The sequence below is a fragment of the Felis catus genome, chromosome F2 (assembly GCF_018350175.1).
Source record: "Felis catus isolate Fca126 chromosome F2, F.catus_Fca126_mat1.0, whole genome shotgun sequence".
NCBI lineage: Eukaryota > Metazoa > Chordata > Mammalia > Carnivora > Felidae > Felis > Felis catus.
The window spans coordinates 11,581,179-11,824,971 of NC_058385.1; the positions used below are offsets into that span (position 1 = coordinate 11,581,179).

The window sequence follows — 243,793 nt, forward strand, 5'->3', positions numbered from 1 at the left end:
ACGCGTACTGCCCTTCCCTCGGGTGACGCCCACTCCCTAGAACACTTTGGCACAGCCATGCTAAATTTGCCTACTCTGTACTTGAGGTAAAAATGTGGCTGCATTTTTTTTAATGTGTATTTATTTATTTTGGCGGGGGGAAGGGCAGACACAGAGGGAGAGAGAGTCCCAAGCAGGCTCCGTGCTCAATCCCATGAACCGTGAGATCATGACCTGAGGCGAAACTAAGAGTTGGCCCCTTAACTGACTGAGCCACCCAGGAGCCCCAAAATATGGCTATATTTTAATGGGGCTAACGAAGAATTCTAAGGTGCATTAAGCAAAGAAGAGCAAAATTCATACACTATTAACGCCCACGTAGCGTCTGCCCACAAAGCATTATTTGGAAAGTAGACGTATTTGACATAACAAGATTTATGAGAGACCAACACAGACATCTTCACTTCTTTGCATTGCAAATTTTATGTGCTACCTTATCATTAGATCAAAAAAATATGATCAGGTTTATATGACATTGATTTGTTCTTAATAAAGCCAGGCTGTTTATGTCTCAATTCACTTGATTGTAGAATTCTGAATAGACTATAAAAACAAATTTCTAGAGTTAATGAGCTAAAAAATTGCCATTAATTGAAGTACAAGCATTTATTTCAATTAAAGAATGTCACAATATTTAGTTTACATCTCATAGCTACCGCCGTAAATCTAATCAATGGTGTAATTTATACTGAAGAGCAATTTGAATAATTTAATACACTGTACTTAATGTTGGTCATTAGATGTAATTGCAAATTTATACTATTATAAATGCAATATGTGCTGTACTGTTCTTTACTTTGTTTATTTCCTGTCATATTACTTATTATTAGTATTAATAAACAAAACATAAGAAACCATCCCTTTTTACCAATAGCCTCAGAGAAAGTTTAACCAGTGTAATCCCATGGGCAAAATCCATCTTTCACAAATAAACTAAAAAAAAAAGAAAAACAACAGACTTTATAAATATTAAACATACAATTACTTAGGAATATTCAATAATCTTAAATACCTATATCCTAATTTCTCTTTTTCTGCCAATTAGCTCTTGCTCAAGTGATACTCGATTTCTAAAGAAGGAAAGGAAAAAAGCAGACATATGGTTGCAAGTCTAGGACTCACCTCCTACTTCAAACACTCCCTTCCCCGGGAGATTAAGGGTGAATCATAATGGGAGCATGCACCCTTGATATGACGCTCTGAGAGGACACTTCACCTCCATGATCTTCCTCCCCAAATCACAACCCGGCCAAACTGTGACAAAACATCTGACAAGCTCAAATTGAAGGACAATCTACAAAATACCTGACTAGCGCTCCTCAAAACTGTCAAGGTCATTAAAAAAAAACGGGAAGTCTGACAAGAGTCACAAATCAGAGCAGGCTAAGGAGACTTGACTACTAAATGTGACCTGGCCTGCTGAATGGAAGCTGAGACAGAAAAGAGGTTTGAGGGGGAAATTAATAAAATGTGAGTTGAGCATGGGCTTTGGTTAATAATGACATATCAATACTGGTTCATTAGTTGTGACAAATGTACCGTAGCGATGTGAAAAGTTAACGAGAGGGGGAACAGAATCAAGGAGGTGGGCAAGGAAAGGTTCTATACTACTTTGGCAACTTCTCTGTAAATTGGACACTATTCTAAAATCAAAGGACTATTTACAGTGAAAAAAACAGTAATATTAAAGGACTGTCTGAGGGAAAATATTTGTAACATAATACTAAACAAATAATTAGCACCCAGAATATAGCCTCCACACATTGGTCAGAAAAAAAGACAAAGAGAAAAGTGAGGAAAACACCGGAAGAGGAAATTCTCTGAAAACATGTACAATGTCTAATAAACATAAGAAGATGTCAAGTGAAACACAAATTAAAATGGCCATTTTGGGGCGCCTGGGTGGCTCAGTTGGTTAAACGTCTGACTCTTGATTTCAGCTCAGATCATGATCTCATGGTTCGTGGGATCGATCCCCAAATGGGGCTCTTTGCTGAGTATGGAGCCTGCTTCAGACTCTCCCTCTCCTTTTCTCTGCCTATCCCGCCCACTCACACATGCTCTCTCTCAAAATAAATAAAGAAACATAAAAAATAAAAATCAAATGACCATTTTTTTTATCCATTTTGTTGGCAATTGTAAATTAACTACACCAGGTCAACATTAGAGAAAGTGTGTTGCCATCCACTGCTGGGTAGATCTGTGTATTATTACCATTTTTTTGGGAAGCATTTTGAAAAATATATATTTAAATTATAAATGCCCCTATCCTTAAACCCAGATATTCCAAATGTCATTGGTTATCCTAGACTTGCAATGGCCAGAAAGCAAGTACAGGGCCATCCACTGGGGCAGTGTTTGTAGTGGTAAAAAATTGAAAACGAAGCACATATTCATAAATAGAGCAGTTGTTACGTAAATTAAACAACACGATAGGATATGCACTCTACCCGTATGATACGTGATCCATCGTAACGTAAAAGATGGGGCAGGCCTACGTGAGCTAACGTGGACGGATGCCCAAGATTTTGCCGAGAGGACAAAAAAAGCAAGCTCCAGGACAGTAAGTTTCTCGTGACACTTGAAAAATTAAAGAGAGAAAAAAATGCTAACAAAATCAGATGTTTTATCTGGAAACCCCAAAATATGTAAGTACGTGGAAAGGCATCTGGAAGATTCATGCTATGTTCACAATGGTGGTAAAACTTGAGAGTGAGGAGGTACAAGGTGTGTTGAAGACACTTGCCCGAGAGAACTCGAGTCGGTGTGGTGCTGAGACAGGTTTGGCATCTGCTCCCTCCATAGCAGGGTCTGCTGATTTCTAAGGAGTAAATACATGCCTCCCAAAATTCTTAAAATGTTAACAATTCTTTCTTTCAAACCAGTGCAAGCCTATTGTGGCACATCACTGGCTTCTTTTTATTTTAACTTCTGTAGTTAGAAGTTATTTCTCAATTTAAAGGAGTATTCTATGTGAGTTATTCGGGAACATTCCAGAGGCAGAATTTTCCTGAATTACATTAAAACTTCTAAGTGCCGCAAAGTGTTCCTGGTGTCACTTGAAGTATCTGTGTCCACAAACCATGGTTCTGGGATGTTTGGATGCTAGATACTGTCTTCTCTCACAGTAGCATAAGTGAACGTAAAACAATTTTAAACACATGATTTATCTGCTTTTCATCATTAAGCTTCATGATCCAGCAGAATGAACGATGAGATAATTAAGGATGTTGTTTTAGTTTCCTACTCCTGCTGTAACAAATCACCACATACTTAGTGGCTTCAAATAACATACATTTACCTTACAGTTCTGCAATTCCCAAGTCTGAAACGGGCTTCAGCGGGCTAAAATCAAGATGTCAGCAGGGCCGCATTCCTTTCGGAAGTAATCCACCACCTTGCCACCTTTAGTTTCTAGAAGCCGCCTGCATTCCTTAGCTGGTGGCCCCTGTCCTCCATCTTCAAAGCCAGCAATAGCAGGTTGAGCCTTCTTATGTTGCATTCCTCTGACCTCCTCTCCAGTCTCCCCTTTTCACATGTTAAGGAGTCTGAGACTGTACTAGGAGATTGCACTGGGCCCACCTGGAGAATCCAGGATAATCCCTCCATCTCAAGGTCAGCTTGATTAGTAAGCGTAATTTCATCTGACCTTAATTCCATTCGCCATGTGACCTAACACATTCACAAGTTCTTTGGGGGACTGTTCATCTGCCTACCACAGAGTCAGGAAGAGAACTGTTGGAAGAGAATGCTACCAATGACCAGTAGGACCTGCCTGCCTCCCATCCCAGCAAACATGGCGGTCCACAGATCTGCCGCCTCCTTTTCATTCTCGGATGAAGGGTTACAAAGATGATCCCGTGGGATTGCTGATCATTTGAGTAAAGTGCGTCTCAGTTTCTCCAGGAATGATGACGTTGGTCCCAACTGTGTGATACAAGGTTTAGACCAGATATGGACAGCAATGGTGACCCCAACTACCAAGAACTTTCTTTCTGATGAAAGCAGTAATACCAATAAAACAATACTATCAGAACCATCTCTGGTGCCACTGGGTACTGGCATTTTTTGGTTACTTCACCTCATAATACTTAAGAGTCAAAGAGAAGCAATGGTTTCACTCTGGCTCCCACAGATGCTGGGTTGAATTAGCTGGGACTTGGGTTCCCACCTTCTGCATCTGTCCTATGGGGATTTAGACTACAATTGCTCGGTGCAGTTCTTAAACCAGCGACACATTGGAGCCTCTGCCTGTTAATTATTCTTTCACGCAATAGAGAGAAGGAATGTTTTGTCCAGATTTTAAGTACCAAAGGCATTATGATGCTATTAACAATGGACTCTACAAAGGCAAAAATTAAACAATGAAAGCTTTGGCCGCACGAAATGGGAAATCAATGTTGTATTTATGGAAGCACCAAGGGGAACAGGATATAATTGAAGGTCTCAAGACACATTCAGTGCCAATATGATGAATACACACTGACTTAGACGGTAGATAGGATACAGGGAGGTCAGTCTTGTAAGAATCAAAAAACACTAATACTATCCCTTCCACAGAGGGAAAAATTGGGTTCCTTAAATTTTTTAATGTTTATTTGTTTATTTATGTTTATTTATTTTTGACAGAGAAAGAGACAGAACATGAGTAGGGGAGGGGCAGAGAGAGGGGGAGACACAGAATCGGAAGCAGGCTCCAGGCTCTGAGCTGTCAGCACAGAGCCCGACGGAGGGCTCGAACCCACAAACTGCGAGATCATGACCTAAGCTGAAGTCGGACACTCAGCCGACTGAGCCACCCAGGCACCCCATGTTTATTTATTTTTGAGGGGGGGGGCAGAGAGAGGAGGACAGAATCTGAAGCATGCAACAGGCTCTGAGCTGTCAGTACAGAGCCCTACACAGGCCCAAACACATGGACTGTGAGATCATGACCCGAGCTAAAGTTGGATGCTCAACTGAATGAGCCATGCAGGTGCCCCTGAATTTGGTTCTTTAAAAGACTATTTTATATTTTCAGCTAATTGATACATATACCATAATATAATCCAGGCTCCACACCTAGCACGGGTCCCAACAACAGATTTGATCTCATGAGATCTATGAGATCATGACCTGTGCTAAAGTCGAGTAGGACGCTTAACCAATTGAGCCACACAACTGCCCCATAATCCAGGCCTTTCAATGATTTTTTCATCTGTTTGTTTATTGTTTTTGTTTTACCTGATTTAGTGCTGTAATAGTTTGGTTAAAGTACTCAAAGTGTGTCCAGTTTAGTTGTTAGGTAGTAAGGATCAGATCATGCACCAAGGAGTTGGGTCTGACATGGTGTTGAGGCTCAAATGCCTGACTTGGCATCTGGTCTCTTAACCCTGGGCTACAGGTGTGGCTCCATCTCAAACATTCAGTGAACCTTACATAGTTAAAGAACCTAAGAGGACCTATAAAATATAATCCTAGGCTAATGTCATTTAGATATCTACCTTGTTCTTTCATTACCCCTCCCTTTTATACCCTTCTGAGCTTTTCCGGGGATCCTTGTTTTGGGAAAAATTAAAATATTAAAATTACCTTAAGTCCAAATTTCACAAAAGACAAAAAAGTATTTAAATTTTTGAGAAAGCTAGTGAGAAGATGATATGACTATCTCTACTTTAAAAAAAAAAGTTAAAGGCTAAAAAACATTGAAGTGAGAAATCACTAGTCTATTCTTCAAATAAGAAAATACAATCAAATAAAAGCTACATTAATTTCTCCCCCAAGAAGAACAAAATACGGGGCAGGGGGGGGTGGGGCGGGGGTGGGGTGGGTTGTGTATGAAAGAAGGAAAAATGTATTTCTGCATCTGCCATCTCATTTTTTTCTTTTCTTTAAACAGAGTTTCTAAGAAGAGAGGATAATGTAATGAAGAAAAGAAGAATGGGACAGAAAGGAAGATAATAGATTCAAAATAACTTTAATTCCCTCATGTATACATATTCTTATGTCTAAGCCTGAGTATGATTTTTGTCCCCTATGAAAAAAGAGAAATATATCTGGTGATCCAGTTATAAATAGGCCAATATTTGCCCTTGTATTTAAAAAGAAATAAATTTAACGTAAACTGATATGCATATTACTTATTTGAGTAACATTATATGTCTAATCCTAGAAGCATTTGGAAAAATAGTATAATTCAAAGCTTCATTTTTCCCAAAGGAACAATGCTATAATAGCTGTAAGATATTTATGGTTAGATGTAATAAAGCTGAAGAAAGTTAAATAAGATGACAGTCTGGCAAGAAATGAGGGCAAGGGAAGAGGAATTCTTATGACTTGCTTCAATTTGGTTTTATCTTCTTGTTGGAATGAATATTGAATTCAAAAAAGCACAATGATTAGCAGCTCTTCAAAAAGGGTAAGATCCATGCTTAATGATTAATGTACTTAAGTTATTTCAAAGTAACTTTTAATATTTCTTGTATCTACAGCAGTCTGTAATATCAGTAGCAAGTAGCTACTGGATAGAGCCTTTCGGGGACCATATCACCATGATCAAACCTCTCAGATTCTGTAAGGCACATCACTACAATCAGGACAAATTACAGTGTAATATTTGTGTGGCTGTTCTTGTGAAAAAGCACCGTTACTAGTCTGTTCCTTTTACTCCCAACTATCTTCCACAGTAGTAGAAATAAACAGAGATCACATACAGAACTTTCTTTAAAAAAAAAAAAAAAGATTTTTTTTCACTCAAGCAATATAAATATATTTATTAATCATTCACGACTCTAAAAGTCATGTGATTCACAGTACTATATCTAGAATAATCTTATTTAATGTTTGAAATATACAAGAAGGAGGAGCGCCTGGGTGGCTCAGTCAGTTAAGCTTCTGACTTCAGCTCAGGTTATGATCTCATAGTTCATGAATCTGAGCCCCGCATCGGGCTCTGTGCTGACAGCTCAGAGCCTGGAGCCTGCTTCAGATTCTGTGTCTCTCTCTCTCTGCTCTGTCCCCACTCATACTCTGTCTCTCTGTCTCTCTCTCAAAAATAAATAAATGTTCAAAAAATTTTTTTAAAAAGAAATATACAAGAAGGGTTTAAAAAACTAGAAACTAGATCATTAATCAAATAAGTCTTAATCAAATATGCAAAACAAACAAACAAACAAAAAACCAAAAAAAAAAAAAAAACAGGAATATAAATGCCTGGTCCAAAGTTAGCTATTAGATCAAGTTAGCTTCCCCAAATTAATGGATTTAATAATATGAAGAGATAAAGGCAGATGTATACATATATTTCTCAACAACACAATGGGATCTGAATCTGCAGTACACTAATTAATTCAGATACCACAGAATTTTATAATTTATAAAGACCTTAAAAATATTCAAGAGAAGATTTTATCATCTGAGGCCTCAAGTTATTCCCATAATTATTGTGTCCAACAGACTCAAAGATAACCAAGCCTAGAAAAAAACAAGACCCCATGAACAAGAGTCAGCAAAAAGAAAACTGAGCAAGGTCCACAAGAATTCTAGATAGTGGAATTATCAGACTACAGACTGTGAAATTACTAATATTATTATAAAGCCAAGGTTAAAGTTATCAGCACCAAAATGAAAACTATTAAACAGTGCAATAGATGATTTGGAGAAAAACCAAGTAGAAAAACTGAAAAACTAACAACTCGACGGAGGGGTCTCTCAGAATACATCCAACTGAAGTAAGAGTGAGTGAACCAGAAGACAGAAGAACTTAACTGAACGAAAAATGAAGAAACAAAAAGAAAATATTTTTAAGTGTAGGATACACAAAAGCATACAGCATATATAGTAAGAAGAAGGTCTATTATGTGCTTAGTTGGAGACTCAGGAGAGAACAGTAAAAATGAAGCAGAAGCAATATTCAAAAAAAAATGGCTAACCATTTTCCGGAACCGATGACAGATATCATCTCACATATTTATGAAGCCTAATGAATACTAAGCAAAAAAATATGAAAGAAATACACATGTATACTTATAGTGAAACTGAAAAAAAAACAAAACAAATATACAATTTTAAAAGAATCTAGTTGAATAAAGGATAAATTTATTTAAATGACACGTACAAAAAAACAAATAAACAAAGAAGGACTCTCAGTTTTGTTGGTCTGAAAAAGTCTTTATTTTGCCTTTATTTTTGAAGACTATTTTGCTGGGTATAGAATTCTGGCAACGGTTCTCAAGGGCAAAATGCTTCCCTCAGGAATAAATACAACAGTGATGTCACTGAAACTTCTACCTGGCCATCTGGGGCTACTTATACCACTGAGCCAATAGATAAAACAGACAGATGTTGGTCTACTCGTTGAAGTGATTGGTCCCAATTACCAAAGGAAAACTGAATTGCTGCCATACGGTGGAGGCAAGGAAAATTATGTCAATAACCTAGGGGATCCTCAAGGATGCCTCTTGGTACTTCTATGCCCAATAGTAAAAGTTATTTAAAAACTACAACAACAAGCAGAATGGTTGAGGAGTGGAGCCATTCAGGAAAGAATGTTTGGGTCACTCCACCAGATAAAGAACCCAGGGCTGGGGCGCCTGGGTGGCGCAGTCGGTTAAGCGTCCGACTTCAGCCAGGTCACGATCTCGCGGTCCGTGAGTTCGAGCCCCGCGTCAGGCTCTGGGCTGATGGCTCAGAGCCTGGAGCCTGTTTCTGATTCTGTGTCTCCCTCTCTCTCTGCCTCTCCCCCATTCATGCTCTGTCTCTCTCTGTCCCAAAAATAAATAAACGTTGAAAAAAAAAATTAAGAACCCAGGGCAGCTGAGATACTGGTTGAGAGCAAGGGAGATACAGGATAGTAGTTGAAGAAGGAAGACACAGCTAACAACCACCACCTTGGGACCAATTACACACGTGATGACTAAAGGAGCTTTACATATTTTCTCTTCATTATGTGCATATATTTGTATTCTCTGGCCACCTACTTCTTTCTTACTATTCTTATTTTCTATACAAATTATTAGAAATTGCATTTACATTTCAGTTTTTAAGTAATAGAACAGTCTGCTAGCTAAATTTGAGGAGGAATTAATACAGCAATGGATACAATGATTATTGGGACTGGGAGGTTTTTCCTTTTGGGGAAAGGATAGAAACTTTTACTTGTCAGATGGATGGATGTATCTTATTAGGTGCAAAGATAGAGTTGTTTTGATGATGTACGGAGGCTCAAATGTGTGTAGAAGAGCACATATGGAAGCTCAGTAGTCAGTAGGTAGACTGTGCCAGTTATCAATTTATTGTCTCTCAGCTCCAATTTTATATTTCACTGTCTACTCTGTGAAAAATGGATCTGGACCCTTTATCTAGCTTTTCCTCTGCCAATGGTTGTAAGTTTTGTCAATAAAGCATGCTGGGAAAGACACTGCAGAAGGAAGGCTTTCCATCAGGTTGTGCTGTGCTCGTTTGGCAGGACCGTGCAGTGCACGCAGCCAGCAGCAGACCGTTGCCAGCAACTTCCCCTGGCACCCTACTCAGGTGGTTTTGTAGCAGAGTGCCTTCAGTGAAACACCTCCCCATGAACAGCTTTCCCCAGTGCCCTAGAGTATGGAATTTTAGCAAGTTCCAGAGGGCACATTTCCAGCAAGTTCCACAGCATGGCACCACGGTGATTTCTCTGCCGTCAGTGAACCACAGCTGTGCCTCTGCAATGAGGTCTGGATCTCAGCCCTTGGAGAGTATCTTCCCTAAGTGCTCTACCTCAGCTTTAGGTGTAGCGACTGCTGCTTATACTGTTGCTCCTATATTCCTTAGTATCTTAATTTACTACTAGTGAATCACTCATTATGCCAATCCCCTATTACAATTAATAATTCTTTGTATTAAACCTTCCCTTTCAAATTCCTTTGGTTCCAAATTACCATGTGGTTTCCCTCTTCTAACGGGACACTGATTGACACATCTTTGTTTTCTCTATTTTTTGTTTTCCTGAGGTTGGCTGATTGTCCTGGACCCTAAAAAATTATTCTGTATCACTCTCTCTTTTTACTCTTACTCTGAGACTCTAACCAAATGTATGTTAGACTGCATGGTATTGTATCACATGAGGTCACAGAGAATTCGTTCATTTTCTTCAGTCCTGTTCTCTCTCTCACTTTACTCTGGATCCTTTCTGTTGTTTTGTCTTCAAGTTCGTTGATCTTCTGCAGTGTCTAATCTAATGTTAGCCTCATTCAGTCTGTTTTTCTCTGTGGATATTGTATTTTTCACCTCTCGATTTCATTTCGTTCTTTATCATATCTACCATTTCTTTATTCATCTTTTTCAGGTTTTCTCTTACATCCTCGAGCATATTTAAGATTTAGAAATGCTGTCTTAAGATCCTTATCCCCTAATTCCTTTAACTCTGTTGGTTTTTTTTTTTTTATACTGATGGATCTTTTTCCTGGGTATCAGGCATATTTTTCTTACATATTTGCAAGAAGAGTGATCTTTTTAAATCATTTCCTGGTCAGGGGAACCTGGGTGGCTCAGTAGTTTGAGTGTCTGACTTCAGCCCAGGTCATGATCTTGTAGTTCATGAGTTCAAGCTCCAGGTCAGGCTCTGTGTTGACAACTCAGAGCCTGGAGCCTGCTTCATTTTCTGTGTCTCCCTCTCTCTGTGTGCCTTCCATGTTCGTTCTCTCTCTCTCTCTCTCTCTCTCTCTCTCTCTCTCTCTCACACACACACACACACACACACACACACACTCAAAAATAAACATTTAAATCAATCAATCAATCATTTCTTGGCCATTGTGAATTTTGTCATTGGTGTTGGATTTTGTCGTTTTCCTTTAGTATTTGGCTTTGTTATGGAATTTTACTTGCAAATCATTTTGACCCTTTCAAGACTTGCTTAAGCTTTGCTAGGGTGGGCTCAGAGCCCCTACTTTAGAGCTAACTTGCCTGGAAATAATGTTACAGCCTGTCTGAGGATTCTGCCCCAAACCCCATGTCATACCAGATTTCTTCACTCAGGCTGGTAAGAATGCAAATTCCTCCCAAACCATGTGAGCTCTGGGAATCATTTTGCCCACTGGACTATGGCAGCTCTTCTGGCTCATGACAATTCATTCCTGCCCCCTGTATGTGGGGACTCAAAGAGAACCCTCTGCTGATCTCCAGAGCTCTCTGTCTGTGTAGCCCTCTCTCTGGTACTTTGACTACTTGCTGCCTCTTTAAAATACAGTCTCTGTCTCCTCCAGTCAGCAAACCATTGGGCCCACTTGTGTTCTCTGTCCTGTGCTTATGGCCTGGAAACTGACCCACAGCAGGGACCTGGGGTGATTTTAGGGCTCACTCCATTGTTTTCCTTCTCTTGGGGTCACAGTCCAGTCTAGGTTTCATGGAAGGAGAGCAATTTACAAAGCATTTGACTCTTCATGGGCCAAAGTTTTGCATTAGCTATTATTTTATGCTTTCTTGGGAATTAATAGTGCAAATGCAACCCACACTTAAATCTATTTAAACAGCCTACACCAACAGATATTTATTTCCAGGATTATAATGATAATCACAAATCATATTTTCATTCTAGCAAAGCATCTCTAAAAGAGATATTGGAAGTACTCTGTTATTTGTGTAAATGTATTGTGCGCCATTAACACATCTGAACTTTTAAAAATTATCCTGTAAAGCTTTCTTTCACTCACCCAACCACAATTTTTCTAAATCATACTAATTTTTATGTCTAAAACTTCAATGAATACATTTGCTACTTATTGGAGTTCTAAAGGGACAAAAGCCAGAAGAAAGGAAACTGACGTTTGACAATGGTGAAATCTGAGAATTTCCTGTGTGTGTAAGACTTGCTCACTTTATTGATAAGGACAGAGGGGTACTTGCCCAGGGCCACACGACTGATGAGAGGCCATTATGATTGCGAATGCAAGTTCAAACACTTTCCAAACCATTACATTGTCCATGCCAAGTGCTCCTGTTCATTGCAATGACATTTAGCACTTACAACATGTGTAGAAAAGTGAAGTATTATCTTTTGAGACAGATGCTACAACCCGCACAGTCATGCAATGGCAAGAGCACCTGAACTCAGAGAAGTTCACGTGCATTCAAATGCCACCTTGCCTCTGGTAAGATCTGTGTGGCCTCCATTCAGGCCTCAGTTTCCTCCTCATGAGCCATGCATAAACAGAGAAATGAAATATAAAAGCTCATCTGTAAAAATACAATTCTTTGTCTATTTATGACTAAGAGTTTTAAACCAATTAAGTTCTAGAACATGAACTATTAGCATCTAAGACTTTCTCCCTCCTCCTCACCCTGTCACTTGACCCCTTTGCTCCCTCAAATATTTCTTTAATTACCTGGCTACCGTCATAAAATATTCACTGATGAGGTCTCATATATGGAGGAATGAATATGCATTGTACGGAGTAGGCTTCCTGCTGCCCTCATCTACGGACTAACAAGGAATCTTATCTGTGATGATCTGGCTGGTCAAGGGTTAAAGACTGGTAATTTCTGTTTCAAAAATGACAATACATTCCTTGTCACTTCCTGAATCTGAGTCATTCATATCAGCCTGATAGCTGACATTTTAAAGAATAGATCTTTCTATGTGATTTTTTCCCATCAGATTTATTTTTGCTATTTCTAAGAAAAGTGTCACAGGAAAGCAATATGTATGTACATCTCTGAGCAACCACACCGGTAAAGCATTAATGGGATGGGATGTTGGCGTATGAGTAAATCTATGAGGAGGGGCAGGAGACAGGTGGAAGGACACAGATAATCGAAGGGGAAGATGGAGAATGAAATTTTGAAAACACAGCAAAACAAGGCAATGCTATCGATGCTGAAAAAGTAAGAATTTTGGCATCAGTATAACTCTACCACAAGGGAAATTCTAAGGTTTTAACACTGTGCCACAATCTCTCCCATAGTACAAAATTTACAAATGGTGTATGTTAGAAAATGTCTCATACAGATACAAAGATGGATGTTGCTGACATCTTGAGAGAGACGCAATCTAAATGGCCACCAAGTCGGGAACAAATGTACGTACATACAGAGTACGGACATAAAATACAACACTGTAGAACATGCAGAGACAGCAAAAACATAATCGCAGGTAAAAAAAAAAAAAGGCAAGATAAAAGGATACTAACATAATAAATACACTAATAAAAACATACCAAAGTAATATTATGTTATGCATTTAGATGAACTAGAAAGCTACATACTAATTGTAGTGATTGCCTTGGAAAAATGGGTCACGTGATGGGATGGGTAATGGTGGTCAAAGGAGATGTTAGCTTCATGATATGTTTCACATCTTTAACCAACAGGAAAAGCAGAGATGACAGATTTTTTTTTATACTTAACACTTGGTGATAAGAAAATCGTTTTTTGGTTTTTTTGTTTGTTTTTTTTAGAGAGAGATTGAAAGAGAGAGAGAACGCATGTGCCAGCAGGCGAGGGCAGAGGGAGAGAGGGAGAATCCCAAGCAGGCTCCACACTCAGTGTGGAGCTCCAAGCACGGTTTGATCTCACAACCCTCAGATCACGACCTGAGCCAAAAGCAAGAGTTGGTGGGTTGCTCAACCAACTGAGCCACTCAGGTGCCCCCCAAAATCAGTATACTGAATTTTCTCATTGTTTTTAACTTTTCTGTAAATTTTAAATTGACAAATTTGTTGTTCAAAATAAAAGTAAAATAATAAGAGACTCAAAGTCTGAGAATTTACCAGCGATTTCCAGTGGTTTGTGTGGAGTGGTGGAATCATGAGTGGATCAGAGCTGAGTAAACACGACTTTATACAGTCCCCTTCTTAAGCTGTAGCAGGAAGGATTTCAGTATACCCTGAAATCTCTGAAGGTGAATATATGCACACATTTATTATTTATTATATTTCTATTTACTATATATATTATATATTACATTTTAAATATATATTGTGTATATAACATATATAACAAAACTGGTATGCTGAGATGTGCACTGTGAACCCCCACAGTGCTGAGGGGGATAAAAAGCCACTTAAAAACAAACATTTCAGGGGCACCTGGGTGGCTCAGTGGGTTGAGCTTCTGACTTCGGCTCAAGTCATGATCTCACAGTTCGTGAGTTCGAGCCCCAAGCTGGGCTCTGTGCTGACAGCTTAGAGCCTGAAGCCTGCTTCAGATTCTATGTCTCCCTCTCTCTCTGTCCCTCCCCTGCTCGTGCTCTGTCTCTCTTGCTCTCAGAAATAAATAAAAAATATATATATAATAAAATATATATAAATATATATAAAATATACATAAAATAATATATAAATATATATAATATATAAATAAATATGTATATATTAAATTAAATAATATATATTAAATAAAATAAAAAATTAAATAGAATATATTAAATAAAATAAAATGAAATAAAAAATTAAATTAAAAATATATACTAAATAAAGTAAAAATATAATACTAATATATTATTTAATATATGTTATATATATTAAATTAAATATATATATATGTATATATATATATATATACACACACACACATTATATATATATATATTAAAAACAAACAGGGCTGCCTGAGCGGCTAAGTCAGTTGAGCATCTGACTCCTGATTTCAGCTCAGGTCATGATCTTATGATCATGAGATCAAGCCCCGAGTTGAGCCCCATTTCGGGCTCTTGTACTGAGTGTGGAGCCTGCTTAAGATTCTCTCTCTCCTCTCTTTCTGCCCCTCCCCTGCTCACGCACACGTACACTCTCTCTCACTCTCTCAAAATAAATGAACGTTAAAAAATTTTTCAGTACCATGAGATGGATAATTTATATAATTTATGATTTATATAATTTATGTAATTGTATAATTTATATACTTCCGCAGGGCTCTTTGAAAGAAGCTCCAAGGGAAGAGGCAATGGCCACCATTTGTCTGCAGGGGGGCTATTTTTATAGTGTGAGCCAGTAGTGGTCTAGGACAAATTAGAGAACCTCAGTTGGAGAGAAAAAAGGTAAAAGGAGGCAAGGAGGACAAGCTACAGGACTGGAAGCAAGCCGAAACAAGCAGAACAAGATAAACAGGGAGAAAAATCTTTTAAAATATTCCTAGCTTTTTAGAGATCTCCTTTTGAAGTTTCAAAACTCTGATCAGTCATCCATGATATTATTTATGCACTTAAAATCCACTGACTGGAAAAAAAATTGCAGAAACCGTTTTGAATTAGGCAGTATTTCTAAAGAAGATTGATTTAATTACTAATTCAAGATGACCTTTTAGACACTTGAATATTGATAGGCAATATCTGAACTATCTCCGATTCTACAGACCCCTTCCAACAATTTTGTAGACCCTGACTTCTTTCCATCGGATCGTGGCAACATCAATCTCGCCATAACCTCTGGCTCTAGGTGCAAGATGATTAGAATAAATAGAAAAACAACTCGACAGAAATTTGTAGCATGAGTTCAGTGGAGTCTTCAGTAGACTTCGAAATGGATTAAGAATTTGCCACATGCTAAGTGACAGATCCAGGTCTCAGATGAATCTGATTGATTTCAAAGCTTGTGCTCTTCTACCCAACACATAACACTACATTTTGAACATTGCATTTCGTGCCCAACACTAGACTGAGTAAAGCACGTTGATGCCAACCTCGACACAAGCCCTAAAGGGAAGATTTAAGCTTTAGATAAATCAGTTGATGTAATATACTAGTAGAGGGTTACTTTTCATTATTCCAACTAAGATCCTTCCTGGTAGTGTGAGGCTTGGCAAACAGACCTGATACAGTAACGAGGCAATCTGGCAGTGTGGGCGGGATTTAGCACTGCTAAATGGGCCACATTCGTGGTCTTCCCGCCTCTGTATCTGTGGATGCTTCATTCATGGATCCTGAGACCCTCTGTAAAATTATCTTCCCATTTTTCCAATTTTAGCGCAAAGAGAATCAGGCCAGACCTGGATCAAATGTACAAATATTTAACCGAAGAAAGGAATCAGATAGCCTGGTGGTAACCTCCTGGTTGGCGTTCCTGACCAGGAACATAAGCAATGAAAGTGAAATCTGTAGTCATCTTTCCAGGACCCAAATGCTGACTCCCATTTGGAGTATGTTTCTGGGTTCAGTCCTGCATCTATACTGAAATGCATCTATTGAAATTCACACATCCCTGCTGCTCTATCACCAGCATCAGCAAGTAGAACAGTGCACGAGGCACTCAAATATGTGTTAAATAAATGGACGCTGGTGGCTCTGGGATTTTTATTCCTTTACTGTTAGTATAAATTATAAAAATAATACACTTGGAATAATGGTGATACCTCAGAGCAGAAGGCCAAGATTCAACTTGGGAACCGATCATCTTGGGGCACCTGAGTGGTTCAGTAGGTTAAGCGTCCGACTTTGGTTCAGTTCATGATCTCGCAGTTTGGGAGTTTGAGCCCCGCCTCCGGCTCAGTACTGACAGCTCAGAGCCTGGAGCCTGCTTCGCCTCCCGCATTTTATTCACTCTCTACATTTTATTTCGTTATTTTTTTAGCCTCCTGTGTTTTAGCAAAATGCAGAACTACCCCCAAATTCTCAAAGTGAATAGGGTTCACCACGTGGATGGACATAGAAAACTGAACCATAAAAACGGTAATTCTTAGAAGAACAATGCTACATAATCCCGCCCTATTGTCGAATGCTTTCTGTTAACTCTTGGTTGTAAGGATTTGCTAATTGATCTGATACTTTGAAAAGGCCTCGTTTTCTGTGCACTTAGCCAGCCAACATCACAGGTGGTTCAGCTCAATAGGAACGACAGAACGTGGTCCCTTAAGAGATGAGGAACAGACCCATCGCGTTGCCACTATTTCCATCTGTCTTTCATCTATTGTGTCTCGTCTCCTTTCCTTTGCTGATGCTACTGATAAAACGCGTGGTTTGAATTAGCGAGAAAATGAGTGGCTGGTGTCTGTAAAATGTTCTTAAAACTCCCTTGTATCTTGCAAAAATCAACACGGTTTTCCTTTGCACTTCAAGGTGGAAAAGAGGCAAATCTATAACGTTATCGAGCACAGGTGGAGACAGCAGCGCTTCTGTGCTGACACCGTGTTTGTCTAGTGTCAACAAATGGAGAGCTTTATTTTAAACGTTGCCAGATTCTGCCTCAGCTCCATTATGCCATTCCGCCCCACGACAAAAAGGGACAGAGACTCTTTCTTTATCATCTAGGATTCCTGGGGAAAGATTGCGGCATCTCTTCCGGCTTTGAGGTAAAATGTGTGACTTCTCATTAACATGAGCAGGAGTGCTTTGGCACTGAAAGAACGGACTCCGTGTTTTTAAATGCTTGAGTGGTGATTCGCGCGAAGCTGGGAAAAAGCCTTTTTGTCTTACGCGGCTCTGCCCACTGTCGCAGCACCGGGATTACGAGTCACAGCAGGCTGTCCTTTTAAGACAGTGCATCCATCCAGTCATTTCAGAATGCTCGGGCAGAGAAAGATGTCATGGCAAAGCCACGCGGCGTGCCAGGCACGGCCCCTCACCGCCACATTTAAGGGACGAGGCTTTCGGGCAACCCTCTTGTCAGACCGCTCTTGTCAGAGTGAAAACCCTCTTTTCACTCCGCCAGGTGAAAAACTGCTTCGTGCTCCAGCTCTTCTCTGGTCGGTTTAAAGTAAAAGAAAAATAATAGTATTGCTCCTGAATTTGCAAAGGCTGAAGAACATCCTCTGAAACAGGTGCACCCAACAAGCTAATCCGGGTCAGTTGTCTCATCCCGTATTTACCACCTAAACAGAATGCCACTGCTTTTTTCTATGTTCACTTCTAAATAAGAAGAAAGTATAATTTTGCCACCTTTTAAGTGAAATAATTATGGAATAGGAAGAGATATTAATGGTTTTTTAAAGATCCAATAAATCATATAAACCAGTCTTTCCAAGTAATGTTTGCAAGTTGCTGAAGATATGAAGAGAAGAAGAAATGAGTGAAATTAATTCTGAAGACAAATCCCCATCAAAATGAGAAATAGTGCACTAGCCTACATTAAATGAAAAATCACTCGTGTGGCATCAGGCAGCATAGAATGAATCAGTTTTTAAAGGAATACAGATCCGCAAAGGAGCGCTGCTTTAAAACAAGCAAAAAAGACACCTTCCTGGACACCGACCAGGTAAGGGATGGCCCCACGGGAGCACCACGGTGGGTTTGCCTGCCCTCTGGGCTGGCTCTCAGGCTCCCTCTCCATTACCCCTCAGCCTGGGGACCGTTCTGTTCAAGGAACTCTCCGCGGGGCCAGCAGGGGAACACCCAGCTCCCACCTCCTCTACTTTGCCTTGTAGATGCCCACCTCCAAAGTCCTTTTAGGTTTGTCTCCTGGGTCTGGAGAAAATGGAGACCTACATACAGGGTTACAGGACGCTGAGGGGGAGCTGAGGGGGCCAGGCTTCTGCATCCTCTTAGAAAACGCTTTTAGAAAACAGAAACAAGGTCAGAAGCGGATAGAACCACCACATGTCCATTAGTTTTAATCAAGAAGACACGCCCATCCTGAGTCCCTGACCCTGAACAACTGTGTCGTCAGCAAATAGAAAAGAAAAAGGGCGATGTGATAAGGCTTTAGGATAACGTGTTTTCCAGATTGCAAATACTTTTACTATGAAATCATGGATTCAGCAAGGATTGCTGAGAAAGGATGGGCCACAGGGGGTGGAATATATACATGTCGGTGCACACTGGCCACACACACACACACACACACACACACACACACACACGTTATAACGTAGATTTCCAAAACAGGAAGTCAATTTGCGATTTAGTTGTTACCGATGTTTGTTTGTGCACCACAGTGAGTTCAGGATGTTTTACCTCGTTGGGAAATCTGTCAGGCATCAAAGGCATATGGGGGGAACTTACGGAGCTGTGGGAACTTATCAAAGGGATGGAAAAGAGTCCTTCCTTTTTTTGAGGTGCTTAAATGCTACCTGAGAAGGGCAGACGTGGGCACAATACGAGTTTTTGAGAGCCATGTACAAGCAAGGCATTTAAAGCCTGTGAGGGAGTTATTTTACATTTCTTGCAGCCTGAGGAGTAAGGTAACGTTTCTGCAAATGACTCACACCACAAAGTAGGCCGAGGGGCAGCACGTCACTTACGTCTAGACACCTCTGTTTGTCTGACGGGGGGCTCGTGAGGAGAGGGGCCTGGGCAGCCTCAGACCCCGGCTCTCAAGCCAGGAGGGGCACAGGCACCTGTCCCACCTCAGCCGCTTCTCCATCCTGCTTCTTGGCCCTGACCTGTCTGCCTGCCCACACCTCCGGGCCACAGGCCTGCCAGCCCCCGCTGTCCCCCATTCCTGACCACCGTGAACGACGCGGAGCGCTAATCTCTGGAAAACACCAAGCCCACGTTCAAAACTCCTCTGGGCCTTGTTGCTGCCTCTGTTTGGGGAAGTGGCTGTGGATCTTTTATCCTCCGGTCTCTCCAGCGTCTAATATCGTGCGCGCTACCTATGTGCTCATAATTAACCTGCATAATGAATTCATTACCTCCCGTAGATAAAGGTCAAATTTCACAATTTAGCTCTCAAAGTACTCAGTGTGACTCCCTCACCTGCCTTTTATCGGAACATCTCTTCGCTTTATATTTAGGTTCAGCTAACATGGCCCATCACCCACTCTGTGCCAGGCCACCTTGTCCCGCACCCCCACACCTCTTCTCTCACTGGTCTCCATCCCTGGACGCCTTCTCCTCACCTGCCTCTCTAACCTCCTTCTGCAACTTTCAGGTCCCAGGCCCCCTTCCCAACGCAATGGTGCCTGCTCACCTCAGAATGTTCTTTTTTTTTTTTTGAGCAGATCCTTTGCACCATCCATACGGCTCCAGAAGACGCTCTGAATCATATGTAGGTGTGTTTCGGGCAAGAGTTGAACTTCCCTTAGCACAGCACACTAATGGACACAGGATAAGAACTCAGCAGATATTCACTGAATAAGTAAACGATACGTTCGTCCTCCCTGCCAAGGGGGAAACGTCGGATGTTACCAGTCGTGTTTCATTTACGACAGAAGAGGAGAAACCAACAGAAGGAGGAAGGAGCCTAATGACTGCCCTTGACTTTGCCACGTTTCCATGCCACGCACAGCCATCTTCCATACAGCCTTCCCACTGTGCAACTGCCCTCGCATTTGTAGATAGGGATGCCTGCTCACCAAAACGTAAAATCCGCAGCAGGCCATGCATTACACTAAAGACAGCTAGAGACCATTTGACAAGCATTAGGCAAAATCATCACGATGGACTTAGCTGACCCCAACTACGTGTAAACCTTATCTTATTCCATTTTCGGCTTCAAAGTGAGTCTAGCCATCATCGCAAGAGGCATCTCGGTGAGCAGTGGCACTTACCCCAAACATTTAGGCACCCCTGTCAGTGGGACTGCACTCTGGAAATCTCTACATCTCTAAAAAATAATAATAATAAGCAATGCATCAACTAAATGCATCCACAAAAATAATTTCCTTTAGGAATAGTTTCACAGTATTACATAGGGTATTTGCTAAATATTTCTGATGGGCGGAAGCCGAGAAGCATATAATAATATATTGTTACATAAATTTCACTGGTCCGGACTAGAGAGTGGCATGAAAAATAAATGGAATGTGTGCACTAAGAAAACTTATCGATGCTGACACCATAAAACTGGGGGCTTGTGATATAAATTTATAAAGGAACACGAGAAGATAGTGTTTCCATAGGGTGGGGTTAATTAGAAATATGGAAGAATGGAATTAAAAAGGCTACTGTTAACCCACACTTAGATTCTGGCTCACCTCCCACAAACCAACATCCTGTCCAAGAAGGGACTTGTCCATTGTGTACGTGAAGGAGACTTTTAGTCCCAGGGTGACCCTCAAGTCTCCTTGTCGCTTAATTCTGTACTCAGTGTGCTACTGCAAAGAGTGCTGTCCACTTCCTACCCCTGCAAGTCAATAATTCGGGGATTGCTGATTTGTTTAGAACCTTGCCTAAAACCCAGTTAAAGCAAAGCTATTAAAATTTGAATATACTAGAACTAGGTCAAATTCAGTCGTTTACGGTTCACATGAACCACATGGCCATCTATTTGATCTGCTTCAGATTCTCTTGCTAGAGTGTTTTCAGGCAGAAATTCAGGAAAGTTCTGTTAGTGTTGTATATTTGCTTGGTGGCTGAAGGGTAACTGAAAATCTACCTCTGTGCCAAGTTACTCATTTTTCTGCACACACCAAGATGAAGCAAATGGTCCACGCACTCCAATGGTTTGCCTTGGGCGTGCTCTATCATTATGAAGAAGTCTGACTTATCAATGTAGGTGGGCAATTGAGGAAGTTGCTTTCATTCGCCCATATGGCCCGAAGAGAGAGGCCTCACTGATGTGGGCCATGAAACAGACCACAGACGAAACAAATGCTCTCTCTCCACTGGAAGCAAAAGAAATGAGTGTTGATATTCAGTGAATACAGGAAGTTCTCCAGATAACAACTGCACTTACCTTCCACCGAGTTTTCAACTCTTTCTCATCTAAGTGACCCTTGGAAATTAAATATTCTATTTCCATTTGAGAAAAGAAAGGCTAGAAATTCTTAACCTAATCATTATCTCACATTCACAGACCTGGGAATTCACTGATTAAAAAATGCTGCCCCATGCTACCCAGATTTCACGTTACTGCAGAGGAAGTCTGGAGTGTTGTGAGGGAATGTGGGAGATGATTCCAGTAAGACTCTAACCAAGAAAGTGACTTTTTCCAACCAGACTGATGCTAAGTATAACATCTATCGTGACATAGTGGAGAATGATACCACCAGAGAGAAAGAAGCAGCCATCCAGGACACCAAGCACCTGCATACAGGACAGGAGGGGCAGAGACCAGGGGCCTTGTGTGGCCATTTTCTTTAACAAGTCCACATGGCAGCCATCAACGTAATGGTGGAAAGAGAGCTTTCAAAAGAATCTGCTGAAAAAACACTCCAGACTTAAAGGCTGCACTTTGAACAAGGACACAAGCAAAACTCTTAAGAATTTTTGGCACTGAGGAAAAACTTATAATGAGAAAAAAAGGGAGTTGGCTTGGAAGAGAACAATCTGCAACAGAAGGAAAGGATCCAGAGAGGTCCACATTTGTGCCCTTTGCCACATGAGGAGGGACTGTAGACTTGTAACTCAATCCCCTGTGTCTTCTTCCTAGTTTGTTGTGTGTCAACAAGGAGTAAGACTTCCTTCACCAGCTTGGGCATCAAAACTGATCACATAACTTCTTTTTTTAATGTGGCATGTGTAGCTCCACATATCCTCATGCCTAGAAAGTCTAAGCACCCCCTTGGGAAAGGCTGTCCAAAGCACAAGCCAGGGAAAGGGGCAGATGGAGAGAGAGGGAGAATCCCAAGCAGGATCCACACTCAGCACAGAGCCCAACACAAGGGATCATGACCTGAGTGGAGCTTCAGGGTCAGACGCTCAACCGACTGAGCCACCCACCCAAGCGCCCCATGGTTTCCCTACTTTTCAAACTCATTTGAGACTTTGGTTTCTTTTCTCCCAGAAGGCCCTAGCTCTTTATGGAAATAGTTTCAACTCTACCCCCAGAGCTCTCCTTACCAAGCAGAGATCTTTCTCACACTCCTCTGTGCACTGCTCCAAATGGCGAGTGCCTAGTTGCCTACATTTGCATCTCTAAGGGTCCCCCCGCCACTCTGAAACACAAGAAGTTATACCCTTGGGAGACTGTCTACTATACAAGAGGCAGGCATAGTCAACTTTTTAAATCATTTGTCTACATCAACAAACAATAACGTACAAAATTACACTTGGTAAACATATTTACTCCTCACTTCAGAGCATGGCTTCACTCACCCTTCACAAATTATTTCTCATCATCTCCCCTCAGGTATTTTGATATTCAAACATCTATTTGAGATGGATCCTTCCTAAGGAATACAGCTACTTTTAGTGTCTCATATGTGGGAAGAAGAGAAATCTCAGGAGATTTTTGCCTTGGGGAGTGATACTCCTCTCTCAGTATGGGAGTTACTAATTCAGGCATGTGCTACACAGGCAAGTTCATCACTCCCGAAGGCCCTGGGAGAGCCAGTGGGCACAAAAAGGATGCGCAACCTTTTGCAAGAAGGCAAAAGAGGAGAGAGAAGGGGACTGTGCTGGGCAGGCCTGCTCCAACAGGCCAGGGCTCTTGGCCACTAGTGGTACGAGGTGCCCCCTTCATCCACGGGCATGTGAATCTGCCAACCATCACTAGGAAAGCACAGAACTCTGAGGATGGTCCATTCCAACCTCACGACAGAGTTGATGCGTGCCTTAACAAGGGGTGGAAATGAAACCACCAGACAATCCTTCAGTCTTTATATTGTACTCAATGTCACGAAAGTTTTTGTTTGCTCTTTTGTCATATGGCTGTTACTCAGTGTTCCGATTGAGGAATGAAAAACCAGAACTGGATGTCATCACTATCAATCATCTTGGCTAGGTAGCCTTGGTATGCTTAGAGGCGGAACACAGAGGTGTGTGCATTGCAAAGTCTCCAGAAAGAGTGCAGAATGGGTTGGCAAGCTGAGGTCGCCAGGCAGCCTACCTACGTAATGCCTGTCACTCCACAAAAGCAGGGACTGCTCTGACCCAATCATCACTCTATCACTATCACTTAGCACAATGCCTGGAACTTGTAAAACTGCACCATAAACAGTTGTTGAACAAGCGAACACATCTTTTATATACTATTAACACAACTAAATTGCAAAAGCGCTTCTCTATGGTCTTAGGCATTCCTATAAGTGATGGAATAGTAATAGCAAACACTTATTCAGATATTCCCACGAGTGCTAAAATATTAAAAATGAACTTCAGATTTAAATCTTGAGACCCAAAGATGAAGAACTGATACCCAATGAGATTAAGTACATTGCCCAAGGTCACATATCATTGGCAGGACTCAGATTCAGAATTCAAATCAAGGCCCCTGGCTTTGGTCTATGCCTTGAACCTCGTTAAGACCTTCCCATCTGACCGCATGACATGATGGGAGCACGTAACTTGGAGTTAGCCACAAACTTTGCCCAGAGAATGGTGTGATGAATACTACTTTGAATCATCCAAGGTATTGACCTGCCATTACTTTACTGTGCATCTGGCTTCACTGATCTTCTTTGTTCCTTTTGTGAAGTCCTCATGGGTTCTTTCACTTATATTCCTATCCCAGGTACATTCTTTTATTGTATATCACTTTCTATTTGAAGGTCCTGCTTTTCCTCCATTTGGCTGTGTTGGGTCTTTCTTTGCACCTGTCAGCTGGTAGAGATGTGCCATAGCTTCCTATTCCTGAGTTTTCCACCTCCCGGGGTGATGGTGGGAATTAATGCTGGTGAGGCAGGTCTGTTTTGTTAAGGGTGTTGTGCAACACATTGGAAATATTCTAAAGGAATCTGAAAGTACAAATAATTCTTCATCAAACGCATAGGTTTGACCATATGTACTTGACACATTTTTTTCCTTCTGGTCAAAAAAAAGGAAGTTTCCCTTGGCGAAATCAGAGGACAGACTTAAGAAATCCCAGAAATCAAGAATATCATCCTATCTGGACAATTTTTAAAAGGTGATGTGGAAACAAAGAAAGTTTCTTCTGGCTTAAACATGGTCTGCCTCCTTTGAGCGAATTTCCTATATTATAGTGAGTACAACGATAAAAAATGTATTTAGTACAAATTCATGAGAATGTGAAAATACACACCAACTGGCAGCAATCCAGAAGAAAGCAAAGGCCTCCCGGGATACCACTGAAAATATGTATCATCTTGCCAACGATGTGTGAGTTAGCAGCAATGTATCCTACAGTCTCAGGAAGATATTGAGAGCAGAGATGCAAGGCTGGAACCCAAGGGTCCGAACTGCAGTGGGAAGTAACGGGTAATCAAAGTCTGTCCAATGTTTTCCAACATGTGGTTCCGTGAAAGGACTAGCAGTAATAATGGCCCTAACCTGTGTGCGATGCACCATTCCTTAGAGCTAAGTGCTCACCTGCTAATCGTCTTGCACGACAGAGTACCACTTAGGATGTTTTCTCACACTTCTATGAACAGAAAATCCCCTCCTTGGGGCTCAAAAGTATTAATTTCTCTTCTTGGGAAGACCAGTCTACCCACAAGAACGATATTTACATCTCCTTTGTGTGGACTTAGGAAATATAAACCTGTGGACTTCTAGGCTTCTCTTCTCTGGTCTCTGTTTTTCCCAGGCTGCTTCACATTTCTGGTTATGGGTGAAGGCTGAACTGGGCCACCTTGACTGTTGACCCTAAGAGCAGAGGCAGTTCCTTTCTGCAAAGCCACCATGAGAGACTTCACGGGACTTGCATGTGAACTTTTTTACATGCCTCAAATGTGTTTACTGAATATTTGGAACTACTTCATATGAAAATAATTTCTGAGTAGGAGTAGAAAAAAGGGTAAAGAAATCACATACACTACAGGAGATTTTTTGTATTAAGATCATTTCATTCAAATGAGATTTGTTCCAAAAAGTATTCATACGGAAATTTATTTAATGTGACTGAAATTTCAAGGAATCAATTTTCATCTCAGTCTTGTGCTACAAGAATACTGCAGATCTCCTTTATGCCATAAAGAAGCATCTTTATGTTACAAAAGATAAAGTGTTTTTCATGCAACGTATGGACTTTAATCTGCATTTTTTAAAAATCCCTTTGGGCCAGATTCTAATACAATTTCACAGGAAAATTCCTATTGAGGCTGACTAAATTCCAATATAATTTGAAAGCAATTAGAGTTTATCAAAGGAACTAGGCAGCAGAGTTATTCCAGAACTGGATCGAGCCCAAAGGCGGTAAAACAAGCATATTAGGTCTTTGGAGCGGCTCTAAGACATTTCTTAAGTTCTGCGGACTCTCGAAAGCTGTACTGTTTCCGTGGAGGCAGGGAAGATAAAAGCCTTAGGAGGCAGTTTGTACAGATTCACTGGAGTTTCAGAAACTGAAAAGTTTCTTCAAACTCAACAATGTCACTTCCCAGTGGGCATTCCTGTAGCATGAAACTTCTAGGACGCTTTCATGAAACAGAAGCGAAGCCTGAGACAACACAGATGTTCCAATTTAAAATATCTTCTTTCTGTTTTGTCTTTATCTTTCTTGAAAACGTCTGAAGGGTCGTATTTCACCACCTCACTCGCTCAGTGAGTCCCCCTTAAGAGTTTCACACAGAAGTGGGGCAGGAAACGACTCGAAACAAAGGAAGGGAACTTAGCAAAGAAGGAAAGAATGTTTCCGGGTGCATATCCTTACTGCTTGCATTACATCATCGCCGTACAATGCCTGCCTCATCTTTTTCACAACGTTCTGTTCTATGACCCAAGATAATATTCTGTACTAAATTGATAGAGGTTGTTTCTTCTCATAGGGATTTTTGCTATGTTCTAAAAGAAGTGCTATGTTCTAAAAGAAGTGAATAGAGCCTAAGGAAAATGAGGCTTTGGGGGAGCCCATTTATGCACATGCCACCTCGGGATTAAGTTTGTAGAACTAAGACTTGAAAATCATCAGCACGGGCTGGTTAACTGACTTTAGTTACAGGAATAAGATCTCAGAGTAATTAATGCGACAAGTTAATGATACTGTTATGTCAAGTTCATTTTCATTTTGAGAAACTTTACCAAAAGCCACGAGTCTACCCTCAATCACAATTATGATATTTGACACAAAAACTTGAAATATATGCTCAGTCAAGTGAAAATTCCAAAAAGGAACTGATAGCCAGGCATTTTGATGAATACACTGTCTTAAATGAGGGAAAATTACATCCAGAATGGCAACGTAAGAAGCTCCACAGACCTGTTCCCCGGCAAAACAACCAAAAGTGATAGAATTGAAAAAAAAAAAAAGAAGAAGAAGAGAAAAAGGAGCAGGAGCAGGAGGAGGAGAAGGAGAAGGAGAAGAGGGAGGGGGAGGGGGAGGAGAAGAAACTTAACAGTCTAGAAATTTTTCTAAGGACATACAGCAAAAGCAGCAGCATTTATTCAAGAAAATCTCCTAAATCTAAGTAAAAGCAGAAAGAGTATTTGGAAGTTGAGCCATGAACCCACTCCCTTGTTTCTCTTACTCCAGCTTAGCATGATTAAATCTCCATTCTCGGGGTGCCTGGGTGCCTCACTCCATTGAGCGTCTGACTTCGCCTCAGGTCATGATCTCCTGGTTCGTGAGTTCCAGCCCCGCATCGGGCTTGCTGCTGTCAGCGTAGAGCCCACTTCAGATCCTCTGTTGCTCCCTCCCCGCCCCTAACCCCACTCACACTCTGTGCCTCTCAAAAATAAACAAACATTAAAAAAATAATAATAATTCTCCACTTTTGGGTGGGGATGGCCAGGAAGATGGGGCTCCCCTTCCCACAATTCCCAATCAAGGGATGATAAAAAGATTGCAGAGGCTAAGCCCCTGAGGGCTTACAGCCAAGAGTTCACAGGCCCCCTTCTTCCATCAGCCCCCGCTCACAGAGCAGAGGTTCTATACGAGGTGTAGCAAGCTCACTCACAAGCACCAAGTGCCCCAGCTCACTCGTACAGTGGTAGAGTTGCATCCTGGGAGAGGCAAGCCACAAAGATCAGAAGCTACTGCCCCTACCGAGAGCCCTGTTTCAAAGCAGGAGTGACACTCCATAAGAAATAATCTACTGACCCCATCCACAGCTCAAGAGCTACGACTTAAAAGATTTTGCCTAGGGCAAGGGACAGTTGATGAGAGCAAAAAGCACCAAAGCTTTCTCTAAAAAAAAAACTAACTTCATTAGTAACAAAGTGTGGGGAAGTTCAAGCCTAAGGGAACTCTGGAAACTAATGGAGATTTTGTGGCAAGTAATTAAGAGGAGACTGATAGCGGTATGAGGGTAGCAAGTTAAGTCACTAGCTAGTTTACCAGCTAGAACCATGGAAAGAGACAGCTAAGAACCCTCCTATGATCAGAACAAATCTCACAGCTGGCCTCCAAACAACTCCTGCAAAGGGGTCTAAATTTAATTGAACCAGATATGGAGCAATTTATGCCCCAGGACATTGTCAAAAACAAGGAAGCAATCACCTAGGAGTGGACCTAACAGCTGGGTGTGTTTGCCAGGCAAACTGCTTAGCAGAGAGATCAGGAAAGAGACAGCCAAAGAGAGCCCTGTTACCATCACCGTAGTCCCATGATGACTGTGCACACGCCCAGAGTTACAGTTTTCTGAGGAACCACATCCCGGGGGTCCACAGTGCATGAAGTAATAGATGTGATAAAAATAGTCCTGCCAAATCACTAAATAAATAAAGCAAGCAACAACAAAAACGAATAAGAGATGGAGGGGGTGGAAAGGGGAGAAAATGAGTACAGGCTCAGAGAAATATGGGACACTATCAAGTGCACTAACATATGCATAATGGGCGTACCAGAAGGAGAGAAGAGAGAGAAACAGAAAAAAAATACTTAAAAGAAACAATGACCAAAAACAACCCAAACTGATGAAACATTAATCTACACATCTACAAAGCACAACCAACTCTAAGGAGGATAAACACAAAAGATCTATATCTAGACACATCATAGTAAGAATAATGGGTGGGAAAGGGCAGGTAAACAGGAGGGGCAGGGGAAAAAAAGACAATAATTTGATAGCAGCAACATAAGAATGACTTGTCAGAAGGAAACTCCATTAAGCTTAATAGCTGACATCTCATGAGAAACAATGGAAACAATGGAGGCCAAAGAGCCTGTCAATCAAGAATCTTACATACATCAAACTATCTTTCAAAAATAAAGGTAAAATAAAGACATTCCCACATAAACAAAAGAATTTGTTGCTAGTAGACTTGCCTTACCTGAAATTCTTCAGCCTGAAACCAAGTGACCCTAGACAGTAATTTGAATTCACACCAGAAACCAAACAGCACTGATAAAAGTAATTATGTAATTGTAAAAGGCAGTATATGTGTATATTTATTCCTTCTCTTATTTAAAAAGCAATTGTATAAAACAGTATTATATAATTATACTATTAGGCTTAGAATGTATAGAAATGTAACACATTTGACAATAACAATATAAAGGAGGTAGGTGATAACACAATACGAAAATGGACTAAGAAAATGATACAGATGGTAATGTGAATCCACAGGGCCAAATTCAAAGAACCAAAGAACCAGCAACGGTAAATAAGAAGGCTAATAAAAGAAATTGCAAAAATAAGAAAATCTACTTGTCCTTTGTTTGCTTAGCTTCTAATAGACAATTATATAAAATAATGAGTATAACAATATATTGTTGGGTTTGTCATTATATATATATATATGTGTGTGTGTGTGTGTATACACAGAATAGCACAATAATATTATTAACAATAATAGCAAAAAAAGAAGAAGAGAGAATAGAGAAATATAAAGGTTGTGTTTCTGGTCTCACTGTAATCAAGTTAATATAAATCTGAAGTACATTCTACTGAATTAACATGAATATGGTAAGCTCTAGGGCAGCCATTAAGAAAATAAAGTGCAAAGAAAGTGAAAGGAAAAAATAAAAGCAATTGAAATAGTACAGTGGAAAACATTCACCTAATGCAAAAGAAAGCAATAAAGGAGGGATAGAGAACAACAACCAAAAAGACATGAGACATGTAGAAAACAAAAAGTAAAATGGCAGGCATAAATCCAACTATATCAACAATAACACTAAATGTGAATGGGTTAAACAACGCAATCAAAAGTCAGAGACATTGTCAGGCTGGATGAAAAAATAAGATCCAACTTTAAGCTGTCTACAGGAGACACACTTTAGATTCAAACCTACAAATAGACTGAGAGGGAATGGAAAATACAGATCATGAAAACAGCAACTATAAGAAAGCTGAAATAGCTATACTAATATCTTAAAAGGTACTTTTTTAAAGCAAAAGTGTTCCTAGAGATAAAGAAGGGCATTTTATTATAATAAAAGGAGGGGCACCTGGGTGGCTCAGTCAGTTGAGCATCCAACTCTTGATTTTGGCTCAGGTCATGATCTCACGATTCATGAGATCAAGCCCCACATCTGTGCTGCCAGGACAGAGCCTGCTTGGGATTCTCTCACTCTCTCTCTCTCTCTCTCTCTCTCTCTCTCTCTCTCTCTGCCCCCCCCCACTCATGCTCTATCTCTCTCTAAAATAAACTTTAAAAGTAATAATGATAATAATAAAAGGATAACTCCTCAAGAAAGACATGAAGATTGTAAGCATATATATGCACCTAATAATAGAGCCCAAAATACCTAAAGAAAAAGCTGACAGAAATGAAAAGAGAAATAGATAAGTCAATAATAAAACAGCCATCAATATCCTATTTTCAATAATAGAAATAGAAAGATCAACAAAATAGAATACTTAACACTATAAGCCAACTAGACCTAACAGACATCTATAGAACACAACAACAAGAGCAGAATACACATTCTTCTCAAGTGCACATAGAACACGCCAGGATAAACCATGTGCTAGGCTATAAAACAAGCCTCAACAGTTTTAAAAGGACTGAAAACATGCAGAGTAAGTTCTCTGACCACAATAGAGGGAAATTAAAAATCAGTGACAGAAGTCTGGAAATTCATCAATATGTGGGAATTAACCAACACACACCTAAATCATCATTAAGTCAAAGAAGAAATCACAAGGCAAATTAGAACATACTTAGAAATAGAAGAAAGCAAAAATACAGCAAAAAAAAAAAACCAACTTGTAAGATTCAGCAAAAAGCAATGCTTAGAAAAATTTTATAAATGTAAATGGCTTTATTTTAAAAATAACCTCTCAAACCAATAACTAATCTTCCACCATAAGATACTAGAAAAATCACAAACCAAACCCAAAGCAGGCAGAAGGAAGGAAATAATATGGAGAACTTCACAAAATATGTTATAGAAACATAGAGAAAACCAACAAAATCAAATGTTCTCTGAGAAGAGCAACAATATTGGCAAGCCTCTAGCTTGAATGAGCAACAAATACAGACTCAAATTATCTTAATTGACAAACCTTCTGAGAATAATATTACTTTACACACCATCAGGTACATTAATTACCATGAATCAGAGGCGCTTTTGAATGTGTGAGATAGGTGAAAAAAGCACCTGTTTGTTGCCTTTTTTTCCTGTTAGATAAACAAACCCACCCTAAATTACATTTCAAGATCCATGAAATGTGTCATTTATCCTGTTAACCACTCCTCCACACACACACTTTTGCCTTGGGAAGTTCCTTCCTCAATTTCAGGGTCCACTATGTATCTTTTACTTTTCTTTCCCAGGACACCATCAAACAGGATCGACTGCAGGTCAGTTGTTTGCACTTTGGTTGATGTACAAATGGCCCTTTGAAATTCAGTCCTACGTAAGCATCCCTATCACCAGCATTCATATTCTGAGTCTGAGGTACCTAAATGTGGAAAGAAGGGGTTTTCCAGATCAAAGATGAGAAAGCCCCCACACAACCACATCAATGGACCCCACAAGCTGAATCAAGTAGTTCATTTCAGTCTTTTGACTCAAAAAATGTATGGTAAGTAAATTTGGTTGCTTCCATTAAAAAAAAAAATTGGAGGGGAAATATAATCAACTAGATATGACCCTAAAGGACACGTGAACTATTTTTTTGTTATGTCTATTTTGTTTTTTTCAGGGAGAGATGGTTGTGGAGATTGCAAGGAGCACTGGACGTTAAGTCCAAGAACACACCCTGGATGTTCACTCACCAACTGTGTCGGGAGCAAAGAGGCTGGGCGCCTGCACCCAGTTTTGTTCCAGGGCCTGAACACAGGCTCTACCCAAAGAACACCAAGGTGCCTTCTGAATCCACAAGAAAATGAAATCTTCAGATGTCGTCTCTGGATGTCAAGTACAATGAGGCTATACTTACAACCAATGTTCGGTGTGTGTGGCATGTTTGCGTCTAGGAGATATTAAGTCTTTAAATACGGGACAGTTTTGTAACCATTTCTTCATTATTTTTGCATACAAGAAACAACAGAAAGGAAGACTCCCAGGGCTTGTCTCCACTTCTCAGAGGCTCTGCCTGCCGCTGCCCTGCTGCGGTTCTGGTCTAAGGACAGACCCTGACCCTTTGCAAGCCCAAGGCTTTTCCTCACTCTGCTGCCATGCCAGTCCTTCCTCTCCCTGCCCACGGGTCCACCACAGTCCTTCTTTGCTGCCATTTTCAGGGATACTCCGCGTGATTTTTATTTGTATTTAATGTTTTCAGTACTACAGCCTCTATCCAACACACCTAAAATCTCACGACACACACTTATTGCACCTGTAGGATTTCCAACTTTTGGCATCACAAAATCCCTCCAAATTGGGATTATGAAGTCTTCGGTTTTACAACAGTAATTATAACAACAGATAACATTTATTAAGTACTTGCTTTGTGCCAGGCACTCTACTGCTTTACAAAATTATCTCATTCTGTCACATCTAACTGCATCTAAGCATATGCTTACATTTACCAGTAGCGCTTCAAATTAATTAAAATAAAGATATTATTGATCATCTTGGAAAGCAATGGCTCAATATACTAAAGTCCATAGAATAAAATACCTTAAGGTCTTACGAAACGTACAACACTAAATTACTATAGGATACTATTAAATTTACACTTCTATCGTGGAAAATAAAGCTATTCCTGGTATGTTGTACCCACTTACGTTTTACCCTATTTTTATGCCTTTCTCAAACTCCTAGAAACGAGAGCTTCTAATATGTCAAATAAATACAATTAGATTCATACATTCAATTCGATCCTTTGAGAAATATATAAAGCAATTTTGTTCTTGCATTAACTCCCAAATTGTTTTGCATAATAACCAGCCTGACATTAATTGTGCTATGAGGGCTGAAAACAACATGAGATAGGACTTTTACTAATCCTTCACATTCCATTTTCAAGCCGTGTGCTGTTCCTGATCAAAACTCTTATTTATTATCAAGAATTGCATTATTCTCCGAATGACGGAATTTTCTCTCGGAGACAGGAAATGAAGGATTGCTAACACCGGGAATGTATTTTTCCTGTCTCGGTATTAATACATGATATATATTCATATTAATAACAACTCTGAAAACTAGTTTCATTTCTTCTACACATAAGCAATCAACAGTATGTGCAAAAATATGAATACTAGCAGCAGTGACGTGGGGATACAACACTGGGTTTCTTCGGAATGTACAGCCATTTCTAATATTTCATTAGAGCACGTGTATAGGCAACTGTCACAGATGTCCATCAAAGCTGGATTAGATGAAGACAAACAATGCAGGCTTTGAGGATAAACTGAAGGTGCGGCTCAAAAGTTTCCGTTTCTCATCCAAGGGCACTATAGGATCATTGTCTTCCTCCCTGAGGCAAAAAGAACGAATCAATTATGTTACTGACATCCCTCCACGGCAGACTAAGACGTCTGTTTCACAGTCCAACAAGAGACAGTGCACGCTAAGATTTCACAAGAAAACGTGGAAATTTCAATGATCTCTTCCTGCTCAAGTCTGTCGTGTCTGCGGTTTTCCCATAAAGTCTACCATCCTTTTATTTCTGTGAAAGGACCGATGAATGCAAAATTGCACAGAAATAAAGTTGTTGTTTTTGTTTTTTTTTAAATTTTTTTTCAACTTTTTTTTTAATTTATTTTGGGGACAGAGAGAGACAGAGCATGAACTGGGGAGGGGCAGAGAGAGAGGGAGACACAGAATCGGAAACAGGCTCCAGGCTCCGAGCCATCAGCCCAGAGCCTGACGCGGGGCTTGAACTCACGGACCGCGAGATCGTGACCTGGCTGAAGTCGGACGTTTAACCGACTGTGCCACCCAGGCGCCCCAAAGTTGTTGTTTTTTTAATGTTTGTTACTGAGAGACAGAGAGAGGCAGAGCATGAGCAGCAGAGGGGCAGAGAGAGAGGGAGACACAGAATCAGAGGCAGGTTCCAGGCTCTGAGCTGCGCACAGAGCCCGACGCGGGGCTCGAACTCACAAACCGCGAAATCAAGACCTGAGCCGAAGTCGGTCACTTAACCGACTGAGACACTCAGGCGCCCCAGAGATAAATCTTTTGAATCGAAATAAATGCTTGACCTGCTAAACAACAAATTTACGTATCATGCTTAATAAGAAAATTAAGCTTTAAGGCATTGTCATTAATTTCTTATATAACAATCACAGACGGTAACTGCTTGAGCATGAAGACTACTTCTTCCCAGTCTCCAAGTAACTTTGTGACTCAATTCTATTAAATGGATAAATAATAAACATAAAATAATACATGAAACAACAGTCCTTTTTGGGATAATGAATTTCCCATTTAGGAAAACATTCAGCTAAGATTTTCTTTTCAGTGACGTCTACGCACATTCCCAGTGATGGGAGTGGCCAACTGTCATACAGTTCCTGTGGGTTAACAGGTCCAGCATTTTGGACAATAAATGCCTATTAAAATTCAGAGGCATATACTTTTTTTTAAGTTTATTTATTATTTTTTAAAATATAATTTATTGTCAAGTGGGCTAACATACAGTATACACAGTGTGCTCACGGGTAGATTCCCATGACTCATTGCTTCCATACAACACCCAGTGCTCATCCCAGCAAGTGCCCTCCCTCAATGCCCATCACCCATTTTCCCCTCTCCCCTGCCCTGCCCCCATCCACCTTCAGTTTGTTCTCCATATTTAAGAGTCTTTTATGGTTTGCCTCCCTCCGTTTGTAACTACTTTTTTCCTCTTGCCTTCCCCCATGGTCTTCTGTTAAGTTTCTCAAGTTCCACACATGAGTGAAAACATGGTATCTGTCTTTCTCTGCCTGACTTATTTCACTTAGCATAATACTCTCCAGCTCCATCCACGTTGCTACAAATGGCCAGATTTCATTCTTCCTCATTGCCAAGGAGGATTCCATTGTACACATAAACCACATCTTCTTCATCCATTCATCAGTTGATGGACATTTAGGCTCTTTCCACGATTTGGCTATTGTTGAAAGCGCTGCTATAAACATTGGGGTACATGTGCCCCTATGAATCAGCATACGTTTATTTCTTTTTGAGAGAGAGAGCAGGGGGCGGGGCAGAGAGAGAAGGAGACAGAGAATCCTAGGAAGGCTCCATGCTATCAGTGCAGAGCCAGACCTGGGGCTCAAATTCATGAACCATGAGATCATGACCTGAGCCGAAACCGAGAGTCAGATGCTTAACCAACTGAGCCACCCACGTGCCCCCAGATGTGTATACTTTTTGAGCTGCAATTATATTCCTAGGAGCTTATTGTACAGATACAACCACTCAATCAAAGATTTTATGTGTAAGGATATTCACTGCAGCGAAATAATGGAAACAAGTGACTTCCTTCCTTAATAAAGAATGACACAATAGAGCACTTTAAACATGTCCACATATGAGATGTGTGCATGGATGTGTTGTACATACATACATACATGTGTCTGTCCATGTCTGCATATAGACATATAAATACTATTTCTGGAACAATTTATTAGGAAATATTTGTAATGCTGGGGTATATTTTTCCAAACTACATTTCAAAGAAGATAGTCTAATCAAATCTTTAAGATCCCAGATAGAACTTCAAAGGTAAAATAGGACTTTGTGTATATATGTGATAATTATAACTCAGTAAATTGTAAGTCAAAGTAACACACGAAACTGATGACTGCAATTCTGAAGCCACAGCATTTCGGAGCGAAAAGGAGCCTAAAGGTCATGATGTATACATTTTCTGCCAAAGTAAAATAACCTAGAGTCCCCCATTTCCTAAAATGTGTTCCACATAACTAAAAATCACTTGGAAAAATGAATCCATGTTCCAAAAAACTGTAGAAACTCTGGTTAAATACAGTAATACATGGTTCTTCTATACAAAACCACCTCAAAGTCTCTAACACACTGATGTGCACTGTAAATCTCCAAAAGGAGGTAATTGTGTCCAGGAGTCTCTAAATTTGTAGACAATCAGCTTGTGACTTAAACACCTTAGTGGGTATCTTAATGGCTGCATAGAACACGTTTGGAAAAGGCTAGTCCACAAGACAAACATATCCCAAGCTTATGAAAATAATGAAATTTCATTTTAAGAATATATGAAACAATTCTTAAAATTAAACTACCATGGTCCAAAACATCAATTAAAAAAGATAGTTAAAGTAAATATGCAGTCTCCCCAATCATACAAATTTACATCTTAACCCAAAGCATTTGAACACTTGAACATATATCCAAAGGGCAACGGAAGCACATGCTCATTGGTGTCTTATGCATTTTGAAGCTCTAAGGGTCTGACATAAATGGTTCTCAATAGATGCCAAGTGAATTCTAGTCTACCAGAGTGTGGACCCTCCTGGTGAATTTAGGCACTCGCTCTGCTAAAATCTCCCTCAAGGAGCAACTAAAGATACCCCATGTTTACAGAGCTTTCTCTCCTCTACAAGGCACATTGAGAATGATCTTTGTATTAGCTCCCCTCCGCCCCTGCCCCCCCAACCTCCAAAGATAGATGCTTGATCTTGTTCACTGCAGATACCAGGTTATCTGGGAAAATATTTCAATTGATCACAATCTGGGGTATGGATTTGGAATCAGGGAGACTGATTCAGATCCCAGCTCTGCCATCAACTTGTTGTGAGATTTCAGGCAACCCACTTGCCCTTTCTGGGCTTCAGATAACAATAGCTACCTTCATAGCATTGTGTGAGAATCCAGCAGGACAACAGATAAAATGTGACAACAGGGAGTCCTGGGTACATAACTGAGCTACCAGTGAGGATTTCAGTTGATTTAACAGACATCTCTCTCACTAACTGAAAATTGAACCACACTATGGCCTACTATTTTCCATCGCATGTGTTCAGTTTACTTTTCAGAATTTCAGAGAAGTTTTCATGGGATGAAATTATACTTGATCTCATCGGCGCTGTGTTCCCAAGGTCCAGAGCAGTATCTGGCCCACAGCAAATTCTCCAAGAAAATGCAAGTGTGTGTGTGTACACATACACAAAAAGTTAACAAAATGACAGTGGCAACTTTAATTTTTGAAAATTTGTATCAAAATGACACACTCACATAAAGAGTTAAATAGTTCTAAAAGGTTTCTTATGAAAACTATCAGTCCTGTCTCTTATGCCACCCACTTCCTCAACTCTTTCAGCCGATTATTATACTAACACCACACGGCTATAGTGTGATGGCATTACTCCTTTTCGATTGTTAGTATTGTCTGTTTGACTCTCCCCACCAAGAAAGAAAATGCGACCCTCCTTCCTCCTGTGAGACATCCAACCCCCACGCCCCCCCCCCACCACATCACCCACGTGCATACACACCTTTCCCTCACTCCGTGCTTCTAATACGGTTATACATTTTGGCTGGATCAGTTTCTATTCTATTATTTCTATTACTGTGAGAATGTAAATCTTATTCAGAGCTGAATTATGTGCATTAGCGTATCAATTTTTTTCCTGCACAATTTTTTTTCCTGTGGAGTGAATAATTACATTGGTTTTTTCCCACCTTAGTTTTCTATGTACTCAATCCAAAACTACCTCCCAATTGTCTGACTCCCCAGAAGTTAAAAGACATATCCTGCAGTCTATCCATTTCATCTTTCTGGGAAAAGCTCTAGAATGTTCTCATCTGCTCACATCTGGACTCTTAACCTCTACCCTTACACCCTCACTTCACAATCATTCTGGGCATCTCCTTTGTCATAATCTGTTTTCTTGGCTTAGTCCATTTTGGTGAAGCACATCTTCTAGTAGCTTCCTAGGAAATAATTTTCAATAACTGTGATATTTAAAAATGACTACTTGTAGTTTGGGGAAAAAATTCTAGCTGTAATTTTCTCTCAGAATTCATGCTTGACTTTTAGCTTCCTGTGTTGCTATTTAGAAGTCTGACATTCAAGAGGCTCCTGGGTGGCTCAGTCAGTTAAGTATCTGACTCTTGGTTTCAGCTCAGGTCATGATCTCGCAGTTCATAGGTTCAAGCCCCACATCAGGCTCTGCGCTGACAGCAATGAACCCGCTTGGGATTCTCTCTCCCTGTCTCTCTCTTTCTCTCTCTCTCTTCCCCTTCCCTGGTTTAGCTCTCTAAATAAATAAATTTTAAAAATTAAAAAAAAAGAAATCTGATGTTCAAATTCCAGGTTCTTTGATTTTGAATTTTTTTCTCTCCCTCTCTCTCTCAAAATAAATAAATAAACTTAAAATAAGTTAAAAAAAAGAAGTCTGATGTTCAAATTCCAGGTTCTTGGATTTCGAATTTTTTTCTTCCTGTAATTCCTCCCTCAGTGTCCAGAAATGATAGTGCCTTGCTAGTGGGTGTATTTTGATCAAGCGTGCTGGAAATTCAATGGGTCCTTTCAAACTGCAAATTTATACCCAGGAGTCCTGAGAAAATGCTTAAATGGTTTTGTTACTGCTTCCTCTCCTCCATTTTCTCTGTTCTCTAACTTTGCCGATTATTTGAATACTGGACCTCCTAGACTGGTTCTCCAATTTTCTTATTTTTAGATCTCCTTTTTTTTTTTTTTTTGCTCTACTTTCTAAGAAATTTCAGTTCTGCCTTCTGACTCTACTATAAAAGTTTTCATTTCTGCTATTATGTGTTCAATTTCCAAAAGCTTTGTAGAATATTCCTTTTCTTCCTAGCATCCAATTCCAGTTCATGGTGGCAATGTCCTCCCTTACCTCTCTGAAAACGTGAATGATCACTTTTTTGAACTTTTTCTTTTCCTAAGTATTTATTTCTTATACCTTACCTTCTTCGGTTTCTTCTGGGCCCTTCTGTATTACAGACTTTCTTCAAATATCCTTAGCAGCCCTATCTAAGAATGGGAACAACCACTGTAAGAAAACCTGGGTGAAGGCTCCGTGCGCACAGCAGGCACTTACTTCTCCGTCCTGCCTTCACCACAGAGTGAACCGGCTGGGCCATTTAATTGAAAAAGTCCCTGGGGTTGCTCAGACTCTCCAGAAAGACCCTGCCAGCCAGCCCCCTGCCTAGAGAGTAGAGGCCTTTCTGCCAGTGTTCTGGAGGCCAAGAGGGGGAGGAGGGAAGATAAACAGGATGGTGTGATTTAATAATCCTATTTTTCAGTGAGGTGTCCTGACACCCAGTGCACCCATGTCCCCTAACAGACTCTCTCGTCAGCTGCTAACCACTGCAGATGACTTTAGCTCCCTCTCACTCCACCTTCTAGAGATGATCTGTTGCCTCCAATTCCTGAGACTTTGAGAGATTCCGTCACGTAAACAGGTTTGTTCCTCACATCTGCTAAATCTGTTACCTCACAACCATCTGCTTCCAGCTTCTAAAATATTTTTGCTGCTGTCTCTTTTGTTTTCTCTATCCTTGCAGGTTTGGGCACTTCAAATAAAATCTTTCCTGTTATGCTAACGCAATTTGTGGTGGAACCAAAATTAATTGCCTGTGTTCCATGGATTATCATTATTTGACACAAAAGTTCTTTTTTTTTTTTTTTTAATTTTTTTTTTCAACATTTATTTATTTTTGGGACAGAGAGAGACAGAGCGTGAACAGGGGAGGGGCAGAGAGAGAGGGAGACACAGAATCGGAAACAGGCTCCAGGCTCCGAGCCATCAGCCCAGAGCCCGACGCGGGGCTCAAACTCACGGACCGCGAGATCGTGACCTGGCTGAAGTCGGACGCTTAACCGACTGCGCCACCCAGGCGCCCACAAAAGTTCTTTTTCACACATTTGTGTATTTTCTAAAGTTTCTACCGTAACTATACTACTTGCTAATCAGAATAGAAATTTACTCAGTAAAACCATCTACAGAAATGGTACTGTCAATATATAAAGGTGGTCAGCTGGGCTTGCCCCCCTTTGGGCCCTCCTCCAAATACCCACTTATGGATATATAAATAATGAGAAAGCTTAACTCTAAAAAAACAATGTTCTATTATACGATGATCACTATTCATAGTGAGACCCTCAAGTATGGCCACAGCCTAACAAGTCTTCTAAATCATCTGCTATTTCAGTATAATTGTAACAGATGCTATCTTTCCTGTGACTATTTCTGAACTTCAAATGACCTATGAAGAGACCCTAGGGAATGAGTGCATATCGAATCACTCCTGGGAGAATTTCCTGAAAAGACCTCAAAAGTAAACCAGCATGCAAAATTAAAAAATAATAACAAATAATAAAATAATAAAAGGCACGCGTGCACACGTGTCCTGCTTTTGAGGCCACTGCAGGCCCCAGGGCTGACCTGAGTTCTAGTGAGTCTGGCTCAGCTCATTGGTAACCCATTAATGTTTCCCTCTATAAGAGAATTCGGTGTAAAATCTCCAAAATAAGAGTCTTTCAAGAAATAGGGATATGATAGACATGAGTATTCTCTCTTTCCGAGTGGTCGTTTTGTCCTGTTCACTAGAAACACACTTTCTCAGGGCATTTTTCACATACTGCTTTAATCTGGAGTTAGCCGTGCTCCTGATTTACTCCCAACACTAGGCTGTAAGCCCTCTTGGACAAAGTCTATGTCTGATTATGTTTACATTTTCACACAGCCCCTAGAATACCACCACACACAAAACAGAAGGCTAACATTAAATGTTCTCCCATTACAAGCAAGGGCACATGACCAGCTTCCCCCCCCCCCCCACCCAACATACCCACTGACCACAGCATCAGGTCAAGGAAGGAAAATAAAGAAAGGAGGAAGAGAAAGGAAGAGGTCAGGCATGCCCAGTGCATTCGAAGATTCAAAGAAAAAACAGTGAGGAAAATGCCACTGTATGTGGAAAAAGAAATCAAAACATATCAGAAGTCAGAAAGGGGTACCAGATTATTTCATATTATTCTGAAAGTACTACACGGTGCCATAAGTATTGAAATTAGAAAGGAGAAGATTATTAAATTGTCATTATTTACACATGTGATCATGGTCTATTTAGAAAATTCAAAATAATCAGCTAAAATGTTACTGGAAACTATGCAAAAGGTTAGTTAAGAAAGCCAAGGACAATTATTCGTTCAATGAAGAAATATTAACCAATAGAAAAATATAATGGAAAATGACACTGATCAAAATCGATAATGACAGCAATAACAATAACAACAGTAATAGCTCACATGTGTGGAATGTTAATCCTCTGCAAAGCACCATGCTGTGCATTTTACTTTATTTCACTTCACCCTCACATCTCTATGAGGTATTACTCTTAGTACCTTTACTTCATAGAGGAGGAAACCGAGGCTGAAAGAATTTCAATAATCCGCCCAAGCTGTAGAACCAACTGGAGGTGCTATGCTCCTCATCGAGCCACACCCAAGGCTGACTTCAGAGCCCAAACGCACATCCTGTAGTAAATCTATGAAGAACGTAAAAACTTTAAGAAGCACCAACCCATGCATTATTCCTTGATCCAGATTTGATACTGGAAAGATACCAATTCTCCTTAATGTACTCTATACATTCAATGCAACCCAAATGTAATACTCTAGCAAGATTCTTTTTTCCTTTTCTCAAACTCTCTTTTTCCTACTTTCTTTTCTTTTACTCTCTATTTCAATCCTCCCGATAAGATGATCCTATAGTTTATCTGGAAAAATTAAGCACGCGAAAATCTCCAGGAGAATTCTGCAGAAGGGACTAGTGAGGGATCTTGTCCTACCAAACACTGAAACAGACACAAGCATGTGGGAGACGCTCAGGATAGGCAGACTGGTGCAACAGGTGAGGGCCTTCAGGAATAGAACCAAGTAGCCACGGACTGAAAATGGTGTATCATAGTGTTGCCCTGTTCAGTCAGATGGGCAAGGATGAAAAACCTGAAAACAGTTAATGTTGGTCAAGGTGAGGAGAACTGTAGTTACTGGTTAATGGAAGCATAAATGGAAGAGTAATTTGTATATACGTGCACTTAATTCCAACTCTCTGACCCTGTCATCTCATCACTAAGAATGTTTTAAGGAAATAGATGCACAAGTCAACCATTTTGATTACAGCAAATTACTACAAGTAACCTAAATGTATAATAATAGAGGATGTATAATAACATACAATGCATAATAATAATGTCCTCAAAATCCGGGGACATACTTACAGGTAACTTATTTAGAAGTAATCATGTAAGGGGTGCCTGGGTGGCTCAGTTGGTGAAGCGTCCGACTTAGGCTCAGGTCATGATCTCGAGGTGAGTTCAAGCCCCACATCAGGCTCTGTGCGGACAGACTGGAGCCTGAAGCCTGCTTCAGATTCTGTGTCTCCCTCTCTGCCCCTCCCCCCACTCGTGCTCTGTCTCTCTCCCTCTCAAAAATAAATTAAAAAAAGTTTTAAAAAATTTAAAAATAATCATTTAGGGGGCACCTGGGTAGTTAAGTCATTGAAGCGTCTGACTCTTGGTTTTGGCTCAGGTCATGATCTCACAGTTTTTGAGTTCGAGCCACGCATCGGGCTCCACCCTGACAGTGTGGAGCCTGCTTAGGATTCTCTCTTTCCCTTTCTCTCTAGCCTTCCCTGCTCGCTCACTCTCTCTGTCAAGATAAATAAATTTAAAAATATTAAAATAAAAAAATCATTTTAAAGTATGGAATGTATCTAAAGTATGGAATGTATCTATTTAAGGACATAAAAAGATATATATTATCAAAAAGATAGAAAAATAGCCTGGGGCACCTGGCTGGCTCAAGTGGTACAGCATGAGACTCTTGATCTCAGGGTTGTGAGTTCAAGCCCCACACTGTATGTAAAGCTCCATTGTATGTAAAAACAAAACAAAACAAAAAAAAAACAAGAGTAAAAAAAAAAAAAAGAAAGAAACACAGATCCTATGGGGTGTCTGGTTGGCTCAGTCAGTAGAGCATGTGACTCTGGATCACAGGGTTGTAAGTTCCCACCCGATGTTGGGTGCAGACATGACTTAAAAATAAGAAAAAATGTAGAAAATCTTTAAAGAAATAAGAAAAATAAAAATAGCCTGACTATAATCCCATAAAGAACATTATATATCTACATATCCCACTGAAGATAAATGCATAGTGAGAGATCAAATGGACACAAATAAAAATAAAGCTAAGTATTCACTGGATACTTACATCATGGACCAAAAACACGTTAAGCACTTTGTATTCAATCTCCTTGTACCTTCACCATTACACTTAAGAACATCTTTTAAGTGACGAAGAAAATAACTTAGAGAAATTAGCAACTTTTTTCCAGATCACACAAATGATTAGTGGTGAAGTCAAAATGGAACCCAAGACATCCCCACTGTGCTATGGGGCCTCCGCGTTCAGCCCAGTGCTGGTGATGGCTGTCACTGACAGGAGGGTTTGGGACATCATCGCTTCTTCATTTCCCTCTATGGTGTTTCAATTTTCTGTCATGAACATGTATCATACTTAGAGACATGGGAACAAAGAACAAACAAACAAAAAAAAGAAATCAAAGGTGACTCCATAGGCAGATGGAGATGAACACATTTCAAGGAATTAAGGAGGAAAAAGATGAGGGAGAGATGGAAAGTATACTGAGTGATTTAAAAAAATGGCAGAAACACCTATAAAATAGTCAATCAATGATGCAAGCACACGTTGGTGAGACGGGGAAACTGAAGGGACCCCATGGAAAACTGCTTTTTTTGCTCTTTTTCCTGTTTTTATTCTTGCTGGGGCCTACACCCTTGCGTTCCACATGCCTCACAGAACAGGTAAATATATGTCCTCGTTGCAGAGAAGTCAATAATCTCTTTGGATTCTTCCAGCACGGTGGGTAACATCTAAGGAGTGACCAGGCAGGGTCGTCATGAATGTTTTCCAAGACCACTGAGTCACCGAGACCCCTGGCCCCAGGGCATACCTGACTTACGGAGGACACCTAAATACTTGTCTTTGTTCCCAGATGCCTGCCAAGCCACCTGCTCTGGACCACCATCCTCAATAAAAAGCCCAGTCCCAAGCAAGGATGAGGCTCACTCTCCCTCTCTTTTGCTTTTCGAGTCTCCCAGACACTCTATCTGCACTCTACGTCCTCAGTAAACTCGGCTCTCACTTCCTCTTGGCCTGAGTTTGATTTCCGCTCTGCACGAAGCCAAGGGCTATGTTGGCTGGTCCTGCAGGATCCACTCTAGGTCCGAGACCCCAGTGAGCCTGCATCATTAGCACATCCCTTAGGGAGGGTGTTTTAGCAATATGCTACCAGAAACGAAAACACGTGTGTCCCTTCCTCCCAGAAATCTCAGCCCCAGGAAATTATCCGAAAGACGTAAGGAGGCAAATATATACAAGGACTTCATAACTTTCTGCCCTTTGCTATTTGAAATGTGGCGCAGTGACAAGAGCTCGGAGTTTGCAGTTAAGCCTACCTGGGTCTGAACTCTTGTTCTGCACTTTACTGGCTGTGACCCTGAGCGAGTTAGTCAACCCCTCTTAGCCTCAGTTTATCTCTAAAATGACAATCAGAACACATGCCTCCCAGGATTGCTGTGGGAATTAAATGAGATACAATAGAGCACCATGTCTGAACTGTTAACAAAGCACTCCTTCTTCTTCTTCTCAGCATTCACTAATATGTAGAGCTTAGAATGAATACATAAACTTTAATAAGAACTCTAAAATAAATCATACAGCTTGGTAATTTCTACATTATTCTGCATCAGAGAATCATGAAACATTAAACTTAGCTTTTAAGACTGTTCAGTAGTAAACCTATGTTATGATACTTTGACACTTTCTCAATCTCAATTAGCAGTAAACCAATTAACAAAACTTTCCTACACTACAGTGAGTCACATTTTTCTTCCTTCTTCCCTAATCCCTGGTGTGTTGTAAGGGTGATTGAGTATCTAATTACTTCTTAATTGAATGCACATATTATACATTTTTCACTAGTTCAAGCTTAATGCCTTCAGTCCAGAAATCAGAGTCAATGAAATTAAGTTGAATTGGGATTTGGGCAACTATTATAATGAGAGAAGGTTTGTATTACGTCTAATTATAAGTAAATGTGGATTTTAGCATTATTTCCTATGGAAATATTTCAGGTACAGGAATGTGCCATAAATGACTAATTTAGATGATTAATAACATTGTTATTCTTATTTACAATCTTTTATTCCTCATTACAGTGATTTTATTGCTGGGACCCACTAAATATAATCATTCGTTAAAGAAAAGATACCATTAGAGAATCATTAGTTGTTCCAAAATCAGAACGAACATTCACATCTGTGAAAAACTAGATGAGTTTCTCTGCAGCATAAAAGCTACAGGAATTCTCACATGCTGCCAACAGAAGAAAAACATAAATCTTGGAATCTAATCAGTTACATTAATAAAAAACATTCATTTATGGTAAACCGTAAAAATATTACTATCAAAATGGCATTCCAAATTCAGTTAATACTTTACAGAGAGACTATTTCATGAGGTTTTTTTTTTTCATTTTTGCGTTACAGAAGAGTAAAACAAAGTCTGAAATGGATATTCTCCAAAAACAAAGGTTGGTTTGCTTGTTTCTAGATACAGGGAGCAACCATCTGAAATAACTGAGTTAAAGACCTCTCCAGGTAGACGACTAGATTAAGTAACTTTTTAAGGTCCAATTCAACACCATGCTTCCAAGATGTCCTAAAAAGATTTACTGTAGACAAGCCCAAAAGACCTTTATGAGTTTCTAACCACTGAAAGTACAACGAGAATTCAAAAATTTTGAAGGGAACTAAAAAAGCACTGTAATGGAAAAGAGAAGCCATCCAAAACCAATGTGGTTTTCTTGCTTTAACAATAAATTTGAGAATGTGTTAGCTACCTAGTGGCAAATTTCTTGATTGGAGAAACCCCCACATTATCTAACAAACATATATGTATTTCTTCCCAAGATATTGGGTATTGTCTAGATCATTTTAGCTTTGTATATTATCAAAACAAGTTTTATTTGGAATGTTTACTTAATTAAAACTGAAGTATCTCCCCAAATAAGACAAACCTATATTCATATACACACACCCCTAAGGTCTATGCGGTTAAAAAACACAACTTTTTATGGCACATTTTTATTAAAAATATTTTAAAATATATTGTCTCTCACCCTTTTGAGCATCACGTCAATATCTATCTTTCTCTTACGTGGTTTCTTCTCTAACTTATCCTTTTCCCCTTTTTGGGAGATGGCTTCTGTCCCTAATATAGAGGTCTGGGGTAGGTTTCTCCACGCTATCATGCCATAATTCTTTCCTCATCCTCCTGCCATTTCATTTTCATGCTGAGATTTCAGATTCCCTAGGTTTTGCTATATGTAAGCAATTTGCTATATATAATCATCAGGACCGTGACTATTACATAACGAAATGAAACTATTAAAAAGAGGACTTCAGTCATTCGGTCCTGTTTCCATATCCCCTTGATAACTGTCAACACCTAGCAATGTAGCGCTAGATCTAATTCAGATAAGTTTCCCAAGGCACATTTTCAAAAGACTCTGCACCTTAATAATAGATGCCAATAATAGAACCTTTCATTATGGATGGCGAGAACAAACTACAATACCACCCAACGCCAATGGCAGATGACGCCAATTTGTCACAGCATTCCCTCCCACTAGGCTCACAAGTGGATTCAGTCTCCTTTTCAACCAATCACAGCTGACACAGAAGTTTGAGGGCTCCACATTATCCAGGTCTTTGATCTTTACAAATCTTCCTTTAATAATCCTACGCAGAAGAGAGCGGAATGCTCTTGTGATGGTCTAGGTAAGGGATGAGGCTAACTTCACGGGGTGTGAGGTTGGGAAAGGGGACACAGAGATAGATTGGGGAGCTATCAGAAGGCAAATCTGCAGAACTGGATGATAAATTGGAAATGTGAGATGAGGTGAGGAAGAGAGGTGTCAGGTATAACAGGTTTCTAAGAAAACTGGAAGAGAGCCAGGTCTCTGGAGAAAGATCATAAATTCACTCTTGTGTATAGTGAGGTTAAGATGTCTTTGACATATCCGAAAGAAAAGTCATACAGACAGCTGGGCATTCAATTCTGGATTCAATTCAACTCTAGAACTTAATAGAGAGACCTGGTCTTGGACTATAAATGCATGGGTCATCTGCATTGGGTGGCCACAGAAACTGTAGGTCTAGGTAAGAGCATGCGTCACAGGCTGGACTGTGAGGACTCCCAACAGTAAGCGGCCTCCCTGAAGGTCCATTCGAGGGCTGAGCTTTTATGCTTCCCTCGTTCTGGGATGATTGCTTTCCTAAGTCTCTGTAAACTTCATCGTGAAAAAGAAAAACTCAAGAGAATGGACAGCAGATAAATGAGGAGAAAATTGAAATGAGAGCCTCTTTAAAAATACAGTTTTCTTAAGAAGTCTCAAAGTGGGAAAATGGAGTCAAAAAATGGATTTGGGGAAATTACCAAAAACGAGCACCCATGATGTAAAAGGCATAATAGAACATGTTTAGATAAGGTAACCTGGTCTCAGTAATTTTTCACTGGAAAATATATTCTCTAGATTTAAAATCATGAACCCCACCATCCTTAAGGTATCAGAATATAAGAATGTTCAACATACAAGTTGGCCCACGATTGCCAAATATTCTCTTATCTTTCCCCCAAACCCAATCTTGTTTTAATTCATGGGGGGGGGGGGGGAACAAAAATTAAATCATTCCCCAATTGTTATCCACAATAAATAAATAAATAAATAAATAAACAAACAAACAAACAAACAAAACATTTCTAAAACATAAAAAGAAGAAAAGGATAAATACGGAAGCAGGGATTATTTTCCTTGTTGAGTAATCTTGAAGAAATGCTGATATAGCTTTGATGTTTTTCATTCTTGGGTTAATAACAATTTTTATATCACATAATCAAAACATAATAGATAGGTTGAGCACCCTTGATATTTTGGCCTTTTCCTGAAATTATTTTGAAATCCTTTAGGAAATCCATTCCATTTTCAAGAAATTCTATATGATATAGTAAATAGAAAACAGCTATATCCAGCGAGTTTTTCATTTCTCACCCTAATGCTGTGCATCAAGTTAAATTATTAGAGTGAGGAAAAGTCCAAGTTCTATTGACTGAAAATATGGCTTTGAGCTTTCCATTTGTCCTAGAAGGATAATAGCTTTTACCTACTTGGTCATTCAGAGTTGACACTCTCCCTTCCCCACATAGCCCCTCCTTTCCTATAGTGCCTTATCCTTTTCCAACCTGTAACTCCTCTTAGGTTATAAAAGAGAACTGATATGAAACTGATGCTTGTGATAGCATTATTAAAGCTAAAAAGACAACATTATTAGTTGAAAAAGTATATGTGGGGAAGAGCTCAACACAGTTCAGGACAGCTTCAAAGACCCAGAAAGAAAAATGAGGGCAAGTCTGACAAAGGGATCATTCAAAGTCATTTGGTTAATAACCCCTCTTTTTTCTTCTTTTTTGTTTTACTTTTTTCCCTAATTGGAAGCATACTTATATTTTTTTCCCCATTTCAAGGGTGGGGGGTAGGAAACAATGTAAAGAGCCTTGTGGCACCGGTTTTACAGAAAATAAATAATATAATTAAGTACAGCTGCTGTAAACGTGTGCAGCTTAACAATATTTGAGTCACTGGGAAATAAGCAAGTCTTTGAATAGCCAGAAAAGCTTTAAATAATGGGCTAATGCTTTGTGAAACAAACAGGCAAATAATCATCTCATCAGAACATAAGTACCAGTACTGAGATACCAAGAACAAAAGTAAACTGTCTTTTTCCTGTCTTTGCACAGCTTTTACGAACTGTATACTATTTTGTGCACATGTGTTGTATGGATATTTCATACCAATGTTATTGTGAATGACTATAAAGCATTGACGATTTTCTTCTCTCTCTTTTTTTGCAATGGCTTTTCAACTTTGTAGCTATCTAACTGCATAACCTATAAAGAAATACTTATTTTGTATTTTTACCTTGTATAGATTTTTATATACGTATCAAATGAACAAATGCCAAATAAAAGGAGAATGGAAAAAAAAAAAGTAAACTGGACCCAAACTTTGGTCTTGTTTTTTGTTTGTTATTACACAGATATGGTTATCATACAGAAAATTCAATGGGTAAAGGATCATTTCATGTCCACTGGCTCCCAGAAACCTGAACTAGCACTGCAAAACTAAAGAATTTCCAGCACCTGGATGAGTTATAACCTAGTTCTTTAAACAAGTATAAAACCATAGTTCATACTTCTTAAATGGTAATATAAAAAGTCACAGATTATTCATGGAATAATAAGTCTTGGTTATCAAAGCCCTCCAGATGTCTAGCCATGTCATACAAAAAAAAAAAAAAAGTCATTTTAAGTCCAAAAACTAAAGTTATTTTAGTAAGACATAGCTAAAATAAATCTGAATTATTTTAAACATTTTTTAGAGAACTACCAGAATTTTTTTTTCCTTTTCAGTTCCAAGAGCTTAAATGAAACATTCATGCATTAAATTCAAAGTCTGACTGTCAAATCATTCCACTTTAATAAAAATTTGAATTACCGCCCTTAGGGCATTATTAAATATCAAATAAAAAGCACACATCCATAAGTTTGATTTCCCAATATAATTTTATGTAGAACTATGACTAGATTTGTATTACACATTTCAAGATAAAAGGGTCAAAAATATACTCATAGAAGGATGAAGTCAGAACTGGAGTTGCCTTTGAAAGCACTCCTACACCGTTCTAAGGAATTTGCGGGAAAGTGACACCCTTTAAGTAATCTTGGCCACAAAGATGAGGACACAAATCCACCCTCCTTTTAAAATGCCTAGGTCATAATTGATTTAAAGCCTTGAAAATTTATTCTTTACCTTCCTACCATATAAGGAATACGAAGTATCTGAAATACACATAATCTCATCAACAACATTTTGGTCTGCGTGCCATGTGTGGGGGAGACAGAAAAGAGCGACGGTTATTTAGATCTTTACAGAAAGGCAACTCTGGCCTAGGACTAGATATGGATCAAAAATTCAAGGGAATAATCTGATTTCATAAAAAGTGTCATTTATAGTTACTGACATTCACAGAGTACACTAAAACCTAGACTGGAGAAATCCATAAATTCACGTTCACCCAACCCCACTGCACCTCCTGCCCACCCCTCCTACTGTGTTGCTCCCGTGAACCCACCCTCCCTCCCTTCTCTCTGCTCCAATCTCCCACCTTCCCTCCTGCTCTCACGCCTCCTGGCTGCAGCCCCATTCTTCCTTAAATAACAAAGGCAAGTCAGGGAAACTCAAAAGCTACAACCCACCACCTCCTTCTCCCTTCCTATAATAGCCCACAAAGTGTCCACTCTTGTAACAAAGCAGTATCGACATTTGCTTAGGATTTCATCCCTTTTCGTTTTCAGTAGTCTCTGCACCCAACGTGGCGCCTGCACTCAAGGCCCCCAGATCAAGAGTCGCATGCTCTTCCAACTGAGCCAGCCAGGCACCCCAGATTTCTTCCCCTTTCAACTCCTCAGAGACCTCACAGCTAGGATCAGCCTCTCTGAGACATGCCATTTTCATCGCCTCCCATCTCCTGGCTCATTACCCCAACATACAGACAGCTGCTAGTATTGTGTGTGCGTGTGTGTTTAAGAAGGAAGTGTCCCTCAATCCCTTCCCCTACTGCTGCGGGGGGGTTCCACTCTACTCCCAGCCTAGCTCAACAAGAGCTGCCATCACAAGACAACTCCCCCTCCTCCCTTCCCACTCAACTCGGGCCTGCCTGTGCAACACACATCCCTCCCTCAGCACGCCACCCCCCCCCCACCGCCAGTGTGGGGATGCTCTCTGATCTCTGCCGTGCAGTGGGTAATAAGGGCTCTGCCAGTCAGGCTGCCCAGGTCCAATTTCCAGCTCTGCCACTCAGGGACTGCATTATTTTGGCCAGTGATCTAATTTCTCTGTGCTTCAGGAACTTATTTATAAGGCCACCTGTTAAATTTTAGGAGCACTTATGGGGCGCCTGGGTGGCGCAGTCGGTTAAGCGTCCGACTTCAGCCAGGTCACGATCTCGCGGTCCGTGAGTTCGAGCCCCGCGTCGGGCTCTGGGCTGACGGCTCGGAGCCTGGAGCCTGTTTCCGATTCTGTGTCTCCCTCTCTCTCTGCCCCTCCCCCGTTCATGCTCTGTCTCTCTCTGTCCCAAAAATAAATAAACGTTGAAAAAAAAATTTTTTTTTTAATAAATTTTAGGAGCACTTAATGAGATGATCCCATGTAGCATCAGAACATTATACACATACACATATATATACATGTACATAATCTCCATGCCAGTGACGACCATACTCAGTTCAGACCTCCTTTCTGATCTCCACTCCCGAAACTCTAGTACCTGCATGAGGGGTCCACTACTGTGACTGACAGACCATCTCTCATTCAACGAGCTCCCACTCCACTGTCTTTCCGACCCAGAGTCTGCTCTGGCTTTCCCGCCATCATTCAATGGCACTTCATCCACACAAGTTTCTAAAGCCCCCAATTCCCAGAAGCTATCTTTGGCTATTTCCATCTCCTTCCACCATCATCCAATTTATCAACTAAGTATCACTTTCAATGTTTATTTAACACACTTTAACTTTTCCGCGTCTCCACTGCTCCTATTCTAGTAGCCAAGACTCTGTGTCTGTCACCTCGGCTACCCGGCAGACTTCTAAAATATCTCCCTCCCCCTCCCCCTCCCCCTCAGCCCACTATGACCCGATCTGTTCATTCCCCAGCTACTGTGATCCATTGAAAACACACATGAGGTCCAGCCACTCCCCTGAGTAAAAGTCTTCATGGGTTCTCAGCACATCAACAGCAAAATAAAGACGCCTTCATGTGGCAGCCAGAGGCTTCGGGGCCTCCGAGATAAGAGCTCTGCCCCTTTGAGTCCTACACGCCAGATGTACAGGGTCTCCCTTTGTACCTCAACGCATCAAATTCTCACCTCCTCCACACGGAGCAGCCCCTCAGGGCCCTTGCAAGAGATATTCCCTCTATCTGAAATCTCCTTCACTGCATTTTCTTCTTCTTCTCATTCATGGATTCATTATAAGCTGTAACTGTATGTTTCTGAAGTATTTGTTTTTCCTCTGTCAGGCTCCCCACACGAGATTCTAAGTTTCATGAGAACAGAGACGTGTTCTTCTGACCTTTGGATACCCGGAACCCTCACACAGTAGGTGCTCGATAATGATTTTTGAGCAAATGTATTTTAATTCTTTAGTTCCTCCATTGTAAGGCTTAGCTTAAAGCACTCTTGGGTTTTTCTCCCTTGTTTCCATATATGGATTACTCTAAGTCCCCACTCGTTCCTACGAAAGCAACGTTGCCTGGTTGGCCCTCACCATCTCCAAAATCAGAAGGGGAAGAACTGTACTGGCTAAGCAATGGAGAGTCAGTGAATGACTGGAATGTGGCTGGCTGATACACGCTACGCGTAGTTCTAAAGAATTTCCGGGGGCACCTGGGTGGCCCTGTTGATTAAACATCCTATTCTTGATTTTGGCCCAGGTCATGATCTCACAGTTCAGGTCATGAGTTCAAGCCCCGTATCAGGCTCTGTGCTAACAGCACGGGGCCTGCTTGAGATTCTCGCTCTCCCTCTTTCTCTGCCCCTACCCTACTCACGAGCACTCTCTCTCTCTCTCTCTCGCTCTCGCTCTCAAAATAAACATTTTTAGAAAAGAAAGAATTTCTAATTTGCCAATAGATATTCAAGACACAAAGTATTATATGTCATGATGGATTCAAGGTACAATGGAGATGCTTCAACTCTTAAAAACCTTGAATCTAACAGAGAAAAAATAAGAAATACACACATAGCTAACTGGAAGAAAGAATGTGAACTGAGAGGCACAATTTAAGGGAGAAGCAGAGAATTCGTGCTGAGAACAGTATTTGAGTTGGGCCTGCAGGGGTGGGAAAGAATGTATGAGCAAAGCACAGTCACATAAGAAAAAAGAAGTCTGGACAGAACACTAGGAATATGTGGTATATAGAGAGAGGCAAGAAAAACGGATGGGGAAACATGGGGACAAAATGATCACCTTTTAAAATTCCAACGTCCACTGTCTAGCTTGTGAGACCGTGAGCTTCTTGAGGCTAGAGATTTCTACTGACCTGAGACTCCCACACACTGTTCCACCCGCACAGTATGTGAGCTCACACTCTCCACGGTCCAATGAACAAAGTCCAAGCTCTGACCCGTTTGCCTACGTTAACTCCGACAGATGCTTTCCTCTTGTGGGAAGCAGTGGTTGGCCAGCTCAGGGAACTGACCTCTGTGTGCACTCTTAGGCAATGCACAAGGTAAAGAAATAATCCAGCATATATACAGCCATTTATGTATATTTGAGCTTTCCCGTGTCTGTGACGTTTTATCCTGTTAGCTCTATGGGGATAAGGTATACACATATTGAATTCGGTATGTTAAAATGCATAGATTATGTTTTAGACAATAAAGGAACGTACCCTATTCACGTAACTGACAAGCGTTTCTTGATCTATCAAATAAAAGCACTTGCACAGGTCAAGGGTTTTAATGCATGCCAGATCTGCCCTCGCCTACCCCGATAAATAAGATCGGATCTGCATTAGACAAGGGTCAACTCTGAGGCTCACACACTCCTCCAGTGGCCTCCTCTGTGTTCCTCAGTCATCAGGAGGTGACTGCTGCCGTTTCAAGGCTACAGCATAGCGAGCGCTTAAAAAGGACTTAACCTCTTTACCTGGAGTAAAGAGGGGCTGCCTCTCTGCCTCGAGGCTCCTTATCTCATGAAGGTCAATATTAAAGCAAAACGAGAATTAAAGGCTGCCCTGGTGGGAAAATAGAAGGATGGTAAATTCTTTCTCAACACTGCGTGAAATTTTTAAAGCCACCTGATTTGTAATTAACAGCGCTTGCGAACGTGTCATCCGTTTTATCAAAATGAAGTGCACTCACGCTGCTAAATTATCAGCATCACCATGAGAATTACTCTGGCATGGCAGCTTCACGTAACTGTGTGCCCTCTTTTCCTTAATCTGCACATACCCAGATGAAGGCAGTCTCGTTCCTGTTCTCGTCGGCTACTGAAATGCAGCTCTAATGACTCTGTCACTAAGTGGCTGAGTGGGTCTAAAATTGTCTCCCAAAATCCCGTCACAGCCTTCCACAAGTTCAGCCCCCTTGACGTGTGTCCTCAGCCTTCGAAATTCTTCGATCTGAAAATAAAAACAGAGCAACACAAGCTGATTATTTGCTAGACATTTCATAAATGACTTCAAATATGCATACATTGTAAGAATTTTAAAAAATAAAATTAAAGTTGATCTTCAGGAAGAGCAAAACCGTCTTAAGTCTTCCAGACCTGAGAAAGGCATCAGACACAAGTGGCACCCAAGCAACGAAGGCCGGAGAAGAGGAGACACCGAAGTCTCCAGACAAGCCCAACAGCCACAGAAACCTGCTGGACTCATTCATGCGAGAATGATACACATCTCCCCAAGAGCCTGCATGATAAGACAAGGCGAACAAATGAATGAGTGCTCTTAAATGCTTCCCAAGTACAGCTTTCATTAATGGACTCTGGTCCTGCTGTAGCCTGATTAGATAGATCCTGATTAGATGCTGGATTTATCAGATGGAGGTTTCCTTTATCACAAGACTCCCTCTGCCGCTCTTCCAGCCTTCTGGAGCGCACAAGGCCCAGTGAATACCTCCGACTGTCCAAAACCGTAAGCCCAACTTCCCCCCCTTAGCAATATCGATTTTCAAGTGAATCTCCCTTTCTCAGGTGGCTTCCCCAGATCCCATGGATTCTCGTTCCACAGGAAGGAAGAGATCCCCAGTGTCTCAAGGATCAGTGTATCCAACTTGCCAGGTCTCCATCTCCCAAGAACCCACTCGCTGCCGGGACCCGCCAAACACTAGTGAAGCAAGAAGCGAACGTGATGAACATTCACCAGGCTCATTCGCATTCGTCGATTTAGCTACAGGACTCATCACCTGATGTTCTTCTGCTTAAATGTCGCACAGTCACAGGGCACGTTCTTTGCCCCTTCCACAAAAGGAGAAACTGAACAATTAAGAAAGTTTCCACGTTAGCCAGGTCTCACACGTCCCAATCGGCCTGTTCTTCTCCTGGCTTCACTGCCACCTCTTCAGGATTCTCATCACTCAGGGGCGCCTGGGTGGCTCTGCTGGGTAAGCATCTGACTCCTGATTTCAGCTCAGTTCATGATCTCACAGTTTGTGAGTTTGAGCCCCGCAGCAGGCTCTGCACTGACAGTGTGGAAGCTGCTTAGGATTCTCTCTCCCTCTCTCTGCCTCTTCCCTACTCATTCTCATTGTCTCATTCTCTCTCTCTCTCTCTCTCTCTCAAAATAAATAGATAAAACTTTAAAAAAGTTTTTAAAAAGAAATTCTGATCAACTCAGTATAACCTGTATATATTCCCGGATGTGGAACAAATGTGCTTTAAAGAGCATCGATTCACCGAAAGTTCACCAGGAAAACGGGTTTGTCTACAAATGTTCTTCATACAGCAGAGCCACAGGATTCTGCCATTTGTGAGCTACAATGAAATGCAGGAGATCAACTGATTCAGGGGTTCTAATAAAAGTCTAGAACCCCCAAGAGATTTTGGAGGGCCCATGAAACCCTTGGATGACATGCAAATGTTTACATGTGCCTTTCCTAAGAAGAGGTTCCCAGACTCCAAGAGAGTTAAGTCTCACAGGATTCTAATATTCCCACCACTCCTATACTCATCGGGAAACGGAGCACAGGGAAGAGTAAGTAGCTTGTTAGATTCGAACCCAAGTTAGAAATCTAAGGTCTTATTTCCTCAGCATTCCAAACGATTTCCCTAAATGGGAGAAGGCTGACCCACCTGCTACTGTCCTGTCGTCTGCTTTTTTAGAACACCTGTGTGCTGTACTTGCACAGCAGTGCCCGTGAGATGAGCAAGTGGCTGTTTAGTCTACACAGTGGTTTTTCACTAGACTTCCTTGGGATCTCAGGCTGAGAATACGGGCGGCACCTATTGCTTACTTCATCTGGAAAACTTCTAGAAGCAAGGCTGCGTGCGAATCCCGTCATCATCCGTGGAGTGTGCTTTGACTTCGAGTTTGTCACGGAGCAGAAAGGAACCCAGTCGAGCTTCTTCAAGAAGGCGACTATGGAGGTGAAGGCAGTTGGGTTCTGCATCCAAAGCCCCGTTCACTCCCCGGCTCTGACCCCTAAGACCCCAACGACCCGATCAGGTCACCTCTTTAGGCTTCAGTTTCCACATGTGTATAAGCGTGATGATGGCAGTACTTGCGAGGACGGTCCAAGGAGTGAGATAATTCACGACAATCACTCAGCACACGTCTAGCACGCAGACGTGCTCGGCAGCTACTAGCACAACTTCTTGTGAAGTCAAACCTTTAGCATCCTGAGATAAATATTTAGCTACAACTTGATAGGTAAAAAGCAGACTGGAGGTAAGAAGCCAATTGACTGAGAAAACAGAAAGGGCTCCCTCCTTGCATTCACTTTGATGTGTCAACCCCACGTAAGGGCTGCGTCTAGAATCTTCATACCATGCACTGGGTCACTCAGGAGCGACAGAGACTAGAAACTGTACTGCGTACATATATTTTAGGAAATGCTTCTCTTGGATTGACCTAGAGGCTTATGTTAAAACTAGGTTAATTTTATATTTACATATTCGGAGCTGACAATAAATCTTTCAAGCCCCAGACCTCAGCCTGAAGCAAATTCAGTGAAAACAGCTTCTTCTCGAACAGATGAGCTGAATCCACAGCGAGCCAGCCTCAAATCACTGCATTCTTGGAGAGAACTATTTCACAAGAAACGTGTTTCTCTGATCACAGGCAACACTTTGAAGACTTCAAACGTCAACAGAGATGGAGGGAAAAACATGTCCTTCTGAAATGCCAATTTTTCTGAAGTAGCCCCCCCCCAAAACCTTTAGTCACTTCAAATGGTTTCAAGACCATACTGGGTTATCTCCCACTGAAAAGACAGACATTGAGAAATGAGAAGAATAATATTTTCAGGATAAAAGTCTGCAATGAAATTCAAATGTCAGGGCAGTACAGAGACTTTCACTGTCACACGTATCAGTAGGGATGATTTCGTTGATTTTTAATACTACTCTACTTAAACATGGTTGTTTTTAACCAATTTAAGAGAGACAGACAGACACACACACATACACACACACACACACACACACACACACAGAGAGAGAGAGAGAGAGAGAGAGAGAGAGAGAGAGAGAGAGAGAGACAATAGAGACCCAAGCTTCAGGGAGAAAGCTCATCTCCTAAAGGTAGCAGAGTTGAACAGTGACTGGTCTCTGAACCAGGAGTGCACTCTACTTAGTTTAAAGCATTTACTCCAACCTTCAGTGACTCATGAACCAAATTATTCACTCAAAGTTCAGCTTTAAAACTGCATTCTTTAGGAGTGCATTTAAAGTGCTAATTTACATGGCTTCAGGTTTGGCACTAATTGTTTTTAAAAGTTCCTAAGTTTCTATAAATATCCTCTACCAGACTTCTTTTGACTTACATCTCTGTTATCATGTTAAAAGAGAAAAATAACACATAAAAGTCAATGTTCTCATATTATTTTATCATCAGGTAATGGCAATAAGCGAATTAGAGTAATATAACTCCTTATGGCAGCCATGGAAAGCAAGTCAAAAGCAGGCTGTACTTAAATAGTCCATATACACTTCTATATCCTGGGATTATACGTTATATGTCATTTATAGGATTCTCCAGCTTTCGTGTACTCAGACTTGTTTTCGTTTATTTCATTTTCTTCAATCCACTATCTCACTTTTTTCTAAAACCATTGCTCCCTCTTTTTTACTAACTTCTCATCCATAAACCAACTCATCTGTCTTTGACTCCTTAATCTGATCTAATTTTCCTAAGAGCATAGAGAAGAGAATATCCTCTCCCCAATAACAATGATGTCAACATGCCCTTATTCCAATCCTCAGTCCTGGTCTCTGTCACTGTCTTCCCATCTTTGCTTGAAGACGGTTACTGATCAGCTACACATACACAAACATCATCAAAATTACAGGCCAGACATGTACAGACATTGCTCTGAAGAAGATATACCAATGGCTAACAGACACATGAAAAAATGCCCAACATCACTCATTATCAGGGAAATACAAATCAAAACCACAGTGAGATACCACCTGTCAGATGGCTAAAAATAACAACTCCGGAAACAACAGATGTTGGCGACAACGCAGAGAAAGGGGAACCCTACAGAAAACAGTATGGAGGTTCCTCAAAAAGTTAAAAAACAGACCTACCCAATGACCCAGCAACTGCACTACTAGGTATTTATCCAAAGGATACAAAAATGCTGATTCGAAGGGGCACACGCACCCCGATGTTTATAGTAGCACTAGCGACAATAGCCAAAGCATGGAAAGGGCCCAAATGTCCATCAACTAATAAATAGATGAATGGATAAAGATGTGGTGTGTATATACACACACACACACACACACACACACACACACACACACACACACAATGGAATATTACTCAGCCATCAAAAGGAATGAAATTTTGCCATCGGCAACAACATGTATGGAACTAGAGTGTATTATGCTAAGCAAAATAAGTAAGTCAGAGGAAGACGAATACCATATGATTTCACTCATATGTGGAATTTTAAGAAATAAAAGAGATGAACATAGAGAAAGGAAAGAAAAGAAAATAAGATAAAAACAGAGAGGGAGGCAAACCATAAGAGACTGTTATGTATAAAGAAGAAACTGAGGGCTGCTGGAGGGCGACAGATGGGCTAAATGGGTGATGGGCATTGAGGGCACTTGTTGGGATGAGCACTGGGTGTTATATGGAAGCAACGAATCACTAAATTCTACTCCTGAAACCAATACTACCCTATATGCTATATGGTAACTAACTTGAATTTAAATAAACTCTTGGAAGATAATTAATTAATTAATAAAATGCCAAGCTGATCATGTTATGCAAGGAGTTATAACTGTTTACCTGCTTGACTCTGTTCTAGGTAAGGAACCTCTGAAAGGAAGTACTGTGTTGTTCATTATTCTGTTCTCACTCTTTCTTTTGTAATGAATCTTCAAAAAATATGAGTTGGCTGGTGACTTAAAAAAAAAAAAGAATTATAGTCTAGAGTTCATGACCACCACTATACTATCTGAATTAATTTCATCTATTTAGATTTTTTTTTTATTGTGACTACCAGAAGTTTTAATCTTACATAGGCGGCTCATACGGTGTTTCCACTGGATACTGAATACTTACCTTCCAAACTCCGCATTCCGGTGTTAGAGCGCTGTTCTAAATTATACATGGAGGTAAATATAAGTAGACAAGAAATAGGGGTTCTCAAAGTGTGCTTCTTGGAAGAAGTTCCTACCCCAGTCATACTGAATCAGAAACTCTGTGGGGCCCAGCAATCTGTGTTCTTTTGCTTGTTTGTTTGTTTACTCATTTCGGAGGGGAGGGAGGGATTGAGAGAGGGGGGCAAAGGATTTGAGGTGGGCTCTGTGCTGACAGCAACAAGCCCAGTGTGGGGCTCGAACGCATGAATTGCAAGATCATGACCTGATCAACGCTCAACTGACTGAGCCACCCAGGAGCCCCCCAGCAATCTGTGTTCTAACAAGCCCACACAAGTTTGAGAATCATGGATACAGAAGAAAATTTACAACAAATATTCCAAATGATTTGGAAAAAAAATTTTTTTGAGAGAGAGAGAGAGAGAGAGAGAGAGAGAGAGAGAGAGAGGTAGAGAGCACACACATGCAAGCACATGAGCAGGGGAGGGGCAGAAGGAGGGAGAAAGAGGATCTTAAGTAGCCTCCGCGACTACATGGGGCTCTATCTCAGAACCGTGAAATCATAACCTGAGCCAAAGTCAAGAGTCAGATGTTTGACTGGCTGAGCCACTCCGGTGCCCCTGAAATGATTTTCAAACATGACCAGGCCATGGTCCCACAGCAACTTGGTTTTTAGGGTTAACAGCACCTCAAAACCCATGTGGAACACACGGAAAGAGGGGCCCTGCTCCTGCCGCTGAGTCCTGGATACAGTAACACCCCCTTGGCCACCCAGGACCAGGTGAGCTTCCAGGTCCCACTGGCTAAGCACACATCATGACCTGACCCGGGCTGCTGGGGCTAGGAAGAGTCCCGCTTTCCAACCTCTAAGAAACATGGAATGGGGAAGGATGAAGAGGAAGGAAAATGGAGGAGAAAAGAAAATTAAAAGTGGTTTTCCAAGTTCTAACAAGACAAATATCCACATAGTGAAGAACAACAAGCACATTTATATTCCTTTGCTTCACTGGGATCACGTAACGTTGAAAGAGATAAAAACAAAGACAGGCACATCTAACTTGAGAAAGCAGATAAATTAACAAATAGGAACAGATGAGTAAGAGGAAACAGAAGAGAGAAAAAAGGCAAAGGAGAGTAAAACTTTATCAGTCATCTGCGTGTGTGTGCGTGCACATACTTGTACACGTGCCATTATATCAAAATAACCACATTTTATCAACCCTGAGTGCTGTTCACATTTTAATGTCTCTGGAAATCAGGATGTGTCTGAAAATTCTGTTGACAGACTTGATGAAATCTGGTTATTTTTTATTCCATTCTTGGAATCGCATCTCCAAACATAATAATTCAGCTGGAAAAAAATTTTCCTGTAGCATCCTAATGCGTAGACCACTGTTTATTGAAAAGTAATTTAACAGTTATGGATCATAGCAAAATAAAAGAAAATTACACTCATTCAAATCCATCCAACAGCATGCTTTTTCCCCCTAGCATATGCTATGCTAACCAAGAATAATATGAACAAATGCAACTAAGCAGAGGCTCCCAGATCCATACTCTAGAATTCTGAGTACTTGAGAAGGGCGAAAATGCCCCAGGATAGGCTTAACTGTCAACTCTCCACCAGCAAACAGAAGATGACTCCTCCTTGAATCCAGCTGCTGTGCATTTCATTAACAGGTGTGATGATTCAGAGCTTCTTCTTTAACGTGGCTAGTGCAGACAGTATTGTCCTATGGCAGGTGCTTTATTTCACGATACCCATTATTTCCGTAATAATACCCAGCAGCGGGGCGCCTGGGTGGCGCAGTCGGTTGAGCGTCCGACTTCAGCCAGGTCACGATCTCGCGGTCCGTGAGTTCGAGCCCCGCGTCGGGCTCTGGGCTGATGGCTCAGAGCCTGGAGCCTGTTTCCGATTCTGTGTCTCCCTCTCTCTCTGCCCCTCCCCCGTTCATGCTCTGTCTCTCTCTGTCCCCAAAATAAATAAACGTTGAAAAAAAAAAATTTAAAAAAAAAAAAAATAAATAATACCCAGCAGCTTAATTTACATGTTAACCTTGGCATCTAAAAGTAAACATTTCTTCCTCAATACAGTGTTATATTTCTCAACATAGTCAGCTATGCAAAGACTCCATCTACTATTTGCTGTTCCCTTTGTTATTTTATATACAATCCCTCCCCTTTTGTCTGTTCCTCTTTAAGGGCAATAATGACACGAGAGGTCTCAATTTTTCTTGGTCTAAATTTTAGAACCACATCTCTCCCTCTAGTCCCTCTCATTTTTATTGCCCTCTCTAGACCTTTTCCATTTTTGCTCTGCTTTCTCTGAAATTCTAAGAGCAGCAACAGTGAAACATTCAAGTCAACCGACAGACTAATTTCTATCTTCCCCAAATTATGATTTTTTCCAAAATCACTCTAAAATGCATTCTAATATGTGCATGTGTGCATTTTAAATATAATTTTTGTCGAATTGGTTTCCATAGAACACCCAGTGCTCATCCCAACAGGTGCCCTCCACCCTGCCCATCACCCCCTTTCCCCTCGCCCCCTTCCCCCCGTCAACCCTCCGTCTGTTCTCAGTATCCAAGAGTCTCTTATAGTTTGCCTCCCTCCCTCTCTGTAACTTTGTTTTTCCCCTTCCCCTCCCCCACGGTCTCCTGTTAAGTTTCTCAAGGTCCACATATGAGTGGAAACATATGGTATCTGTCTTTCTCTGCCTGACTCATTTCACTTAGCATAATAGCCTCCAGTTTCATCCATGTTGCTGCAAATGGCCAGATTTCATTCTTTCTCATTGCCAAGTAGTATTCCGTTGTATATGTAAACCACATCTAAAATGCATTCTAATATGTGTATGTGTGCATTTTAACACTGCTGCCCTCTGAACAGATGCTAGCATGGAGCTTTGTGCAAACAGTACCTAAATCTTTTCTTAAAAAGCTACAGCTAACTGGGAAGTCATCTGTTTTCAAGAGGAGTTGGGATCATTCCTTCCAATACACATGCCTTTGGTTTTGGCTCCCAGAGAGGAAGATACGGCTTTTCCCAACAATCGAGGAACAGGTGGGTTAGGGTTAGAGTATGTCACTGACCCTACTCAGAGGGACAACAGAAAGCAAGGTCCCCTTTGAAGCCAGCCAGACACAAAGGCCCAGTGCTCTGTCTCTGAATCGTAGCATCGCACGCTAGTCAACAGGGGAGTAAAACACTATTGCTCAGATTTACAGAACATTGGTTGACATTCACAACGTAGTTCAACATTCACATCCCCGTGCGTTAACATGCTAGCAAGGGAATCCTTAATGGAGTTCTGAGAGGGATGGCGAATGTTCTCTCTTCTGGCTCACCAAGGTTAATCCTAACTTCCAATAAATAGAAATGTATTGTGGTGTTAAAGTTTTATTTTTCACTGTAAGGTTTGATCTATCGTTAGAAAAGTACCCTAAACAAAGCGATGCTGAACAAATAGGACCGCAGACTCAGATTCTTCCACGTCATATTCACGTCTGAGACCTCTCCTCGTGGCTAAACACAACTAATACTTTGCTGAGACCTTTCCTCGTGGCTAAATACAACTAATGCTTTTCAGCCGTTCATTTAATGTGTGTGCAGCATCAGATACTTCTCATCTCGCCACCACTTCCTCCTCAAAACTCACGCCCACGCCCCACAGAGGCTTCCAGACATTACGCCACATCAACCTCTTGACTGTCCCCCCTTCTTGAGTCGCTGCACGGGGACAACTCTTGCAACGCATGCCCTCATCAGCTGCCACTCCCAGCATCATTCCCTTTCTCTCCCTGAAGGATCTCCTCTTCTACACGTAGGGCTTCAACCATCACCTACGTAATACGCCCCTTTCTTGGATGTCCCAAAGGCATCTCGAACTCTCTGCATTTACAGCCACGAGCTCCTAATACTCTCCATAAAGCCAGCTCTTCCACTTTTGTTCCCTATCATGGTGGAGAGCAACATCACACTCACCGGTCACTCAAGCCAAAATCCAGGGAGTGGTATGTGGGTTCGAACTCCCTGAAAACCCTCCAGCGTCATCGGTCGCCAATTCTACTCCTTTATTATTTCTAAAGCCATTCCTCTCCTTTCATCTCACTGTCACGGTCCTACCTGAGGTTTCCATCTCCATCTTGTACCTACAGAGAGGTTTTTCAAATTCAAACCTGGCCTCGTCTCTTTCTTCCTCACAACATCCCGGAGACTCCTTGCCTTCAGGAAGCCTCCACGGCACAATATCAAGGCTCTCTGATGAAGGTCAGGCCCTTCATCTCCTCTCCAACTTCACCTCATGCCGCTGGCCCTTTATACTAACAGCGTGCATCTCCAAAGTCCTCCGTGCCTGTGCCGACACTTCTTCCCCGGTTGGCAATGCCCACTGACAATCGTGCCACACCCCATCACCTGGCCGGGGAAGGAGTACTAGATGGCTAAATCTTATCTGATGTCTGTCCTCTGTGCTACCACAAAACCGTATTCACGTCATACCAAGGCACCGTTCACACGAAATTACGGTTCTTTAAGTGTGAACATATTCGCCTTCCCCCTAGAGGGTGAACTCCTTGAGGTCAGAACCGTGTCTTACTGGTCCTCCACTTCAGTGCCTACTATGGTACCTGGAATATAGAAAATGCCAGATCACCCAATCGATCCATGAATGCATGAGTTAATGAATAAATTACCCATATTATTCTCAAAGGAGATCTTCCCCATGCTAACATCTGCCTTCGACAAGGGTAAAGGAAGACAGGACTATGGCAAAATACTATCAGTTAACTTCTTGCATTAATAGGGTCAGGGACATGTAAAAGCCAATGAACGCATCCCCAGCATCACAAAACATACTGTATATCAAGCCTCAATGCTTTGAAACTTGGTCATCCAAGATTTTATGCTACTGGCAGCAACAACAAGGAAATGTGTATCACTGTCCTAGAAGCAAGTTACAGGAAAAGTAAATGCAGAGGGATGTCTGATCTCTGATATACGTCATTCCCAGAACAATCATAATATCAGGACCGCTGAGGTTGCAGTCTCTCACAGTCTGACCTGGACGGGCTGGCCAACCACAAGCACAGCCTTCACATGCCCACCTCCTAATCCCAGACCTTCTTCCCTGCTTTGGAAATGTGATGTCGGAGAGAGGACCAGACTTGGGGTAACCAAACAGCAAAAGGAGAGTAGTAAGTCCCATGGGACGTGCCAGCTTAGAAGAGTTCTCTTCTAAAAGACAGGATGCCCTCAGGAAAAAGTCCCGAGAGAATGTTTCTACCATCTTCTCGACTCTTCTTCGCCCATACTCTTTTCTTGGGTATCTCATTTGTTTGTGCCCACTGGCTCCTTCTCTTATGCCAATGATCCCTCCCTCAGTCAGCCTCTGAAGATGTTGCTCTCTGTTTCCAACTGTCAAAAGAAACCAAACTCTTCCTACTTGAGGACACAAAACATAGGCCAAACAGGCAGAAACCTTCTCTGATACCAGTGAGATTTCCTGTCAAGGTCTCACATGGAAAAAAGAGGGTCTCAAAGGAACTGTAATGTCATAAAGGGCAAGACTTGAAAGGCGACAGTGCTTAGGCGCCCAGTACTGATAATCACACGAAATCGGGGTGGATCCCCACAACTACCTACTGGCATCTGGGCTCCTTTCTGTAAGGTAGAGTTAACTGCCACTCCGGTGGGCAGCACTCATCCTACGGAGATTCTCTGAGGCATCTGTCACTGTTAACTTCTCTCCTCTACACGCTGGCAATGTTCTCTCCCATCCTGGATCCCAGGACTTCATTCCCTCCTGACTGTCCTCAAGTCCTTCCTAGTGCCCTGCATGGTACCATCGCCTCCAGCTGCCCTGAGGTTCTCTAATCAGCTGGTGTCTCGTCTCCTCCTCAACTTGAGCACAACTCTGCATCAAATCCACTTCTTCCTCTTCCTGGACATGAAGCCTGAATGCACTTCCCAGCCTCCCCCGCAGTCAGATGTGGCCATGTGGTTGAGTTCCAGCCAAGAGAAGGCAAGCATGAGTGTTCACCGTTTCTAGGACTGGCCCTTAAAAAATCCTCCTGGAGATTCTTCACACTCTTCCCCTTTCTGTTGGCTACGTGTCCACACCTAGGGCAACTCTGCGAGTGAGGCAGTGTCTTTCAATCTGGTCCCTTAAACAACTGCACAGAGAGGAGCCTTCACCAGGAAGAAGAAACCCACTTGCTGGATTCTGAGTAAGAAATAAATTTCTTCTGTGACAAGTCATTGAAATGTTGACATTGACCGGTTACCGCAGCTACCATCTTGGTGTTAAAATCCAAACCCATAATCAGTAGTCCAAACTTCTATTCCTAACATTAGACTCCAATTTCTAATTCCTTTTCTCTCCTTTACTAGACTTGCTCCTAATATCTTTCAGGAATTATTCACTTACTTCTTTTTCTAAGAATTAATTTTAAAAGTTCCCAGTCAGGGATGGGTTTCTCTCCTACGCGTTTCCAGCACACCTCACTGCTCACAATGAACATAATTATCTGTGTGACTGTTTGCTTCTTCAACTCTACGGCAAACTTTTTGAGGGTAAAGACTACGTTTTAATCTCTATGTTCTTTGTGTGTCTGGTTGGCACTGGGCATAGTTCCTTGTGAGACCAGAGGGATGAATGAATCAACAAGGGATCTGTTATGTTAAAAATATGAAGGCCTAAAGGTTATGTGATCAAAGTCTGTAAAAGGATGGCGAAGCTAAATTGGTAACTCTTAAAATTAATCCTTGGAAAAAAGAAAAATAAGAAGCAACTATTAAAGGCTGAAAGGATTTTGAAGATTTAAGGACAAGCAAAAAAGAAGGGTTTACTGAGTAGTTAGTAAACTTAAAGTTCTTATAAAATGATAGGGGATATAATAAAAATCTATAAAACGTTATTAAAGGAAACTTGGTTTGTTTGGAGTATAGCTTAAGACTTCTGAGATTGATCATGAAGAAAAAAAACATAGCCTTTTAGAACACATCCCTTAGACCCCTGGAGGACAGGAGACATGTGAAGTACCTCTCTTGTAATAATATCAAAATCATTATTTAAACACGTTATAATGACGTTGCCTCATGTTCCACCAGCCAACAGCCCAGGACATGCAACTTGGGGCCTCCACCCCTGTGCATCAGCATTAGAGCACCTATGCAAAGCCTAAGGTGGGAAGTTAAGTGACCAAATGTGGGGCTAGAGAACAATCCGGATCTTTCCAGAGCATTCCTTTTACCTCCCCTTCACCCTTCTGCTTACAAAACTTTCTTGTGCAAGACAAGGAAGAAGTATTATAAAGCCCACGTGTCTCACAGAAATAACCAACGTTCTCATTTCCAAGACCTTTCTCCTTTCCACTCCTGGGGAATCCTACACAAAGAAATAACTAGACTAATCAAAAGTCTGACTATTTCCGTGACTTCTATTTACTCCATAAAAACTAACTTTTAAAATACAGTTCATAAATGATAGCTTGGTTTTGTTCATCCCTGACCTTTCAATTGCTTTCACTGGTTCAAGACATTTATTTAACTTTCATCTGCCAAGATGTGACAGATCTAAAGGAAGCTAAAACATAAAAGACATTTCTCTCTTACAGAAACAATATTTAACCTTTAACTCAGAACTTCTTCTGAAAGATTTAAAACGCTGTACTCACCTGTAGCTGGGATATAGTTAAAGGGTATCGGAATAATATCCAGGTGACACCTTCACTGCAAGGTGGGATGGTAAGAGAGCCTTCATAGACCCAATAATCTCGCAGCAAAGGATCTGTGCAGCCACATGGACATGTCACGAAAATTTAAGTTAATGACAATCTTGAAGATTCCAATAATCATTTTAAAATTACAAACTGTCTAAACAACAGTTTTCAGACTGAAGTCATTTTAAACTAGAGCCTCGCACATGTATTCTTAAACTAATCCTCATGAAGAAAATAACTAATGGGAAAATATGACAAACATTCTTTCTATTGTTTCTAGTGATTTCTATCATTGTATCACTATATAATCCAAATATGGCTATATAAACCTGATATATACATACACATGTGTACGTATATACCAAGTTTGGTCACTTCGGAAGAAGTGTATCTGTGGTGTTTTGTACCTTAGTGAAGGACTGACCTGACTTACTCATACGTAATTCAGTATTAATTCAATACTTACTCCACGTGAGGCACTGTTTGTTCTAAGCACTTTACATGAACTCATCTAACCCTTACAACAAACAAGATACAAAAATAAGTAAACATTAAAAAAAAAATTAAAAAAAAAAAAGGGGGCGCCTGGGTGGCTCAGTCGGTTAAGCGTCCGACTTCGGCTCAGGTCATGATCTCACGGTCCGTGAGTTCGAGCCCCACATCGGGCTCTGTGCTAACAGCTCAGAGCCTGGAGCCTGCTTCAGATTCTGTGCCTCCCTCTCTCTCTGACCCTCCCCTGTTCATGCTCTGTCTCTGTCTCAAAAATAAGTAAACATTAAAAAAAAGATTAAAAAAAAAAAAAAAAAACAAGATACATAGTGTCATTAGCCCCATTTTTCAGACGGAAAAACTGAATCACAGAGGGTTACATAATTTGCCCAAGGTCGCTCAGCTAATAACTGGCAGAGAGCCAGGATTCAAACCCAAGCAGTCTGACTTCAAAGTCTGTGTCTTCAACCATTCTGTTGTAGCTGCGTCTTATACTGCTCCCTCAACAGTAAAATACTAAAGTCCTATTATGACAGGACAAAAGAAATCATTCCTAAGAAATCTTTCAGCTCCGCATTAGAGGAATTCACAATCGAATATGATGGATAAGTGTTCAACACACGGCAAAAACCGCTTTGCCGTGAGGCAGTTGAATGTAGGAAGCCGAAGATAACCATGCGTCAGCCTATTTGGTTTTGTTTAAAACACTAAGAAATAGCATAAAATTTAGGCAGAGAAATGTAAAGACAAAACTTTTATACCAAACAACCTTTAACTACAAACTATGTTTTGAGCATCTTATACACGATTCTTACACGCTTAGGTATACTTAAACGATTAGAGTAACACCTAAACAATAGCACCACTGCAATTAGATACAAAGTTTATTTCACTCAGAGGTTAAAAAGAACCTCGCTGACCAATCCTAGAAGTGTATCAAGGTCATGTTATGCTCGTGCTTTTCACAGGGGTAGCCATTTTTACAGCTAAAAATCCCAAGGAAACTCTTCAGAGAATAATAGAACAAGTGACAAAATGTTTATTATTTCAAAAGGTTTACTCCCATGTTCAGAGCAACCTGAAACTGGTACCTACTATGGAGAATACACAAGTTGCAAAGAAACTGTATTAACTAACAATACATAGTTACATGTAGTATAAGGGAAACAGTGCGGTCTTATCCACACGGTTAAAATTCCTCTTATGTCATCAAGATGGGCACCTACCTGGTAATAAAGTGTTAGGATTAAAGCAGGGTATTGTTTTGGATTTCCCCTGAAAAAGAAAAAAAAAAAAATTTACCCCATGTTAAGATAAAACTTCGAAATCGTAGAATAAAAATCCATTAGCACTAAAAATCCAGGTGGAAGTCTTTTCTGAACGGCAGCCTCGACACCACAGATTTGTGGGTTCCTGATTCCGTCTCCTCACTGGAGACACAGCGGCTCGTTCCGACGAGATACTCCTGCTTTGAGCTTACGGTTCTTTCTCTGCTACAACGGTTCAATTTTCCCTTTAATCCGCGGAGTGAAATTTAACTCTGTCCAGCGTCTGTAGGCCCCACGCCAGGTGCTTTTCCGGCCCTACCACATCCACACCAGAGACGGGCTTTGGTGTAAAATGCCTGAACCCTGGTTCAGGGAATCCTTCTGAAATGACCTTCCTCCCGCTGCTCTGCCCTCAGCTCCCAGCCTTCCTGGCATTATAACCCGCCTCCGAAACTCTCAGTTTGCTCCATCTGCATGTGGTAACCCAGCTCTACGATGTTTTCTAGGTGCTCTCTTCCTCCAGGGAGGGAACACTAACACCTGAGTGAAAATATTCAATTCTTACCAACTTTTATCAAAGCTGTATTTAAATTTCAATAAAATATTTGTGGCATTATTCAACAGTTCACATTTACAATCGGTATTTTACAAAGCGCCTCTTAAAATGCTCAGGCCCTAGAGGCAAACAGACCTGTCACAGCAGTTGGATGTCTCTTATAAGATTACTTTATCAATACAGACATAACAGGGCAAGTTAATGCATAACCTCTTGCTCTCTTCCTTATTTCTAGGAACTATCTGACACACTAAAGAATCCAGCTTACTTGGGGCACCTGGGTGGGCTCCATCAGTCAAGCATCCAAGACTGAAAAACAAATACTCCAGTGAAGAAATGGGCAGAAAACATGAATAGACACTTCTCTAAAGAAGACATCCGGATGGCCAACAGGCACATGAAAAGATGCTCAACGTCGCTCCTCGTCAGGGAAATACAAATCAAAACCACACTCAGATATCACCTCACACCAGTCAGAGTGGCCAAAATGAACAAATCAGGAGACTATAGATGCTGGCGAGGATGTGGAGGAACGGGAACCCTCTTGCACTGTTGGTGGGAAGGCAAACTGGTGCAGCTGCTCTGGAAAACAGTGTGGAGGTTCCTCAAAAAATTAAAAATAGACCTACCCTATGACCCAGCAATAGCACTGCTAGGAATTTACCCAAGGGATACAGGAGTGCTGATGCATAGGGGCACTTGTACCCCAATGTTTATAGCAGCACTCTCAACAATAGCCAAATTATGGAAAGAGCCTAAATGTCCATCAACTGATGAATGGATAAAGAAATTGTGGTTTATATACACAATGGAATACTACGTGGCAACAAGGAAGAATGAAATCCTGCCTTTGGTAGCAACGTGGAAGGAACTGGAGGGTATGATGCTAACTGAAGTAAGTCAGGCAGAGAAAGACAGATACCATATGTTTTCACTCTTATATGGATCCTGAGAAACTTAACAGAAGACCAGGGGGGAGGGGAAAGGGGAAAAAAAAAGAGAGAGGGAAGGAGGCAAACCACGAGAGACTCTTAAATACTGAGAACAAACTGAGGGCTGATGGGGGGTGGGGGAGAGGGGAAAGTGGGTGATGGGCAATGAGGAGGGTACTTGTTGGGATGACCACTGGGTGTTGTATGGAAACCAATTTGACAGTAAATTATATTAAAAAAAAAATTAAGCATCCAAGTGTTCATTTCAGATCAGGCCATGATCTCACAGTTTGTGAGTTCAAGCCCCACATGGGTTCTGTGCTGACGGCGTGCGGGCTGCTTGGGATTCTCTCTCTGCCCCTCCCCTGCTTGTGCCAGCGTGTGTTCTCTCACTCTCAAAAATAAACACGAGAAAAGAGAGAGAATCCCGCGTACTTACTCTCCCCCACCCCCCCTGTATTCCAGAAAGATTGATGCCATCTGAGCAGAAACAATGAAAAAAAATTTCTCAATCCATTTCTAGTAGACACATGTCAGTCAAAATGTGTCCTTCCTCCTTTTTACCAGCTTTCTGACTACTCTGCGCTTTCCCTCTGGTAGCTGGATTCACTCTGAGCCTGCTCAGGAAATCTTCAGTAGAGGCTGCTGCCTCATTTGAGAGGTCCTGGGCTTGTGCTGGCCTACAGCTAATCAGACTTCATTCCCAGACTGATTTTTGGTTTGGCCTTGGATCGCTGAATCCTGTGTTGTATCTCCAGAAGCCACCCAGGATTATGCCGTTGCCCTCCAAGGCCACTCAGATTCAATCAATGCAATGTGAGTGTTAAAAAGTACAGTTTAAAACAGAACTTGTAGGGGCGCCTGGGTGGCGCGGTCGGTTAAGCGTCTGACTTCAGCCAGGTCACGATCTCGCGGTCCCTGAGTTCGAGCCCCGCGTCGGGCTCTGGGCTGATGGTTCAGAGCCTGGAGCCTGTTTCCGATTCTGTGTCTCCCTCTCTCTCTGCCCCTCCCCCGTTCATGCTCTGTCTCTCTCTGTCCCAAAAATAAATAAACGTTGAAAAAAAAATTAAAAAAAGAAATAATAAAATAAAACAGAACTTGTGTTTCCAGCAAAGCTGGGCTGAATCACCACAGAATCATATCCAACTAAATCACCTTCTCTGAGATAAAGGATCCTACAGCCTCTGCGTGCTGGTCTTTCTGAAGTGTTAAGTGCGTAATTGTTGTTTCATTTACACAACTTTCCTGCAACCAGTAAGTGGAAAAGGTGAACTCAGCAGGCCTGGGTTGCTCAAAAGGAGGTCTGTCTTCAGGACTGGCCTTGATCGGCTCGAAGGTTGTGGAATATTCTGGCTGATGAGAATGTTTCTGTATGCCTGAGACCTTGGGCCACGCTCTACCAGCCGGACCAGATAAGTTTACCCTGACAATGTGATTTTTGAAAACGCGTGGTTTTGCTCGGGCTGGGGTGGGAGTGATGGAGTCAGTGACACAGACACCGTGTGCTCATAAAATCCCTGTGTACAAAGGCTCAGCTAGTCTTCTCTGATGGGTGACACTTCACGCATGCCGTGACGCATCACTGCTGAAAGAATCAGGCTCATCCCAAAGCGATTCCACTGGGGTAGGAGAGCAGGAAGCTTGTGTTTGGTTTCTCCCGGACTCTGCCCCATGCACCTTTGCACTGCCCTCATTTTTCACCTGTGTCCTCCGTCTGTAATCAACCACAACCATGAGAATAACAGCTATTCCATGAGTCCTTTTAGCGAATCATCAATCTGAGAATGGTCTTGGGGACCTCTGCCATAACCAGTATTTTCATTTTCTTTGAAATAATAACTTACCTTATATTGAATATCCTGGAGGATTTCAGTCACAGCCTTCAGACCTACATGCTCTTTTCCTATCTGAAATACATAAAGCATAAACCACACCACAAAATTTTTTAAACACTCAGCTTTTACTCAAAATAACTAACAGAAAGTAAAGTTCAAGTCCACCTGAATTTCCTTCTCAGGGAGTAAGTAAATGACCTTTTTATTAATAACCAGGTCAACTTCTACTAAAGGCAATTAAAGTTGTGAGAGAAGCTAGTATAAGAAAGTATTAGCTATGTTCTCGGACATTTCCAACAATTCATTCTAAATTCATCTTGCTCTGTATGGATTATCGCCCACTCTGCTCTATGTAATTGACCCTTGAACAATGAGGGGGTAAGGGGCACTGACTCCTGTGTCCTTGAAAATGACGTATAATGTCTGACTCCCCAAAAACTTACCTACTAATAGCCTACTGTTGACCTGAAGCCTTACTGAAAGCAACAGTCAATTAACACGGATTCTGAACGTTATACGTGTTATATACTGTATTCTCACAATAAAGTAAGCTGGAGAAAATGTTATTAAGAAAATCATAAGAAGGAGAAAACATTTACAGTACTGTACCGTAAAAAATCCACGTATAATGGACCCATGCAGTTCAAAGTCATGTTTGTTCAAGGGCCAACTGTTTATCAAATGATTACAATTTCAAGGGGATTTCAAGGATATTTCTTATTAAAATTGCTCATCACATTCCAAACACTTTCATTTTTACCTTTGGCATTTTTAGATCATTGTCATAAAGATTTTACCAACGTTGAAAAATTGTATTAACTCAGAAAAGTAAGTATGTGATTTCATATTTAAAGTCACCAAAATCAGGACATCTCTTGATTACCACTGGACATAACTGTAAAATCACCTTTTTATTCTTAAATATATCAAAATATGCTGTTCATTGATTTTCATTTTAAAACATTACATATTTTTAGTGTATAATATGCTTCAAAGAACGGGAGCCTTCAAAGAAATCTGACATTAAGTATTCTTGACTTTAACATTAGAAATTGTAAGTGCCATCTGATTTCCACTTTTCGACCAGGTTTCAATGGTCCGTGATAACGGACGACAGCAACAGCAAGAGATAACTTAAAATCTTAGATAAACACTGTTATCGTTCGCTTTTTCTCTTCCACAGTAAGGTGTGGAGAATGACCTACAGGAGCTAGAAAAGCTGTCAACGTGTCGCCATTTCCGTGTCTCTCCACGGGCAGCAACTGCGAAGCATGCCAGGTGAAGGGGCGAGAGAGAGAAAAGAGACAAGAAACTCACGTAACCTAAGACATCCCAATCAGTTCCAAACAGCCAAGACTTCAACTATTTCCCAAGTGTTTGCAGTTCCTCAGACAGGCTTTAAAGACAGAAAACGGACCCTCTAAAGCTAAAGAATAATACCGAAGGCAAATGTAGTCGTGAGTGCAGAAGCCTGGATCTGTTAGCAGAAGGCTTTGCCCAGTCATCTGGGGAAACGGACCTCTCTCTTTGTTGTACTCGGTTAACCACGACGTAGCATCTGGAGGATTCCAGATGGGGTCCGTTTTCCTTTAACGCATCTGCTGTCAGACTGTAACTTGTTGAAAGAGTCCTCAGTGTCGTGGTTCAGGAGCAAGGTCACCTATGCTGGGTGTCTGGGTTCTGAGCCTGACTCACTTTTCAGCCTTAAGCAAGTTTACTTAACCTCTATGTCCTTCAGATTCCTCATCTGGGGGGGGGAGAGGGTGGCGCTGATAGGGTGGAAGATAAGACTACAAAAGGACATGGAACATGGCAATTCAATTAATACCACCCATTATCATCCTCACTCAGAATGTCACACAGCATCAAATAGTTGTGACATCTGGTAGCACTCAACTATCATTGGCTCCTTCGATCTACAAAGATTCTTTACTTTCTGCGAGAGTTTTAAATCTGCAACAAACCCCGGCGAATGCTCCCTCTCTTCCTTTCCTCCTTTGCCAGATTTCTGTACGAAGAGGTTATCACCACCACAAGCAAGCCCAGACGATACTCTGTACGCCCCGGTCCCCAAGATCCCACGGCAATCCAGGTGACAGCACGGCCTGGTGCCAAGGACGGGGAGGGAGGCCAGGTCACGTCTTACCTCTCACCCTCGCCATCTTTCGCTGTCATCCAAAACGCCAACCGTGGGCCCCGCACGGCCCTGTGCGCTTCCACCTTCTCACTCCGCCTCATCTCCACCGAGCCCTCTGCGACAGGGCGCGAGCGCATCTCTGACAAGCTCGGCCACCACCCCCCGGTCTACCGATCCCCCTCAGGTCTGCTCGAGGCGCAGCTCGAGTCCAGCAGGCGCTGTGCCGTCTCCCTCAGAGACAGGGCTGAAAGCTGTGGTCAGAGCCCTGCTGTCCCCCGCCCCGATGGATACTCTGACCCACGTGCACGGGGCCGTCGTCCTCTGAGTGCACCACCCGCTGTCAAGATCCACTTGGGGCAACGTTTTTACAAAATGACTCACTGGTCACTCCCTCGTACACATCACCTCCCGCTGTCACTACGGGGGAGCTTCACCGCCGGTCTGTGTCTTTACCCCCCCGCCGTCCGTGGTTTCTAGCAACATTCCGCCTCAGCACCCATCCCGAGAACACTCCCTGAATTTGTTTTCACTCTGAACACGTCAGCTCCGAAGACCATTCCCTCTCACCACAGTTTCCCAGCCATCTAGCTCTCTCGCTCTTTTTTCTCTCTCCACATTCACTCATCTAAGGAGCCAAGACTCTCAGGGGCCTCTTGGCTTTGTCTCTTTCCCTTCCGGCTACACTGAAGGAGACCCCTCTTCAACCGCCCCCAATTCTCTAATTTTCTGCATCCTCCTAAATCATCTGCACTGCAACAGATCAATGAAACAATTTGCTAGAATGTTCTACTCTTCTACCTGGATAGAGAACCATCCACGATATGTCATGCCGTACAATCTAGGATGTCCGCTCCCAAGTGGGTCTCCCAGAGCGACGGTCAAGGCTATTATCATCTCCTCCTGGGCTATTTCTAAACCCAACCCCACACCAACGCCTCCCTTGCTTTATAAATAATGTTGCTTTGTACGTCTCAGAGATTATGACCATCAGGCATGAGTTCCTCTAATTTCCAGCCATCCTCCACCTTCAAATTCATGCCATTTCTACCCAGTCTTTCTTCTGACCCCGTGTCATGAAGAAAGGGTGGCCCCTCCTTCTTTCCAAGGTTAGTCTACCCACAAAAGCTCGTCATCCTACAGCCTCCTGTCTCCCCCAGAACGTGTCTATATCAAGTATCCCTTTTCTTTCCAGTATTTTTAAACTCTGCATCTGCACCAGTGCTTTTTGCGCAAAATTAAAACGCAGGCAGACCGCAGAGCTCAAAATGAAACAAAGAGAACATCCCTGTGCAGCGGCACGAGTTATTACCCCATCTGCCTTTCTCTTCCTGAGCCAAGCCTCCTGAACGGGAAGCCCATGCTCACGGTCTCTGGCGGCCTCCTCGCTCATTTTCCACTCCTCTCGCCTAAGTGTGAGACCCCCAGAGGGACTTCAGTCCTTCTCCTTTCTGCCTCAGTGGGCACTCCTGCTCAGTGCTTCTTTCCTGCATGAAATTTGGCTCTCAAAGTGCCTGTACCTTTACTGTCTCCTAGATAATCTGATTTTTTCCTCACAGCAAACTTTGGAAAGTTAGAACAAGGGTGCATTCTCTTAGGCTTCCCCTTGCTTACAACAAGGAGCTTCTTCCTAGAATATCGAAGCCCGGTCCCCAGAGTCCTGGCTTTCCGCCTAGTGTTCTCTTACTGCGTGTCACATGTAATATGCTGAGAATCAGTAAGTGAAAATACTATCACGTCTAATTCCACTCACAAATATTTATTGGGTACCAACTGCAGAGATGAATCTAACGCGGTCACTTCCCTTCTCTGTGAGTGCTCAGTTATCTGTATTATTTTATTTTATTATTATTTTATTCTTAGTTTTTACTAATAAGACATTGCCTTCTACTTCTCTTGCCTCAACATCTCAAATTTGGATGCTTTATTAACTTTTTCAGGTTTCAAAAAATAGACTTCAATAGCTAGCACACTTAGGAACACTAAAGATTATCAAAATGTGTATTTATAATTAAAAACATTTTTACTGATATCCCGATGCCCCGATTTCCTTCCATTTACAAAATGCAGTCATAAAACAGAAGTACTATAGGGCCCTGCCTGTAAAAGACCCATGAAGTAAACAGTAAGAGGGTTCATTTAAAACTGTAAGAATTTGTTTTTCAATTCTAGGACATGTGTCATACTTTCAAGATATTGATTTTAAAATATTAACTGGCTAAAACCAGATGGCTGCTTTCAAACATCAATAGGAAAATATCCGAGAAAGAAATTTATAATGGAAAATTATTGTACATAATAATACTATTGAAATATATACCACCCAGGGGCACCTGGGTGGCTCGGCTGGTTAAAACATCCACCTCTGGATTTCGGCTTGGGTCATGATCTCATGGTCTGTGGGACTGAACCCCACGTGGGGCTCTGTGCTGACAGTGTGGAGCATGCTTGGGTTTCTCTCTCTTTCTCCCTCTCTCTCGCTCTCTGCCCCTCCTCCATTTTCTCTCTCAAAATAAATAAACTTAAAAAAAAAAATGAAGAAGAAAAGAAAAGAGATCTATACCACACACAAGAAAAGCAGGTTTGCAAAGGCCCAACTCTCTTTGAAGATTAAGTTACTAAAGATCACTTTGCTAATATTACTGCTCTGGTCTCACATTCTCCAAGAGGCAGCTTGGAACCACGTATACCTGCGATGATGGTTCCTGGTCTTGTCAGTGACACTAAGTCTCTGTGACTATAAACAATGCCTGACCTCTCTGGCCCTTGGTCTCTCTTCTGTAGGATGGGGAAGGGGAAAGCCGGATGTCTTTCACCTCTTAACCTTTTAGGACATCCAACGGGTGATAAGACAAAGTTAAAAAGATTCGCGGGAGGAACTAGATTAAAATTTTTACCTTTGAAAGTATGTGGTCTGTTTTTTTGTAGGTTTCACAAAATTTATGTCATAAATTGTGTTCATTTATTATTTTGCCCACCACAGAGCTCAAATCTAAACTTACTTATTTATTTCTTGACTATATCCACCAAGATCTTTTCTACCAACATCTTACTTTATCACCGTTTTCTATCAGACGCTTCAAATCTTCTTGGAGTGAAAATTATTCACAATAAAGAGCTAAAAGAATCTACTATGTGATTATATCATTGACTTTTCTTCAATTTTACAGAAAGCCAGGGTCTAAAAACATTTTCTAAAAACATTTTTTTTTTCATTAATAAAATGAACTCTGCCTTCGGGAGACACTTTCTCCGTCGTTGCGCCCAAGACGCTGAAGGCCAGTTTGAAGAACAGCTCTACTAACTAAATGAACCACGTTCTACCAGTGAATATGGGTGCTCTCCCATGAGCCAGAAAAATCAAGTTGTCCAACTTTAAATTATCTGTGTTTTCTGTACAGGAGTTTAATAAGTAACGGAATTGAGGAAGAACGAAAAACATTCTGCAAATGAATTAGAAATAAGCATCTCCGAACAATCCAACAGTCACAGCAGAAGACCGTTTACCTGAACGAACAAAGCAATGATGGCAATTCCATGTGGCTTCCCCACGGCCTCATCAATACTGCCAAACAGGGTGGCATTCCAGTGGATCAGGTGGAGCTGGGTAGACAACAGACAGGTCACCTCGTCATTAACGTATTTCTAGTGAGAACAAAGAGACATCCGTTTCTCCTAGATTATATCTATTACATCTCTATGGTATCATATGAAACAAAAGTATACCCAACAGACCCAAACAGACCACTGCTTTAATTCAGGCGCTCTGTAGGAATTCTTTCCTTCTTACCTCTTTTTTTTTTTTTTAATGTTTGTTCATTTTTTGAGAGACAGAGAGAGAGGAGCAGAAGAGAGAGAGGGAGACACAGAATCCAAAGCAGGCTCCAGGCTCTGAGCTGTCAGCACAGAGCCCGATGAGGGGCTCGAACTCACCAACCGCGAGATCGTGACCTGAGTTGAAGTCAGATGCTTAACTGACTGAGCCACTCAGGCACCTCCCCCCCTTCTTATTTCTGAACAGAAGCAATGCTCAGTGGATCATTGCCTCTTGAGTTACGTTTTGATCATAATCAGGACTGCATCTAAGGGGAGTGGCCGATTTCACACTGAGTTAGTTGCCTTTCCTTAAATGGCATCCCCCTCTAGTTCTCAACAGGACAAAACTTCGGGTTTGGGCACAAACACCAGAACTCATTCCAGGGATTAGTACCTGCAAAATCAAATACTGTGTCACCCACGATTTCCATCAAGAATAAGACAAAGCCAGCCTCAAGTTCTGGTAAATTATTTCAACTCTCTTAAGGATAAACAGAGATAGCACCCTATAATGCTGCGTCTTCTTAAAAGTCACGGTAACATAATGAATGTTGATGTAGAGCTCTAAAAGAAGGCCATTTCCTGCAGCGGAGATAAAATTTTATCTGTGAAGGAATGACAAACAGTGCTCTAGAGGACTCCCTCACTCCTAGCTTCATGAAGCTTTGTAGCTTTCAAGTTTATCTAGAATATGCACTTGCTCCTACAGCAGTGATAAAACACTTGCAAGAAGCCAGATTCCATTCCCTGGTTAAATTCAAATGCCCACTGAGGTTCTTAGTAAAGCAGCAGCTAGGTAAATCGTCCACCTGGAATGCTATCTTTCATCACTATAGCTTTTAATCAAGTTAGAATTACTTACCACTTTAAAACACTGTCCCATTTAAATATTAGTTCTAATCCAAAAATACGTAGCTAAAATTCATCACCATGTCATTTTAGCATCCGTATTAAAACGTGAGGGGAAAATTACCATGAGAATAGTCAGTGATTTGATTTTTCTACCTCTAAATTTGTCCAGCTAGAATTCGAGATGATAAAGCTGACCACTAGAGGGCGAAAATGAAATCCTCTGCCTGTAATAGAAACAGTAACCTAGAAAAAGACCACATTCAAGGCCAAGCTAGGACAGGCTCTGAAAAACCAACATGGACTGTGACCGCCCAATAAATGTAACTGTCAAGGCACTGCCTCTGAGAAAACAATGTTCTATAACATTTCAATTAATAATGAAAGACAGACCAATTTTAATCTTTCCTTTTCTGGATGTAACAATAGCCTGGGAGTCCCCGTGGTACAGATTAGTATACAGCATACAGATAAGAACTGACCGCCTTAATTAGATAAACAAAGAAGGCCCAAGGTTGAAATCTATTTTTATTCAACAAATTGCAAAGTTCCAATCAACATTTTTCTTACTTCTCATAGCAACATTACAAAGTATTTTTTTTTCTGAAACAAAAAGAGAAAAAAAAAAAAAAAAAAAAGCATGGTTTTGTGTTTTGCTTTGCCACTCCTTGTAATTCAGCAACATCATTACTCACACCCTGCGTTCAAAAACTGCTCCAGGGTATTTTGTGTTTAAGAAATCGAGGGTCCCCAGTCCCTAGGCATATGCTTCACACGGTGACTTGGTTTCCGAGAGGAACTTTACTGTGAAGACACGGGACAGACACTACCTGGGCCAGGTGAGCAAGGTCAGAATCGACAGTCATCAGTCATGTTGATAGCGTGCACTCTCGACAGGATGCGGTGAAAATGACATTTTACCCCTATGGTCTTCCTCCCAACAACCTGAAACCCCAGTCTAATCGTGAAGAAAACGTGAGACGAATCCCAGTAGAGGGACATTCTATAAAACGCCTGACCAGTATTCCTCAAGACCGTCAAGGTCAACAAAAGCCAAGGAAGCCTGAGAAAAGGTCGCAGACAAAAGGAGCCCAAGAAGACACGGGAATTACAAATAACACAGTATCACTGGTGAGCTCCTGAGACACAGAAAAGAAATAGCTTAAAACTAAGGAAACTGAATAAAATTAAAACTTAATGTATAGGGGTGTCTGGGTGGCTTAGTCAGTTGAGCATCTGACTCTTGATTACGGCTCAGGTCATGATCCCAGGGGCGTGGGCTCAAGCCCCGCGTCAGGCTCCGCACTCAGTGTGGATAATGGAAAAATCGCCAGGACTCTTGTTGTGACTAGCACAGAAGGTTCTCTCTCCCTCTCCCCCACTCGCTCACTCTATCTCTAAAATAAAATTAAAAAGTAAAAATAAAAATAAAAAAATCTTACGTATGTATACATTTTGGTCCACTAATCATAAGAAATGTAAAATACTAAGGTAATATGTTAATAACAGGGGACTGGGTATGGGTTATATGGGAACTTTCTCCACAGTCTCCCTATAAATCTAAAAGTGCTCTAAAAAGATGAAGTCTTTTTTTTTTTAAGGGAAATGCTGTCACCTCAGCCGACCCAAGCTAAAAAGGGATAATAACGAAAGCTCACTATGACTCTTGTGTGACTAGCACGTAACACAAAATGAAACGGCCAGAGAATCTCTACCACCTGTTGTTCATTCTGCCATCTGGGTCTTAAATAATCACCTGCGACTTGGCAGTTGAGAGGCAGAAGAGATTCATCCTTCACAATCAACAAGGGACCCAAGATTTGGAAAACAAAGCGCTGTTCTGGTACCAACTGGGCACCCTCTTCTCCTGGAGGCTCTTGCTCTCGCTGTAAGACACCATTAAAGAAAGACCCCTGTTCCCCACCATTTGAACACGGTTAATTCAAGGACCAGGCTGAGGTCCAACACGTTGTGGAAATCGGCCGTAACCTAGTAGTAGTAACTCAGATGCACGATCCACTAAGGTAACACTCCACGTTTCTGCCGCCTCTCCGCTTCAGCCCTCTCCGCGCTCCCTGAGCCCCTCCTCACTCCACCTGAAGGAGTTTGCTCGGGCCCCGTAACAAAGCACCAGAGACTGGGTGACGGGAACGACAGAAATTTATCTTCTCACAGTTCTGGAGGCTGACGGTCCAAGACCACTGTCAGCAGGTTTGGTTTCTTCTGAGGCCTCTTTCTTCGGCTTGTAGATGGCCACCTTCTCCCTGCGTCCTCACATCATCTTTCCCCTGTGTGTGTCTGTATCCAAATTCCTTCTTCTTATATAAGGACACCAGTCGTACTGGGTTAAGGGCCCACTCCAACAACCTCATCTTGGCCTAATTACTTCTATAAAGATTGTGTCTCCATATATGGTCACATCCTGAAGACCTCAACATATGAATGGGGGAGAGGGGAATAATTCAGCCCATAACACCATCTATCTCACCGTTTCCTCTCTCCCCACCTTAATGAAGTGTTTGCAGAGCTCAAAAGCTTGAATTATTCACACTGACTTCTGTCTCTCTCAGCCCCCTCCTGATTCCTACCATCTTACATTTTGCTTTATACTAGTCTTGCTTCTGTATCATAAAGCAAAGCCATAGAGACAGGAAATTGTCAGTGCACAGGAAGAACTAAAAGTACCTCTGAGAGTAGCTAGAGCGTACGTAAGCCTGTCCAAGACAGGAAAGACAAGGCTGGAAGGTATAGGGGTTCCGGTGGCACAGAACTTTCGAATTTATCCTAACTGTATCTTGGGGAACACTAAGAATGTATTAGCACAGTGAGGATTATTATTACTTACGCTGCTTAGAATGAAATGTTCCCATGCCGATGTCTGTCCTTCTAAGGTCTCCTGACAGAAGGAGGGTGGAAAAGAAGTGGAAGATGGACATAGGAGACTGGAAGATAAGCTAGGAGGGTACCACAAAAGCTCCTTAATTTCATGTGTCAATATGGCGTGGCTATGGTGCTCGTTTTTTTGGACAAATACCAGTCTAGCCGTTTTGCTGTAAAGGTCCTTTTTTTTTAAAACACCTATGTATTTATTTTGAGAGAGAGAGAATGCGTGGGGTACAGGCAGAGAGAAAAGAGAACGAGAGCGAGAGCGAGAGAGAGAGAGAATTCCAAGCAGGCTCCACGCTGTCCGCACAGAGCCCTACGCGTAGCTCCATCTCACGAACCATGAGATCATGACCTGAGCTGAAATCAAGAGTCAGACGCTTAATTGACGGAGCCACCCAGGCGCCCCATGAAAGTACTTTTTACAGATGATGTGGTGGGCCTCATCCTATTAGTCGAAAGCCTGACAAGCAAAGACTGAGGTCCCCTGAAGAAGAAGCAACAGTACTTCCAGATTATAACATAAAAATTCTACCTGAGTTTCCAATCTTTGGTCTGCCTGCAGATTCCAGACTGGCCATGTGATTATAATCAAATAAGTCAGTTACTTAAAACAAATCTCAGTGTCTCTCTCTGTGCCAGATACGTAGTCTCAGTATATATTTTGTTTCTCTCAAGAACCCTAACCAATACGGGCTGCACAAACGACCAAAGAAAAAGTGTGGAAACAAGTGGACGTTTAGATATGGACAATTCTAGCAGCAATATGAATAAAGAGAAAGGACTCTAACAATTAAAGTGAGAGCATTTGCAATTTACTCTCCTAAACCTAAGTGTAGTTCCTATAGGGAAGAGGAGTGGAAGGACAAAACAACCCACATACGAACAGAAAATACAGACTAGAACTTCTACCCATTTATTTTCATCCTTTTTAAAATTTCATTTCCCTGTGCTTCCCAACATAATTGTACGAACAGAAGAAGAGAGATCCAGGCAAAACCCATATTGGTGCACGTGTATAACTTACTACTAGACACGCACGATGTTAAGGATATGTGCTCCAAAATTTGCTTAGGGACAAATGAGTTTGAATGGAGAGGCAGATGATATTAAGAACATGGCTCAGAAAACGATGAAGCGGCCAATCGAGTCCAAGGGGGGGCTTAGCAGAGGTCCATGCAGACAGCCCTTAGCAGTCAAGGGAACTTGGAAGCTAACTTCAAAGCCTGACGGTAGAGCTGTGCTCTGGGGTGTGAATGGTGCGCAGGGCAGTGCAGACTGCAGAGGCAGGAACAATGGGCACTTCCTCTGCAACTTAGAGGCAACAGGCTCTCCTGAAAGATCTCTGAGCTAGCAATCCCGAATCTTAGACTCTTAGACTCAGAATCACAGCTCTTCAGCTCCGTGAACTTCACAAGTCACTAACTTGTCCGAGCCTCAGGATCTGCAACACAAGGAGAGCTGTGTCTTCCCAGCTCGGCTTCTTCACACCTCTCTCTGCCCGCTCACCATACTCTCCTGATTCTGAGATTTCTAGCACGTTTTGCACTCATCAGCATCAATTCTCTGCAGGCAGCAAAGGCATAGAGGCAGGATGAAGCATCTTGGGAATGGAGAGCAGCCGACCAAGTGATGGTGACGCCCAAGTATTTACGTGCCCCTGACCGTCTCTACGGAGTCTAAGGGTTAGGAGTGTTATCACTACATCTGCTGCCTACACTCTCACTCCGTCAGGGTCCCCGGGGCTCAAGGTGACAGCAAGCAGGACTCTGCCTTAGCAGCTGAAAAAGGGAGAAGTCTTCAATCAAATCAATGGGCAGTTCTCCACTCTCCCTTCACTCTCCCTCCAAGGACAAAAGGTGTTGTTCTCCTCCCACCTTGGCTGCGTCTGAGTAGAAGAAAGTGGTTTTCTCTAGCAAAGCCAACTCTTTCCTCACTTCCTACTGCTCTCCCCCATCCCCACGACCGCCCAACCCCGAGGCCTCAATGCATGTGGCCTCAGATGAGTTACAAGGTAGGTATCACAGAGAACTGGAAAAGCAAAGATCCATAATTTCTCTATCGGCATCATGACCATCATCCCTTCCTATTAAAAAAAAAAGAAAAGAAAAAAGCTGACCATCCGATAACAATTGTAAAGCATCCTTTCACAGTTTAAGAGAAAATCTTTGAGCTTCTGCTACACGGCTCACAAATTCAAATTTCCTGCAATTGATTGTGCTGCTGAGCCATTAGTACCCGTGAAACGTTAATCTTAATGTACTTAACTCACAGCAATAGATAAATTTGTCCCAAGTTATGAAACTGTGACAAGCCGCAGCCTTATAATCACTTATTTGTCACCGAGAAAAAGAAGTTTGAAGATTTCATGGCGGCCTAACAGAAAGCTATCTTCAAGATAAATGATGTTTATTATTAACATAAATAACACGACAGCACTAAAGTACAAAAGAATGAATCATGAGGAATGGAAAAAGCAGTAAATTACGGCTGAAGAGGCAATGATAACTCACAAACTTCTCTCCCCAGCCCTGTGCACTCGCTCACACAAGTTCTGTGAAAACTCTCCTCCGGTGTTTCGTGGAGAATTCCTTCCGAATGGCTTCACGTCAGCTCAAGCTGAGTTTCTCTAGAACGGACATCACTCCCTTACTCTTACTCTCCCACCGTGGAGCCCCAACCTCCAGGACCTGGGACCTTGGACCCTGCCCCCCCCCCATCTCCAACTCTGCCTTTCCCCAGCTCCTAATCATTTGCATTATAAAGCCCAACTGATTTCTCTTTAATGCAGCATTCACCACATTCCCTCTGTTCAAAAATGTCTAATTTGCTTTATTTCCTGCCCACATGGGATCAAATTTCTTTAACCCCATCCCTCTCCATCCTAACCATCTCCAAAACATTCAAATCACGTGTGACTCCTGACCGTTCACAACAGCCTTCCTGTTCTGTTTAATGTTCCACTCGCTTGGAACGGAGACTGTCGGGAGACTCATCCAAACTCTCCCTATCTTCCTGGGCCTTGACAGGCATTTAATAGACAGATACACTGATGATGCGGATAACAGAGATGAAAAGAGGTACAACCTGACCCAACAGACACGAAGGAGAAGGGATCACTGAGGTTTCTAACCTGTATCGCTGACCAAAAATAAGAGTTCGGTTGTAGAGAAGAGTTGAAAGTTACGTCTCAACAGTCCAGCTGGTCTCCCAGGGGTAAGACGTGCAGAACGAAGAACTAACTGCCTTAAGAAGAAGGGCTGACGGTGTAGACTACAGACATCCTCAGATATCTAGACAGACAGCCTTATGGAGTCAGGTCACCCATGGGTCCAGTCATAAAAGAGACTGACAGAAGGGCAAAGACTGAGCTTTTGGAGATGGTGAGATGAGGAAAAGGGGAATTTCAGACCCCAAATCTGGAGGAGGAAACTAAGAAAATTCCAAAGACCTATTAGGACAAATGAATCATTTTAGGAGAAGCGTTAAGGCTGTGCTACCAACAAAGCTACAAAGAAACAGAAGAAAATAAGGAAAGGAAAAGATGTGGGACCCACCTCCTTTTAGAGATTATTGAGAGGGCAGTGGCAATACAATGAAAGAAGCAGAGTATAAAGGCGTAAGCGTCGGGGCGCCTGGCGGGCTCAGTTGGAGGAGCATGTGACTCTTGATCTTGGGGTCATGAGTTCAAGCCTCATGAAGGGTGTAGAGATTACTTAAATAAATAAAACTTTAAGGAAGTAAAATAAAGGCCTTAGGATAAAAACAGCAGGGCAAGGCCACTCACCCAAGAAGGTGAGCGGCGAGTATCAGAAAACAAATCAAAAGGTGGCTGAAGTGACTGCTAAGTGCTCTTTCTTCAAGTAAGGAGAAACAGTATGCTTGAGTTCAAGGATAAGTCATCTTTCACTTTCAGTGTCCTTTTTATCTATTCTTTCAATGGGTACAAGTAAAACTGGGGAGAATCACAAGCTGCTATACATTTTGATAAATCAGAAGTATTCAGGGGCGCCTGGGTGGCTCAGTCGGTTAAGCGTCCGACTCCGGCTCAGGTCATGATCTCACGGTTCGTGGGTTCGAGCCCCGGGTCGTGCTCTGTGCTGAACGCTTGCTGGGAGCCTGGGGCCTGCTTCGGATTCTGTGTCTCCTTCTCTCTCTGCCCCTCCTCCACTCACGCTCTGTCTCACCCTGTCTCTCAAAGATAAATAAATGTAAGAAAAAAGAAAAAAAAGGGAAGCGTTCAATGCACCTATGAACTCAGATGCAACTGTACCTGAAAAGCATTCTTCTGCCAAACTATAGTCATTGAGAACTTTCCTCGGAGCTGGGCCACTACCTATTATAGATTCGTCAAGAAGAGACCCTGGTTTCTGGGTCCTGATTTGGGCGAACTGCTTTCCTTAGTCCCAAAGAAACGCAACGTGGGGATCCTTAGTCCCAGAGAAATGCAACGTGGGGAGAGGTACAGCTGGTCTCCCACCAGATCCTGAGTGTCAGAAGCCAAGAGTGCCACCGCACCTGTGCTCTGGCCCACTCCAAACACCCACTCTCAGAGTACTCCGGAAGAGCTATGGAATTAGAAAAAGGGAAAGAAAAGATAAGGTCTCAGCTACACCTCTGATAAGGAGAGGGCTGAAACAAAGAAGACATTAAGCATTCCAACTTAAAAAAGAACAGGAAACTGGAAATGTTTTGAGTAACAAGATGAGAGCAATAATTAACTGAAAAAGAGCAGAGAAAGCGCCCCCTCTCTCCGATCCACTCCTAATTACCTCTGCGGATAAACGGAGATTTAGTGTGTATTATTTCCAGGTGCTGCTGCACTTTAAGATGTCATTGTCAATCTATCATACAGCCATTATTCAGAGAAGGACATCCAAGGTGTGGACAAATATAATAGTGACAAAGGGATGTAAAGCATGAAACGGAAAATAAATTATTTGAAATTCTATCTGACTGTCACTTACTTGTTATGTTTGCCTGAAAATTACGTAGCCTCTCACATGAGGTAGAAGAAAAATAGGAGGATATGTTAAAACATTTCAGAGCAACTTCATCTACTGATTTATTAGTATCAAAAGCTATTTACAGGGCTCTTGGGGCTCAGAATTCTCAGTCCAAAAGGCACTAGAGTTCTGTGTAATCTACAAAAAGATTTTTCTCAAAGTAGAATGACCTCCTCTTGGAATGCTAATTTCTTTTGTTTACCTTGACATCGCTGCCCTCTTAGGAAGAGGGCATCTGAGTACTGTTAGGACTCTTCTCTCGAAAACTGGGAGATTCCTTCAGGAAGTTCATTAACAAACATTGGAAAAAAGGCTTGTTGGAGCAGTCTTCAGAATCAAAACAAACATCATTTTGATCTAATTCATATTTAATGTAAGATCAGAAGCAATTAAAACTGATTCTTTCGACACTGGTTTCCTTGTTTTCCGAGAAATATCCAATCTTGTTTTTTTTTTTTTTAATCACCCATCTTATTTTCTAAAGAAAAGAAAATCGGAATTGCGGGCTGTGGCTGCAGTTAAATCGCTCTAACTAAACGTCTCCCTATTTCATTTGTTATTCTATGAAATAAAGAAAGCAAAGAGATGTCAAAGGGTCTTGGGGTTATAGAGCGGAAGTCATTTACAGACTGCATCTGTCTGCTCCGTCCGGTCCGTCAGCAAATAACGTCCGTATTCTTTCCCCACTGCTCCCAAATAAAACCACATTTGACAAAACAGTTCTGAAATTTACTAAGCACCAATGATACCTGGGTTTTAGTGTTCACTGCCTTCAACACTGGAAATACAAAGGCCTCAAATCTTTTTATTGGGGAGTACAGGGTGTGAATAAATACAAACGCAAAACTTCTACTTCAACAGAAGGAAAAGATAAGTGAAAAGCATCAGGGTGCAGCATACATTCTAGAGGATGCTCTGGGTATTTGTATTTACTTAATGTGTACTGACGTCACGTTCTCCACCAGGCGCGGTCCATCACGAACATTCGCAAACATCTCCCTCGGTCCTCGCGATCACCTTTCTAACGACAGATGCTACTGCGACTGTCACCAACACCCATCTTAACAAGAAGGGAATGGAGGCAGAGAAGACAAAGTAGACAGCTCACAAGTGGCAGAGCGAGGACGTGGCTACGGCACCTGGACGGCAGCTCTGTGCTCCAAAGAGGCAAGGTGGAAGACGATGAGCGTAGCTTTCACAGCGTGAAACGTCACACGGTGCCTAGAGGAACGACACACAGCGCTCTCTCTAGAGACCAGAAAAACCAGGGAGAAGAGAATGAATAAAGATTGTGCAAACCAGGAAACGGCTAGTAATCCAGGCAGGCTGTGTGATACTAACAAGCTCCCAGGGCCGAGGTGTGAGTGCACAGCTCCCGGAGAAATTACCTGAGCTCTAAGACTCTCCACTGTCAAAGAGAGCTGATACTATCTAACGTTTCAGGCCGTTACAAGGGCAACAGATACTATCTGGAAAGCTCCTGGAAAATATCACCTAAGCGCCGGCTAGAGCCGGGGAGGGTGAGGAGAAGCAGAAGTGCCAACAGAACAGGATCGTATTAAAACTGTACTAAAAGTCTCTGAAAACAAACGTATGCTCCTCTCCCTTCAGTCTGGTTCTTTGCTCATTATGCTGCCCGACCTCACCTATTTTATTTTGCTAAAGGTCCAAGATCACTAATAAGGCTTTTCATTACAGAAAGCTGGATCCCTTCCATCAGAGTCACAAATTCAAGTGCCTCTAAGAATGAGGCTGATCGATGAGGGGAAGTAGGGGGTGAAAAGGGACGGGAGAGCTGAGGAACATACCCTCTCGCCTCTTCTCTTCCCACCGAGCAAATTCTCGTTGGGTCATCTTATATCCTCCCAGGTCTTCCCTTGCCATCTAGATGCCCATGATTCCAAAACCACCATCTTTCACTGAAATCTGTCTTGAGTCTAGATCCCTTTACTAAACTGCCCACTGAAATATTTTAAAATCGGCATTTCACAATTGAAGCCCGTCCACCAACTCCTCGGAGCTGTGTCCCCCGCTCTGTGCACCCTGCTCTGTCAATGGCCCCAAGCCAGAAACCTCTTTCATCCTCTTCTTCCTTTACAAAACAACCAAGAGCTATGTTCTGCCATCTTCTACCTCCTTAAAATCTCCCAGATCCGTCCACTTGACTCATTCCCACGAGCAGTTCCTGAGTTTAGATCTGCATCAGCTCTTGCCAGAATTACTGCCCAGGTCTCTCAACTTATCTCCATGTCTCCAAAGCAGGCATTTCAAATGCACCTCCCACCGTGCAGTCACCCGGTGCAAATCTGATCACGTCACTCTCCTCAGGAAGGCCCAACTAAGTCTTCTTACTGTCCCCGGGATACAATCCGAATTCCTCAATACGCAGCACAGCACAGCACAGCACAAGAACATGTCCTTCTATCAAAACACCTCTGTCAGTTTTCATCCTCCAACTTTATACACCTAATACATTGCCTATTAACCTAGTTTTCAGGAAATATATTTTAAAGCCAATTACGATATTCAAAATATTACAACTGCACGATAAAATGCATTTATCTGAAAATGTTAAAGTCCATTTTAATCCTCACTGTACCTGAAAAGCTACTTGTCTGTTAACACAGCATGCATACTCAGAGGCTTTTACTTTCTGAACTGCAATTATCTACAGCACAAATCAGAACCATTTTATTAGAAATATGAGAAGGCATATATCGTAGAGGGAAAAGAATGGTACTTGGTCTGAGTCTCAGCCATTACTGATGTACCTGGGGCAACGTATTTAACGCCCCATGACTTGATTATTCAACTGAAAAATACACATGACATCCAGCTCTAAGGGACATTTTAATGATTAAATAAGATATGGCATGTGTCTGGCACATGGATGGTCTTCATGAGCGTGAACACTGTGTCCACAATTCCCTGAGGATTGCAGTAAAAGGAGTCTTGCATTAACTCCGTGGATAGGAGATCATGCGAGGGATGCGAAACTTTCCAACAATAAAAACATCCCGCATCTTTGAAACACTGAGAGAAGAGTGAACTCTGACAGGCTCAAGAAATAAACGTACACTCAGAAATTCATGTAACAGATTTTCGCCCAAACATTCCCGCACAGGTGCAAGGACATCCCCGCCTCTACAACGAGACGAACACTGAAGACTGCCCTCATCCTCAAGACAAAAAGCTCTGCAAAGATCCACACCTATGCTCCTCCCGCAAATTATTTCCTTATTGATAGAAGTTTTGTAATTTACTGGAAAACCGTAACAAACTAATCCAGCTCACTTGTTGCTCAAGAGAGTTGCACAAAGAACCTTTCTTCAGCAAACTCGCAGTAAACTATAATACATCACTTCTAGTGCTAATTAAAGGGGACCACGTTTCCCTGAAGTCTGTCTCAGACTCTCAGGCTAACACAGGAGCAATGCTACTGGGAACCAAATGCATATCAAATTATTTTAAAAGGCATTCTAGAAAACTGGGTTTTAACCTACCCCTGACCTAGAACATGGAGTCCAGGTTTCCTTTCAATGCTATGACAAGGTGAAGTATCACTCCGCTTGACTGAGATGGAACTTGTACCAAAACAACTCGGGTAAAAAAAAGGTCAACTAGGAACAGGAAAGGCATGAATGGGTGTGAACGAGAAAAAGCACAACAACTCTGATAGGAAATTTAACCTACGTTTACGTGGCAGTGCGCTTGGATTTTGCACAGCTCCTAGGACTTAGGGGGAAAACATTTCTAAAACAAGAGGATTACCTTTTACACATAATCCAAATGAATAATCACCAGTGACCACCGTGCTTTCCGCAAATGTTCAGAGGGCAGATACGGAAACGCCAATTAGGAAATGAGAACGTCACCTATGCCTGAATTTGCCTACCAAGGGGACCGATCTCTCCAGAACTGACTAGGCTCTCTGCTTGACTAGACTCTGCTTTACCACACTTATCCCCCTGGTCTGCACAGCTATGGCTGTGGAAACAGTACTTTCACTGTGCTACTCGACGCTTTATCATCTTGGCCATCCACAACCATTCTCAAAAAAGAACCTATGTAAATTCAGATAGAAACACAATCATTGTTTTCCAAAAGTCTTTATTACAGGTAGCACATTTGTTTTAGACAAATGAGATATATCAGTGAGTGAAACTGTATTTTTGAGTGTATGTGAAGTCATAGAGACATGCCCCTCCAGAAAGCAAGGACCTTCCCTGCTCGACAGTAATGTAACTCAGAAGATAATTCTGCTAAAATCACTATGGACATGTACAGTTATTGTATTACCTTTGCTTTTACATAACACGGTATTTGATATTTTTTTTTAATTTTTTTTTCAACGTTTATTTATTTTTGGGACAGAGAGAAACAGAGCATGAACGGGGGAGGGGCAGAGAGAGAGGGAGACACAGAATCAGAAACAGGCTCCAGGCTCTGAGCCATCAGCCCAGAACCCGACGCGGGGCTCGAACCCACGGACCGCAAGATCGTGACCTGGCTGAAGTCGGACGCTTAACCGACTGCGCCACCCAGGCGCCCCAGTATTTGATATTTTTAATTAATGTGCTGTTAAGGCTTAAGCCGGAACCAAAGCTTAATGAAACACTGTTTCCATGGGAAAATGGTAACCACTTTCTGGAGAGCACTCCCCCCCCCCCCCGCACATTTTCAATGAGGCACCACAACGAAGACAAAAGCGACAACGGGCGACACTGTCCAATGGTCGATTTATTACAGCAGGCTTAGTGAAAATGTAATGTTGTAAAAATACAAATTAAAATGCAAAAAGCACGATCACTATTAAAAATACTTACGGAGGACTCCTGCTAAATTTTGAAAATAAGGCCAGAAGACAGATCTTGGGGAGCACAAAGCCACTCCTCTGGTAGTGTCTAACTGGTGGGACTGGATGTTCCCACTTTCTGCAGACACAGCTGCCTCCCCTCCCCCTTCCTCGATGCAGACAGAACCTCAGCTGCATTTCTACATATCAGACCAAGTGTTTACGACAAGCCTAGAGCCCTCCTCAGCCCTACAGAGTGAGCCTGACTAAGCCAAGAGTGACAGCTTTGTCTTCTCCCTTGAAATGACCATCCCAGGAACCCACGTGTACAGAAATTCTGGCAAATGACACCTGAGGGGAGCTCTGCTGGATGGTAGGGGTGAGGAAGACCTCTGGGAAAACATCCGATTGCTAAAAAGAGATTCCTAAGGCTGGTAACAGCATGGAGCAGGGCAAACCCTGTGGCCAATTAACTGGCAACAACTGCTAGAGCTGAACTACGCCTTTCCAACACAGGCTACCCTTCTAAGTGTATGCTCGCCAAACAGAATACTCACAGAAGCTCTAGTCTAACAGACCAGACCTGAATGTAATCCGAATGCCGGTCAACAGTGGAAAAAATACACCTTCGAAAACTCACGCAGTGATCTGCTACTACACAAGAAAGTAAACAAAGGAAACATACATGCTACAGTGTAGCAGACTCCAACGTAGAATTTTAAAAAAAGAAGACACAGGATAACAACTACTATGTGATTCGATTTATACAAAGCCCCTAAATGGGCAAAACTTACCTATGATGTTGGAAGTCAAGATCACGGTTAACTAACCTTGGAGGAACCGTGATGGGAGCTTCTGGGATACTGGTCGTGCTCTGTTTGTTAATCTGCATGCTGGTTTTTCATAGGTATGTTTACCTTCTGAAAATGCAGTGAACTGTCTATTTGTGGTTTGGGCACCTTTCTGTACGTACGTTACTTACCTATAAGATGTTTTATTGTAAAAAACAGAGAAGGCACCAAAAGCAGAACCAGTAAGAGAAAAATTTGATATATCAGATTTCATCCAAATCAAAAAGTTTTGGACATCAAGCAACACCATCAGCAAAACGAAAACACAATGCATATGGATAGCCAACAGACCCACGAAAAGACGCTCCATATATCATTAGGGAAATACAAACCAAAACCACAAGGAGAAACTCCTTCAAACCCACTAGAATGGCTCTCATCAAAAAGAAAGACAACAGCCAGTGTTGTCCAGGATGTGGAAAAATTGAAGCCCTCACACAGTGCTGACACAGGATGGGGAAAATGATGCAGTCCCTTTGGAAAACAAATTAGCAATTCCTAAAATGTTAAACACAGAGCTACCATATTGCCCAGTAATTCCACGCCTAGGAAATTAGGTGTGGACTGCCATATTACCCCGAATTCCACACCCAAGAGAAGTGAAAAACTTATGTCCACGCAAAAGCTTGTACACAAATGTTCATAGCTGCATTACTCACAACAGCCAAAAAGTGGAAACAAACTGAGTGTCCGTCAACTGACAGATAAACAAAAGGAGGTATATCCACACAATGGAACGCTTTCTGGCAATCAAAGTCATCAAATACTCATACAGGTTACAACATGGAAAAACGAACCTTGAAAACAGCATCGTTTGGTTACTATGAAATGTCTAGAATAGGAAAGTCTACAGGGCCAGAAAGCAGATTCCTAGTTGCCTAGGGATAGGGGTAGGGGATGAAGAGTAACTTTTTCTTTATGGGGTGATGAAACGGTTCTAAAACTAGACCATGGTAATGGCTGCACAACACTGTAAATATACTGAAGCCACTGACCTGTACGGTTTAAATGGGTGAATTTCATGGTATGTAAGTTTTGCGTCAATAAAACATTTTTTTAATGCAAGAAAACAGGGGCGCCTGGGTGGCTGAGTCGGGTAAGCTTCCGACTTTGGCTCAGGTCATGGTCTCACAGTTCGGTTCACGAGTTCAAGCCCCACACTGGGGCTCTGTGCTGACCACTCAGAGCCTGGGACCTGCTTTGGATTCTGTGCCTCCCTCTCTCTGCTCCTCCGCCACTTGTAATCTGTCTCTCAGTCTCTCAAAAATAAATACATGTTACCAAAAAATCAATGCAAGAAAATGGAGTCCTCTTACAACCTTTCATCATTAGTCTGTGAGGATGTGCCACTAAGATGTGATATGGCCATCCTGCAACCCTGAATGAACATTTCCAGGAAAGGGCCAAAGTCCTGAAATGACTTAGCAGGAAAACAAAGCAGCTGGCCCTTCAAAACACGGCTTAGCAGCCGAATTAACCAACCCAGGAGCTGCCCTTTAGAACTTTTCACAACGTGGAAGGAAAAATGTCCGACGCTTTCTGAGTTGCAAGGTGCTCCTCTAAAAGGGATATAGGAGGCTGAACAAAAGCACTCCCTTGGTTTCTGACATCAAATCTTTTAGATGTACACACAGCCAAATAACTTAATACATAAAAGAAAAATTTTATTTCAAGTCAAATTTGGGGTTCTGGTAGACAAAATGTAGCATTTCTTGAAAAGTAAAATTATGTCTAAGAACAGACAAAAGTATATTGAGCTTTGTGCTCTGATCTGGGGCTTTTCAGAAAATATCCTAAGACGCATTTTCTATATCATCATTTTTAATACCCTGAAATATAAAGACATGAGGCACGGAAACCGGTTATCAGCAAGCAGAAAATGTATCATCAGCTAAAGCAATTTTAGGAGTGTAAATCTAGTCCTAAATCTTATACTCACATTAATATTTCTTAATAATAAGCAGTGGATTTTTTTATTGGTTTATTGTTGAAGTAAGTAGCTTAGTAAGTTTCAAGGATGGATTAATTATTGGTGTGGATAAAGAGAACATATGCTACCACAATCGCTACAATCATAGTATGTAAACTGGTGGCCATTACCTAGGATTAAGAATATAATTTCCCCTTGGTAAAGTACTGCACGATTAAGCTTACTCAGGAACATTACATATTCCTATGATACCAATAAGCAGTAGTGACAGGATACCAAATGAAAGTTGTAACTGTTTTCTCATGACATTGCACGAAGAAAAGATACAGCGTGCTCTTTTATATGAACTCATTTAGCTGGAGTCAGATTCAAATAGATACATAAGTAAACAGTATCAGCTGCTCTAGTAAATGCTGAACGGTGGCCTCCCTTCTGAGTTACCGATCCGCATTTCTAGCCTCTTCCTGGGCATTTCCACTTGGATGAAAGGCAGCTGTCCAACTCAAAACATATCAAAGTATACACCAGGATTTTCCACCAAAACCGCCCCCCTTTCCGGCATTCCTCTAAGAGGCCCACCATTTTTCCAGTTATGGAGGCTCAAATCTTAGAGGAATCACAGACTGCTCCTCTCACCTGATCTCCAAACAAGCTAGCAAAACTCTTGGTTAGCTCTGAATGCTCTCTCCCCACATCATTTCTCACACTCCCTTCTTTTTTTGTCAAAGCCGACGACATCCTAGGTGACGTCATGACTTCCCCAAAGCATCACATGACTGATCGATGAAAATGATGACATTTCACTAGAAGTACCGTTTTGAGAAGGAAAGTGATTTCTGCATATTTTGTCACTGGTGTGTTGTCCCTAGTACCTCAGACTGCCTGCAACTCATATAGTAGGTGCTCAACAAATATTTGGTGAATGCATGAAAAAATGTGTAACTGTGAAATGCAGAACAGTGATCCCCACCGCCCTTAGTGAAATGCCACATATACATCACCTTTCTGACCAAAGAAAAGGATACCAATATCAACCTGACATTTAAGGGTTTCCATTCTTTGTTCCACCCTGCCATTCAAGATTTATCTCCAGCTATTTAATTTCTAGATCCCCTAAACTCCAGCTACAATACATTACTATAAAATAGCCATATGTATGGTTCACATATACAGAATTTATGTTTAAATAACCACATATATGTATTATTAAATTACCGTGAAATGCAATGGAGAAAACCAAGTAGGTTAAGGAAAGCTAAAGTCGGCCTCTCTGCTTATGTGACATCTGAATAGAGACCCAAAGGTGCTGAAGGAGCAAGTTAATGGCTACTGGTGGAAGAATATTCCAGACAGGGGAATTGCAAGGACAAAATCCCCCAAGTGGGAGAAGGTCCCAACTGTCCTCTTTACGTCCTCAGAACCTGGGTACGATGCCTAGAACTTTACCGTCTATTCTTTCACTCACTTATTTATATTTATTTAGAGCCCTCTCTATGCCAGGAACTGAGAGTCTATCAGAAATCAAACTTGCCAATGTGAAAATTCCTCCAATTCATCTTTGAGTTCAACTGTGTAACAATCTCAACCAATCTCAAATTCAGCATCACTTGGGTTGGCCTTGACATCTTTGCTTCAATTCCCTTTCCCTCCTGGCATCCCCATGCCATTTCACAATACACAGTGCTCCCCAGCCTCCCGCTCAAAGTCTCCATTCTTTTCTTTTTTTTAGTGTTTATTTTGAGAGAGAGAGAGAGAGAGAGAGAGAGAGAGAGAGAGAGAGAGAGAGAGAAAGAGAAGGCACACACCGGGGAGGGGCAGAGAGAGAGAGGAGAACAGGAATCCCAAGCAGGCTTCATGCTGTCAGCAAAGAGCCCGACACAAGCCTTGAACCCATAAACAGCGAGATCATGACCTGAGCTTAACCGACTGAGCCACCCAGGTGCCTGTCCATTCCTTTTTTGACCAGTGTGACATAAGGTACATGCTTACTATTATCCACCCCCAAATTATAGTATTTGGTCAGTCCAATTTTATGTCTACTATCTTCCCCAATGCCCCCGCTCCCCGCCCCCCCCCCCGAAAAAGGCTGGGAAAGAGAGGCAAAACAATCTGCCATTATCTCAAATCTTTGTCCCCACAGGATTCAATATTTATTCAGTAAGGGATGCAACCGAGATGTTTCTGATATTAGACTCAAATAACAAAGGATAATTCTTCCTATAAAGACGGTTCAAACTTGACTGGAACCTAGTTCTCCAGAGCCTTTTGGCTCAGCAGAGCAGTAACCCCTGTAACACAAGTCCTAATAACCTAAAACAAAATGCTGTGTTGTCTGCACAAATATGGTTTTCACGACAAATTCACAATAAAATCTCTAATAAAATTTAGATATATAGAAATATAAATATCTGTGTAATTTGATGCATCTTCACTTATGGTTTTCCTCGTCAATATCCTATTTCTGCCACATTCTTTAGTTTTTAAAATCCAGCGAGTTCTAAGGGCCATCAGGTGCACTGGCAGGGCACGGACATCCATGTTAAAAAATAACCTGGCCAGAGGAAAGGAGGAGAGACTCCAGGAACAGCCACTGCCAAGAGCAAGCCTAGCGATTCCAAGGAGCACAGATATCAAGAGAAACGTCTCTTCCAAAACAACACGCAAAAGGAGAGGCTCTCCTGGATGCTGCCTAGGAAACCCGGGCAGAAATACATGTGACCCTGTGAGGATCAATACAGCCAGACCATCAAGCTAAAAGGAGGGGATGAAAATTCCAAAGCTGAAAATTCTTTCCCTGCGAAAACAAGTCAACTCCAACTAACAGGAAACACAAACTAAACTCTGATAATCCTCAGTTTTAATTCACTTTTCTGTTGTGTGGAGAAACATCAGCCCTGCTTTCATTAAGACTCACATTGTGTGAGGCTTAGTAGGACTTCAAGTGCTTTTCTCTCTTCACCTTCTCTACAGCTGAGAGCATCTTTACAACCTTTCAAGGAACTGCTACCCCAACTCCTGTTGTTTTTTTTTTTTTTTACCTAATTTGCGAGTATTCTGGGATTAAAAACAATATGGATTGAAATGAGTCAAGTGACACTTGTATTAATTCAAATGTATCAGCCTCTCTCCACCATGGTACCTCGCTTTCTGACTCCCTGATTTTCCGATTCGTTGTCCCATGACTATCTCAGCCACAGAAGGTCCACTTCTCAGCATCACACTGGCCTTTTCTGATCGCTCGCCAAGCCCCAGTGCACCTGTCCTTTGCGACATTCCTGCATCCACCTCTCCTTTTTTCCTATCGTTTTTATCCTGCAAACTCCTACCCAATCGTCAGGGCCCAGCTCCAATAACCGTTCTTTTCCACAGCCCTCCCTGAGCCCAGCAGAAAGCCACTATTCCGCGGCGTCGGTTCCCTTTTAGATGTCATCATTTTTCATAGGCCTGTCACTCTGCTGGGAACATGAACCTCTTCTAGACCTGGATTATTTTTCATTTATTGTTAAAGGTCGGCACCACACCCAGCAGCAAACACACAGCAGCTGCTCCCTAAATGCGTTTCGAATCACTTTTCATTGAACCTTTCTGCTGTTATCTCTTCACGTGTTTTTACCTTAATCCAACCTCTTCCCACCAGACTACAGAATCACCGCACACAAGTATTGGCGTCTTACATGCTGCGTATCTCACAGGGTTTGGTACTTGACAGGTGTTTGTGAACCGAACGGGAGGTACCAGTCTGCCATCCTGCCTGCCTACGAGACTCAAAGCCCAGTAGTATCTTTCTTCTCACTTGCCCATGGGGAAAACAGTGCCTCAGAGAGAAAGCCTCAAAGGAGGCCACCCACTGGAGCTCAGCTGAGGAAACAGTAACAGACATTACTAATGGCACAGCCTTTATTCCACTAGACCCAAGTCCTTGACCGATACAGGCAAGCTCGAGGTTGGCCAGAACACAGCAAGATTGGGAGCAGAGTTAAAGCACGTCATGGCTGATAAGCTAATTAGAAACAATGCCCACTGATAAAAATCTGTGATTATTTGTTCTCCATGACAAGGTGGATAAGTGACATTTGTTCTTAAAAATTACTGCAGAATAGTTCCAGCACCGTGCAACCCAAATTCGGAATAGGATTAATGACTTAAGCCTTGGACTTAGGTCACAATTTGGGGGAAGTAAAACAGCTCTTTTTGTAAATACATTTATATCTTTGGTTTAAACAACTGGCCCAAGCTGAGATGCTACATTGGGCAGAAACCCCCCCACGTAGGTTAGAAAGAAAAAAAATAAATCCTGCACATGCATCAAAATCCTCGCTGACTCCATCTCCCAGCTCCTTCTAGAAAGGAGGAGACTGTGCGACTATCTTAGGTACAAAGGAGCAGCTAGCAAAAAGGGATTTGGTCCCAGATGATTAAAATGAACAAACCGCAAGAAAAGGAAACCGCACTCTCGCCTCTGATTCCCAAACGGAGTTGGTCTCTTGCTCCAGTGCCATCAAATGTTAAAGGATAAGTGGGAGAATTTTTAAGAGTCTGTCTTAGGGGCGCCTGGGTGGCTCAGTCAGTTTAAGCGGCCGACCTCGGCTCAGGTCATGATCTCATGGTTCATGGGTTCGAGCCCCGCATCGGGCTCTGTGCTGATGGCTCGGAGCCTGGAGCCTGTTTCCGATTCTGTGTCTCCCTCTCTCTGTCCCTCCCCCGTTCATGCTCTGTCTCTGTCTCAAAAATAAATAAACGTTAAAAAAAAAAATTAAAAAAAAAAAAAAAAGAGTCTGTCTTATCAACAGGAAATGCCTCTTCCCAGCTGCCCGTTCCTAGAAAGAGGGATTCTGCCTCAACCAGGCTGGCCTTCCTCTCCGCTCTTTCAACTAACCCCTTCCTCTTTTTTCTTTTCCTTTTTGAAATGAGAGCTACCCTTCGAGAGCAGGCCCATACACCCTGCCACCCGCCCCTTGCCTGTAACTAGGTGGGCAGAGCCTTTTCCTTCTACGCTACATCTCCAGTATAGTTCTATTCACAACAGAGGTAGTGTTTTGTTCTCCATTTGATGACTCTAATGCTGCCCTATTTCTTACTTGTTCAAACCCCAGGCTGGAGAAAGGGATCCCTTTATAGATCTCCTCAGAGAACTCATCAATTTAGAGAACTCATCAAGGAACGTTCACGAGAAATACATTAACTCTGAAGCCAAATAAATTGGTTCCACTGAATAAGCTCTATCAACCAGAGCTCTAAGTGACTCGTTAACTGGGTTTAGAGAACATGCTTGCCTCAGGGCCCCAAGTGAACACATTAATTGATGAAAAAAGGTCCATCTTTCATCTGTCGGGTCCTACAAGCATAAATGTCTTCCTTCTATACTTAATGTGTGTATTAACAGTTTAAAATCTGGATTTCTTTTTTTCTACTCAAGGCTTCTAAAAAACAAAAAACAAAAAACCCGAGACAACTATACTATCATAAATTACATTTACATACACTGCAGCTAATTATGCCCTTAAAATGCTTTTACAAAGTACTTTAAGTGAACACCAGATTGTGTTTAAACCACGATATGAGATACTCGGTGCGTGGTGCCTCCAATATTACACCATTAATTTTTACAGCCTCTCCCTAAGTTCCATAAGGGTTAAGTACAACTGTATTATCTTTATGTCCCAGCAAAGGAATTGAACTTGAATGGCTACAAAGAAGTCCTATACCAAATACCATGGTGAGCTGGAATCCGAGTGGGGCTTTCTCTGATGGAGAGTACCGATCACCAGAGCAGGCTTCCTTCTGGGAAACCACAGCACCAAAAGTTCCAATTTCCCACAGGGTCCATGGCCCAACATTCTAGGATTCCATAGTGAGTTCCTGTTGTGCATAACACGGAGAAGCTAAAAGGAGACATGTTTTCAAGCACAGCAAAGCTGTGGCCAGGGCGCAAGCACAATTATCTTACCAATACCACTGTGCCATTTTAAGCTGTCATTCTTAAATACCAAAAACAAACAAGCAAAAAACCCCACACCTTATGTAGTTTCTATACTAATTAAGATCTTCTGGAATTAAAAATCTTTCAATAGTCTCCCATTCGATTAGAAGTTTTAGCATGCCAATACTCACCTGACACAGGAAATATTTATTTGATTTTCACTACAAAATAGACTGGTGATATAAATTCTACTGCATGTGCATGCACCATAATCATAAAAACATGTCTCAGGGAACATATTGACTAGACTTGTAGAGGACAATATATTCAAGTAAAGGGTGGAACAGGGGTTTCAAAGAAAACAAAAGACTTTTTTCTCCATTCATATTCCACGTAATAACAACAAAAAAAGCCTTTTGTTTTCCCCTTAGGAACTTTTCACTAGATTTTTTAAAATAATTTTTTAAAGTTTATTTATTTATTTTGAGATAAAGAAAAAAAAGAGAGAGTGGGTGAGGAGCAGAGAGAGGGGTGGGGAGAGAATCCCAGGCAAGCTCTGCCGTCAGCAGAGACAGAGCCCTGTCTGGGGCTCAAACTCACAAACCATGAGGTTACAACCCGAGCCGCATTCAACAGTCCAACGCTTGACCAAATGAACCACCCAGGTGTCCCTTAACTAGATTTTTACCATCACAATCACAATTGCCCCCTGATGTCCTCCCATCTCTTCCTCATGGTAGGAATAATAATAATAATAATAATAATAATAATAATAATAATAATGGAATAATGACACCTTCCTAATATACTAAAAGGTTTACTCCTTGCCAACTTTGGAGCTACTTTTGAACCCTCTTCGTAGACAGGAACATCTGAAGAGGTTTACTACCTTGCCCAAGGTCACAGAGCTTGGATCTGAATCTTGCATTTTCTGATGTACCGGCCTAAACTCTCACCAACCCCAGCACACTGACCCCTCCCCACCCCATCCCACTGGTAATCTATAGGTAGGTAATGGGGCAGCAGCACTGGCCCGGGGGTTCCAGCAGCTTTTCAGAATCTAGACCTTTCCTAACTTGCCCCTCCCACCATCAAAACTTTCCTATCCTGTGTCTTGCTGATTCTAATTTTGTTAGGTTATCGCAGTTAAATTAACCCTGTAGCAGAGTTACACCTGACACAGTGCCTTTCACATACTAGTCAATAAATGTTTTGTTTGGTTGACAATCATTTCCCTTTCAAATAATATATTTGCTTTCTAGTAAGTATCTTCAAAACCTTCCTGTAATTAGCTTCTAATAGCCTGAGTTTGCATACTGCATAGACAGGGTAGAGGGGATAAGGCCCTTTAACACTGATTTGAAAGCTCATCAATTTAGGGGGAAAGGGGGGAGGAGATAAATTGCATACAAATGCATTTGCACTCCCCCCAGTGCAATAAACTCCACTGGCTGTCTTTGACACTCATCGTTGTATCCCTATCACTTAGCCCAGAGCCTGAGCAGTAGATTCCCAAGAAACACTTGATTGGATGCACGGATGCATGGATGCATGGATGCATGGATGCATGGATGCATGGATGGATGGAAAAACAACAGATGAATAAACTGATGAATAGATGGAAAGGAGTTAAAGGTGGCCGCTTGGTTATGGACTATATATTTAAATCAGAGTCTATTTCTTACCTGAAGATGCATTAAGAGATCTATTTTACTGTAGAATTTATATCTGTTAGAACCCAATTTAAAATATTTTCTTCTTGCAAGTCTATAAATTATTTATACCTATTACACCTGTAAATTAATTATACACCATATACATTTACAGAAACAATTTTCCATTTTGCACAAATTTGCCTTACTTGTAAAAATATACATATAAATGATTCTTCCAAATTTAGTTTGCCGAAAACATTTTATACATCTTCAAACAACAACAAAGAATAATCTACTAAAAGAAATAGTTGCAAATATAAAATGAAAGGTAGCTTCAAAGACGACTCAAAGGTCAAACTGGCCTCGTGCACTTCTATTTCTAAGTGGGAATGGAAGATTGCCACATCATGTGGTACAGCGAAAAGAACATTTCTGTTTGCTCAACACTGTAATTTATTTTCTATTCAGTAAACTGTGAAGTTTCTACTCTAAATACATTTTCATAAATGAGAAAATAAACACGCTAAATCAAAGCAGGAACTGTGATTTTTATGTAGTAAAAATGCAAGTGTTCACCAGAATTCAGGAAACATAAAATTTGTTTTTATTTATCTTTTTTTTTTTTTACCCAGATATGAGAGGGAGTTTCCGCAATTATGACCACAGAGAGGCCACAGCACGAGGTTCTAATTCCTTCATCTGTTTTTCCATGAGTCTCAATCTGCTAGCCCTGTGGAATATTCCAGGATGCCAAATTATAATCATAACAATCATATGTACAATTTGTTCCTTTTTTCTGATCAAAATGATACAATTTCCCAAAGAAGCTGAACATTCAAACTTTGAGTCATTTCCTTTAGTATCAGTCTTACCTCCTCTTTCCCTTTTTTCTTCTAAAGCAACCTCAATCCAAAGTATTAACTACCATTACAAATACAATCTCAAACTGGAGTTGATTTTTCTAGGAATAATGGGCTTTGGAAAGTGGGCGGCTGGGGTGGGGGGGGGAAGCACTCCTTGGAGAAGTCAGATAATACGTCTTGTGACCCCTGCCATTGCCTGAGCTCGTCCCCTTCTTCTCCAGACCTTGGTGAGCACCCCAGCAAAGCGGAGGGACTACCTCATCCATTACATCCACGCCGGTTCTCGGGGGGCAGCAAGGGTCCCAACCTTCACGACCCCACACTGCTATACCTTCACAAAGCCACTCTGAATTTTGTCTTCACAGTCAGTAAGGCCAGGGGACCATGCCACAGCTTCAGCACAGTCCTATGCAAGGCGACAACACTCCCATCTCTGAATGGGGGTGCATGCACGCATACAAGACCCTCTCGGGCATGTTGGGGGTGGGGGGAGGCAGGGAGACAAAGACTGTTGTGTTGTCTCTTGTCGATCTAACCCATTAGAGAAAAGACCAGCAGCAGAGGATGACTCTTTTTTAAGTGGAATATTTAATTAACTAAAATACCCCCTCTTCCACCCGGGCCATACATTATGGCTTCCACCAAGTTGCCCTGTGACCCTTAATCTTTAGGAGCTTCAGATTTCTCCTATGTTAAACAGGAGTTTGTGCTGGGTGATCTCTGAAGTTCCTTTTAAAAATAAATTATTTAACTATATATCTTATAGATCTAATCTCATCATATTTTTCTCACTGAAGTCAAGGGAAGTCTCTATTTCGGAAGCGAGTCACAAACACGAAGCTCTATTTGAGACATCCGTGGGAATAAAGTAACTTGAACAGATCCCCCCGCCTTTCGCTGTTGACCATGAAAACTCTTCCTGGTGCTCCCCAGAGCCCGGAAAATTGACAAAGGCCTTTCAGTCAGGCAAATATACGAGCATGCAAATAGCTTAGGAAAAGCAAAAGGCCTGATCATTTTTACTAAAAGAAAACTTAAATGGTAGACACTAGTATTTGCCTGAAAAGAAAAGTACAGGATACACAGAAGACCCGGGACTTAGAGAGTGGAGAGTGTAATATTCAGAACTGGTACGGTATCAGGAGACACACTGTTCAAAATGTTCTGTTGGCCTGGGGCGCCTGGATGGCTCAGTTGGTTAAGCATCCAACTTCAGCTCAGGTCATGATCTCACAGTTTGTGAGTTCGAGCCCCGTGGTGGCTTGTGTGCTGACAGCTCAGAGCCTGGAGCCCGCTTCGGATTCTGGGTCTCCCTCTCTCACTGCCCCTCCCCCACTCACGCTCGGTCTCTCTCAAAAATAAAAAATTAAAAAAACATTAAAAAAAATATTTAACAAATGTTCTGTTGGCCTATTTCACAACCAAGGCCTAGACTCTTCACAACTAAAGAGTCCTGCTCTGCACAAACTTTTTTTTTTTTAATATTTACCTAATGCACCCAACTTCCCATAAATAGCTGGTATGTGGCTCAATTACCGCTGAGTCCTTTCGGAGAATACAGAGCAATAGCTTCTCTTTAAATATACAAGATAAAAATAAGAATCTGTCCTACAACATGCTCTTCCTTGGTAATTCACTCTCAAATTACAAACTTTTAGGCCCAGAGGGCAAGAAAGACCCGCCCGCCATGCATGACCTCCTGCTGGTCTGTGGGCAGGACCAGTGCCCTTCCTGACAAGACTATCATTCATCTATAGTGAAATGAGAAAACAGAACTAAGGTTACGAGTTTTTTAAAAGCCAAGTCTGTTCAACTTACAGGTCCGTGTTCATTCTCAGACTGTATCCTTCCTACTCTCAGCTAGTAAAGATAGGTTCTCTCTATGAAATGATGAGGACATTATAGTTAATAATGTTCGTATTTAAAAAAAAAACAAAACTTGGCCACACTGTTTCCCCATCCTCTAATTTTTTTTTTTATTTCATTGTTCCTAAAATCTAAATGCCTGGGAAGCACTCTTCCATGGAAGTATTAAAGTAGCAACTCATGGGTGAAGATCAATCATAATTTACCAAGAGTTCTACGGACCACGTTAGGCTACTTGAAGTAGAAAAGCAGCTAAGAGTCTTCTTAGACAAGTGGCGGAAACAGAACATACAGCCTGAGAGTTGAATGTGACCCTAAATACCTAGCAGTTCCTCCAGTGGTTAGATCTGTAACAAAAATTAATGTGAATGGAATAAATTATCCTTATGGTATGGTGAGTGAACGCAATATACCGCTATGGCAAAATGACAACATTCTTACAGGATTCAAGTTGGACTTCAAGAGCCAGGGTATCTAATGATGTCTAAAGAGAATATGAAGGTTTTGCAGCCACCAGAAGGACAAAGACACAGGAATTCATTTGACCGGATCTCAGACTTCTCTGCAATCAACAACCTCCCCCTCCTGTTGCCACCTTGATTCAATACCACAATGCAAAACCTCCACACGTTAAGTAAGAGAATTCCAGCTGGTAGACATGACTCAGACATTTCTAAGAACGTAGTTTACATGTACAAACTCATTAGGTGTTCAGCTAACAGGAAGAAAAGTGCAGCACAATTTACTTTTCTCTTGCTAAGGCACTGTCCTCTAAACACAAACCTGGAGTATGAACAACAGAATTCAGGTTTACGAGACGAAAACAGCAAGAATGTCAGACGCTGTGGAAGCTCATCTGTGTCTCAAAACTAAGAAGTTCAAGAAGGAAAAGCAGAAATGGTGTGCCTTATCCACCCCACTTAGCAAAACAGCTGCAGTTTAAACTGTCTGAAGTCACAAACTGTGTTAATATTTGAAGGCATGTGGGTGCTGGCTACTAGTACCATCAAAAACCTTCAGAATTGTTTTTACTGTATATGTTCATAACTTTAAAAAGTTAGTGGGGAGACTGATGAATGACTGTTAGAAGCCATTCTTATGTTTCACGTAAGACACGTGGTCAATATTTGTTTGTAGTGTTTAGTAAGCCATTCATTTCAGGTTAAGTGAAATCAATAAAAGGAAAGTACGTATAGATAGATGATCTGGAGATTAAAGTTAGTCTTAAAGTATAAATAAAATATGGAAAGTATCTTTAAGAAACATTTTTTTCAACGTTTTTTTTTTTTGTTTTTTTTTGTTTTTTTTTATTTTTGGGACAGAGAGAGACAGAGCATGAACGGGGGAGGGGCAGAGAGAGAGGGAGACACAGCACAGGAAACAGGCTCCAGGCTCCGAGCCATCAGCCCAGAGCCCGACGCGGGGCTCGAACTCACAGACCGCGAGATCGTGACCTGGCTGAAGTCGGACGCTTAACCGACTGCGCCACCCAGGCGCCCCTAAGAAACATTTTTTTAATAACACGCCCAAAAGGGTACTGGATACCCTCCCTCTCCACTGTCCTATTTGCCATGCCCTTGTGCTCCAGGTGGCCTGTGAGGGCAGTTCAGGACCAGGGGACCAGGGGCAAGTCACCTACCTATCTCCACATCAGCCATCTCATTCCCTCTTGGACTATTCTACAGGGAGTGTCTCTCTTCTCTCTTTCAGCACACCGTGTGTGAGCCCCCTCCCCCGGAACACCCAGCTCAGTATTCACAACCACCATTAAAACACAGCAAAACAAAACACATAAACAGAAAACACGTGGCTTATAGATCTCTCCCTCTGCTCCTGCCCACTCACGCTCCTGCATTTATGCGCTCCATGGGATACAACACTACACAAACATCGGATGGTGACACAAGTATTTTCTCTAGGATTGGATCAGGGATAATCTGGGGTAACAAAGAGTATAAATATTATTCATCACCTATTTTGGAAAAATTACAGCAAGTAATTCCATTACCCTAAATATAAATATTTCTGCAGAAACAAAGCCTATCAGAATTTAATCTTCACTCAAAACAAACCATTACCTGTGCTTAATGGACCAGAGCAGTTAAAGTGGCACCAAGTAACAGAACCAGTCTGAACATGTGGTCTGGAAATGCTAATCCACCGCAGAGCAAAGAACACACACCACTGACTCCCTTAATCTAATCAAGCTTTCTCAAGGCTGTAAATTCCGTGTGTTGCAAGCAAAGCCACTAAGTTCTCACCTACAAGTTGCTGCCTACCCAATTACTCCCATCTGTCACTAAATTTTTTTGTATCACACTACGTCTTTGAAGATGGGTTGAGAGGAAGTGATGAAACGGTCTTTCAATCTCGAAGAAGAGGGCAGAGCTGAGGCACTGGCCGTCCACTGTTCAACCTGCCCCTCACTCTGCCCTCCACTACCCTGCAGGTTTAACTGTTTTGGACTGTTTTGTGCCCTCTCTCCTCTCTGATGCATCCTGGTGTGTACTTTTCCTTGTCACATCGGGTGAGGACAGCACAGTAGCCAGAGGTGACACAAAGACACAGCAGAACTGTTTTCAGGTGGTGGAAGTCAGACGATGTCTGTAGGCACTGAGAAACACAGCGCTTAGAATGGTAACGTCTGAAGACCCAACCTTCCCCATCAAGGGCTTAAAGGAGCTGCCCTCCATTACGGTCCTCCCGATCACAAACTCAGGTGCTGCTCAACATACTGTTTTCCCTCCATCCTTAAAACACTTAATATTTCACTTTTAAGACTTGAGTCTTTTTTAATGAAAGGGTTATCCTCAGATTCCGAGGGATTTTTTTTGAAGTTTACTTATTTATTTTGAGAGAGAGAGAAAGCGAGGAGGGGACGGGCAAAGAGAGAGGCAGGGAGAAAATCCCAGGCAGGCTCCGCACTGTCAGCGCAGAGCCCAACATGCGGCTCCAACTCAAGAAACGGGAGATCGTGACCTGAACCAAAATCAACAGTCGGACACTTAACCCAGGAGTCCCCGAAGAGACTTTTTAAAAATGATAATTAGGGGCGCCTGGGTGGCTCTGTCTCTGTTAAGCGTCCGACTTCGGCTCAGGTCACGATCTCACCGTCCGTGAGTTCGAGCCCCGTGTCGGGCTCTGTGCTTACTGCTCAGAACCTGGAGCCTGTTTCAGATTCTGTGTCTCCCTCTCTCTCTGACCCTCCCCCGTTCATGCTCTGTCTCTCCCTGTCTCAAAAATAAATAAAACGTTAAAAAATTTTTTTTTAAAAAAATGATAATTAAAGCAATATCAAGAAGGCCTTCCTCCACCTTCATTCTTTGAAATACAAATATCACTTCCATAAATTATACAGTAGTGATTTCTAGTCAGTAGGCTGGACCAGACACAGTGTCTAGCCATGTTCAATTCCATACTTAATTAAGGATGCGTGCAGTTGCGAGCAGGGAGAGAACTGTGGGTCCTTATAGAAAGAAATATAAACAAGGCCTGGACCAACAGGGACATCACCTGCATTTCACAGAGACATACCTAGCAGTGGATTAAATGATGGGTGTGAAGAAAGAATGAGAGGGAGACTTTTTCCTCAGGAGCTGTCTTAGCCACCTTGGGCCCAAGTCACCACGGGTGGCGTGACTTTCAACAAACACTTATTTCTCACAGTTCCGGAGATTGGGCAATCCAACGTCAAGAGGCCGAGAGATCTGACGTCTGGTGAGGACCCACTTCCTGGCTTATCGACAGCCGTCTTCTTGTTGTGTCCTCACGTGGCAAGGAGCAGAGAAAGCAAGATCTCTCTGGACTCCTATAAGGGCACTAATCCCGTTCATTAGGACTCTACCCTCCTGACCTCATCGAACCCTAATTACATCCCAAAGCCCCCACTTCCTAATACCATCATATTGGGGGTAGAGTTACAATATATGAATGGGGGCCGCGAATACTTCAGTCCATAACAGGAACCCATAGGATCAGTGAGAAAGACACCGTAGGCACTAAAGGTTATGACCCATGAGTGCCATGGCAGCAATCGGTCAAGTACACCTGGAACACAAAAGAGGGAGAACTCATTCTGCTTAGGGAAGGAACTCAGAAAAACTCCCATGGAAGAAATGATACATCCACTAGGTATTGAAGAAGCAGCAGGAACCGAGTAGGAAACAAGGAGGGAATTCTTCAGACAAAATGTCTAAAAATCTCTAAATGCCTAGGGTGAATAAAACCAATTCACCAATTTTAATCAGAGCTCAACTAGACTTTTGGCTAGTGCTGAGGTGCCCCCAAAAGTTACTGGATTTCAGTTTATCATGTATTTATGGCATCTACAAAACTGACCTAGTGAATCTGCAGAGGCAGCAGAATTTTTAGAACAGTACCAATGCTGAAAGGAAACTTATTAGTGTAGATTACCTTTACAGCCAGTTGCCCGTGTGCATCCTTCAAGCTCACCAAAGTTCTTGGGAAGCGTCATCTGCTGCCCTGAGCTTACGTTTCCGTAAATACTTTATCATTTTAATATAAATTGATAAAATCCAATTGATGTGCAACTACTTCTAAACTAAACCATTCTCAGTAAATCATTGAACACTTTACATGAACAGTAAGAGTTTTATAAGAGGGTTTGTTATTCTTACCTCCATGGGAAAAGCTTTGAAATTAACTGTGTGCTCAGAACCGCGCTGGTTTTCTCTCCCCCAATGAAATCTAACTTCATACAGTTCAAATTCATGCCCTTGAGGCAATGGACCTCCTGATAGAACTGAAAAAAGAAAATTAAGTTCTGTTTAATTACATCTCAAACATACTCATCAGTATAGCATTCTAAACATGGGGAACATTTTTTGCCAGAAAGCTCTCATGAGCTCTACAGATTGAATTCATATAGCCAAAATGAGAAATATATTCTAACTGTGGGATGCGCTTACACTATCATATCGATACTAGATTTGAGTCTAGTGTTGAGTTTCCCCAAAAGTTACCGATTTTCGGTTTATCATCTATCCACAGCATCTACAAAACTGACCTAGTGAATCTGCAGAGGCAGCAGAATTCTTACAACAGTAAGTTCAAAACTGAAGTTCAGAAACTGAAATGCTTCGAAATGTTGCAGAACATCAACTTCTTGTGTCTTTCAGGTAAAGGAGTAGACACAGAAAACACACACAGTACCTACTCTCCCTGAGACTTACATTTAGCACTGCTCAGGAGACAAGAATAGAATCTGTGCCTCAGACTGACCAATAATTTGTTATAAACCTGTCAATAAATTAAATCCATTAGAGATCATCCATTTGCACCAGACTTTCACTTTAAAAAGTGTAAGCTAACAAAATTATCCATGAAAAGAATGATTATGGCCATATGATTTCTCAACAACAAAGTAACACTTGAAAACGTATTTACCATTTTAGAACCACAGACACGCAAGTGAAATAAAATTATGACAGAATATTAACAATGCTTAAAATGTCAACGTTTGGAAAAACGACATCAACGTTTGTTCTATGGGGGCCGTGTCTCTATGTCTTATTTCCAGATATAACCCAGAACTTTGTCCCAAACAAGAGCACTCTAAGGATGAGGAAAAGTACATCTGTGTAAGAACCTGTCTCGAAGCAATAACATACTTTCCTTAAACATTCCGGGACAGCATTCGAAAAAACTTAGTTTATTACAGATGACCAATTTTGACATCAATGAAGGTTGTTTGCATTCTTCCTAAAAATAACTGTTAACTCTAAATGGTATTGGCTAAGAATTGTAAGTTATTTTTACTCTTTCAGTTAGGAAGCTGAAAAAAATTTACCTCTTCCCCCAAGAAGCAGTCTCTGTGAAAGAAATTAGCATTCACACTCGGGCCACCATTGTGAAGGAAGCAATGGTGCCCAAGGATGAGTGCCACACAGAGGGACAGTTCTGCTGTCCATCCTTACTCTAAACCTCAAAGGAGAAGTAAGGGAGTTGGTGCAGCATTATCTGTTTGGCTGGTTCTTCATCTAATAACTTGTTCTAGAAACGTGTTAGGGCTTCTGACATCCAGTACGTGTAATACAGCCAGAAGGCATAAATTAGAAGGAAGAGCAAAGGGAAAACAAAAGACAGAGACAGGTGCAGACGGGGAAATGCGGCTGCCACGCAAACGAGTGCCGTGAAATCCTTACCAAAAGTACCCTATAAATTTGGTTTTAAGCTTTCTACCAGCTCAAAGAAGAAAAAGAGCGATCAGCAGCAAAACACCATGATAATTTTCCAAGGATGTACACCTCACAACCAGCGGGGAAGGGAAGTGAGACAAATGGTCTTTAGGAGAACACTACCTGGCGCGATTTTAACGTTTTCCTCACGCTTGGTCTTATTTTAAATCGCACAACAAATCAGAAGGGTCAGTCGGTGTTAATCATCCCCATCGACAGGGGAAAAAACGTGGCCAAGAGGAGCAAAGTGTGACCAGCCCTGGGCACCCGGCTAGCTAGCAAACTTCAGGAGCCTGGGACTCCACTCTTCTGATCCACATTGCCCACTGACACAGGACAGGGGGATCCAAATCTCTGCATCTGTTTGCAGGAACTAAAAACAAAAACCAATGAGTTCTTTAAGCTTGGATTTCTAAGCTGCAGTCCTTCTTTTGAGAACTACTACACCTCATCCTATTTTCCAGAACCATCAAAAAGAAAATGTAAATACATGGATCACAAAGGTTTACAGATGTCCCAAACTGCAGAGCAAGTGCATGGCATCGTGTCCAATAACCCATCCATGCTGTGGATGAAACGCTTCTATTTCAACCACCATGCCACAGTTTGTGAATAAAAATCATTCCTTTCCCTTGGCTGTCCAATGCTGGTCTTGAGAAAAACCAGGAAGGAAGTCTGGGCTGTACCCACTCCCAAAGGTGGAAAGTACCCCACCTCCTAAACCAAAAAGAATAAATGGGAAAAAGCTTCTGGTACGTCCCGTGCCATACCCCAGCCTGCATCATCAGAACTAGAAAACATACCCCTCACCATGCACAGCTACAGCCCCACCTGAGGTCTGGTGGGGGGAGACGGGTGTTCTCTAACTCTCTACTCTTTCAATTGAAGGCAAAAATGGTCTTAGAGGAGGCTTAGCTCCACGTTGCTAAAGAAAAAGAAAGGGTAGCATCGTGAAATGAAGCACATGTGAAACGGGAAAGAGGATTTTAAAAAATCTTTCCCCAAAACCTCTTTTCAGGGCGCACTCTCACACACACACACACACACACACACACACACACACACACACACGCGTGCGCGCAGTGTTTCTGAACTGTTACAGGGCAGTCCACCAATACTCTCCTATAGAAAAGGAGGAAACGGACCTTGAGTGATTTCAGGGGACCAAAATACAACCTCCACCTGATCGATGCCTGATATTTCTTCAACAGGAATGAAAGTCTTTAGTTTGAAACTTGAGGACAGAGCTGATATTTTGACCTGTGTCTTCATAGGGAGAAATTCCAGGCCCCCAGGGGTTTATTTACTCATCCTTTCAACTAGTATTTTTATACCAGGTACCATATTAAATACTTAAGATACCCTGACTATGATAAAACTGACAAAATTCACTAGCCCCATGGGTCTTACATTCTATTGGATAAAATGCAAATTCACGCATGAATGCTGAGTATGTGGTATTTAGTCCCTACCTGGCAGGTTTGTTAGCTGTGAAGTCATTATGTTCAATAAAATTATAATGAAACAAGAGCCTCATGGGTCTTACATTCTATTGGGTTGAAAATAAACACAAAGGAGGGAAGCATTTTGCCCAGGCCTGGTCCCCAGGGAGGGGTGACAAAGACGCGGCTTTCGGCCAGCACTCAGGCCCTGGGTACCTTTCGCTTTTGCTGCAGATGAATAATCCAAAGTTAAACCACACTAAAATCACATGGCTGTGCAAAGCCATAAAAAATGACAAAATACTGACTTCAGAATTTTATGAGGTGCCAAGTAAAAGCATTACCTGTTCATCCCCCAAGAATGATTGCATCTATAGACTAAAAATAAACAGTAGCTCTGTTTTACCCATTTGGCAACATCCTCTTATTCTCCCTTTTCCCAGCCTATTTTTTCATAAGGAAACTAGTCATACCAAAAGCGGTATACTCTCCTTACATTTATGCGTATCAAATTTTGCTGAGTGATATTCTGTCACCACGTGGCAGGTTTATTAGTTGTGATGTCATTATGTTCAATAAAATTACACTGAAACAACATGAAAGTCACACTGATGACACATTGCATTTCCTTAGAATAGCACACTCGTGGAAAGAATATAAAATAAACCAATGCAATTGCCACCGTCTGCATTTTCTCTAACAGGCAAGGCTATTATGCTTATCCACATAAAAAGCGCTCCTTTCAGAAGCCTCTGCAGAATTTGAGAATCCCATAAAGACATGATATAGAAGCATTTACCCAAGTCCAACTAAGCTTCCACAATCCTCTGCTGAAAACAAATTTTCCAGACAGTTCAAAGGCTATTGATCAAGGCTTATTCCCCCTCATTTCATTTGAGTTTAACACACGTTTTGAGATACACTCCATGCCCAGCCCCGTGCTGACCACCAAGAATCTCAAAAGAAGGACATAGGCTCAGGGCTAGCAAGACATTCTCAGTGCTTCATGAACTTAATACTGTAGTTTAAACAGATTACATCAAAAGCAGTAAGAGAAAGCGCCAAGGAACCGGGAGGATACCAAGCAAGAGCCACGCCAAAACCAACGGGGCGTCAGAAAGTCATGGAACGCTTTCCAGAGGAGATAACTAAGCAGAGTCTGGAAGATCAAGCCGAGAGAAGTGAGCGAGTACATTCCAAGCGGCCAGAAGAGGCTGAGAAACCCTGAGTGTGTTTCAAGAGAAAAAAGGTAGGCTTCAAGATGTGAGCCCCGGGAGGGGACTTGTAGGCTGTACCTAAGAGCTGGAGTTTATCACAGAGGGAATCACCGATAGCTTTTAAGCAGAGAACTAATATTTTTTTGCCCTTTAAAATACTACTCCCATACCTTCCTGCACAGTGGACCATCAAAGGACAAGCCTAAATGGCTGGCTGTCCCAGCTCAGGCAGACACGGTGAGGCCAGGAGACAGAGCCTGCCAGAGCCTTATCTCCAACACGGAGGGAAACCCATGTTAATGGTCCCTGATGTGTCCCCCAAAGAATCTCAAGACCCAAAGAGCTCATTCTCGACAGGTCTACCGGGATGGTGGACCATCAGAGGGCAAGCCTAACCACCTGGCTGTCCCAGGAGACACAGACTGCCAGAGCCATATCTCCAACATGGAGGGAAACCAATGTTAACATCCCTGAGATGTCCCCCAAAAGATCTCAAGACCCAAACAAACAGCTCATTCTCGACAGGTCTGAAGGTTTCATAACCTCAGTTTAAATTTTAAGGAATCCAAAAGGTAGTCATAAAACATTCCAAAAATAGTATAAATTAGTTCTTTTTTAGCATTTGAAGGCGTAAATGCAAAAATCAATTATTTTATGGTCTTTAGCTTTTAACCTACACTTTCATTTCATATTAAAGAACAAATGTCATCAGCTTTTAAGAGCGGACATAACATTGACAGTAGGGGGAGGAGGCCAGTTAGGTTGCTCTGTATAAGCAAAGTGAGACAGATTAAGGCAATTTTCCAGGTGATGCAAGACCCCCAAAGTTAGCTAATAATAAGTATAATCAGAAAGAAATTCAACCCTGACATCCCTATAAATAAACAATACAGAGCCACTTCCTAAGTGAAAATAACTTAAAGATATTTTTGACAACTTCATCTTTAAATCAGCAAGGTTGTTAAGAAGCACTATAAAAAGTTGTCATGTTTTTGGTGGGGGGGGGGAAGCATGATTGACAATAAAAGTAATCTAGTCTAAATTTAATATTGAGAATTATAAAAGACCCAGAAGTAAAATTTTCTAATTAAGGTTTCTATAATAAGTTACTGCGAAGGGTACAAATGACCTGTCCTGATTAGCAATCTCTCCCATACTGACGGCCCGTTAAAAATGTCATTACCCTTAACACACTGTTTGTCGTCAGAAGGAAAGACATTCTATTCCAGAAGCCTGGCCAGTCTCACGCTTTTTTGTGACTTAAGTATTAAACCACTCAGGCTATAGAAATCTACAGTGCTATTTTTATACTTAAGCTACTTTTCATACCGCTGTAAGATGTCTGATTTTAATTTGTGCACACTAAACGTTACGATTCCTGCAGTACAGGGATTCCCGTGTCCTACAGGGAAATGGAGCCGTCCATGTGGCAGCCTCAGTAAAATGCCCCATAGTCAAGAGATAACAGGACCTGGAATGTGGTGCTCGGCTCAACCCACGTTAGAAGGCACTCTGTCACCTTGAAATATGCACAAAGGGTGAAGCACAGTGACAGGATCCAAAGTGTGGTCCAGTCACAGGGGCTCCACCCCAGCGCACGTCTCTGACGATTCCCATCTTTGCCATTTCACGGAATCAGTCACCGAAGCCCTGTGGATGGCATCTCAGAACCACCCCCCGCCCCCGCCCCTTGTCGCCCCTGCCTTTCCGATGGCACTCCCAACACAGCAGCTGTTTTGGTTAACTTAATCTCTTGCGATAACTTTCAAACTGGCTCCCGACCTCTCCCAGATCCCATCTTACTTGGTATGGCCGGGTTAATTTTCCTAAAACATATTCTACAGAGGAAAAAAAAAAAACGTTATACTCTTTACACCTGGCTCCAGATCCCTCATGAGTTTGCTCCAACACAGCCACTCCATTTATAGATTAACCTCATTTAACACGAATGAATCTTTTCTTTCAGTTATACTTCAGGATTCACTTCTCCTCATCCAACGTCTACACCATCCCATATATCTTATGTCCTTTCTGCTTACTGCCCTCTCTCCCCATACACATTCCAATCATCCCAATCCAAATGCTCTTCAGTCTTTGTGTTTTCTGCAAATGCTACTTCCTGAGCCAATCCTCCCCTAATAATGTCAGCCAAAAATAATCTCTCCCTTACACCTATCTTTCACGATCCGCCACTGCAAACTTCTTTTTTCAACGTTTACTTTTGAGAGAGAGGGGAGAGAAAGCATGAGCAGGGGAGGCGCCGAGAGAGAAGGAGATAAGAGTATCTGATGCGGGCTCTGCACTGAGAGTGGAGAGCCCGATACGGAGCTTGAACCCATGACCCGCGAGATCACGCGTGACCTGAGCCAAAATCAAGAGTCAGGTGCTTGACCAACTGACCCACCCAGGCACCCCCACCACTGTATGCTTCTTGAAGGCAGGGTGCAGGCCTGATTTATATTTACCCGATCCAAGAAGGGTAATACCTTACAAAAAAGGTAAAACAAAGATTGCCACCTGCACCTGGGCAAGCCAGATAAAACCAGCGTGAGAAGCCAACGCATACTGCCGAGTGAAAGAACGAAAGAAGCCAATGTAGGATCCCAACTAGATGACATCCTCAAAAATGCAGAACTACAGTGAAGGTAAAAAGATACTAACACAATTCTTAGGCCCATTCCTAAATATGAATAAAGAGCCAGAGATAACTAGACATTTGAGAAGACCGCTCATCTTAAAAACAGAGACCAAACAAATAGAAGAAAGAACCCAGAATAAGCGGAGACATAGAACAGAAAAAAAAGCAATAGAGGAAAGAATGGAGAAAGAGCCTGCATTTATGAAATAATTTTCAGAAGGTATACTTGGTCAACTAAAAAAAGAAAATCATAGAATAAGCATTTTCTTATTAAAAATGTAACAGCAGGGGCACCTGGGTGGCTCAGTTGGTTGAGCGTCCGACTCGTGATTTCGGCTCAGGTACTGATCCCATGGTGTGTGGGTTCGAGCCCTGCATTGGGCTCTGATGCTGACAGCATGGAGCCTGCTTGGGATTCTCTCTCTTACTCTCTCTCTGCCCCTCTCTCACACAAACATTCTCTCTCTCCGTCTCTCAAAAATAAACTTTAAAAAAAAATAAGAGCAGAAATGAAAATTTTAATAGACTGAAAGACATAAGTTGAGGAAATCTACCAGAGAGCAGAACAAAAAAACAAGAATATGAGTTACAAAAGAAGAAAATAAAGAAAAAACAGAAAACTTATCAATAATGTAAGAAAAGAAGGTATACTTCGACAACTAAAAAAAGTCATAGAATAAGCACCCTTTTATTTATATATAATGTTTATTTTCGAGAAAGAGAGAGAGACAAAGAGCACAAGCAGGGAAAGGTAGAGAGAGAGAGGGAGACACAGACCCAAACCAGGTTGCAGGCTCTGAGCTGTCGGCACAGAACCCAACACGGGGCTCAAATTCATGAGCCTCAAGACTATGACCTGAGCTGAAGTTAGATGCTTAACCAACTGAGCCACCCAGGCACCCCAGGCACAGTTTTCTTAGAAGTTAAAAATGTTAGAGCAGAAATGAAAAGTTTGATAGAAAGACTGAAAGATATACATTGAGGAAATCTACCAGAAAGTAGGACAAAAAAACAAAACAAAAATATGACTTACAAAAGAAGAAAATAAAAAAAAGCAGAAAACTTATTAAATAATGTAAGAAAATTTCTAAAAAATGACAGACACAATTATTCTGATCAAAAGGCACACCAAGTACCCAGGACAGACACACATACGGTATCCAAACATTTAGCCCTCACATGCCCTTCTTCCCAGGAAGTTACTGGAAGATAGACCACAGGAGGGAATAAACCTACAAACTCCCTGAAATGAGGGATCAGTCTCAAAAGTGGATGCCCAGCATCCAGGAAACATGGGCTTGGACACAAGAGACCAGCGAAGGAACTGTCTAGGCATAAGGTGCAGGCAGCTGCAAGTGATGACTACAGGGCAGGCCTGGAGAGCATGCGGTCCAAGTGGGGCAGAAGAAGGGAGGAGAGGCCTCCAAGGGAGGGTGGAAGGACCTCTTGATGATCTGCCATCTGTCAAGAGTCTGGAAATGAAATCATGAGAGATAAAGATGCAATTAAATAAATAAAAATGCATGAACTCCAGGGGAGAAAAACTCCATATTGTTCAATAAAGGAAACAGAATCTAGTCTCAGCTGGAAACAACAGCCACACACTCATAATGATAAAAAAAAATAATGCAGGGGCGCTGGGGTGGCTCAGTGGGTTAAGCATCTGACTCCGACTCAAGTCATGACCTCGTGGTCTGTGAGCTTAAGCCCTGCATCGGGCTCTGTGCTGACAGCTTAGAGCCTGGAGCCTGCTTCGGATTCTGTGCCTCTGTCTCTGTCTGCCCCTCCCCTGCTTGTGCTGTGTCTCTCTCTCTCTTTCTCAAAAATAAATAGACATTACCAAAAAAAAAATTTTTTTATTAATGCATATTCTTTAAATAAAAATTGCAATTTAAGTATACAGGGACAACAGAGGGGCAAAACCACAATAGGGGAGGAGAATGAGAGAACCAGCCTCATTCTCCATGGCAAGGAGTCCATGGAGATCTTAAATGTCAAAGCATGACAGTAGATACGTATCCGTAAAGGATGAAGGAGAGAGCAGGAGAAATGGCTAAGAGCTAAAAGTGGCTGTCACCAGGGCAAAAAGTATTTTTTTTTTGTGGGGGGAAGGGTATAACCAGGCAGAGAGAGAAACATGTAGTACTAGTCAGCTATTTAAATTACAGCTATGTTCTATTTTGATACAGATAACACTTGAATTAAATAAATAAATGGCAGGGTGTTCGGGGCTTACAGACTACTCCTTTGAGAAGCTCAAATATCCTAGGGGGGAAAAAATGGTCCAGACATAGTATTTTTTTTTTTTTTTTGGTTGTTACTTGTTTTTTAAGTTTGAGAAATACTAAAAAGGAGGAAACAAGGAAGAAGAAATTGTTATGGCAGCAAGGAGACAGGGCATCTAAAGGAGAAAGCTCCCTAAGGAGGCAGGAGGAAAGGGTGTGGAACATGTGTCTCCAAATTAGGCTAGGACAGCCGTACAGAGAGCTCTGCCCGGCTGGTCAGGGGTCAGGGGTGGAAGGTGGAGGGACCCTGAAAGGGAAAATCTTGCGGGTAGAGAGTTGAGACACTGCTTGACAGTGTCTGTTCCGGGCTAAGAGAGGGGGCCAAGGAAAATCGTGAAGGGACCAGAAGGAAATGTTAAATTCAATTCCATCACGTTAAATTGGCTCTAACAGCAGAGTATTTGTACTCAGCCATCCCTCTATGCTCCCATATTTCGTAACACTTCCACTAGCATTTACACTAATGCTTTAAAGAATTGTGTTTTGGGGTGTCTGCATGGCTCAGTCGGTTGAGCGTCTGACTTCAGCTCAGGTCATGACCTCACGGTTTGTGAGTTCAAGCTCCGCATCGGGCTCTGTACTAACAGCTCGGAGCCTAGAGCCTGCTTCGGATTCTGTGTCTCCCTCTCTCTTTGCCTCTCCCCCCTTGTGCTGTCTCTGTCTCTCTCAAAAATAAATAAACATTAAAAAAAGAAAATTTAAAGGATCGTGTTTTTTACTAAACTATGAATCCTGGAGAACAGTCTTATCTATTTGTATACAACCTATACTCACTCACCACAGTGCTGATGTGCAATGCATTTTTGTTGTATAGATTTATAAATGTTTATTTCCAGAAATACCAAGGCATGTCAACATACCAATACACATTTATTATTACATTCAAATGTTTTTCATAAACCAGAACAGTCAGCATTTAATAACTGTACTGTGTTCTTAAAAAGCACCACATAATGTCTCTCCTGGATACCCTCCCCCACAAAATCTTACTTAAATCCAAATTTATATCTGAAGTGGTTTCTCTTCGACTACATATAGTAACACCTACAATCTGTTTGATGATGTCCATACCTTCACTAAACTCAGAACAGCAGGGAAAACTACATCCATCTGTGACTAGCTCATGGACTCTAAATTAAAGTTCAGGAACATTCACAATGAGTTTAAAAAAGAAAAAAAAAAGGAGGGGGCACCTGGGTGGCTCAGTCGGTTGAGTGTCCGACTTTGGCTCAGGTCACGATCTCGCAGTTGACGAGTTCAAGCCCCGCATCGGGCTCTGTACTGACAGCTCAGAGCCTGGAGCCTGCTTCCAATTCTGTGCCTCCCTCTCTCTCTGCCTCTCCCCTGCTCATGCTCTGTCTCGATCTCAAAAATAAACATTTAAAAAAAAAAATCCACCCTTGGAAATCAGTACCTGCCCTGCCAAATAACAAACCTAAAGATTTTATGGGTTGAAATATAAAATTTATTAATTCGGAATTAATTTGGGCACAGAGGATCTCTGCTCATTAGTATTTCCTAGCATTTCAACATACTCTAATTTTACATTCTTACCAAGAGAGAAATACAACTATTATTTACTAAGAAAAACATTAACATGCATGCTAATTTCTCAAAATTCTTCTTTCCTCTCTCCTACGTTTAAGCCAACTTTCTTGACAATTTCCAACACCTTTTCCACAAGACATTTCAGATCCATCTCAAATGAGTTCAAAGGGGAGGGGAAGAATTAAAAATAAAAACAGGAGTTTTTTTTGGCCATTTAAGTCTTTTACTAAGTTTAGAGATGTTTTTGATTGCTATTAGTTGAAATTCTTCTTGTCACTTTCATATAGTAGAGAAAATTAATTTGAAAAGTTTACCCTAAATGCCAGATTAGGTCAAAAAATCCTAATCTTTAGTTTCACCAAGCAGTGAAAGAAGAGAATAATTATCTGAACGAGTTAAGCCAAACAACAATTTAGGACAAAATGCAAATTAGTACACCTGCATATACTTTTCCTCAAATCCCACCAAGTTTAAGTCGACCAACTAAGGGTGTTCCAGCAAGATCATACAATACAGAACAACCAAACTGCCATCTTCATTATTTCATCCTTTTATCCTTTCAAAAATGTTTTCTAATATACCTGATTTTGACTTCAGGATAACCTGAATGGTATGTCCATCATTGGTCACTTCGCAGTCTCGGCAGACCACATAATTTGGGGAGAGGCGGACATCCAGAAGTGAGGGGTCATATCTAGCTTCTCTTGAGTTTAGGTTAATGGGAGACTGGTATTCCCCATTAGCATCGGGAAACACCAAGCCCCACTCCACACCTAAGGACAAAATGAAGCAAATTTAGAACAGGTTTTAAAAAGTTCCGGTAAAATTTAACATGCAAAGGCTAGTTTAAACACCGTTTATGATCCTTGACGGATGAAATACGATAAATGTGGAAGAACTATTGCATTCATATTCCGAATGATCTAAAGCTATCAAATACATACATAAAATCCTGGACTAACAAAATAGCCTATTTGTATTTGTCCACATAGATGTAATCCTTTATGACTCTAGGAAGTCTAGCTCATCTTTAAGTGATTAAAAAAACAGTAATTCCACAAAATTTTTTTCTGCTCATGAGTTCAATTACATGCACTACTGGGGAAATACCTGTAACTCAACTTGCTCGATGAGAGCCAAAAACCACTAAATCTGATGCTAGTGAATGAACACCTCTTTAACAGAATGCAAAGACGGTAATTTTGAAGTGGATATATGTACGTATACCCACACCTATATCTTCACGCAATACAGACTCATATTCTCTTTCCCTATTTTATAATTAAAGTCAAAAATTCCACATCTGTTTCAACACCAGCCCCCGTGGTCACATGTATGAGGACTCCTACATCTTCCGGGATAAATGTAGCAAGCAAAACTTTTTAAGAAGTCAGCCCCCTTCGGACCAAACCCGCTGACCGAGCTTGAAATCCAGGCCTTCTTTAGAAAGAGCTGAACACTGTTAGTTTCCTTCACGAACCGAGGGGCGGCAAGGACACTTTCTGCCCGTAGGGTGGTCGCGGCAGCACCGTGCACCCGAAGGTGCTGAGCGACACGTAACGCCGCTCTTCGCGGGCCCTCGGCGCGCGCACAGAAGTGTTCCGGGGCGGCCGAAGGCTGGCCCTCCAAACCGCCGCAGGTGCCAGCCGCCGCGGGGCAGGAAGCCGGGCTCCCCGACGCGAACGCGGACGGCGGGCACGCCCTCTCTCCTGGAGCCACTTCCACCAGTGGAGCGGGTGCGCGCGACAGACACGCACGTGGGAGAGCGGGGCGCAGCGGGGACCCCGCGCTCGGCGGGACGCACGCGCGGCGCCCGGGACCCCGGACACCCCGCCCGACGCGCGGCCGGTTACCTTCTTCGTAGCCCCACTCCACCCCCTCCTCCTCTTCCTCTTCATCCTCCTCCTTCTCCGGGAAGGCGACGGAATCTTCGATGAAGCTCAGGTCAGCCATGGGAAGGCCGTGGGTCCCCTCGGCGCTCTCGCGCCGCCGCAGGGAAGCGGGCAGGAGTGGGACCGTGAGCGCGTGTGAGTGCGCGCGTGCGAGGGTGCGGGTGAGCCAGTGGGGGTGTGGGCGCGCTCGTGGGGGCGTGAGCGCGCGAGGCGGGCGCGGGCCGAGCCGGACTTTTCGGGCGGCGGGCGCTGCGAGAGCGTCCCGAGTCCCCGCGGAGCGCGAGTGGAGCCGCGGCTCCGGGAGCGGCAGCCGGCGAATTATAAACCGGACGGGGGCGTGTCTGGTACGGGAGGATCCGCCCCGCTCGCTCCGTGGCCCCCGCGCGGGGGGGCGGGCGGCGGGGAAAGGCCTCGGGGCTACCGGGCCCCACCAGGGAAACTGCAGAAGCCCCGCCCCCTACCTGCGGCGTCGCCTCCCCGCGGCCGGCTCTCCCACGCTTTACCTTCCAGGAGCCCGCGAGTCACCCAGGGCCTGCCCTCGGGCTCCCCCGCGTGCGGGGCCTTGACCCGGGGCTTTCGACCTCCGTCTACTTCTATTAGGCTTTACTGCAGGAAATGCCCAAAAGAAAAAAGGTGGGGGAGGAGGTCGGGGAGAGGCGAGATGAATTGCCTTGAGTAGGAGAAAGAGAGGACTGGGAGACCTCAAGAAAAAAGTTTCCCACTCCCGATCTTTATTATTGGCGGTTTACTATATAATTCGCCCTTGAAGGATGACGGAAACGGGAATGGAAAAATTCCCGAGAAAGTTGTAGTTCCTACAACCATTTCGGACAAAATTGTTTTAATCTAGAGAAGTAAATATAATCCGGGGAATTTTTTCCATTAAAAAAAAAATTATCCCAAAAGCAAGAGTAGTGAAAAGCAATAAAGAAAGGGCGTGTGGTTTTACTTTCAGAGTCTGGGGTGCTGCTGCAGGCGCAGCTTGCTGTGCACACAGCTCCTAAAATGCCTCGTGAAATCATGTAAATAATGAAATGCACACATTGCGTAACAGGAACTTTCCTGCTCCGTAGAGGTCCCATTGTTACCTTACACGTGCTTCCCAATGACTTCATGCCTTCGGCCCCCCGTTTCAATGCATTTTAAAAGCCCAAGCTAATAACCCCTGAGCAGGTTAACTCCATATTTTTAGAAAGTGTACATATGTAAGTTCAGAATTGATCCGTAAGCAAAATGTGTTTTTATATGCTCTGTGCGCGCACCAAAATGTCTGTTAGCAGTTTGAGTAGCTGGTTCCTAAATCATAGCATCCACGACCATTTTCACCGAAGTTCTTCTAAAGGAACATTCTGTTTCTCTTTCCATTGTTGAATACCTTTTCACAATGCCGACATTTTCCTTAACGTTTCTTGCTAGAGGTATGTTCACATGTTAATCAAATGCCGCAGCTAGTGGAACCTGTAGAAGATAATAAAATCATTTTGCCACCCTGAGCTCATGAGCAACGTGCATTCCCCTGCACCCCACACATGCACAGATGCCAAACTGTAGCCCTGTGTGACCACCAATTTCATTTAAAGCATCCCATGAATTATGGAGATGTTTACCAAACCAGAGAACAGCAAATCACCGTGGCAAAAAGGTCAGTGTTCCATGAGTAAACGGTGTGCCATGTTTACAGCAGATAGGCTGAAAGATTGGATTAGCAATATTGAATTTTGCAGCTAATAGACTATTTTGTATATAGCCAACAATATATCACTATTTATAAATGCAGTTAACTACTAGACAAACATACGTTTACCCATATTTATTCTTTCTGAATTATTCAGCATCATGTGTATAATGCAGCTCTTCACCGCAAGCCTAGGATACCCTACCCAGCGACATATGAGCCATTACACTGTGCATCCAAATATTCAATTAACAGCCTTAATTGCTTTGAGACTGTGTGCTTCAGATTTCTGCTAATTAACAGCACCTTAAGACCTCTTCTCAGGTCCCTGTACTATATTATCACTAAAGATGGAATTTCTATTTCTAGCTATTATAAGGTATTTGTCACCATAAAACCTAAACACACAGACCGAAGATATAGGCCAATTCTTTGATTTATAAACTAGAGCAAGCACACCTAAATCTAATATCAGAGAATCTAAAAATATCCCTGCTCTATATTATGAACATAAGTACTCCATATACCCCTGCATGTAATTTTAAAATATTTCAACCTAATAGCATATTTGATTCCTTAAATGAACTTTCTATGGCTTGCTGTATAGTGTTTGCATAACTGAGGTCAAACCACATTAGTGGAACAATTTATTAAAACTAAGACCTATATAACTATTACTATTTGATACTAAGAAAACAGAAATAGAAATAACTAAAAGGGACAAACTGATCTAGATGTCACAGGAACAAAGAGGCACTAAGATGGCCTCACGGCATCCCTGACTTACACACCCCTCTCCTCCCAATCTTCCCCCATCCTTTGCCTACCTTACCCAGACTTCCTCCTTGTGTTGTTGAGTTTGGGCTCTAGACGAGTTATGAACAATTATTTCATTCTTCTTGTGTACCTCTTATGCTCTGGGAGCACCTCAAGGACAGCGCTAACCTATGGATATCAGATGGCTTCTAACCAGATTGTAAATTTCTAAACTTCAGTGACCATGACTTTTGTTCCTGCCTGTGTACCGCTCTGCACTGTGCACTGTGGGAGACCCCAAAATGAATAGCACTCTTTCTGCCCACAGAAATTCACAATCAGTCCCAAGAAATCTTGGGATGGGGGGGCGGGGGATCAGTCAATAATTAACTATAATAAAGGCGATATATTTAATAGAAATGCAAACACCATTACATGCAAGGAAGATGCAATTCATACAGATGGGAGTGATCAAGGAGAGTTTCTCGGAAAAGATGGCTTTTAAGGCAAATGAAAAAGGCTGAGTAGGATGTAGAAGGCAGTGAGTGAGCCAATAGCATTTTAAGCACAAGTAATGATACCAAATCACGAAGTGCTCTTTGTGGACCCACTTTTCCATTAAGTATCTTCCATGACCTGCCAAGACCAATCTAGGTTACTCAGAAAAAGTATGCTTCCATGGGATTGTGACTGGAGTAAGACACTTCTTGGGTTTAGTTTGTCTGATTTTCGTTTTGTCAGGGAAGACATTGTTAACCTGAAAAACAAAACAGTCAGCCATTTTACCAGCAAAAATAGATTTATTCAGGAATATCAGAGAATTGCGATTCAGAAAAGGTAAGCTGTGGCAAAACCATACACAAGTCCAACAAACATAGGAGAGGAACACTACTTTATGGAGAAAGAGGAGGTGGGAAGGGGTTGTTTTGAATGAAAGTCCATTGGAGAAAAGCGAGAGTTCAAGATGATAATGGTTTCTCATTGGCTGAGTTGCAAGGTGGTTCATTTCTTGTAGGAGATACCATGAACCATCAGTCCCTATCGGGGCCCGTAATTTATGATTCTCTCCTGTGAACAGTTCTTCTGTTTGAGTCTGTAATTGACAATTCTTCCTATGATAGACATTTGAGTGATGTCTCCCCCTGCTGTGCTCCCCCCTGGCTTCCCAACTCCATTTTAGTGAATTTTCCCTGGATTAATTTTCACAACATCAAAATTTTCCTCATTACGTATTTTGATGTCTGAAACTTTCAAGTTTTGCTTTGAGGCAAGAAGTTCTGATTCGTTCACATTTTTTACCTTACCAGATTAATCGCATATTTTGCCTACTTAAAGTTTTGTTAATCACCCTACCTTTGTTTGATCTCTCCTTGATCTTTTGTCTTCAGAACCATCAGCTTTCAGTGTTCAGGTTCTGGGTAGCCATGGTAGGTTTTTATTATGGTTCCTTTCATTCTCTGCCCCTCTCTGTGTGATGGCACTTCACTGATTGACCATAGGACCTGCTTTGACCAGTTAAATACGCGTAAATGTGCACATGCCACTTCTAATAGAAGCCTTAGGAGTTGTCATGTGGTTCTACCATCCTGTCTGTCCCTCTGTCCCAAAAGTACCCAGTCTAAGAAAGCCACTACTTCTTCAGTCACTCTGGATCCTGGCACAAAAAAGACTCATAGATCAGAGCCACAGCCAACCAGAAGTCGACATGTAATGTCAGTGCGAAGTAAACATTTGTTTCATAAGCCACTAAAATTTGAGGATAATCTTTTACAGCAGCCTAGCATAACCTAGCTGCTACAGCAGCCCATCAGGTAACGGTGAGTTCAAGGGCAAGTTTCATCTCCTGAAATGCTTTCTGTCATCTTTTTCTTTAGCGTGGAAGAACCTCTCTGGCCTGCAAGGAAACTAAACACTGCAAAGCAGGGCCCGTATCCCACCTCGCAAAGTTCGTAGAAGCCCCGGCCCTATCTAGGATCCTCACAATCTTACCACACGGTGCGAAAGCCCTTTTCCATGAGACATGTGCCTCCTCTCTGAGTAAACATGGGTAGAACCCTCTTCCCTTGTCTGAGATCACAGCAGTTACTCATGGGCCCCTCCACCTAGAACCAAAATGGCTGCCGTTGGGCTGTGTGATCATCATATTGATGCTTCTCAAATCTACCTTTATTAGGAAGCAAAACCTTCTCTAGGGAACCTTCCAAGTATTCTGCCAGATGAAACTCCCACTCAAGTGGTTGAGCGCTTCCATATACCGTGTACAGATCTCAAGCCCTGAAATTAAGACTAAGTTGGAAGTATGTATCTTATAGCCATCTCCTCCAATCGACAATGAGCCCTCACGAGCAAAGAGTTCATCTTGATTCCTCTTTGTATCCCCCACGTAGCACATGGTAGGCACTTAGGAATTAGTTTCCTTGTGCCAGCAGCCATATGGTGACCCGATCAGCCTTTATAAATATATTAGTGCAATAAAATTGTGATTACCGCGGTAGAAGCTTTCAGGGAGCAGCGGGGCCACAAAAACAGGGAGTGATCAAGTTTACTTGGTGGCAGGTGCGTCAATAGGGGCTTCATAAAGGAAATGCCCTATAAATGGAAAGACAAATAAGTGTTCTTTTGCCCGCAGAAGGGAAAAGGAAGGGAGGCAAAATAGACATGCCGGTCAAGTGGAAAAATAAAGAACAAAACTTCAAATACAGAAGCCAGCACGGCTTGGACTTTTTGGTCAAGTTTGTTTTCTTTTTCTATGGTGTTAATAGGTTTTCTGCGGTGCTAGTAAAAAAGCAAAAATGACATGTTCAGACAAGGTATCTTTATGTTGACTCTAAATTTCCTTTTCTTAAAGTCTCAAAATAACCTCGCGACATGAAATAAAATACCCAGTAGATCACATGTTGAATGAGTATGACGTGGTATTGACAGAACAACAGCGTTGAAAACACGTGGAGACACAACAGCATCCGTCAGATGTTCGAACAGCCCCGTGGCCACACCGCTACTTTAGTTCCCACAGCAGCTCTGACGCCTCACTCTGCCTTGTAACAGGCCATGAAGCTCCGGGATGTGAAGGGATGCCTGTTACACAAGATGACAAACCAATTCACAGGAAAGTAATAATTTGAGCACTGTGGTTGTCTCCAAAGATGGCTGCCACAGTTCTTGCCATCCCCTTAAATCGGAGCTGGCTCTGTGACCTGCTTTGTACAACAGCCTGTGAGAGAGTGACCCCGTACAGTTGTGGGCTTAGCCTTAAAGCGGGCTGACCAATTCTTTTGCTCTCAGAAACCAGTCATCATGGAAGAAACCCTCCTCCCACCCTGAGCCCGCCATGCTGTGAGGAAGAGCAAGCTAGGTAGGCGATGACAGGTGGAAGAGGTGCTCAGAGGCACAGGTGCACGCATAAAGCCCTCGGGGACCTTCCAGCCCAGCCTAGCTACCACCTGAAAGCTGGTAGTGACCCCAGCTGGCAGCATGTGTGACAGAAAAACCCTGCCTGAATTCCTGGCCCACAGAACTCTGAGAAATCATAATCACGGTTTCAAGCCACTAAGCTCTGGAGTGGTTTATTAAGCAGCACGGAGAACTGAAGCAAGCACTTACCTGTGTAGCAGATACTATGCAAAGCACTTCCCAATGTTTCCTTTCATTCTCGGACGAGCTCCAATAATATCGCTTCATCTGCAGGTGAGAAAACCAAAGGCTCAGACTTGTCTATGGCCACAGACAGAGGTGGTGGGTGACCTGAGGTCTGTCTCTCGAACCCGTGCTCTGAGCTGCCAAATTTACTGCCTTTAGAGTTGGTGAAGTCGGCTAATGTGCTCCATCACCACCACCAGGAGAATGTGGGCTGTAGGAACAGGTAGGAATCAGACACCAAGGCACCTGGGTGGCTCAGTGCGTTAAGGGTCCAACTCTTGATTTCGGCTCAGGTCACGACCTCACAGTCGTGAGATCGATCCGCGTCGGGCTCCGTGCCAGGGTGGAGCCTGCTCGGGATTCTCTTTCTCCCTCTCCCTCTCCCCCTGCTCTCCAAAAAAGAAAAAAGAAAGGAAAAAGGAAAGAATCAAACACCAACTGAAATGCACACTCCAGCCCTATTGCATCCTGCCTCTGAGCAAACTCAGACTAACAGCCCCAGGATTTGATGTCTCTTGGTGGATGGCAGAGTGCTCTCTACTTAGCTGGCGATTTACTAATCATCTATTATGTATTAAGTGTGCCATGTGATTTAGCTCATTAATTCATAATATGACAAAAGGTGTTTTTTTATAGATGACGAAACAGAAACTCAGAGAATTAAGTGCTTTATCCATGATCACACAGCTAACAAATGGAAGAATTAAAATCTGAATCAAATCCAACCAGCTCTACAGCCAAAGCTTATACCGTAACCCTCTCCCACCTCTCACTCAGACAAGTTTTAGCCACTACTGTAGCAAAAAGCCCATTCAGAGTGTCATTAGTTATTCATCCTTCCATGTTTACAACCAGCTCTCGATGGGGTATGAATTAAGTGCCTACTTAGCAACCTAAAATACTACTCTTCGAAAACAGAAGGCATTCAAGATGTTCTATATTAAATATTTCTATTTCATAAAGAGTTTGTGTAATGAGGAGGAACCAGGGACACTGATGAAATACACAAAACAGTAAACATTTCTAATGCTGATGGAGCACAGCATGTTTACATTATAATTGGAACCCCATTGATTAGCCTTCACTGACTATTACTTTTAGCAGAATTACCAGTGATGGAAGAGAAAATGCAGCTTGGTGCTGAGTACATGCTAAGCACTAAACAAGATCGACTGTGCTTTTAACTGGGCGTTAATTACCTAAGGGGCAGTAACATACAACATTCTAACTTGATAGTCTCCACCTTGACAAAGGAGATAACAGAAAAATAGACTAAAATTACAACATGAGAGATTTAGGTGAGACACAGTGATTACCAGATAGTCAGAATTATTTAAAGTGGCCCTCTCCAAAAGTCTGATGGAAACACTTCTCTCATTAAATGCATTATCATTTAATGTTGAGAGACAGTGTAGTATAGTATAATGGCTTTGTCGCTTAGTAAGTTTGATCGTGATCAAATTATCTAACCTCTCTTTGCCTCAGTTTCCTCATCAATAAAATGGGAACAATAATAGTACCAAGCCAAAAGGGTGATGGGATGATTTCACGAGTTCATACAGATAATGCGCTTCAACTAGAACAGTCACTTCTACGAGAATGCTTGTTTTGAAAATGCAAATTTGCTCTAATGCAATTGGTACATAAGGAACAATTGGAGCACAGCAGGACTTCCCTGCTGCTTATGCCACTTTTGTCTGTGAGAAACACCAGACTAACACAGAAAACTGCACCTGATTGGACTGAGTGGTGCGGGGAATACACTAAGGGCACACAGGTGCACACCTCAGACACCTACAGCTACCTCAGTTTACGGTGTCTTAGCGGCCAGACCATCCTCATCTGATGTGACGACTGTCCATCAGATTCCAAGGAACCTATCTTCCACCCCTTCACAGTAACTCCCAAGCTGCAGCCTTTCAAATACCTGCTTCCAGGTATCAGTCTTTTCCAAGTTAAAATGCCACACTTATTTTAGCACTTATGCTTTTGTTTAATTTATGGGTTTTTTTTTAATTTTTTTAATGTTTATTCATTGTTGAGAGAGAGAGAGAGAGAGAATGTGAGCAGGGGAGGGGCAGAGAAAGAGGGAGGCACAGAATCGGAAGCAGGCTCCAGGCTCTGAGCTATCCGCACAGAGCCCGACGCGGGGCTCGAACTCACAAATTGCGAGATCATGACCTGAGCAAAAGTCAGATGCTTAACGGACTGAGCAATCCAGGCACCCCAAAATTTATTTTTGAGAGAGAGAGCATGCAAGCAGGGGGGTGGGGTGGGTTCAGAGAAAAAGAGAATCTTAAGCAGGCTCCACACTCAGTGCAGAGCCCAAAGCAGGGCTCAGTCCCACGATCCTGGGATCATGACCTGAGCCAAAGTCAGACACTCAACCGACTGAGCCACTCAGGCACCCCTAGAATTTATGCATTTCTTAATCTTGGAAATGTGTAAAAAACTATTATTCTTTTTTTTTTTCCAAGAGAAAGAGAGTGCAAGCAGGGAAGAGGGCAGAGAAAGAGAGAGAATCTTAAGCAGGCTCACGCACAGCATGAAGCTGGATGAGGGGCTCAATCCCACACCCTGGGACCAGACGTGAGCTGAAATTAAGAGGCGGACGCTTAGCTGACTGAGCCACCCAGGTGCCCTAGCACATTGGGTTTTAAGAGCATGTGTGTCACATTAGAGCAAAACTGACTCTACCTTGCATGTACTAAACACTCAAATAATGTAATTATTATGGTTGTAATGATAAGAAGCTGACATTTAGTGTGTTTGACCTGGATATTTTCTTAGGTCGTTTTATGTTTGGGTTAATTTGGTTATTACCATTATTAGTTTGATGATGATGATGATTATTATTATATTCATAGAAGTGGTCTTTATGTTTTTGTACATTTGTGAGATTGCCCAAAGTGTGTAAAACAATACAAGAATAGCGCATCACTTCAGGACTTCAAATGTATCACAAACCTTAGGAAGTTGACCATATCCCTTTGAGACCACAGATGAAAATACAACCTGCTGGGGGCGCCTGGGTGGCTCAGTTGGTTGAGCATCCAACTTCAGCTCAGGTCATGATCTCACGATTCCTGGGTTTGAGCCCCGTGTTGGGCTCTGTGCTGATAGCTCAGAGCCTGGAGCCTGCTTCGGATTCTGTGTCTCCCTCTCTCTCTGCCCCTCCCCTGCTTGTGCTCTGTCTCTCTCTCTCTCTCTCTCTCAAAAATGAGTACACATTAAAAAATTTTTTTTCTTAAAGAAAGAAAGAAAGAAAGAAAGAAAGAAAGGAAGAAAGAAAGAAAGAAAATACAACCTGCTGGTAATCGGTAGATAATTCTAGGTATTTGCCTTCAGGATAGTTTGGTTTTAGACAACTTATTCTAGATTAGTTTTCCTTAAGCCTCTTTAACCAATGATCACATAGATGGGGGAAGGAGGGATATTTACATTTCAGATATGAGAGAAATTATCAGTAAGTCTACCAAGGGGCTGAAGTTGTGGGAAGAAGACAAGAAGACTGTTTCGGATGTGAATTTTTGCACATTTTCTGTCCTACTTCTTACGCACTTTCAAAAGCCCAAGTCACGCGTGACCAACCCTCAAGGACACGACGAGTCCTAACTTCCAGGCAGTCCATCAGTACTGCAACTGTACTGCTCTACCTAAGCTTTGACAGCTTGAACTTGCCCTTTCATTCATCCATCCTTTCATTCAGGCAGCACTTATCGAGTAAGTCCTCTGTGGTAGATCCTGTCTAAAGGCTTGGGATACCGTGATGAAATGCGTACCCACACTCAGGACGCCTCAAGTAATGACCTTGAGAAACAGGCCTTACAAATGGTGGTGTGACCATTGGGAAAGATCCCAGAGGTGAGGAGCTGCTAGGTTTTCCACAGAGCCATCAACAGGGAAAGCCCAATTTGCAGAAGCTCCAACTGCAAACCAAAGAACGACTATGTGTGCCTTCACTGTGCAAAGAACTGCGCGCACACACACATTGCTTAATCCACATTCATACATTCGTGATGTTCAGTAAGAGTAGCACACCCCTCTATGAAAGACGAAAATATGATACTGTAAAAATATCAACTCACGATTCTTAAGAAATACATATGAAAATTATTAAAAATTATCAATGATTATACAAATATAAATTAGTTTCGTAATTATTAAGTTGCTTCTCCTATCATGTCTGCAGCTAAACGCATTCCCCAACTCACCCCACCTAGTTTAACCACCTCACTTTTTTTTTTAATGTTTATTTACTTTTGAGAGAGAGAGAGACAGACAGACAGAGTGCAAGCAGGGGAGAGGCAGAGAGAGAGGGAGACACAGAATCTGAAACAGGCTCCAGGCTCCGAGCTGTCAGCACAGAACCAGATGTGGGGCTCAAACCCATGAACTGTGAGATCATGACCAGAGCCAAAGTCAGACGCTCAACCGACTGAGCCACCCAGGCGCCCCAGCAACCTCACTTTTCTAACGTTGTTTGCTGCCAATATGGAAGCTACCATTGGTGCAATATAGAAAGTTCATAATCAACCTGCACTACCTTCCTTCTCACCAATGCAGTGTTTTCTCTAATAATCCTGTTAATTCCATTTCAAAGCATGACTCTCAACCCCTGTCTTCCTTTTTGTTCCCCCAGCTACTGTCATAGTCCAAAACTGTCAGCTTTCACCTGGGTGGTCCTGCCCTCACTGTCTCCTCATTTGCTCATCTTCCGTATCAATGGTGAAGGTAACATCCTGTCTCTTCCCTGCTTAGAAATCCCTACTGGCTCCCTGCCGCATACAGTATTTAAGATCCGTGTCCTTTAGTGTGGAACACAAGACCCTTAAAAAGCTGGCCAGATCTTACCATCTAGCTTCATTAAATTCACTCGGTAATTAATCCAAAACTCTGACCACACAAAACTTATCAGTAACTATAAAATACTCACAGTTGTTTTCGTGCCCACCATACTGTTCTGCATAACGTTTCTTCTTTGACCTAGTCCCCATTCCTGGGTGGATTTGAGGACGGGGACGTTGGTAGGGGCACGGGTAAAGGATGACTTAGTATCAGTGGGTGTATGATGTGACTCGTTTTCTAGGCTAGGAACTGACTAGAAATCTATCTCATTTTTCTCTATTTGCCTTGCTAGAGTCTAGTAGTTTCCCAGCAGCTAAATACACTTATAAACTAATGACTTTAAGGCACCGTTTCTATTGCTACGGAGTTACAAAATAGAGCAAAGACATAGACTTATGGCCCCAGAGAATGGGACTCTCCTGGGAAGGCCCCTCCCACAATACCCAGATTTCCACTACAAGGACATCCAGAAATCTCTTTTGCCCATTTCAAACGTCTGTCACAACTTTTGCTGACAGAAGAGCCCTTGCAGATCCCTGGGCACCTGGGTGACTCAGTCAGTTGAGCATCCAGCGTGATTTTGGCTCAGATCATAATCCCAGGGTCGTGGGATCGAGCCCTGCATCAAGATCTATGCTAAGCATGGAGCCTGCTTAAGATTCTCTCTCTGTCTCCCTCTGTTCCTCTCCCCTACTCTCTCTCTCTCTCTCTCATACAAAAAAATAAAAATAAAAAGGCAGAGTTCAGAAAGGTCAGGTGATTCCCCCCAAGTCTATCCCTTTAGTGGACATTTCAGGTCTCTTTTTTAGTGCCTGACATTCTTTCCACTGTCTGTAGTAAAGTCTTTGACCATTTCTCTGCTGCAAGAAATTCCCAGCCTAGAACTCTAGCCAGCTTCTCTTCTTTCTTCCAACTGGTGCTCTCTGGGTTTCCAAGTTCCTCCGACAACCGTCTTGGAATTTCTTCACAGGGGCTCTGTAAGAGTTCCCTCGTAATCGGTAGAGTTGCCCCAGATACTCACAACACAGTGAAAAATCCAAATGGCTCTAGTAGCTTCAACATGGATTTTTTGAATGTACTCATGTGTTCCTAACATCTACAGAGCTGAGTCTTGTCCTACTATAAAGAAGAGTCTTCTAACCTAGAGTACTTCTTAAAGTCATCCCAAGTGAACAAAATTAAATAATCTTAGTATGTTGTTTCTTCCAGGGGAAAAAAAAAATCCTAGCTCATTTTGTGACCCCTAAAAAGAATCTCTCGTGATAAAATGAACTTTAGAAAAAGGTACTGGGGAACAGCCATATGACTACTTAAATGCTATTCTAAATTATTGACATGATTCCACAGATTGAATATGCATTATGAAAGAACATCCTTTTGAACCTCATTCAAAATACCCAAAGCAGTGACTATAGTCTGCATGAAAAACTAAAATAATGGCCCCACTCAGTTGGATCTTCAGAAGAATTCTTTTAAATGAACAGCAGGGGTTCTAAACTATGGGAGAGGAGAAGAGCCAAGAGTCATAATTTTTAAAAGCTCCACCAATTAATATTAATATACAGCAGGGATGAAAATCACTAGGCTAGAGCAAACCTGAACTAAACCATCCCACAAGTGTCTCCAGTTTCTCCAGAGATGCTACAAAATTCTGAAAGTTTTTTTTTTAATTTTTAAAAAATATTTATATTTGAGAGAGCACATCAGGGGAGGGACAGAGAAAGGGGACAGAGGATCCAAAGCAGGCTCTGTGCTGACAACAGCAAACCCCATGTGGGGCTCAGACTCAGGAACCGCAAAATCATGACCCGAGCCAAAGTCAGATGCTCAACCGACTGAGCCACCCAGGAGCCCCTAAAAGTGATTTAAATAAATTAAGTGTTAAGCTTCTGAACAGACATAAGAAAACCACATTTCACCCCACAATAGAGGAAGGACTTAGGGCAAGAGCAGCAATGAGCACATTCTGACCACCAAGGGTGACTCAAATACTATTAGACTTACTTGCTCATTTAATCCTCATGACAACTCTGTAAAGTATTATTATCTCTGTTATACAGATGAGGAAGCTGGGGCTCAGAGAGTTAATGTAACTTACCCAACATGACAGCCTCAATAGGCGGTGAGATTAGAATACACACACACAATCTACTAGCTTCAAAGATGGTGTGGCTTTCATTACTCCGGTAATAGAACGTTAAAACTCCAGAAATATGAGGATCATTCATAAATGGTTGCTGACTGGTGACGAGCTAAAATCTGGTTTTCAAAAATGCGTTCGACATTCAAAATGTATTAGATATTTACTGATAGACACAGTTGCGTATCACAATGCTAAATTAGACCTCCTATTATGTGTATTGCATATGGGGCTCCCTCTACCCAAAGGGAGGACACCTCTTGCTGCTTCTTCCATTCCCCACCCTCCCGCAGCCCTCCTTACCCCCTCGCTGCTGGCAAAACTAATTTTTTTCCACTTGAAGCCTTTTCCAACTCCCACATTTTGCAAAAACGGGCTATTCCCAAAGCATTTGCTCCATAATTATCGCTTACCTGCCTTTCTTTACCACTTGAGTATAAGCTCTCAAAAAGTCAGTAGTAACATTTTATTCATCTTTGAATCTCCAACACCTAGTAAGCCTCAGGCTTAGAGTAGGTGCTCAAAATAAATACTCGTTGACTAATTCACATGATAAGATTTTAGCCTTTTTTTTTTTTTTTAAATAACCTATCACATGTTTTGGAAACCCAGTAGTTTAAAAGGAAAGTTCTGGGTCTACTGGGAATAATTTAAACACTTCTAAGCAAAACTAACAAACTTATTGGTTAATATGATAGGCACTCTGAAGGTCAAAGTCCTATTTTCACGTGGCATTTCTCAGCCACAATACACCTAAATGGATTCTGTTTCGTGCAAAGCTTCATCAATTTTTAATTTATGTTTTGAAAGTGTCTATATTTTGTACTTTTAAACCATTGATTTTTGTCCCCGCTGGTCATCTCCCCAGCTTGAATAAACCCCCTCTCTAACAACAACCTGACCGGGAAGCTGGTGTTCCTGACCAGCATGCATATCCAAGCCCATCTGTATTTGGATCTGATGGAAGCCTTGTACCTTTGTGAAGACTGTGAGCAAATGGCCCTTGGTGTATTCCCAAACTTCCTAAGAAGGAGAAGAAACTCTTGTTTCTTGGTTACATGAAAAAAATAAAAGTCTGTGTTTCTTGTATCTGCTGAGAAGAAACATTTGTCTTCTTGGCTACCAAGAATATCCAGGCCTGTCTCCTTTCCCAAAACATTGAAATGCAATTCCCTCTTCCCCCACCACCTTTTTCTTTCTTTTCATAACTGCTTTGGTGCTAACTGATTGTTTTAAAGGCCAAACCAAAAAACCTATGCAAGAAGTGTGGCTTTTGATAGCAGAAGTTGAAAATGGAATTCCTTGTGGATATAGGTGGATATAGCTAATGGGTAAGCATCATTGAGTAAGACCCTAACTAAAGTTTCCAAGGAGATATCTGGACACATGCCAGCAGGGAAATAATGGGGTATCAGTAAATTAGATATGGAGATGTTTGCCAAATTCTGGGATAATCAAATTAACAAAGCTCCTCTTGGAAATTAAAAGGTATAATTTTAGGAAAAGTCTTTTCAAAGGTCTACTTTATATATTTAATAAGCTTCAAAAGTATGATATAAAATTATGATGTAGTTTAATAAATTTAGAGTTTCAAGAAATATTTAGATAAATTCAGTAGCCTATAGATACGGTACAAAAGAAAAACAGAGACTTATGTCTCTGGGGTCTAATGCATCGAGAAATCATGCCCCACTGCTGAATGTCCTTTATAAGAATACAAAAACCTTAAACTCCCCTTTTTGACTTTTATGTAAATGTTTATACAGCCTCAGTGAAATTTGTAAAAGTACCTCTGTTCAAAAACAAACATGAGTGAAACATTAGGAGCTCTAGAATGAGAGGATGATATAAGAAGAAACTTTCAGTGAAGACTGAAAAAGTCAGAATCATTTTGGAGTCAACCCAGAAAATCTCAATTTTATTACACAAAGACCATCATTTAACAAAAATAAGCAACAGATGTCCAAAACATATACCCATTTTCAAGAGAAGCATTTCTTGGGACGCCTGAGTGGTTCAGTCAGTTAAGCATCCAACTTCGGCTCAGGTCACCACCTCATGGATCATGAGTTCCAGCCCCACATCTGGCTTTGTGCTATCTGCACAGAGCCTGCTTGGGATCATCTGTCTCTCTCTCTCTCTCTCTCTCTCTCTCTCTCTCTCTCTCTCTCTGCCCCCCCTCCCGTGCACTTTTTCTCTCATTCTCTCAAAAATAAACATTAAAAAAAAAAGATTTTCTAAAAGAGAACCATTTCTCACCTCATGTGTAAAGATCTTAGGTTTGTCTGGAACAAAGGTGGTCCCAGAAACACAAAGCATGGTCCCAGAACAGCAGAATCCACTTCCCCTGAGAAATTGTTAGACATGAAATTGTTAGACATGCAAATTAGTGGGCTCCCTTCCAGACCTGGGAAATGGGGTGGAGCCCAGCAATAATATTTTAACAAGTCTTCCAGGCTAGAGTTTGGGAACCAGTGGTCCAGACCTGTGCTGGCCAATAAGATAAATACAAGCTCCATGTTGCTATTGGACATTTGAAATATGGCTCATCCCAACTGAGACGTGCTGCCACATGAAAAATACAAACTGAATGTCAGAAACAGTACAAAAAAAAATAAAAGATACAATTCATGCTTTCTGTATCGATTATATATTTAAATAGTAATGATTTGGATAGATCAGGTTACACAGAGTCTATTATTAAAATCAATTTAATCAGTTTTTTTCATCTGGCTAGAAGAACATTTAAAATTACACAAGTTGCATTATATCTCTAAGAGGTAGTACTGCTCTAGACCAAATTTCTTAAAAATGTAACGACTGACCTCACAAAACTCATGTGGAAAATTAAATAACCTCTGCCTCAATACTTTCAATGACAAGGAACCTGCAAATGACCACTTTCATTTCCGAACAGGACTTTCATATATTGAATTAAGATCTGCTGTGCTTTAACATCCTGGGGTTGTTTGTTTTCTCTTTATCTTGATTCTGACCCTTAAACCAGAGAATAAGGATAACCCTTTGCCTCATGACAATTCTTTGATACTGGGTAACTTATATCTTTTCTTTGCCAGGCAGAAAATGCCCCCAGTACAATATACCTTGCCTTTCCTGGGCTGAAAATACCCCACACAGCCCCCCCCCCCATCATTTGTCCACAGAATGCATGATTTCTGCTTTCACGGTTATTCTACGTGAAACATCCTTCTCTTTGGTAATATCCCTCATGTAGGAGAAATGGTCCAAATCTTTGGAAATGGCCAAACTGATTTCTAGTGCCCTTTCAGTGGAGCTCACAGCATTGTTAGCACACCCTTGAGGGTTATCTAATTCTAGAGGGTGTGCACTTCTGATGGCCTTTAATTGGCTTGGCTATTTTACAAGTCCATAGGAATAGACTTGAAGTTATAGAAAATGGGTAACAAAGGCAAGTGCGTGCCCACGGTAATGCAGACGATTCGTGTTCATGGCAGTGTAAATGGATTTTGTCTGGCGGAGAACATAAATCTCTGTAAGTCAAAATACCATCTAAGTAGACTTTAATTAGCGACTTAAATAAAATACTTGACACCTGTTCATTTTATTTTTGTGACTTTACCTTTTAGAAAAGTATGCTTTACCACTCCTGAGACAGGCTTCCCAGAACACGGAAGGATAAATTAGATGTGGTCTGCACACAGTGGACTCCTCTATGCTTGCCCGGTTACCATACATCCCATAACTCTAGATATTTCTAATAACCTCATTAGCACCTACTGACACACTGAGTTCGTGGTGAAACAAAACACTTAGCTCCTTCTTCACGGATGACAGTCCAGCCGTTTCCTCAGTCCTGTACCTTTTCTTTTATAACTCAAATGCTAGATTTTTTTTTACACTTACGTCTTTTAAATTTAATGTTCAGGATTTGAGCACATTATTCCAGCCTGCCGATACCACTGTCATTTCATGGATCTCTTTATGGAAGTGCAAAATGGGCCAGAAGCACTCCGAACTCAGGGAGGCTTTTGGTAATCAAGCTTGAATTCCACAGTTAGGATGGGAGAGGAGGAGGGAAAGGACTTCTCTCCAGAAGCAAGTTCGAGCACAGGCTGAGGCAGGTTTTGTGGGGCCTGAGACGTACACAGTTTGGGAGTAGGGGATCCTCCTCAGGAGAAATAATGCAAAATTGTCTTCTTTATGTGATGTCAGACTTCAATAACATTATGGTCTTCAAAAACGTAGAAAATTAAGAATATAAAACTGCCAGAGCCTCTCCAAGTGTAGCAGGATTCGGGCACAGAGTTGTGACACCAAGCCTTTTCTTTCAGGAAGCAACTTTATTCCTGCCAGCGCCGCTCAGTTGGGTTCGCGCCCGAAGAACTGAGCGCCGAACGCCACTTGGCGTAGTTTTGTTTTGTGTTGATATTTATTTATTTAATTATTCATTTATTTACATCCAGGTTAGCATACAATGAAACAATGATTTCAGGAGTAGATTCCTTAATGCCCTTACCCATTTAGCCCATCCCCCCCACAACCCCTCCAGCAACCCTCTGTTTGTTCTCATATTTAAGAGTCTCTTATGCTTTGCCCTCCCTGTTTTTATATTATTTTTGCTTCCCTTCCCTTACGTTCATCTGTTTTATGTTCACTCATATGAGTGAAGTCATATGATATTTGTCTTTCTCTGACTAATTTCGCTTAGCATAATACCCTCTAGTTCCCTCCAGTAGTTGCAAATGGCAAGATTTCATTCTTTTTGATTGCCAAGTAACACTCCATTGTATATATATACCATATCTTCTTTATCCATTCATCCACCGATGGACATTTGGGCTCTTTCCATATTTTGGCTATTGTTGATAGTGCTGCTATAAACATTGGGGTGCGTGTGTCCCTATGAAACAGCATATGTATTCCTTGGATAAATGCCTAGTAGTGCAATGGCTGGGTCATAGGGTAGTTCTATTTTTAGTTTTTTGAGGAACCTCCATACTGTTTTCCAGAGTGGCTGCACCAGTCTGCATTCCCACCAACAGTATAAAAGACATCCTCTTTCTCCACATCCTCACCAACATCTGTTGTTGCCAGTGTTGTTAATGTTAGCCATTCTGACAGGTGTAAGGTGATATCTCATTGTGGTTTTGATTTGTATTTCCCTGATGATGAGTGATGTTAAGCATTTTTTCACGTGTCAGTTGGCCATCTGGATGTCTTCTTTGGAGAAGTGTCTATTCATGTCTTTTGCCCATTTCTTCACTGGATTATTTGTTTTTTGGGTGTTGATTTTGATAAGTTCTTTATAGATTTTGGATACTAACTTTTTATCTGATATGTCATTTGCAAATATCTTCTCCCATTCGTCGGTTGCCTTTTAGTTTTGCTGATTGTTTCTTCCGCTGTGCAGCTTTGTATTTTGATGAGGTCCCATTAGTTTGTTTTTTCTTTTGTTTCCCTTGCCTCTGGAGACATGTTGAGTAAGAAGTTGCTACATGATGAGTAAGTAGGTTTTGCCTGATTTCTCCTCAAGGATTTTTTCCTGCCTTACATTTAGGTCTTTCATCTATTTTGAGTTTATTTTTGGGTATGGTGTAAGAAAGTGGTCCAGGTTCATTCTTCTGCATGTCTCTGTCCAGTTTTCCCAGCACCATTTGCTGAAGAGACTGTCTTTATTCCGTTGGATATTCTTTCCTGTTTTGTCAAAGATTAGTTGGCCATACATTTGTGGGTCCATTTCTGGCTTCTGTATTCTGTTCCATTGATCTGAGTGTCTCTTTTTGTGCCAGTGGCATAGTTTTTTGTATATTTTTTACTTCTTTGTCTCCCATATATGGTAACACACACAAACATGCAGTCTGATTAAGTGGTCTCATGTTACAAGGTCATGAGGGATGTTATCATGGACGCACATAGCCAGATTACCTTGAGGTTTTGTTAGGTTTTTTTCCTTTTCTTAGGCAGGGAACCCTACCACATTCCCCCCCTTTGATACTCACACCCTCTATTTTGGGTCAAACAGCATCATCTTGGTTTAGACGTTTGTATTTCTATAACATCATTACATGAGTGACCATCCTTTTTTTTTTTTTTTAATTATGGTCTCAATGAGACTGGAGACAGACCATGCCACCAAGGGAGCTAAGCAAGGTATGATTAAGCAACCTCCCAGAATTAGGAGGATAATTTTTATGAGAGTTTTGAATCCTCCGAAAGTTGAAAAACATCCTCCAGATAACTCCTTGGGGTTTTAACTGTTCCAGGTCTGGACGGGGACATGAGAAATCCTTTTCATTTGATTTGTGATCTCCTCTATGACTTTTTTCTCATTATCAATCAGCAGTTGCTTACATTAAACTTTTGACAAACTTTTTTTTGGGGGGGGGGGGGGGAAAGCAAGCAGGTAATCTAAGTCCAAGCAATTTTGATAGGTAGCATTGTATATTTTGGTTTGCTGCTTGGCTAGTAAGTCAACCACTCTGGCAGTTTTGTTGGTTATAATTTTTATAATTGCCTATAGTCTGATTGTGCGGTTTAGCATGTAAATGGGAGTGCAGTAGCCTGAGGACCCGTCCTCTGTCCAGGCGGCAGGGCCATAATATTGGATTATACGCTCGGGAGGCCTTTTATCGCCTTTTTAGTTGCCAATTTGTAAGGCATGCTGCTTTCTTTGCGTCTCCCTCTCCCCATACACTTGGACTCCCGAATGTTTCCCTCTGGCAAGTGGGAGCAGGAAGAAAGATGGACGAAGAGTTCCCAGCACACGTGACCGTGACCAGACCAAGGGAAGTACTGTAGAGCTGTCCTTCCACATATCTAGTACAGTCCACCTGGGACCCGCCATTTGATGGCTGTGTTGACACTGTCCCAGGCCTCTCAGAGATGAGAAAAGTTAGAAAATGGATGGGGATCTGGCTCAAGGTGATCTGGGGTCCCCCACCATTGGGTTTTCCTGGCAGTTCAATTGGCCTAGGAATGTTAAGTTTTTAACAGAGACGACGATGAACTTTTCCCCCACTAGGGAAGAAAGTTCTTCCCAATTATTTGAGCTTTTGAGAAGCCAGACCCCGGTAGTAGGACTGGGGTATTTTGTTTTACTCTAAAGTTTGTGGGGATCTAATTTTCTAGTCTCTTATGGCCATTGTTTTCCCACGTTGGTACCAACGAAGTATCCTATCCACAAGAGGAAGGTGCGTGTTCACAGAAACCTCTCCCCACATTTGCAGCCAACCGGGGCGGCCTAGGCGAATCCTGTGACAAAGAGTAGAGCAAACATCACAGTAATAGTGAGAAACAAGGGTGACAGTGCATCACAAGTAAGGAAACATATAGAAAATAAGACGGTCATCTGTCTCACCAGACGGTCGGTTCCTCAGCCTTCTGCTGTGCATAGATCAGGCAGCTTCCGGAGTGACTAAAGCAGGGCTGCAGTCTCCCGGAGCCTCTGGAGTTGCAGAATCTTCCGTATGGTCAGCTTGCACAGCATTGATGGGTCAGGAATGCATGCCCAGTTTCGAGATGCCGGCTTCACTCTGCTGTAGTGAATCCAGGGACACACTTTGGCCACCTTTACTGCAAGAGGGGTGGACAAAATGACAGTGAACGGGCCCTCCAGAGGGGTTTTAGGGGTTGGACATTTCACTCCTTTTTCCATATTGCATCTCCTGGTTTAAAGGGGTGAGCATCTGTGGTCAGACTCACAGGTAATCGCTCCCTGACCCAGTGGTGTAAAGTGGTTAGGGTAGAGCCCAGGGCCCGCATCTGTTGTCTTAGGGTTAGGTTGTCCATCACATTTAGATCCTCCCCCTTATGCCCTTGATAATGGGGGGGGAAGGTGCCCGTCAAAGATCCTATATGAGGAGAAGCCCGTCTGCTTCTTCAGCCTCCCACCTGCAGCTGCGGTCCCTTATCTCTCCCTGCCTCATGTTAACCCTTTCCCTGTTTATCCACCCCTGGAACAGGGCCTATAACTGCTGTCAGGGAACAGGGACGATGACCGTTGTGGCTTCTTCAAGCTGACAGGGGGCGGTGTAGGGAGGGGTACAGCAGTTAGAGTCCACCCACGGGTCAGTCGAGTGGCCCACAGCATGTTTCTACAGGAAGGCTGGCAGGCAGGAGGTGGTATTAACATCAGCAGACACACAGAGAAAAACACAAAGTAATGATTATACTGACCAACAAGATGGCGTCTTAAGATAATGTCCTTAGTTCCCAAACCCGTCAAACAACCTAGGAGAGACCCTGACTTTGTCAGGGGATCTCTCATAACTCAGGTGATGGAGGAACAGGAGCAGTGCGTAACCAATGGTGGCTCTGTTTCCAAGAGTTCGGCCCTAGATTAATTTAAAAAACATTTTTTTTAAACATCTAATGCTTGTGAGGTGTTATTTAGAGTTTTGCTGAGCATCAGCAGACGGTTTGCTTTATTTTGAGGTGTAAAACTCTTCTAAGAGCCAGGAGTTCTACTAGAGAAAGAGTCAAAGCAGCCATTTACCATTATTAATTTGCAAATTTTTAGGTAAGCCATACCTAGGTATAATTTTATAAAGCAGAACTTTTATTACCTCTTGTGCCTTTTCTGTCTTGTAGAAGAAGGCCTTTACTCAATTAGTAAAAGTATCAACCCATACCAACAGATGTTGGCATTCCTTCGACCTTGGCATATGAGTGAAACCTAATTGTCAGTCTTCCGGGGATTAGCCTCCAGTTCTTTGACTGCCTGGGAGAGAGAGTTTGTTGAGAGGACTGTTTCCAAGATATACTTCACAGGCTGACACTACTTGCAGAACTGTCCTTGACAAATTTTTTCCAGTAAACATCCTTTGGGCCATTCGATAAATCTTGTCCTTCCCTAAATGAAAGGCCTGATGCTGTGTTTTAATGATCTTTTAGCCCTGTGAGCTTGGTAATAGTAATTGCCCTGCTCTGTTTATAACCATTCCAAGGGCTGGAGACAGTGCCTAGGAGTCAGACCCTGGTTTGTTTGTTTGTTTTTTGGAGAGTAGGTGGGATTGAGTCTCCTTTAATAATTGATATAGCAGGCAAACCATTTCCCTGAACCCTGGTATCTACAGCCTACAATATCCAATAATTTCCCAAAATTCATACAATTATTTGTTCTGGAGTTACTCGTATTATAGTCTCTAATTTAGTTATAATGTCCCTTCCTACAAGGGAGTAAGGCTCTCCGGTATCATCCAGAAAAAAATGAGAAAAAAATTAGTTTTTCCCACATGCATCCCAGGGGCTGAGAGAAAACTTTAGTTAAGAAGTTTTCTGGAGATGCCTCTAATCGTCATACTGCGTTTGGATAGTTGGCCTGGAGTGGAAAGGAGGACAGAAAAGGTAGCTCAGGTGTCAAGAAGGAAATCAACCAGTTTTCGTTCTATATTTGGAGTTACCCGAGGCTCTGGGTTTCTGACAGACAGTTGGTTTAGGGGAGCCTCGGTGAAGAGCCCCAGGCCCCGTCAGTCCCTTGCAGGGACACGGTTATCTGAGCCTCACAGATACAGGTCCCCGAGCGGATTCAGATCTCCGGTGGTTGTCTCCACGCAAGGGGCCTGGCTTATGGGGTTTTCATTTCTGTTGTCCCCTCTGAGGACGTTCTCATTTTAGTGCTCTAAACGGCCATATAAATGGCACTTGGTGCCGGGACCTCGGGAAGTCCGGTCTGACATAGTACATAAGGCCACAACTAAGGCCTCAGATTGTTTTGTTTTGTTTTTAAGCCTCCTTTTCTTTTCTCTTCTTTTTTCTTTTTTTTTTTTTTTTTATTCTCCTCTTCATCTTGGTTGCAATATACCCAGTTGGCAGCTCATAAGAGCTCCTCCAGGGTCCCTTCTGGACCAACAGCCAGTTTTTACAGTTTTCTCCTAATACCTGGGGCCGATTGAGTGACAAATTTGTCTTTTAGAATCATCTCAGCCTCAGGAGTGTTAGGGGAAATAGCCATATATTGAATGAGAGCCTCCCTTAACCTTTCCAGGAAGGCCACCGGGCTTTTATTTTGTGTCTGTAGGATAGTGGATAATTTAGCACAAGTTAATGGTTTAACTTTAGACCTCCTGACCAGATATAAAAAAATTTTTTTAAGATTTTTCTTTATAAACCTTTTACAATTTTTCTTTGCTTTTAGATTTTGACCTAAGCCTTTTTTCTATGTGTGTGTGTGTGTGTGTGTGTGTGTGTGTGTGTGTGTCTAAACAACCAGTCTCATTTAGGACAAAAGTATTTTTCTTTTTTTTTTTACCTTTAACAAAAAATGTGTATATATATATGTTTTTTTTTAATATATCTACTTTTTTACATGCAGAGTTGCTTTCCTTATTCTCATTAGTCTTAATGACATTGAGCAGGAATTTTAACTCTTAGAAACTTTAGTGTCCAGTGAAAACTAAGTAGTAACCAACTGTGAACTGTTACATCAGAATTTCTAAGATGGCAAACTTACAAATCAATTAACCAACTGAGCCACCCAGGCGCCCCAAAGTTAACCATTACTTTAAGTCATCCTTTTGCTAACAAATTAGAACAGAGATAACATGAGCTCATTTGACCTCCAGCAAATCTAGGTAGAATAAAAGGTTTTTGGTTATTGTTGTTGACAAACACTGCCTGTCTCAAACCAGCAAACTTAAATTAGCTTAAACACTGAATACGTTTTACTTGGGTCCACGGAAGACACTTTGTTCCCCGTGGTTAATTTTTACCTGGAACGTTGGTGGGGACATCTGACATCCGGGGTCTTCGCTCCTGGACATCTAGGGTGGGAGGAGGAGTTGACGGTGCCTGAGGCATTGGGGAGCCAGTTGTGCAGGCCGCCCCCCAGGTGGGGCAGAAACAGGAGGGGGGGGGAAGGGCAGGCAGAAGAGGCGAGGTGCCAGCAGAAGGCAGAGAAAGAGAATTCCTTGGTTTAAATCTTATCAGGTCAGACAGAGGAGCAGACTCCAGGTTTCTTTTGTTCTGTTTTGTTTTGTTTTGTTTTGTTCCCCCTTCCCCCCCAGTCCGTGTCAGTCTGGAGAAGACAGGGAGTTTCCCCGAAACAAAAGGAGTTTCAGCAGCTGCTTGGGAATATTCCTTAAAGTCCCCGTTCTGAGGTAAATCGACCAGAGACAGTTGTCTCTAATGATCACAGTCACTGACCCAGGAAATGAACGAGAGACAAATCCCCACACACAGTCACATGGCCACTCCAACCCACCAGCCAGCACCCAGCGCCTTAGAGTTGCGGCTTCGTTCCTCGTCCCTCTTGGACCTACTAGGGTCACGCTGGGAGGTGATCAGGCTCCCCTTCTGCCTCTTAGGGGCAGGTCTGCCAAAACGAACCCGGGCTCTCACCAGTCTGACGGGCGCTCCCTGAGCAGGCTCCTGGGCCTCACGGGTTCCATTGCGCACCCAGGTCCCCACCCTGCTGCGCTGGGAGGGCTAGTCTCCTGCGGATCAAGTGGGTCCTCTGGTGCCAGGTGAGCTGCCTCTCCTGGCGCCCCGAGATCCACATCCCCGGTGGCAAAGGAGGTGGAAATGCACAGAAAGTCATGACACCCAGGCTTTTCTCTCCAGGAAGCAGCTTTATTCGTGCCAGCACCGCTCAGATGGGTGTGTGCCCAAACGCCACACAGTCTATTTTTTTTATATGTTTTTTACTTCTCTGTTTCCCATGTATGGTAACACACACAAACATGCAGTCTGATTAAGTGGCCTCAGTTAAAGGTCACGAGGGATGTTGTCGCCTGCGCGCATAGCCGGGTTACCTTGAGGGTTTTTGGTTTTTTTCTTTCCTTAGGGAGAGGATCCTACCACACAAGGGCCTTGCAAGGGATTCCATGAAAGCGAGGGACCCTGAGCCCAAGCTTCTGCTCTGGAGGTCAACCAACTTACCGGCACAGAGAACGTCCTCAGTACCTGGACATCACAATATTTATGTCATTCATTTCTGTGGCTCCCTACCTCTTTCGGAAGATTTGTAGAAGGCTCCATGCACGTGTTTTTTTTAAAGTATTCTGAGCTTATTTTGTTTTCTCTTCTAAAGGTCTCCTGCTAGCTATTTTCTAGTGCCTGAAGTTTACTGGCTTTTTCCCAGAGTAAAACTATAGGGCAATTGCTCTGAAATTAACAGGGAGGTGAAACTGAGGTGAAATGTATAAAAACAAGATGTCTTACTTTTGTAATTAAAAAAAAAAAAAGAAAAACGGATTCAGGGCCCAGGAGGGAGACCAGTGGCAGGTCCCTACTTCCCTTGCAGGTCACTTCCCAGGCAACACGTGACAGTGGTGATGAGCCCAGCAAACTCACATTTCTCTCCCTGCCCTATTTTCACCTTCTGATTCAATACTTCTAAACGCATCAAAAGAAACATCCAAACACCCTGAAAGTAAAGACAGGTCGCAAAAGGGAGGCCAGAGAGAATGAGGGAGGGTAAAACTTTCTTTTTACCTCCACAGAAGAGAAGGTCCCCGTGCTTCAGAGTTCACTGAGTCTGCCCATTGTTTTAGCAGCAGGAGGGAAAATCTGCCACCGCCCCTTTTCACCTGCTGTTGTCCCGCCCCTTCTTCTTGAATGTTCACTTTCCATGAGCTGGGTTGTGTCCTAAGAGCCACAGTGGGGTGCTGCAAGTCTGCGGTTTCCTGTTGTTTTCCCAGGAGTTGAAGGAAGAGAATGGTCTTACTGTTAGGCATGTGTGTGCTGAGGAGTTTTTGGATAGGACGCTATCATTGCTGTAGGCTGAACGAAAGGTTGTGTGGTCTTACCATGCCGGAATCTGCCTTTCAGCTCAGCCCCTTTCAACGTTTTATGCCTCAGATGAGCGCCCTGGTCCAAGTCCAGTCCCCAACCTCATACCAAAGGAAGTGGCCTGTATGAGTCCACAGAATTATAATGGCATAAATATTTAATATTCAAAGCGTGTGTTCAATAACAGAATTTGGAAGATCCTTCCCCTTTGCTCATGCTGTATATACATTGTAGCCTCGTAGTATTTAAGACTGAATTCGAGCTTCACCCCTTGTTAGTTGTGTAACCTTGAGAGATTACTGAAGCTTTCTAAGCCTCAGTTTCCCCATCTGCCAAAAGCCGTGAAATCAAGATAATAGCAACATTTACCTTATATGTGATTACAGACATAATATATTTAAAGACTTTAGTATGCTGCCTGGTATGCCCTCAGTGCTTAGGAAAAGGCTAGGGGTTATTACATTTGTCACTTGTCATTTTGTACTATAATGACTTTTTCTTGAGATGTTTTTAAAGTTTTTTATTTACTTATTTTGAGAGACAGAGAGAGAGAGAGAGAATAAATGTGCATGCAGGAGTGGGGCAGAGAGAGAAGAGCGAGAGAGAATCCTAAGCAGGCTCCACACCATCCGCTCAGAGCCCACAAACCATGAGATCATGACCTGAACTGAAATCAAGAGTCTGACGCTCACCCAACTGAGCCACCTAGGCGCCTCTAAGATTTTATTTTTAAGTAATCTCTACACCCAATGTAGGGCTGGAACTCACAACCCCAAGAATGAGAGTCACACACTCTACTGACTGAGCCAACCAGGCATCCCTGTATTATAATGGCTTTTTAACAGCTACATTGAAATGGAATTTATATAACATAAAAACATACTTGTTTAAACTGTACCATTCAGTGGTTTTTAGTATACTTACAGAGTTGTGCAACATCACCATAATCTAAGTGGAGAACATTTCTATCCTCTCAAAAAGAACTCTATTAGCAGTCATTCCCACTGCCTTTGCCTGAAGAACCTCCAGCAGAATGTTGAATACAAGTGGTGAGAGCGACATCCTTCTCTTGTCCCCAGCCTTAAGGAGAAAGCATTCAGTCTTTGACCATTCAGTCACCTCGTTGACAGTTTTTCACAGATTTTCTGTATCAGTGGGAGGAAATTCCCTTCCATTCCTAGCTTGCTGAGTGTCTGTCACGAAAAGGTGGTAGCTTTTGTCAATTGCCTTTCTGGGTCTCTTCAGATGATTGTGTACTTTCTGTTTTTTATTCTCTCAATATAACATATTACTAATTTAATTGATTTTCTGACGTTAAACCAACCTTGCGCTCCTGCAATAAATCCTGCTTTCTCATGGTATATAATCCTTTTTGTGTGTTGCTGCTGGATTTGGTTTGCTAGTTTTTTGCTGAGTCTTTAAAGATAGGAACGTATGCCTTAATTAGGTCCGAATGGCCAGGGCATAACACACGTCGTAATGTGTGTGCAAGGGAGCTAAAACTGGAAGAAGTCACATCCTGCTGTTAGTGAAGGATACAAGGCCAGACTCACTTAGAGCAGAAACTCTCCCTGGAATAATTATGTTAGAGAAATCTGCTTGGTTTTGCATTATCAGGACTATCAGGCACCACTTTCAAACCTAATATGAATAATGTGAAATGTACTTAGTGAATGAAAACATACATACAGCTATATACAATAGGTTCCCCATGAATATAAATTGATGGTGTTAAATAATATTAAGAGAAAAATGCATGAGAAAAACAAAGAAATGTCTAAGCCTTGAGAAAAATTAAGAACTAATGATGAATCAAACATCTGTTCATTCATTTTAAAAGCATTTATCGAGAGAAGGGAAAGATGGGTGATGGGTAGGGAGGAGGGCACCTGTTGGGATGAGCACCGGGTGTTGTATGGAAACCAATTTGACAATAAATTGTATTTAATATAAAAAAATAAAAATAAAAAATAAAAGCATTTATCGAGTGCCTACTATCAGATGCCAGACTCTGAAGCAATACCAAAAAGACTAGGATACAGTCCTTGTTCCCAAGGGCTCATAGTATGGTGTGGAAGGCAGAGTGATAAATTATTACATTGCAGAGTAATAAGCACAGAGTCGATATATATGCCCAGCTCAGAGGCAGCCCGAAAGAGGAAGTAAGGAAGCAGTGGGTGAGAATGTGGAGAAATGAGTCAAGTAGGCCTTGATTATCACTCCATAAAGTTTATAAAGAAGTTCTAGAACGTTTTGCCTATGTTACACTGAGCTTCAGAAACGGGTTACTTATCCAATGGCACTTCATTGCCAAGTACCAGTCACTGTTCTAAGCATTATGCAATTATTAATTCAATTACAACCCAATGAGGTAGTACTATTATCATTCTGATTTTATAGATGAGAAAAGTGAGTCTCTGAGAGGTGGAGAAAGTTGTGTGATTCGTATTGTAGGTGGTGAACCTAGGCATTCTAGCATCAGGTTCCATGCTTTTACTGCTACGCTGTGCTGTGCTGCTATAAGAACATGAGTTTTAATCTAATCTGTTTCCCGGGAAGTGCTTCGGAAACTTTTAATGTACATACAGCTCCCTAGCAATCTTACTAAAAAAGCACATTCATGAGGAGCCCTGGTGGCTCAGTCCGTTAAGCGCCCGACTTCAGCTTGGTCATGATCTCACGGTCTGTGGGTTCAGGCCCCGCGTCAGACTCTGTGCTGACAGCTCGGAGCCTGGAGCCTGCATTGGATTCTGTGTCTCCCTCTCTCTCTGCCCCTCCCCTGCTAGCTCTCCATCTCTAAAAAAATAAAAATATTAAAAAAAAAAAAAGCAAAACAAAGCATTCAGATTTAGTAGGTCCAGTTTGGGGTCTGATATTCAGCATTTCTTTTTTTTTTTTTTTTATACCCTGCATTTCTAACACACTCCTGGATGGTGCCAATGCCGGTGGTCCAAGAGACAGGATCTTCTGTGTGTTTTTTTCCCAATATAATACACTCATTCTTAGATTTTTTTTTCTCCATGTCCACTCTTGTGCTTGGGGGAAAATTATGTGGACTTCACGTTCTCATCACCAGTGTGAGTACTTGTGGCTCCAACCAATAGCCTGTAGCACCTGCATGTCCTGTGCTTAAGCATGTGGATGGAGCAAGCCAGTCAGCCGAGAGAAGGATTGGTCAGTCGGGCAAAGCAGCAGGCAGAAGGTCAAGGAAGCAGGGATAGACTTGAGGAAGCAGGAAGAAGGAAAGAAGTCAGGGAGCAGATATAGCCAAGCCTCTCGTGAAAGTTTTCTTGTATGTGGGTTTCTGTCCATGGGTATACATCCCCTTCTGGGTTTTAATTCCAAAGCACAGAAGCCGTATAATCCAAACATGCCACACATACGTGTTCCATAGCCTACTAGAAAGTATTTGCTCCTTATAACGTCTATGAGATGAGATCATTGTATCTGTGCATCCCCACCGCGTCCATATTTGTCTCCTCTATATGGGTTGCTGAAATTTAGATCACGGTTTCCTTTGACTAACAAAACTGACTTGTCCACGATACTTCATTTATTTTACAACGGCGCTTCTTCCAAAATTCCATAAATGATTCCACAGTGCCCTCAACTCACCTATTAAATAGGCAATTTCTCTTTTCACGGAGCGATTCAAATTTATCCCCATTCTCTGACTACAAATGACTTCTAAAGGCTTTGTGTGGAGCAGTCTTACTTCCTTTGAGGAGTCTGAGTCATGGACCACTCTCTAAGAATCCAGTATATACCAGTGGGTTATTTCACACCTCATGGCAAATTCCCAAAACTTTAAATGAGAGAAAACAGTCCCAGCTCAAGACATGGTTTTGATTTTTTAAAATGACTGCTTTATGTTTGTGCCACGTGATGCTGTGATGTTGTAGGTGAGGTGGACAGAATGCCCACTCACAGCCCGGTGCTCTTTTGCACAATGTTAATTTCCTCATGCCCCAGCACCTCGTGGGACTGTCCTCCATGTATTTCCTGATTGTTGGCATCCTGAAACAGCTAACCTGTTCTACCCCTTATAAGTAAGGGACACGTGTTCACTGGTGCGCAGTAACAGTTACTGCCGTCCAATTTTTGTTTGAGTGAGCAGATACACAGAGAGGTGAAGCAGATTGCCCAAGGTTGCACGGCTGGGAAATGTGAGACCCAGAACCTAAGGCCAGCAAGTGGAGATCCAGAGCCAAGCTCTGAACCACCAGGTTTTGTTGACCCGTCAAGAGTGAACCAAACCAAAGAAGAGTCCTTATCAAAAAGAGAAATATGGGGCGCCCGGGTGGCTCAGTCGGCTACGTGTCTGACTCTTGATTTCAGCTCAGGTCATGATCGTGCAGTGATTCGAGCCCCTCATTGGGCTCTGCACCGACAACCCCTGCTTGGGATTCTCTCTCTTCCTGTCTCTCTCTGCCCCTCCCTCGTTCTCGCTCTCAAATAAATAAAAACTTTTTTAAAAAAGAGAGAAAGGAGCACCTGGGTGACTCAGCCTGTTAAGTGTCCAACTCTTGATTCTGTCTCAGGTCATCATCTCACCGTTTGTGAGTTCAAGGCCTGTGTCAGGCTCCGTGCTGACTGTGCAGAGCCTGCTTGGGATTCTCTCTGTCTCTCTCTCTCTCTCTCTGTGTCTCTCTCTCCCCCCCACCCGCTCCTCCCCTACTCATGCTTGCTCACTCTGTCTCTCTCAAAATAAATCAATAAACTTAAAAAAAAAGAAATAGCGGCCTCGCGTATAAGGAAACGATGCTTTAAAGCCAACAAAGTAAAATGTGTTAACAAGTCAGCCGGAAGTTTCACTGCAAAGCTGCAGGAAATGGAATCCTTGCTTTCAAATGCAGCAAGAGCAAGGACACCACAGGCCTGGCCTTGGCCTCCGCCCCAAATGAAGGGAACTGGAAGGTGTAGGGCCTCCCGCGGAAAATGCGGATGGGGTGTCCCATTGTGGGGGGAAAAGCAGCTCCCTAAGGAATGGAAGTGTGTGCCCTGGGGCCTGTAGCTGCAGCCTTCACACAGACCGTCCAGCCGTAAGGGTTGGAGAGCTTAGCCGGTGAGTCAGGCAAGGTCTGCCCTGGGGAAGTTCACCAGCCTGAAGCCTCCCCTGCATATAAATCCTCTCCGTTGGCCATTTCCCTCGAAAACCTGTTTAGATTCCTGCCCTCCTACTCAACAGTAGGCATTTGAATAATGTTGTTCAACGACAGCCAGTTGTGGGGTTCTTGCCTCGGTCGGGTCCGGTCAGTGGGAGGCCAGGGAAGCCCGTCCGTGAACCCCGCAGGGGGACAAAGGTGGTGCTCGTCTTACGTAACTGTTGCCGCTTCAGAGATTTCTCTCAAACTTAGGGGCTTTAGAAAACATTTATCGTCTCGCGGCTTCTGTGGGCTGGGGATCTGGGCGCAGCCTGGATGCCACCTCCGGTGCTCGCAAGGCTGTCGTCAGGGTGTGGCCCGGGGCAGCTGTCACCTCAGGGTTCCGCTGGGGCAGGACCCGCTTCCAGCCTCCCTCACGTGGCGGTTGGCAACCTCAGTCCTTGGTCACTGTCGGCTGGAGACGTGAGTTCCTTGTCCACACGGACCTCGCCACAGGGTAGCTCACAATGTGGCTGCCAGTCTCCCTGAGGGGGGAGAGAGAGAGAGAGAGAGAGAGCCAGGACGCAGCCGGAGCCCTCGTATAACTCAGTCTTGGCAGAGGCATCTCATCGCCCCTGCCCCGTCCTGTTTGCCAGAAAGGAGCCAAAAGATCCAGGCTGCCCTCGGGGAGGGGCTGACATGAGGCCAGGAGTACGAGGGGGCTGCCTTAGAGGCCAAAGGAAGACAGAGACGGTGAGAGATGCGATGAGGGAAAAGCCTTCTCTCAGATTATCATCTTTCGTACAAACACTCTCCTCTGCATATCTGACTGCAAGAAGCCTATCAAATTATATACAGATACCTAAGGAAAATGCGGTGGCCTTTTCTTGGCTTCTGTCTGAGTTGCCTGCAGACCGTTGGCAGTTCTCCTTCCCTGGCTGCACCGCTTGCTTGACCCTTCAGAGTCCCAGGACTGGTGACCTGTCACTAGTTGTGCCGCCAGTATTTGGGGCACGTATCTAGGGTGGTAATTTATCATCCACAGCGGGACGCTCTGAGAGGAAAGGCTACTGTTGCTAATTATATGGGAACAACAGGCAAACCAGGATGCAGAGTCACCTCCTCTTAGGCCAAGTTACCGTTGTAGGGGTACCTCCCTCTCTCCGTCCTTCTCTTCTGTCATTCAGTCTTCACCACGTCTCTCTATACCACTGGTTTTATTTTTTTTAATGTTTATTTCTTTTTGACAGAGAGAGAGAGAGAGAACGAGTAGGGGAGGGGCAGAGAGAGAGAGAGGGAGAGGGAGAATCTGAAGCAGGCTCCAGGCTCTGATCTGTCAGCACAGAGCCTGATGCGGGGCTCGAACCCATGAAATGGGAGATCACGACCTGAGCCCAAGTCGGACGCCCAACAGACAGCCACCCAGGCACCCCCGTGCCTCCGATTTTAAAAGTGAGCTGAGATAGAAGCATCGTTCGTAAGCAGCACTGCCGGCCATGCTCCCCTGCTCCGTGCTCCCGTGTTGCCCTCCGCTCTCCTGGATCTTCTTCTCCAGGTGCCTCTGAAGATGAGAGATCCGCCCGCACGGTGCTCCCTGCCGGGACTTGGGTTCCAAGCACCGCTCGGGTCTTTCACTGTTGTGGGGCGTGTCCTCCTTCCCACCGTCAGCCATTCAGGGAGTGTGTGTGTGTGTGTGTGTGTGTGTGTGTGTATGGGGTGTTCCTGGTCAGGGTATCAGAAATTGGAAAGGATTAAGAGTAATACTGTCAGGGTTGTTGGGTTGCTTTTTGTTTTTATAAAGCTTTTCTTCGGCATCTCCTTGTACAGAATATCTATTAGCTACTGTACCATCATTTTATGGTATTTTTTTTAAATTCTGCATTTAGAAGTTAACATATCATTAAAAATATGTACTCTGGTGTTTGCCCCTAACTTGGGATACGAACTTTGTTACTAAAATTGAATATAAAAACGAGGAACCATTGACATCACTTACCTAATATGTCCCAGTCTTGTCCCTCTTTAAGGAAACAATTTTTTAATTTATTTTTTATATTTTATTTTTATTTATATATATATTTAGAGAGAGCAAGAGAGCATGAGTGGTAGGGGGAGAGAGAGATTCTTAAGCAGGCTCCACACTCGGTGTGGAGCCCGACATGGGGCTCAATCTCACAACCCTGAGATGAAATCAAAAGTTGGACGCACAACTGACTGAGCCACCCAGGCACCCCAGGAAACCATTTTTTTAAACTCTATTCACTATCACGAGTGGATAGACATTAGCCAGATTGTTGTTATATAAATAAAATTAAGGAAACTACATCCGTGAACTGACTTGCTCATTGAAATAATACTGTTTCCCATTTATTCAGTTACTCTCCCATCTTTCTTAGTAAACATCCTTTAACTCATCCTAAGAAAGCATGTATATGAACAGAAGAATATTTTCTTAAAACAAAAAAACACGAAATCTCTTATGATCTTAACAGCAATCATTTCTGTATCATAAACTCAAGAGCAGTCCAAATTGAAATTAACAATTACAGTTTCTAATGATCTGGAGAAGCCATATGTCTTTTTAACTGCTCAGTTGTTCAAGACAAATGAGCACAAGAGTGAATTTTTTCCTTTTTCTCAACTCATCCAAATTGAATTGGCAACAAATACGAAATCATTTTTCAGAGCTATTACGGAGAGCATGTACAGCATTATCAACTATCGTCTAGACCGCTATTAGTTTTGTAGCGAGGAAATGTTTCCATCATATGGTCCTTATCAAGAAAACTAAATAGAAGGATTGATAACTGGTGGATAATAGTCTCTCATAAGCTAGCTTTTAAATGGGTCACATTGTTCTCCATTGCATTGGAAACTGAAAATAGATGCTATATCAGCAATGTTTGTGAAAAATAGCACATTATCTGGAACTGACTGGTAGGGGTAGGGGGACAATATATTTCTTTATAAATTGAGCCTCCAGCAGAACCATAAAGTTTTTAAATCTGACAGGGGCTTTACAGCTCATCCATTCCAAGCCCCTCATTTTCTATCTGAGGAATATGACATCCAGAAATATTAAGGAACCAAAGTAAAACAACTATTTAGTATTAGAATTATAATTCCAAGGGTAAAAATTCCTGTTTCATCCTAAATGCATTGTCTACAATTTTTTTCTGAATGAAGATAGAGTGGAGAAAAATAAAATTTATCCTTAGGTTATCCAGTGTAGTAAAACTCCTTTAAGATTCTAAAGATTTTACCACTGATGATCCTTAAACTAGAATAAAAGTTGAAACAGAGAAAAACAGAGAAACCACTTTTCCTGTAAATAAAATGGAAGCCGCTGCTTCTCCCCATCTCGGCCAATAGGCCGTGGCCCCTGCAGTGACAGAGTGTGCTCCCCCCGCCTCACGGGCGATACCACAATTGTCCCTTCTGCAAGGACCCAGCACAACTATGGCCTTGACTTCAGCCACTTGGGTCTCCCTGAAGTCAGACCTTAAGGGTCAGAGAAAGGAGTCAGGAGAGGCTTTGCTCTCCAGGCTCCAAAGGAACCAATATGAACAACACCCTCGTTCTTGCCTTCCCAGAACCAAGGTGACAGTCAAGCACAGTCTAAAGCCAGCCTGCAAAAGCACCTTTTGAACAAGATCAAATACCCCTAGTACCAGATTGCCTTTGACCTCTAGGCTACTTGCCGTTTACTGAATACATTACAGGCTGTAGTTCATGTATTTCAGGCCTGAAGGGGGCTGAAAGTGAAAGTTTTGTGTCCAGAATACATTAAATCAAGTTCCACTTTCGAACAACTTTTTTCCTGTCTCTTGCTTGCTGCTCAGAGCCATTTTGAAAAACAAGCAAATGAACAGCTGGAAGGCTAAGCAATCAGTTTTTTTTTTTTTTCTTACATACTTGGTCTCCTGCATCTCAGCTCAAGGACATACAGGGAGACTGTGGGCTCTGCTAAATTAGTAGCTAGTGGAAGTCCCTTGATAAATTAAAAAGAAATGAATTAATATCAGTGCTTTGTAAGGTGAGGCCCGAAGCACCCCTCTGGCAGAGATAACTTAGGATGACCCAGTTATGATTATAATGAAGAGCTGAACAGGGTGATATTCCCAACAGAATTCTGAAACTTCGAGATTCTGCAGTAATGTTAACCCATATATAGACAATAGCTAACATTTACGGAGCACTGAATGTCTGGTAGATAATCCACCAAGCTATTTACAAACATCATCCCCTTTATCCTCACTACAACCCAAAGAGAGGGTTTGATTATGATCTCCATTTTATAGATGATGAAACGGAAGCTTGGGACGGTTAAGTAACTTGACGTACGTCTCACAGCCTCGAAAGAATGGAATCAGGCTTTGAATCTACGTCGCCTGACTCCTGAGCCCACACTTTTAATGCCATTCTGTAACTGATAAGGAAGACATTTCTCAAGTTGTGATACATTCAAGCACTTTTAATATGCACAAAATTATTTAAAGACCAGAGTCAACTTATTCAAAGACCAGCAGGGTGGGATTTCCTGCAGGTTTTCCACCTGAGAACTCTCCCTGGGTCCAGGGGTGAAGATGTGGCCAGGCTCTTGAGTAGCTACCTACTAAGACAGACTCTCAAGGTGAAGGCAGGCAGGCAGGCAGGCAGAGCCCCCTTTCCTGAGGGGAAGGGGTACCAAGAAGTACTAACCCACAGGACTAGAGGGGACAGGAGTCTGTCTTCTGTGCTCGCCCCTCCTCAGTGGGTGCTCTGCCCCAGTTTGTCTGTTCCACCTCCCCTTCCCAGCACTCAGGTCACGAGTCAGAACCCAGAAGTTCATTAAAGGGCATTGAACCTGCTCAAAAAAAAAACACAAAAAAACAAAGGTTTCCAGAGTTGAAAAGGAGGTTTGCACAAAATGGCCAATTCAGAGACAGGAGAGGTAGAAAAGCCTGTGCAGGGCCAGAGAGGATGATGCTGGAAGGTCATTTAGGAGAGAAGGAAGCAAGTCGACACTATGTTTTGTCGTTCTCAGGGATAGCATAGAGCGAACTTTTCCTCCCCCGGCCCCCACCAGTGACCCCAATTCCAAGTAAGTAAGTAAAACAAAATAAATTCACACAAGCAGCTGTCATTGCATTTCAACCCCATTATTCTTGTCCCTGAAAATGTAAGAAATGATTAAGAAAGAATTGGAAAGGGGAAGTCCGTGGGCCTCCCCCTCCAGAGTTCAAAAATATGTGCTTGGGCATGAAAAATCTCCACTCTGGATTTGTGTCCTTTCACGGGAGTGAAGAAGTCTGGGTCTTTGGTTTGGGAGAGTGTTCCAAAGATATTATGCAGCTGGGAGAATAGTGAACAAATGTTGGGAACAAATAGCAACCTTAAATTGAAATGAACCCAATTTTAACTTAGGGGGAAAAAAATCACCTATTTTATTTGCATGAAAAAGCCTGTTTTAAAGAGGAGTAACAGCCCTTTCTCCAGATTGTGTCACTCGTGTCGTTTAATCTTGGTTTTGTGCATCTGAGGAGGCCTAAGATTTCGTGTTATTTTATGTAAATAGTTTCTAAACTTGACGAAAATAGGGTTTCACTCTGGCCGAGAGGATGGAAATCCCCACACTCCAGCCTTCAGTTGAAGTATTCCCAAGTTCCATTTTCCTCTACAGAACAGCCATTTGGTTTATGCAGCAGTGTTTGGACTAAAGCGTGTTGCCAACTCTTGTACCAGATACTGGCAGTTTTATTACAAATTACAAAATCGGAAAACCACAGGTATAAATGTTGCACATTTCTAATTTATTTAGTGTAACAAGTGCTAGTTTTGCATTCGCCACAACTTCTTCTGTTTACATGTTGAGAAGTTACAGGAATATACGTTGGATTACGAATTGCTTTCCAATGATCCCTTTGTTAAGGGAAAAGCCGCAACATTGGAAATGTACCTTCTGTTCATTGTCCCTTCTTTTTATTCGTACGTTGTGGCTTCGGCTGACTTAAGAGAGGCCAGGGGCCTACAAAGTTCAGTCTCGACTCTATAAACAGTCTGGTAATCTTCCAAAGCGTTTAAGTCATGAATAACAGTCGCCTGACTATGCTTTAGAGGAACTGAGCTGGGCTTAGACAACAGTAGTATTGTTTTATTTCCAAAAGCACGGGACCGACGGGAAAGGTTTATTAAGAGTCTGACCCCAATGAAAAGGATCATATCAATTTAAATCCACGGTGCAAGAAATCGCAGAGGATGAAGCGACAAGGAATGTGTGTTCAGTGCCTTCTGTGGGTCGGGAGCTCTTCAAATGATTTGGACGCTGGATACAGTGGCTTTCAAGATGCTTCTGGAAGGACCACCCCTCCTGGAGTTTAGAGTATAGCTGAAGGATATTGGGGGAGGGGAGGGTGGGGGGGTGGGGGGAGGCAGACAATGAAGCCCTCAGTGGTAGGGATCTGTGTTAAGTGTTGTCTTCCAAGAAGCACAGGCCTGTAGAAGCCGTGTGCGTAGCAGAGAAGGGGAGGAGAGCGACGAGGAGGGGGAGACAATCCCCGCCTCGGCTTGTGATGTAGAGAAGGAGATAAACATGCACTAAGTAGGTTTTGTGTGTGCGAGTGATCTTAGCAAGGAGACTGACCGCAGTTGTAAAGATCAGAGAAGCTTTCTTCAAAGAACTGATATTTGCATCAGGGATGACAGGGAAGGATTTCCGACAGAGCAAGGACTTGGAAGCATTAAGACACAGAGAGAATTTAGGGCACAGCAGGTAGCACAGATAGAGAGCAGAGGGCGTGCCGAGCAGCAAACCGGGAAGGCAAGTGTACCAGATTTCAGATGGGTGTCGGAACCCGAAGAAATGCAAAGCTAAGTTTTCCCTTAAACAAAGATGTAAGTCCTGAATATGACTTAGCTCATTTTTATACCATTAATTCAATAGGAGAAAAATTGATCACTTTGCTCCTGAAATCTCTAAAATCAGAGGTCTCCCAAAGGCACAATGAGTATTTGGAAAATGCCCGAAGGAATTCCCAATCTCTTTAATGTTCTTTCTGCCGTTGGATTATTTATTAGGTGTTCGGAGACTTCAGCTGCCTGAGGTAAAGGAATGTAGGCACCTTGTCTGCCATTAGCTTACCATGTTACAAGATGATCATTTTCTAGCATAGGAAACAGGAGAAGCCTTTGTCATGCATCGTTGCTACCCCTTACCCCTCAAGAGATCAATGTAAGGTGCTGTCTCTCTATGGCCGTCATATAGAGACTTCTTCGTCTGTGGGTCATTTTAATAAGTTCAAAATGCAAGGCAGGGCAAAGTTTTACAAATCAGGAAGCCCCATAGCAGGTTTATCCCAAATGAGCAGGCTTTATCTGGATGCTGAAACTCTAGATCATTCCTTCACTGGTTCAAGGATTACTTTTCTCCGTTGAAATTACTCTGCCTCCAAGAATAGATTTCTCAAAAGCTAGACTTTTATATACTCACCATCTTGACAGATTACGGATGTTACAAATATATGTTCTTACGTTTTCCCAGCTAGGGAATTGGTCTTATGTATGACCAATGGCTTCTGTGAAGGATCACTTTGGTTTTCTTCTCTCAAACACATTGGTCTTTAAAAAAATTTTTTTTCAACGTTTATTCATTTTTGGGACAGAGAGAGACAGAGCATGAACGGGGGAGGGGCAGAGAGAGAGGGAGACACAGAATCGGAAACAGGCTCCAGGCTCTGAGCCATCAGCCCAGAGCCCGACGCGGGGCTCAAACCCACGGACTGCGAGATCGTGACCTGGCTGAAGTCGGACGCTTAACCGACTGCGCCACCCAGGCGCCCCAAACACATTGGTCTTTTAAAGCACATCCTATAAGATTTTAACCCATTATTATGAGATACTGTGACTGGATAAAAGGCAATATTGATGCTTTTGAGTTTTCCTACAATAACTGAGGTAATTTAAAATATGTGATTTAAAATATGGGGAAGTGGAGTTTTAAAGAAAATCACCTTTTTCCCCATAGCACTTTGCATGAGCCCTGTACCTTCTCTAACAGATCTCTGTGATGCTGTTTTAGTGTTATTAAAACTGACCTCTTCCCTAAACTTATTAACTTCAGTCAACTTATTAACTGTCTAAAGACAACCAAAAAGATGTTAAGTCAAACTCTACTTCCACTAGGACTAAAACTGGATTTGTCCAATGTAGTAGCTCGCCGAGTATAAAGTTTTAAGAATTCCAAGTATTATGGTAATCTTTCCAAAGTGAACAATCTCTCAGATTTCTCAAGAGGCTGTTCTGAGAATGAATGTGAGGCCCCGCTGATCTAGAATGAAGCCAGCAACTAGAAATGCACCAGGGCAGGGCTCCAGGGAAGATAGAAGCTCATCGTATTCTTCACCGAAGCTGAAAGTTTAGACATTCTATGGTGTCCGTGGTTCCATGGGTCTTGGTAAATGGGAGTCTGTGCTCTCTGGCCCATGTGTAGTCAGCACGGTGACTGCATTCATGGGTTCACCATGTCAGCACCAGGGTGATTAATAATAGAGACTGGCTGATATCAACCTGCCAGATCATTCTGCGTGTTCCCTTGTCTCGTGCTGTTTCTAAGGGTACGCTCTCACGGGTTTTAACATGTGACACAAAGGTCTTCACATTCAGGCCCACTCCTTATGTCCATCACATGCATCTGTGATCTTCCAGCCTTTTTCCTTCCACGGTCCTGCCCAGCCAGCCAAGCCATTCAGGATGTCCCAAGAGTCTCATGATTTCCTAGCCATGGGCCACTTCTCTTTCGTTATAAAGCGGGTGACTGAGTACACTGCCCGCGGGGAGGCTTTTCTCTCGCCACATTCTATCAAGGCCACCTCTGAGGGAGCCTGTGGCATGGCTGTCATCCATTTGTGGTTTGCCTCCGTATAACGAACTCACTCTCTATAGAGCCAGCTTGGGCCTTTTCTCCCATCTGTAGGATCCCCCATAAGTATAGGAGCACGGTACCACAGTCGTGGCTGCATTGCTCACGCTGCGTGTTCGTGTCCACTGGTGCTGTTCACGCTTAATCCTGGATGCACCCTCCTCACCATCCGATACAGTGGATTGTGGCTCAGCCAGCCCGACCTTATGATGTACGAAGTCTTCCCAGCTCGCAATGGGCAGATCCAGCTGAATGGTCACTTGGTGTTCCTTGGTCGGTCATTCTGTCTCTACTAGAGCCCAGTAGCAGGTCAGGAAATGTTTTTCAAAGAGCATATAATTCTACACTGCTGATGAAGTGGCATCCCGCCAGAACACTGGGGGCCTACTTTTTTATTCTCCCACTAGGAATTGCCACAGATTCCACGTCTTTTCCCACCGCTGATACCACCCCCCGCCCCAACACCTGCTGCAGAGGCCTTTCCTGCCCTGGCCACATTCACAGCTGGTAGGTCACCTTTGGCTCCACTCAGTATTAGAGCCGGAGCGATATTCCCAGCCCTGGCATATGCTGCTTCTGGAACCCAGAGAGGCCCAGTAGGTATTGTGATGCCTTCTTTGTGGTAGAAAAGGGCAAGGTGTAGTACTTTGGAGATGTCCTGGCACATCCCTAACCACCAGATCCCTGAAAATTTTATAAATAGGGTGACTACTCGGTCTACTGTATTCTTGGAAGTACCTACAAAACCTCCACACTCCATTGTAGGACTGGCTTTTTTCAGGGCGCATCCAGAAACTCTTATCTTTCCTCCATGCCAATGGTTTTCAACTCTAGAGTGCTTAAGAATACATGTGAATGCTTGCCAAAGTTCTCAAGCTCTGCCCATGAAATTCTGATTCCAAATACATCTGCATGAGCCCAGGAATCTGCATTTTGCAAATTACCCACCCCCCACCCCCTGGTGCCTCTGATGGGCTTTAGGAAGCTCTGCTTTATGCCTTTGAACATGCTGTTCACTCTGCCTCTGATGCTTTCCTGTCTTCACCTGGCCAACTCCCACTCATTCTTCAGGACTCAGCTCAAACAAATGTCACCTCTTTTGGGAAGCTTTTCCTAACTCTCCCCAGATTGGAGTTAGTCCATCAAGGTACCAGAGCAATTTTCATGCCTCTTTTTAATTTCCATAGTTATTTATGTGAAGTCTTGTGTTCCCACAAGCCTGCGAACTTCTTCAGCACAGAGATTTTCATGCACTTTTTATGCCCTACAGTTATCCCAATGCCAGGCACGTACGTGGGAGGCACTCATTGTGTATTTCTTGGATTCATGAGTGCATGAATCCTGGGGGATATAACCATGAAAATCGTAACTGTGAATTGGTTCATTTCCACAATGTAAAAAGTTTGCATATCAACATTCGTTCCTTTAATTTTCTCACTAAATGACTACTATATGCTTTCTCCCGAAGTCTCATCCTATCCTTTCCTTAATCTCTTTATGGAGCTGTAAGACAAGGTCCTAATCCCTTAAGGACCCACATTTGATGAGCCCTTAAACAGCTCTAAACGGAGCATAGCTTTTTCCTGAAGCGTTCCAGGAAAAGTTTCCTATGAGTTTCCCATCCATTTCATGGTTGATTCTTTTGCTAATTAATTATTAATTTGCTTGACCTGACCCATTTTTGAAGTGCTGCGAGTTCAGTCCTCTGTGGATCCCATGTTTTTAATAAACCACAGCATGACTGGTAGATACATCTCTACTCCACCTTTGCCCTGTGAAATCCCACAAAGATGAATTTCCTTCAACCCAAGCCAGATCAAGTTGTTGACGGTGGTGGTGGTGGTGTTAATGCCCTTTCTAAATGCTCTGATCTGTTTTAGAAAACGGCACAATGCCGACATGTTAATGGACTCCATACTTGTGAATGCTATTGGTATCTGGAAGGAGTGAATCAACTAAAACATCAGAGCCACATTTGATGGAACTTGAGAAATTAAATGAATTCCTCGGGAACAGCCTAGGAAACGAAGAACCTCTGAGCAGAGCCTTGGTCTTGTGTGATATTTACTACCTTACCTGGATCTTAACTACTGAACTGTGCTAGGTAAACTCAACAAAAGCTGTTGAGTTTAAGCTTGTTAAGAATGAGTTTAAGAATGTGTTAAGGCACATTCTCTTTTATGTCACTAACCTATTTTCTCATACTGAAGAAGAACCCTGGTAGCTTAATCCACCCTGTGAGAAGCTTCTAGTACATTGAAATAAAGTCATTAGAAATTAGGTAACAAATAACATCAAAACATGTATTGAGCTTTTTCTGTACAATAGACACTAACAACTGCCCTAAAAGAATGAAGAAATTATTTTTAATTACTTTTTGAGAATTTACTCCTCTACACAAAATTAAAGACAAAAACACATGAAGTGTTTCCTGTACACCTGAATGTATATTGCCTGTTACCAACAGGATAAAATAAAATTTTCTTCTTAATAAAAGCAGAAAGTAATTTAAAAGTCACCTAATACAAAATCCCACTAGAAAAGCTCCTCTTTATTTGAATAGTCCCTTCAATCATTCCTTGCTTTTTATGAGTAGATACTTGTCAAAAAAAGAAATTTGAATTCTAAAAGAACAGGAAGTTGTTGTAGTGTAAACAGAGGACCAGATCCATTTATCTTATCACTGCTCACCTACTCGGTGTTCCCCTAGCGCCTAGGAACTGTAGCAAACTTTTTCCTAGTTCAGAAAGAAAACAGTGAGCTATGGAAACATTTCCAGGATAATCGAGCAGAAATTTGCTGAAAGGAACCACGAAGAGTTTTTTTAACAATGCAGGAAAATAGTCAGTGATTTTAATACTTATCAAATCTTCACTGTAATCGTAGGAGAGTGGATGGCATGTAGAGAACTATCAGTTTTAAAAGAGTGAATCTTCCACTAACCACATGGCTATTTACACTGACAGTTTGTGAGATGGATCAACGATCCCTTGGGCCAAATAAAAATAACTCCATTACGGAAATATATTCCTCTACCCACGATTCTGACATGTTTCACCCTCTTACCCCCAAAGGAAGCATCCCTGTCTATAAACATATACATATACACGCCAGTGGCAGCGAAGCACACGTTGGAAATTGCTTTTCTGGTAAGGGCATCCTCCTCATGGACCTACTTTGAAATTAAAATATTCCTAGGGAGGAGTAACACACGTAATTATTATCTTACTGGAAGTTGTTTATCGCATCCTTCTTCTCTGTGACCCAGGTTGCAAGAGAGGAAGTGGGGAGGAGATAGATGAAGTACGTGGACAAGAAGGGGAAGTAGTGGCCTCAAAGACAAACAGCCCTGCCACACGCTGTTGCCAGCCCCACGGCCAGCATTTGGGGCGCTTGCCAACGCGTAAGAGAGTTTTCGCGGCAAGCGCTGTTCCAGAGTAAATACCGTTCATCGCCACCGGTAGCTACTGACCACATTCTTGTCTTTGGGCATGCATAAACTAATCCTGTGCCTGATAAACATTCTCTTGGTGGAAAGGAAGGATGCCATTGCTCTCTGCCATCTGATTTGTTCAAATCCCAAAAGGAAGTTGTGGTCTGACATGTAGACAATGTGCACGGCTTGGTTGCATTTGATTCACTTACAAAGAGATTCGTGTGGGCCCAACTCTCTCTCTATTGTTGGATGTAAAGGACACAGATCCTGTCCCAAGAATCGATCATTAATCACTCTCCAAGCAGAAAGGTTGATGTGGTGGTGGTGGTTTTCTCCAGGGACAATGGTCACAAGTTAGCCAAAGCTCTTTCACCCGGACGACACAATAGTTCTCTTTCCAAGGGATGGAAATAGATACGGGCAGCTGCAGATACGGTCTTCCGGTGCTAAACGATTTTATCTCATCACTGAGGAGAACTTCTCCAACAGAGTTCCACCCTGCAGCGACTACACCTGCGAAAGTTACTTTGCTCAAAAGTCTTCCAAGCTCTAGATGAGTATTTTGGGGGAATTTTACCACTTAAAGTCAAGAGGCAGCTTCTGAGTAGAAAATCAGCATCAAGTGTTCAAAAGTCAGTACCCCATTTCAGCAGCTGTTTCAGGCAAGTTCAAATGTACATCCGAAGTCAGAACGGTCTGGAACTTGCTAGGGGGAAATATGGCAGCTACCAAGCAAACAGAGCTCCCACATACACACATTTAATCTGGTTCTAGCCTGCCCTTACCTTTCTGCCATCAATACTTGGAAGATTTAACAGGTAGCGACTTTTCTTGTAAAACACTGTCCTTGAAGTATATTTCTCTAAGCCTTACCCTGCCTGTCCACCATACCACTAATATATTTGCTGGCATGCAGGAAATTCAGTTAAAGAGTAGAAGATGTTTGAATCTAATCAATATTTACACTGCAGCTGAGTGTGAGCCTTTCAAAGGCCTCAAAAATGTGCATATTGTTGATCTACCAATTTCATTTCTAATAATTTTTCCAAAGAAAATAACTAGAGGTTTGCGCAAGGATTTAGCTACAAGGATTCTTATTGTAGAGTTGTTTTATAATATAAAAATAAGTAAAAACCCTGAATAGACAGCTATGTGAAATCTTTAATTTGTGGTGAACCCATATACTGGACTATTTTTGCTATCATTTACTAGTATTAAGTCTATCTGACTGGATGGGAAAATATTTGTAGTATAACATTACATGAAAAAGCTTAGAAGGCAGCATTTTCAACTCTAAGGGGGAAAAAATTGAAAGGACACACACCCAGACACTAAGTGCGGTTATATGTGAAGAACGGACAAGCAATGCCTTCTATAGTCTTCTCTTTGCTTTCTTCTATTTTCCGAATAATCTACAATAAATATCTATTAGTTTTGTATTCACAAAAAAGAAATTTCCTAAACAGTAAAGTAAATTCAGAAGTGTAGATGTTAGGGGCACCTGGGTGGCCCAGGTCATGGCTAAGGTCATGATCTCACAGTTCAAGAGTCTGAGCCTCAAATGAGACTCTCTGCTCTCAGTGCTGAAGCCCACTTCGGATCCTCTGTCCCCCCCCCACCCCACCCCTTCCCCACTCGTGCGCTCGTGCTCGCTCACTCTCTCTCTCTTTCTCAAAAATAAATAAACATTAAAACAAGAGAAGTGTAGTGTCAGTGGTTGGAAGCTCCGAGCTCGGGGACAGCAAAGGCTTGCCACTATGTGTGTCACCTTTGTGATGTGTTAGGTGGGAATGTGTGCTGTTGCTATGTCTGTGTTAACAAATTACAATGCTTCGATTCCCTTAAGCGGGAACTTTGGATGAGTATTTCGACTAGTGGGTAGGAGCAAAGACCTAGGGAATAAAATGTTAGCTAAGGAGTAAAATGTAGGCAATAACACTAAGCTTCCTGCAGGTGCTGTGCTCAGAATTGCTGGGAATAAGAACAAAGGTTGACCATTCCTTTGACCCTATACGTGGGCTGACTTTTCCTCTGCCCCTAGCATCCTGTTGCCCATGTGTCCAGGTGCTACAGGCACTCATGCCCTGTGGGCTCAGCAGAGCGGGTGACGTGGCAGCTGAGAAGTCTGGAACACCCAGCACTAGTCTGTTGACAAGCACAGCCCCGATGGCTATGTACCAGTGCAGATAGGAATTGAAGCAATTCAGACTCACAGTGGAAGAAATGTTCCTCAGGATGCAAATGGCTGAAATAAAAAACATCAACCACAGGAGACTATGGGAAGGAGCCAAAGCACAGTTTTAAACTAGGTTTTGGTGGCAGCAAAGCACTGAAGTCATTAAACTCCACCGAGTTGAATCGTAGCCATGCCATTTACCTACAGAAAGCCCTTAGGCATGTGACCCTGGGCCTCAGCTTCCTCATATGCAACATAGAGACACCAAGTGACTCTCCTATTCACAGTAGTTATATTCTAGAAAGTTGCTAGAGATACGGAATTAGTGAACACTGAATCACTGAACCATTGTTCCCACAGGAAATATAGGGTTAGGTTCCTACGAGATTCTGGTTACAATATTGTTGCCGACTTGTCAATACATAGGCTTGTTTTACGTGTGTTCGTGTAAAGATGCCTTGCTTAATATTGACTCATTGACATTGAACTCACTGTCAACAGCCTGTAACCCATGATAAGCAAAGCCTATCTAACACTTTTTTCCCACAAGGCACATCGTGGCCTTCTTGCTCTTAGGAACACTGGACGGCACGTCAGCCCTTTGCTTTAAACAATGTTTTAACAATGAAATGTCCAACATAAAACGCAAAAATGCGCACACACACACACACACACACACACACACAAGCAGTGCTACATAGACAGCAAAAAGGACACTTGTTTACAGTCTGAGAGCTGGAACAAGAAGGTAAAACCTCGTCTTGTCCAACCTCACCTGGGAACGTGTGCATTGAGCAACCCAGATTTTTTCCTGCTCTGCACGTGTGCACATCCACGAGTAATTGCAAAGGTGCCACAAGTATTGATTTGGGATTACAAATAAATTTTCACAAGCAGCTGAATTTCCAAATACACAAGCCCCACACGCTGAAGAACGATGTTAATAATAGCATCATCTTCAGCAAGTTATGTAGAGATAAATGAAACATTTTATGTTTCATTTGGGACTTAACACAGAATTTGGTACACATATACCATATATGTGCGGGAAAAAATGACTGCTGTTTTGTAAAATATTTTAAGCCCCTGTTCAGTTGTTCAGGATATAACTATCCATATTCCCATACACCGTAACTGAATACTCTAGAAAGAGGATTACAAAACAGCCTGATGTTAAAATTACCTAATAAACTGGTACAATTTTTGCCATGACTTTTTTCAAATTATCTTTAAAAAATCCACTTAAAATAATACCATCTATATTTTCTGTAACAGGTTTGTTGAGTTGTCATTAAGACCTCTGGGAGACCTGGAAGTGGGGAACCATGGGAACAGATCAATTGTTTCGCAAGAAAAACTGCCCTGACAGAATTAAGCCTTACTCAGAAGTAAATAGGGATATTTCCTCAATAAAACATTAATAGGACTCTAGAAAGGATGTTCCAGTGTAGTCCTTTTTAAACTTTAAGAACTGGGGCACCTGGGTGGCTCAGTTGGTTAAGCATCAACTATCGATTTCAACTCAGGTCATGATGTCACAGTCGTGAGGTCGAGCCCCACATCAGGCTCTGCTCTGGGCATGGAGCCTGCTTGAAATTCTCTCTTTCCTTCTCTCTCTCTCCCTCTGTCCCTCCCCCCTCTCTTTAAAAAAAAAATAGTAAACTTTAAGAACCACCTTGTTTGGCATTTATTTCTACTTAGGTGTAATAGTAAACACAAGGGATCCTCTTTATTTGGCATAGAATTTCCTTGCCAGAAAGTTAATATTTGATGGTTATGTAAGGAGCTATAAACACAATCTCCTGAGAGATCTCCTAAGAAATTTACCCGCCTAGCCAAATGGATTGAGAAGATTTCGAATCTAACCTCCCTTCCAAATGTAGCCGGATGGGCATTTTGTTCTAATTCATTCCTCCCAAGCCTACCACACTGGAACCCTTCTTCTCTTCTGGGGTGTAGAGTTCAAAACTCTGTGCCAAGCTTTCCCTTGCAGTTGTTGTTGTCTAAAACACTTGTGCAGTGCTATCCATAGTATCTGTAACATCTCCCTCGGTTGTCTCCACTTCCAGACCCACTCATCCTGCATTCCTGGCTCCATTCATAGGATCACCATTCCTGCAGTTGCCCAGGCTTGGATTCGGCATTTTCATCTTCCACTTCTTTGCCACAAGCCAGCGGCATCCTGTGACTTCATCCTGAAGGGACCACATTTGCATGTTGGTCGCATCTGCCCCCATCTGTCCATCCCTCATTGCCTTTCCCCTAGTCGAGTCCCTCAATCTCATTGCCTGAGCTAAGGCAATAGCTTTGTAACCCCCTCTCCCCAAAACCATTCTACCCATGGCTACCGAATTCACGTTCATAAAGCACTGTTTTATTGTCACACCCTGGAGAGAATGCTTCATTGGTTCCCCAGCGTCCACAAAATAAAATGCTGACTCTCCTTTGCTTGTCAGGGAGAAGCTTCGGGGACCTATCCGTGATCGTCCCCTGTAGCCACATCTCCCGCAGTTGCCTTTCAGGAAGTCTGGGCCAGACCAGAACCTCCTCTCGCAGTAGTCTGTCCTTGCATCCAGAAATCCCGCTTCCGGTCCTCGCCTGCTACATTGCTTCTACTCACAGCTGCCTTGCCTAACTCTTGGGTACTCTCCACCGCTAAAAGTTATTTCAGGCCCACCTCAAATGCCACCTCTTGCCTGACACCTTGCTTAATTCAGGCCACCACAGTCGCCTCCCTCCTGAGATCACAGCGCAGACTCTGAACCACACTACAGCCTGGGGAAAGGGTTCACGGTTAAGTATTGGATGCAGTAAAATGATCAGCTGCCTTCCTGGAGGGAACCAATGACGCGGCCGTAAGGTGAGGGCCTGAAATTGCGTCAAGGCAGGGTAGGCCTGTGCAGACCCAAGAACTGAAACCCCCAGCTGCTGCCTGCCAGGCGACACAGTTTAAAGAAAAGGACAAGACGGGCGCTTGGGTGGCTCAGTCGGTTGAGCACCAAACTGCAGCTCAGTTCACGATCTCGCAGTTCATGAGTTCAAGTCCCGTATCGGGCTCTGCACTGTCAGATCCTTTGTCTCCCTTTCTCTCTCCACCCCTCCCCTGTCTCTCAAAAATAAATAGGCACCGTGTGTGTGTGTGTGTGTGTGTGTGTGTGTGTGTGTGTGTGTGTTGTGTGTGTGTATGGAAAAGGGCAAGATAGGGAAAGAATTGAATAAATAGAAAGGAACATATTTGAGAGGTTGCTGGGGACAGAATGTTTGTGTCCCCCTAAATTCATGTGTTACAATCCTGATCCCCAAAGGTGATAGATTAGTAGGTGGAGCCTCTCAGGGGTGCTTGGAAGGGTAGAGCCCTGAGAAAGGGATTAGTGCCATGTGAAAGACGCTCCAGAGAGACCATGTGAGGTCACAACAAGAGGGCGCCAGGTATGAACCAGAAAGAGACCCTTCACCGGCCCCTGCTGGTGCTCTCGGATTTCCTGCCTCCAGAGAAATAGATGTTGGTTGTTTATAAGCCACCTAGTCTGTGCTCTTTTATTATAGCAGCCCATGGACCGAGACAGAGATGTTTTTCCATTTTTAGCGAACAGCTTCGGGAAAGACTCACACTCAGAAATAGAACAAATTATATAAGAGAAATATTTTACATGTACCAATTACTAGGTTGCAGCAATTAATTCTTCACGTTGTTTGAAAATATCTCATAGAGACAGAAACAGACATAGATAGAGATACAAAGACCACAATGGCAATGGTCATCGTTTTGGGGTAGTGAAATCACTGTATTTGTCTGACTGTAGTTTTTCACTTCTTTATAACAAATACTGTTAGCGTCTAGGACAGTGGTTCCCAATCTTGGCTGCACCCCTTAATCACCACAGAAGCTTTTCTTTAAATGTCTAAGCCCCACCCCCAGGGATTCTGATTAGTCTGAGATAGGACCCAGATGCTAGTGTCTTTTAAATGTCCTCTAATGAGCAGACTGGTTGAAGACGCTGCTCTAGGAGTCCTTTCCTCCCCATCCCACCCCCTCGCTCTGTCCTGAGAAGGAAGTTCGCTCAGACTTTAGAGATGAAGACACGGGGCGTTAAATGAGCAAATGTGCTCTCTACTGTCCACTGGCTGGTGCAGTGGTTTCTTGTTCCATTGCGACGCAAGTTCCCAGACCTACCTGTGTGCAGGGGGCCAGCCCAACAGCACACAGTGTGCCTTGTTCCAGGCCCGGCATGGTCACCAGCCTCAGGGAAGCCTGCCCTCCCAGGAGTCCATCCCAGTCCCTGCTGCTCTGCAGGGGTGTCTGGAGCTAAAGCCCAACTCAGGAGAATGTACTTCTTTCCAACTTCATGTGTCTGTTATTCCCTGGGGTTACATCTTCGGGAGAAAATGAGAGAGCTGCGTCAACAAAGGATTCAAAACTTGGTGTTCCTTGATCAAATACAGGTCTCCCTGCTTTCCAAAAGTTTGCCTTGTGCCACTCGGCTTTTATGGAAAACCGATCTTACAACATGTTTTCGCTCACCCAAAGAAATTTGAGGATTTTCACATTTACAAACTGGTAACTGCTTCTTCATGACGTTTCGCTTTATGACAGGTTTCAGAGGAAGCTCTACTCATGGGTAGCGGGGGAAACCTGTCCCATCCAGTATCAATGAGCCCTTGACTTTTCACACACACGTTTTGCTTACATAATAAAAAATAATTTTTATGTACGAAAAATTACTGCTTGTTTGGGGAGTGGTTAATACTGCTTATTTCAATTACCAGCAAATACTCCAGGGGAAGTCAGCCATTCCCTGGCTCTGGATGGCCCTGTAGTTATATTTCACTGGGCAGTTTTTCTATCAGGTAGATTTAATAGAGATAGTACCTGAAAGAAAATGGTGGAGAGAAGAAAGAGAAGTTTCAGTGGTGGAATCTGTGCTAATGACCCAACAAACATGAAAGCTGGATGGAATACAATGAGGGTAGGAAACTGTGCTTCCATCAAGAGGGGCCTCCCTTACAGTATTTATCGCAAAGAAGAAAACTCCAGGCCCTTTGCTGGCAGATAACTCTACGGGGTGCAGACCCTGCTACCTAAACACTAAGCTGAAAATTACCTAGTTCTTTTTCAATACTAAGGGCCCAGTATACTCTACTAAAATCTGAAGGGTTATGTGACCTTTCTGTTTGCCTAGAATTTTGAGTCGCCAAAAATTGCTTAAAATAAGTGGGCCATCAGCCTGAATTTGAGAATTTTCCCACGTTCCAAATGTCCAATGAGTATATTTGACCTGTGTATATGACACGTATGTCACTTCTTTCCACCACTTACATTCTTCGGGTTGACCCATTTTCCTTTGTATAATTTGTCACAAACCCTTTAGATTTTTTTTTTGTTAGTAGGAATAATGAAAATAATTTTACCATTTATTAGCCATTTGTATACTTCAGGCACTATCGTAAGTACTTTCCAGATACTATTTCATCTGCTCTAACAAGAGCTTTGTGAAGTAGGTGTTATAATCTCCTTTTTGAAGATGAAAGAGAGGTTAAATAACTTGTCTACGGTCAAGTCAGTTGGTAACATAACCAGACCTGGGTATCTCGAGTAAATAAATATTGATCTTATAAATTGCAGTAGCCAAAGCATTTGGATTGAACTAATGAATACAATCTTCTCTAACATTATGAAATCATAATCTATAGAGAACCTGGAAAGAAACCCAAAGATTTACCAATAAATCAGAAATTCAGAGAATATGAGCAAAATCAGCTTACTTGTTTTTGAAAAGAAAATTGAGAACCCAAGAGAAAAAATAACTTTCCCTAATATCACACACAAAATTACGTATGTTAGGAACAGGCAAATTTAAATTTCCCCAACGACCCTCTGAGATAAATATTAATATCCCCATTTTAAGGTTCCAGGGAGGTTGAATAAACTTGCCCAAAGTCACAGAGCTATTAACTATGGGAGTTTGAATTCAAATCCAGAACTATGGAACTCTCATATTTGAGTCATTAACTTCTCTAATGTCTCCCAAATAGTTAATGACAGAGCATGGATTAGAGGCAGGGGAAAGATTGTTTTACTACAAAATCAGGGTCTTGTTTATGGAACAGATGAAACATTTAGGGAATAGCGTTCCTATTCTCTGCTCCCAGGCCACACAGAGTAGCTTGGTAGGGTCCTGCTCTGAGGTTCACCAAAGTCACCCGCCCTACAGGATACCCCCGAGATCAGATGAATTAAATGGGGAGGGTGGAGGGCAAGAAACTCATTGCTCGATAGATTTCATCATTTGCTTCCTAAAACTAAGATCCAAAGTTTAATATAGTGAACACATTAGAAAGAGGAGGCAGAAACTTCAGGCCTTCCAGTCACTGCAGCCTCTCAAGTTCCACCTGCATCTGGAGGGAAGGAGTCAGAGAGGCTGAAAGGGGTGTTGTTGTAGTTTGATCTTGGTATTTTATTTTTGTTTGGTTGTTATTATTTTTCAAACCCCGTATGTGATTTTTGAAAAAAAGTAATGATTAGCTATAGAAGAAATATAAGACATTGTGTTCTTCATCAGTTTCTATTTTGAAAATATAACTTCCATCCCAAATGAGGTTTTGGTACAGTTCTGTGAAGAGTAGTATGAATGCACCCTGAGAAGACAGCGTTAGAGGAAGCAGACTTTGTTGTCAACTCCTGAGTGTCTGAATTCCAACAGGGAACACTTGGATGTGATCCAAAACAAGTTCGTGATGTTGAGAGAAAATAGTTCTGCAATAATGCAGGGGAGCCCTAAAATCCTCTTTTCAAAGAGTGTATCCCCCCTTTTGATACAAGGTTAAATGAGGGGTTGATGAAATTCCGTGACTTAGGACACTGAAAAAGACAAAATTCAGACTTGACAGTTCTTGCCATTTCCTTCTTTACTAAATTCACTGCTCTTTTGTGTGCAATAATTTTGTTTTAATTTTAGAATTAAAAAAATCTTCATTGTCCATAGTAAAAATAAAGACTTTAGACCGATCTCTGTCTTCTGTGCTTGGTTGGTGATTTTTGTATGTATTTATTTTCAGCACTGCTCTGAGTTTAGGCATTCCATCCAACATCACTAGATTGCAGATTCTCTCAGATGGAAGAGTAGAAAAGTAACGAAAGTTGCCCCTGACTCAAAATCTTCCTTGAAAAATGATGGCAAGAAAACTGACTCATTTGGTAAGTAGAAATGAGAGATTATTATTTCCATTACCTGCAAGATATGATGTGTCTTCCAAAAATGAGAGCATGGCTAATTTAACTAGAAAATGTTGCAGGCAGCCTATATCAATTCTCCATTACCCCAATTCAAGGCCGAGTCAATATGTCTTTACTTCAAAAACAAGTACAGAAAGGGGGGAGAAGGCACTATTTATTTGGGTGTGTGGACAAAAGGACAAAGAGAAATTGCCCCTCCCCTAATCTCCTAATACTGGCCCTTAAATGAAAGAGTTTCGTGACCTGAAAGTTACTCGTCAGGACGGATGTAACTGAAAACGCATGGGAAGTTACAGTCGTTCATTCTCTCCTCTTGAGCTAGTACCTGACCAGGGAGACATATTAAGTCACTTGGCTTGTTCTTCGTGGAGAAGTTTTAGTGTCTAATTGGATCACAAACAGAATGTGAGCAAGTCCGTTATGCAAGAAAGAAGCCCCACCTTCTGGCCACCCGTGTAAGTCTTACAGTGCACCTCCCCACCATATCCCCTGCCACACTCCCAACCCCTGTGCATCGGGGCAAAAGTAGCTCTCCATTGGTCTTTATTTCCTAAAGCAGGAAGCTTTCCTGTGTACTTGGGAAGAAAATATTTGGCAATAATGGAAATCAAAATATTTCTCTAGACAGTTCAGCATTATCTGTAAACCCTCATGCCCTTTCAAACCAAAGCATACTTGTTTAGTAACAACGAGTTATTCCCTTTTCTCTGCTTCCCTTTTTCATTGGTGGGGAGAAAACATAACAGTATTCTATCCTGGAAAAGCTCCATATGCAGTCTGACAATTGCTTTATCTTTTCCTTCTCAGCTCGTAAGCTTCGATCATTATTAACAGAATTTTTCTGTTTGTCGATACCATTTGCAAATATGTCATGATTCCTTTCAGTGACATTATTAATCAATTTCTAATTCAAGCTATAGCTTCATTGTGTCCAATGTATTTTGCGTTTGTGATATAACACTGTGTAAAGTGTCTCTTAAGTCTACTAGGTTCCATTTGTCTCTGAGACCACGTTTTGACCATCGTATTTATTTCTTATTGACATTACCTCACTAATGTAAGCAATGAGGTATAATAACCAGCATGCTTTCCATTGGACCCCATGTAGGTTCTCAGCACTAAAATAAGAAAGCTAAACTGGCATAAAGCTATGTAAGAGATTCTCCTTTAATTTACATCTGAGTTTTGTGACCAAGGTACATAAATAAAGCATGCTACATTGAGAACGACCACTACCCACAATAGTTGGTAATTAAGAGTAAGGGAGAGGCGAAGTGGGGTGAATTTCAGAATAAAATGTGTTCAAGGAGCGTGGCGATGGGTGGGGAATACGTACGTGGGAGATGTCATTGATCACTAATATGCTGCCCAGTGGGGACAAATCAAGGACACGATACTTTCCAAGTCCCACTAGTGTGTTAGAGACCTCTCAGTTTAATTGAGTATGAATATGCCTTTTCGTGCCCTCGATTTCCGTCTTATTTTTTTTTTAAGTAGGCTCCACGCTCAGTGTGGAGCCCAACCCCAGTCTTGAACTCACAGCCCTGAGATGTAGACCTTGAGCTGAGATCAAGAGCTGGATGCTTAACTGACAGCCACCCAGGCGCCCCTGTGCCCTTGATTTCTTAACGAAAATTGAATGCCACATTCTTCTAATTGTTGCTTCTTGGGAATGTTACTGCTAACTACTTTTTCCACCCAAGAACTGATAGTTAAAACAATACGTGTTGCGAGAACTGTCAGAAATCCAGACCAGCATTGTTCCCGGTCACTCTTCATTTCCTCCCTCCTCTTATCTCTTCTCTGACATTCACCTTTCACTGCCATGTTGGAGTCAATCATGAAGAGACCGTATTTTATGCTTTATTGTGATGTGTTAGGCCTATTTCTGAAAATGAAAGAACTCCGTGAAAGAGAAAAACTCACAACCCAAACAAGACAGATATCCAAAATAAGTAAGATAAGTAAGTGACAAAAAACAGTGGCCCGGTTTTAGGCATTTTCTTTTGCGCTCTTGTCCTGAGAGGAAAACTTAATTCACTTTTATGTGTCTCATTTGTCCGTTTGTAAAAATCTTGTAGTATTTGTGTGTGTTTCTGTTTTATAAAAGTCATAATAAGCAGAATTATGTAACAAGTATTTGCTATTTGTAGTGCAAACAGTTGCGCTTGAACCTCAGAAACATCTGGTAAGGCAGGAGTACCTATTCTCCCATTAAAGAAATGAGATCATGATTCTGCCAGGGTCACTTCTGATTATACATCCTGGGTTCTCTTTCTACACTATTCTGCTTCTAAGGAGTGGTTATTAATAACCAAATTGGGTTTTTTTTAATGTTTGTTTCCTTATTTTTGAGAATGAGCGAGCCCATCACAGGATGGGCAGGGACAAAGAGAGAGAGAGAGAGAGAGAGAGAGAGAGATTCCCAAGCAGGCTCTGTGCTGTCAGTGCAGAGCCCAATGCAGGGCTCGATCCCACAAACTGTGGGATCATGACCTGAGCCGAGATCAAGAGTCGGCCGCTTAACCTACTGAGCCACCCAGGCACCCTCATCACCAAGTTTCTTGATGCTACTGAGGGACCAGGGACTACTTTCTAGCCCAGTAGACTATGGGAAAATTCATGGCATCTGAATCTTGGCATCTGAGGTAAAGAGAAGGGGTTAGTAGATGTCTTAGCTCTGGCTGCTATAGTAAGACATAGCGTGCTAATACCATAGACTTGAGGTGGGGCGGCGCTTAAACAACAGAAATTTGTTTTCCCACAGTTCTGGAGACTAGAAAGCCCAAGATAAAGGTCCCTCAGGGTTCACTTCCTAGTGAGAGCTCTCTTTCCAACTTGCAGATGGCTGCCTTCTCCCTGTGTCCTCACACAGTGGAGAGACAGGGAGGTGAACAAAGGGAGGGAGGGAGAGATAAAGGGAGAGAGAGCGAGCCCTGCCCCCTCTTCCTCTTCTTCTGAAACACTAATCTCAACATGTGGGTCCCCCACCTCATGACCTCATTTAAACCTAACTATGCCTCAAAGGCCCCACCTCCAAATACTATCATACTTGGGGCTAGCGCTTCAATGTTTGTATTTTGGAGAGACGCCAACGTTCAGTCCGTAACATAGATTTCAGGCAAATGTGTCTGCATGCTGAATTTACAGAACTCAGTGACTATCAGAAGTATAGAATTATAAGGTGAACTCACATCACCTGGCAAATTTTTCTCTTTACAGAAGCCAAACGGGAGAAAATTAAGCGACCTGCCCAACCACGGTCAATTTATCATTTGCATTTGGTTCTCTCCCATTTTCCTGCTACAACTCACAGCTGTCTCATACCTGCATCCTTCCTCCCTCCCTATTAAATCCCTCAGTTTCCAGCAACCTGACTTCCGCCTTCACTGGATTGCCGGCTGAGCCAAACCCCTTCTTCAGAAAAGAACCAGTGAGACACTGATTTCCCCAGAATCCGTTCCCTGAACCCCCAGACTAGTAGAACCAAGACTGCATTCGCAGTCTGGCCACTCCTGGAGGGAAGATGACCTCAAAGTCCCTAAGGCAGATACTGGAAATTCCATCCCCACCCCCACCCCGGGGATCCCTGAGAAGTCCAGGAGCACTTAAGTTCTAGTCAGCTCCAGAATCGAGTTCTTGGAGCCACTGTGTTAGCTCAGCTTAGAGAATGTCTTGCTGAGCTGTATTGCTCAGAACTGTGTTAGCTCACGTGGCATTGAGATTTCTTCCTCCGTATCCATTAAACGCCATCTCACTCGACATTCGTGTGAGTGGGAGTTTGGGAAGACAGACGGATTCTTTTTTTCGGTACCTTTGACGACAGCTTAATACCAGCTGTTGGAGGACCACCTGTGGAGGCTACAGCCACTGCTGGATGGCAGCACCTCATGGTAATCAGGCCTTCTGTCTTCGTCCTTTGCTCCCTTCTCCCAGCCACCAGCTCGGCTACCAACAGTACCTAGTCGCTTCCTGCACTGGAAAGTTCGACTGTCTTTTCTGTTTGCTTGGCTTCTGCTAAGTCATTTCCTCTTCCCACACCATCACTCACCTTCCACGTAAAGGCCGTTCTCTCCCTAAGAGCAACTCTGGTGCCTGCGGTAAAGAAATAAATGCCCTACCCCGTTTCGCCAGGTGAAATCATGGGCTTAACAACAACTAGACCCTCTGAGCCCAGTCACAGCATTTCTGGCATCTCTGCTTTGTTTAACGAGGTGTTCACTTTTTCACACATCTAAAAGCCATCCCAAACAGAGTGTTAATAGTCCTCTGGGGCCCTCACCAGGGTGCTGTTGACTGTGTTACCAAACAGCATCCCGATGTTGACAGCCTCTCCCTTACCTAGATTTATCTTCTGATGCTTTGATTCAACACCCCCGGGATCCACTCCCAGGCAGACACTTCTGGATCCTGCTGGTACATGTTAGCACACACGGTTGCTCTTTCGGCAAAGAACCCCTTTCCTCCTCCACCAGGTCCTGCACATTCACAGTCAGGATACACTGAGACTTGACGCTAGATATTGACGGGTGTCCAAGAGGGGAGCTGGGAGCAGATCTTCTGTTTTTAAAGTGCTTGCCCCGTTTGAGGCTTTTGCAATCTTCAAATAAAGAGGAGCCAGGCGGGGGTCCATCTCACAACAAGAGGTCATGGGCAAGAAAGTTCAGGAAACTCTAGCCGGACTCCCCATCTCAAGTTTCAGATCCCCATCCCTTCCCTATCAGCACCTTGACCGTGGTGTAGGCAACCAAGGTCAGCTGAGAATTAAGCGTTCCCCGATGGTTGTCATTCACAATTCAGTCCTGTGCCTGACCTGGAGCTTTCTTTGCCCTATGGCTGAAGATAGTGGAGGCTAGGGCTTGGGCGTGGTGGTAGGGATCTCTAAATGTGCACAAAATCTCTCTGATTCTCACACTCCCCTTTAAAAATTGCAGTTCGCCCGAGCCTGCCATTTTCTTTCTTTGTGCATCATTGGTGTCCACACAGCAACAGCTGTGGCTATGCAACTCCGCCATCTTTGTATGTTTTATTTCCCCCCAGACCTTTCGAACGCCAGACATACTCCACCGCGGTGCATCCCTTCGGCTCAGGTGCCACTGCAGTGGACACGTGCCTTAGCAGTGACACCATGATGGGGAGTGCCGGTGCCTCCGCTACCAGCAAGGATGGGTCCTCGGTGCCAGCCAAGATCTGATCCAACTCTAGTGTCCCACTCTAACACTGTTGGCTGTTGCCTCAGGTAAAACCCAAACTTAGCCTGAACCCTGTGGGGATGGGTGCCTAGAACAACAGATCGCCCCGTAGAGTTGTCCCATCTTTGAGGCAGGGGGGTCAGGGTTTGTACCCCGCTGTCCGTCACACCCCAATTCCAGCAATATCGAATCTAGAACAGTGTGAATCGTCTGTGCCTTGAAGATGTCGCTTCTTCCTGGGTCTTTGATCTTGGGCAAATCACTTACCTCTTCTAAACCTCAGATAGCTTCTCTGAAAATGGGGAGATGAATTTCTATTTCAGAAGATTATTGGGAGAACTAAAGGAAACAAATAGATGTGAAGTCTTTGTGTGACACGCTTAGACCAGTGCCGTAAGGAGCACTGTAAATGTCCGTTCCCAATCCTCTCCCGCAGTCCCAACATTTAACTACCCTTTGATTTGCAGCAGGTTCACCTTGCTGAACATGGATGAACTATGTCAATTCTCCCTTCCCGCAAATCTCACAAGACTGCTGTAGCATCAGAAACATACTCACACAAGAGTATTCTTTTTAATGGTGGCAGAAGGCACACAACATAGAATTTAGCATTTTATTTTCGAGAGTTGAGTCTTGTTAAGGGTATTCACATTGTTGGGCAACCAATCTCTAGGACTTTTTCATCTCATAAACCTGAAACTCTATTAAAAACCACCTTTCCATTCCCAGTCTCCCCAGCCCCTAGCAACCAACTTTCTTCTATCTCTGTGAATCTGACTGCTTTGGATACCTCATGTAAGTGGAATCATACAGTATCTGCCTTCTTGTAACTGGCTTATTTCATTGGGCATAATGTCCTTAAGGTTCATCCATGTTGTGGCATGTGTCGGAATTTCCTTCCCTTTTAAGGCTGAATGATAAATATTCTAGCCTTTGTATACACCACATTTTGTGTTTCCATTTACCCACCAGTGTACCTACACTTGGATTGCTACCACTTTTTGGCTACTGTGAATAGTGATACTGTAAACATGGCTGTACAAATATCTCTTCAAGTACACGCATTCGGTGCAATTGCTGGATTGTCCGGTAGTTTTATTTTTAATCTTTTGAGGAACTTCCATACTATTTTCCGTAGTGGCCGCACCATTTTGCATTCTCATCAGCGGGACACAGGGCTTCCAATCTCTCCATCTCCATATTCTTGTAAACACTCGCTGTGAGATCGTGGTTTCGTTTTTGTTTTTGTATTAGCCATCCTGGTGTGTGTGGAAAATACTTTTAAACCTAGTTAATATCATTAACATTTAATACTTTGTTAGTCTCTGTAATGTTTAATTTTATGTGTCAATTTGACTGGCCTAAGGGATGCCCAGAGAGCGATAACACATTATTTTTGCGTGTGTCCGTGAAGGGCATGGTCACAAGAGATGAGCATTTGATTTGGTAGACAGAATAAAGAAGATCAACCTCACCGATGCAGGTAGGCATAATCCAATCTGTTGGGGGCCTGAATAGAACAAAAAGTCAGAGGAAGGGCAGATTTGCTCTCTGCTGAGCTGATACATCCATCGTCTCCTGCCCTCAGACATAAGCAGTCCTGGTACCTGGGCCTTTGCACTTGGACTAGGACTTACACCATTGGCTTTCCTAGTCTACCGCTTGCAGAGGGCAGATTGGAATGTCCCACACCTCCATAATCACATCAATCAATTCCTATAATAAATATAACATAACATAAATGTGCATATGTCTGCATTTCATGTACATGTAAAGATATCTCCTGTTGATTCTGTTTCTCTAGAGAACCGTCACTAATACAGTCTCTATAACTTTTTGCTACCGACAGACAAATCTTCCCGGTTTCTAGGAGCTCAAAAATCATTAGCATGCTCATTTCAAATTCCAAGTTTTCCTTGAAAGTTAAGGTTTCCAAAGCTTGACTCTTCTATTATTCTGTTGATATAATGCTATATAATATGAATAAAAACAAGAAAGAGAACTGTAACGTATGATCCGGTATGCAATAATGAAAGTCCCTAAATCTCTGAGTGCAAACATAAATGATTCTTTATTATTTTTTATTTAAAATTTTTTTTACTGTTTATTTTTGAGAGAGAGACAGAGACAGAGTGTGAGCAGGGGAGGGGCAGAGAGAGAGGGAGACACAGAATCCGAAGCAGGCTCCAGGCTCCGAGCTGTCAGCACAGAGCCCAATGCGGGGCTCGAACCCACAAACTGTGAGATCATGACCTGAACCAAAGTCAGACACTTAACCAACTGAGCCACTCAGGTGCCCCAATGATTCTTTAATTCTTAATTTTAAATCAAGGCTTTTTTTTTTTTTTTTTGATTCAATGCACAGTCCGACTACAATTCATTAACTCTAGGATGGATCCTGTCTGAAGTCTCATGGGCACAATTTCTTACATGTTTTGTTAGCAATAAATGAACAGAATAATTTTAACTTATGTTCTCCATTCTGTATTTTAAATGGAACATTATAGCATAGAAAAATAAACCATTACATCATAATACCTACAGAAAAAAAAAAAGTAGTGTTTTGTTAAGTGTTGACAGATTTGTGCCTGGATACTCCGTCCTATATCTTAGAAGGTGTCTTTTCCTAAAGTTATAACCTTAAAAAAGATCACATTCCAAAATACGTAAAATGAGAGCCGCAGAAAGAGCGGAAAGAGAGGAGGGGACAAAAAGAATATTTGAAGCAGTAATGGTCAAAATTTCCCAGTTTGATGAAAAACATCAGTCTACACATCCAAGAAGCTCTAACTGCCAAGTAGGATGGAGAGAACAGGGGTAAGGAGGAATTAACTTTGTCAAGGATTTCATGTTTAACTTTGTAACTATGTGAATAAATTTTCAAATTTAAGATAATTTTTTCTAATCGATTCTTATTTGTAATTGAATTACTTGGTTATTTTTGTCTTTACTCTCTATCTCACTCCACGGGGTGACAGCATTGTAGGACAGGGAGAGTCGGTAGAAGCTTAGGTCATTCTGCTGTCTAAAACCTAATGCCATGGTGGGGAAGGGTATGGAAAGGAATATGAAAAACTGCCATTGTCAAAACCCATATGTTATTAAGAGCATAAAATCAAACTAAATAAAAGCCTTAATGTGCATGCAAATGGAATAAAAATCTGAGTGAAGTTCAGCCTAAGGTGGAACGCTTGAAATATTCTGTAAGTTCATGGACCATGTCTCATTTGCTTAGCAATGTTCCCATGAAGCTTATAGTCATGGCCCAGAAGTCTAATATTTTGTTAAAGTTTAGCAGATCCTTTATTAGGACAATTTTAGGGGTAATACATTTAAAACAACATGAAATTAGGAATTTTTGTATTGCAAAACTGTTTTGAAAAGTGTTTGTAAATCTTGTATCTTGTAAAACACAACCACAAAGCTAAAAGCCATAAACTGCCTTGGAAAGTTGTGATTGAAAATGAGATCATTCAAATCCAAAATCGATTTTCCTGAATTACAAAGAATATTTACAGAAGCTGGATGATTAATTTTTAGCATTTGCTAATTTATCTTGACTTTTCTTTCACCAAAAAATAAAATAAAATAACTGAAAGGTGTGGGGAATATGGTGGAAAATATTTTTGTTGTTTTTTTTACTTAAAAAACATAACATCCAATTTATTAAAAACTTAAAAGAATAGTATAAAGATTCCTGTATGCCTTTTGTTTGGCTTCCCAACTGTAAATAGTTTATACATTTACTTTCTCATTCTGTCTCTCTGTCTCTCTCACACATATGTGTAATTTTTTTCTGAACTAACTGAAAATAAATTGCAAACGTGACTCTAGATATTTTTTGGTGGATATTTCCTAAAATACAAAGACACTATTCTATATAATTACAGCACCACCAACTATATAATGAAATAAACACTGATGTAGCATGACCGTCTAATCCACAGGACCCATTCAGATTTTGTCAAATTTTACAATAATTCCATTTGGAGAAAAGAATTGTCTAGAGGTCCAAGATCAAATCCAGGATGATTTGTTGCATTCAGCTGCCAACTCTCTAGACTCTTGCAATTTAAACAGTTCTTCCACCTTTCTTTGACTTTCTTGAACCTGACAGCTTTTGGTGGGAACCTGACACAATTTGGTGATAATTTGACAGTTATTTTCCATAATACTGCTTAATTTTGATGAATATAATGACATACGTTTCTTTCTAAAAATGAACAGCAGAAAGAAACTTCAAACTACTGTAAAATAATCAGCATTCTCTCTATGCCCTATATCTCACCTCAGCGCTGCAGTTTAAATAAGAAAAAGCACCCTTACAAGAAAGGGGAGAAAAAGAAGGGAGGTGAAAGAAAATGAAATCAATAAGAAAATCTTCAGAACGAGAGAAATAACTTCTGCAACATTTTATTTAAGCCATAATAATCTCTCATAAGTATTAAATCCTAGATCTAATCCAGTAAAAAAATAAATAAATAACCAGTATCTATGTATAAATAGGGCACTCTAGTAAATAGTTCAATGTAGGTAGGTACCTAATGTCTCTTTCTACGCTTGAAATTCTGGCTTCGTCTTTGTACTTTGCATTGCCTGAAGCTTTTGCAGAACCAAACTATGAATGTCTCGCACCCAATTCCTCCATAGAAAAGTTTTCTCTTTATTGGAACTCATCTCTTTTACTTCGTTGTCTGATTTTCAGCTGGTGTTTTGGCAGATTAACTGTTGGGCATCTGTTATTTAATGACTGCATTGTCATTCTGTTATCATTTATTTTGTTACTTATTTCTCAATAAATGTAATTCAGTCAACAAGTAAACTTCTCTTCCATGAAAACAATGAGTATTCATGATCATAAAAATTATTTTCTGGATGAAATTTTCTGTTATGTATTTGCAACATCAGACTAAAAATTTTTTTTTAATTTTTTTTTAACATTTTGAGAGACAGAAAAAGACCGAGCACAAGCAGGGGAGGGGGCAGAGAGGGAGGGAGACACAGAATCTAAAGCAGGGCTCCAGGCTCTGAGCTGTCAGCACAGAGCCCGATGCAGGGCTCAAACCCACAAACCATAAGATCATGACCTGAGCCAAAGTGAGATGCTTAACGAACTGAGCCACTCAGGCGCCCCCCAGACTACAAATTTTTGAGAAGTATATACATAATACCTAGGAATGCATTTGCTGTGGTGACATCATCCCATTTCATTGATATAAACATTCACATTTTATTATCTTTAAAAATTATACAGTGCTTTGATCAACACGGCAATGGCTGGTTAAGCTCTCATTTCTTTCATGAATCCTGTGGTTTGTGATCTATTACTCACTGATCCAGTTCCCCAAGATTGTAGAAAAATCTTTACAGTATTAGCTCTGGATCGCATAGCGTTTTTATAAATCGGAATGATATTTTAACTTACCTAAAGGATATAGGTTAATTCCTTGCGATTTCCCTTATAACTCCTATGTATTCTCCCTTTTTTCTCTGTACAGACTTATCATGCAGCTCCATAGGCCCAAGAGATGCAATAATGTAACAGACAAGATCTTTTAAGGAAATTTTATCCAACATTCTTAATTGGAAGGCATTTGAGAGGAGCACAGAGAAACCAAGTGCCCAGGTTTCCTGATACCAGTTCTGCAAATCCTTGCTACGCTACGCACCAAGGGACCTGCCGTCTTCATAAAGTTGATGTCTTCCGCAAAAACAAAACAACACAAAACAAGAAGCCGGCACAGAGTATGTTCTGTGTATCTATGACAGAACACCGAAGCACCCTCTATTTGGGCAGGCTGACCTCCTCGTGGCGAATACAGTTTGGGGAGGACGGAGATAATAGCCGATTAGAACAGACCGCGCAGCCAGATCAGGCACATACCCAGGCCAGCTGTCCAGGCCTTGCCGACAACCTTCTATAGCCTCACCTCTAAATAAACATGTAACAAACATCTCATGGATATCCATTTGAAAGGTCAGCAAATGATTAGCCTGCCCAGAGGGCCCACATGTTTCCATCCAGCCCTGCGTGATTTGAGGCCATTTCCTGCACCAGGGTGCCAAGAGAGAAATGGGATGCAATTTCAACTAGCCATTTGAGAAATTCTAATCAAACCTTCCAGAGGCTTTAACCAAATAAACGAATCCAATGTGTATTTTAAAAATGGTCTGAGAATGTAAAGGCCAAGGAAAGGGAATGGGAGACAGAACAGAGTAGGGATATAAACATAACATAGAACAGCCGGATAAGAAATGGAAGTTTTAATCAAGTAACTGCTGTTTTGTACAACTGGTTTGGTTAGCATTTACTAACAGATGAGACTTGCCTTTGCTGGATTGATGTGAATAGACTGTTTCCTTCTTGGTCGGGCAGACGTGATATGCAGAGGAAGCAAAGTCATAATTTACTTGTAAGAGGAGTTACATCAGCATCGTGATGGCAAAAGATGTCCCTCATTTTTGTCACCCCGACAGCAAAAGTTCAGCATCCATGGGCAAGGGTGTGTTTGCGGTAACTGTGGCATCCAACACCACCTGCTAAGGGATCCAGGACAAGTCTCACCTATCAATTCATCAGGCAATAGGCAGACGGACCTTGGTCCTAGCTGTGGATCCTGTAATGGCACCTTAACTGGCTTCAGCCCCTCCAGAAGCTCCTGGAGAACACTGACTTAGGCAATTGCCTGTGCACGAGAGAGCCTTTGGGGAAGTCCAGGATTACAGAGAAGAAGTGCCAGCACACTGCTGCAGCAAAAAACCAATTTGGCTGCCTTCGAGATGGCAGTAAAGACTGGAGGAGATGACGCGAGGATAGCCACGCAGAAGTTCAAGGAACAGGAACGATCAAGGTCACGTAACGCCGCCAGAAGCTCGTAATAAGCTTCCTGTAAGCAAACTGAACACATGAGGATCTGCAGTTTACCGGACAAATCAAAATAGCAGCTTTAAGGAAATTCAGTAAGCTATAAGAAAACAAAGCCAAATTGGTACAGAAACTGTGACACAGAGTGGAGGTTCCTCAAAAATGTTTAATGCAGAACTACTATATGATTCTTCAATCCCATTTCTGTGTATGGATCCAAAGGAAATGGAAACAAGATCTTGACAAAATACCTTCACTTCCATGTCAGTTCAGCACTATGCACGGTAGCCAGGATATGGAACAACCTAAGTGTCCGTCAACAGACGAATGGATAAAGAAGATGGGACATGTCGCATTATTACGTTGTGTTGTAATGAAATATGTAACGGGATATTATTCGGCCACAAGAAGGAAGGAAATCCTGCCATTTGCGACCATATGGATGGACCTTGAGGGCATGAGGCTAAATAAGATAAATCAGAGAAAGACAAAGCCTGTACGGTATCACTTCTATGTGGAACCTAAAACTACTGAACTCATAGAAACAGAGAGTAGAAGGGTGGTTACCAGTGGCTGAGCAGTGGGGGAAATGGAGAAATGTTGGTCAAAGGGTACAGACTTCCAGCTATACGATGAGTAAGTCTGAAGCTAATAATTCTGTATTATTCTCTATTGAAAGTTGTTAAGAGAGAAAATCTTGAAGAGTCTCACCTGCAAAAGGGAAAACTGGTAATTATATGACATGTTGGAGATGTTAGCTGACACTGTGGTCGTAGCAATCATTTTGCAAAATACAAGTTTATCAAGTCAACACCTACATCTTAAAGTTACACAATGTCGTGTGTCAGTTGTATCTCAGTGAAGCTAGAAAATAAATGAATCGTGTAGCAATTTCAGTTAACATTTCTCGGTTACGTCATATTACTGAACATCCTGCCAGATCCTTTTGCGTGCAATCTTACTGAATTCTGATAATCACCTAAAGAAATGTGCTTTCCGCTGTGTGTGCAGACCATCATCCTGGTTGCTACAGAAGTTAGGAGTTAGGAGTAGGAAAAAGGGAGAAAATGAAAAAACACGTAAACCCTCATGTTTGTACTGGTTATCTACTTATTGGTGCAAAATGAATCCACTGAAAACTTAGTGACTTGAAAACAATACTCCTTTGTCCTCTCTCACAGTGTCCACGCATCAGGAATGGGGCAGGACGTGTTGGACATGCCTTTCCTCTGCAATGCCTGCGGCCTCAGGTGGAACACTCAAAGTCTGGGGGCAGAAATCACCGGAAGATTTACTCACATACATCTAGTGGTTGATTCTGGCCTTGGGTCACAGATCTGGCCAGTCCCGGGCTTCCTTACATCATAGCTCTGGATTCTGAGGTAAGCATCACGGAGGGCGTAGAAGGAGAGGAGCTCGAACCTTTCTGTGACCCAGCCTAAGAAGTCACATGGGATCCCTTCAGTCATACCCCACTGGGCCAGTTGAGATCGTCACAAATCTTGTCCTGATTCCAGAGGAGGGACTATAACCCCAGCAGCCCCATCTCTGGGTGGGTCAGTCATACTGTAAAAAGAGTCTTTGGGATGGGATAAATACATTGGAGCAGCCACCAATGAGAAACAGAATTCCCCACAACCTTATACTTTGGTAAAGCCTTTAGGGTAAGCTCTGAAGTTAGCCAACACCAGGAAACATGCCTCATGCAGGACTCCATGGGTGGTCAGAGAAGGGAAGCATTAGAGATGATTTCAGACTAAGGATTAAGGCGGGCTTTATAGAGGAAGCAGTATTTGAATTCTATCCGACTGGGAAGCATTTTGATTTGTTTATTCATTGTATGCCTACTTGGTGTATGGATGGTAATGTGCTAAGTGGAGAATATAATGGAAAATTCTACTCCCAAGGCACAGGGTTGAAGGTGATCTCAAAAGAGGGCCTCAGGACTTCCTCAGTGGGGAACTATTCGTTTGCACCCTTGCTTCTCTCCGCTCACCATCATATTCCTTCTTGTGTTGCCGGAAGCTCACAGAGGTGCAGAGATCATGAATCATACTTCCCCTGACTTCCCTTTAGTCTCTGCTCCAACAGAGAGCAGGACCATGGGAGACATGGCACTAAATAATTTGGGGACCAAGCTGGAAATTGCTTTGTATTTATTTTTTTAGTTTTTTTTTTTAGGTTTTATTTATTTAAGTAATCTCTACACCCAACGTGGGGCTCGAACTCACAACCCAGGGATCAAGAGTCACATGCTCTTCTGACTGAGCCAGCCAGCACCCCTGTTCAATATTTCTAAAGGAAAAAATTCTACAAAACACTGAATGGAATGAAATAATCTATTTGTAGACTATTGAGTTGCCAGTGTTTAAATCTTCAAAGAAACCAAATTTCTTGTGATGTGTGAACTCAACAATTTAAAACACACAGAAGCAAATATTTTTATAATTTCTCTTTTCTGTTTTATTTCAATATATCCCATTTCTTCTCTCTACCCATGTGATTCCACATGGAATAGAGATCAAAGCTTTTACTTGTTGATGAGGAAATGCACAGAAAAATCTAAACATTTACAGTAATTAACAGTCGGACCAGAGAAACTAGAAATGTCAAAGCCATGACTGCGACTTTTTAAATCCCATCAATTATTCTGTCCCTGAGCAAGTGAAACTTTCAGCAATACTAGGGCATTGTCTTTTTTTAAATAGCTCCAAGTCTTGTATTTTACTACAGAACAACTTCCTAAAGTAGGATATGCCCCAGATTTATACAAGAGCAGTTCAGTAAAATATTCACTGTTTTTAAGCCCGTACACATATTTAAAAAAAAAAAAACCAAAAACTGACTTTGGGAACTCACTGTAAATTCCAAGCCTCTGTTCTGATCATGAAACATTGACCATGACTCAACTGTGATTTCTTTCCTCATATAGATGAGATTTGCTTATAGCTTTAGACTTATCTTGAAAGTAGATCATCAAATACCTTTACAGTTAAGAATTTTGCCGATTGTACTTCTAATAGAGGGTCAAGGCATGGTTATTTAAAAACCAGTGATTTCAAAAGGCTAAGAATTTCATAGGGTAAGAACATTAATTTACTAGGTTGGAAAATATTTTTTTTACCACAGAGATGGAATGATCCTAAACTCTTGTTTCTCCCTTCTGAAGCTCTTTAGAAGTGGCTCAGAGATAAAGTTCAAATACAACGAACTTTAGATAAACCAGCTCATCAGGTTTAAGCGAATTCAGAGGCCTTCCCACTGTGAGTAAAACCCTAGATTGTCTGTTATGCTGTCAGAAGCAGCATTCTGTGATTCACATCAAGCCTTAAAAGTACAGAATGATTACTAGGCGTGGTCTAAGCAGCTCAAGGCAGCCACATACTTATTCATATGGTGATCTCTTAGGTAAAAGCACACTACCAAAGAATAAGGATCTAAAAATATGAGGGTGTGTTGTAAGAATGTATCAAAATAATATAAGGATCCACAATAAAACTAGCTGGTAAGAACCCCAAAATATGAGAAGTGGGGAAGAACCACCACCAATGATAAGACCCACTTGGCATCTGCACTCACGTGGGAGGAAACGGAAAGAGCAAAATGGGGTATCCGAGTACCCTGAGAAAAGGGGGATCCAAAATCACCAGCAGGGACTCTCTAAGCATGAAAAGACTGTCAGGGGAGTCTACACATTTCGTTCATGGAGGAGAGCAGGGGAGCCTGAGGAAAGGTCAGCAGGTGCCAAAATGGTCTTGGTCCTGGGACTTCGCAAAACTTGTAATCCTGAGCTCACTTCTAGAGCAGACCTCTCACTAAGGAGAAATCGGTGACGATCTAGGTTGCAGGACATCAGGGCCAAGAAAAGAGAAATCCGGATAAACATGGGGGGAAAGAGAGCAGAGGAAACAGAGCTCAGCGAATAGGCCATGTCTGAATTATTTCATAGAAAGAACAGACCAAGGAGCTTTAGAGCTACGAAGCTAGAAATATATCCTGGCCCACCCCTGCCTTCTTAAAAGTACAGAGAAACTCCTATCACTTAAAAATGAGCGACAGAGGGGCGCCTGGGTGGCTCAGTTGGTTGAGCAGCTGACTCTTGATTTCGGCTGGGTCGTGATCTCAGGGTTGTGGGATGGAGCCCTGTGTCAGACTCCATGCTGACAGCTTAAGACTTTTTCCTCTCTCGCTCTCTTTCTCCCCACCTCTGCTCCTCCCCCGCCCCCCCTCCACCATGCACAATCTCTCTCTCTCTCAAAAAAAGAAAAAAAAATGAGCAACAGGAAAGAATCATAGTCAATTTCTATACAATGTTATTATTATTACAAAGAAAGAGAAAAGTGAGGGAGGAAGCAAGGGAAGGAAGAATATCCTTACAATCAATGAAAGAAAAACATGCCCAGAGAGCAAATAAAACTGTTACCTAATGTCTCAATATGAACTAAAAAAAAAAATTAACATAATTGTAGAAAGTATTAAAGAATAGCATAAATCAGAATTGGAAAAATGTGGAAATAAAGTGATTGGAGAAAAGGAATATTTGAAGAAGTTGTCGGAACTCAAAAACTACATTTATTTATTTAGTTACTTATTTGAACATTTTTTCAAAATAAAGAAAAATCATGCAAACTGGAATAAACACAATACAAAATGCCCTAAAAGAGCGTTATAAAATTGAAAGAACAAATATTTTTAAAACCAAAAGTGTCATTTTTGAAGGCGGAAGGGAACACCCAATATACACATAGGAGTCCCCAAAGAAATAAGTAATGGATGAGAACAAATAAATCTGTAATTTAAGCAAATTTTCCTGAATGAAAAAAGACTTGAGCCTAACCTGGATACTTGAGAATATTGGCCCACAGCTGTCAATGCTGACATGTATTCCAGGAACACAGTCTTCAAAAGGAAAAAAAGAAAACCTTTGGGTATTCAGCAAAAATACCAAGTCAGTAAGAAAGTAAAGAAAATCAGTTGCCGTCTCACTTTTCAGGAGCAACACCATAGGCTAGAAGACAATGGCATGATATTTTAAAATACGCAAAAAGGAAAATTCAAGCCAAGAATTTTGTGTTCCACTAAATGGATCTTCAAGTTTAAGAACCATGTACTGATGGCTTTGGATTCCAGGAATATGGTTTTGACAAATTCTCCCTGTCAATTTATTACATAATTAGCTTCAGACTACCAATATGGAAGGGGGTACATTGACGTAATACTCAGTAATGGTTGTGAGATAGAATAGTATTTAGTAATGCGGTCTGGTTATGTTACAACCATCGAAGCTTGATGGAAGAATGGCTAGAGTATATGACGGTAGAGTAACTTCATTTCTAGGCATTAAGTAGTAAAAGGACACTACATCAAATCAGATGGTGTGGAGATGAAGAGAAGAGAAAATATGAGGACACTGGCTAATGTCAATATTGCTCCTAGTGGGGAAAAAAAATAGGCAATAACCAAAAAAGAGAGCACTAAATGTTTTATATATAGTATAAAGACAACCTTGAGAACAAAAATATAAACCTTTCTGGAGAACATATTCACTTACACATTTAAAAGAAAAAAGAACACTTTCTTAAAGTTTATTTATTTTGAGAGACAGCGAGAGAGCAGGGAAGGGCAGAGAGAGAGAGAGAGAAAGAGAATCCCAAGCAGGCTCCCAGCTGTCAGCATGGAGCCCGACGTGGGGCTCCATCTCAACAACCATGAGATCATGTCCTGAGCCAAAATTAAGAGTCGGACATTTAACCGACTGAGCCACCCAGGCGCCCCAGGAAGAACATTTTAATGGTTTCCAAAGAATGAAGGATGAAATAGGGTAGAGGGATCATAAGTTAGTCCTTTTTTGAAGATATCTTGTTCTGTAGATTTGACTTTGGAAGCTTATAAATATGTTATACAATCTTAAAGCAAAATGAAAATTCTAAAAAGCAGTTTCTGGAGTTCCATTTCTGGGATAAAAACATACGCACCTCCATGGACCCAACCCAAGCAAAGTTCATGAGAATTATTCTTCTAACTTTTAAGTCTCTGGGAATTTCCCAAGGGCATACAGCAAATGAATCACGATTTAGTCAAGAAAATCTCCTGAAACTTATAGGAAAAATGACAGTGTGCACTTGAGCTATAACCCACCCACTCCCAGCCCTCTGCCAGCTAAGTTTGACAGAAGCCCCACTCTGGGCGGATGAGGCCGAGAAGACAGGTCTCCCTTCCTCCTCGACTCCTAAAGAAGGATTGTAGTATCTCACCAGGAGAGGCAGTCTGCCAGCATTTCTCATCCTCACCAACTGTAAGATGAAAAAGCTAAATTCCTGCTGAGAACAGCTGAGAGGTCAGGGCTCCCTTCCCCCACCTGGTCCCTCCTCCTCAGACAGACAGGCAGAGGCTGACTCCCAGTCACAGCATGCCAGGAATGCTCCGGGGCTCTGACCACCTTCACCCCAGCTGACTTGTAGGGCAGGGTGCTTCGGGTGGCCGGGTGGGGGGTGGAAGTCACAACTGCAAAGGCCTACATAAAAACAAGAAAAAAGATCTTAAATCCGCAACCTATCTTTCACCTTCTGTCCCTAGAAAAAGAAGAAAAAACAGCACAAAGCAAGCAGAAGAAAGGAAATAAGGATTAGTAGTGAAATAAATAAAACAGTGTAAGAACAATAAGTCAGTGAAACCAAACGTTGGTTCTTTGAAAAGATCAAAAATATTGGTGAAACTTGACCTAGATTAAGAAAGAAGAGGGCACCTGGGTGGCTCAGTCGGTTAAGCGTCCGACTTCGGCTCAGGTCATGATCTCACGATCCGTGAGTTCGAGCCCCGCGTCAGGCTCTTTGCCGACAGCTCAGAGCCTGGAGCGTGTTTCAGATTCTGTGTCTCCCTCTCTCTGCCCCTCCCCTGTTCATGCTCTGGCTCTCTCTGTCTCAAAAATAAATAAACGTTAAAAAAAATAAAGAAAAAAGAAAGAAAGAAGAAAAGAGAAGATTCAAATTAATAAAAACATAAAAGAAAGGGGCACCTGAGTGGCCCAGTCGGTTAAGCGACTCTTGATCTCGGCTCAGGTCATGATCTCACACTTCGTGGGTTCAAGCCCTGCATCTCTGTGGTGATGGCGTGAGCCTGCTTAGGATTCTGTCTCTCCTTCTCTCTGCCCCTCCCCTACTTGTGCTCTTCCTCCCTCTCAAAATAAATAAATAAACTTAAAAAAAATTTTTTTTAAACATAAAAGAGGAAATATAGCTACCAATACATAAATAAAAATAATTGTAAAGGAATACTATGGGGGTGCCTGGGTGGCTCAGTCAGTTAAGTGTCCGTCTCTTGATTTCCACTCAGGTCACAATCTCATGGTTGGTGGGTCTGAGCCCCACATCGGACTCCAAGCTAACAGTGTGGAGCCTCCGTGGGATATTCTCTCTCTCTGCCCCTCCCCCACTCACACTCACACAGTCTCTCTTTCTCAAAATAAATAAATAAGCTTTAAAAAAAAAAAAGGTATACTATGGACAACTGCCTGCCAACAAATCAGACAACATACATGAAATGGACACATTGTAGGAGACCTACAGACTACCAAAAGACCCAAAAGAAATAGAAAATCTAATAGACCCATAATCAGTAAAGAGATTGAATTAGTAGTCAAAAACACTTCCCACAATAAAAAGCCTGGGACCAAGTGGCTTCACGGATGAATTCTATCACATATTTGAAGAACTGGTACCAGTTCCAAAGCATTCCAAAGTCAAAGTGTTCCAAAGTACAAGCGTTTCCAAAAACATAGAAGAAGAAACAAAGAAACACTTCCTGACCCATTTTGCATATCATATATTGAATAAGAGACTTGTTTACGGAACACATAAAAAACTCTTAAAACTTAATAGTAAAGAGGCAAGCCAATTTAAACAATTTTGAAAAAAAAATTCCTAAAAGAAGATACATAAGTGGTCAATAAGCACATAAAAAGATGGTCAACATTACTAGCCATCAGGGAAATGCAAACCGAAACCAAAATTAGACCCCAGTTCACACCTACTGGAATAGCTGTAACAAAAGATGGATGACAAATGTTGGCAGGGACGTGGAGAAACTGAAACCCTCCTATGTCGCTGGTGAAAATGTAAAAGATGCAGACACTCTGGAAAACAATCAGCTCCTCGAAATGTGAAACATGGGGTTGTCACGTGACCTGGCCATTCCACTCCTGGTTTATACTCAAGATTAGTGAAGACACAATGTCCGCTCAAGAACTTGCCCACAGGCAAAATAGACAGTAATTACCCACCATAATTAAGTGAAACATACATGTTGAACTATAAAAGAAAATACAACTTGCAAGATCTGATAACTGGAAAAAATTGACAACACAAACTCACCACCAGAATACCAGAGTAACAGTGTCTTTTGTGGTTGTCGTTGTTGGTTTGTTTGTTTCCTGCCTCGGGCTTGAGTTTGGCTTTAGATCCATGAGGCACTATTTTCAGTACAGAAAACAGGTGCAGCTTTGACAAAACAAACAAGAAAACAACTCGCAGCTTTGCGGTGTGTTCAGGGCAGCTCGTGAGTGACGTTCCAAGGCAGCTAAGGCAGAGCCAGAAATCACTTCCCGTTCGAAGTACAATCATCAGGGAGTCAAAGTCAGAGCTGTAATGAAACTTCCTAGACTGTTGCTTCGTCAGGACATTCATATGTGCATCCACAGTGTGACCTGTTTGAAGTTAGAAGTAGAGCTTGAATGTCTGACTAGCCCATATGCAAAAGCAATTCGCAAGATTGCTGGAGAAGCGCCTTCATGCACAGAAAGGCTGAGGGATGCGGAGCGGCTGAAATTGCAAGGGGAGAAGTCTGAGGCTCGGCTGGCCGAAGCCACCAGCCGGGTCCCGAGCAATGGTGGGACAGCCTGGGCGGCACCTCTGGCCTCCTGCCCTCCTGGGAGCCCCCCCAACAGACGGCAGCAGCAGCAACAGATCACAGAACAAGGTGCCATCACCTGTTCTGAGACGTGCCTAAGGCTCAGCGGTACCCGTGCGTTGTCCCTTTCGCTTTGTGCCAACCTCATTTCTCAACTCGGCATCTTCACAAGTCCCAGAAACATTGTGCTCGGACTAAAAACATTAGTTTTTACAACTAAAGACTTTTCTGAAGGTTTCACAGGAGAAATGGAAAAGAAAGATCAACCCCACACTGCAAAAGAAACCACTCTAAAACTCTTCATTGAACAGGTGAAATCTCCAAGGTTCTGTCCTCCCCACCAGGCCACTCCTGGCTTCCTTCCTCAACCTCCGCCACCCCCCCCCCCCACTTTATTACGTAGAGAAAATCATTCTTGCCCCATTTCCATCTTCTCCCTTCAAACATAATCTTCACAGTGTTGAGCAAACAGAGGGCTTTCTGGAACCCAGGATCAGCCCTCCCTGTTCCCCATAAACTGTGGGATTATAAATTATCTTTTAATTTATTATTATTTAATTAATTAATTTTATTTAAATTATTTAGTAATTTGATAAAAATTATTTAATTTTATTTATAAATTTATTAATTGAGTTATTTTTTAATTGAATCCTCTAGGATAGGATTTGGAATTGAATCCCAGTATTATTTTCAAGGGACATCGTGTGAATGCTGATGCATCTAAATCCCAGGTAACAATAAGTTACAGTTAATAGGTTTGTACTACATCAAATGCATACTTACTACAGGTACCTGCAGAGAATTCCTGACAAATGCCAACTATAAAAGAAATGTTAACTGTGCATTGAACAGATGGAATTTTAGAGACAATGTATTACTGACTAATACCCCGCTGATACGCTTTATTTCCTCAAATAACACGCAACATTTTCCATCATTTAAATAATAATGACTCATGAGAATTCTTCCACTATTAGAGTCAGAAGATTGCAGGAAGCCCGAAAGGATACTGAATGACCACTCCGTTCCTTCACTTTTCAGGCAGCTTGTCACTTGATGGACTAGTATCAGTTGCTTTCCAGAACATCCCAAAGGTGAGACTCCTACAGAGTCATTGCTTTAGCTCTGTTGTCATTCGAGGAAATAGTCTGGTGCCCCTTCATAGAGAACGCCTGGCTTTCCTGAGTTCCCAGCAATGCAGACAACCCATGTTCAAATTCATAAGAGAAACTCCTCAGACTTTGAACACTCTAGACTCTGTGTCAGCAGTAACTGGGCAAGACCACATCATCAGAGGCTTAGGAGTCAAAGGAGCAAAAATGAAGCCATAATCGTTAAATACTAATGACAACTTAATTACTTTCTCAGAGAAACAGAACCATTTGAGACCATCGGAAAGCAGAAAGTGAGATAATAATTCAGCAAGAACTTTCATGCTGTTCGATGCTAAGAGTATCTCGTGGATGTGCCCAGCCTTTGCCCGTTGTCCTCTAAAGTTAATATATGCCTTTCCAGGACCTCGGGGACTCATTTACAAATAATTACAAATAAACAGATTTCCTTTCTGAATAGCTGGACTTCTGACACTACTTATAGAACATGTGTATGACCCACACATCAGATTGCTAGGATTTTAAGGACTCTTAACCACTTACGTAACACACGATAAGAAGTTGGCAAATTGATTTACAAAAGATGAAAGCTCGAGGTAGGACTGGCCACATATTGGGGAATGCTGTGGTCAGTGCATTTGGCCAACATCAGTCCTGCAATGCAGGGCCAGAAGTACATCCCTCTTAGCCCTTGGGAAAATGGAGTTGCCTGTGGCTCTGATTCATGGTTCCGATACATCCCCAGAGTTGGGCCTATATCCTGTAGTTAAAGCTTCAAAGGAAAACGCAAGTCTTCTATCAGGGAGAACTGATTGTGGAGCTCAAGCTCTTATTTGGAGAAAAATCTGTGCCTGTTCTGATATGGGTAGTCTGTCAGACTTCATGGACTGGTATCTGAGTCCCAGGGACAAGGGGCTGAAAGCAGAAAAGACCAAGGGTAGTGTGACCCCCAAGTCTCCATGGGGTCCTGGGGGCATTCTTGTGGGCCCCTCCCGACAAGTATAGAGCTAGGTGTGTGAGCTGGGGTGGGACTCAGGGCATCTAGGCAGGGGCACAGGGTGACTCCAAGGAAGTACCCAGGGAACCAAGCCCATAGCAGCGTGACTAAGGATGCCTCCCTCAGCTTCTCAGGTGGGGAGGTCTGGGTCTTAGATTCCCATAGAGGTGGCCGGTTATAGGGACAAACCTAGGAAATAACTGTTCCCGCCACCAGGGCAGGTAAAGAAAACTCTCAGGCATGTGAGTCCAACTCTTCTTGAGAAGAACCACAACCGGGAAGGAGAGGTGGTGCTTGGTGCAGAGGCAGGAAAGACATCTTTATGCTTTGGCTACTGTTAGTGTTTGTGTGGGATCCCAAAGTGTTGTCAGTAGGGGCAAAAATAGCCATGAGGTCCCAGAACCTCCTATAATAAAAAAGGTAGGGGAAATAAAGGAGCGGGGGAAGACAGTAGCGAGTTGAGCTAAGTGAGCATCACCGTCAGTGAAAGTGAGGTTGAGCACTGTTAGCAGAAATAAGTCAGAATTGAGGACTACCTTCCCTGGCATACAACCTCTAGCCTTCTCCGTTCTAGAATGGTTTTTAAGCCAGATACTAAAAATTCTGTGTTCTCATGGCGTGTCTTCTCTCCTCCAGTGCCGGACCGCCTCCCACCTCCCCTGCCTTGGCCCATGTCCGACACGGGGGAAGATTCACACCGTCCTCTACCACATTTTCTTTCATGGCCCCTCTCAGACGTGAAACAGTCTGATGGGCTGATTCCCACAGCAAATCTGTTACCTCAGACCCACCTGATCGTTAACAAAAGACTCCTGAAAAGACGCAACCTTCATTCTCAGGGATAAGTTTAAATCCTGGCGTTTCAGTCATCAATCATAGCAGATTGGTGAAGACAGGGTTTCCCTCAAAATTCATCATGAATTACTTCATTTGCAACCTAACTTTTGTCTCTTTAGGCCACTCCAATTTGGGGCTTAAAATAAATCTGTGCAAACAGCAATTATGTGTAAACCCCTGACTCCTTTTCCCACCTACAATTTCAGCACCTCCCACTGGAAAGCTCCACCTCTAGTTATTTCTAGAAAGTTTTCTCTTGAGGAGGGAGGCTGGTTCTTACGTTATCAGCTATCACCCAGCACCTGCGATTTTATTGTCCTTCTACTCCTGTCCCTTTTTGTGAGGGTCACAGTCTGCTCCCTGCCAAGCTGTTTAAGGCCCAACCACTGCCATGAACGGCGGAGTCCCCTCCTGCCACTGAGATTGCACCCTGTGCACATTTCCATTAGCTCTAACCCCCTAAAAAGGGACAGCTGGTGGCTTCATCGCTTAAGCCTCCGACTTCAGCTCACGTCCTGATCTCCCAGTTCGTGGGTTTGAGCCCTGCAGGGGCTCTGTACTGACAGCTCAGAGCCTGGAGCCTGCTTCAGATTCTGTGTCTCCCTCTCTCTCTGCCCCTCCCCTGCACGTGCTCGCTCGCTCTCTCTCTCTCTCTCTCTCTCTCTCTCTGTCTCTCTCAAAAATAAATAAACGTTAAAAAAATTCTAAATTCCCCCTCCAAAAAAAATGTAGTTAGTTCTGAGTTATTTCTTTATTTTTACCAAATCTAGTCCTAAAGGATTTAAAGTCCAAAAATATGTACAATGAAATAAGATAATGAGTAGAAACTGAATTTGTAGAAAAATAATGGTAGAAAGATAACAATAAAGCTATCAGTGAAATTAGCGCATAAAACACATGCCCTAAGATCATGTGTGCTTGCTTGAGGTGGTCTGAAAATTTGACTCTGAGCTTTTTAGCAGCCGCTACAAAGAGGGAACCATAAGCAAAATCTTTTTAATTCTCGGTATCCGAAATCTGAGACAAATGTCTCCTATGGATAGATCTTTATAAAGAAGTTTCTCTTTCATGTAATAATGCCCTGTTACCTTCCTCAATATTCTTATAGTAAACCCAATAATATGCATGAGATCAGTTGTAGCATTTCTTCAAGGTGTAACTAGGGCATGTTATACAAACTGAGTTCAGAAAAGTAATTTCACTGTAGGGAAACAAAAACAAAAACAACGTGGTCTAGGTTTGGTGCAGAAATAAAAGAGTAATGAGAAAACAGGCCCCAGAGAGCCAACACATTGACTTCTACATTCAGCTGAAGGGAGGGTAAGGTTGACGGGTTTTTATAAAAGCTGAGACCCCCAAAGAAGGCGTGTGTGGCGTAGAAGGTCTCCACCAGTGCACGAGGTAAGCAGAGAGTACAGGACGACACAGGCAAGACGTTCTCCAATGTGCAGAGAAATGAGCAGTCAAGTCTCAGGGCTAGAATGTGAAAACAATCATTTTTGTATGGAAAACCATTTATGAAAATCTCAGCAAAAACAAACAAACATAACCCTCATTGGAGTATCTATTGAGCGTCCAACTTCAAGCAGGGTGACTGCCCAGTGAACCCTCCAAGACAATTGACTGAATTGACTCTAACATAATTGACGGGATTTACCAGTTTTCTAGGGCTATTAACCAGCAGCCAGTTGTAGGTTGATAGAGTCTAGTAAAAATGAAGAGATTTTTGTTTCTGAAGTCCTTCTTTCTGGAGATACTTGCGAAGGACAGCCAGTTGCCAAGTAAGGTCACTCTTTGTTCATTGAACTAAAACATGGGATCTGCTTATAATAAAATGCTAATATTTATTTCCATAGCCTCAGGATGGGAATTTTATTGAGTCCTTTTCAATTTAGGTATGTTCAACTGAAAAGTAAACATTTCCTTCTGTCCAAACTTTGAAAAACATGTAGGCCCCTTCCAAACCCAATAAAAAAAAAAAAGTCTGTATTTTTCTTAAAGGAGCACATTAATAGTTCAAGTGTAAAATTTTTGCATTAAAAAAATAATAACAAATCTCATTAGAAGGTGCTAGTCAGATACTGTGGTTTGACTCTGAGTTTAAGAAAACAGAAGAACAGACTGGTTCCATGCACAAGGGTCTGTTTATTTATTTACAACAGCTTCAGCAGACAGGAATGTTCCTTTTATAGTGAAGACCTCAGGGCCATGACAGTCTACAATTAAACACCCTTTCTCTCCTCAATTTCATCTAATCAGTGGTCCAAAGTCAGAGATGTGATGAGGGCCCATGTGGGGTTTAACGTTTCATCTATGAACTTGCTAAACTGTCTGGGGACAAATTATGTCGACTTTCCATTATTTGGTCCATTTCACTATCTGTTCACCTTTATCAGTGCAGAGGAAGAGAAATGCCTATTTATTTTAAAAGTCTTAAGTACAATGCCCTGGGAGGATGTAATATAGAAAAGATAGGAACTGGCCATGTAACTGTTTCGTATCTGCAAACTCTTTCACTCTGGTATCAATTATGGAGCCAGATTTCTATTCATCCTATACAGCCCTACCATTACCTCATTATTATATATTATATGATTATGAAAGCCAGATATTTAAAATTATGAATCTGTGTTTCCATAATAAGTGATTTCAAAATCATTTATGGCTTGTGGCTTAGAAGAAGAAAAATCACATAATTTAGTTCCGCCCCTGAATGTCCAAGCATCGTAGATATCACCCTACTTTGCCAGTAGTGGCATTAAGGGAAGAAATTCAGGCCGTTTACCGGACCCCCAGAGAGGGAAAATATTTCCCAAAAGATCAAGACCAAAGCCACCAAAATAATACAAAAAATTTTGGAAACACAGTGACAAACTAGAAAATGGTTCCTTAGAAGGGGTGAGTCATACAACTGTAGACATCAAACTAATAGTTTAATGTTGCTATAAATGTGTGTTTTACAAGATGAAGGGATGATCTGGGCATGTAATCAACACCTGAGATTCTGCAGTCATTTTAGATCAAGGCCTTCAAGAATTATAACTTCCATTCATATACTGTAGTTCAGAATCCACGACTGAGGGAGAAACCAACATCAGCTACCACTGCCAGAGTTCAGACTGATGTTTAAAACCCAAGACTCTAATCCGTCCTTCTCTGATACATCCCAAGTTGAAGAAATAAATGTCGAGAAAGTAGAAGGCCTTTCAGCTAGATAGAACATTGTGCTAGAATGAGAATTAAGGGAATTTGATTCTGACATGACCCCATCAAACCCCAAACCTCATTTTGCTGATAGATACCCAGAAGGAAAAACAAAAAGGTTGAATCTACGCTTGCGTGCCAGTAAAAACTCCACTACAAGTTTCACAGAGAGAACGACTGACATATGGGAATGCATAGGGAACGTGGTTAAAATACCAAATAGGAGTCGCAAGATTAAATTTCTACCTTCCAGCAGGTATTTAAGCAACAACAAGAAAAAAAAACAAAACAGTAAGAGCTCACTATTAGGAAATCTTTTTTGTTCCTGTCAGCAGCATATCTCAACCTGAGCTATCGTTATTTGTTGGTGGGAATATACAACAAAAAATACCTATAGCAAGCAAGGTCCTGACAGCCAAGTTCCATTGTTTCCATGAAGCCCCTCCTCTTGGTGATTGTGCAAAAGACACTCTTCCAAATGAGGTAACAGAAAGTAAGAAGGGATCATGAACTTTGTGAACCATTTTGTAAACTAAACTATATTCCTGCTAATGGGCTCTTGGGTCTGGCTTTAAAAACGTTTCAAGAATGTTCTAAAAACTTTCCATTTTGCAATACTGGTAACTCAAGAGAAATAGCAAATTCACTTTTATACAGATTGCTCTTGTGGTCCTAGTGAGCCCTGAAATGCATGTTAGAGTTGACTAAATAATTTTACAGGTGAAATCTTTGGGATCTCTCGTAGTTAGCATGATTCCTAAGTCATTAGTCAAAAGAAATAAATAGTTGGCCAAGGTTTGTTATGGGAAATATCCATGTAACATCTAGCAGACTTGACTGCACAGCTATTATGGGTTAGGCCCTGGAGGTCCAGCGATGAGCCCCTGCCCTCAGATGCCTTAGGAGCTAGTTTGGAGACAGACACTCAACATATTTAGTGGCAATTATAAGACAGTGTTGCATGCTTCTTGTAATCAACCCAATCCTGTCTCTTGTGAACAACAGCTAGAGAACAAATGAAGTTAAATAGGGATGTCCTAGAAATGCTGCACGGAAATAGACTTAACATGGTTTCCGTAAATAAAACTGAGGACACTGACAGCAAGATGCTGAATCTGGAGTTTCCTAGAAAAAGGGTGAAAATTTGTCTTTTGCACAAAAGTCTTTCTGCACAACCCGGTTACCAACCAGTATCACACCCAGATCCAGAGATTATGTTAAGGCTTGAAATGTGGCTACTGAGCAAATTAAGGTGTAATTTTAATGTAAAACATACAGCAGGTCTTAAAAAACAATATGAAAGAAAGAATGTAGATCATCTCATCAGCAACTGCTTTATGTGGATGACATTTTGAAATGATACTGTTTGGGATATATTGGCTAAATAAAATAGATCTGTCGGGGCACCTGGGTGGCTCAGTCAGTTAAGGGTCTGACTTCGGCTCAGGTCATGATCTTGTGGGTTCGAGCCCCACATCGGGCTCAGTGCTGACAGCTTGGAGCCTGGAGCCTGCTTCAGATTCTGTGTCTCCCTCTCTCTGCCCCTCCCCCTGCCCATGCTCTGTCTCTCTCTCTCTCAAAAATAAATAAACATTAAAATTGAAAAAAAACTTAAATAAAATATATCATTCAAATTAATTCCACTTATTTCTTCTTGTTTTTTAATATGGCCACTAAAAACTTATTAATTTTGTGTGTGATTCATGTTATGTTTTTATTGGACAACACTGGCTTAGCCTCTTGAACCAGAGAAAACTGAGTTCAAATCCACATATTAGCCAGGTGGCCTCGAGCTAGTTACTTAACTTCTGACCACTTGCCATGTAGTAGGTTCTGTTTGAATTAGTAGGGATACCTGGAAGAATTGTTTTTTAGGATGAAGCTTACCAAGTGACTTGTTCAATGTAAGTCTCTAATTACTTTTAGCAAATATTTTCAAAATATCTCAACTTTGCAGTGACCATTTTCTTCACTTTACTGATAGTCATCACTTAAAAGAATCCCACAATCTAGGGGTGCCTGGGTAGTTGAGTCGGTTAAGTGTCCAACTCTGTGTTTTATCTCAGGTAATGATCTCACCATTCATGAGTTTGAGCCTTGTGCTGGGCTCTGTGCTGACAGTGTGGAGCCCACTGGGGATTCTCTCTCTCTCTCTTTCTCTGCCCCGCCTCCACTCGTGCTCTCTCTGTGTCTCTCTCAAAATAAATAAACTTAAAAAGAAAAAAAATCCCATGATCTAAATTGACCCGGGATCTTCACAAAGGAAGTGGCATTTTCCACTGTCCTCTGGATTCTTGTTTCCAGCCTTCACTATTTGATAAACTTCTACTCAGCCTTCAAGACCTAGCTCGGATACTTCTCCTGTAAAAACTTCCCTGACTTTCCTGTCCAAGTAATTATTCTTAAATCTATTCTTTATTTAACAATTTTTTACTGAGCACCTATTATGTGCCAGCCCTGCTTTGGGGTCAAAATATAAAAAAGTGAGCAAAATAATGTTTTCACCCCAGCGGTGCATACCTTCCTATGAAAAAGATAGACAATAAACAAAAACATACATAGCATAATGCCAGCTAAGGAGAAGGCTAGGGAAAAATAAAGTCAGGAAGGGAACAGAAAATGACAGAGTCAGGGAACACTGTTTTACATAGTGTGGCCCATGACAGCCCTTCTGGAGCATTGACACTTGAGCAAAAGCATAGGATGCCCTACCTAACATACTCAGTGTGTGGACAAATACCAAGGAAGGAGCGATTCTTGTGCCACGATTCTCTCATCGGGAAAGGTATGCATACCTTGGACACTGACTGGAAATGCCCCTGGAAAGCAACTGAGCAATTGTCTATAGTCTTCCTACTCTGCAGTCTCCTAGAAGAAATAACAGAGAAGACTGTGAAAACATCTTGCCGTCAAAAAAACTGCCCCGTGGCTGGTCGTGAGGACATTCTCCTGGCTTGTCAAAAGTAAGGGACTGACTAAAGCCTTTGGAGGCTCTTGTCTCGGCCACATCCCGTTAATGTTGTTCTTTGTGTTAGAAATGATAAATGATTTTTATAACTTAACTAGTTACATTCTTGCCTGAAAAAAAATGAAAGAATTAGCAAACTTCCATTTCATCAGGCTATGTTTAATGTGGTCTACAGCATTCTTTTTTTAACAGAAATATATTTTTTTATTTTTCTTAAGGTAACAAGCATTTAAATAAGATAGGAACATTTTTTTTTAATTTTTTTAACGTTTATTTATTTTTGAGACAGAGAGAGACAGAGCATGAACGGGGGAGGGTCAGAGAGAGAGGGAGACACGGAATGTGAAACAGGCTCCAGGTTCTGAGCAGTCGGCACGGAGCCCGACGTGGGGCTCGAACTCACGGACCGTGAGATCGTGACCTGAGCTGAAGTCGGACAGGACACTTAACCGACTGAGCCACCCAGGTGCCCCAAGATAGGAACATTTTTAACGAAAAGCACCAGTCTCTTTCCTAAGTCTTAATGGTCTCAGTTCCATTTACCAGTGTGCTATATTAACTCTGTCAACTTTTCTGTGTTTACTTTTTCTAGCTGTTGCGTGGTTCTCTAAATAACAGGTGCACGCATAGATCACAATTGTTTGATCCATCAAGTGTAGACATCTGTGGACCTACTACCAAGATAGCTGCCTGATCTCCTTCCCACCTTTCTTCTCCCATCCTGTCAGGTAAAATTATGATTGTTAAGTCCTTCTGTTGGTTGTCTTTTTAACTTAAATATATGAATATACAAGCATTTCTTGAGTTCTCACTTGGTAAAAATGGATTCTTAATGGCCCTATTCTTTCTCCTTTTCTCCCCACTCTACCTTGCAACTTCAGCTGCTCAGGACCTTAACTTTTCCTTGTTGATTTTGATAGTGCTTACTTTTTTAAAATAACGTAATTAATGGGGCGCCTGGGTGGCGCAGTCGGTTAAGCGTCCGACTTCAGCCAGGTCACAATCTCACGGTCCATGGGTTCGAGCCCCGCGTCAGGCTCTGGGCTGATGGCTCAGAGCCTGGAGCCTGTTTCCGATTCTGTGTCTCCCTCTCTCTCTGCCCCTCCCCCGTTCATGCTCTGTCTCTCTCTGTCCCAAAAATAAATAAACGTTGAAAAAAAAATTTTTTTAAATAAAATAAAATAAAATAACGTAATTAAGTCTTCCTTACATATTGGTTGATTCTAAAAGCTGAAAATCAGTAGACAGTATGTGTGGTATTATGACTTTGTAGTGTCATTGACTGTGCAGCCAAGTAGTATATTATTAGTGCATTTAAATTTTCTGTTTTCCTTGAGTTTTTGGCTATCTCCTCCTCCTCCTCCCCCTCCCTTCCCCCTCCACTTCCTCCCCCTCCTCCCCCTCCTCTCCTTCCTCCTCCTCCTCCTGCTTCTCCGTGCTCTTCTGCTTCTGTTTCTTCTTTGCATTACTTGCCTTTATCAAATCCTTACTTTTCCAATAGCTCAAGGATTTCACAAATTTTTGGAAGAATTCCATCGTTCCAGATGGAACTTTTGCCCCTCGTTCTAAACTTAATGCTCTCCAGATCTGCTCCTTACTGTAACACCAGAACTTCACTTTGTTATTCCTTCCTGTCCTTTTCTTCTTCCTGTTTTATCCCAGTTTGGCTAGACCATACCCTGTAAGCAACTTCCTAAAAAACTGTATGTAACAGACAGACTTTCTAAGTCCTTAGATGTATGAAAATGCATTCTATCCTCCTTCTTGATTGATAGCCTTGCTGAGTATAAAACGTGAGATTGAAATAATTTGCCTCATAATTTTGAAGGCGTATACCATTATTTGCTGGCCATCCTGAGCTGCTGAGGGGAGGGTCAAATGGTCGCCTGATTTCTGTTCTTTGGTAACTCATCTGGTTTGTTTTTCTCTATCCCTCTCTGTAAATTTTTTGATGTTTTCTTTTATAGATTTTCTGAAACTCTATAGGACTAAGTTGAGATGACTCTTTTTCCCATTCAGTGTTCCGGGCAACTAGTATTATTCAGCTCTGAGAATTCCTCTTTTTTATTTCTTGAATTATTTCCTGTCTTCCATTTTTTCTGTTCTCTCTTCTGAAATTCTTATTGGTCAAAATCTCAGATACTTTGGGTTGATCTTCTAGGTCTTTCCTTTTCATTCATATCTTTCATCTCTTAGTCTTTATGTTTTACTTCTTAAGAGAAAGGGGGAGTGGATACAGAGCTGGCTTAGTGTAAAGGGCCTCCAATGCCAGAACTGCTTTGGGGAAGAAATGCTCATTCTTGCTGCTCTGGCTCTCAATTTGTTCAATTTGTTTATCGTAACACGTTTAGGGTTGTTTGGAGGTAAATTACTGACCATCACATGTTTTGAATGCACGTTTGAGAGGAGATGGAATCTTTCTAGACAGATTTTCAAGAAACCCTCTTGGTGTCAGCCCAGTGAATCATTCTTGCTGTCCGTCAAAATTGCCATAACTGAATCCCAAACTCCCACAGAGTCCTACATATGCTAGAATGCAGTTTACTCTTCCCTGCAATCTTTCACCCACTTGCTGCCATCCCAAAATTTGCTAAAATCTCTCCTTCCTTTGCTACCGATCAACTCCTGCCCTTTTTGATTTTGTGATTAATATCTTTAAGACTTTTATGATCATTTTAATAGGGGTTTTAAAAGGAGAAAACATAAATTTGGTCAGCCACCCATGTTGAGCCAGAATTCTATGGCTCATTTTAGAACAAGACGCATCTTGTTTGTCTTGTACATCGTACAATAGATTTCTCTTTTATTTACTGCATCTCAAAAAGTATCATTTTGGAGCATGCTACATCTCTTTGAAAAAAATGAAAAGTAATGATGAGAATCTTCCTGAATGAATTTTTAGAAGAGTAAAGATCAGCAGAGACTGATGGGTGACCAATAGCACCAGGAAGGCCAGAAGATTGAGAGTAGAGAAATCCTGCTTCAAAGTCTGATTTTTATCTCCATTTGAATTAATTTTTTGGTCCAGTGAATAAACATTTGTTGATTACTCAGTGTTCTTTAGGCATTGCTATAAATTAATACACACACACACACACACACACACACACACACACACACACCCTTCACGAGATCAGAGTCAAGTAGAAGGGTATAACACCCATCCTTACACCACATGACAACTTACAGCTATAGAAAGGTTAGAGAATGGCCCCTGCTTGCACAAGAAAATCCTAAATAATTTATTAACTATCAAGTGGCTGTTTTATTTACCCACAACTGTGTGACAAATTAGCCATGGTTTCCACCAGAAGGATTTACTACCCAGCAGTGAAAGAGATTCACGCATTCAGAGCATTGGCTTTGGAATCACACGGACCTGAATTTTCATCCGAAATTCTCCACCACTCACTAACTTGTAAACTTACAAAAGCTGCTTTGCCTCTCTGAGACCCCATTTTCTCTTTTATAACATGGGTAGTAATACTACACTGAAGCTCCCTTAGCCAGCCTCCATTTAACCAACTCTCCAGATTCATGAAGACTCTTCTTTCTCTGTAAAACATGCTGACTGCTGCTCAATCATGCTGAAAGCACACACTTTACAGGCTACACAAGATGATGCCCCTCCAACCAAGTTACGCCTACTATCTAGATACACCTGTGTTTGCTTTTAAATATATTTATGCTGATTTTAGTTAGTTGCAAGACAATTAAATCTTTATTACAAGACAATTAAAATTTTTATCACAAGACAATTAAAATATGAAGGCAAAAAGTAAAAGGTAACTTTTTAAAATACTGTCAAATTAGTTGGTAAAAAGATAGATAGATAGATAGATAGATAGATAGATAGATAGATAGATATTGGTGATATAATTGGAAAAAATGGTGTGGCGAATTTGTAAAAATCTAGAAGTGTTCTGTACTCAATATGTTTTGCAGGTGTAGTTACATCCTGAACATTTCAGATGTCATAAATAAAGCAATAGGTATGGTTTATGCAAAAAGACTAAGGGAGATTTAATCAATAGACTCATAATAAAAGAAAAACCCTGGGCCTTATGAATAACGTGTGAATAAAGTGTTGTATGCTTAGGATTAAAATAAAATTTTGTGGAGTGATGGGTTGAGTTAATTAAGATAGGTACAGCCTTTATTAACAGTGCCCAGCACACAGACTTTCCATAAGTGGTAGGCATTGTTGTCAGGGACATGTATGATTTCATTTGACAAAATATTTATTGTGGGTCTGCTCTGGGGGCGGCTGAGTGGCTCAGTTGGTTGAGCCTCAAACTCTTGATTTTGGCACAAGTTAGTCATGATCTCACAGCCGTGGGATTGAGCCCCACCAGGCTCCCCACTGGGTGTGGACCCTGCTTGGGATTCTCTCTCTTCCTCTCCCTCTGCCCCTCCCCGGCTCACTTGAGTGCTCTCTCTCTCTCTCTCTCTCAAAAAAAAAAAAAAAACTTAAAAAAATTTTTAAAAGGAGTCCACTCTATGCCAAGCCGAGCATACAACGGTGAGCAAAGCAAGTCTGGACACTGCCTTTATGAGTCTTACAATGTAGAGGGAGGGCATATATTTGACCAAATCATTACACAAAGCCAGAATCGCAATGTATGATGAGGGCTATGAAGGAAAAATACAGTAGGCAATAACAACATACGTCAGGGGACCTGAACTTTGAGGGTCACCAGGAAGTAGCCTCTGAACTGAGTTCTGCAGCATGAATCAGAACTAGCCAGACAAGGAAAACAGAATTGCAGGCAGAGAAAACATCATGTTCAAATATCCTGAAGCAGGAGAGAGCTTCCCATAGCGAAGAAGCTGAAGAAGGGCCAATGTGGCTGCTGTTCAGAAAAGCGAGCGTGGCATCTAAATATGCCGAATAGGTTGGCAAGGCCAAATCTAGCAGTGCTTTGCAGGCCGGGCTAAGAATTCAGGGCATTAACATCCTGCGGTGCAAATTCAGAGGTCACAATCTACTCGAAGATCAAATTGCAAAAGCATCTTCATTCCCTTTGAAAGCCTGTATTAGCTGCCGTAATAAATAGACACCAAAACTTCAGCGGTCTGACCCAGGCTGAAACTGATCTCTTGCTCAGTAATAGTCGTCGACGGATACTCCTAGCTGGTGGGAAGCTTTCCTCCACACAGCGATTCAGGGACTCAAGCCACTCCCATCTTAGGACGCTGCTATCCTGCCAGACTCCATCAACCCCCACACCTCTAAGGGAGAGAAGAGCAAGAAGTAGACACGCCCACACGCCCAGAGTGACTTACGTCACTTCCGCTGCCATTCCGTGGATGAGAGCTCGGCAATGAACACACCGGGTAAGCAGAGGAAAGTAGATCAGCTGCTCCCAGGGACAGCTGCTGTCCACGAGTAGGGGAGGGTGATCCGGAGTGCCCAGCTCTGCCACAAGCCACTTAACGTAAATTCACATTCGTGCCAAGTCAGTTTTTCCTCTTATCTTCAGAAATCTCCCTTACTTCAATCTAAGTGCATTCTCAATATGAGTTCATAGTCAGTAATCCATGTGGCTATGTTAAAAGGCATAGCAAATATTAGATCTTTCTTATAAAGGCAATGTACCTAATAAACATTAATGTATTTGGAGGTCCTACTAGTCTGGACACGTAGTAGCTACCAGTATTTGGATGGTCTGAATTCTTCTAATGTTTTCATGTTCTACCATTAACGGAAATGTTTACAGTGTCCAACTAACGTCACTCCTGGATATTCCCAAATGAAGTATGGTGTCCTGAGTACTTCTTCCATCAGCTGTCCCAAGCCTACTTTGAAAAGTTCCACCAGGGGCGCCTGGGTGGCTCAGTCCATTCAGCGTCCAACTCTTGATCTCGGCTCAGGTCATGAGATTGAGCCCAAGTCAGGCTCTGTGCTGACGGTGTGGAGCCTGCTTGGGATTCTCTTTCTGCCCCTCCCCCAACCCCTGCTCTCTCTCTCTCTCTCTCGCTCGCTCGCTCTCTCTCAAAATAGATAAACTAAAAACAAAAAAGTTCCACCAATACTCAGCACCCCCCACACGTATACACACTAAAAAAAATAAATGTTAAGCCTGTTGTCATGTATCTTTTCCTCGACATATATGTCACCTGATTTTGAATAAGAAGAAAAACAAAAAGCTCTCTGTAAAATCTTCTTTAGACCCTCTAACCTCAAGCCTTCACATGAAGAGGTTCAGATCTACAGCTACTCTCTCAGGTCCAGTTTTTCCTTCAAATAGGTTTTGCTGGGTTTGTCTCCTCTATTGCCCATGTTCACGGACATGATAAAGTCTAGCACATGCCCTGTTTTCCTTCTGTAGAATAAGCTATACCAGGGATGTGACATCAAAAGTACAGGCAATAAAAGAAAACCCAGGTAAGTAGGACTCAGTCAAATTTAGAACGTTTATGCCTCAAAAACACTCCCCACAGAGTGAAAAGTTAGCAGGCAATGGGAGAAAATACACAATGGCTACTAAACACATGAAAAGATGTTCAACATCACCAATCGTTAGGGAAATGCAAATCACAACCATAAGATACCATTTCACAGCCATTACGATGGCTGTTATCAAAAAACAAAACAAAACAGAAAATGACAAGTATTGGTAAGATGGAGAAATTGGAACCCTTGTGCACTGCTGGTACATTTTACATTTGTAAAATGGTGCCGCAAGAGGGAAAATGGGATGTGGTTCTTCAAAAAAGTACAAATAGGGGCACCCGGGTGGCGCAGTCGCTCAAGCGTCTGACTCTTGGTTTCGGCTCAGGTCATGGCCTCATGGTTCATGAGTTTGAGCCCCGCATTGGGCTCTGTGCTGACAGTGTGGATTCTCTCTCTCCCTGCTCTCTCTCTCTCTCTCTCTCTCTCTCTCAAAATAAATCCATAAAATTAAAAAAAATCTTTGTAAGTACAAACAAATTGTCATATGATCTAGCAACTCTCCTTCTGACTATAAACACACAAGAATTGAAAGCAGGGGACTCAAACAGGCATTTGTACATGCATGCTCATACAGCATTCGTCACAAAAGCTAAAAGGTGGAAGCCATCCAAGTGTCTACCAGCAGATGAATAGGTAAATACACTGTGGTATATACATACGATGGAATATCTCATCGGTCTTTAAAAGGGATGAAATACTGATACAGTACAGAAGTGCTGATACTACAACAACATGAATGAATCTTGGAGACATTACGCTGTGAAATCACCCAGTCACAGAAGGACAAATACCATAGAGTTCCACCCATAACGAGGTACCTTGAGTGGTCAAATTGGTAAATGCAGAGAGTAGACTGGGGGCTGAGGGGAGGGGGAAATGAAGGTACTATATGAGTACAGAATTTCAGTTTGGGAAAATGAAAAAGTTTGGGAGACCGATGGTGGTTGTACAGAAAAGTGAATATAGTTATTGCATGGATCTTTTACTTAAAAGTGGTTAAAACAGGAAGGAAGGAAGGAAGGAAGGAAGGAAGGAAGGAAGGAAGGAAGGAAGGAAGGAAGGAAGGAAGGAACAGATGGAGGGAGGAAGGGGAAAGGGAGTGAAAGGAAGGATCTGGTACTTGAGACAAAGCCTGGTGGAAGCCATGGCCCCAAACAGAACCTGACATCTTAAGACAATGATGTCTCCTTTGCTACAAAGGACCAGAGCTTTCAGTGGGAGGCCCTTGGATCCCTTTATTAACTGGCAAGCAACATGGACTTGTTTTGTTGTTTAAGCTTTAGAGCTGAGGACAGAGTGTCTGGAACACCCCATAATCACCAACCCACATACTGAAGATTGGGTCAGTTTGTAAAAACGGTTGATTCAGTAGGGTTCATGCCAATGTCCTTTATACATTTTTTATCTTTCTGACCAAAAAAGATAAAGAGTATATAGCATTTAATTTAATATTTAAGCTAAATATATATATGTATATATGTGTATATATGTATATATATGTGTATATACATATACATATATATATACACATTTAGTATGTATAAAATATACATGAAGGTAAAGAGTATATATTACTTCATTTAACTTAATTTTCAAGCCTGGTCTGTATTCTTATTCCCAGCATAACTATTAAATCCAAGAAGGCAGAGGAGGAGAAGAAGAAAAGACAAAACCATGGATATCTCAGATGTTAAAGGGTGAGTCACAGTTCGCTTCATCCTAGGTAGAAAGAAGTCTGTAGTGTTAACTATGGTTGGGTGGTTTACAGACCTAAGAAGTTTCCATTCTTACCCATTTCTTACTGTATGTAAGTCCAGCCTGGTTTGTACTCCTCCACGGCGGAATAATACTTACACCCTCCATCTATGTCCTTCCTTCTAGTTGTAGCTGTCTTTCTACTGTGAGTTTATTTGCGTAATTAACACACTGATTTATTTTGTCTTGACAGCCTCGGGCAGTGGTACTGGGGGTACAAAAGTTTAAGTCAAACAAATACTTTTGAAAACGAATCACCCAGGATTCCTTTCTTTTCAGATTCTCTTGAAGTCAGATAATAGGAATTCTAGGGACTATCCACTCGAGACAAAAAAATAAAAAAGAAAAGAAAAGAAAAGGTTTTATAGCCAACGATGATCTACATAAACTTTAATGCCCTTTAAGATCATGTGCCCTGCGGTCAGCTAATTTTTCTCGGAAGGTCTCTGAGATGAATGAGTGTATTCTTATATGTCAGCCAGTAATAAAGGCTAACGAGGGGTGACCCTGAAAAATATGTTGACCAGGGTTCTCTACTATCAGATTACGAGTGGAGGGTGTTGGATTGTTCATAAAATGCTTTTGATCTTTGCTGAGACTAAGTTGCTAAGCCAGCCAGACTTTGGGATTCAGAAAATCTACTCTGTGAAGCCAAACTTAAACTCACAATGGTCCTAATTAAGGACCAGTGAGTTAAATTGGGTATGTAGAGGCCAATTTTTTTTTTTTAAATAAAGAACATTTGTTCAGAGTAAAGCTGCCATCAGGCTTTTACTCCTTGTACAGGTTTCCCTTTTACAACTCTGCCCAAGTAAACCAGCCAAATTCCAGAACCTCACCAGGAACACCAGCATGAATTAATACTGAGTCTGAATTACACGATAATTTGGAAATAGCACTTCCTTAATTACCATCAAGAATTTGCAAACAAAACAAAGCACTAATGGCTAACCAGGTATGGCCTAGAAAAACACTGATCACTTGACATGCAAAAGGTGACACCCAGCATATTCAAAGGAACACTATTCAGGAGGGAGGGGGCCTGACTCCTCTGTTTTTTCTGTGTGGGCTTGTACAAGTCAGTTAAGCTTTCTAGTCCTCTCTTTTCTCTTTTTGTAAAATGAGGGCCATATGCTAATAATCTCTATCTCCTTTCTGGCTCCCAAATTCTAATTTACATCTCTAAATCACTTAAAGCACAGTGTCTCTACGAAAACTAATCTCGCTAAACTGATTCCGACATAACTTTAGTTGACTTACTTAAGTAGGTTAAGCATCCCCACATTCGGAGCTCTGGATCATGTTCTCCCTATTAATTTTCTCATAAATAGCACAGAAGTAAGTTGCAACCCAGTTTTGCCTGCAATGTCATAAAATCTGAATTAGTTGAATTTAAACTGGTGAAGTGTGCATATGTGTTAGGTTAAAAGCCAGTATCAACTCATCGTGCATGCTCTTTCCCGGGTCATTGCCTCTTTCTCTGAACCATCTGCCCAGGAAATTGTAAATTGCCCACCACTTCCACCAACACGCCCGACTCCTGAAAGTCTGACTCCAGACGGTGTCTCTCCTGAACTCCAAACTGATGTTTAATAACAATGTCCACCACTCCCTGAATGCCTCTTACAAGTCTGGTGCTAAGCTGTCATTTTCACAATGTGGTGTCGACGTCGACCGCAGCTCTGCAGGGTGGCCTTGCTATCTCTACTCTCGATGAGGAAACTGAGACTCAGAGAGGCCATGTAACGGATCAGAGTCACGCAGATGGCCGTTGTCAAAGCCATGATTCTAATCTAGGTCTTGGTGCTGCAGGAATCCATGTTCTTTTGACTATCTCACTAGCGTGAACACTGTAGACTCAAAAATCGCGATCACGGTTCTGGATCAAAGTCTTCTTCTTCAGATAGACAGGGGCAGGTTGGCAAGAAAGGCACTCGTGCAGGAAGGACAGCTCTGGAATCCGAGGTCGAGAGCAGAGGAGGGGGATGCTGTAAAGGCATGTCTGGGCCAGACTGGAAATAGCTTCGCGGGCCTGGACAAGGCAAGTCAGCATGGGGCATCAAAGGATTTCCAGAGCGAGCAGGGAATGATGTCTGTCATCAGTTTTACATTTTAGCAGAAACATTCTGGAAATGACTTTAAGACTAGTTTAGAAAGAAAGAAAGAGAGGGGCGCCTGAGCGGGGTAGTCAGTTGAGCGTCCGACTTCAGCTCAGGTCGTGATCTTGTGGTCTGTGGCTTTGAGCCCCGCGTCGGGCTGTGTGCTGACAGCGCGGAGCCTGGAGCCTGCTTCTGTTTCTGTGTGTGTGCCTCTCTCTGCCCTTCCCCCGTTCACACCTTCTCTCTCTCTCTCTCTCTCTCTCTCTCTCTCTCCCTCTCAAAAATAAACATTTAAAACAAAAGAAAAAAGAAAAGAGAAAAAGAAGAAAAGAAAAAACATAAGCAGTACGAAGATCATTGAGGAAGCTATTCTACAAGCACAAAGAGAGGAGATTCAGCCTGAACTAGGACAGTGACAGAAGGAAGGGATAAAAAAAGGATGCAGAACTTGGCACACAATTAAATTGGGTAAATGGATAAGGATGAGGTTATATCGACCCCAAAGCAACTGTGATTTGTCTTTATCTTGCTACCCCGCAGAGTATGCCTCTAGGGTACATGTCTTGCAAAGCCCACCTCCTCAGCGGAGAAAGTCACTCACTGCTCTGGATTGTACCAGACCCAAAACATGCAAAGCTAGAATGTCTGGATCCTACTGAATTATTTCTGTGTCTTCTCTACTTTTAAGAAGAGAGGGTCCATAGTACAGGATTTCCTGTCCTTGAATGTCTGTGTCTTCGAAGAGACTCCAGGTAGGAAAGAAAAGGAGCTAAGCCACTGCGGTGTATAGAAAACCGAAAGACACCCTTGGAGTGTCCAAATGCATATCTCAGCCCACAACCTGGGGAAATAATGACATGGTCTAGGTTAGTGGGAGCTCAGATCTCTGTCCTCAGCTTCTGGCTCCACATTCATGAGCCAAATGTAGCCCAAATTCAGTATTTCCGAACTTCTCAGCACCCAGGTCCGAGCAACCTCCGTCTGTCACCTGAATTCTTACAGTCACCTCCTAATTGGTCTTCCCACATCCACCATGGCTCCTGCACCCAGACCATACTCAACACCAAACCCCCAAACCTCTTAAAACCTAATCATACCATCTCACCCTTCTGCCCCAAACTACCCAATGGCTCCATGGCCAAAGTCCCTCCAATGGCCGTAAGGCCCTGCATGTCCCGGCAGCTCGCAGTCACTGACCTCATCTCCTCTGGTTCCTTCATCCCCCTTGGGTCCAGCCTCATTGGCTTCCTCGCTCCACAGATCATGCCTAACACATGCCTTCGCACTGTTTTCTTTCTCTGCCTAGTACGCTCTTCCCTCAGATATCTGTGAGCCCCACTTCCCTCATTTCCCTGAGTTTTGTCCAAATGTAGCCTCTTGGGGCGCCTGGGTGGCTAAGTCGGTTGAGCATCCAGCTCTTGATTTGGGCTCAGGTCATGATCTCACAGTTCGTGGGTTTGAGCCCTGAGTCGGGCTCTATGCTGACATAACAAAGCCTGCTTGGGATTCTCTCTCTCCCTGTCCCTCTCCCGCTAGCACTCTCTCTCTCTCGAAATAAATATATAGAACCTAAAGTGTGTGTGTGTGTGTGTGTGTGTGTGTGTGTGTGTGTGTGAAATGTAGCCTCTGCAGTGCGTCATAACCTGGGCCACCTTACAGAAAATTGCAAACCTCCCGCTACACTGCCTCGAGCACAGATGCTTTCCCCAACACAGTTACACTGCTTTATGTTGCTCCAAGTTATTATTACAAGTTAACATACTGTTATGGGTTGAACTATGCCCCCCCCCAAAAGATGCTGAAGTCCTAATCCCCAGTATATGGGATTGTGGATGTAACTTTTTGGGGGAAAGGGTCTTCCCAGATGATTGAGTTAAGTTGGGGTCTTCAAAGTGGGCCCTACGCCAATGGGGCCGGTGTCCTTATTCAAAGGGGAAATTAGGACACAGAGACACAGGCGTTCCCTGTGAGGATGGAGGAGGCAGAGGTTGGGATGATACTGCTACAAGCCAACCGAGCACCAGACGCTAGGGAAGAGCCTAGAACAGATTCTTCCTCACGGCCCTGAGCAGGAGCCAGCCCAACTAACACCTTGATCTTGAACTTCTAGCCTCCAGAACTGGGAGACAAAAGATTTCTGTTGTCTCCATCACCCAGTTTGTGGTATTTTGTTAGGGCAGACCTAACAAGCTGCCTGTCCTTTGTATTTATGATCTGGTCTTCACCCCCAAAGGTAAGCTTCCCAGGGGCAGGGATTTGTTGATTTATCTTTGCTATCCCGTCTCCAGCAGTACACGAATCAATAACCCTGACCCAGACCACACTTCTGGCCTTTTCTCCCACCTCTCTCCGAGACAAAATCCTTTCGACCTTTGCCCCAAATGCCAGGGACTTTGATACCTTCTTAACTCTGCTTATGGGGTTTCCTCTACCCGGGATGCCCATCCGCCCCTTCTCTGTCCCTTAACATCACCTTATCAGTTAAGACTCATCCGTGTCATTCCTTCAGTGACGAGTTTCCTCTGCTCCCCTCTTCTGCTTTATTATTCATGTGGCTGTGCCTCTCTGCCTGTAAACCGTGACCCCTTTGAGTTCTGGAATCCTATCCTATTAATCTTCCTATCCCCGGAACCTGGCCCAGTGACTGGCACACCAGAGGTGCTTAGTAAACGTTTGCTGGATTGAATTAAATCTGTATCCCGCAGCTTTTGCCCTTGCTGCCTTTCCCTCGACTGCTAGCCACAGCAGGGTACAAGAGGATTAGACAGGACTTTGCAGAGCAGAACTCAGATTAGAGCGTCGGAGCGCTACGGGGCTGCGCCTCTCGGCAGACCCTTTGTCTCGGTGCAATCTCGTGAGAGCTTCTTAAATTGGAACAGTCGGCGACGTTGTACCCAAACCACTCAGCTAAGCCCTAGGAGACGTTGGCCAGAATTCACAGCAACACAAACAGCTCAATCAAAGGAGAAGGTGTGCAAATCCTCTTACTTTTTATAAACTAGAGCAAGTATCCTGTTGGGGGAAAAAGACAGTTCTTTGAGACGGCACTTCCCAGGATGCTGGGCGAGAAGGTACTGGCTTTGATTCCAGGTAATGGTCTCATGTCTGTTTTCCCTTCTGCCCATAGATCTTTCCAGTGGGCCGGTGTTGTAAAGGCCACATGCATCCACTCATCTTTGCAGAGAGGATGAATTGGAACCAGCTCCAGAGGTGACGGGTGTGTTTGGTGTGGCCAGTGCTCATTTAACCTATTTGAATACTCAAGGGAATGTAATCAGAAAAGGCGGGAATAGACTCCACCCCCCCAGAAACTCGAGCCGAAAGGAGCTAAAATATCAAACATGCATTCTAAGGAATCACTTTTGCTTCTCAGAAGGTTCTCTGCCCCTCTGTTTTTTCTAAAAGGCATCCCAGTCTTGCAGTCATTACCACAACAGCAGAGTGAGCCCAGGGAACAGTAGGAAACTTCAGATAGCATTATTTAATCCTCACTCCTTGTAGGTACCATCTTGGTGAGGTTAGCTTCAAATTCATAAGAATAAGTGCTTTTGCCCATCCTAATTCTGTGCATTTGACATTTTCTTTTTTTTTTTTTATTTTCATTTATTTTTGAGAGAGAGAGAGAGACAGAGCACGAGCAAGGGAGGAGCAGAGAGAGAGGGAGACACAGAATCCAAAGCAGACTCCGGGCTCTGAGCGGTCAGCACAGAGGCTTGAACTCACAAACCGTGAGCTCATGACCTGAGCTGATGTGGGACGCTTCACCGACTGAGCCACCCAGGCGCCCTGACAGTAACACATTTTCAAATGTCCAGTTAATTGTGTTCGCGTGGGTCATTCAGTCGTGGGCCCAAACTAAACACTTACACAGTACCAAGCACTGTGCTGGTCTCCGGTGCGTCAAAACGGGGGGCTTCTGTTTTTCATGTTACACATAAAGCTGATGCAACAATAACTTACTAGGCACCTACATTGTTCCCAGCAAAGTATAATCAACTTTGTGATTTTGACTAAAGAGTTGCACTCACACTGTTAGTAATTCAACTCAGCCCTGTCCTTGGTCCCCTCAAAGTCATGGGAAGTAATGTTTTGATCGTTGTTTGTACATTGATCCTATGATACTTTGAGTTGTTATTATTGTTGTTGTTGCTGGCAGTGGAAGGCCCTCATCCAGTGAGACTAGTAGTTTTTAACATTTTGGTGGTTACATTCTCCTTTCAGAGCAGAGAAGGCCAGGTGCCCTCTCTCCAGAAAAATCCACATGTTTCACACACTCATAATTTTAGATATAAAAAGTTAACAGACCCTCTAGAGCAGAGTCAGTAGACTTTTTCCGTAAAGGCCAGATAGGAAATATTTTAGACTTTATGGAACGAGAGGCAAAGAATGAATATTATGTGGTGGAGACATTTGTCCCTCCCCGCAAACCCGTGGGACATACGTTCCAAGACCCCCAGTGGGTGCCTGAAACCACAGATAGTACTGAACCTTATTATACTGTTTTTTTCTATACTTACATACCTATGATGGAGTTTAATTTATAAATGAAGCACAGATTCTAGAACAATCGTAACAATATACTGTAATTAAAGTTAGGTGAATGTGGTCTCTCTCGCGCGCTCTTAAAATATCTTACTGTGCTGTACTCACCCTTCTTGTGATGTCACAAAATGAGAAAATGCCTACGCGATGAGAGGAAGTGAGGTGGACGACGTAAGCATCGTGAGGCAGCGTTAGGCTGCTCTTGACCTCCTGACCTTCTGACTGTATCTCAGAAGGAGCGTCATCTGCTTCCTGACCACCGTTGACTGCAGGCAACCGAAGCTGTGGGAAAGCGAAACCGCAGCAATTTTTAATTGATAAAATCCAAACTATAGCAATTGAGTATGGGGTTTCGTAATGAAAATATATCACTTAATCACGGCTCCAAGTTAGTATCCCTTATCATCAAATCAGTTGACAATGTTTATCTGTAAAAGCCATCCGTAGCTTGAGGATGCTAAAACCCAGGCAGCGGGCTGGATTTGGCCGGTGGGCCTTAGTTTGCTAATCGCTGCTGTGAGTTCCACCCAGAGGAAAAGACCCAGGTCCAGACTGTTTTCAGGAAGCCCTGCTGAGAGTAGGTACCAGCACGGCCAGGATCGGCAATGCTGTTCGTGGCCCTCCATCTTGGTGGCAGGGGACAAGCTCACACAGTGGCCTTCCCTGGAGCCGGCAAGGATTCCTGGCACAGCACTCCCGCGCACGGAAGGGCTGGCTGGCCGCTGAATTAGGGTCCCATTTCTACTGCACGGAGTTGCAACCAAGAACGCATGGTGTAGTAAATTCTATTAACCTACATTCTGTGACCTCAATAAAACTTTCTCAATAATCAGCAAGAATAACAATGCACATGAAAAGAAATTCCTTTGCCCAGTGTTTGCAAGTTGAAATGTAAAAAGCACATCAGTGGATAAGGCTTTTTAACGAATAAAATCATTTCCTTAATCGGCAGTTAACTTTCAATCAATACTCACTCCCAGAAACCCCAAAAAACACCACCTCGCCAATTTAAAAGAGCTTAGAATAAACCATAATAAACTAATCAAGAGGCAGGGTTCAACAAAAATGATGCTGCAGAAATTTTAGCCTTGAACTCACATAGTTCATCTGTGTCTCCTAAAAACATGCCATGGTAGCAGTCAATCACAAGAGAAATGTAATTCTATATAATGTTTTCGGGCCTATAATGTCTGGAAAGCTTAGGCCACTAGGAAGAGGCATAGACGCTTTTCATTGTTGGTTAGAACCCATTGCTTCGTTTCAATAATGGTTAAATAAATAAATAAGTAGATAAATGCAGCTCCCTTGACTGGCTGGCCGAGCGGCACAATCTGAGCGTCAAACTTGACACAAGTTCTCCACCTAGTGGATGTTTCAAAAGATGTGCAATAAAATAAAAACTGCGTGGGCTTGTGGAGGTTCCTCACAAAATTCAAAATAGATCTACCCTATGACCCAGCAATAGCACTGCTAGGAATGTACCCAAGGGATCCAGGAGTGCTGATGCATAGGGGCACTTGTACCCCAACGTTTATAGCAGCACTTTCAACAATAGCCAAACTATGGAAAGAGCCTAAATGTCCATCAGTTGACAAATGGATAAAGGAGATGTGGTTTATATATACAATGGAATACTACTTGGCAATGAGAAAGAATGAAATATGGAGTGTTGTAGCAACATGGAGGGTATTGTGCTGAGTGAAATCAGTCAGGAAGAGAAGGACAGATATCATATGTTTTCACTCATATGTGGATCTTGAGAAACTTAGAAGACCTTGGGGGAGGGGAAGGGGAAAAAACAGTTACAAACAGAAAGGCAGGGAGGCAAGCCATAAGAGACTCTTAAATACTGAGAACAAACCGAGGGTGGAAGGGGGTGTGGGGGAAGGGCAAAATGGGTGATGGGCATTGAGGAGGGCACCTGTTGGGATGAGCACTGGGTGTTGTACGTAAGCGACAAACCTCAGGAATCTACCCCAAAAACAAAGAGCACGCTTTACACACTGTATGTTAGCCAATTTGACAGTAAATTGGAATACAGACAAAAAAAAGAATAGACACAGAGACAGAGATGCACACAGGGAAGTGGAAAGCATTCTGCGTGGCGATCGGTGACGACATATGAGATGTTCATCTTTCTTCACTTGCATTTCTCCTCTTTCTTCTGTATCTCTTCCTACCTTAGGCCAGGTTCCCCAGGAATGACTCAGAGATAGACACTTGCAAGCGGGACATTAATTGGGGATTACTCGAAGGAAAAGCCCCCATGAGGGAATGCAGGGAGCAGCCCCGGGCAGTGGGGGTGGTTGGACTGGGACCCAGGCGCCTGCCCCACGTGGCCGTTGGAGGGGTGGTGCCACACCAGGGCTCAGCACTGCTCTTGGTTGGACACTTGAGGCACCACTGCCCTGGTGAGTGGGAGCCACAGTGCCGGACCCACTCCTTGCCCCCAATCCTGCCACCCTCGCTACTTCATCTGCGGGTCCGTGTGGCCAGCGCTGGGTGGCCAATGATGAAGCTGGTTGACTCCAGCTTAAGTGAGCCATTCCCTGCTTATTTAACGCCTCATGTATGGTGGATGCTCCCTGGTGGCCTTTCATGTGAGAAACAGCCTGGGGCGCCTGGGTGGCTAGGTCAGTGGGTCAAGCATCCAGTTTTTGATTCCAGCTGAGGTCATGATCTTAACGGTTTGTGAGTTTGAGCCCCACGTTGGGCTCTGCACTGGCGGGGCAGAGCCTCCTTGGATTCTCTCTCTCTCTCTCTCTCTCTCTCTCTCTCTCTCTCTCTCTCCTTTTCTCTCTGCCCCTCCCCCTCCTCAAAATAAATATTTTTTTTTTTTAGAAAAAGGAAACAAAGCCCTTCACACCTGGTGTCCATCCATCCACCTGCTTCTGCCCCAGACCCGCTTGTCCCTTGGTGGCCCCCAGGCTTTCTTTTTGCGGACCTCTGACCGAGCAGCCAAGCCATCTGCCACTGTTGATGAGTCCACGTGCCTCCAGCCATTCTCCTTACACACGAAGTGGACGATTAGATGTGTCATCCAACTCACTGCCCCTTGGGTTTCCCCCTCACCTCTGTCTTCAGGGCCAGCCCGAGGGGCTGTAGTGCGACTACTGTTAAGTCTTAGCTTGTATCTTTCCCACTCCGACCCATCTATAAATTTGGCTTGGCTTTTCTCCACCTCCATCACCCTGCTCATAACGGACCCCTGCCCCCACCATGCAGCCATAGGTACGGATGAGGGGAAGGACGAAATGGGAGTCAGAAGCCCCACCTTTTGGGCCCCTCAAACTGGAAATCCCACCTTTTCTACCTCAATGCAGGGTGATAAAATGAAGGACACAGGGAGAATCGGAAGAACAGGAGAGTTTTAAGAATGGGTCGAAAGGGAGAAGGGCGCCTGGGTGGCTCAGTCGGTCAAGCGTCTGACTCTTAATTTCAGCTCACGATCTCACGGTTTCGTGGGATCGAGCCACACATCAGGCTCTGTGCTAAAAGTGCGGAGCCTGCTTGGGATTCTCTGTCCCCCTCTCTCTGCCCTTCCTCCCACTCGGACTCTCTCTCTCTCTCCAAATAAATAAATAAACTTTTAAAAGATCAAAAAAAGACACAAGGAAGAAGTTACTGCACTAAAGGTTACATCTGGGATGTAGAAGAAGAAGTGGAGAATCGAAACCTTCCTTCGCTTGCCTCCCACGCTTCGTGCTGACTCTCCAGCTCCCTCTACTCCTTCCCAGATTCCTTTGGCTCCTCGTTGGAGTTGGCGTCACCCAGAGCCCGGTGCCAGGACCACTCCTCTTTCCTTGTCACCCTTGATGTCCCCCGGTGTCATGGCTTCAAGTGTCTTCTGTGTTCCAAGTCCCAGATTTAAATGTCCAGCCCAGACCTCCTCCTGCCCACTTGTACACCTCACTGCTCATTCGCCACCTGACTCTGCCTGGCTAAAGGGCCTCTCAGGCTCAGCCGCTGGACTGCCACACTAGGTTGCCTACAGCCAAGTTCCTGACACCCCCCCCACCCCCGGGCTTCTCCCATCTCTGTAAACGTCAGCTTCGGTTTTTCAAGTTGCTCCGGCCGAAAACTTGGAGCGTCCTTGACTCCTCTTTTCTTTCCCCCCACTCCCCGGATCCAGATGCAAATCCTGTCAGTTATATTCTTAGAACACGTCCAGAATCCAACCTCTTTCACCACTCCTGCAGCCACCCCTGTGGTTCAGGCCACCATTGGCCCCTGTCTTCCTGTCATGTGTGAACGGATCTGGTATCTGCCTTTGCTCCTGCCATTTATTCTCCACACACAGCCAACACCAGGCTGTTGAACAGAAGGTGAGCTGTGTGGTTTTCCTGCTGTAAGCCCTCCATCCATCAGCTCTGCCACATACTCAGAGGTCATCACCTGGACCCATGATGCTCTGCACAACCTGGCCTCTCCCCTCCTCAAACAACACAGGCAAGGCCGTCCCACTCATCCTTCCCACTTCCCAGAGTACTCCTTTGCAGAAGTCTGCACAGGTCCCTCCCTTACCTCTTCTTTATTCAATTTATTGAGTTATTTATTTTTAAAGTAGGCTTCATACCTAGCACAGAGCCCAGTGTGGGGCTTGAACTCACAAACCCAAGATCAAGACCTGAGCTGAGATCGAGTTGCTCAACTGAGCCACCCAGGTGCCCCCAGTTCTTTATTCAAATGCCACCTTTTCAGAAACGTCTCCCCTGTAACTTCTGATTTAAAATGGGTAAAAACAACTCTACTTGGGATGCCTGGGTGGCTCAGTTGGTTAAACGTCCAACTTCGGCTCAGGTCATGATCTCACAGTTCGTGAGTTCGAGCCCCACATCGGGCTCTGTGCTGACAGCTCGGAGCCTGGAGCCTGCTTCGGATTCTGTGTCTCCCTCTCTCTACCCCTCCCCAGCTTGCACTCTGTGTCTCTGTCTTTCTCAAAACTAAACATAAAAAAAAATTTTTAAAAACTCTACTTGTTCTCCCCTTTAGAGGGTTCAGTGGTGGCCCCCGAAAAGATACAAATACATCCTAACCTCCAGAATCTATGATTGTGCCCTTATTTGGCAGAGGGTCTTTGCAGATGTAATCAAATTATAGATCTTGAAATGAGATCATCTTGGATTACTCTGGATCATCTGGGTGGACTCTAAACCCAATGACAAGTTTCCTTATAAGAGACAGAAGACACAGACTCCCAGAAGAGGGGAGGTGTGAAGACAGAGGACTACCCAAATATAAAATGCACTGATCATGTTTATTGACTTCCTACCCTACTACTCTATGAGCTACAAGAAGGCAGAGATTTTTATCAGTTTTGTTCACACCAGAGTCGAAGACAGTGCCTGGTTCCACTGCCTACTTGGGGGTTAGAGTTCAATGAATATGTGTTAATTAGGTAAGCCGAGAGAGGAATAAATGAATGAGTAATGTCATCCCTGATATTGTGCCTGAGTGAACAGAAGAATGATGGCTCCATTGATCAAAACAGGAGAGAAGGAGAAAGCATAATTAGAACGGAGATAGGGGTAGCTAGACATGTGCGATGTAGGGCATGTTCGGTTCGATAGGACGTAACTACAAGTAGAAATGTACACACAGCCACAGCTTACGATGGCTTAACTTAGGAGTTCTTGACTTTGCAGTGGTGTAAAAGTGAAATGCACGAAGTCAAAACCGTGCTTGGAATTTCGAATTTGGAATATTTCCCGGGCTAGCGATACATGGGATGATTTTCTCTCGTGATGCCGGGCAGGGGCCGTGGCTGTAGCTCCGGGTCAGCAAGAGGTCTCAGGGGTCAACCAGAGACACACCTACGGCCATTTTGCACCCGCACAGCCATTCTGGTTTTCACTTTCAGTACAGTGTTCAGCACATCATGTAAGATAGTCAACACTTTATTGTAAAATGGGCTTTGTCTTGGGTGATTTTGCCCAGCTACAGGCTAATGTAAGTGTTCTGAGCACGTTTGAGGTCACCTAGGCTAAGCTATGATGTTCGAGAACTCAGGTGTATTAAAAGCATTTTCAACTTCATGACATTTTCTACGTGCAGTGGACTTTTGGGCACATAACCCCCATTGTGAACGGAAGAAGATCTGTGTACATTTTCACTAATTTCGGATTTACTTATCCAGCCAATTCCAAAGGAATTTCGGAAGACTTACTCTATTTAATAACACATAATAAGACAAAAACAGAAGAAAACTGACAGGCTTTGGGGACGTAGGACTGATGTTTGGTTGAAATGTCCGTATGGAGATACATAGATTAGTGATCAAATTTCAAAGATGAGACTTCAAAATCCTATTTTAGCTAGCCTCTCTTGCACCAGATGTTTTATTGTATAAATTCCAAATTGATTTATTAACCGACTGATGGACGGATTTTACCTCTCATCTTTTCCCCTTTCTGTATACTGAGGCAATATTCGTGGTCAGGAAAGCAGGCGAGATTCAAATTACATCAAGGGTAAGGGAAGAGCAATAGCTCTAGAAAGTTTCAGAGATTCACAGTAGAAGCTGAATCCGTCAGCTAGCTTCAGACCTCGTGCACCCCTTAAAGAACTGACCTCCCCCGAACACCCCCTGCAGGAGGCCCGCGGAGGAACCAGTGCGCACCTTGGGGCACATGGGGGTGCTGTTCCAACCATGGCCGCTTTACTTCCCCACCCTCTTCCGCTCCCCATTTAATGAGGCACTTCCACTAGTGAAGGTGTTTTCCAAATAATTTTTTGCCCTGCCCCTCTTGCTTGTAGGAAGGAAGGAAGGAAGGAAGGAAGGAAGGAAGGAAAAGAAAGAAAGAAAGAAAGAAAGAAAGAAAGAAAGAAAGAAAGAAAGAAAGAAAGAAAGAAAAGAAAAGGAAAGAGAAAGAAAGGGAAAGAAAAGAAAGAAAGAAAAAGAAAGAAAGAAAGAAAGAAAGAAAGAAAGAAAGAAAGAAAGAAAGAAAAAAAAACGAAAAAGAAAAAGCTCCTCACACTAGTTCACATTATAAATGGAATAGATGTCTCCTCTCTACAATTGCCTTTAAAATTTTTAGGACATTTCTTTTCTATGTCTATTTATGTTTGAGAGAAAGAGAGAGAGACTCACAGAGTATGAGTTGGGGAGGGTCAGAGAGAGAAGGAGACACAGAATCTGAAGCAGGCTCCTGAGCCGAAGTCGGACGCTCAACTGACTGAGCTACCCAGGGGCCCCAGGACATCTTTCAAATGATAGAATGTCAGTGAGAAAGATACATATAAGAGTCAGATTTTTTTTTTTAAGTTTATTTTGAGAGAGAGAGTACGCAAGCAGGGGGAGGGCGGAAAGAGCAGGGGAGAGGGAGAGAGAATCCCAAGCAGGCTCCCCATGGGGAGGGAGCCAGCAGGGAGCCCCCTGGGGGCTTGAACTCATGAACCGGGAGATCAGGACGTGAGCCAAAACCAAGAGTTAAAGGCTCAACCGACTGAGCCCCCCAGGAGCCCCAGATTTCTTTATTTTGCAAGGTTTGCAGAGCCACGGTGATAGTCTCGCAGAGGCCGAAGGGCTCAACTTGTTAAGTGTTTCGTCCTTACTCTTTTGCAGAGGTGTGTCACGTAGGAGGCATTGGCCACGCACCTTGGCCTGTTCACACCAACCTCGCCTCGGCCAGCAGGAGGCAGGCTGAGCACCCACCGCGCTCCATGTCATTGTGCAGTTTCCAGCTGAGCCCCAGTGCGTTTTTGAAAACATGAGCGTCGAAAAAATGCTCATAAAATATGAGAAAATGTTAGCTTCATGGATGGAATCTGCATTTAATGGACCTTGAGGGATGAAATGAAATACATACATATATCCTTATGCTTACCAGTTTATTCAAGGATCTGAATCAGCAGCCAGATGAAAAGACACATGGGGTGAGGTTCTGAACAAAGGAGCTTCAGTCCTGGCAGAAGTTGGGGCTTGGATCGGAGGTGGCACATGGAGCAGTCTTGTTCCTCAAGCATAGAAGCTCTCCAAAAAATAATAATAATAATAATAATGAGATGAAGTATATTTTCTTGCAATACTCGGTGCATATTTTATATCTCAATACCTTGACATGTTAGGGGGGCTTTCTCTTTTTCCTTTTTTTAACTTTTGAGTTCATTTTAATTCCAAAGTTAAAAAACAAACTGGAGAAGCTGAATTCTTCTAAAATGCTGTATTTTTCACTATGAGTGCTAGATGGCAGGTGCACACTTCACATGGCTTTAGGCTGCTTTGCTGGGATTAGCCTCTCCTTGATGACAAGAATGTTTTGATTATTTAAATGAAACTCTAGGGCCGAGTGTGGAAGAAAAGTGACATTTGATGTCACAAACTGTTTATAGCTAAAATCCCTGATTGGCAGGAAGACAGGAATCCCCCTGCTGTCCTCCAGAAGAGACTTCGTGGGCTGGGACACTGCTAGGTCTTGTTTAAGGTCTTGCTTCCTAACTGCAACACTGAATCTGACTAACGAATCCACACTAGCCGCCCTGAGAGATCGTGAACTGATCCGTGAACAGGGCAATCCCTGGTGTCTCCCTTTCGTTCTGGTTGAGTTGTGGGTTTCGAGTATGGATGTAGACTCACCTGGAATCGATTTCCAGGGGACAGTCGCTCACCAAACCTTATATCTGTGCCACCAGACAAGCTTTTAACTTCTCTAGACCCCTGTTTCTTCGTTCGTAAAAGGTGGATGATATTGGCGGGGTTTTGTCAGAATTCAGAGAATGATGTTAAGATCTCAGCACAGAGCTGACACAGAAAGTGCTCAATAAATGGCAGTTAGTGTCATTTCATTGTAGAAGTTGAGGCTAATTAGTTCCGGAGTCACAACATCTCAGACTAGAAGGGGCCTTCAAGTCCAGTCCAACTGTGACTCTCCAGCCCCTGGCCAAGCAGTCTTGTCTACACAGGACCTCTTCCAAGATACTCGGCATTGGACATCAAAAGCCTTCCGTTAAGGTTATGGCCAATAAAGGGGAGGAGAAGGGAAAGTCATATAGAAGCCCGCCTGCTAAGAAGCCTTGTAAGAAAATATCTGATTTTTCTTGCAGGCTTGGTTTTCTGAGCACAAGAGCAAGTCATCCTACTGGAACAGAACGGAAACTCCCGTCTAAGGTGTTACTTTCTGAAAGGCACTTTGAAAACAACCCCCCCCCAAATCTCTTATAAACCACAGCTGTTAAAATCCAGAGGTACCCAGCTAGGTATTAGAGAGTTCTTTCCAACACAGCTAATAAATGAGAGGCTGCAGTGAAGACCTCGGCGGGCATCGCTGAAGCCTGGGAGTTGCGCTGTGACAGTCTGCTGGTGCCTGGCGACGACAGAGATTATCAGCGAAGCATTGAAGGTTACGCCAGGAATCGCAACATTGCCACCTGCGCTCCGGCTGGGAAGAACGAGCCTGCCAGGAAAAGTCGTCGCAAAGTTTTGCGTGATTTCCTCAGTGCCAGAGGCTGGAGGACACGATGCGACGTGAGCCCCACCGCCCAGCTGCTCTTTGACCTTGGTCATGAGTCATCCTTCTCCCCGAACCTCGGCGTTTTGCCAGCTGTGGGGTGGCGGTTGCCATCACCTGCCTCCCTCACTTGATCATTAAGGGCTTTCACGAATTTCATTTTCACGCGGTGTTTTCGCATCCTTGGCAGGGCGTTGCTACCTCGTGTAAGGAGAAAGCCGTTATCATTATTGACCTCAGGGCCAAAAAAGGCTCCTTTTTCCGGCTTCCTTGCTTATGAAGCCTTAGTATCAAGCTGGTATGAAGCTTTTCATCACGCACACACAAAAAGCAGTCAAAAGGTCACCGTTTGGGAATATGAATTTATTGTCGCAGCTGCCTTCTGTGAAAGGCAACGTGCTTTCGCACATGTAGCCGGTTATAGGGAAGGCTCGCTCCGAAGGTCCCCAGTACAGATGGCCGGAGCTGGCCTCTGGCGGGCACTTCATTAAACAGTCTCCCTTTGACCAACAGGCCTCATTGTGAGGCAGCCCAGGCCTCAGCTGATGTCAAAAGCCCCATTCTACCCGGGGTGGATTCTTCTCACAAAGCATGCCCACACGCATCCCGCGGCAGATAGGGACGGGGCTAGCCCCACAGATGTCACTGCCACCACCGCCGCTGTCACTTTTCTCCGTCACACGATCCCGGGTATCCTTCCAGAGACCAGCACAAAGCTTGATTCAGAGTTTGCCTTTGACCGAGGCACACTTGGCTGCAGATGGGACGGGGCGGGGGGTGCGGGGAGAAAAAGGCGTCCTGGTGTTTCTCCACACTCGCCTGGGAAAGCTTGGGAATTCTGGCTTCTTTGCCAGCGTCGGCTCAGGCTGAAAAACAAATCAGAAAGCTGCCAATGGTTTCATTGAGTCTAGGAAACTGGGTTAATGCAACTCTGTGCGTGAGACCATCAATGAACAAAAGTCAGGAAATCCAAGAGCGCCATTCCCACAGCCCACGGAGGCCTTCCACACACAGGTGACTCTGTGTGCCTGCCCGGGCCCTGCACAGCACCCTTGCCAAAGGAGGCACGCCTTCCCGGGAGGTCGCTGGCCTCGAAGGGGGACACGGTCTCCGCATTCGTTACGTTACAGCTTCACCTCTGAAATTATTTGTGTGGTTTTAAGTCCGCCGCACCCCATTGTAGTTACCCTGCCCCATTGAACGGACCAAGCCTTTCCTCTTTCCACCTCTGCATTCTCAGGGCCGAGAACGGAAGCTGGGATACGCTGAGTAAGGAAATAACGGGTGGACGCGTGGACGGGTGGGTGCTTGAAAGGTGTCTGTAAAGTGCAAACCGTTCTATTTCCGCTCAGTCTAAAAACTATCACACACAAGTGGTTGTCTGCAACTCAAAGCTGCCGTTTTATCTAGACTCCCATCCTTCTGATCTGTGAAGGAGGTGGCAAGTCTCTGCCATTTCAAAGGCAAGTAGAAACTCTATACCTTCGCTATGTAATTGTTGGCAAAATCTCATCATTATTCTCCCAGAGTCCCCACCAAAGTCTACCCTCCCAGTGGACCTGTTGCCTCCCCTCTCTCTTTTGCCCCCCAAAGCAAAGAAAGCCCTTGGAAATTACGTCTAGAAAGCGAGCCCGAGAACTTCACGCAGGGAATTACGGCGTTGAGGCCAACTCCTTGGTGACACTGCCACTCAGCAGGCATTCAGTTCCTGCCAGGCGTGTGCACATAGCAATTATTTCACAAGAAGAATACACAACAAGAGGCGTGGGCAGTGACTTGGTGCCCCCCAGGAGCTGGTAGTGTCCTCAGTGGAGGAGACGTGTTGCACACAGTCATAGTACGTGAGGCATGTCCTACATCCCAAGAGCAATCACGTGGCAGAAACATAGTTAAAATAAGGCATCTGAGTACACGAAAAAAGAAAAGTGGACCAAACGTTGCAAAGGCTAGGGGAAGGAGAGAATGGAATGGTTGGAGATAAGTGACGTTAACCAGGATATTCCTCACTGGGGGGAAGCCAGTTCGGGAACACTTGAAGCATGGAGATGGCATCATAACAACATATCAGAATTCCATCACGCTAGAAGAATCCAGAACTGGACAGAGTATTAGAGACTGTGTAAGTCAAACCCATATTTATATATATGAAACAACTGACTTACCTACCAGACTAACAGTGAACAACTTTCATGCAGGATCAACCGTGATATCCACGAACACAGTTCAACTTACGTGTTATCAGAAGACCCATCTCATCTCAAAACGACCCCTTCAGTTCTGATAGTTCATATATTCCTGCCATTTTTTCATCCCTTTGGATAAACTTATGCTTCCAGAAAGTGCACATTAAAAACAAAAAATCTGATTTCAAAATGAGGGGCAGTCCCCCCCCCCGTACCTGTACTCTATATGCATAAAGGTCGTGACAGTCACACACACACACACACACACACACACACACACACACACACACACACACACAAACGCTGAGGAATTGTTCCAGATAAAGAAAGACAAAAGAAGCACAATAATTAAATGCCTTGTGGGACCCTGGATTCGGATCCTGAACCAGAAAAGGATTATTTCCTTTTTGCTTTCCTATGTGTCAGCAGAACAGTTGGCAAAATTTGAATAAATTCTAGAAATTAGATATTAGTATATCGGTGTTAATTTCCTGATTTTGATCATTTTCCTGTGGTTCTGAAAGAGACTGTCCCTGTTTTTAGGTATCACACACTGAAGTACTTAGGGGTAAGGGAACATGTGTCACCCATATTAAAATCATTCTGTCAGGTCTCAGCAGGAAGGTCACAAGAACCTGCAAAGGACAGTATCACCAACAGGAGGCACTGGAGAGCCTGAGTAATGGGGGGATCCGATGTGCCCGCCTGGATCCTGCTTCAGAATGGCACCGAGTTATCGAGCAAATTGCTTAACATCTCTACTGTCCTTTGTTTCCTCATGTGAGGATGTTTAGAAAAAATACTAGCAGCCTACATTTATTAAAACTTTTGGGGGCACAGTCGGTTAAGTGTCCAACTTCGGCTCAGGTCATGATCTCACCGTCTGTGAGTTCGAGCCCCGCGTCAGGCTCTGTGCTGACAGCTCGGAACCTGGAGCCTGTTTCCGATTCTGTGTCTCCCTCTCTCTCTGCCCCTCCCCTGTTCATGCTCTGTCTCTCTCTGTCTCAAAAGTAAATAAACGTTAAAAAAAAAAAAAAAGATTCTGACTTCTGCTCTCGTCATGATCTCATGGTTCGTGAGTTTGAGCCCACACAGGGCTCTCTGCTGGCAGTGTAGTGCCCCCTTTAGATCCTCAGTCTCCCTCTCTCTCTGCCCCTCCCCTGCTCACTCTTTCCCTCTCCCTCCTCTCTCTTTCTCTCAAAAATAAATAAACATTAAAAAATTTTTTTAATTAAAAAAACTAAAGATTTGGTTTAAAAAAAAACTTCTATATGTACCAGGCACTACGTCAAGCACTTTTATGTGTGTTAACAACCTTTTACAAACAAGAAGACAGTTACACAGAGTAATGTCATTTGCTCAAGTTCACACAACTGAGTAATTGTAGTAGCCAAATCTAAGCTGCTACCTTGTACCCTGTGTTATCCATCAGGGTCCCTGTGAAACTGGCATGAAATATGCCAAGCGCCTATTTAGCGCCTGTGCCCCAGGAAATGCTCAGTAAAGGTAAGCTGGTCTCCAGTGTCACCAACATCCCCACCATCGATGATGCCCTACAGACTATCTGCCTTAGCTGGTTGCCAAGTCCTCAGTGCTGAGGTCCCTCTTCTGATTAAATCTTGTGTAGTTTCATCAAATAATGTAATCTGTAAGTTAAACCCCAGATAGGAGAGCTAAAGAAAAATTAGCCGTAACATTACGTGAATGTATTTTTCTTGTAACACTTGTAACTTTGTAACTTGGTTCCATAAACTTGGCTGGTATGATGCACCTTAACTCGAGGACATTTTTCATACTATTTGGATTCCTTCCATAGGACACGGTAGAGCCAGGGGGAAAAAAGATTTATATTCCATCATATCGTGGTGTACATATTTGGGGCACGTATTTGGGCTTTTCTCCAGAAATTGTGCTAATGCATCTTGTCTAGTAAAAGACACTGGGCGTCATTCAAACCAGATGTTATTTCACAAACCATCTTCCTAGGTTTGTATTTTTTGGTTTTAGATTTTTTTTTTTTTTAGCTCCTACCAGAATGGCCTTTGACGGTTTTCATTTGGTTGGTGTTGATACTAGGTGGGCCATCCAGTCATGTTCTTTCTTTTTTTTTTTTTTTTTTTAATTTTAGAGAGAGAGAGAGCATGAGGGGGGTAGAGGGGCAAAGGGAGAGAGAGAGAGAGAGAGAGAGAGAGAGAGAGGGAGACAGAATCTTAATCTGAGCCACCCAGGCAACCCTGTCATGTTCTTTAAACTCACAAAGAGACTGTGTCTTCTGCTAGGGCTGCTGTGACAAAACACCACAGTCTGGGTGGCTTAAACAGAACTCTGTTTCCTCAGTTATGGAAGCTAGAAGTCCGAGTTCAAGGTGGCAGTCGGCAAGGTTGGTTTCTTCTGAAGTCTCTTTCCTTGGCTTGCAGATGACCGTCTTCTCACTGTGTCTTCACGTCTCTCCTTTGTGTGTGTCTGTGTCCTAATTTTCTCTTCTCATAAGGACACCAGTTATACTGGATTACGGCCCGTCCTACTGACCTCATTTTAACTCAGAAAGCTCTTTAAAGTCCCTATCTCCAGATACACTCATATTTTCAGGTACTGGGGTTTAGGGCTTCAACATATAACTTTTGGAGGACATAATTCAGCTCATAATAGAGACTTAGAGGGAGAGGATGAGGAAATCCATAGGTGCCTTCGATTCTAGGAACACATATGCCTTGGGGCCCACTGTTTGCAAAACACTACGAATCCAGCCTCTCACACTGCCTGTCTCATCTGCCTCAGCTTTTGGGAGCTAGTCAGGTGGAGGTTCCAGCCTCGCAGAGTTTCCAGAACCTGCTCTTACATCTCCATCAACTCCTTCTTGAACCCTGCTGCCCCTACCTTGATATCCTGCCCAGCCAACTCCGTACCTCCATCCATGTTCAGTGTCATTCTCGGTGCCCAGGAACATAAAACTCTTGTGCATAATATGTTGGCACCAAGGCTGAGCTCAACACTCAGCCAATATGGCTAAGCAACTTGGAAATAATCCATCCTCTTAATAGCTGATATAATTTTAGTACTTTATTTACTACAAATGTTGAATTTTGCCTTCAGGCCTCATGGAGAACAGCACTGACAACTCCCAGAAACATATCTGAAATGCCTCACATAGCATACACAGCTGACTAGAAGCGCTCTTAGTGCGCTGTGTCAGGGATGAGGAAAAATGGGGGGTGAAACCGCTAATGCACAACTGAAGCTCTGGGGGTCTGCCCCAGAATCCCTGGCCCGCGTGACCTCTGATTTCGGACCCAGAGCCCTGTAATCCTCAGTCTGCTAATGACTCTGCAGAGGGTTTCGGCTTCTGTCTCGGTTTCCATGTCAGCGAAATCGGGATTAAAAAAATAGATTGTTCTCTTCCCCCCAAACTGCTGTAAAAGGTGAGAATTAGATGGAACGCTGAAACAAACTTGGTGAAAGTCAAAATTGGTGAAATGGTACAATTTTAATTCTTAACTGCAAAAGCCGATTTTAATCCACTAAATTGGTAATTTTTGTTCCGGCAATGTCTACTGGTTCATGCTCATTACCGGATAAAGACTGAATGACTCTCAGAGTGGAACTTTGCCTTCAATCCCATGAGAAATTTCAGATCTATGCTTTCGTCTTCACTGATTCTTCTCAGCTCTAGACTTCCATACTGTATAATATAATATATGAGAGTGATTGTATACCCTTGGAACTAACAGAATCTTATATATCAATTATACCCCAATTTAAAAAAATACATAGGGTATAACATGACCTTGGTCTCAACAAAAATTTATCATCAAGTTGCCGACATGGATGTACTTATTGTCCCACAACGACATACTTTCAACTGGCAAATTTCATGTTGTGTATATTTTGCCATGAATTTTAAGAATTTATCATCCAAAAAAAAAAAAAAAAAGAGTTCAATACTTTGTGATTTTACAGGTACTCAAGGAGCCGACTGTAGTATGAAACACGACCACCAGGGGACAGCATAGACCTGATTCTGCTTTAGACTTCACTAGGCTCTGGCAGTGGGTTTTCTCCTGTCACAAAGTGCCCACCCTTCCCCCCGGGAAAACCTCTCCGTGCTGTAGGATCTGGAAGTGCCCCCAGAGTAGCGGCCCAGAGCCTCTGACAGCAGTCCTTGCCCCAAGCAGGACTCTAGCTCCTCCTTTGGCCTTGTGCCTTGCGGGGCAGGGGGGAGCTGCGGTTGAGGCTGGTCCCAGGTAACAGGCGGGAGCGAGGACACCAGGCACCAGTATGGGCGTGCAGTATACAAGCATCAGAACCGACCGTGTCCCAGGCCTGCCTCTTTCCGAGGCATCAAGGAGGAGGCACCGGCTTGGGGGCGGGGGGGCAGCCTGGGGCAGGTGCATGAATAAGGTCCCCCAACCTTCAGGTCAGGAGAGAACAGGAGATCGGGTCGGCCTTAGAAAAGATTACTGGTAAAGAGCAGACAAGCATTGCGTGTTTACCTTATTTTGTATTTTCAGGGTGTCTTATCCTCACTCGTTCATTGTTAGCTCATAATTCTGAACCGTCACCCTCGTATTACAGATGGAAGAACGAAACTCGGGACCAGTACCCCGATCCCCCTTGTACCGTTTGTTGTGAGACACAGAAGCCTTGTGAAAGCACATAACCTCTGATGAGAAAAGAAAACCCCAACCCAGGACCAAGGTAGGAAGATCGCGTTACAACACAGAAGCAGAAACTCAGCAACCCCCCCCCCAACAACCACGACTCTGAATTTGTGCGGCAACCAGAATAACCTGTTCTGTCAAGCAAAGAGGAGGCCGGGCACCCGGCAGCCGGAGCCGGGGGACCGAGGAAGCATCGCAGGGACAGATATGTGGTGACAGGGTCAGAGGGGCTGCAGCGGGCCCTTTGCTCCACTCCTCCCGCGGTTCCCACACATGGGCTTCCCATTCATCGCCGTGATTGATGCTCCTGGAGAGTCTGTCTGTGAGCTAATTCTGGGGGCTGACCTGTGTCGGCTGGGCAGGAGCGGGTAAGAGGACCGGTAGGTGAGAGCGGGCTATTCACAAGAGGGCAGCCTCCGCTGGAGCCGAGCACAGAGTTTGGCCGAAACTCAACACCTCTCAGAAGTACAGATTAGTCAAGAGGAAGAAAGGAGAAGGCATTGTGGAAGTTTTCAAGAAGGAGACAAAGATGCCTGTGTTTTGTGTCGCTCAGCTGCCTCGAGAAAATGTCCATTTGTTTTCTTTCCACTCCTTTTACATTTTAAGTGGAATCCACTGAATGTGTCTGTTCAGTGTTCCCAATTTCACCGTTCTCACTACACCTCATGTTGCCATTTTAATGAAGCATCATTTTCCCAGAGGGTGTGGGAACAAAACTTATTTAATGACCTCTCGGAGCAAACACTGGGTTCTTCAAATATTTCCCTGAATTAAGCCCCCTACCCCACGATTCACTTCCTTTTTAAAATACCGGTTTGCCAGTTTACTGCAAGCCAATAAACAGGGCTTTTCTTTGCTCTCCAGCCACAGAGTTCCTGTTGAGTCTCTGAGCCTGGGAAGTCCATGAGAAAGCCCAGACTCCCGGCCATTAGCTGTGTACCCTGGGCGGGGGTCAGGGCACCGCAGCCGCGTGCTCGGAAACCCGAGCCACGTGCCCCGCACCCCGGCAGCACACAGATTTAGGGGACTCAACAGACCTGGGACGCCCCTGGAGATTATCTAGTCCGACCCCTCACTTTACAGATGAGGAAACTGAAGCTGGGCGGGGGGGAGGCATGCGGAGGCCACACAGGGTGTCACAGATACAAGGGCATAAGCCGGGTTGGCCCCATGTGGTTCCCATGCCCCTGCTTCAGCATCGCTTAGAGTAATTGTGCAAATGCAGATTTCTGAACCCCTTTCTAAACCTACTGAACTGGAATTTGAGGGGCGGGGGGGTACTGGGAATGTATACCCTAACAACGCCCCACCACGGTGGTTGCGATCCACATGAACTCTGGAGGAGCACTAGTAGTAGAAAAAATGGGCTGAGAGTCAGATCTGGGTTTGAATCCCATCTCTGCTATTTGCCCCGCACAGGTAACCAACTAACGTCTCTGAACTCTCTTTCTTTATCTGTACTTGGGGAGATCGCTGTGGGGGCTATAAGGGACACACGCAGGCCCCAGGGTCTGGCACCATGCACTCAATCCGTGTCACCTGTCACCTAGAGATTGTTGGATCTGAGCCCCAGAGCCTCATTTACAGACCGTATGAGCTCGGGCACATCATTTGTGTCCCCTGAGCCTCGATTTCCTCCTCTGTAAGTGGACATAATAGTATCACCTCCTCCCAGGAATGTTGCAAAGGTTAACTGTAATATGTTGTAACAGCATCAACCCGGCATGAAACAAAACCACCTCTAGGTCTTTCAAATAGAATTCAAGGCAGGGATTTGGTTCCACACAAGGTGGAGGAGCTAGGGAGCCAGACAGAATAAAGAGACCATCTAGAGATTGGAGGCCGGGAGAATAAAGGAAGGTAGTGGCTGTACAGAGCCCAGAGGTCAGGTGGCTGGCAAGAGCTGGGACCATGGGGGGCAGGGCAGCTAACACCACCAAGGAGAGTTAGCTGCTGCTGGATATGGAGACAGCACCCAAGGCGGATGGGAAGGGGGGAGAGAACCTTGGCTCCTCTCCTCCCCTTTCCCGACAGTCCCCTGCCTGCACCTGTCCTTTCCCAGAAGAGGTAGAGGTCAGAAGACAGGGAAGCCTGGGAAGCATATTTCTGGAGGTACGCAGCAGAGAGTAAGTGTGGACACTGACCCCGCGGACGAACAAGCAAATGCCCGGCACACACGTGTGCAAACACTTACACCTCCCCGGACGTAGACGGGGAGGCTTTCTATTGGTGCTTATCATTGACGAAATGTAAGTGTTATCGACGAAATGTAACAGCCCGACGGGAAAGCTGTTAGTAAGAAAAGTATGCATTTGTGGGAAGCCTATGTTTCATTAGTCACATAGAGGCATCGTTTCTCCAGGGCTGGTCACCCTGTGGAGGAAAAGTCCCAAAACCAGAGTTCCAGAAAAGGAACTTCAACTTCTCCACGTGTGAAAGCATGAATAAATACACTGTTTCATAGAGCACCATATGGGTGCAATGAGGTCAGAGACAGGAAAGTACTATATACAGTTACAGTCTTATGCAGATATAGGACGTGTTTGCATTCTCGAAAAGGAGATACTTTCAAAACACAGGTGTCAAGGTCACCATGACCTAAGTTTGATGTACTTACTTTTTTTTTCCAACTGGTTTTTCAAGTTCATCGTTTTCTTTTCAGGAATTAAGATAGAACACAGTTTGAGCAACTACTATTAAATGTATGGTTCAGTACTACCAAAGCAATGTTCTAGACAAAAGCTCACATGAGAACCAGTTAGCCAGTGGGATGGGCAACCTGTTCTGTAAAAAAAAGGTTTTTTTCTAAATGTTTATTTATTTTTGAGACACAGAGAGAGAGAGAGAGAGAGAGAGAGAGAGAGAGCGAGCATGAACAGGGGAGGGTCAGAGAGAGGGAGACACAGAATCCGAAGCAGGCTCCACGCCCTGAGCTGTCAGCACAGAGCTCGATGCAGAGCTCGAACTTGTGAACCATGAGATCATGACCTGAACCGAAGTTGGACGCTTAACCTACCGACTTCAGCTCAGATCATGATTTGTGAGTTCGAGCCCCGCATCAGGCTCTCTGCTGTCCACGCGGAACCTGCTTCACATCCTCTGTCCCCGCCTCTCTTTCTACCCCTCCCCTGCTTGCGCTTTCTCTCCCTCTCTCGAAAATAAATAAGCATTAAAAGTAAAAAGAGGATTCTTACCTATCTTCACAAGCTTGACTCCAGATTTGCTGTCTCCACTGATTAGGCTGGTAAAACAATGGCTACATGATAATATAATAAAATATATTGTCATCTTGAATCTTTTTGAGTACTTTGCATGCATTATAATTTAATTTACTATATAATCCTAATTCTCATGAAGATTATTATTTCCGTTTCTCAGCTAGAAAATCGTCAATACTTAGAATGACCAATTAACTTGCTCAAGGTCCCCTGACTTGTCGTCAGCAAAAGCCAAGATTTGGTTCCAGGTCTGGCTCAGTTCAAAACTGGCTGTTCTCGGCCTCCCTACACCATTCGCCTTGGGGTGCTGGCCACTGAAGGAAGTGACACAATCAACTACAGTGGAAAAAGCCCCCAAAGTAAGAGCAAGCATTCTAGATGGCCTGGCCCTAGCCAGTGCTATGTTCTCACCACAAAAGGATAGGATTGGTTAGAAGGCAAACTTCGTAGCTGTAACGTGTGGTAAGTTTCATTAACTCCTGGTTACTTAACAGAGTTTTGGTAACAAAAATGTTACCATTTGGCACCGTATTTCTGCACAGCTCAGGACACTCATATCTGCACAATGAAATACTATTCACCACTGCTCTTTTAGTTTCTTGTGTGTTGGCTTATTAGTTCAAACCATCGTGCTAGGCACCGTGAACTATTCTGAAATGTACTATTCTTAATCTCCTTTTTAAAATCTTCAGTTTTCTCCTCCAAAGTACTCCATTTTCTACTCAGGCACGCGTCATTTTGTTGGTTTTAACAAAGACTGTGCTGGGCTGTGGCTGCACTGCCAGCACCCCCTCGAGTGTTGTCACTCATGTAGCAGCTGGCAGAGTTTGTTCGGGGTTGGTGAGCCAGGCATGAGGCCAGGACCCAGGACCCAGTGAGCACAACGGTCAGGGTGGCCCAAGAGCCATGAGAGGCAGAGGGGAGAGTGTGAGGAAGTCTGGAAATGCAGCTGAGATGCAATTGGAGGCCTGAGCGGCACCCACGGGCCAGTCTGGGCTTATGGCGTCAGCTCAGGAGGGCTCCCGTGCGACTTCTGAAGGAGGAAAACCAAGTCCCAGATGTGCATGGCTTGCCACGTGCCAATAAAGGTGAAGGCCAGCTGTCTGGATGGGAAAATTCCCAAGAAGGGCCTACAAGGAGATGCCAGGGATTGAAGGTCTTTGGAGTTGGTCACAATGACCTCAAAACCCTCATTTTCCCTGGACCACAATGTAGGAAGCTACAGGGGCAGCACTGAGGGACCATTCCCAAGAAAATGGAAAAAGTTTGTCTCCAAAGAGCTTCACCAGCAAGTCTAGCCATAATGTAAGAGGGTAGTCATCTGGTTACTGCGAGAGACTGCTGAAATGTGTTCAAAAACACCAATCAAAAGGACCAAAGAATTACCGCAGGAAGGCCGACTTGGGAGTGTGATGGCAATTGGGCTAAGAAGGAACTTAGCAACTCAGTCTCCCCATCAGGAGCATGACTGAAGTGGAAAGCTCACACACAGCGGGTAACTTTGAGGATCCAGAGGAGGGGATACCCACACAAGCTCTGCTGAAGGGAGGGGGGAGCGGCCCACAGACCCCAGCACTGCAATCAGTAGACTTGCACACACGTGGCTGCTGAAACTCCATGTGATTAATTGTCTACGTCAGACAACTTTCTCTCTTCGCTCTGATTCACGAGGAAATCTCCTATTTTAATTTTACTCCCCAAGGAGAACTGCCAAAAGAGAGATGATATGCTGATTATACTGACCTAAATATTTCAATCAAAGGGATGCTCGGAGCTCTCATTGCAAAATAACGCTGGCCCTGTGATTTATACATCAGTCTCTTGTCACCTGGGTTAATGAGAGTCTGCCCCTGAGAGCTGGATCCACACCAAGTGTACTTAAAACTCTAAATGTTTGAAGCTTCAAAGCGGAGAACCTGACCTGAGATAGTACAGAATCTACCGAAGTCAAGGCCAATTTAGGAGACCCGTGGACACTGACCCAACCAACCTTCCTTAATACTATCCCAACATTGCCACAGGCCACTGTTCACATTTAAACAGCAATAGTGAGTGTGCGTGTGTCCGTTCGCCTCTAACGCTCCGCAATGTAAAAGAGTTTTCCTCTAAAACTGGAAGAATTATTGTCTTGGACCAGATCTGTGTTGCAGGAAAGGATTCAAGGTCTTTGAACTGTAAGTAATTTCAGTAGCTTTGGGCTTTAAATCATGAATGATTTGGACGCGTTGAGTCACAGAACAATCCGCACAATCTTCTTTGTCACTCCAACCACATAGCCTTCAGAGCCTCCCTTACGCACTTCTGGGATTTCTACCATTTCTTAGCAATTTCAACTGTATATACCAAAAAAATCAAAGAGCACTCTGGCCATCCACAACTAACCCACAATATTTGTTTTTACAATGGTGATATTCTAAAAGTTAAAAAAAAAAGGGGGGGGGGAGACATCACTGGAGACAAACCCATATGACCTTGTATAAAAGTTTTAAATTTCTCTGAAGGTAACTATCAAAATTAAAGTTGTAAAGACAAACCGATTAGAAAAATATTTGTAGCAAAAATGGCAGTAAAAGAGAAATGAAACATTTTATTAAAATGTATTCAAGGGGCGCCTGGGTGGCGCAGTCGGTTGAGCGTCCGACTTCAGCCAGGTCACGATCTCACAGTCCGGGAGTTCGAGCCCCGCGTCAGGCTTTGGGCTGATGGCTCAGAGCCTGGAGCCTGTTTCCGATTCTGTGTCTCCCTCTCTCTGTCCCTCCCCCGTTCATGCTCTGTCTCTCTCTGTCCCAAAAATAAATAAACGTTGAAAAAAAAATTAATAAAAATAAATAAATAAAATAAAATGTATTCAAACTTGGGGCACCTGGGTGGCTCAGTGAGTTAAGCGTCTAACTTTGGCTCAGGTCATGATCTCATGGTTCCTGAGTTTGAGCCCACGTCAGATCCTCTGTCTCCCTCTCTCTGCTCCCCCCTGCTCACTCTCCCTCTCTCTTTCTCTCAAAAATACAATAAGCATTAAAAAAAATTCAGGGGCACCTGGGTGGCTCAGTTGGTTAAGGGTCTGACTTTGGCTCTGGTCATGATCTCACTGTTCATGGGTTCAAGCCCCATGTCAGGCTCTGTGCTGACAGCTCCGAGCCTGGAGCCTGCTTCGGATTCTGTGTCTCCCTCTCTCTCTCTGCCCCTCCCCTGCTCACATGTGCTCTCTCTCTCTCTCTCTCAAAAACAAATAAACATTTTAAAAAAACCTTAAAAAAAAATCTAAACTTCTTGGGGTGCCTATGTGGCTCAGTTGGTTAAACATCTGACTCTTGATCTCAGCTCGGATCTTGATTTCAGAGATGTTGATCTCAGGGTCGTGAGTTTGGCCCCTGAAGCATCAGGCTTCATGCTGGGCATGGACCTTACTTAAAAAGAAAAACAAAAAATTCAAACTTTCTAATAAATAAGTAAAAGTGAAAAGAAAGAAATTATATTACATATGTATTTATTTAAGATTTTATTTGTAAGTAATCTCTACACCCAACGTGGGGCTCAAACTCACAACCCTGAGATCAAGAGTCGCACGCTCTAGTGACTTACTATTACATATTATATACATGTATATATTTGATACATATTTAAAAGTAAGCAAGAGGGGTGCCTGGGTGGTTCAGTTGGTGGAGTATCCAACTTCGGCTCTGGTTATGATCTCATGGGTTCGTGGGTTCAAGCCCCACATTGGGCTTGGCACTGACAGCCTGCTTCAGATTCTCTGTCTTCCTCTCTTACTGCCCCTCCCAGGTCATCCTCTCTCTCTCAAAAATAATCTTTAAAAAAATTATTTTTTAAGTAAACAAGAATTTGCCTAGCAAAAATTAAGTACAGTTGGGAAGAAAAATAAGATTCTCCCATGCTGCTGTTAACAGCATATATTTACACAACTCTTCTTGACTTCATTACGTGTCAAGAGTAACAGAATTGTACTGTTCAGCCATCAAAAAGAATGAAATCTTGCCATTTGCAATGATGTGGATGGAGCTAGAGTGTATTATGCTAAGCGAAATAAGTCAGTCAGAGGAAGACAAATACCATATGATTTCACTCGTATGTGGAATTTAAGAAACACAACAAATGAACATATGGGATGGGGAGAAAAGAGAGAGGGAAAGAAACCATAAGAGATTCTTAACGATAGAGAAAAAACAAGGGTCGATGGAGGGAGGTGGGTGGGGGATGGGCTAGAAGGGTGATGGGCATTAAGGAGGGCACTTGTTGGGATGATCACTGGGTGTTATATGTAAGTGATGAATCACTGAATTCTACTCCTGAAACCAGTATTGCACTGTATGTTAACTAGCTAGAATTGAAACAAAAATTTAAAAAGAAAAAAAAAGAGTCATGGAATCATTTACATTCTTTTACAACTAGTGTGACCTCAAGGTTTTTATCTTAAAAAATTTAAAGAAGCAAAAAGGTACATGCATTAACATAATAAGTTTAGTATTGCGTGTAATAGAAAAAATTGAGAACAACCTGAATTTTCACCAAGTGAGAAACAAGCAAGCTGTTTATGATGCACGACTTGGTAGAATGTGAGACAGTCATTTAAAATTGTAATGTTTAGGTCTGTGTAATATTTTGGGACAACGTTTAGAATATGCTAAATGAAGATCTGAATATCTGATTTTAAGTATGTTACGACTCCAGCTACAAAAATACGTGAGCGTGTGAACGATGTCTGGGAGAGAA

At 42.6% G+C, this 243,793-nt stretch overlaps 1 protein-coding gene and 2 long non-coding RNA genes across 11 annotated transcripts; 1 reads left to right on the plus strand and 2 right to left on the minus strand.

Moving 5' to 3' along the window:
- Positions 1-32,281: 32,281 nt before the first annotated feature.
- On the minus strand, positions 32,282-122,344 carry CA8 (carbonic anhydrase 8). 2 transcript variants are annotated; one of them, XM_023248778.2, is made up of 9 exons: positions 121,992-122,343; positions 120,720-120,911; positions 109,449-109,573; positions 77,885-77,980; positions 72,253-72,315; positions 68,879-68,927; positions 67,119-67,231; positions 54,117-54,286; positions 32,282-33,447 (listed from the first exon to the last, which is right to left on the minus strand). In XM_023248778.2, exons 1-8 carry the CDS (start codon positions 122,089-122,091, stop codon positions 54,152-54,154), a joined length of 873 nt encoding a protein of 290 aa, XP_023104546.1. In that variant the 5' UTR covers positions 122,092-122,343; the 3' UTR covers positions 32,282-33,447; positions 54,117-54,151. The 2 variants fall into 2 exon arrangements, with proteins under 2 accessions (XP_023104546.1, XP_044905617.1); XM_045049682.1 differs by lacking the exon at positions 77,885-77,980 and having other exon boundaries at positions 121,992-122,344.
- LOC109495994 lies at positions 121,957-238,702 on the plus strand. 8 transcript variants are annotated; one of them, XR_006592264.1, is made up of 10 exons: positions 121,957-122,082; positions 174,448-174,586; positions 179,666-179,864; positions 185,316-187,318; positions 187,864-188,064; positions 196,244-196,317; positions 196,628-196,680; positions 205,297-205,432; positions 212,783-212,858; positions 235,759-238,702. It is a non-coding gene; the product is annotated as an uncharacterized LOC109495994 (long non-coding RNA). The 8 variants fall into 8 exon arrangements; XR_006592263.1 differs by lacking the exon at positions 235,759-238,702 and adding an exon at positions 228,600-231,653; XR_006592262.1 differs by lacking the exon at positions 235,759-238,702 and adding an exon at positions 218,143-221,049.
- Positions 124,858-145,220, minus strand: LOC123383040. Its single transcript, XR_006592270.1, has 5 exons — positions 142,428-145,220; positions 137,348-137,435; positions 128,065-128,142; positions 126,949-127,539; positions 124,858-125,218 (listed from the first exon to the last, which is right to left on the minus strand). It is a non-coding gene; the product is annotated as an uncharacterized LOC123383040 (long non-coding RNA).
- Positions 238,703-243,793: the final 5,091 nt, after the last annotated feature.

Coding starts and splice junctions, on each gene's coding strand:
- CA8 (XM_023248778.2), bottom strand. CDS start 122,091: ATGGCTGACCTGAGCTTCATCGAAGATTCCGTCGCCTTCCCGGAGAAG. Junction 120,912..121,991: donor GGAGTGGGGCTACGAAGAAG/GTAACCGGCCGC, acceptor TTTTGTCCTTAG/GTGTGGAGTGGGGCTTGGTG. Junction 54,287..67,118: donor TAACTATATCCCAGCTACAG/GTGAGTACAGCG, acceptor TTTTATTTTCAG/ATCGAAGAATTTCGAAGGCT.